Source organism: Bactrocera neohumeralis, chromosome 5, assembly GCF_024586455.1.
Source record: "Bactrocera neohumeralis isolate Rockhampton chromosome 5, APGP_CSIRO_Bneo_wtdbg2-racon-allhic-juicebox.fasta_v2, whole genome shotgun sequence".
In the NCBI taxonomy this organism is placed as follows: Eukaryota; Metazoa; Arthropoda; class Insecta; order Diptera; family Tephritidae; genus Bactrocera; species Bactrocera neohumeralis.
The window spans coordinates 18722701-18929625 of record NC_065922.1 but is presented as its reverse complement, the minus strand read 5'-3'; the positions used below and the strand labels follow the sequence as shown (position 1 = coordinate 18929625).

At 35.8% G+C, this 206925-nt stretch overlaps 8 protein-coding genes across 21 annotated transcripts; 4 read left to right on the top strand and 4 right to left on the bottom strand.

Annotated features, from left to right (window-relative positions):
• The first annotated feature begins 8749 nt into the window (after positions 1 to 8749).
• LOC126758389 (uncharacterized) lies at positions 8750 to 11906 on the top strand. The gene is made up of 4 exons (XM_050472647.1): positions 8750 to 9333; positions 10795 to 10961; positions 11023 to 11207; positions 11467 to 11906. Exons 1-4 carry the CDS (start codon positions 8888 to 8890, stop codon positions 11782 to 11784), a joined length of 1116 nt encoding a protein of 371 aa, XP_050328604.1. The 5' UTR covers positions 8750 to 8887; the 3' UTR covers positions 11785 to 11906.
• A 1378-nt stretch (positions 11907 to 13284) lies between these two features.
• LOC126758682 (uncharacterized) lies at positions 13285 to 14874 on the top strand. Its single transcript, XM_050473032.1, has 4 exons — positions 13285 to 13865; positions 13933 to 14087; positions 14150 to 14334; positions 14399 to 14874. Exons 1-4 carry the CDS (start codon positions 13375 to 13377, stop codon positions 14768 to 14770), a joined length of 1203 nt encoding a protein of 400 aa, XP_050328989.1. The 5' UTR covers positions 13285 to 13374; the 3' UTR covers positions 14771 to 14874.
• A 3574-nt stretch (positions 14875 to 18448) lies between these two features.
• On the top strand, positions 18449 to 64062 carry LOC126760452 (uncharacterized). 5 transcript variants are annotated; one of them, XM_050476093.1, is made up of 8 exons: positions 18449 to 18753; positions 48068 to 48159; positions 48226 to 49363; positions 49427 to 49662; positions 58593 to 58719; positions 60432 to 60598; positions 62624 to 62994; positions 63060 to 64062. In XM_050476093.1, exons 3-8 carry the CDS (start codon positions 48337 to 48339, stop codon positions 63229 to 63231), a joined length of 2100 nt encoding a protein of 699 aa, XP_050332050.1. In that variant the 5' UTR covers positions 18449 to 18753; positions 48068 to 48159; positions 48226 to 48336; the 3' UTR covers positions 63232 to 64062. The 5 variants fall into 5 exon arrangements, with proteins under 5 accessions (XP_050332050.1, XP_050332048.1, XP_050332051.1 ...); XM_050476091.1 differs by adding an exon at positions 29201 to 29401 and having other exon boundaries at positions 48068 to 49363; XM_050476094.1 differs by having other exon boundaries at positions 48068 to 49363; positions 58593 to 58632.
• Positions 64063 to 64163: 101 nt separating this feature from the next.
• On the bottom strand, positions 64164 to 98457 carry LOC126760451 (uncharacterized). Of its 2 annotated transcripts, none has more exons than XM_050476088.1 (9): positions 97439 to 98457; positions 76581 to 77663; positions 67721 to 70087; positions 67414 to 67637; positions 66716 to 67356; positions 66537 to 66638; positions 66346 to 66480; positions 64498 to 65021; positions 64164 to 64330 (listed from the first exon to the last, which is right to left on the bottom strand). In XM_050476088.1, exons 2-9 carry the CDS (start codon positions 77654 to 77656, stop codon positions 64195 to 64197), a joined length of 5205 nt encoding a protein of 1734 aa, XP_050332045.1. In that variant the 5' UTR covers positions 77657 to 77663; positions 97439 to 98457; the 3' UTR covers positions 64164 to 64194. The 2 variants fall into 2 exon arrangements, with proteins under 2 accessions (XP_050332045.1, XP_050332046.1); XM_050476089.1 differs by having other exon boundaries at positions 76875 to 77663.
• A 2021-nt stretch (positions 98458 to 100478) lies between these two features.
• On the bottom strand, positions 100479 to 102106 carry LOC126757937 (GATOR complex protein NPRL2). The gene is made up of 5 exons (XM_050471862.1): positions 101885 to 102106; positions 101560 to 101811; positions 101347 to 101467; positions 101149 to 101285; positions 100479 to 101091 (listed from the first exon to the last, which is right to left on the bottom strand). Exons 1-5 carry the CDS (start codon positions 101993 to 101995, stop codon positions 100534 to 100536), a joined length of 1179 nt encoding a protein of 392 aa, XP_050327819.1. The 5' UTR covers positions 101996 to 102106; the 3' UTR covers positions 100479 to 100533.
• Positions 102107 to 103397: 1291 nt separating this feature from the next.
• On the top strand, positions 103398 to 177138 carry LOC126758166 (uncharacterized). Of its 9 annotated transcripts, none has more exons than XM_050472268.1 (8): positions 103398 to 103622; positions 104485 to 104891; positions 149848 to 149928; positions 174343 to 174425; positions 174488 to 175067; positions 175131 to 175683; positions 175742 to 175915; positions 175974 to 177138. In XM_050472268.1, exons 4-8 carry the CDS (start codon positions 174377 to 174379, stop codon positions 176106 to 176108), a joined length of 1491 nt encoding a protein of 496 aa, XP_050328225.1. In that variant the 5' UTR covers positions 103398 to 103622; positions 104485 to 104891; positions 149848 to 149928; positions 174343 to 174376; the 3' UTR covers positions 176109 to 177138. The 9 variants fall into 9 exon arrangements, with proteins under 9 accessions (XP_050328225.1, XP_050328222.1, XP_050328223.1 ...); XM_050472265.1 differs by having other exon boundaries at positions 103398 to 103646; XM_050472266.1 differs by having other exon boundaries at positions 103398 to 103646; positions 104463 to 104891.
• Positions 177139 to 179026: 1888 nt separating this feature from the next.
• LOC126758869 (uncharacterized) lies at positions 179027 to 183338 on the bottom strand. The gene is made up of 7 exons (XM_050473284.1): positions 182916 to 183338; positions 182516 to 182850; positions 182248 to 182457; positions 180407 to 180583; positions 180025 to 180329; positions 179669 to 179814; positions 179027 to 179591 (listed from the first exon to the last, which is right to left on the bottom strand). The coding sequence occupies exons 1-7, from the start codon at positions 183157 to 183159 to the stop codon at positions 179266 to 179268; spliced, it is 1743 nt and encodes a 580-aa protein (XP_050329241.1). The 5' UTR covers positions 183160 to 183338; the 3' UTR covers positions 179027 to 179265.
• Positions 183339 to 186095: 2757 nt separating this feature from the next.
• On the bottom strand, positions 186096 to 190278 carry LOC126758320 (uncharacterized). The gene is made up of 8 exons (XM_050472553.1): positions 189790 to 190278; positions 189194 to 189345; positions 188942 to 189124; positions 188675 to 188884; positions 188427 to 188603; positions 186767 to 187065; positions 186560 to 186705; positions 186096 to 186500 (listed from the first exon to the last, which is right to left on the bottom strand). Exons 1-8 carry the CDS (start codon positions 190031 to 190033, stop codon positions 186163 to 186165), a joined length of 1749 nt encoding a protein of 582 aa, XP_050328510.1. The 5' UTR covers positions 190034 to 190278; the 3' UTR covers positions 186096 to 186162.
• Between the last annotated feature and the right edge of the window lie 16647 nt (positions 190279 to 206925).

The following is a 206925-nucleotide window of genomic DNA, read 5'->3' as shown; positions in this document are numbered from 1 at the left end:
TCAGTGAAACAATACAATCCGACTACTGGAATATGATAAAACATGTTATTACAGGCGATGAGTCTTGAATATATGCTTACGACCCGGAAAGAGAGGATCAATCGGCCGAATATCGTGACAAAGGTGAGCCGAAGATGAAAAAACTACTTCAAAGCAGGTCAAACTCAAGGTTATGTTGCCAGTTTTATTTCGATTATCGAGGTGTGGTGCACTCCAATTTTCTTCCGACTGGCCAAACTGTCAACAGGGAATACTATTTAAGTGCTATGCAACGTTTGCGTGCAGCTATTCGTAAGAAGAGGTCGGAATTATGAGCTGACAACTCTTGTGTTTTGCAGAACGTTAATGCATCGTCGCATACTGCATTTATTCTTCGTGAGTATTTCGCCACATTTTCAACCAATAACGTGCCACAACCATCTTATTTGCCTGATTTAGATCCGTGTGACTTCAGGCTATACAGCAAACCCAAACAACCTCTGCGGGAAAACCGTTTTGCGTAAATTGAAGACATTGAACGTGAATCGCTAAGCGCATTGAATTCTAATCCGAAAATTGACTTTAACAACTGTTTCCAGGAGTGGAAAAAAGTGAAAAAGTAAGTGGATGTCTTTCTTATTTGGATTTGCCGACTAAAGGATTTAGATTGCAGGGGTACTTGGAAGGTGACTAGCGCATGTCAGGAGAGATATTCAGCAACCATCTTCAGAGCTAGTATTAGTTGGATGGTTAGCTTTTAGGCATAGTTCAAAAGGAACGAGTGTTGCCTCCAAGCAGATCAAAATATATATTTGCAAAGAGGAATTTCTCAATGGCCGATGTTTTTGTTGAAAACCATAAAAATTATTAGACGTTCCACGAAGATGAAAACTGAAAGCAGTGGAAGTTAAAATCTTTCTTTAAAAGTTGTGGAATTTCTTACTTCGTACCTCAAAAAATTTAAAGACTGAAACTCCAAGATCCTGTGGCTTGGTATGACAGCTTAAAAAGTGTTTTTAAGAGTAAAAAAAAAAAACATGTTACAAGAATACACTTTGAAAAGAAATATAATGATTTTTGAGTTATACGAGATGTCCGACGCGCGATGAAAGGTCCTCCACTGCTACAGTGATTTCGAGCTTCTCCGTAGATAAAAATAAAAAACCTCGTTAAACTGGAAGATATTTTCCATACAAAGCGCATTTAAGCCCAAAATTGAATTTTACCCAGAATTTGGTAATTTTTGTCCTGTTCTTTAAGAGATACAGTGCGCGAGCCAACTGGATTCGGCTGGTCAGTTGTCTCCGAGCACCTGGAAAGTTGGGACAAACATTTTCGTGCGGCGTGTTTCTGTGAGTGTGGCAAGCCGAAAATGCAGCGATCGTTAGATCAGAGGTTCGCGATTAAATTCTATGTGTACCTCGGTAAATTTGCGATAGAGACGTTTGAATAACATAATCATAGGTGACGAGTCATGGACCTTTGAGTTTGAGCAAATCTAAAATGAAAACGATGTTCATTATCTTTTTTGACATCAAAGACATCGTTCACCACGATTTTGTTCCTCCTGGACAAACCGTCAATGCCAAGTTTTACGTGGAAGTGCTCAAGAGACTCAAACGAAGGGTCACTCGGGTCCGACAAGACATCGCAGCCGATTGGAAGTTTCACGCCGACAACGCCCCGGCTCACACCGTCTTTCTTGTGAACAGCTACCTAATCAAGACTGGCATAGCAACGCTTTCGCAGCCGCTCTACAGCCCAGCTGCGGCCCCCCGGACATTTTTTTGTTTCCTTGCCTGAAAAAGCCGATGTAAAGCAAGCATTTTGAGACGACAGACAGATTCCGGGCAATCTCTGAACACTTAATCTGAAACTTAAAAAAATATTTACATTCATATGTTTTCATATATCGACAGTTCAAACGATATTTTATTATTTAAAAATAATATACTAAATTTAAAATAAATTTTAAATTGATTTTTCAAATAGTTTATCTTTCAACGCACTTTCCCGAAACATTTTTTTTTTGGATTTGCTTGCTTGATAACTCGGAGACAAATGATCTGATCATTTACAAACATGAGTATTTGTTTTGCAGAAAGATATCAGTCAAGGTAATGAAGTCGTCTAAAACTGCACTATCGAGTCCAACCCTCTGAGGGCTCTGAAGGCCATCCCAGGCGAGGCTTATAACAAGTGTATGAGAAGTTGGAATAAGTATTAACATGATATTATTGGCTCAGGCTACTATTAACTGGATAATATATTTGTGCGAAAATAAGTGAAAATATAGTTTTTTTGCCAGTCTGCGTCAAATTTGATCAGGTGGTTTAATAATAACCGTCTCAAAAGTAAAAAAAATTGACCTCAAGAAAATGGTCGCATGGAAGAAATTTAGTGAAAAAGTAATGCAAGTAAATGCCAGGAAAGACAAGTCTAAAAATATGGCATTGAAATGTTGAAACATCGCTGTAATATATGGAATAGCTTTTGATGGAATATATAGGGTCCGGCACTCGAAGTGTAACCAATTAAAAAAGCCATAAATTCGGTTTGGAAAATTATTTTTATTTATTTTAAAGTACAAAATGTGTGAAAATAATCATAAATTCAGGCCCAATTCACTTTTGCTCGATATGACCACCTTTCGCTTTAACTATGGCCTTGAGACGGTCAAAACCGAATCGCAAGCTGCCCGAATGTGACATGCCGGTATTTTGGCCCACTCACGGACAATGGCTTTCTTCAGCACCTCGAGACAGGTGTATTATTTACTTCGGACCTTGCTCTTCAAAATGGCACAAAGAGAATAATCCATTGGATTCGCATCTGGTGAATTCGAGAGCCATTGTGTGGTCGTAATGAAGTTTGGAACGTTGTTTTTTAGCCATTCTTGGATCACTCGCGTCTTTGAGACGATGCTGAGTCTTGTTGAAACGTCCATGGTTTGCTACCGAAATGTTTGTTTGCCCACGGTTTCAAAGCAGCTTCCAGAAGACTTTTCCGATAATATGTCGCATTTAATTTGACGCCAGGCTCGATGAAAACAATTGGAGAGCGCCCATCTGCGGTGACAGCGGCCCAAACCATTATTTGTGGCGGATGCTGCCTCCTGGTAGCCAACCGATGACTTAGATTCTCGTATGAACGGTCGGTCAAGTAAACCCTATCGTTTTGAGAGTTTACGAATTGCTCAATTGGAGCAACTGCTTCGCTCTCCCAAGTCTTACTTGTTGCTGCTTTGGTGTGAGATCATGGGCCTTTTGGAACTTGTAAGGCTTGACCTTGAGCTCATTTTTTACATATGCGTCGGATGCTGCGGTCGGGTATTTTCAGTTCTTCAGCCATTTGATTGACACTTCGTCGTGGATTTCGCTCAAGTCGCTTCTTCACTTTCCGAACCATCTCACGTGACGTTGCAGTCTGAAGTCGGTTACACTTCGAGTGCTGTTCCCTGTAGTAGAATCGATTTATAGTTGCATTGAAGTTCAGTCTGGGAATGATATAATAATAAATAGTATCTTATTACCATTATCTTTCAACTACGCCTGAATGAATATATTGATAAAAATTGGAAATTTTTATTATTTTTAAATGTATACTGAGCGGCTGATCACATGCAAATTCAAAATACTTGGATATTTTCGGCATATGGCAACGCTTGCATCTCAATCTTGAGATCAGTATCACACATTTGCGCATTTCGAGCTTCTGCACCTGAAAATAACTGTAAATAGTAGTTTTCAAAGAATCTTCACATACATACAAATACCAGACACATATTTACAGAAGAACACAAACCTGCAAGAGATCTTCTGCGCCAGTGCAATTTTCCCTCAACAACCGTTACGGCGCATAAATATTTATTATCTACGCAATTACAAAGAACTTAATTGCAACAATAGCGGTTTTGTAGCATTGCATTATTATAATAACGCGCACACACACACACGCACGCCATAAAGTTAAGATTGTATGCAAACTACACAATGCAAGCCAAATGCACACACACACACTTACAACTGACAACTCAACTGTACGCTTTGCATGTGGGAACCAAACGAAACCGCCGAAAGGGTCACCAGTTCGAGACACCGCTACGAAGGCTTGCAGAAAATTGCCACTTGCAGAACCTGTTTGGCAAGCAGCGTAACCGTTTTAATGCGCCAACCACAACAACAACAACAAAAACGACTCAGAACTGTTACAACGTCGACAAAAGTATACAACTAGGGCTAGATTGGTAATAGGATGGCAGTTTTAGCAAATGCAACAACAACAACAATTATGTGTAACACAACAACAACAACAAAAATAAAAATTTTATAGTACAGCAGCAAAACTAAAATGTAACAGAAGAACAACAACAAAAGCAATGATACAAAAAAATACAACAACAACAAAAACTCTTTGTAACGCAACAACAACAACAAATATGACAAAATAAAACGGAAAAGCAACAACAAATTTACAACAAAAATAATAACAACAATAAAAAAATACAACAACAACAACAATTTAAAAATGCAAATCATAACAACAAAGCAGCAGTAAAAACAAAATATAACAAAAAAGTAACAACAAATTTACAAAAAAAAGTAATAGTAATAGAAAAATACAACAACAAAAACATTTTAAAGACTCAGGCAACAACAAAAACAGTAAGCAAATACACTACAACAAATATACAACCAAAACAACTACAACATTACAACAAAAATAAAAATACAAAAAAGACAAAAACAACAACAAATAAGCAAACCTCTAACAAGCTAAACAAAAGCAAAAACAAAGTGGAGTGACTACTTCAACTTTCATGTATGTATATATGTATGTGTGTGTGTGTCTGTGGCTAAGTGAGTAGCACAATTAGCTTTCTGGTTCCCTTCTTTCTATGTCAATTACATGCGGTCTATTGCAAAACGCTCACATAAATAACCAAATGAATTGGCAAAAGAGCAACAAATGGCGCAAGCGTCACTGCCAAGTTGATGTCGTTGTTGCCACATATGCGCGCGCTAAAATGCGGCCACAATGTCAGCCGTTGTGGAAATGAAGATGAGCGCGTCGTCTTCGCCGTCGCCGTAAATATCGGCAATGGAGCAACAGGAAAATCAGAAATTGGGTCACACGCGTGCCATGGCGCGAATTCAAAGAACTAACTACTCACATACAGACCTACATACATCATGCAAACAGCCAAGCAGTTGCACACACAAATCATTCGTGAGGCATTGCTGCCACAAATGACGCTAAATGAGTTATTGCTCTGCTAAAGGCAACGCCGCCGAGGCATCTAACTAACCTAACTCAAGGCTGAAAGCCGTGTGTCATGCTTGTTTGGCTTAGTTCTTTCTTCTGCATCTTAGCCATCTGCAACAGCTGTATCTCAATCTATATATGTATGAAACTGCGACTTCCTCCGCTGCGCATTTGCCACATAACCGGCGGCTAAGCAGCTAATTAAAACTTTGAAAGCATTATAAAAGCTGCGGAGAGACACATATGTGTGTGTAATAGAGCTTTTACAGCGCAACTACAGAATGTGTGGTTTGATCGTTAACATTCTCTGGTTTGCTGCTGTAGAACTGCTGTTAATGTGCTTTCAAAGCTTTTTCGTTTTGTACGAAAGCTGAAACAGTAATTTGAAGTGTGTTTTATTTGAGTTGGCAATATCTGCAGTGAAAAACAATAAAATGTTATGCTTAAAATTACAGCAACACCATTAAAGCAAATTAATTTCTACATACAAAATAGTTATAAACGAGCTCCACTTGCACCGAATCTATAATCCGTCACGAACTGCCTTAGAAGAAGTCGATGCCGATTGCTTGTTTGTATCACAGCTATGTGCTATATTAATCTGATCAGAAAAATTTCGCCGGAAATAACATTATTTCTTTAGACGAAATCCATGCCAAATTCAGTGAAGATATCTCGTCAAATGAAGAAGTTTTCCATACAAGTATTTGAATTTGAACGCTCAGTTTATTTGTAATATGATATTAACGACTTCAGAATGAGTGGATGAAAGGACGTCAGCAAAATTTCAGATCGATGTCTCATAAACTGGGAACCACAGACAGACGGACATATCTAAATCGATTCAGCTTATCTTGTCTTGTCATTTATATTTGTGGGTTTCCGACGTCTGCTTCTGCGTCAGCTTTCTTATGCCCAATATTTCATATATGATATAATGCATTCGGTTTTTTGAGATGCCTCTTAAATCTGAACTATCTTGCGCACCTAAAATCGGCGGTCTGCTCATAAAAGATAGTGGTCTTTTATCAAGTTGTCATCCATGGTAGCCATTTTCGAGGCATATGGAAACAGTTTATTTAAAACCGACCGTGTTAGGTTAGATGGCTCATCAAAGATGGTGCAGTGCTATATGTAGTGTTTTGTGATGCTAGAATTCGGTTTAGCGACTCCATGATCCAAGTGATCTGGTATGAAGTCAAAGTATGTGAAGATTTCCGAGTGTTTGGTGTCGTAGAGCCAGAGAAACACTTTCAGTGAGAGACTCCATCTTTTGCCAAGGGCTTCTCTGCAGCAGTACTTTATTGCTCTCTCTTCGATATTCAGCTTCCAGGATGATACCTAGATATTTCACTGTATCCACCAGTTGCAGACGGACGTCTCCGGTTTGCGACTGCGGTGTTACCGTGATCTTGTATTTTCTGGTAAATAAAACTAGCTCGATTTTATTTGAGATGATGGCAAGACCACTTCCGACTGCCCAATTTGTTACGAAACTGAGATACCCCTGCGCTAACTCGTACACGGTACTCAGCAACCTTATTTGGCTATAAGCGCTCCATCGCCTGCATAGCCAATCATCCGGCAGCCGCGATCTTCAAGTTTTTTAACCAAATCGGTAACGACCAGGATTCATAGAACCATGTCATTTGAACATTTTGTCGGTCGTCATCGAAGGAGGAGAGTTACCATATCCAGCATCTGATTACTTGTTGATTCTGTAATTTCGTTAGAAAAACAGTCAGACCGACATTTGTCTTTCCCTACAAGTATTATCATAAAATTCACGCACACCCTTTTTCCTTTCAATGTCAAAAAACCAAAAGTCCGATTAGAATGAAATTTTGACAGTAGTCAGTAAACACGATTGTAAATTTTTCATAATGATCTTCCTAGATAGCCGTGCAGCACTTCAGGTTCAACGATGTGTGGCATGACGAAATGCCTGGATGGGAAATCTCTTCCGTCTTCTTCAAGTGATGCTTTCTTTACTTTATAATACTCATGGATTATTTATTTTATGTTTTCTGTATTGTTACATATCATGATTATATTTATCAGGAGTATAAAATCCTGGAGGTTCCTTACCCATTATTCGGAGGCTTATACCTTCATCCTCTTGATAAGATTAAATACCTATGCCTTAAGCTTAATAGAAAGCTTTCAAGAAGGTCAAATATCAGTAAGCGGGTAAAGAAGGCATCTGTTCATTATACTGCTGTAGAGAAGCTAAATGGAGGCTTTTCAAAACTGCAGTCAAGCCAATAATGTTCTACAGTGTATTCATCTTGTGAAGAGTACTCGAAAAGGTCACAATCGCTAAGAAGATTGAACGTGTTCAAAGAACTGCTCTCATCAGCATATACGGTGCACTGCTGACAACACCAACACATTTCATCCGTGAATATTGCTGGCTGGTGCATTACTGCGAATCTCGCTCTAAATCTCAGAGAAGCTTGGTATATGAATTAATCCAAAAATAATCTCTGTAAAACTCTCTTGCTCAATAACACCTTTGAAAACTTGACCACTGCGTCGCAGAGGCTGTTCTTCCGTTCACATACTGACGAAGGATATGCCGCTGGATAAGACAGTAGAGCGGCAATATTTGGGTTGAGCTCGCAATTAGTGCGTCAAAGTTTGTAAGGAATGTCTATCCTCAAGAGTTGTAGCATCAAGCTTCTTCATTATCTGACTCTTTTGGGCGCCTGATCATATCGGAATCGCTTCAAACTCCTAATCCGATAAGGAAACAAGGAAAGCACCGTTACTCAGCTCACATCAGACTAAGAACGAGTAGGACCTTCGTTATCATCTTGCATTGTAGCACTAGCCCTATTGATGTATTTATAGCCGCGGAAAACATTTTTGAAGTCGATTCGATAAATGGTGCCGAGTCGATGGTCTTTGGTCGGATAAAAATTTGGGTCCGTTCCGGTTACTTTGACCCGACCGTCAAGGGAATGAACTACTACTACATACAGATTTCGTGTAAGCTTGGCAAGCATTGGTCGTCGCTTGGCGGGTCGGGCGGTCTTGGCGCGTCTACGACATCCTTCTAGTCAAAATAAGAGCGTAGAAGATCGACTGAACGACTTGCTCTTGGCAAAGTTCGTTTTTCTGCTATCATAAGAGTTCTTACTAGACGTTGTCCAATAGGCATTCATGCTGTAAGACTAAACATGTTGTATGGAAGTAGATGAAGTGGAAACATTGAGGCCTTTCTGTGCCATTGTCCAGTTTTTCGAACCTAGCTCCGACCAAACTTTTGGTAACCGTAACCAAAAAGGTAAAATTTTTCAGAAAATATGCAGTTTTGGAACCTTTTGTGAAGTGTTTCGACCTAACTTCAATTAATATATTTCTCATAAGCATTTCTGGCGACGTACTAATTTGTGTATCAATTTAGCCAGTCTCAAGTCATAATTATATTACTTAAACACTTTAATTACTCAATCAACGCAACCCTTGATTTTTCCATAAATGAGCTCTACGCAAAATTTTGAAAGCTATGCCAGTAAATTTTTCATATTTGCCCATTTAACAACACATTTTGGAAGTCGGATTTTTATTATTTTTATTTGTTATTTTATAACTAACTTTGGAGTTTCCTTTCGGACACATTCCTCCGCGCGGCCAAATTATGAATAATAAAAATCCAGATCCAAAAAATTTTCTAATATGTTCAAAACCAATTCCGGAAAAGCGAATTGAATTTAAGAAAGAAATCAAAAACGAAATTGCTCACGATGTTAATAACGATAAGATCAAAGTATTTGCGATTTATGAGGTAATCATGCGACTGATACAAAGTATTGAATTGTCACTGTTCGCGGCGGATGAGAAGTCGCCGATGCACATTGCGGCCCAAATGCCACACAATGCCTTCGTGTGGACCAAGGAGGCCTGGCAGGAGCGTGTGCACTATGGGCTTTTTTGGATGAAAGTCATTGCAAAGGCTGCAAATAGAGGTTGGGTGGAGGAGCGGAAGTTGCAAGTGGACTTGAGGCAACTAAATGATTTTGCGCTTTCAATATTATTGTCGTACATCGAAAAGGAGCAGCAACAAGAGGCTTGCAAAAAGCTGCGGTATGTAAAATAATATATATGTGGTATCCGTATATGTACATACATACATATATGGTATATGGAATTGAAATTTTTGTGTAAAAAAGATATAGAGATCCGCTGAAGGTTAAGAGTCGTGATCTTATAGACACAATTGAAGTACTTTCATATTATTAGAGAAGCTTTTAATAATAGAAATCCAGATTGTGAACTTCGTTCCTTTCAATTAATTAAAGATGTTACACTCACACCATAAATTTTGAGCGGCCGCTTTAGTTTGAACTCTGCCTGGAAGTCTGTAAAAAGTTAAAACTGACTCTTTCTTTATTATTTATATTTTAGTCTTAATCCATAAATACATTGCCGAAGTTCACTCCGAACCAGTTCCCTCCCATCAAAAGTCTGCTTGGAATAAGAAGCAGTTAAAGTGCTCTGAGTTTGGCAGCTTCATGACATCCTTTAACCATCTGGAACATGGATTAAAATCGAGAATTTTTCCCTGGTATATACTCACATTTTGAATTCCGGATCTCGAGATACCATTTACCTAATTATTTCATAGATCAGTTTCTAAGTTGTTTAGACCTTCATAAAAATTACAAGCTCCAACTTATTATTATCTGCAGATATTGTACTTGACTTCTCCAAGATCTGTAGCATTTTCTTTGTCATAATCCACAAGTTTGGTTAGATTGGACATGAAAAGTTTTGGCTGGTAGGTAAGTAGTAGTTCCTCCACCAGGGGCTCAATTGCAACTGAATGCATTATTTGTTACACTATGGTGGGACTCTTTCAAATGTTGGCCGCGGTTGCGTCTCAGATGGTCTATCCTTTGAATCCAATTTTCGGTGACTCGTTCGAGCATTTCGACTGGTAACTGGCGAATAACACTGGTGATGTTTTGCGCCAGGGCCTGATTCGAAGCGGGATTGCCGCATAGACTTTAGACTTTACATATCCCCACAGAAAAAAGTCCAACGGTGTGATATCACACGATCTTGGTGGTCAATCAAACTTACTTCCTACTAACTTGCAACTGCGGCAAATATTGTTGTGCGGACGTAGTTTCAGCGCATGCAGGCCGAAAACTTAGTAACCCGTTGTAGTAGCTGTAAGTCTGTATATACTATTTCTGAAACTAAATAGTAGGTTTATGGAGTTCTATCTGCCATATTTGGACAATAGCAAGCTGCAAGATAACAGGTCTGCTCTGTTATCTTGCAGCTTGCTATTGAGCACCCTCTGATCTAAACTATTGGTTCAAAATGTCTATAAAGCTCTCATTTCACCGTTCCACCACCAAGGATTTGTCTAAAAAAGCTTCTATCTTTGCTAAATTTATGATAAAATCCATACAAATTCCCTGTAGAACAAATTTTTTCTTCAAAGCTCTGCCTTCTTGTTAAATTCTTTAAGGGAATATCTTACAGTAAATACTTTTAACTTATACATATAGTATGTGTGTACATTTGAATTTTCAGATCGGTTGAAGAGTACAACGAATTGCACGAATCATTAAGCAATGAGTTGATTGCCAATACTAAGCAATGGAATAAACTTAAAGAAGATAAGAGATCTTTCGACAAATGCACTGCCACTATAAAGACACTTGAACAACAATTCTTGAGTCTAAATATGCAGGCTGTTTGTGAGTATAGTTTAAAGAAAAAACCTGGAAAAAAATAATTTTAAAAATTTCTATTAAACAGTAAGGCAAAAGGTCAAAGAAAGGTACATAAGACGCCACAATAAAGTGTCGGAGGAGCAAGCTGAACTTGAGGCTGATATTCGTATAAAAGAGCTCATGAAAAAAATTGACTATTACAAGGAGCGTATTGAGAATGATGCATTCATAACGGTCTACAAAAGCGATGTTTATCACAATACTATAGAGGTGAGTTGTTTTAGAGACTTTTGTTTCGGTTTTATTTGAGTGCTAGTGTCTTCTAAAAAGATCGTTTACAATAACAGAGAGCATGTGGGCAACCTATTAAAGTGTGTTAACCTCTTGCTACACTTTTTCAACTTCACTATGCTCGCTCTTTGAGTTAAGCCACCTGCTTGTTCGATTCGCCACTTCTCCCATTCTGGCGTATCACAATTAAAGACTACAAATACATCAAAATACAAATATTATTCTCTTATTTCTGCAGTTTTTGCGCGTCAAAATTGAGAATATTGAAAAGAAGTTTGTGACCAAAGAAATAGAAACAGAAGACACGCGGCAAATTCTACAGACCGACATTGCGAAATTGAAGACAAAGCTTGCATATCGCAAAGCAAAATTGCGTCTCTTCCGCACAGCAGTACAACAATTCAGGGAAGGTGATATCACCGATTTCACGGAGTTGAGAAACAGTGTCAAATCACTTGCGCTGTCGGATAAGTCGTTTCTAGTCATGGATACATCACCGAGCATGAATCTGCCTCATAAAATTGAAAGATCTACTATGGCAATAAAAGCCAATTGAAAGTGAAATTTAAAAAAAATTTCAAAATAAATTTTAAAAATTAAAAAAAAAAAAATCAAAATAAATACTAAAAATTAAAAAAAAAAATAAAAAAGAAAGGAAAATGTATTTAAAAAATTAAAAAATGTACAAAGTAAAATATATTAAAAAAAAATTTAAAAATAAATTTAAAACATTGTTCAAAAACAGCAAAGCACATATACATACATATATTCATATTTATAAGATACATTTAATAATTATACTCCTAATATAATTCGCAATAAATTTCGAAATATATTTTTTAAACAACTTTTTTTATTCTAAAATTTTCACTAATATATTTTACAGGTCTTTCTTTTGTATGAGGACTAAAAATTTGCCATAATTGTCCGAAGAAATGTAATCGGTTAAGAATTATGGCATCAAAGGCCAATAACAAATACCACACTAAACCTTTGGACTTATTCTGCATGCCTCTTATGACAGTCAGCATTTGACTTTGAATGAAGAATCTTGTCTGAACCTTCTCTGAGTCCTATTCCGTAACTTGATTCGAAGTAAAATTTACTCGAATTCGGATTTTATGTATTCAACATGTCGTTTTTCGTATTCCCAATCCTGTTTTCGAATAAAAAATTATAAAAAATTCATTAGTATTATAAGTTAGAAATAATTTGGAACAGAAGTTATCGAAGTCAATAACGCTTTCTGAGTTTAATGGCTTTTTTCAACATATTCTTAGCGCGGTCAACCACCCTTCTTTACATGGATGCTCTTTGGTGAGTTGAGGGGTCCTTTTGTTTACCTTCTGCTGGGTCAACAAGCCCATCTGCAGAATGTTGTCATTCGATCAAATTTAGTCAAACAAAAACCGTTCCTGAGGTCATTGGCCCTATTGTTTACCTTTAGCAAAGTCAACTACTTTCCCGAGGTCACTGACTCTTTATTTATATTTAACAAAGTCACTACCTTGAATACAGATCAATGATCTTTGGTTTGATCGTTGTCTCTTTTGTGAATCAAAAATTCTCCTTGAGGTCAAGGGCTCCTTTGATAAGCAAAATCGACAACATTTCCTAGATTCATTAGCCCTTTGCGAGGTTATCAACTTTATAGGGATCAATAACGTTTAGCAAAGTTAACAACTCTTTTCGTCTCATTGGTTTTGTTTACTTTAGTGAAGACAACTACTTTGATCGATGTCAATGAGTCTTAAAACTTCCTGTCCTACGACAGTTGGTTCCACGTTAATGAGCCTTTAGGCTTCCGTTCCTATGACAGTCGGGTCTACGTAATCGCTACAACAACAAAAGCCTTAAGGATTATAACTTAGTGGTGAAACGGTAATCAAAATTTAGCCAATGAATACAAAAACAAAATTTTAATTTTTTTTCTCCAGTGTGGCACCACTGCAAGAAAATGATAACCAATATTTGAAATTCAGCATCAAATATGGAAATGAAATCTTGACATTAAAATTTAGAAAATTAAAAATTTTCCGATTTGAAAAGCCTTGACGAAGTAACGAATTTTTCCGCTTCTAACTTTTTTTTTACTTTTTCGTCTGCTTTTGGAGCACGATTTAATTTTTGAACTTTCGGCTAAATTATGCGCAGAACTTATTCTTTAGAATTAATTGCGAAAAATCCGATCACAAAACGTCTTTCGTTCCGATCGCTGCATGATGTGCGCAGATTCAGAGCATCGGCCAGTACATTCAGCACAAGGAGTCTAAAGGTCGAACAACCCGTTCAATGTTTCAACTACAAAGTGAAGCTCAAAATACTGGCCGTGCACATGGCGATCAAGAAGCTAATGAACAGGATAATGTTCATAGAGGATTTGGAGCGTAACAAATTGGGCAAATTCATACATGTGCAATGTCCGGAACAGATCTTAAGTTGGAAGTACGAAGACTGGTTGGATACGGAGTCACACAGATTGCTGTGGTTCAAAGTCATCGACCGCCAGATGTCACCTAGGCAATTTACAATATGGATGAAGCTAAAGAACTATGTGGCTATACGGAATTGCCTCTACGATTTGGGTGATTGTTATGTGAACAAAAACCAGTTTATAATGCCAATGGATGTTATGGCGTAAAAAATCAATAATAATTTTAAAGTTTTTTAGATTTCATTAAGTTTTTTTGTTACTTAAATGTAGGTCTATTGCGAAATTTCATAACTTTGAGGCAGAAATTTCAAAACAAGTGCAACTGAATGAGGCAAAGTCTGACGGAGTGCGCCTCCAACTCATCGCGGTGGCTTTTATTAAAAGAACCATGGGCTCATTAACCAAAAAGCCGGAGGATCTCTTTTGTAAGCAATCTTCTGAATATTTTAGAAAGCGCTGACTTACTTCAAAAAATATTCGTGTGCAGTAATTTCCAATATAGAGAACAATTATGTGCTGCGTTTCCACAAAGTGAGGGAGGAGCAGGCCGAAATGCGCATACAAATGACCGAGAAGCGGCTAAAGAAGGAAATCCAGAAAGCCAAGAAACGTTTTTATGAAGAACAGTTTGCAACAACCTGCACCACGGACACTTACTTCAATCAGATAGAGGTGAAATGCAGGCTTTTATGCGTTTATATATACATATGTAAACATATTAGCATGTCTTCTACAGAATTTACGCCAACGCATAGCGAAGTTAACGCTACATTATGACAGCGAATACTCGCGGTTAGATGGAAACATAAATTATTTGAAAACAGCTATTGAGAAACTCCAAACAAATCGCTCGTACTTGGTGGAACAGATCGCATGGTTTAAAGAGAGCTTGCGCCTTTCCGATGAAGGCATAACTCCACCCAAACGAGCAAGTACGTCCAAACCCTTAAAAAACCTGCATTTCCACAAAGAACGGAAACTGACACTGCTGCGACCCCAGCGGAGTCACATGTCCATAAATTCACAAACACACAGATGGTCTCTGCGTCCTAGAACTAGGCCAAGAAAGGAGCCCTCATTTCTAATAGGTACAGAAAATCTAGAGTGAAATTAAAAGTATAAAAAAATCACAAAATTCATAAATTAAAAAAAAATTAACATAAAATTTAAACAGCACATAGCAAAAATGTGTGAAAAAAAATTTATTAAGCAAAATAAATGAAAATTATATGCGAGGCATTGTACCAATAATATGTGTATGTATTGCGAAATAAGTGACTCCAATGTGGAACTACTTTCAGTCTCTTATTTAAAATATTTTGTTTAGTTTTTTTTTATAAAATGTAGCAAAAACTCTAGGATAAAACAAAAGTAGTCCGTAAGTTATGCTATTTGAATTCGCAATACTGTACAATTGCTGAGTAAGCCCATATTTAAGTATTATAAACTGCATTCAGTGGCAACATTGTTATCATTGCCTCAAAAAGTTCTCACAACTATAAAAGCTTCATAAGAAAAAGCTTTAAGCTTTTATTTCCAGTCAAATAAAAAAATTCGAGTTGTAATAACGAATCTGGGATCACCGACGTATACATATTTGTTAAGTGTATGTGAAATGAAATAAAGAACCTATGAAGATTTAAAAAGAATGGTATCTAATAACAACTGAACTGAACTGAGAGAGAGAGGGAGAGAGAAAAAGCAAATAGAAATAAGGGTGTACTCTTCGAGAAGAGCAATGCGCGAGAAGGAATCTTGAAATATATCTTTTGTGTTTGATAAGAAGCTTAAGGAGCTTAAAAACAGCGATTGCTGTAAATTCCAAATGACAAATTTCCACCTCTGCTTCTTCTAACGAGTACAGGATACTTAAGAGGGTACTCTAAGCTTCTGGAAACGTAATATGAAAAATATGGTATACAATGAAAGTCATCAGCTTGATATTTTCTTCTTTTTTTCTGGCGTAGACACCGCTTACGTCGTTATAGCCGAGTTAACAACAGCGCGCGGACCGACTTTTTCTTACTTTCTCATTTGGCGTCAATTCGATATATCACGTATAATAAGGTCTTTCTTCACCTGATCTCTCCAACGGAGTGGAGATCTTCCTCTTCCTCTACTTCCAATGGTGGGTACCAAATCGAAAACCTTCTAAGCTGGCCAAGCCAATGGCTCTGCTATTGTCTATTGATTCGCAGCTCGAATTATTTTTTCCGGGAGTAGATTGAAGAAATCGCACGATAGGGGGTTGCCTTGTCCGAAACCTCGTTTGGTATCGAACGGCTCGGAGAGGTCCTTCCCGATCCTGACGGAACTTTTCGTGTTGTTCAACGTCAGCTTACACAGACGTATTAGCTTTACGGGAATACCAAGTTCAGATATAGCTGCAAAGAGATAGTTTCTTGTAGTGCTGTCGAAGCCGGCTTTAAAGTCGGCGAAGAAGTCGTGTGTGTCGATCTTCCTTTCAGGGGTATTTTCCAAGATGTGGCACATGGTGAAAATCTTGTCGGTAGTAGATTTTTTAGGTCTAAAGCCACACTACTAAGGTCTACTCAGTTTGATGGCGGTGGGCGGTGAAGGTTTATCCTAATGTATTTTTCGCAGATTTTCCCTTTTTGTTGATTGGAGAGATCACACTTAGGTTTCAATCATCGGGCATGCTTTCAACCGCCGTATTTTAATAACTCGGCCGGTAATCCATCGGCTCCTGCCGCTTTGTTGTTCTTCAGGCTGGTAATGGCTATTCGAGCAACTTCATAGCCGGGCAATGGAATATCGATTGTGGAATCGGATTCGCCATTTCCAAATGTTACACTTCCACTCTGTGTTCTTCAGTATGTTCTGACTATCAGCCACTAGATCTCGACTTTGGTTCCTACAAGAGTATGCTCCGGTCTTGAAACCTTCCGTTAGTCGCCGTATCTTTACTTGGAATTTCCCATCATTACCACTGTCGACCAGCTTCTCGAGCTCTCCATACTCACGGATTAGGACCCTTTCTTCTTTTGTCTGCATATGTGTCTTGCTTCTAACTTCAACTTTCAGTATTTATCCAACCCAGCTCGTGTTGTGGTCGATCGCAACATTGCGAGGTAGGCTGTCCGTTTCTCTCAGTGCTATAATACAGTCCACATCGTACCAGCTGTTGTTTTGACCTTTCACAAAACCATTGGTTTCGCTTGCAGCTGAGAGAAAGAAGTTTGAAAGGCCGCTCCACTGTTCCTTATACTGAGTTGCTGATGAGTGCTCTCAGGGAGCAGCAACTAAGCGAAACTAAATTCTCTATGAGAGATTTGCGGATCAGAGCTATATTTGGGACAGTATTTATGGCTTGTACTCATCAATTATAACCATTTCGAGAAAATTGTCATTCAACCGATCTTGAACTTTTCTACCCACTATAGATGCTGATAACATGAGAAATAACAGAATGAGGAGTTTATTACATACTATAACTACTCTCTATATTTTCTCAATTTTCAGTAGTGAATTTGCTGAGACGTCTAAAACGAGTTGTAAGCACATTCTTTGACTTATTGGAATAGCTGGTATCACTAAAATAAACTTTACGGTCCCAATGTCCCCATATTGTGACCTTTAATATGCTGATAGTGGGACCTTAAAGATATCTGATAGCCAGAAAGCGTATTTTTTTGAAAAAAAAAACAACTATATCAACTGTCAAATATACGGTAACTTTCGTTTTTTGATTAATGTTGTCGCCTTCAAAATAGTTCCGTTTCGATATTATGCACTTATGCCAGCTCTTCTTATAATCGTTGAAACACTTTGGATAGTCTTTAGAGTTTTCAGGATGCGCTTTTAATGCTTTTAATTAAGGTTCTCTCTATTTTTGAAAATAAGAAAAACTCACACTGAGCCTATGCTTGGCGAATATATGTAGTTTTTGGCCAAATACTCGAGAAATCTGAATAAAAAATTAGCGACTGATGAGCTAAGAGGTCTTTGGCGTATTTGAGGTATCTTGATTACGATTTTTTAGTTATAAAATGTTCCATCATTTACAGCTATTTTTGTAAATGGTGGTGATTTCATCCCATCCCCTTGAAGACAACACTAAAACTCCTACTCCTTTTTCTATAATTTTTTCTATAACATTATAGTCGCAAAATTTTTGGTCAATCGACGAATTGTGTGCTGAAACACATTTTTGATTATATTTTCAACAAAGTTGCAACTCTAATAAATGTAAACATTATAGTCGCAAAATAGCTGTGTACAGTGTAATTAAATATATATTAATTAAAAAATATGTGATAAACATTCGAGCATTGTCAATTTTTGAACGAAATATCGAAACTATGCGTACTTTTGTGTATACATTTTTTAAACAAACGAAAATCGCCGCCAAAAATATAAAAATATAAAGTAAATCTTCTAGCCCATTATTTTCGCCAATCACTTCCAACTCACTTTCCCTTTAGGCCACACCTAATAAACTTATAAAAATTTCTAAACATCAAAAATTATTTTTTATTCAATCAACGCAAAAAAATTAATTTCATTTCCTTCTTAAATCATTTTATTTATTTTCTGTTGCTTAGCAACCGTAACTACCAGTCACCCGCTCAGTAGCGCCACACTCTCACCCAAACGCCCATTGGAAAACGAAAACAAACTTTCCAGTGAGCGCCACAACGCTAACGAGCGCACGCACACTCGTCGCTCTTACCACTTTCCCAGCGTGTTACCACATTTTTAGTGCCGCCGCCGAGTGGCTGCTTCCCATGGCGATCAGAAGTTCAGTTGATTTTAGCTTTTCGTTGTGTTCGCAAGTGTTTTCGGTGTACGTCGCGTTCCCAACGACACCGTGAGTCTGCGTGCGCGTCACAAACATATTCACATACATACTACATATAAACAAAATAATTTTAATTAATTGATTTTTTATTGTTGCTGTGTGTTTTTCTTTTTTTTTCAATCTTAACGCTCTTTAACATTTTCGAAGTTTTATGCGTTCGTGTGATTAGCGCTCGAGCCGCGATCGCCACGAATCAGAACGTGAGAGCGTTGCGTTGGCTGATTAGCATATTGCTTGGCTTCAGCAGGCGGAGACAATCGAACAGCGATGTACGTGAAAACATAAAATTTGTGAATTTCTTGTTGTTCTTGTTGGTAACCGTGTTGCAACTGTATATAAGTGTGTGTGTCTGTGTGTAATAGTTGTTAATTGTGTGCGCTTAAAAGTGTGTTTGCTCACGCAAAGTCTGTAACGAAACAAAAAATATTTGAGTAAAAATAAATAATTGCACATTAAAGACGGAAAGAAAACAGCGAAATTAAGCATTAAGCAGCATTAACTGTGCACACGCGGAATACAATAACACGAAATATACATATATCTATAATTAAGCGCAAAGCAAATAGCATTACTTACCTTTGGTATTTGCTATTTTTTGTTGTTTTTTCTGTTTATCGCGGATTTGTTGGGATTTTATTTTGCTTGTTGTGTCTGCGCTGAGGTTTGTTGCCTTGTTGTTGTTATTGTTATTGTTTTGATCGATGCTATTTTTGCAAGTACATTGACACTTGGCGCGTTGGCTTTTATCACTTCCAAGCGCGTGACACATACAAACGCACATAGAAACACCATATATGTAAGTATATATAGATACATATGTGTATGTATACTTACATACATATATATATTATATATACATATGTATGTATGTATATGTACGATATGTATTTACATATGTATATCCTTACAACCTTTCGCCACGAAATTCTTTTGTTTACCGCTTGTTTGTGCTTTGTGGCGCTTGTCGCACCTCCAACGCAATGTAAAAAATTACAACAACAAAAATTATTAACCTCGCCTGGACCGAAGCTATAATACCCTTCACAGCTGCATTTTTTATAGCATTAAAAATATAAAAAAATTTATCTTGACTTTTCTTGGTAATTTTGTATAGCAGGTATATGCTATAGTAAACCGATCCGAACAATTTATATGGAGATTTACAACATTGCTTTGGAAAATACTTTTTATCAAATTTTGTGAAAATATCTTGACAAATAAAAGAGTTGTCCATACAAAGACTTGATTTTGAGCGATCAGTTTGTATGGCAGCTATATGCTATAGTGATACGATCTGCATAATTCTAACGGAGCTTATAGCCTAGTATTGGGAAATAATCTTTGGTAAATTTTGGGAAGATACCTCGTCAAATAAAAAAGTTTTCCATACAAGAACTTGTTTCCGTTCACTCAGTTTGTATGGCATCTATATGCTATAGAGCATCGATCCAAAAAATTTAAACATAGATTTACAGAGTTGCTTTGGAAAATACGTTGTGGCAATTTTATGAAAATAACCTGAAAAATAAAAAAGTTTTTCATAGAAGGACTTGATTTTCATCTGTCAGTTTGTATGGCAAATATGTATATGTTGTAGTAGTACGATCTGAGCAATATGTTCGGAGATTGTAGCCTTGCTACGGGTAATAGTCTATGCCTAATATCGTGTATATATCCTGTAAAATAAAAAAAAAATTCATACAAGGACTTGATTTTCATCTGTCAGTTTGTATGGCAAATATATGTTATAGTGAACCGATATCGACAGTTCATCAGCTGAGCAGCTTCTTGTGATGAAAACGACGTGTGCAAAGCTTCAGGCAGATAACCTCAAAACTAGTTCTACGTTTTCTCAGCTTCAAACTTAATATTGCCTGTTTAGGGTATAAAAATAAAAAATTTAATTAAATAAAAATAACAACAACAAATACTTTGAAATAAAACATATGAACTTACAAGGCGGCAAGTGTATCGTAAAGCAAAAAGTCATTAAAATTCCACAGCGCTGCCAGCGTCAAAATTTATGGCCGCTCTTGGCTGCTTACGCCGCTGGAATTTAAGCTTCCTTGTGGGACAAAAAAGAAAAAAAAGTTTCAGTAAATATTTGTATACACAAAGCGATTATAAAGCAAAATTTCATAAAAATGAGTTAGTATGTCTCTTATAGCCTGCCTTCACAACCAATTAGCTGTGCGCATGCGCACGCGTTGTTGCTAACTTTAAGGCCGCCAACCGCCAACAATATTTGCGCTGTCAGCATCCTCATTTATTCGCATATAAATATGTGTCTGTCATTTGTGCTTGTTCGCCGTGGCGTGCTTGTCGCATAAAAAATCTGCCACATAATTAAAAAAATAATAAAAAAAATATAAAAAAATTTAATTATCGCCAACGAAAGCGAAAAACTGTAACAAGGTAAACAAAGTGGCCATAAAAAGCAATTGCTACAACAAAAAGCAAACTCAATGATAAGCATAAACCTACTAAGCGTGGTAGTTAGAGCAAAATGTGGCTTGTCAGTAATTTGAGACATAACCAAGTACATTACAAGAAGAGCAACAACAGTGTCAACAATACTGTGCGCAAATACAATGCAAATTAAAAGACAACAAAAAGCAAAAAACACCAAAAAACATGTGTGTAAAAGTACATCTTATATACCTATGTATATGAGTGTATTCGATTTATGTATGTGTAAATGTATGTATATATCGTCACCTAAAATGCAAAATAACGTATCATCAAAAAATCGAAAATCGCTGTCAGATATAATAATCAATATATAACCGTTTTATAACAAATATATAACCAAAACTCAAATTTTGTTTCAATATGAGTTCAATATGAGTGTATGACAACCCATTATAACCGTTTTATAACCAAAACTCAAAATCTTTTTCCATTATGATTGTATGATAACTAATATAAAATCATTTTATAACCCAACTCAAATTTTATTTCAATATGAGTGATTTCTATGATATCGTTTTTTCGTCGCCTGTAAACTTATGAAAACTTATGTTATTTTGCATCTTAGGTGATGATATACTACATACATATATACTTATATATATACAAGTATATAAAAGTATTGGTTATACGCTGCGACCACAAAAAAGCGCGCCTCAAACCACCGACAAACAAATGAAACAGCTCCTCAGCGGCGTTTAAACTTTAAAAGTTTCATTCAATTTTCACATACATACCAAATTATAATTTGCAAGAAAGGTGCAAAGAAAAAATAAAGGAAATCAACCACCCCTTTGTAGATCGCTCTCTAATAAACCAGCTGCTTGAGTTTTAAGAGCGACAAGAGTTCTCATCAGACAACAGTTGTTAAATAACAATGAAACTTGCGCCAGTGATCTTAGTTCGCTTCCTCTTCCATTTCCAAATTTTTGGAATCATGTTTCGTTTGCTTATTTATAAAAATATAGACACACATACATATGTACATAGAATATGCATTTCGCTCTCATTTCCTGCTCTACATCGACTTTCTTATTTATTTTAACTGTCAGCAATTGACAGTGATGGACCATCTACAGAAACCCAATGAGAAATTGTAAGCCTTTAAATAGAATATCTGTTGCGAAAACAAAACAAATATGATTAGAGAATACGGTGAACCTGAACTCGCTGCTCTTTTCGTTGAACTGGCTCCTGCTAAAGTAATTACGGCAGCCATTATTCTGACTATGCTTCAAGCTCACGAACTGATCCATAGATAGATAGATAGATAGTAAAATTGAGGCTTTGCACTGCGACTTATGGTCTATTGTGCTCTCCCCTATATCACAAATGGTCACAAAGGTTCAGCATCCTGAAAAATTCCAGGAGCCCTCTGGGTGCGACTGAGGTACTGTGATCCCTGTCCAGGTAGATGGAACCTAGGGCCTTGAGCCTGCTTCTACAAATTGCTGGGCAATCCTGAATCATGTGTTCAGGAGTTTCCTGTTCCATGACGCAGAACCGGCAGTTTGCGCAAGAGACTATGCTCATGTTTTGCACAAGTGAAATAGAAGCAGATACTATGAAGAATGAAGTAATTATTCAACTTTGTATTATCATTTTTGTGATATGATTTGTTTTCTGTTTGAAAATTGTTGTTGTTGTTGTTGTTCTAAAGTTTACCCAGTCCCCGCCATGGTGGTAAGGTTCAGATAAGTTGTCATTGAGGTCATCCAACGGTAGACCCAGGAAACGGGCTGTTTCGACGGGGTCGGACCATAAGGGGAGGGATGTCAGATCTGTATAGTCAGCTGGGCATGCAAAGAGGTGGTTAGAGTCATGCGGGGATTCGTTACATGTTAGACATATATTTGATATAACGGGGTAGATTCTGGATAAATAGGAGGGTCACTCTCAATTCTCACGGCAACTCGAGCTCGTCGTCTACAATAGGTGGGTGGTTTGACTCCAAATACGCCATTTACTGAGAGGTAGTCGGTGAAGGTGTTTATGACTCCACTGTGAATGGCGGTCAGTGCATGTCTGAAGTTAGTTGCGTCCGAAGTCTGGTCGGCGTATTGTCTTATGTCGTCGCCTAGTCGAGGAAGGACCTCTTGATGATCGCAGGAGGCGGTTCCGTTTCAAGCAGGTGACTACAGGAATGATTTCTACGAAAACACCACAGCAGAAACTGCTTGGAGAGGAGTTCATTATGCTCCTTAACCCATGTGCTGTCGGCTAGCGGCCTGTGGATTTTGATGGCTCTGTTCTTTTGCAATAATAGCGGCCCGGTGAGGAGTGAAGGGGCACATTCTCTCGAGTGTCACACCTGAAATCTTAGGGTTATTGACAGTTGGAATTTTAACGTTAGCGACTGCAATATTAATGTCAAGGCAGTACTCTTTCGTACAGTAGTTTCAATAGAGTTCTTAGTTTCGCCTCGGACTTCTTCCAAGCGACCATATTGATGAAAACAAAAAGAAGGAAGGAAGGAAAGTATATAATAGGTAATGTTGAAGTAATATGATATAATATTATGGTGGCGTGGTGCACTATGAATTCCTTACGCCGGACCAAACTGTCAACAAATAATCTTATATAAGCGGTAGGCCTTAGGTCAAGGTATTTGACTGAAACGGCCGGAATTATGGGCGCAAATTCTTGGTTCCTTCATCACGATAATATCCCATGTCATATTGTATTGGATGTTCACGGCTTTTTTTGGCAAAAAGTCTACTCGTGTTGTTCCGCAAGCACTGTATTCAACTGCTTTGGCTTTGTGCGACTACTGGCTATTCAGCCAACTCAAAAGACCAATGCAGCGGCGACGTTTTGACACGATTGAGGAGATAGAAAATACGAATCGAAGAAGATCTTGAAGGCTATTTTTCGAGGACTTAAAAAGTGTTGCCAAATGTGTGTTTTATTTGACAGGACTTATTTTGAAGGCGATTTGAAAGAATAAATAATTTAAAGTTCATTAACAAACCTTACCTTTTTGATCACAGTAGTAAGTGTAACCATAAATAACATAGAGAAAATCCTTGCATAATATATTCAGCAAGTGACCAAAAATATCAAAAAGCATGTTCAATTTGGTTCAGAAATACTTCGGTGTGTACACACACGCCCTTTGACGTCTGGAGAAAATAAATAAAAGCGAACTTATGCAAACAACGAACTCGCAACGACCTTGTTGCGTGCTACCGCCTTCAAGCGCTTCACTGCTCTGGCGCTCCGTTGTGCTAATTGTAAATATTTACATATGTACATATCGCTGTCAAAATTACTTAAAGGCGACTTGTGACTTGCTTTATGTACATAAAAAGAACAACAACAGCAAGTGGATATGCATTTCCATTGTGAATGACCTAAAAAGCAAGGTGAAGTCTGCCTACTACTGCTTGCCGCATTTGATTGCAGTCGAATAACAGCTAAAGTGAATAATTATCAAATTGGCTTGAGCAGATAATTAGACAGACAATTAAAGTGTGAAAACTCGTTTTAGCGAAATGCTAAATGCATTTTACTGTACTTAGTGATAAATTTAATAGTGAGAAGTAGAATATTTCATCGAGGTTTCTGTCTTTTCTCTCGAAAAAGTACTGTCTTACTCGGTGAATCTGTAAACATATACCATATATCGATATATATACATATGTATTGCACATATAGATTTGTATACATATAGCAAAAATATCTTCCGTCTTCATTATTTTGCCAAAATTAAGCAGATAAAGATCAATTCAGGCGCAGTGTGGGCCTCGAAATACCCCACAGCGTGTACACATGTATATTTATTATTATGGCAAGCCATAAACAATTCTCGTATTGGCATATTTCTCACAGCCGAATTCGTATTATGGGAAATCGGCATGGAATTGTAATCAATTTTAGTTGCGAATACATAAATGTGTTTTCATTAGTCGATTTGATAAAATTTATGACTCAACTAGTTCTCATGTATTATTCGGCATGTTTTTCCATATAAAGCTTGTATCCCACAGCGTTATTCAAATTTTTAATTTTTTAAATATTTATTTCAATTATTAATATGCTCATGCGGTCACTTAGTCATTAGATTTATAGAAATTTGAGCAATGAAAGTTTAGCTGATTAGCTGTTTGGCTATAATTAAAAATGGAAGTATGTTGAAAAAATTTTTAGAAACATTCTGATTTCCTTTAAACATGCTGTAGAGGCCGTATATATCGCTCAGAGGCGATTTAAAATAGGTTCTAAAATTCAGATATTCTAGATGATTTTTTCTTCTTCTTCTTTACTGGCGTAGACATCACTTACCTCGTTATAGCCGAGTTAATAACAGCGTGCCAGTCGTTTTTTCTTTTTGCTATTTGGCACCAGTTCGAGATACCAAGTACAGCCAGATCTTTCTCCACCTGATTTCTCCAATGGAGTGGACTGAATCGAAAACCGTCAAAGCTGGAGTGTTCTTTTAGGTCAATATCGCCGTACCTATATCTCGTACAGCTCAAAGTTCCATCGACTGCGGTTTTCGCTGATACCAAAGCTCAAAGCACCATAAATCTTCCGCAAAACTCTCTTCTTATAGAGTTAAAGAGTTTGGTGTTTGTTCATCGAGAAATTTCCTCGTTCACAACCAAGCCCTTTGCTGTACAGAACCGGGTGCGTATCTATCTATAACAAGATGTTGGTTCGAGTCGATGTTAGGTGCTCGAGGCATACCCAGATTAAGGACACTGGAGACTTATCGGCCATCTATCACAACATAATCGATCGATCTTCTCGAACTTTCGCACTTTTCGAAGCGGTGACCGCCAGCTTGATGAATTTTCTTGTTCTGGAATCTACTACTGCAGACAACGCAACCATGTTTCTGGCCCCTGCGAAGTCATTCAGCCTCAACATACCATTTGTAGAGATTTCACCATGGAGGCTTAATTTTCCGACTGTTGTACCAAAAGTGACATCTACATATGCGAAAACGAAAAGTTTTCAATCTTTCGAAAGGTATCACATTAAAAGCTGTCATTGAGCCTACTATAATTTTAATTAGGTATCATTCAATGCTTCAACTATAATCTTTTTATAATGTATAAACTTCTATGTTCCTAGTCTACCCTCCTTAGTGACTTGACAACTCAAATCTTCTGCAATAAAATGAATTTTCTGTAGATTTTTTCTAATTTTTTGTTATTTTTTCATACAAACTGCATAGTTGTATATATTCTAAGGCAAACACAATCGTTTAGATCACAAAGGCTCTTGTCGGCTTTGTATGCCTAATTACTGATATTAGACATACTATATAAGAAAGGTTTTGCGTTTGACAATTTATTTCGAATAATTCTATATTGGTTTTGGCCTTACATGAGAGAATAATTTGCCATGAGACAGTTCACATGCATTAAATCAAGCAAAATCAAATAATTGTTCAGGCCACGACCACTTAAGACACATTCAAATTTTTGTCGCTCATCATTAGCAACTTCTCTTTGTATGTTGATAAAGGTGTTCAGTCAGTGCAACCTTCTTGTGTGTATTCATTTGACAATGAACATGACCTCGGAAATCCTACTGAAAAAGTTCCGAAATGAAAAGTAATGCCAATGTTACAACAGCAAACCGAGAAGAGCAAGAATTGAAAAAGTGTCATCCAATCAGCAGCCTTTTTCTCGCACTTATTCTCTCTACTCTCTCTCTTTTATAAATTTGGAGTTGCTCTAGCAAAAAATTGCCGTGTTTGAACGTAGTCTAACTTTTACAAAAGCACTTCCATTTTACGAACATTGTATGTAAACCGAATAATTTTCGATTATAATGAAGTCTCTACTCATTAGCTCCGGAATGCTTTTTTTTTTTATTTCCTGATAAGGCTGTATTTGAAGTTTGAAGACGAAGTTTGTAGTACCCAGAAATATACGTTGGAGAGCCTATAAAAAATATATATAAACGAACAGCATGAAGAGCTGAGTTGATATAGCCATGTCCGTCTCTCTGTCCATATATGCGAACTAGTCACTCAGTTTTTAAGATATCGATCTCAAATTTTGCACACGTCCTTTTTTCGACAAGAAGCTGCTTTATTTATCGGAACCGTTGATAACGGACTACTATAGAATATAGCTGTCACAAACTGAATGATCGGAATCAAGTGCTTGTATGGAAAAATTTTTTAACTGAAAAGATACATATCTTCACAAAATTCGGCATGGGTGATTTTCAAAGGCATTGATACAATATTCGAACATATTGTTCAGATCGAACTACGATTGGATATAGTTGCCATATAAACTGACCGATCAAAGGAAAATCTTTGTATGGAAAACTTTTTCATTTCGCGAGATATCTTCATGAAATTTGGCAAGAGATATTGTCTAAGGCAATAATCTAATCTCACAAGAAATTGTTTAGAACGGATCACTTTAGCATACAGCTGCCTTGTAAGGAACTTTTTGTATTGTATTAGCTAAAGGTATATATTATAGCTTCGCCACACCCGAAATTAACGTTCTTTCTTGTTTTTTAATTCAATTGAAATTTGTATTTGACTTAGAAATATCCAATTTCAGTCAAATATCTATGTACCGTTTTGTTTGATAACCTTACTTTCCTTTCTTTAAGTTTCAGAGATAACGACCAAAAATTGTTCAATTACAAAAATTGTTATTTTTGCTTGACAATTCATTAACTATTTCGTATTTTATTACTTAATAAATAAATTTTTTCTTCATTTTAGAAAATATGTTAGGAAATAATTTTCGAAAATTTTGTATGACATTTTTTTGAATTGAATTATATATTCAGATAACTTTTTTTTACGATTCTGAGATAACAACTAAAAATTGTTCAATCACAAATAATGTTAATATTTTTCTTTTTTTTATTATAATAAATTTGAATTTTTTTATTTTAGAAAATATATACATACATATAAAATATATATCAAAAAATAATTTTCGAAAATTTTGTATGACATTTTTTGGGATTGAATTATTTATTCAGAAACCTTTCAAATTATTTTTCAATGCAAGCCATAAATATTAGTAAGAAAATAACCGTTATATACACTTTATATGCATAACTGCATAAACCAGCCTACAAAGTTTTGCACTCAAAGCCCTATGCGGCTCTAAAAGTCAATGAACAGCTGCGCTAAGGTTTAAAAAAAAACAACAAAAACTAAAATCGTTTATTGGCGAATGGTTAACGAACAAAATTTGCATTTCTGCGCGAAAATTTTATATATACATATGTACATATGTTTATGTACTTAATTTTTATTTATTTCTCTTTGTTTTTTTCCTCATTTTTGCTATCAGTAATAACTATAGCTGGGCGCTGACCAACAAAAAAACTCTATATTTTCTTTCACTACCTTTTCTACTGCACATACTTACATGAATACACACATACATATATGTATATATACATACATATATACATATACATATATATTGTTTTCTTGCTTGACTGTTGTTTGATGCATTTCCAACTCTCTCGCCGCTTTGATTATGTGCTTGGCATAAACTTGGCATGTCATGCGTTTCAAATATGCCATTAAGCCAGCCAGCAATTCAAACAACAATGGAAAAGCGAAAAAGAGGTCAATTGCCGGGAATTAAATTCTCTTTTTATGTATACAAAACAATATTTTATGTGGTTTTCTTATGGTGATTTTACTGCCAGCTCTTTGTTGTTGCTATTTTGCGCTCAGTTGTATTTTTGATTTATGTGTATATTCTTTTTGTGAACATATGTTTCACACATACACACACACAAACATATATATATATACCATATATACATATACATACATACACAACCACATACATAGCATAACTACAAGCTTTAATGATCTGTTGCGTCGCTGCACAAACGTCAGCCACATGGACGCGCCGCAAGTCAGGCGGCCGGACGGACGGACGTGCGCCAGTTAATGCATTCGATGCGTGAAGTTGAAAAGTTTTCACCAAATGCAATTTCGAACAATAAAATAAGCATCTAAACCGACATTTTTATGCTCACGAGTGTGTGTTTGTGTGTGTCTGTGGTTGTATGTGTTTGTGGGTAGAATTTGTAGAAAATCGCTTTTAGCTCTTAGCATGCCAGCCGAAATATTTCCACGTCATGGTGTGATGCATGCTTAGTTAGCTACTATAATCATGTAACGGTATTCCTCTTTCTAAAATGCTGCTGTCGGCTATGCAACCGCACATACATACATACAAGTGTAAACGACTAAGTGAAATTCCGAATTGTGTAAAAACTGTTAAAATGTAGGAAATTAGTAATTATCTGCCAACTACCGGGAATCGCTTTAGACTTTCCATTAATCAGCGTTGAGATTTTATGCCGAATCGGTTAAATAAACGCTTCTGGTGGTGTAAATTGACTTTCAAGCTCTACAAATCGTAAAGGTCAGGTGAAATGTACATATTTGTTGAGCGAGTGAGGGAAAGCAGTTGCAGTAATTCTTGAAAGGTAAACATGTCCAGTTAGTTTTGATTTGCAACTATTTCAAGTGTTTTATGTAGCAAGCCTATATTTGAATATTTTTTATAAAAATTTAGTTCAAATAATTTAAATCAAAAATTAATCGATACATTTCAAAATTATATAAAAAAAAATTTTCCATGTAATTTAGAACAAAAATGAATCGATTTATTAAAAAAAAATTACCTAATTTAGAAAAAAAATTATCAATATATTTCAAAACATTTTTAAAAAATTTGGTCTTTACAATTAGAATATAAATTAACCCATAACTAAAAATTATGTAAAAAATTTGATTAATATAACTTAGGAAAAAAAATTAATCGATAAACCATATATATACATATGTATATATACATATATATGGTTTATATAATATATGTATATATTCAAAGTTATCTTAAAATAGTTGTACATATAATTTGCGATTAAAATTAATCGATAAATTTAAAAAATTATATTCGATAAAATTAATCGATAAATTTAAAAATTATATTCGATGAAATTTATCGATAAAGTTAAAAATTATATTCGATAAAATTTATAGATAAATTTAAAAATTGTTAAAAAACTTTGATCCACACAATTTAAAGCAAAAATTTATCGAAATATTTGAACAATTTATAAAAAAATGCATCAGTTTAGTTTAAAAATATTTAAAAAAAAAGTTGGTCAATACAATTACAAATGTAAAAAATTAAATGGCAAGCTAATCGATATATTTCAAGATCAAAAATGTATCGATATGTCTCATAATAAAAAAGTTGGTTTATATGATTTATAATTAAAATTTATCGGTTTATTATGAAATCATTTAAGGATTTCAGCTATATAATTTTGATATATCGATATATTTAAAAATTTAAAGAAAATTGAGATCCATATAACGTAGAATACAACTAAATTACATATTTCACAATTATTTAAAAAAATTTATTCATATAACACCAATTAATCGAAATATTTAGATATATTCCAAATTATTCAAAAACTCAGATCCTCATATATAACATCGAAGACGAATTTAGCGTTACAATTAATAACTTAAAAATATTGGTTACAGGGGTATAAGTCCAAAATTTCCTTTAAAAAATCTCTTTCTTAAAAATAGGAAACGAAAGGAAATATTTTCCTGAATAGATAAGTTTCTACTCCATCATTGAAATAAATAAGTGTGAAAGAAATGAGGAAAGCATATGAATTCGAAAATAGCTTAATTCTTCATAGAACGGGTATTTCTTCGAGCCGGCATCCAAATCCTTATTTTTCTAGCTAATAGATTCAAAATTATGGATTTTCACCAACTGGATTATGAATTTTTCACGTTCTGGACCGATACTGACAATGATACTAGTCATCTTCAGTCACCATGCTTTAGCGAGCAATGAACCGAACAAACTTTACAAAACATTTTCTGTCGTAAGAACCGCTTTGACCACTAAAATAAAGAAGTGAACGAGTAATCTTGGTCCGGTTTTTATAGATCATATTTTGATATGTATTAAGAAAAAGTCAAATTCTTTCGAATAATATCATTGAGAGCACGAAGATGTCCATTTCATTAAATACTTGGTTGGTGAACTGAACTGCTACTACTACTAATATACCCCTACAAAATGCAATGCTATTGATTCATGACTTCATTGGCAAGCCCAGGCATGATTTTGATCAATGATTTAAAACGTCATGGGTTTATGATCAATATTTTCTCATATATAAAAACATCTGAATAATTCATCATTATAAAAATAATGAAATTATTTATATTTTTTCTCTTTTCTAATACAGTTTGATATCCCGTTGCTATTTTTATTTAACCGATAGTGAGTTAAAAACTCAAAAACAGTTATGGGGGTCTGACGCCACAGGTAGTCGCCAACACAAGGTCGCTAAACAGCCGGAATGCCTTGTATGCGCTAAACTTCAGCTAATACTTGACTTAGACATGAGTCACTAGTGTGACTGAATAGTGTCAGTCATCATTTAGCACGTTTTACAAAAACGTCAAAAATGCATTTAAAATCAACAACAACAATGTTGCAAAACGAAGCAGTATCGTTTTACACAGTTAATTGCGAAAAGTTCTCTTGCTGTTTTTGGGTCATACCCGTTTATTTACACATATATCTACATACATATATATGGATTTTACATACATATCCAATTGACAGGAGTACTGACATTTCTAAGCCTTTATTTGCCAATATCTACAAGCGCGCAGCTTAAAATAGTCGAAAAGCACTTTGGCATAACAACACGAAGCCATCAAGTCAAGCCAAGAATTTATGTAAAATACCGGCGACAAACATATGTATATATGTCAATGTGTAGCCTACACACACCTTTGCTTAGACAGGTAAGACGCTTCGAATGCCGACAATAACAAAGTTCGAAGCGCCGCTCAATTCTCGAAATGTATTCATCAGCAAAAGCGAAGAAAACGGCGTTGAGTGAACGACATTGTTGTAGCAAACGTTACGAATAGTGGTAGTTGGCGCTCTCTTCCGATTGAGCGCTTAAGATAAAGGCTGAGCATGGCTTGCTGGCATCAAAACACATTTGAAAAGCTAGAAACATTGACAGCTGCGCATGGGAAATATTTGGAATTTAGCGCGCTCTGGCGCTTTCCAATAACGTAAGCTGTATGCGTGTTTTAATAAGTGAGCGCTGTTGATCTGACAAGATCAGCGATCAATAGTTTCAAGAGCGCGAACGTTGTTGCCATATTAATTTTTTCGTACAAATTATTGTAGAAAAACAATTTGAATAGTATGAAATGGCAGCTTATTTATAATGATTCAAAATTGTGAACTGTCAGATGGTAGGATGATTAATTTTATAATTTAGGAAAAGCTAGTCGGAATTAAGAGAAATAAAATTATGTGAATTTTCATCTTTCATCACCGTGGAGGAAACGTCAGAGGCTCTATAATGTATATAGTATGTATAATTGATCAACACGACGAGCTGAGTCGACTTCGTTATATTTGTCTGTGTATCCTTCATATTTTGAGATATCGATCTGTAATTTTGCACATGTTTTTTATTTCTCAAGAAACTGCTACCTTTTCGGAACTGCCGATATCGTACCACTATAGCCTATAGCTGTCAAACAAGCTGAACGATAAAAATCTAAGTCTTGTGTGGAAAACTTTTGTTAAACTCGTAAAGGTATCTCGTCAAGAGATTTGGCGCAAACTATTATTTAAGGCAACTGTGCAATATCCGAAGAAATTTTTCAGATCGGATCACCCTAGCATATAGGTGCCAAACAAATGAACCGCCAATCGAAATCAAATGCTTTTATTGAATTTTTCTCTTTCCTCCTCCGCCTTATATAGATAATCTTCAGTGACACAAGTTGTATTCCTGCCTCAGCGGTTAGTTTTGTCCACTTTCTGTGCTGAGAATGTGAAGCAGAGGGTCGAGGCCCATTTTCTTAAGGTCTGAAGTTTCTTTCAGCTAAGTGCTCTATATGAATAACCAGAATTCTTACATAATTCCATCTTTTAACTGTTGAAAAATTGTCTCCGTTTGATTTATACATTATCTAGATACATAAAAATTCTCTGAGTAGGCTATATTACAATGCAGAAGGTTTATTCTATATTTCAACAAGAATTCAAAGTCTCAAATGCAATATATTATGAGTCCTTTTACAAGTGCCATGTTTAAAACGGAAATGCTTCCGAAAGGTCGAGTTATATATTTTGCTCCCGCTTCCTTCCTGATATGCCATCTGACGATAGTACCCGTAGCTGAAAGTGTACACAAAGACCGTGGAGAGTCGATTCGGCGCCGTTCGCAGCAACTCGGACCGCCTTATGAAAGGACTGGGCGCTTTTTACGTCGAGATCTTAAATTGAAAGCATACAAAATACAGCTTGTGCAAGAACTGAAGCCGCTTGACCTTCCCAAGCGACATTGCTTCGCTCTATGGGCTCTTGAAAAGTTCCTAGAAGATCCGACGTTTTGGAGCCAAATTTTGTTCTGCATAAGACCCATTTCTGGCTCAACGGGTATGTAAAAGAGCAGAAATACCGCGTTTGAGACAAAGAGCAACCTGAAACGATTCAAGAGCTGCCATTTAATCCAGAAAAAGCTACGCTCGGTCACAACAAATGTAAAACTTGAAATCTGCCACCAAACCTTCCCATTCCAGTGCCAAAAAATTGAGAACCTTCATTAATAAGTACACTCTAATCTAACATAAAAAGAATTATAAATTTAGTACCAAAATTTATAACTGCATGTACATATGTATGGATATCTATTGTGTATCACATGTGCTCTTGTAAATATATTTTTCCATACATATCAACAAAAAATTTACTTCAGCCAAGCTTGAGAAATCCGTAGTCATTCGCTTTGGCGCCTTGAATAACACAAAAGCCGGTTATTTAGTCGCACCACGGACTTTGGGTGGGTGGCACATACTTTTATGAATTTAAGCCATAGGTGAGTGTGTTGATGATGACTCTTTGTAAACCCATTAATGCCAAGATTGCCAGCGCCGCGACTACAACTCCAACGATTTTACTATTATGGTATTAATGTATAAACAAACTTCTCTTTCAAGTCTTGTTTGTACATAAATCTGATAGGTGAATTAATAAACAAAACAAAAGTATCGCATTCCCAGCGGCAGTACAGTGGGGCGTTTATGGAAGGTGTTTAGTAAAAACTTCAAAAATCAAAAAAAAATTGAGAGACAAGGAGAGACACTTGAAAAGTTGAACAGTTGATTACGAAGAAATGATAAGGAAAAGGTATTTGGGAATCTCTAACATTAAGAGCTTTATATTTCTTGTGTGGGCCCTTCTAAATTGGCTATTAGTCTGCTAAGATAGGAGGTGATTTTCACCATTTACATAAGTCAAACCGTGTTTGCATCCGAAACATGACCTGATTCAGCTTTCTTCGGGCTTCCTCTGTGTCTCGGCTTGTGATTACTGTTGCCTTGTCATCCGGGTAGCCGATTAAATATGATTCGTCTGTCATTTCAAGTTTTTATACTCCATCAAATCTAATGTTCCACAGGTCTGGGCTTAAAATGGACCCAAGTGCAACACCTGACGCAACTTCAATTTGTCGTGATCCCTCTCTCGTCTGATACAGAAGTATTCGGTTACCAAGATAGCTCCGGGTTCAGCATATGTTTATATTTAGATGTATTTTTAATTCAAAATCCACCACTCTCCTGCCACTGTGCACCCCATCGGCCTGTCGCTTTGTTGTGGGAAGTGGCGTTGAAAATCCAAACAAAGCAGCCAACTGCTGTCACAATCACTAACATTTTTTATTTCACAAACGTATTTTACTACTTCATTTTTTGCGTGCAACTACTAAATTTGTTTGTTGTCCGTTTTGGCCAAAGCCAATTCGAGGTTGAATGCACACGGGCTGTCCGCTTGTGGTCGCGGTCTCGCCGGTCCATCATAAATGCTTGAATTGAACATAAAATTGAATTTTCGTGTAGGCGTTTATGTAGCATACAAGCACATTACGCATTGGACCAATATGGCAATGCAACAAAAAAATTAAAGAAATAGCAACAACAACTAAAAATAAAACTTTAAACAAGCAACACTGAAATCGGTTGGTGTTTTTTAAGTATTTAGCGGCGGTGTTGGAAACTTTTGTTCCTGTTTTCGAAATTGTTGTTCGAAATATTTAAAACTGACGTTCTTTTTAATAAAAAATTGGTAAATAATTGTAGTTTTTGTGATTTCGCTTCTGGATCTCATTGTTGAGCTTCAAAGAGAAGTTGACAATATAGTTTCAACTATATTTTTTTAATTATTATAGACGACTATAACTAAAATTTAAAAAATTAAAATACTTTTAGTCGTTAAAATTAAACAGTGTTGCCACATAACTAGATATTTACAATTAAAATTATTTCTATTAAGATTAAATTTTAGTATTAAATTTTCCTACATTTCGGGAGCCGATTACAATATATGTGAAGATATTTTGATACTTAATAAATTAAACAGGGTTGCCATATAAGCTCACATTAGTAGACATATTTTAAAATGGATGAAAATATTAAGACTTTTTTACTTCTAGCGGAATCTAGAATATATGAAGATATTTTCGCAATTAAAAATCAAATAGGGTTGCCATATTTCATATCTATTATTATTTCTATTAAAATTAAGTGCTAGTATTAAAATTTACTATTTTTGGGTGCCGAACACAATATTTCTGAAGGTATTTTGATATTTCAAAAATTAAGCAGGGTTGCCATATGTGCTTACATTATTAAAAATATTTTTAAATTTATAAGAATATTAAAACTTTTTTTCTAGCGGAATCTAGAGTCTATTAAGTATTTTCGAATTTCTAAAATTAAACCGGGTTGCCATATTTTTCATATTTCTGATAAAATATATTTTTTTCTCTGTTGAGTTTCAAAACTTCGGTTACAATAGATGAACAATTGTATTATAAAGTAAAAAATAAAAGCTGAGCAGTGTTGCCACACAACAATATGTTAACAATTAAAATTTTTCTATTAGTGTTAGAATAAAAACTACCTACATTTTGGCAGTCGATTACAAGATTTGTGAAGATATTTTGTTACTTATAAAATTAAACAGAGTTGCCATACTTATAATATATGTTTAAATTATTAAAAGTATTAAAAAATAGATAAGAATAATAATTATTTTTATTTCTTCTAGCGGAATCTAAATTCAATTTTATTAATTAAACAAGGTTGCCATTTATTTTTAAATTTGTAACTAAAATATTTTTTAATAAATTTTGTGAAAATATGAAAGTCCGTAAAATAATTTTTTTTTTAAATATCATTTATCTGGATTTTAATTACAATTTCTTGGCGCTTTTTTTGTCATAATGAATGTTAAGTTATTTTCGATTTTAAAAAAGTAAACGGGGTTGCCACATGTATATGTTTGCATTATTACAAAACAGATAAAAATAAAAATATTTTTCTTTTCCAGCGACATCTAAAACTTACTTTTCACTTTCAAAAATTATGATTACCATATTTTTTTAAATTTGTAATTAAAAATATTTTAAAACACAAAATAAAATAATTTTAAATAATTTTTTGTGAAAATATGAAAATCCGTGCAGTTTTTGAAGCCAATTATGTAATATGTGACATTATTTGTTATTTTGGAATTTTAAAAAGTAAACAGGGTTGCTAATCATTTTAACACTTGTAATATACATATAAACTCTTTTAGTACAATCATATCAGAATACTAAAATTTTTCAGTTTTAGGGCAGAAAATGTAAACTTATATGTATTTTCGGTAGGGTTGCAACAGAATTCACAAAAAAATATTTCTAATTAGAAAATGAATGTAAATACTACACGTTTGAGTGATTTTATACAAAAAACACAAAATTTTTTTAAAAAAGAAAAATAAAAACAAATTATTTAAGAGTACGAGTCTGTATTATAAAATGTTTTCTATGAAAGTCTGACTCTCCAAGATACATATAATGAAATAGTTTCAAACAGGTGCTGCTTTGAAAAATATATATACTATACAATATATCAGAATGTAACAGATTCTTGCTGGTGAACTATAGCTGAAACTACTTAACAAATCTGAAGGAAAAATTCAAAACTTTTCCGACACATACAGCTTTTTTCACTAATTCAGTAAATGATGGTGGTTTGACCCCACACCCCTTGACTACAACACAAGAAATCCCATGTGTAAGGAAATTTTTGCTATTATTTTCGGTTTTAGCAATCCAAATTTAGCAAGAAACAGCCTTTAACATCACAGTCGCAAAATAACTGTAAACTAGCACATATTCAGGAAAAATTACTGAATTAAGCCATAGATTTTTATATCCTACCCTTCAATAAAAAATCTGAGTTTTTGTGCTAAATGAGAGTTGTAAAATCTCTCTTGACGTAGACTATCTCTTGTAGATACCCTTGGTAATGTTGACACAGTTCTTGCTGTTACTACAGTATTTCCAGCACTGGCTGACTAAATCGGCCAAGCTGACCACTCGCAAACCGTTCCCACAACTGAAGGGTCTAAGTAATCGGAACGGACCCGGATTTTTATCCGTCCAAGAACTGTCAACTCAGCACTATTTCTCGAAACTACTTTAGTATTATTTTCTAAACCTATAACAACAGCCAGTCTCAATTTACAATCTAATGAAGATGTAGTGATTACACTTCTACTGACTTGTGACAGCTTAGGACTTAAGGCGTTGCCTTTTGTAGATGAAATGACAGCTGTTGAATCTCTTCAGGTTGCTCTTCGGCACAAATGCGGCAATTTTGCTTGTTTACATAGCAATTGAGCCAAAAATGGGCCTCATCGTTGAACAAAATTTGGCCCGAAAACGTCGGATCTTCTTGGAACTTTTCAAGACCCCCCAGGAAGGTTGAGCGGCTTCAGTTCTTGCACGAGCTGTATTTTGTACGCTTTCAATTTAAGATCTCGACGTAAAAGGCTATTGAAAAAAGTACCTTTACTTGGGTCACCCGTTAAAATCAGAATTTAATTTAAATTTAAAGAAATTTTGACAATCTATAGCTATAGCACTTAGCGCTCTCACCATCTTTTGCTCTCTCTCTCTCTCTCTCTCTCTCTCTTTCCTCCATCAGTAAACTTCCTTTGCACACTTAAATTACACATTTTAGCTCAGGAAACAGTTACGAAGTCAAAAATTTTCAAGTAGGTGGAAAGAAAAAATCACTGCCTGTGAAACCACGCTCAACTGTTGCTTTCTACTTGCGAAAATTAAAACGGTAAATCAAAGCTTATAAAAGCGCATTGTGAAATGAATGCATTAACCATAAATTATGACTGCCTTTGTATATAATACTATCGGGTGTGTGCAGCTCATGCCAAAAGCTGAAAATTTATTTCATGATTAACTTCCGCCGTGCACAAGCTAAGCTAAGCCTATAGTCTTAGCGCGATAGGCCGCACAAATCCGGCATTTGAACGCACAGCTGAGAATGCATATATACAAACATACATACAAGAGTATATACATACATATTTTTAGCTTTTATATAGCTACTTACAAGCGTTTATGTCTAAAGTCTCATGAAATTATAGGAAGTGTGCCCACACGCAGCCAAGTGCACATAAAGATGTACATACGCATATGTATATGTGCACGAGTCCGTCATAAGCGCCAAACGCGCGTTTGATGAAGTGGGAAGCGCTTGGCCCGTTAGCACTTGCAAGTGGTCAGTGTTTGTTGTGATTTTCCCATTGACTTTTGTGATCTTTCTTATTCACTTTTTATTATTTTTTCTTTGGCTTGAAGTGTTTTGTCATTCGGAGCCGTGTTTGGGCGTACACTTTTGCTGTTGCTTTTGCGTGGCCAAATAAAGCTCCATAATTGCATGCAAGTATTTATGTATGTGTTGGTGTGTGCGCACCGGTTGCCGAGGTCATTCAATTGCGTTGAAGATTTAAATTGCGGACATTAATTTGACCGCCCACAATTATTTTCAAATTTATGATAGACTTTTTAAAAAATTGCTCTTGAATATTTTGTGAGCGCCGCAGCCGCGAATGAATGGTCGAACTTTTTTGGTAGTTACAAGTTGCCGTCTTAAATGAATGTCAACATTTCCTGAAAAAGTCAAGAGCTAAACTAATACTTAGTAAAAATACACACTTGTGATTAGAGTTTGGTGAAATGGCGCAATGAAAACCGCAAAGAATAAAGCAAAATAGTTTTGGACAATTTTTTTAAGAAAAAGTGTGAAATTTAATTTTTTTAAGAAAATTTTATTACAAATAGTTTGAAATTAATTTTTTTAAGTTCATGCACTTATTGACAACGAAAAATGATAACAAAAAATGCATTAAAAAAAATTATTTTTATTGCCTAAACATTGATTACAGATAATATTTGACTCGTATGAACCTGATTTCTAGCTGACCGACACAAATTCATTCTCACAATCTAGGTCAGGTGAAGCAATTTTTTTTTCAAAAATAGTGTGCTCCACTTTTTGAAAGCATGATGATTTCAAAACAATACCACTGAATTTAAAATTTTCTGTTTTTTGGAAAGGTTTTCTCGTGTCTTAGATCTATAATACTGGAATTTGTTTTTGAATTGATTAGAACACACAATTTCATAATTTCTACTTCAAAATATTGACATTCCTCTTGATTAATCTCCTTTATTATTCGAGAATTTGTTTTTGCTGTACAAGAGAACGCCAAATGGAATCAACAAGGAAATCTAAGTCTTTTATAGCTCGACTCTGCCCGACCTCCTTGAGGAGGATTGTTATCTCGTCGCGTTGTGGTGGCTCAGTAAGTACAATGATCATGAGAACAAGCCTTGTGGTAGTTTAGCAAGTACAAAGCCTCCCAAGTCGATAAGGTGGAAGGTGAGTACCGAAGCTAAAATAATCCACATAACACAATACTTTTGCGAGGGAGGTCGTAGCGTTTGTTCACATGACAGAGGCAGCTACAGCAGGTGTCTGGCTTGCCGTTCCCGAGTCAGTTGGGCCTTAGCAACCGGAACGGACCGGATTTTAAGCCGTCCAAAGACCGTCAACCCGGCACTATATCTCCAAATTACATCAGGATTTTTTTCTGCTTTAAAACAGCGACAACAGGGTCTGATTCGCGTTAAAAAAAATGTATATTTTCATGGCAGGTTCGAAGGCTAAGTTAGCAGCCTTACTAACGAACTAGGAAACCTGAGCTAGTCCCAAATTACTGAAACCAATATTGATCTTACACTCCAACCGGAGTTAAATGAATACATTTCCTGCTTTGCTCTGGCTATTCCAATGACAGTTCTTGCCAACGCCGCCACTATTTTTAATTCACTGTGCTATGTTAAATCCGTTCCCACTGCCCCTTTTAGTCATTCTTTAGGTTGCCTGCGCTTGACGTGAATTTTAACAGACTCTGTGGCACCACTATTGATAAGTCCTCCAGTGTGTCATACCGTGAGGACCCCAGATGCTCACGGCGTAGTCTTGCCTATGCGGGCCAAGTGCACAAGAGATGCTCCATCGTTTCCCTGGTGCCGTGGTCTAGACGTTTCCTGCAGTCTTCTCGATCTATCAGCCTCATTCTGCGGGTGTGTGTTGCCACCAGGCAGTAACCAGTTAGTATTCCGATCATGTTCCTACAGTCATTTCTATCGGGTGCCAATAGGAATTTTGTGTACTTAAAATTTTCCGTTTTTCACATGACTTTTACAGTTTTGCACCCTGGTAGCTCGTTGCAGCGTGGTTCCGTAGACATTGTCGTACAGACATTGCATGAGTTTCCCAATGTTGATCACATTTTCGGATGTTGGTCGTATACCATTCTTGGAAATCTCGTCCACTATTTCATTCCCCTCGATGCTTTTGTGGCCTGCGAAGTTTTCAGCAAAGAGCTCTATAGGTGGCAAGTTTAGTACGAGTTCAAGAGCCGCAGTTAAAGTTGTTCTTAAAGCTCCCGTTATGTACAGCGCAGCGAACCTCTGAACTCTTTCCATTGGCTTTCGTTGGTGTATTTCAATACGATTGTCCGCCATACTACTGCATCGTAGAGTATCCTAATAATAGCTATGTAGCACCAGTGCATGAGAGAGAGAGAGCCCCCTGGTGTTGCCGAGTATCTACTTACACGCATGTAAAGCATTGCCAGCTTTTCTCAATCTGTCTTCAACGTTGTGCTTCCACAACAAGACTACCCCAGGGTACTTGGAGCGGTCCTTGAGAGAGAATTGTGGCCCATTTATAGAAGGTAGCAGCCATAGAGAAACACAAGCTATACAAGCAGATCCGTTTTCTTCGATTTCAACCCCAGACCCGATTGCAGTACCCAATTCTGGACTGTATTGAGGGTGGTGATCATAATACTGCTAATTGTATGAAGACACCTACCCATTACTAAGATGGTAATGTTGTCCGCATATGCCTCTATTTTAGGGACTTTGCCGTCCAAGTTCTCTAGCATTTTATATACCACTACTGTCTATAGAAGAGCACTATACCTTGCGGAGTACCTCTATAGACTTCCTTGGTAATATTAACTACTCAAGTTAATTTTAAAAATTCTTTTTAGAAAAACGACGCTTAAAATAACTTGATGGAACTGATTGGAGCGATCGGGTTTACTTTTGAAGGCTGTAACTCAAAAACTATTTGAGATATCGTTTCAAAATTTTCGTATGTTACTTTTGAATGTATAACCAATTGTTCTCTAATTTTATAAAAGCTTTACCCCATAATATACATATAATAAAGAACAATATTATGTGTAAGCATCTGTCTCTGCCGCTCTCTGTTTTGATCTATAAATCAGCTTTGACTGTCCTCAAGGTTCATACATACCTCGCAATATGCTCAAACGTAACGTGATCGCAACTACCTATATCTAACTGAAATACTATATCTCTTCTAACAGGAGAATGCTCTTCTTTCTTTCTAATATTTTGTAGAATGAGACTTTTTTAAACTCATAAGCACATTTTTCAGAAAGTCGAAATAAATTTATTGAATTAGAGCGTGCAGCACATAATGCTTGGGATATTATTATTATTTTTGTATACATTTAAAAAAACACTAATCTCTGGCCATCTGTTCAAACAAACAAATGGTATTTGTAATTAAAATATTTTTGTAAAACGTTGAAAAGAATAGCTTGCAGACAGCATAACTTTCACCAAGCACATTGGCGGCCGCCAGACAGACGTAAATTCAAGGCCCAAGTTCAAAAACAGAGGCATTCATGGCGAGCATAAACAAAATAAATTTCCTGAATGTTCTTCAATATATATATGAGCCTACATTAGGGTGTTCTTGGTAGAAAATTTTTTTAATTTTGTGGATATATATTTTATATATAGGAAGTATTTATATAATTTTTCAGTGTAATGAAAAAATGTATTGGAACTTTCTAGTCTTGCAACGAAACTAAATATTTTTGGCTGAAAAACTGCAGGAGACAAATGGGTAACCTTAATGTTAAATTATTTTCGTTAATCCCGAATAAAGTTCTAAAAAAATATTTTCAATGTCATTACTAAAAGGAAATAATTTATTGATAGGCTTGTTTGTCTATTTCGTGACTAACTAATATGTAAAGAATGTATCTAATATACTAAGTATATTTGAGCAGCATGAAAGGAATTTCAACCCACGGACTCCAATATCTGAGCCCACTTGCCTACGCTTTGGCTACAAGCACGTGTCTATTTGAAATTCAGTGAAAAAAATCAATCACAATCGATCATTAAGCATTCTCGCTTATTATCTGCTTGCATAACAACAAAAAAAAGTTCGCAAAAAAAAATGTTAAAATTGAATAAATAAAAGTAATTAAAGTCGTGTGACCAATTATCGCACTTTAAGGTGATTTTCTATATCGGCGTACGCTTAAAATAATTCTCAAGTGTGATTCACGCACTCAAATCAAATATTGAAATAAGTATATAAAAAGGCTTTAAGGTCAGCAAGTTCATTCGAAAGCATTCACACTGGTGAGCAGCCTCTAGCTAGCCGCTTGAATGCGCATTTCTACTCAAACAGCGCTAAAGATAAATTTCTATTTACATTTTCCTCTAATTTTCAGCATTTAGCATTATCGTTCTTTTTTCTGAGCTTACAAATGGCAACAGTTTTGTGCCACTTAATTTTAGCACAATAAACAACAACATTTGTTTGCCACTTTTCGGTGCGTTCGCCAAGTGGCCTGTAGGAACAGCGAGGCGTAAAAAATTTTACAGTTATTTTGACAAGCAATATTACAAGCGATCTTAAGCGAGTTTTTGTAACAAAGGCAGGGTCTTTGAGTTAAAAAAAATATCTACCACTTTGTTCATTTTTTTACGGTTAAACGTCGTACTTCCCTTTTACTAGAGCGTTTTTGTTTTCTGGATTTATAAACAATGAAGATGATTCATAATATACCCCTCTTGAGCTATTGTGTTGATTACAGCAACCCTTCAACTTTTCGATACCATTTTTGTAGTATGATTGCTCTTCTGTTTCGAAATAGGTGTCAGTTTCGATGATTCCCTTTTCAATCGACGAAAATTTCTTTCCAGCGAGCATTCTTTTGAGATCTGAGAACAGGAAATAGTCGCTGGGAGCCAGATCTGGAGAATACGTTGGATGCGGAGACAACGCGGAACCCAATTCATGGACTTACCATGGCTTTAACTGCTTTTAACACGGTGAATTGTCTTGATAAAACATCACTTTCTTTTTCTTCAAATGTTCCTTCCTTTTTCAACGATTTCCTTCTGGAAACGGTCTAATAACGCTATACTCTCCTTTCATCTTCAAGATAGATAATAAAAATCATTCTATGCGTATCCCAAAATACAGACGCCATAACCTATTCAACCGACTGTTGCGTTTTTCCACGCTTTCGAGAGGGTTCGTCGTGTACAGTCCACTCGTCTGACTATCGATTGAACTTCGGAGTGAAATGATGGAGTCACGTTTTATCCATTGTCACACATCGATGCGAAGCCTCGGATTGATTATTCTTTAACATCTCCAAACATTGGTCCGAATCATCAACTTTTTCTTGTTTTTAGTCAAAAGTGAGCTCACGCGACACCCATTTTATACGGAGGAGCTTCCTCATAACCAAATATTGGTGAATGAACATATATATCTTATGTTCAGTTGATATCTTTGTAGTGCCTGCTGTCTCGAACAACTTCACTTTACGGTCATCCAAAATTATATTGTGGACTTTTCTGATGTTTTCATCGGTAACAACCTCTTTTAGGCATCCACTGAATTACCATCTTTGGTGCTCATTTCATCACATCTAAACTTAGCATACCAATCTTTGAAGATTGATTTTCATGGGGAAATGCCAGGAGATTCGTCATCAAGTTGAGTTTTTACTTCACTGTCTTTTTTCCATTCAAAAAGCAATGCTTTATCAACTCGCGAAATTCTCTTTCATTCATTTATTCACAAGAACGAAAGTTGCTTCACTCAAAATGATATAATTCACAAAGTAATGATCCGACAGCTGTCAAATTTATACACGCGCCTTTTGAAGGTTAGGTCTAACTAAAAATCGTACTTATTTTTTCTATCAGACTGGCCCGATTGACCTGTTATTTCTCTTTCACTGAACCTCTTTTTCAACGAACCTTCTTTTTACAGAAAATTTACTTTGGGAAAAGTATCGGAAAAAATGTAAAACAATATGTCCATTTTCCAGCAACAACTACTTCCTTTACACCTCTCAATCTCTACAGGGTCATTTCATAACCACAAGTGAATGGGCATTCACTTACATCGCCATACAATATGTCTATATATACTTATACACCTTATAGGTATATATGTACGTATGTATTTACACATTGAGTGCCTTCGTTTGGCGCTATCATAGATTCTGTGATTCTGTGGTAAACAATTAGATAATGTTTACAAATTCGTTGGCAGCGAAAGAAACGCGCGCCAATCTGTCGGCCTGATGCAGTCTTTGTTGGGTGTAATGGTATTGACAAAGGCGCAAGCCACAAATATATAATTTGTTTATGTAAAAAATATACTTTTTTTTGCTGCTACAGCTTTCCGCCGGAATTAATTAAAAATCATATAAATTATTGGCTTTGTTGGTGTAAGCTGATTTTTTAATAAAAATCAAGTTCGTTTTTCGACAAACTGGATCTGGAACATTTCTGGCACGTATTACATGGGGGCGATATACATACATAGTCGTATAATATTCTACATAGTACATGTGTTTGTGTGCACGTTCACTTGTAATTTTTGTGTGCAACATGCTGGAAACATTTTGTGTGTTCCAAATAATTAATTGAAATTTTTGAAATTCGAAATCATAAATACTTTCTCGCATACAAATTTAGACTGTTTCAATTATTTGTTGATGTTGGAATGTGTGTCAGGAAAATTTACATATAATTTTATTAACATTCCACCAAATGAACCAAAAATATGTATATGAGTAAATTAAAGTTTGTGCCAATTCTGAAATTTTAATGGAGAATTTTTTTTTAAAGTTCAGTATAGTCTTCAAAAACTTTGAAAACGCTCTCTGCAACTTAAAGCATTGAATTTTGGATTCTTATTTCATATCGTGTATATACATATTTGAATTAAAAATATGTTTCTTTATTGACCTTTGATTACTCATACGACATGTTGACTCTTTGAACCAGAAGTTTTGACAAATAAATCCAAATGGAATCAACCAAATATTAAAGATTTTGATGTTAATTTTATCAGCCATTCAGAGTTCTAAACCGGAACCCGGAAATTGACTTTAACAACTGTTTCGAGGATTGGAAAAAACGTTGGCACAAGTGTATAAGAGCCAAGGGAGATTACTTTTAGGAGGACGACATAGATTTTGAAGAATAAATGAAGAATTTTAAAATTATGAACAAAGTCTTCGCATTTTTGGTTCATGGTAGTATGTCACTGCATTTTTCGGACATCATCAGGGGCAGGGGTTGAATTAACCACATAGTAGTAAAAGGGGTTTATAGAAAGAAAATACTTCTTAATAGTTGGTAAAAAACTCAGTTAAAATGAAGTGAATGACTGAAATTTCAAACCATTTAATAAATCTTAAATACATACAATTTCACTCGTTTTCCGTATTTTGTTTGAAATCTAAGCTCTATGCTTCTAAAATGTAGTAGGATGAGCATCTGATCAAATTTGACCCGGACTGACAAAAAAGTAACACGTAATCTCGTAGAAGAGTTTGAAATCTAAGCTCTATGCTTCTAAAATGTAGTAGGATAAGCATCTGATCAAATTTGACCCGGAAAAAAGTAATACGTAATCTCGTAGAAGAGCGAAGACACTTGTTTCGTGTTTGTCTAAAAATTTAGTCACAAGCATGCTAAAAAAGAACAGCGCAATATCGTTGTAAAAAATGCAACGCTGCCATATGTAAATCCGGTGATTTTTGACGAATTGCTTCACGTAGACACCTCAAAACGAGCAATTAAAGCAATATTCCTCATTGACCGTGTGATCGTGTGGAAAAACCAATAGCATTACGGTGATGCTTGATCAACTTTGTCGTGTTTTTTTCGGTTGGTCTCGGTTTCGGAGCACTATTCGTTAAATAGGATAGGATAGGATTCGATGTCATATTCACAAACTCTCATCTCATCACCAGTAATTATACATTTATTTGTAGGGTTCTCAAGTACGTTGTCACGCAGCTATATTTTGATATCTACTCAACGTCGTTTTTGCTCAAGATATAGGTATTTTGGTCCAGGTCTAGTTTTGGTATACCCAAAACTTTAACTAAACTGGGTTGAGTCGATTCATCAGAGATGAAACGAAACACAAAGATTTTCAAACACTGATTCTTTAACTTTTTCGATAGTTCAATTTCGTCAGTGTAAAAGAGCAGTCCGACTCATAGTTGATCAGATGACATATCATGCCTAATCTATACATTCTAAAACAATTACATATTGGAATTCATAGTCGCGAACTATCCATCAGCTGCAGTTATAGGATATGTCTGCCATAGAGGTAGCTGTACATCTACTGCTCCGTAGCGCTGTATGTAATGACTATCCATTTCGATAGTATGGAAGAAATATTAGCCTGGAGTTCGCAGACAGTGCGCTCAAAACTAGTGAAGAAAAGTTCAGACTCCTTATCAATAGCATCGATTCATTATATGATTACACTGGTTTGGTTGCCTCGTATTTCAGTAAGGCTATTGAACTTACTAAGTCAGGTACTTGTGTCACAATAACTGCGGAATGGCAACGGATAAGAGCTCCGTTGGCTTCTTGTGGTTCACTAGTGAACTGTTGGGTCTAAGCTCAGCAAGTGTTGATCAACTATCAGCAGCTATGCAGTCGCAGGACCCTTCTGACCCAGGTTAAATAGTAAAGTAGGTGTAGTGTGCTTTTGGCCTTCAGCAAAATTCACCTTTCAGGGGTTATAGGAGTTCTAACTGGTCATCGTCCGATTGAGATTTTAAATCTTGCCCGATGCCAGCTGTATCAGCGGTTTTAGAGACGATGGGATAGATTCATCTCCACAGTTCCTTCTCGAATATCCCGCTTTCGCTAGATCAAGGTAAATAATTTCGGATGTCATACTTTTAGACATACATATGTAAAAGTGAAATAGAAATAATGCACCTGAGCAGATTTACGATAGATTCAGGAAATTTAGCCGATAGCTGATATTCAACCACAGATTTTTTTTTCGTCTGGATTCACAAAACAATCTAAGTGTGATCCCATGCCATGCTGAGGGATCAACCAACTAACCTCACCCAATCTAAACAATTATAGAAAATTAGAAGTTCAGCAAATCTAACTGTTCCATGAACATTTTAATGGATTATAACTTTTTCTGAGAACCACCCTAATGTATGTTTTCTATAAGAAGGAACACCCTAATGTTGACATTTTGTCACAGTTATATGGTTTAATAAATTATAATTACACAATCGAGGCGTAAATAATTTGGGCTCATGCCATTAAGTCAAATAATTTGTCGATAAAAAAATATATATATTTACTACTTTATATACCGCTTAGTATGAATGTGGAAGCGTGCTGGAGACCTCATGTTACGGTGCTTTTCACAAACCAATTTTAATATTTGCTATAATTCATATTGCGCTAAAAAATATAATCAGTTTAATAGCTTTGAGTTATTTCCCATTTCAGTGTTAACACACACACACCAACACAAACACATACAACTGGAGTGAAAAACATATGTACGGACAATTGCTTTGGGCTTCATAGCTCAGTGCGCGGTAATGAGCTGAGTTAATTAGTAGCTTACATATAAAATTCATACCTGAACACCAACACTCACACAGGCACACACATATGAATTAATAGCTGAGAGAAGAAGAAGAGACAAATAATATACGGAGTTTAATGAGAAACTGACAAAACGGGCCGATACGAGTCGATACAGTCGCGACATTATGGAAGTGTATGACGACAGGCCGGTGAGTGTCTACGACAATTTGAAAACGACGCCGAACAGCATACACACAAGCACACCGAAAGCCGTGAAGAGAGGCAACAACACAGTGCCGTCACCAGCCGCATCGCCATTGCCAACACGCAGAGCAACAGCAGCAGCAGCAGCAACAACAACGGGCGGAACCACCGCAGCGAATAGAGCAACTAGCTCACCCATTTACGCCGATATTGCATTCAAGTTTAATGACAACAACCAACAACTAACAAATCAGCAGTCACAACAACCACACCAACGGCAGCAGCAACAACAACAACAAACGCTTCCGCGCTTGACTCAGCAATACGTGCAGCAGTCGGCCGCACTACCGGTGGCGTCAAACTTCACTGACCAAGCACCAACAACAACAGCAACAACACAAAATTTTGCAACGAACACAACGCTGCCAACACAGAATAGCAACAACAGCACTAACAACTACACTAACAGCAGTAATCAGCGGTTAATACAAGCGAACGCGTCGATTACATTGCCAGCCCCGACTCCGGCGCCCGCTTCTGCACTAGCTGCCGCTCCAGCGCCAATCAAAGCTATTGCCACAGCAACGCCAGCAGCCATGTCAACAACGACAGCGGCGTCTACGGTGGCAGCGCCTAGGAATGCAAGTCCGGCACAGCGGCCGCTTAGTCAACACTCGCAATCGGAACTATACGAAGCCAGTCAGAGTATAGCTGCGGTGAAAGCCGCATTAAATGATGCTAAATCGAAATTTTTCGGCTTAAACGGTTACGCTCAAGATCATCCACACAACAACACGTACAGTGCTAATGAATCTCGGCCGCTGCAGCAAAGAGCCGCCGCCGCGCCACGCCTACTCATCGACAATCAATATCCAAAAGTACAAATCGTGACAACAGCCCCCACACCGCCGCCAAAGAGTCAACCCAAGTATCAGAATATACCGGAGAATAGCGCCATATTCCGCAATAACGTCGAGACGCCACCCGAGTTGCCGCCGAAGCCACCAGGTGAGTTAATGCGTGCCATAAAATTTTATGTTCAACTATTTAACGCCGTTTAATTATTACTAGTGGACGCTGTGGCGGTGCCGTCCAGAATGGCTGCCACAACTCTGCCCACACAAACCGATGGCGCCGTGTCTACAACACCCAACTCAGCTGCGTTCTCAACTAGCTCAAGGCAATCGAACACGCCGTCGCCATCGCCATCAGCACCATCAGATGCGGCCAAGGTATCGTTGTCATCGTCACATGCAGCCTACAAGCAAATACCGCTAAATGATATTGACACTACGCAGCCATCACAAGTGAGTAAAAGAAACCATGTAGGTCTGCATTGATATATGATGTGTCTAATTATGGTTAGGAGCTCAGTTTAGGGTGTAAGCTTAAAGCGACAGTAATGATAAGCGGGAGACTTTTTGAAATCTACACGTTCTAATCTTAAATATAACCTTGTCTCTGTCAACTGTCATATTCTGTAAAATGTTTTGCTGGTTAAGTTGTGTGGATTTTATAGTTGACAGCCAAATTCGATACAAATTTAAAGCAGTTAAGGCTATGTGACTACGTTACATTATTTATTTCAATACAGCCTTGTATCGCATTATCTTGTTAAACACTGTAAAGATCTACTTATTTATTTTTGATCAAGTATTTGACGCCCTCAGGCTGTCCAAAACGACTTACGAAAAGTCACAAATTATCTGAAAAATCCCTAATAATTAGATGATGACAAAACCTATTCGAAAATATTTAGGTCTCATCCAGAGTGATGACTATCAACTCAGATAGTAGGAGGCGACATTGGCTTTGAGATCGCTGGCCGTACGCTAAAGACTAGTGAAGGGACCTTTATCTGTGGCATCGAATTATTTCATAATTAGAATGGTTTTCGTACTTAACAAGTCAGGCGCCAGCTGCAGACTGGGAACGGGTGGAGACTCTGATGGCTTCTTGCGGTTCACTGCTGGGTGGTTGGGCCTGAGGTGAGCTCAGTTGGCAAATGCTCATTTGAACGTTGCTTCGGGCTCAGCTAAAATCGCTAGCAGTCTAGTGAGTTATTCTCGCTCTCAGCAAAGTTCATATTCCAATGCTTGGAGGAGTTTTAACAAGCAAGCAGGTTGATCAGATTATATCAATAGTCCATTCTCTAATGTTCCGCCTTTGTCAGTTCAAAGCTTAAACATATATGTAGCTCAGATTTCATTCCTTTAGACATCCAGCTGTAATGGAAAGAAAGCACCAAATAGATATATGATGGGTTCAAAACGCTTTGTCGTGAGTTAATATCCAACTGCAGGAACTTTTGTCTGGCTTCATAATGGACTTTACAGAACAGTGTATGTTATTTTGGGGTCTAATCCAAATTGTCTGCTCAGTAATCCAAACCTAAGCTAACTTCGTAGGTTCGAATTCGAATTCGAATCAAATCACACATCAGTTCTATTTATTCGCCACAAATCCGCTCGTTATTTTTGAGTTTAACTCATTTGTTAAATGTTTACTTGTGAACAAAGTTATGTAGTAAATTTAATATTAGAGACTATGCTGAAATATAATTTAAGAAGTTTGCTATCTCTCTATGTTATACATTGTGACAAGAAATTATAAATAAAACTCAAAATATTTAACTATTCATCAATATTTATTTTGCCGCTTTCAAAGTAATCCCCATCAGATGTAATCCACTTATGACAACGATTTTTCCAGTGCTCGAAACATTTTTCATAAGCACTTTTTGGGATGGCCTTCAGCTCCTTCAAAAAGATTTTGTTTTATCTCTTCGATCGCCTGAAAAAGGGTTCCACGGAGCGGCAATTTCAGTTTGGGGAACAAGAAAAAGAGAAAAAACACACCGATCCAAATTCGAAGAATACGGTGGTTGATAGATGACATTCATTGCGTTTGGTCACAATCGCGGCTCGATGCGATGTTGCATTATCATCGTTTTAAATCCATGAAATGTTCTTCAACAATTCCGACCTTTTTCGAGGGATATTCTCATGCAAACGCCTTAATATGCCTAAATAGAACTCCTTACTGACCGTCTGTCTCTCCGGAACAATTCACGATGTACCAAACCACGAATATCGAAAAAAATTAGAGCATCACCTTGATTTTTGAGCGACTTTGGCGTGGTTTTTTGGTTTCGGATCGTTTTTCAATCTCCATTCCCATAATTGTTAACTTAATTGCATGTCAAACTCACAAACCCATGTCTCACCGGTAGTTATTATGCTCTCCATGAATATGAGATCGGAATCCGCACAATCAAGCAGGTTCAAAGTGACATGATTACGGTACTCTTTTTGATAAAAAATCAGCTTTGTCGGGCCGAGTCAAGCAAGAGCGCGTTTCATACCAAAAATATACACAAAAATCTTTCAAAAGTACTCTCGAGAGATCTCGAACTCTCTTACCATCTCTCTAACATTTGCCTGACGATTTTTCAGCACCATATCCTCCTCTTTTGAAATATTTTCATCAGGAGGTCGAAGGTGATACAGAACGAGGCATGTTTTAAACGATCTGTCGACCGTCTTTGAAGACTTTGTACCACTCGAAGACCTGTGTTTTTGATAAAACTGAATCACCATATGCCTTTTCCAACATTTTTTATTACAAATTGTTTTTTTCGAAATTTTTTTCCATTGTAAAAATCGCAACAACCTTTTGAAGTGTAGCGACTTAAATAGCTGCTGTAAACAAACTGGTTGATAGATATACTGATATACATTTTTATACCCTGAACAGGGTATATTAAGTTTGTCACGAAGTTTGTAACACCCAGAATGAAGCATCGGAGACCCTATAAAGTATATATATATAAATGATTAGTATGTTGAGCTGAGTCGATTTAGCCATGTCCGTCTGTATATATACGAACTAGTTAGTCCCTCAGTTTTTAAGATATCGTTTTGAAATTTTGCAAACGTCATTTTCTCTGCAAGAGGCTGCTCATTTGTCGGAACTGCCGATATCGGACCACTATAACATATAGCTGCCATACAAACCGAACGATCGGAATCATGGGCTTGTATGGAAAACTTTTGCATTTCACAAGATATATTCACGAAATTTGGTAAAGATTATTTTCTAAGGCAACAATGTAATCTCCAAAGAAATTGTTCAGATCGGTTAACTATAGCATATAGTTGCCATACAAACTGAATGATCGGAATCAAATGTTTGTATGGAAAACTTTGGTATTTGACGTGGTATCTTCACGAAATTTGACATGGATTACTGCTTAAGATAATAATATAATCTCCGAAAAAATTGTTCAGATCGGATTACTATAGCATATAGCTTCCATACAAACTGAACACATAGTTACTAAAAGAAATGCACCTGTGAAGGGTATATTAGCTTCGGTGCAGCCGAAGTTAACGTTTTTTCTTGTTTTGAAATATCATTTACCTGGGGAACTTAATTTCAATTTCCATGTGCTTTTTTGGCACAATGTATACATAAATCAAACTAAATAATTGTACTCTACACTATACATATCTATAAATTGTTATTATTAAGTATTAATAATTGTGGAAAATATATTAACTCAATCACGAAATTATTCTATTTCAACGAGTTTTTTAACAGACGCTAAGTAAATTCACACATTATTCACACTTTAATTGAATAAAAACATTAATTTGTATATACTATACATATACTGGGTATAATGTATGCTAACAAGTACAATTTAAATAATTATTATTAAAAATAAAAATATTCACATTATTTTATAAGATATATTTAGATACATGTATGAATATGAAAATACTGAGATTGGTTATTTATTTTGGTGATCTAAGTATAGAAAAGAGAATATTGAACAATTATATTAAGTCCGATTCTTATAAGGAAATTATGAAAAATAATTCACCTCTGATTCTTGTATCTAAAATTTTTTACCATACAACATTTTCCTTATAATGAGTTTTTCAAATTCTTTATTCCATTCGATGCCATTATATTTGGAACTCGATTTCTCTGGCATGGCCACCACGGTTCGACGGTTTTCAAGCATAAATCGGCCGATATTGCTGCAATTTCACCTTAAAATATTCGTAGGAAGTTTGTCAATCGTCGCTGGCATAGACCATAGACTTGACATAGCCCCACCGGACCATTTCGTGAGATAACACGTTCACTAAACTTGGTTTTTAATAAATCAATTGTGACATTCGCTGTGTTGCTTATGTCGCCGTCCTATTGAAACCACATATTTTAAAAGTCCATATCATTCAATTCGGTTCAAAAATATTCGATTATCATTAAGCGTAGAGATTCCCATTCATATGGTGATTCGTGGAGAACGTGTGGATTGCTGCCTCACCAATAACGCACTTTTTGCTTATTGACGAAGCCATTCAACCAGAAATGAGCCTCATTGCTGAATATGATTTTTCGATGAAATTCCGGATCATTTCCAAGTTGTTACTCAGCCCAATTCACGAACATACGGCGATTGTGGTGGTCAAGCGGCTTCAGTTCTTGTATCAATTTGATTTTGTAAGGATGTAGGCCAAGATCTTTTCGCAACGATTGAGGCCGACGTGTGAGAGACTGATTTGGGTCTTCCTCAATTGATGCGCTAGCGGCAGCAATATTCTCGACACTACGGGCACTTGTTTGTCTCACTGGCACAGGAACATATTGTGCTCAGCCTGTGTATTAAAAATTTTCCACTAGACGCTCAATTGTTGATCTGACAGGACGATTAAGATAACTATAAATTTGAATAATTTCGACTCGTTGTTGGATCGTATATCTTTCCATGATGAAATGGCAAACCTTACTGAAGAGAGATGTGAAAAGAGCGGGGAAAAATATGACGTCGTTTGCTGCCCCCATCTGTCTACTTTTGTAGCGTCTTTATTGGAAACCCCGTAATGATGGGTCAATAAATCTGATTTATGTGTAATAAAATTGCATACTTTTATTGATCGTTATTTTCAACGAACAGTATGTCTTTGTCAATGATTTTCCCCATAGCAACATCTAATTTGGGTGGTAGTTCCACGACAATTACACTCCTCGAAAAATATCGTCTCATCGTTCGTTCTAAAATTGCTTTAATTAACCGAAGGCATTCTTGGAATTTAACCACAAAAATTTGATAAAAAATTTTAAATATTCCAAAAATATTTGTGGTTTAACTAAATTATTGTGAGGAAATACATTCGTAAGCAGCAACAACAGTAAGCAATATTAACTTATAGCACACTTTAAGGCGCCCTGTTAACAGTAGAAATAAAAACGATGAGAAAGAGAAGTAGCCGTAGTACTTCAATAGTCTCCAATTTTTAAGTTGTTTGTACAATTTATTGCATATTGAAAAATATTTTTCATTGTCATTATTTGAAATAATAAATAATAATAATATGTTAATGTCTCAAATTCTGTAGCTTGAGATCAGGCGTTTTCTTTTCATCAGCAAACCAAAGGTTGTTTGTGACTTAACAGAGTTATTTTTAATAACAAACAAATATACTGATATATAGTATTATAATATCACTAAGCTAAGTATCTTCATTGAAAATTGTTACAACAACAAATGCAATACATGTTTTGACATGATTTTCTTGTAACAAACAACAATTGTTCTTTTTTGTGCGTGCTTTGTGTCAGCGCTGTTATCACTTCGCGTATCTTACACTCGCATTCAAGGTCAACTAACTCATTAACAGCTGTGAAGATCAGCTGTAGGCCACCAACAACACTAACACAAATACCTGTGACCGCTGCAACAACAATGAAATGGCAAATCGATAACAATTACTGCTTGACAAATGTAAACAAAACTACACTATCTTTTTGTACAAATAATACACACAAACTTATATATACATATATACTATATATGAATGTAGTATATACATACAAGTATATATAAATAAGTATATTTGTATACAGTCACTATTCGTAAACAACTTAAATCTTAAAACTTACTATAAAAGGTCCTTGCTTTTCTCAGAATAATATTAGTAGCATTTGAACCGCGATTTCAACATCAACAAATCTGAATTCGAAACCAAGGAAAATGGAAAAAATAAGCGCTTTCTTTAATTGTTTACTACAAATTTCGCTGGCATCGTTTATTGTAAATTTTTACATGCAAATATCAATCGTGCTGCAGAGATTTCGTTTACTTCGTATAAAGATTTACTTGGCTGAGCTCCCACAACGTGATCAAATACTGGAATTAAGCACGAGTGAGTTTAAACGTTTCGATAGTTTACCGTTACGTACAGCCCCGATAATAACAACGTCTTACTTTGAAACGCCTAAAAGCAGATATCCACTAATGAGACTGCAACATGAAGTATGTAAATTTCGTGGACGCGATTGCCAACATTACAGAGGAGTTCGCAGACGACTTGAATTGTAGACATGTGAATTATATAGTAAAAATAATACCGAACTGGAATTTTATGTTTGCAATTCAAATGTTTTTACAAAAAATATATTTAAGTTAATATTTGTAAATTATTTTAGTTGTAAAAAATATATTTTTATAGTTAAGCAAATATATTTAAGACTTCAGATAAAGCAGTTATGAGTGATTTTGGTAATGGTTTCTAAATGAAACAAAAGTCCAAAATATTTATTATGAAAATGTATCTATAGAACTTTATCAAAAACAAACTATAACACAAACAAAAAATTTAAATATATACATAGATATAAGTTCCTGAAAAATCTCGAAACAGTTCCAATTCTTGAAAATAAACGTAAGACTGCTAACGACTAAATTCATAGAATTTGGCTTGTCAAAACAAAAAACTAATCCTCCATTTCGAGGTTCCCTTAGTTTTTTAACGAAAAAGCACAGAAACTTTAAATTTAATCGGGAATGTTTATTATCATTCGAAAGAACCTTATTTGACATTTAATTTTTGAAGATTATCTCTTTGAAATGTTGGCCGCGGTTATGTCTCAGATGGTTCATCCGTTGAGTTGAGTCCAATTTTCGATGACTCGTTCGAGCAATTGAATCCACGCGTGATGTTTTGCTCTAAGGCAGGAATTGAAGCGGGATTGTCGGCATAGACTTTAGACTTTACATATCTCCACATTGTCAAATCACATGATCTTGGTGACTAATGGATCCGCCCAAAATCGCTCTCAATAAATCCATTGATTGATGTGATTTATAGGAAGTGACGTCGTCTTGATGAAACCAAATTTGGCCGAGTTCACGAGCTTCAATTTTAGGCATAAAATAGTCAGTTATCATTTCGCGATAACGTTCAACATTGAGGGTTACGTTCTCACCGGCATCATTTTTGAAGAAATATATACCGATGATTCCACCGGCCCACAAACCATACCAAACCGTTATTTTCCTGTATGAAAAGGCAGCTCTTGAATCTCTTCATGTTGCCCTTCGTCGCAAATGCGCCAATTTTGCTTGTTGGCATACTCATTGAGCCAGAAATAGTCCTCATCGCTGAACAAAATTTGGGTTGAAAACATCTGGTTTTCTTAGAACTTTTCAAGATCTCATAAACAGAAGCGATATTGCTTGGGAAAGTCGAGCGGTTTTAGTTTTTGCACAAGCTGTATTTTGTAAGCTTTCAATTTTGGATATCGACGTAAAATGCGCCGAGTCGTTCCGTACGTCAGTCCGAGTTGGAGCCGAATCGACTCTTCACGGTCTTCGTGTACACTCCCAGCTACGGCTGCTATATTTTCTTCACTGCGTGCTGGAAGTGGTCTATTCGGTCGAATATTAGTCAGTAATGAATACTGGGTCTCAAGAATTGTAATGGTGTTGCGAATAGTATGCTCAATAGGCCGATTATGTCGACCATACGTTGAGCGAAGTAAGTCTTTCCATGATGAAATGCCAAACAATACTGAACAAAAATAAGAATACAGCTTGACACAGCTCACGCGTGATCTTTCCAAAAAAGCTATTGAAAAGAGTTCCTCTACTTGGAACACCAATTCCTTTCTTTGTGAGCTGAGGTATTTCTGCCTTACTCTTCTTTTTCTGCGATCATTATGGTTGTTTCCATCACAATAAGCCGCGTAACTTGAATCGAGTCGATTTAATTTTCTACGAAAAACTTCAACTGAGCTACCACACAATATTAATTTTCAATTCACTGAGCTCTTTCAGAATTGATTTTTCAGACTTTCAGAATTCGGAAATTTTACTTTTGCTCAATCTGTCAATTGAAAGATGCACAAACTGGTCAAACACGCTTTCCTTATTCGACCTTTAAATCACCGAACCCGTCTTTGGCACCTGAAGAATCAATCCCTTGGAGTGATCGCTTAAAGTCGAGCTGAGCGTAAAGAGGTTGAATATGAGAAAAATATTTCACAGCTTGATATTTCATAGAACCGTATATAAAATTCCAACAACACCGTTGGACGAAAACAAAGATGACAATAATGAATGAATAAACTCTCGAAACCCCTCTATACTACTGAATGTTGATCAATGGAATGAATTAACACTCGAAACCACGCTGCCCTACTAAATCCTGAGCATTGGCTTTGAGTTCACTACTTTGTTCGACTTTCAGAGTTCATTCTAATAGTAGTTGGAGGAAGACAAACTGCTTTTCACGCAGTCTAAATTTTTGATCGTTGATTTTAAATTTAGGATTCTTAGGCGAGGCATTTTTCTCACATTACTAATCCCTATTTAGTTAATATAATTTAATATGTTTTTTGTTTATACTTTTTCCAACCTAGTTGTTCAATAACTTGCGGTATTCCTATAATAATAGTGTTTCAAGAGCTGGAATATACTCTAGCATCCATTGCGTGACTGACCGTTCATCATTAGAAACTTTTCAATGATTTTTTTCATAATAAAAAAGGACTCATCTGTCCCATTTTTTGTCATAATATTCTATATCATTTTATTCCAAGGTTGAGTAAGATCAAATAAGTGAAATATTATTCTGATTCTCTCTAATGATATTTTCTTCGACGTGACTCACCTGTCTCGCTCTTTTCAATGATTTTTCTCACCAGGGACTCATCTGTGTCGCTACATTCTAGGGTGATCCAAATAAGTGAATAGGTAATGGGTATCATTTCGAGTACTTTTTCAGTTATAAAATGCAAATCTATTATGTAATTTTTTAGGACCGATCTTTATTATTTCTTATTCCATTGTCTAAGGCAATTCTTACATAAAATATAAATTTTTCTAGAATTTCTTTATTATAATTATTCAATAAAAAATCCTGCACTTTCTTAATTTCAGGCCGTCTACATGTCCACCACTGTACCGCAGAATATAAAAGGTAGTAAAATCGCCGGCCGACATACTCCAACAAGAAATAGTTTAAGGCACAGTCGCATGCTAGTTGTAAATAATAAAACATATCCAGGTAAGTGGCAAGGTGCTTGTTCTGTCTATAAGTAACACTTAGTAACAAATTAGAAAAAAAATTTAAATGCTAACACTTAGAAAAATAGCTTTTGACATGTGTCTTTTAATTTGCGGCGCACTGTACTTAGTTTAATTTGACTTATTCTCTATTTTGTAGTACGATTTAGCGTGCGCATTAACCGGTATGTACATATGTATGTTTACTTATTTAAAACTAATTAAGTATATACGCATGACTTTAGAAACAACATGTTAACTTTAATTGCTGTTAGAAAATAAATCCTAATAGTCGGTTGCTTATTAATCCTTTTATTACTAATGGACCATTTAATGCTAAGATGTAATTATTGCACTTCATACTTACATACATACATACATACATTTACATTAGCGATTACAATAGTTTTTTAATGTCTAGAGATGGCAAGGTATCGATAATTATCGCTTATTTCGGGTTTTTATACCGATTATATTGAAATTGTAAAACAATAAACATGGTCATGAAATATTGAGCTAAATTATGTTGTACCGTTTTTGTACCGTATTTGTACCGAATATGGGAATAAAAGGCTAAAAGTCGAAATCGATAATGATTTATGCATAACCAGCTAAAAATATGTGTACCGATTTTGTATCGTATTTGTTCCCAAAATGAAAATGCATAGCCCAAACGCGTAACCTTTTGATAATGCGAAATTAAATGTTAAGCTTAGTTTGGATGTACCGGTTTTGTGCCGTGTTTGTATCAGCCATAAAAACGGACGACTCAAAACGGTGAATCAATAAAAAATATCCAGCTAATAATTATACCGTTTTTTGTGCCCTTATTATACCCAACATGAAAATGTATAGCTCAAAACGTGAATGTGAAATTTATATGAAATTTGTAGCATAATTTAGTAGTACCGTTTTTATTCCGCATTTGTACCGTAATTGCACCCGGACAACTCAAAGCTGGAAATTAAATTAAAATCTCGCTAAAAATCTATGTACCGTTTTTGTACCTTACTTATATCCAATTTGGTAATGCATAGCTCAAGACCTGAGCTTAGATTATATAGTAATTGTTACATAATTTTTTCAATTATGAAATGCCGATTCTACAATAATTATACCGTAAGAGTATTTTAATGCTTCCTAATACGAGTATGAGACCCAAGCACCAGCCTTTAAATCCGTTCCCACCTATGTAAATGCTTTCACACAAATATACTATACATACATATGAAAACAAGAAGCTTATTAGACTCGCCAACAATTAAGTGTAATCTAATCTATAATAGAGTTCAAACTAACATAAAACACATATCTATAAGCCCATTTACTTTTGTTGTAATTGCCCTTCCACTTTACTATGATATACTAATTTGATTTCCGTAACGGTCTTAATAACTAGCAACTATCATTTGATAATCTTCTTACGTCAAGTTCAATATATTTCTGACATATACTGTAGCACGTAATCCCCGCAATAATTAACCCTAACCAATCTAGTGGTAATGTTAATAACCAGATTTTGTTGTAGTCAGTCGGTCTATTAGGTCCCCAAGCAAGTGAGCGCGGTTAGTAGACGACAAACTTTTACAGCATACACAACAGATCACTTACTATATACTGGATTTATTTGCATCAGATATACACTTACATAAATATATTTGTTTATATATTATCAGCATATATTTTCTATAATGGAGCCTTCTTTGTACACAGCCACTCAGTATCCGAATCCAATGAGTTTTAAATATCCGAATCTTGCCCGCTGGTTGCTCATACTGGAGATAATAGTTGGTCTACTAATATCATTCCTAGCAATTTGGATATTCTGTTTGGCACCCAATACGGCCATACAATATAATCCATATTGGAGCGGTTTAGTGGTGAGTAGCTTCGTATTAAGCTTTCTTTATACATATAAAAATCTAGATTTAAGAGTTGAAAAGTGGAAAAATTGTTTGTTGTTTTGGATTAAGCGCATAGAGTTTTAGTTAAATCAGTTGAGTCAAAATACTTTCGGATCTGAAAGAGTAAACGGTCAATTGAAAAGTTCCCGGCCGCAATGGAAATGGCTTCATTAATACCCTCCGAAGTTCAATCGACAGTCATCCGAGAGGGCTACACACGTTGAACCCGCCCCAAAGCAAGGTTATGTCGTCTGTATTTTGGGATGCGCATGGAATAATTTTTATTAGCCACTTTGAAAAAGGCAGAACCATCAAGAACAATTATTACATAACGTTATGGACCTTTTGAAGGACGAAATCGTCGAAAACGGTTGCATTTGAAGAGAAAGGAAGTACTTTTTCACTAAGGCAATGTACCGTGTCACAAGTTAGCGAAAACGATGACAACAATCCATGAATCGGCCTTCGAATTGCTTCCGCATCCATTCCGTATTCACAGATCTGCCCCCAGTGACTATTTTCTGTTCTCAGATATCAAAAAAATGCTTACTGGGAAGAAAGTTTCGTCGTACGTCTTACTACATAAATGGTATCGAAAAGTGATCGGAATAATCAGTGTATCATCTTTGAAGAGAACTACGTTGAATAAAAATATTTTTTTTTCTAAAAGACATGAGACTTTTCAATTGACCTATTATATTTATACAACATTTATATAATGGGGACAAAGTATATTTATTAAACGTTTATCAAAGAACTTCTGAAGCTCCTCCTTATATATAATTGGAATATCTCTGGATTAGATACTTGGCTGAACGTATACTCTTGATTCAGTCATAATGGTTAATGTTAGCTCACGAATGAAAGGATCCGCAGCCTCTTTAAGCTTATTCCGAACGGCTAAATCTTAATTGGAAGTATTCATTGTCTGCTGAGATTATATGTTAATTTATTACCGAGTTCAAAATCCGATTCAAAGTATCACCTTCAACTAATAGAGCCCGCTCTCTTCCACAGTAAGAGTTATATGATTCCGTTTTTGTTGCACAGATATCTGCATTTGAAATTTTTATTCTGTGTCTTCTCTTTTAAGCCACCGTTCCTTAACTCGAGAGGACTTCTTAAGTGGACACTAACATAATATCCATCTTTGAGCCAAAGTCGAAATTCCTACATTCCTGGCACTTTTACTTTTCTATGGCTTTACATGATGTAGATTTTTACTATCTTATTTTAGACGGAAGTTGAGTATTTTGCCATCGAAGCCATCACACAAAGCGCGCAAAAAGTTTGACCGTCTTCAAATTTATGAAAAAGCCTTGTCCTGTGGACCCATTTCCTCCATTGACTAAAACCACGTATGCAATGAATGTGGCACCTACCCAAACTACAATCATTCTTCAATTAAGTCCAACGCATTTTACAAAATTCATCTTCTTCAAATACCTGGCCTAATAATCCATCGAGCAATTTCGTTAGGTGTCCGGAACGCAGTATCTAATGTATTCATTAGTTGGAGCTTCTAAATCTAGAAAATATGACTTGAAATAGGCTGAATAGCTTTTTCTTGGTAATTAGCTAACGGTTGTGAAGCTTTATTGTCGACTTATGCCTCTCAAGATACAAAAACTTAGGGACCGGAGATTCTGAAGGCATCTTTTAATCCCTTGATGAGATCGTTTCTGTCTCAGGAAACTTCTAGAACTTTAGGTTCAAAATAATTCTAAAGATGTGCCTTACCAATCCGCGAAATCAAATATCGATAGATTAACTCCATCTCAAGAGACTTAAATAACATCGACTTCAAAAAAATTCTCGAAAGGTGCCTTACCAATCCGCGAAATCTAGTATCGATCCAGTCTTCAGAGCACCATGAAATATTATCCATTTCAGCGTTCGGAGTTAGCTTCAAGTTTCATGTACCAGCTCATTATACTTTATATAACAAATCTCAAAAAAATTATATCGTCTCTCAACAACTTCTCTCTAACTGCTTTGCAGCTCCTGCTCGCTGGCATTCTTGGACTTGTGCTTGTACGCTATCAGCGTATTAAACGTCACAAAGTACGCGAGAATTGTTTCAAATTTTTACGCGCCGACTCATACTTGCTGGCACTCCTCGCCGTCCTGCTGTGCTGTGTGGCGGTCTTCTGCGCCGCCCTGCACTATGCGCGCCTCTGCGCCGACGACACACACTGTGCGCCGACAAATATTTTGCTGGAGCATGGTTCCTGCACGTGCATCTTCAACGCGAACGAAGACGAGTTGACGGCGCCGACGAATAGCAGTGCGGCACAAGTGGCGAACGGACTGTTGGACGAAGAAGTGGTGCCGGAGCATTACAATGATCAAAGCTACAAAGTGGAGTATCGGTAAGGGAAAGGGTGGGCAGGTTGGAAATTTCAGTTTGTTTACTGTATATATTTTTCTTTTGCAGGGACTTGAGCTGCAAGGAGCTGCGCGGCGAGTGGATAACCATACTGATTCTATCGATGGCGCTTAACACTATTGGCTTTCTGCTCGCCTTTGCCTACACAGTGTTGTTGTTTTGCTGTCGTCATAGCGCCAAGCGTCCGTTCTACACCTCCGTCCATACAAGTACCTTTTAGACAAGGATTTGCTGTAGGCTAAAAACACACACACACACACGCACACACATACACAAATATACCTGTAGTATTTTTAAATTTAGCGCCACATACATACATATTTATTAATATGTAATTTTATTATAAAATTTTAAAAAGTTTGTTTTTAGTGATGAGCTCATTCTATACAAGCACACATACTTTTGTGTGGAGTATGTTACACACACACACACACATGCATAAGTCGTTGGCGCTTTGTACTTAATTCGATTTTAAAACTAAGTTTTAACACTCTAACTTTCAATTTTGTAAAATTTTAATAAGAAAACACGATTTGCATAATTTATAAAAAATACTTATTTATTTAAATACGATATATATTTATTATTACTGCATTAATGCACTCACATAATTTTAAAATAATTGATTTCGAAAAATTTTTTTTTAATATTAAAAATTTGTAGTATTTAAAAAAAATAGATTTTTAAATTTAAAAATTGAAAAAAAAATTATTTTTAAATTTTAAAATTTTTTTTTATAACCATTATGACTACCTTGACTTTGATAATTAATAATATACAAATACAGACATACATACACAGATGTAAATGCAAATGTTGTGAAAATTGATTACAAATTCTCGAAAAAAAATTCTAAATTTTTTTAAATATTTTTACATTGCAACATGTGGCAAGTACAAGCTGTTGCCAACCATTTTGATATTAGAAACTTAAATGAAAATTATTTTACAATGCACACAGACAAATACAAATGCATGAAATAACTGTTTTGTTAAAGAAAAAATGCAAATGGAAATGCTCAATAAATCGCAAATGAAGTGCAGTTACTAAATGATGGCGTTTCATTACAGTTAAGCGTACTTCACTAAGCATAAATGCATAAACTAACTATGTAAATAACCTATACTGCTAACCTATTTACGCAATAGAAAAAATTTTATTATTAAATATTATTGCACTGCAGCTACTTGAGAATAATTTCCGCCGGTGGCAGTATATTGTCGCCATACAAGCTATACCAAATGCTGGAGTACCAGATCGTGCGGTCGACCCACTCGCTGCCTGCTAACACATGACCAATGAAGGGTGAATCGCGTGATCTACAAGAAAATTAAAAAAAAAAAAAAAAAAATATATAAAAAACTACATGAAAAAATACAAAAAATTAAAGATATAAAAAAAATAAAAATAAAATAATAAAAATAACTTTCAATTTAAACTACCCAAAACTTTACCCTATATAACCAAAAACTAACCACAAACTAACCTCAAAATCTGCGTTTGCGTGCGCTCGACGAAAGTGATGGCCCAGCTCCACGGAAAGTCGCGTTTCTTCTCAAAGCCCAAATACGCTGTGGTGCTGTGCAAGAAGATCTCACGCACAATGGTGGTTTTGTCATTTTTGTCTTTTTTCGATATCACAATTTTTCCGTCGCGTAACTCGCAGAGCAAGGATTTGAAGGACTTCGTGCGATTATCGGCGAATTTCAGTTCTTTGCCGGGTGTTACGGTTGCCAGATTTTTAACGGCACGTTGTACTTCGCGCAGCGTATCGATCGGCTTGACAACGAGATAATTGTTTTTGCGATCATCCTCGGGCCAGTAGGACCAATTGAGCACGACGTCGAATACTTTTGTGTCATGGTGTAGCGGACGCTCTAAACAATCGTTCAAAATGACTTCGTGCAGGGATACTTGGTGGGTGGACATATGCATTTTGGGCGCTAGCTCGCGGCAGATGTCGTAGGCGGTGCGGGTGGGTGTGATTGTGACATTGACCTGATCCTTTTCCTGTACAAAAAATTCAAAATTCGTTATTAATCTATGAAATGGAGAAACAGTAAAGTACTATTCTTTGGAGTTACGTCAACTATGGATGTGGTATCGCGTTCCCGCTTAGTTACCCGATTAACAGCTCTAGCCAAACCTCAACCATAACTTTTGGGCAATAAAAATGACAAAGCACAAAAATAAACACAAATTGACCATAAAAAAGACTTACACGCCTCCAATGCATACTACTCAAACCGAGTTATATGGTCAATAATATGAATACCTAGGCTTTAAGTGAGATTCTCGAGCCCGATAAAGCTTAGGCATTAAATAAAGGTTGAAAATACTGTTGTCTAGATGTCGAGATCTTTTTTTTGAAGAAGAACACGAGCCAAAATCATCTCAATACGTCCATCTTGACAATTATATCTTTGCGATATCAGAATCTGAAATATCTTCAACCAAGTTAACTCAAAATAGGTTTATAGAGCTCAAGGTACTTTGAGGATACACGAGATCTAAGTTGCAACAACCTTTCGGGACGAGCAACATCTACTCAGATGGATCATAAATGAAGTAATGGAGTGGATGCCGAAATTTATTAAGGGATCTATTGCTCGGAGTTGGAGCTCAGACAATTCTTTCTGCGGCAGGAACAACATAAAGAAGATCAATATACATGTACATTGAGAGTCAAGTAACAAATAAGGCAATAATCTCCCATCACATTGCGTCAGAGAATGTCCTTAAAAGCAGGGAGGCAGTACAAGGGCATTCCGGGAATCGAAATAGCTGTTGAGATTCCCAATAGTGTCATTCGTCTGGCTATCGAACCGTACTTCAAATACGTAAGTCCCTAAAAACCATACATAATGATATTTCTAAAAGCGCTGACAGACGGAGCACAGTGAGATGGAACAAGGGCCCCATAGGCACCGGCATGCGAGCTGAATGGGTATTAATAACGATCAGACATTCTGTAAATGAATAGAAGTAGTTAAAAGACAGACGCTGCTTCTGTCCAAACTTATCTAAAACTCGTCTTATATATCTAGGAGCTTCGCAGTTCAAGGGACTAGGTGAAGTATCAAAATTAGATGTCAAGTCTGTGTGAAAGTTTGTAAAAGGTGTTAAAATCCTGTGTGACGAATACTACAGCTCGAATTAAAATGAACATCTGAAGACCACCTCTGTATGTCCTAGCAGTCGTTCAGTATAACCAAACCTAACCTAAACCTACTTATTAATAAAAAATTGAGGACTAATTCTCCAACTGACAACTCATAATATCTTCTTTTTCACACCAACAACTTTCCAACTCTAGATATAATCTAACACTTACCTCATTTGTAAGCTCTGGTTTGGCATTTAGAACCACCCACATCTTCAAATCGCCTGACTTTTTCACAGAGTCTGCCATCGTTTCTGCGGCCGCATAGTATTTCTGCAAGCACATCAGCATTTCTTGCTCCTTTTTCTATAATAATAGTATTTTTAATAAAATGTGGAACTAAAGTCAAAAAGAAAACTTACCATTTCCTCCGGCGTCAAAGGAAATAAATTTTTGTAAAGTGTTATTAGATCAGTCAAGACATCAGCCTCCTTCTGTGAGTAAACCATTTCCTCTTGCTGATGCTGATCGGTAAAAAAATGAAAATAGTTTGACTTATAACCAAGTTTATCCACAAAGCCCAAGGAATTTAAGTGCTTACGTGATTTTGTAACAGCGTAGGACCCCAAATCATTGTCAGATTTTTCGTACTCATCTTGTTTTTCGTTTTCTGTGAACTTATAAATGCCAAATGTCCGACAATTTTCTTCAGAGTCTCACGTTCGATCACACTCAGACGTGCCAAGAGTTCTTTGTACGCTTGTATCTTCTCGGACGCTTTCGTGAGTTCAGTCACACACATAAAGCTCTCGGAGAGTTTACCCATCAAACGTTCAGGCAGATCGCGCATGAAACGCTTCAAAACGTTAGCCACATCGTGTTCGTTATATTCGTTTCGTGTGATCTCGACATTGAAGGCGTCGGCACGGAAGGCAGATAATAGCTTTAATATGGAATTTTCGGAGCCGGATTTGCGATAAATACCCTCCGACATGGAACCGTGTATATAAACGAAATTGATGCATTTATCCACAATAACGGGAACATTGAATTTAGTTAATTGTTGATCGATCAGCGAAAAGCCATTATTGTGTGCCACTTCGCGGATGATGTGACGCCAAATTTTAGTTTCGCGGGGTGAGGACATAATCATATATACCGTAAATGGTGGACAGTCTATCATAAGCGTCGGACCAGACTCGACGTGTAAGTTGCGTATCGTTTCATCGCTGTCTTTGAGCACTGAAATCAAGGAGTTTATAAGAAAGAAAAGGTTCAACTCTGTCTTCATCTACTTACCTATGCAGCGCGCTTTGCGTAGATCCATTTTCTCCAGATTTCCGGCAGCTTCACTTACGAATATCAAACGTCTCTGATTCTTCTTCAACACGAGCCAAGTGCCGCTCCACTCGGAGGTTATCGAATTCTTCAGATAACACCAACCGGCACGATAGTAATGGCAGAGATATTTCGGTGGTATGGTATTGGTTAGGCTTTCTAACAACTTTTGCATCCAAATGCCGCTGAGGGGTAAAAACAAAAATTTTAAAAACAGTTCAGTTGACATTCTTCCACTCTCTCTTTCTTTATCTTCTTTTCTACTCACCGCTCTGATTCCTTGCTCACACCATACAGATGTGCCACACGCTGATGCTTGCAGTTGCCCGACGAGGTACTCGTCATAACCAGATTCGGATTCGACATTGCCTGCACATTACCCGAACTCGATTGATTCTTCGGAATTGCTGTGGTAATTTCAAAGCAATAGAAATGTGTCGAATTATCAGTTACACGACTATTGCTTACACACTGCAAAGTCGTAATGCAATCGAGTGGTATGGTTTCTTTGGGTGTCTTCATCTCCTGATCGAGGAATGTTTGAAATTGGCGATCGCGCAGTATGGCCTTACGATTTTGCATCTCTTTCAGTATATCTTCTACAACACCGGATGGAAAACGTATCAACGGTCCCTCGTAACGCACGAGCATTGGCGAGAGTGTGGGACGTGGCACCATCTGTAGCGTAACCTTCACATCCGATTTGGGTGCCATTTTGAAACTGCTCTTACGCGTGATCGCACCGACGCGTTGTTTAACATTGGTGGAGAATACATTAACGGTGTTCATGAAACGTGACGCACGTGATTTTTGTTCGTTAGGCGTGAATGGTGGACGGCCATCAGCGCCAATAGCTTCCAAATAGGATGGTGGACCATCGCCGACGATATTCAGCTTGTTGAAGGGATTACGTCTTTGCTGCTCATTGTTTTCTTTATTGTTGTCCTGCACGAACCATTGTGTGCGATTATCGCCACTGCGGGATAAGTCTACGTTACTGCCGCTTGCGGGTTGTTCCTCAACTCGGCTTAAGTAGGGTCGCACGCGTTCCTCCTCATCGTCCAGCATGTTTTCCATGCTCTCCGAGAGCAGCTGTGCGTTTTGATGCACAATCTGTATTTGAGAATCTCTGACGCTGTTTGTGGTGGTGGGCTTGTTGCTCGGTGTAGGCAGCACCACTGTGGCTGGCTGCTGCGACACTATAGCCGTTGTGGTGCCGGTAACCGCAGTCTGATTGTCTTCCTCTGATGTACACATGCTAACATCGTCATCGGATTTCACTTGATCTCCCGAAACTGTGCCGTATATATCCTCCTCGAGCAGATGCTCCAAAAGCAAGAGCTGATTGCTTTTATCTGAGTTGCAGATTGTGGCGGCTTTGCGACTGGAAAGCGGATCGAATTCTTGTATAATTTCGACAGGTGCTGCCATACAACCGCCAACTGCGCCTTCCACCTCGGCAGTTTTCGTATGGCCAAAATTATTTGCCTGCATACGCGATGTCGAAGGTCTGCTAATCGTGGTATTTTCGTAGTTTCTATTTGCTTGTGTCGCTGCTGATTTGCTGCTTGTGGCCATTTCGAATACCCTACCATAGGTGGCATCCTCGTTGGCATATACCGGCTCTGGTGTTGAGCACACGCTCTCCTCCACACTATCAGCGATATACTCCCAAGAGTCACTGCGGTCGGGATTCGGCATACGCCGCTCGGCGGCAAGTATCTGTTTGTGCAACAACATAGATTCTTCGCGTTCCGCAGCTGCAGCTTCCATATTCAATTGTTGCAGCTCAGCCGAATCAACATTTGGACGTAAGGAGGCGCCACCGACCGGTGATGGGGTGTCCAGCGCACGTCGCAGTTGTATTTCTTCATAATTCTTACGTCGCTTCAGCCGTTGTGGTGGCTGTATGGGCTTGAGTTTGCCATACAGTCCATCCGAAATCTCGGCCACCACTTCTTTCGGCAACGTCGGCGCTGGAAAGTTGGGCATTGGCGGCGATGGTAAATCCATTGAGTCGCGCGAAGTGCCAACTGAACTGTTGTCCGTTGCATGTGTCTCCTCTGTGACATTTTGCAGACTCGTATTGCTGCGTTGCTTCTTCAGCGCCACACTGGCCGCCTCAGCGGCTATATGTTTGGGCACCATCACCGACTTACTAATGGGTGCGTTACGTGCGAATGATGTTTGTGGCGCAGTTTTGAGGGCGTCTTCATAAGATGGTGGCGCGGGTAGATCCAAATCGCTGCGCGCCGCTCTTAAATTACGCGGCAAATCATATGAGCAATCAGCGGCGCTGGCGGACAGATCTTCAACGCCGTCGGTTTTGTGATTCAATGGGCTTGTGAAGGAGATGGAGCCGAAGACTTGATCGTTGGGTGGCAGTGTTTGTGGACGTTCCGTGTGGAATTGCGCTGTGGCCTTCTCCTTCTCTTTGTCCTTCTCCTTTTTGGTCAGCGTGAAGTTTGTATTGAAGTTTTTACCGACGCTACGCAAACGTTGTGCCGTCTCACTGCTGATCGTGCTGAAATTCTTATCGAACTTGTTCTTTATGCCCTTAGTTTTGAGCGCCACACGCTCGCCGATGGATTCGGTGAGTAGTTTCGATGTGGAACCAATGGATTTCAAGAGTTCACTACAATGAAATGTGTTGAGAAGAGAATAAATGATTATTGGGTTTTTCTTGTGAAGTTCTACAGTCTTCTTTTTATAAGCTTTGCGTGACCGTTACCCTCACTTATCACCCATATGTGTATATGTACGTGTGTCCGCCGCAACAACTACCAGTTTTTTATTTGTTAATGTGCAAATTAAATACAAATATTAATAAGTTTTTGAGTGTAATTGCTAAATTGATCAGCTAGCGGTGCTCTGATGTGCTCACGAGCGCCAAACAAACGAATCTGAAGTTTCCGAGCATGCAACGCAGCCTTATTTATAAAGAAATGGGTGATGTGGCAAGTATATACTGAAAATGTGGCATGCATATAAGTGAGTCAATGCAGCGATAAGCATATATGTATATATATATTTTGTTTCTCAAGAATTTATGTACACTCGTGTATCTCTCCAGTAGTTTGCCGAGCAGCAGGGAGAGGCATGTATGTGGTGTAATTATTAAGTCCATTCTTCACGCATAGCACGCATAACACCGAGGCATATCTATGCAGTTAATTAAGCGCTAATAATGCGCTGGTGTATGTGTAATTTGTGCATTTCCAGAAACACACATATACGTATAAACATACAAATGTACAGGGCCTCGCTCCCAAAATGTGCATCTAATTAAAGCGATACACGCGCCGCCTTCCTTCCTTCAGGAAATGCCACTAAATTTAGAAGTCTTTGACGGCGCACAAGAAAACATTTATTTACATATGCATATATACATACATACATATAAATATATGCAAGTGTGTATATATATATCAAAAACAATGTCGTGTGACAAACATTGAACATCTGTGGCGTTGATCTTGGGAAGCAATCGTCTATATTGTACGCGTACTTTATACCAACCCACACATACTCTCTAAGTTTAATTATAGAAACGTCAGCCAGGCATTTGAAAAATGATGGCTCACGAGTGAACTTCAAATATATATGTATGTATAGTATATAGAGGGAAGTGTATCTAAAAATAAAGCAAACGGCGATGCTGAAGTCCAAATATTTTTGAAGCGTCATGTTTGAAGGGCTTTGCTCAATGATGAGACAATTGAAATAAGGTTTACATCATGCGTATGTCTTAAGATTAAGTTAACATAGATTCTTTCTTGGTTCTATGACCACTAATTCGCACTTATAAGCCTGACAGGAAGGCTATTGAACCAAGAAACATGTAAAAACAGAATGAAGTATAGCCAACGTTAAGGGTGTTCCGTTTAAAGTCACAAGATCTCTTCACTCCTGTTGCTGATGAGGGTCTTAAAGTCATCTATATGATTGCCACAGAACCCAGAGTGAGAATATTTTGACGGATGCAGAAGTCGAAGGTTCCTGGAGTTAAACTTCACTTCTAAGGAATCATCACTTTTGCCAAGACATATAAGCTTTGTCGGAAATAACGAAATGGTTTAAATGGTTTAAAGCCAAAGTAAAGAGTGTGTGTATCCAATCTTGTCTGATGGATTATTTTCCAAGAATTAGAGAGTATAAATTACATTTTCTAACTCTAACTCTGTTAACCTATGTATCATAAATGTAAATTTTCCACTCTATATGTTTCTCAGAACTTTTTTAAAGACCTGAAGAAGTCGTATTCTACACTAGTTAGTTGGAATTTTAAGTGACAATTGCATTAAACTGTATTATAATCAAATTATACTTGATACGAGAGTTAAAAAGAGAAGCGAGACGTATTTGCAGACAAAAAAAAGAGAGTGGCCGAAATCCGTAAGTACGAAGAGCTTGACAAGCTGTCCAACAGGGATCATGCTCGAAAATTCTACGAAAAGATGCGGCAACTAACAGAAGGCTTCATGACCGGAGTATACTCTTGTAGAACCCCTAAAGGTGATCTATGATTATGAAAGGAAAACTTCCACAGCCTCTTGAATAGCAGTGAAAGCATAAGACCTGGAGATGGTGAACCGGATTCCCCAATCGATGACGATGAAGCAAACGTTGTATTGCCCGAGCACGAAGAAGTTCGAATAGCAATTATCCGTCTGAAGAACGACAAAGCGGCGGGGGTCGATAGATTGCCGGCTGAGCTATTCAAGTACAATTCTTAGTAGAATATGGTTGGACGAAAGTATGCCCGACGATTGGAATTTAAGTGTATCAAAGTAGATCGGGAAGGACCTCTCCGAGCCGATCGATACGTAACGAGGTTTCAGACAAGGCGACTACCTTTCGTGCTACTTCTTCAATCTGCTTTTGGAAATATAATTCGAGCTGCAGAAGTTAATCTCGAGCAGGTACAATCTTCTATAAGAGTGTACAACTGCTGACGTATGCCGATCATATTGATATCATTGGCCTCAACACCTGCGCCGTTGGTTCTGCTTTCTCCAAACTGGACAAGGAAGCAAAGAAAATGGGTCTGGCAGTGAACGGGGGCAAGACGAAATATCTCCTGTCATCAAACAAACAGTCGTCGCACTCGCGACTTGGCTCTCACGTCACTGTTAACTCCGAAAACACCATGTTATATCACAATGAAAGACTTCATAACTTATGAAAATATTAAAGGAATTCGATTAGATTTTAATTATTACTACAGACCTATTTATTAAAATTATGTTTCAGACAATGTTTAAAATATTTTACTAACGCACTTCTTTTTTTTGAGGGCTTGTATTTATGAAAAAAGAATCAAAAATCAACTCAAGGCGAGAACATTTCAACTCTAGATTGGAAACACATTTCACTTACGCCTTTATACGACTTAGCCTTACGACTTCTACCGATTAGATGACAGAAATAATAATTCTTTTATTACAAAATTAATATTTCATTTATAAATAAAGTTCACTGCACTTTTTTGGGATAGTTTCAATACACTGATCTTGACTATTTCACTTCCACTTTGTTTCTGGAACCCGACTAAATTAAACACAAGCAACGAATGTTCTCTCGATTTATACAGTAAAGTAAGTAGGCCTAAAGCATATCAATATTAATTTAATTAGTCCAAGGAAAATTACCAGTAGTAAAGATAAAATGTTCAGCGCCGAAAAAGTTACATGGGCGAGAACGTCAGGAGATAATATCAATGTTACTACGCGTAACGAATTATGATTATGGTCATAATACGGCCGCAACTCCATAAGGGCGACAGGAAATTTTTAATCACAAAAAGCTTGAACTAATTTGGGATTATTTTAACTCCAAGCTTAAGCATAAGCTGAGTAAAAAATATGCAAAATGACATGAAGATATCCTCGCTGTCGTATCTAAACTACAAATCTTCGCTTAAAGCAGATTTCCTTACTTCTGACTTTATAGCAACAGTTCAGAATCAAGAATTGTTTGATTGACCACATAATGAAAATAATATATAGTATACTTCAACTATGGCCCACTAGATTTTCCAATGGGGTACTTTTATAGCATGTTTTTTTATTATAAGATGCCATAAAAACATATTGATTTTCATTCATAAATTTAATTATCATATCACGTGGCATTGATTTGTGCCAGCTGGGTGTCACTATACAACAGTTATGCAGATTTTATTGCCAAATACTATCGATATAGTAATTGTTGACGTATTTACTATAACTGCCGCACGTCAGAACACATTATTTACCATAAAATTATTACGTTATAACGAAGTTGTCCACACATTTTATTGCGTACCAAGTCCTACCTGAATTTATATACCACATACCTTTATAAATTATTGGATTTGTTTCCTGTACTTGAAAAGACAGAACTAAACCAAAATTTGGGGCCGTCACTATTTTTTGAGTCATTAGCTATCATAATTAGAGAACATTTATCGAGCGATTATGCACTGTGATACAGTCATAAGTCTCTAAAGTTGAGATATTCAGAAATGAAGGAGATACAGGGTAGATACAGGGTCCGTAGGGGCTGATTTTCTTCCGCCGCGACTATACTTCGGATCGTGCGCGCACTGACTGGATTCGAGGGGGCGTTTCTAGCTAACGAACGAGGGCGCGCTCCGAGTTTCCAGTGTTCAGCAACTTTTGTGTTCTTATTCGTAGCAGTTCGCTGCGACGTTTTTAGAGCATTCGTGTTAAATTCTTTCTTTCGTAAAGTACATAGTTGCATTTGCGTATATTTTTTTGAAATTAATATTTTGAATATATTTAAAAAATTTAATTTCATCTTTTGGTAAGTAATTTGCAAATATGTATACAAATATAAATAATGTAATATAAATATTTTAGAAAATGGAGTATGATGAAAAAATCGAATTAATTAAAGATATTGTGAAATGTATGGAGGAAGCCATACAAATTGATTCAGACGATAGTAAAAAGGGTGATATATCTTTGTTTTAATAAATTGTATTTCTTAATTGACAGAGCTGGTTAATATATGTGATAGAGTGGGCCAAATACCTATAAGGGAAAAGAAACGACAATGGGTTAAGGTAAAGAGTAGACAATGGGTTAAAGTAAAGTGAAAGAGAATGAGAAAAAAAAACTCGAGCAGAAAAAATGCTCGTGTGAAGGTAATGGGCGACAGCAAAGAGAATCGCCCGAAATTATCCGTTGCTTCATGTAATCGCAAATTAACAAATAAGATGAAAGCAGAAATGAAGTTACAAGTTCGTCCGGAAAGTAATAGGGCTGATTTTCTTCCGCCGCGACTATAATTCGGATTGTGCGCGCACTGACTGGATTCGGTAGAGGGCGTTTCTAGCTAACGAACGAGTGGTCAGTTATCTCCGAGCACGTGGAGAGTCAGGACAAACATTTTCACGCGATTTTTTTCTGTAAGTGGTGCAAGCCGAAAATGCAGCGTTCGTTACAGAGAAGGTACGTGATTAAATTCTATGTAAAGCTCAGTAAATCTGTGAAAGAAACGTTTAATATGATCAAGCAGGTTTACCCAGATGTTGCTTTAGCAAAAAGTGGTGTGTTTCGGTGGCACCAGGCCTTTTTGCGTCTCCTCGCCCAAAAAAAGGAAAGAATGAGCAAATCCAAAGTAAAAACGATGCTCATTGTCTTTTTTTTGACATCAAACGCATCGTCCACCATGAATTTGTTCCTCCTTGTTCCTAACCAAGGTCGGCATCCCAATGCTTCCGTAGCCGCCCTACAGCCCAGATATAGCCACCCCGTACTTTTTTTGTTTTCTTGCTTGAAAAAAGCGATGAAAGGCAAGCATTTTGAGACGATAGAGGGGATCCAAGCAACATGCATCTCGGTTTTTAAGGCTATTCCGAAGAATGCCTTCCGTAACACCTTCAATGCGTGGAAATATCCGTAGCAGCGCTGCATCGAAGCAGAAGGTGCCTATTTTGAAAGTTTTAAAAGAATTGTAACGATTGGTTCAATAAATTTTTTAAATCGACTCAGGCCTATTAAAGTAGTTATACTTGTACAATTATTAACTCCGAAAAGGCACAACTGTGGTCTTACGTCTCTTCGTAAAGGCGGAAAGGGGCTTAGAAACCGTATTCGCAGCTTTTGTCAGAAAGGAATTATAAGAATACCTCTGTCATTAATCTACTTTTAACCCCTCAAAACCTTAAAGTTATTGAAAGGAAAATGAAGAAGGGCAACATAAAACTTAGTTAGATATTTTTTGTGAAACATTTTAATTTTGATAAAACCAAATGAGACCCAGTCCATTAGAGAGCTGACAGATCATTAGTATGTGAATTATATCTATTTGAGTGAAACAACTTTTGTTATTGTGAAAAAAAGGGATAAAAAGGAATTTTGCGAGTTGATAAAATGTTGCTTTTTGGTGGGAGAAATTGAAGCAAAAACTTGGTTTAATGAAGAGTCGAGAGAAGAAACGAAAACATCAGAAAAATCCACAATATTTGGATCTGAGGAAGCTCTGTGCACCCTGTAAAAATTCAGTGAAAACGATGACAAAATTATATGAATCGGGTTTCAAAGTGCTTTCGCATTCACCGTATTCTCCCAAACCGGCCCTCAGTGACCATTTTGGTCGAATGAAGAGGTGATCACCGAAACTGAGGCCCATTTTCAAGCAATGGACAAATCGTACTACAAAAATGGTATCGAAGGGTTAAAGGGTCACTGTAATCTGTGCATCACCTTTGAAGGAAACTGTGTTGAATAAAAAATAATAAAATTTAAATCCTGTTTTGTATATTTCGTGCCTGAACTTAGTTCCTTGTCTGCTACTCCTTCGAACACGCTAAACAAATATCAAATTCTTAAAAAATTTGGTGGAAATATGTTTGTTAAAAATGTTACTGTGCATTAAACCAATAATAAACTTATTAGAAGTACAGTTATGTGCGTTAAATTATACCCAACTATATGTTTATATGTAAGTATATCAGCAGGCAGTGCAAAAATTATATACAAACACCAGTTAATTGCCAAAATACCGTTTCGAGGAATGTTAGCGCCAATAAGCATGCAAAATAAACTAAAAACCATTTAAATGAACACTACAAATATTTCGAAAATGCGTGTAACGGTTCATAAAGTGATAAGCATTACTTGTTGACTTTAGTTTGATTGCACGCAATTGCGTTGGTGTCAGGGGCATTGGTGAGTGCAGTGAATGCGCTTTTGTCGTTTGTCGTTTGGTTGCCAGCGGCAATGCCAGTGAATTGATTGTTCAATTGGTTGCTGTTGGTGTTGTTGTTGCGGCCACTATCGTCGCTATCAAATGCAATATCAACCTCAACGTCATCGTCAACATCGTAATCATCATCGTGTGCGCTAATATCACTAGCATTGTGCGACACATAACGGTTCAGATTGCATTTGCCACCTACGTCGCTTACATACCCGGGTGAAGGTGATTTGAATTTCGCATTATCGCCGCTCTCATTCGAACCGTCCAAGGATGAATTCAGCGTTGCATTGGAGGCCGATTTCTGTTTGTAGCTGCCGCTGAATGAGCGCTCACCAAAAGCGCTGCCGCCACCATCCATGGTCACATTGTAACTGCTCGTGGTGGACACTTCGCTGCCGATGGAATAGCGCTGTGCGCGATTGGCGCGCTCCCGTTCTACGCTGAGGTAAGTCTTCGGCGGCAAATCGGGCGCTTTACGCATCGCCGAGCGATTGTTCGATGGCGATGATGCTGTCGATGTATTGGGTGAAGTTTCCTTGCTGATGGCGCCGGTGGCGCGCGGCAGTTGTGGATAGAGTGACGGCGTTTTTGGCGAGGGGCTGCGTAAAGCTGTATTCTCGTAGATGCTGTTGGCGTTCTCGAAGTCCGTGTTTTGGGGTTTACGTGGCCGCGGCGCCGGTGTAGGTGTGGCATAGATGGGTGCGGCCGTGACCTCCTCATTTGCATTGGGTCCATACAAGTCATTTGTTTCTGTTAGTATGGACTTGCGTGTGCCGACGCTGCCGGCATCTTCTTGATCCGAGTGCGTGCCGAAGAAGATTTTATTATTTGGCACTTTTTCGGTGCAATTTGTGACTGTGTGTATGTTTTCCGAATTGATGTTGAGATTTTTATTAATCAACTCGACGGTGACGTTTTCATAGTCGGTTTTGCGCAGCTCGGGGTAGAGGCGACGCGGCGCGGGTACGGGTCGGCAAGAGTCCTCCTGTTCCATATTGAAACTGAAAAGAGTGAAAAACGAAAAACGCTAAAAATAAAGTGTGTGTTCGAGTGTTTGTAAAGAGTTATGTACATTTTTTGGAAAAATGAGGTTATGGTGAATACATTTTTAGATTATAACAGAATAAGTTTATAGGTAGGTGTTAAGTTACATTCGGTTGCTGTAGTGATGCTTAAGTTAAAGAATTTTAGTTACGGTAAATCTTTTTCGAAAAATAAATTCTAAGGTCTAGCTCCTTCTGTGTGTTACAAACTCCGTGGCAAATTTAATATAAGCTCTTCAGGGTTGAAAAAAAGTTGCGATCAACCACTAGATTATCTATTAAAGAAACCTTTGATTCTTCAAGGATTAGTGATGATCACCGCAAGGAGGTTTGGTGCTATCTCTGCTTCTGTGGATATTAGTGGTGAATAAACTGCTAAAGAACTTGGAAGGCAAAGCCCTTAAGATAGTGACATATGAGGACGACATTGTCATCTTAATAACGGGTAGGTTTCTACAGACCATTAGCAGTATTATGACCACCACCGTCAGTACAGAACTGCGCATCGCAAGCGGGTCAGGTGTTGAACCCGGAGAAAACGGATCTGCTTGTGTTCACAAGAAAGCACGAAATTCCTATATGGACGCTCCCTTCGATAAATGGAACACAACTTTCTCTCAAAGACCGCACCAAGTACCTTGGGGTAGTCTTGGACAGTAAACTGCTGTGGAAGCACAACATGGAAGCAAGATTGAGAAAAGCTAGCAATGCTTTATATGCGTGTAGGCATATGATCGGCACAACCTGGGGCTCTCTCCCTCTCTCATGCACTAGTGTTACACAGCTATTCTTAGACCAATTCTGCTCTACGATGCAGTTGTATGGTGTATAGGCTTACGGAAATACATCTACCGGAAGCGAATGGAAAGGTTTCAGAGGCTCGCTGCGCTGTGCATAACGGGAACTTTAAGAACATCTTCAACGACGGTTCTTGAACTGGTACTAAGCCTGCCACCTATAGACAGTCTTTTAAGCTGAAGTCTTTGCTATTGCGAAAGCCGCGGAGCTTGCCTCTAATGCACCTGTAGGCAATTCCAGAGGTAGGATCTGCAATAGGCAGCCAAGCAGCAATCAAAAAATCAATGTAGAAAAATGATGGGAATACTAACTGCTCACTATCTGGTGACGACACACGCTGACAAATCGATAAGACTGCAAGAAATGTCTAAAGCAGGGCACCAGGGAAACAATGGAGCATCTCTTGTGCACTTCTCCTGCATTGGCAAGACTATGCTGTAAGCATCTGGGGTGTCCACGGTATGATACACTGGAGGAGGTTTCGATAGTGAGGCCGCAGAGTGTGTTAAAATTAGCGTCAAACGCAGGCATCCTAAAGGATGACTACTCCTCTTGGATCTAGTAACTAAACTCCATCTGGTATAACAAAAGACCAAAACTGATCTAAGCGCTGCTTATTGGCCTACTAGACTAACTTAATCTAACCTAACTTAGTGGTGAAAAACTTAAAACAAAAAACTATATATTTTCAAAAAATGTGTTAAATAAATTATTTTATTTAAATGAGAGAACAATTTATAATTTTTATTTTTGAAATTTTGATCAACTCCGCACCACTGTGCAGAAGCCTTAAATATTTAATATCTACAGATTAGGTTTAAAAATCATCAAAATACTAATTTGAAGAACAAAAAAGCTAGTTTTTTTTAAATTGTAATAACTAACAACAACAAAAAAATATTATTACTTTTTAAACCACATTAATTCATAAGTTTTTTTTAAAAGGCACTTGAAAAAGTAAGTTAAGCTGCACTTAAACCGCAAGCCACGCCGATTTCCACACTGATACTTGTATATATGTATGTATATACAAATATGAAATATGTACAGACATATGTATGTCCGCCAGTCACTGCTATCGTAACCAGCAGCTGGCTAAGAGCTTTCTTAAGTAACGAAGTAATTCCAATATTTCTTCATTGATATTTAAAATCTTTTATCACACCAGATCACACATAAAAAATGGCTTTCGATTCAAATAAAAAAATGCATTTAAATTGCAGCGAAGCTCGGCTTGTGTAACAATCAATGAGAAATTTGTAAAGCTTTCATTGCTCAAAATCCCTGCGCGCCCTCAGCCGAATTCAAAGAGATGCAACGACTAAGCGGTGAAAGGCAGCGAGTGCAATCGTTTTTTTCGGTTTTATTGATCATTTTCATTGTCATTGTATTGCAAATATGCAAAGTATTGAAATTTTACATAACCTCTGCCTTTGTTCAATTCGACAACGGTGATGGGAAGTTGCGCTACCCGCCGCTGGATTTCCAGCAGCGCTGAGGTGTGTTTTGCGTTTCGATTTGGAACCGTATCGTGTGTTTATTTGGCAAGATCATTTATTTTGCTCCGCTTTCGTTGGCCTTCGGGTGTAGAGAGCGGCGAGTGTGGCTAGCGGATATCAATAAAAGCAACAAGTAATCGTGAGCGTTGCAATCATGTTCGTCAATGATTTGTGTATTGCAGGTAAATAGCTGGTTTCGTTGTTCAAAATTAGTTTTTCGTATAATACGATAAAACAAAGCAACAAAAAAAATGTAAATAAATTTATCTAAAAATACTTCTTGAATATACAAGTATAGACCCAAGAGCTTTGATCGTGCGTCCATATGCTGCTATGAATCTAGAATCGGGTGCTTAGGAGTTGACATACAGTTAGGAAAAGAGGCTATATAGGTGCTTCTTGAACCTGCAATGCCCAGGGTTTATACCTTGTTAGATTGTAACCTCTTACGAACTTTGCATGGCGTATACCTGTCTCTCCCACGGTAACACCTGATTAAGTATTACTTCGTGGGAGTGATAAGACATTGAAGTCTCCTCTATGGCATGGACTGACATACGCCTATACTACTCTATACATATGTCTCAGGTTTGTCATGATTAAGGCTGCCGCTCCGCTGACAGCTTTTCAGTTCTCAGTGGACTAACTCACGAGTGTCGTCAAATTTTCCACCTTAAAACTACCACCGAGTGTTGCTTTAAGTTTTTCCCTTGTACTTAAAAAGCGAGTGCAATAAACGAATACCTGATCAGAGCCTTCAAAGCACTCTGAACATGTCGGACAGTTCGGACTAATGTCATGCTGGAGTCTGTACAGGTACCTTCTAAAGTAACCATGTCCACTTAGTAGTTGGGTTAGGTAGAAATCCAGGTCTCCATGGATATTAGTCTGTCCTTTGAGTGAGATTTGGCACCGCTGCTGCCATATTGTTAAACTTTTGACTTTCTCTTTTTATTGCTATAGTTGACATAGAGATAGATAGGTCCAAAACTAGCATAGACCGTGGCTTATTGGCCTACCAGATTAACCTAACCCAAGTCCCTTTGGACGATATCGCAGGGAGTATTCACGAACTTGCATATTACCATTATAATATTGTCGTCGGCGTAGTCTTGCCACAGAATCCCAGAAGGGCTAAGATCGTGTCACCGAACATTTTATACTCTCGCATGATAAAGTGATAATCGAGATTTCATTATACGTCATTTACATATTTTTCAAATACCGTATTTTTGTAAAGTTTTATTCCGCTATCATATTGGTTCCTAATGTACATATGTACTCGTATTATACAGAAAAGGCATCAGATGGAATTCAAAATATTGTTATATTGGAAGAAGGCGAAACCGATTTCATATTTCGTACATGTCACCATTTAAGAAAATAATATACCGAATGTCGGTCTAGTAGTTCGTAGTCTTGGTCATAAGTGGGCGAATCCCCATTTTCAATGTTTTGTGAGGAGCTCAAAAGCTCATCTAGTACGCTGTTAGAACCTATCCATATTTCGATACTTGAATAAAAAACTTTAGTAAGCGGCTTGAAAACCGCTTGAAAGCCACTCCAATCAGTCATTTTATTTTCAACATTTAACTCCCTGTGACATTTTACCGTTTTTGAGACTCAAGTAGCTTTCTTGGTTAAACTTTTTGGGGCCATATACTTTACATTTGGTATATATAACTAGCTTTTTAGTTTTAGGACTTACAAACAACCGTTATGTGAAGTCTATAATACTCTCCTTAGTGGAATAAAAAACTTTAGTATTGAAAACCTTTCCACTCCATATTTTTAACCCTCAACATTTTTCCGATTTCGACACTCAAGTTTTGGGGCCATAGTCAAGCTTACCAGTCATTTCATTTCCAATCCAAATCCAAGTCAAGAATGTGAACTCGCCATGCAGCTGCAGATTTGATTGCCGTCGTGTTTCTTACAAACAATTATTCGTATGCAACTTTGTTACATAAAATACTACAACAAAAATGTTCATGTATATTTTTCCACCAATCTACACCTTTACGGCTTAAAGGCAAAAACAAAACCAAACAACTTCGCTGAGCAAATATTTAAGACATGTTTGTGTGCAAAGCGGTGACAAAGCGAAACAAAACAAAGAATTTCAGAATTTACTTTGCCAAGCACAATTCGTTAGAAATGCATGCATTCACGGTTAAAAAATTATTTATTACAAGTATTGCAACTATTGGACATGTGCAATAAAGCACACACAAGCATTCTTGTCCACTTGTCTCATATTACACATTGCAGTGGTGCTCAAACTGTTATTGAAAGTTGTTCGTGAGACAACTTTAAAGTTCATTGTAAATTATTATTGTTATTGTAGTTGCTGTATAGAAACTCTTGCTGTTCTCTGCAATTAAAACTCATTAGAGATACACACACAGACATACATATGTTTTTACAGCGAGTAGATAACCCCAGCCACACACACATACAACCACTTAATACTCAACTATGCAGTGGCATGCAGAGTCCGGCACTTGAGCTTCGCACAAAAGCGCACAAGTGAAGAAATATTTTGCATTTGCATGTCAACAAGTTGGCGACATAATTTTAATATGCGAATTGGCACAACAGCAAACCAAGAGAATAGCTTAGCTCGCTACAAAAACTACAGCAAACAAATGCAAATATGAAAACAACGCGTGTGTAAAGACAAGTGTGTTGAAGAAATTGAAAAAAAACTCATTATAGTGAGTATTAGGGTTGTTCTTTATTTGAAGTAAAAGTTAAAATAATTAAAAAAACAGAAAAATTATGAATTTCTGTTGGACAAAATGCTGTAATTCTTTTTTGATTTTTTTACTTTAGAAAATCTGATTTTTTTTGTTATAAAGTGGGGTAAAGTCATGCTTCTGGCTAACCAGTTACAGTCGCTCGGCTATATCCAATTCCTACTCTTGCGGTAGTTAGCCTAGGGTTACGGTCAAAAGAGAGTAAGCTTCAGCGGAACCACTTCGACATATTTGGGTTCGCTGAAGTCTAATTGCAATGTCTGTTCACTAGTAGGGGGGCTGCGAACGGGCGTCCATTTTGAAACAAGCGGCTCGCTTTATATAAATGTGTAAAACTCTATACTACTTGCCTAGCGAGATTGCACCATTCCCAATGCAAAACGAACAAAAACCTCGGATGAAAAACCCCACTTTTGATGACGACCATAGCAAGCAGACGTTGAGCAACAACAAAAACTCCGTCAGGATCGGGAAGGTCCTCTCCGAGCCGTTCGATACCCAGCCAGGACAGACAAGGAGACTCCCTATTGTGCGACTTCTTCAATCTATTGCTGCAGAACTAAATAGAGAAGGTACGAAAGAAATCGAATCGTATGGGTTTGGTTGGGAACGAGGACAATACGAAATATCTTACATCATCAAATAAATAGTCATCGCATTGGCGACACGGCGCGCACGTCACTGTCGACAGTCTTAAATTTGAAGTCGTAGATAATTTCGTCTATCTTGGAACCAGCATCAACAATACCAGCTTCGAAATCCAACGCAGAATCACTCCTGCCAACAGGTGCTACTTCGGACTGAGTAGGCCATTGAACAGTAAAGTCCTCTATCGACGAATAAAGACCAAACTGTACAAGTTCTTCATCATTCCCGTCCTGCTACATGGTGCGGAGGGCATAGACAATGCCATCATCTGATGAGTCGGCCTTAAGAGTGTTCGAGAGAAATGTTTTGCAGCAGATTTATGGCAATGGCGTGTACCGCAGTCGATGGGACGATGAGTTATACGAGATATACGACGACATTGACCTAGTACAGCAAATTAAGAAACAGCGGCTAAACCAAGTTGATCGGACGAAAGAGAACACTCCAGCTTTGAAGGTTTTCGATTCAGTAACCGCCGGTGGAAGTCGAAGAAAAGGAAGACCGCTACTTCGTTGGAGAGCTCAGATGGATAAGGATCTGACTACACTTGGTACCTTGAATTTCACGGAGAAGAAATGACTGGTGCGCTGTTGTTAATTCGGCTATAACTGCGTAGTCGGTGTCTTTTCCAATAAAGAAGAATAAGATCATGAAATGTACCTCAATCAAAAATTATTATTCTTAAACTCATACATCCTTTCATCTTACTGCAGGCAAAAATGTATTTATTTCACTCGCAAACATTCTCGCCCACCCTAATTTAAAATTCGTATTGTTAAAGAGGAATAACAGCCAATCTGACTCTAGCGCTGGCGATTCGAGTTCATTCGTCTTGTAAGATCAGCAACTTTTGTTTATCAACAAAACTCACGCAAAAGGCAAGTAAACAAACAAATTAATATAAATACGCACACATACATAACGACAATTATTAACTACACACACACATACAAACATACATAGAGCAGTGTAAGAACAAAAGAGCAAAAATCAACGACAACAAGCACACTAGACTCGGTCAAATAAATTAAAAAGGGCTCGATGTACAAACTTAAATGCGAATTTTTGCTTTCATACATATCTACACACATGTGTGTGTGTGTGTCGGTGTGTGCGTATGAGTATGCGAGTATTTCCTGCTTCATTGCAATTTTGCGCCGCGCCACTTAATTTGATGACTCGTTGAGTCGCGGCAACTCATATTTCTGCCAATTAGACCGAACGAAATCGAAATCTGCGTTTGCAAATGGCCTTTTTAATGCATAATGACGGGGGAGGGGGAGCGCGAAATATTGGCCACACAGTTATTTTCCATTTCATGTGTTGGAATATCAAAGGAATTCTGACAATTTACTTGTTAAAATTCGATATCAAAAATAATAAAATAATATTATTGGAGTCACAGAGCCATAAGCTAAGAAGGCGCGTGAAGAATTGCTGACGATTACCTTATGAAATACGCGAATAATCTGGATATTACAGATTTTGTTTGAATGAAGTATAGAAAATGAAAAAAATATATGTATTTACTGTACATAAAAAAATATTTATCTTCAAAATATACCGGAAATTGCGCCCAAGAATTTTTTTCACCAGAATTAAAATATTCTATATATGTAATGTAAGTACAATGTAGGCTTTCCTTGAGCTACAATTCAAATATCTTTAAACTTGTTTTGAGTGAATTCGATACATTTCACTTTGACATTTTCATCTACATAAGTTTTTTCCATCAAAATAGTGTCAGGGTTATGCCATCAAAGTTTCGAATTCTTGAAACCCAAAAGGTTCCGAATTCAAATATCAGACTTAACTGGAATGCCAAAGCAGTGTAAACGTGACTACTTGAATCATGTAAAATTAAAACAAATAAAATTGTTATTTTCATAAACTTTTACAAAAAAACTGCGTTAAAAGCTTTTATAAAAATTTTGTTATTTTGGAGAGCGATAAAGTGTTTAATCAACTTTTACAGATTCAAACTGCGTTAAGTATTGTTTTATCATGGAAAGACTTTACGCCAAACAACGTTTACAAATCCTTCAACTCTCTTACGAAAATTCACGTTGTGTAAAGAATATGTTTCGTGCGCTTCGCTCAACTTATGGTCAACATAATCGGCCTACTGAGCGTACTAATCGCAATACTATCATTCATATTGAGACCCAGCATTCATTATTGGATAATATTCGACCGAATGGACCACGTTCAACACGCAGTGAAGATAATATAGCAGTCGTAGCTGAAAGTGTACGCAAAGACCGTGGAGAGTCGATTCGGCCCTGTGCGCAGAAACTCGGACTGACGTATGGAATGACTTGGCGCAGTTTACGTTGAGATCTTTAATTGAAAGTGTACAAAATACAGCTTATGCAAGAACTGAAGCCACTCGACCTACCCAAACAACATCGGTTCGCTCTATGAGCTCTTGAAAAGTTGCGACTCAAATTTTGTTCAGCGATGAGGCGTATTTCTGGCTCAATGGCTATGTAAACAAACAAAATTGCCGCATTTGAGACGAAGAGCGACCTGAAGAGATTCAAGTGTTGTCATTTCATCAAAAAAACAACGGTTTGGTGTGGTTGTGGGCCGGTGGAGTCATTGGTAAATATTTCTTCAAACATGATGCCGGTGAGAACGTAACCGTCAATGGCGACCGTTATTATGCCATGATAACCGACTAAGTATTTTTTTTTTTTTTTTGTTTTTTTGATGCTTGAAACTGAAGCTCGTAATCTCGGCGACATTTGATTTCAACAAGACGGTACCACTTCTCACACAACACATCAACAAATGGATTTATTGAGAGAATACTTCGGTGTACAAATAATTTCACGTTTTGGGCCAGTCGATTGCAGGCCAAGATCATGTGATATCACACCATTAGACTTTTGCCTTGGAGGGTTTGTAAACTCACTCATTTTTTATATATTTTAAGGTTGCAAGTTTTCTTCTGGGTGTTACAAACAAGTTCTTGACAATGATGTGGCAAACTTCATAAACCTTTTTCCAGCAAGTGATACTCTCCCTCAATCTAGCCAACTAATATAACTAGTTGACGTTTAAACTCTCATAATTTGCATAAGAAATCATTTTAAAAAAATTCCGGCATTTTGAAAAAAATTTAAATTATCTCTTTTTATGATAATATTTTACACTCTCTTTGTTTTCAGTCTCTATTCTTTTTGTTTGAATGTCAAAGCCCTCAATAAATTAGTTAGAGACATTCTAATTACCTCGATATTAGCGGCATGGTCTGAATAATAATTTTGATATACATATTTGTTTTTATGTACATACATATATATACTATATATAAGTATGTATATGCCATATCTACGATGCTATCGAAAAATAGCTAGCTATAATAAAAGCAAAACACGATCGCATTGTAAATATGTAAGAGCTCGTGCTATTAGTCATATAATTATTAAATAATAAATTTTCGTGTGTACTCAAGCACAACGTAAATGTAAATCTAAATTTATACTGTGTATGTGTAGATATACTTAATTCCGCAATATAGCGGCATGATTCATGCAATAAATCGGATGGACTCCAGACTAACGTCGGTTCAGCACGTTTTGGTATTTATATACTGGATTCAATTGATACGCACTTTGGCTATTATTTATATGGCCACTTGATTTAGGCTTTTTAGAGAGATTGGAACCAATTTTGGAAAAATTGAGCAACCGAAATTTCAGTGTTACATAATTATTTAAAAATACTTAATTTTTGTTTTGTGCTGAAGACATAATAAGGGTTTTATCTATTAGAAAATTTTTATCAATTTAAAGAAGCCTATTGTAAATATAACTTTTCGACATACTATATAATCTATTAATCTGTTGAGTTGATCTACTTTAAAAACACTCAGGCACTGCAAACAAGGTAAGAACTAACGCCTTACTGCTCTTACTACTTGGAAATTCTTATATTCTTACACTCATTAACTCCCAGTAGTAATATGTAGATATGTATATACATACATATATGAATGCCTAATCTATAGATATTTATTCGATGATTCAGTTTTATCGTGATATCAATGCGGGTTTCTATAGAAAAGACTTTAGTTGACAAATGCAGTGCGTTGTTCACAAAATTTCACCGTCACTTAAAGCAGATATGGAAAGTGAATTTCAAGATTGAGTTGTAACTGAACACTGTTTATTTTTGGAAGAATTGTTTTAAGAAACTCTTCGATAGTACTGCTAACCTCGGAAATAATATACCAATCAAAGGCAAAAATCGAAAAATAGAACATCCATAACAATAGATGTGACTTACATATAAGCAAACAATTACGACAAGAAAAGTTTGTCTACCGATTTTTACCATGGAAATCCCTGCAGAGGCTTAAAACAAGTGTAAGGAAACTTTGATTAAGCTTAGACATGTTTTTATTGACTCAAACCCTATTTAAAGCCGATAATAAAGATTTGTATTATAATACGTGAAATGTGTTGTTGAAATGTGGTCAATCCGGGTCAAATTTGATCAGGTGGTATAGATTTATTATGTATTGATTCGAAACACTACTTAAAGTCTATGTATTATAAAGATTTGTATTAAAATACGTGAACATGTGTTGTTAAAATGTGGTCAGTCCGGGTCAAATTTGATCAGTTGATATTTATTTATTATTGTTCAATTTAGTTCTGATCATTCTTCTTCTTTATTGGTAAAGACACCACTTAAGCGGTTAAGACCGAGTTTACGACAGCGCGCCAGTCGTGCTTCCTTTTCGGTGTTTGGCACCAGTTGGAGATTCCAAGTGTAGATGGGCCTTCTCCCCCTGGTCTTTCCAACGAAGTGGAAACTCGTGTTCCTCTGCTTCCCCGGGCGGGAATTGCGTCGAATACTTTCAAAGCTGAAATGTTTTCATCCATACGGACGACGTGACCTAGCCAGCGCAGCCGCTGTCTCTTGATTCGAACTATGTCAATATCGCCGTATATCTCGTACAGCTCATCGTTCCATCGACTGCGGTACACGCAGTTGCCAATACGCAAAGGTCCATAAATCTTCCGCAGAACCTTTCTATCGAACACTCCTAATGCTGACTCATCAGATGTTGTCATCGTCCATGTCTCTGCATCATATAGCAGAACGGAGATGACGAGTGACTTGTGAATTGGTCTTTGTTCGACGAGAGAGAACTTTCTTCTCAATTACCTACTCAGTCCGAAGTAGCACCTGTTGGCAAGAGGTTTTCAGCGTTGGATTTCGATTCTGACATTGATCTTGATGTCAATATTGGTTCAAGATAAACGAAATTATCTACGATTTCGATGTTATGACTGTCAACAGTAACTTGGAAGGCAAGTGGTGACTGCGACGACTATTTGTTTGATGACAGGGGATATTTTGTCTTACTCTCGTTCACAAAAGACCTTAAAATTCGCCAGGTTGTGGCTTGGGACAGTCTCATCTCTTGGAAACTTCTTGGAATCGACAAACTGCGGTCTTCAGCAACACTTGTCGAGTGGTCCTTTGTCTTATTGGCACTTGATCACGTTGTTCTTGCGTTTTGCGTTCATGACTACAAGTCAAGCTTACATTATCTTAAATTGACAATAAAAAACAGATATTATTGATTTAATTTTTATGTCGCAAAAGCCAGCATAAAATAAGGCAAAATAGAAGTTATTTTACGACTTTGTAATTGTATGTAATCCAGATGGCTCTGATGAAATATTTTCACAACTCCAGAAGACTTAAGAGCACTGGCTTTAAACAGAGTGCGAAATTACGCATTTGATTTCCATAAACTCATATACATATGTATTTTTAAGAGCTTGATAACTTTTTTTAAAAAAAAACGCATTAAATGTTGACCGCGGCTGCGTCTTAGGTGGTCCATTCGGAAAGTCCAATTTTGGGCAACTTTTTCGAGCATTTCGGCCGGAATAGCCCGAAGTTCTTCGGAAATGTTGTCTTCCAAAGCTGGAATAGTTGCTGGCTTATTTCTGTAGACTTTAGACTTGACGTAGCCCCACAAAAAATAGTCAAAAGGCGTTAAACGAATCTGTCAAACGGGTCCATTTCTTGAGATGAATTGTTCTTTCCCTCAAAATGGCCATAAATCGCGATGTGTGGCATGTACATCTTGTTGAAACCACATGAGAACAATCTTCTCAAAACTTTTCAAATAAAGATGAGATTTTGCAAATTTTATGCGTTTTTTTAAAAAAAGTTATCAAGCTCTTAAAAAATCACCCGATACATACATATATGTAAGAATACATATGGAAGCCATTTACCGAAAGCTCAAAAAATTTTAGAAATAGATTGCGACACAGAACGTCAAAAACGAAACGAACTGTCAAACTTTCGCTCGTACCATTGATGACATTACGGAAAATCTCTAAAACTTTAAGATGTAATTGTATATATGTATTATGTTATGCTCGACGGGAAAGGCAACAATGCTTGAAGAGCCCGAGCATATACAAAAACGCTTTGAAGATTGGCACAAACGTTGGCATTCTCTTTTGCAAAAAAGGATTCGGTGAGATAAACTTCCAAGTTTGTTATGTTAAATTAGTTAGAAAAACGTCAAAAGCTACTTTATATACTTACTGGTATATACTACATACATATGTACATATGTACTAACTAGTATATACAAATGTAAAAGCTAGTAATTGCTCTTTCAATTAAAATTTACAGCTTGTGCAGCTTATTTCCAGACTCTGCTCATCTTATTACTTAATTTCCTTCATATTATGTCCGCGTTTCTCTGGTGTCATAATAAGCATAGAGACTCGAAAAGAAACTTTCTCTATGAACTTAAAATAGAAAACATAAAATATTAGTTTAAAATGGCGTTATTAAGTGACGAATCAGCGTATCGAAAAAGTGACAGCCACAAATGAAAATGCTAACAGTGTTTCATTTCACAAAAATACAAGAAAATGAGCCGTGATCAAACTGGGTTGGAGCATGGTGATCCATTGAATATTCTACAGAAAGAAAGAAATAGTAGCATTTTAAAAGAATCGAAGAAGTAACTCAAATGTTCTATGATTTACGATTCGTTGCTCAATGTTTATGTATGAGAATATTTGTACTCTCACTTTTATACTCTCAGTGTAATCCAGTCAGTTGTCAAACACTGCTGGTTTATACTCACAGTAAGATTTGATAAATGTATATATACAAGTATGTATGTATGTATGTATACAAAATATCTAAAAAATTCATGTTACAATATCCACACCTCTAAAGGTGTGTATCGCTGATCATAAAAATTAGCTCTAGGCTAGAATGCAGCCATAGCGTACAGTACATTTAGCAGCAGCTCTGAGTGAAGCTCGTGTGATTTGCGCGCATGTATGTATATGTATGGGTGGCTTGAAATCGAAAACGTGTTAGGTAGCTAACCTGTATTTGCATATGTTTGTATATTCACATATGTCATGATATATAATATGTATGTAAGTATTTCCAATCTGTGTTACAGCTGCGGATATAAAACGAAAGAGCTATGTTACATAATTGTAATAATTTTGCGTAATATAATATCTATCTATATTTAATTGCAATTTTATTTTAAATATGGACTTGAATTTTCCTGAAATTGACAATCAAATTGAAACACAATTTCCACTTTTTTTCTATAATCTTAAGAAATTCTCCTTATTTAATAGAAAACGGTAAGTTTTCTTTTGATTTAATATGCTCTTAACCAAAAAAATATAAACATACTGCAATATACAATACATATCATTAGAAACTTTAATTTTTTGTAGATACTTTTCATAATAATTTCGTATTTTTAATGATATACTGCTATGGGCAAAAAATTGTAAGACTTTTTATTTTAAATATCGCACAAAAACCCATTCATCGAAATACTTTTTTTCTAGATTTGTATGTTTGTCAGTGACACATACATATGTCAAATGTCACATCAAAATAATCATTAGTGTTTAAAATCTTCGGTGATAATTGTTTGCCGCGAGCAAGTGTTTTTTATTGGAACAAATTATTCAAAAAGGCTCGAGAACGCGTTGACGACGAACCTCATCTAGGACGGCCATCAAAATCAACTGATCATCAAAACGTCAATAAAATATAGGAATTGGTGCTTGAGAATCGACGTTTAACTATCAGAGATCTTACTGGTATCGTTGAAATATCAGACGGATCAGTGAAAACCATTTTGAAAGACCATTTAGGCTTAAGAAAAGTGAAAGCACAATTGGTTCAATTTTTTCGAAAAACAGCATTGCGTTAACGTCTGTGAAACAATGCTTTCCGACTACCAGGATGTCATGAAATGTATTATAAATGGCGATTAGTCTTGGATCTATGCTTACAACCCTGAAACAGACAATCAATCGGCCAAATATAGTGGCAAAGGTAAGCAGAAGCCGAAAAACCACGTCAAAATTAAAGCTGAAAAATTTTTTCGATTATAAGTGTATTACATCTGGTGGGGATTACTTTGACCGGCCAAGCTGTCAACAATTAATACTATTTGAGTTTTACATTTTCCGTGCGTGAGAATGATAATAAAAAGAAAATGTTTTTGGACTCAACAACTTTGGTTTTTATCCCACGATAATAGTCCATAAAGTTAAGAGTTATAATGAAACGAAAAAATGGCGTTGAGAATTGTAATTGCCTGATTTACTCCGTTTTTGTATTCATGTAAATGACAAGTTGACTGCTCCAATGGTATAAAACAAAAAACAAACATGTTTTATCAAAAACAAAAAAAAATTTTGAGGTGAATTGTTACGGTGCAATATAAAAGTATTCTTTTCACTCAAATGAGTTTTAAAATTTAGTTTTAGTAAAAAAAATGTGACTTTGCCATTAACTTTTCTAAGTTCCGATCTTAGATCATCTATAAACTATTTTTCTTTCAAATAGGTTTCATGAATACATGAATCACCATTTAAAAAGTAAAGAAAATAGTGATTTTCTATTATAAATTCTCCCCTTTGGCTATGAAGAAATTTTCTTCAAGCTTAGCTTTCTTCATACTTAGGCGCAAACGTGTCAAAAATTATCGCAATTATGGCAAATTAAAGCCAATTATTGATTACATGCATAGCTGGCAAACAAACTTTTCAATGTGATTTACCAATAACTAATAGACAAACAATTAATTGACAGATTTTTCTAAACACATCGAAATAGCAGCAAAAATTAGCGACAAGCTACATACTAAAATAATCAATCACTTTCTATATTTAAAATAGATTAAAAAACGCAAAAATAGAAAAAATATGAGAAAAGAAAAATATTTCAAAAATGTCTTTGAAATTGTGTGTTGTTTTTGTAAGTCAACAAAATTATGAAAGTTGTTGTAATGCGAATTCGCACAGGTGTCTGACTGACGAGTGAACTGATGCATTTTTAGGCACAGCAAAACAAATATATTATATGTATGTATATAAAAGTAGTAACAATGTGTCACACATGTGGACTGCCAAGTGGTGCCCCAGTGAATTAATGAATGGCTGGCCACCACGAAATTTTGTATAAAAAAAAATAAAAAAAAATTCAAAAAATTGAAGCTATTAATACGAGGCAACCGCATTTATGACCACAGTTATGAGTATTTGGTTTTCACACTATTCCCCCCGAACCTCGCTGCCTCCAAATAAGTACTCATTTTGAATGAAAGCAATAACAGGCGCGCGATAAAAAATATTTTTACACTTTGATAAGTGATTATATACATTTTTACATATGTTCATATATATGTACATACTTACATATATAGTATGTATAATTATTAGTAATGTGCCGTAAGCAAGTGTATTCACTCAAATATATGTTTAATTATTTTATGACAGGCTATACAGTACAGGCCTACATATTTATGTATGTATGTGTATTGAATTACTGATAATAAATTCACTCTTCATTTTTTCTGCTTTTTGCCTGACACATTTTTCACTGCATTTTATCTGTAATCGCACACTGTCTTGTTGTCGCTGCTGTCATGGGCTCTTGTCCGCTTGCTCTTGCTTTTCATGTTTTTATGTATGTGTGTTTGTGTGCGTGGAAGTCTGTATCACTCGGAGTGTTTATTAATTGTTGTACATATGTACATATGTGTATATGTTTGCATGCATTTATGTACTTGAATGGCAGTGAGCGGAATAGGCGTGTGCGCACAAAAGCGCCTCACTGCCTTACTGCTCTGCTGGCCTTTGTTGCTTCGTTGGAGTTGCAGCGACTGCATTTGTGTTTGTGCATGGAGACAATGCAATTGAGCCGCTGAAAAATGTTAGTAAGGTGAATAAGAAAGTTTACAAAAAAAAAAGTTGCTAACAGTTTGGTCATCCCAAGTAACCCCTTGTTTAAAGGGTTTCAAACGATCGAATTTGCTTTTTTTGACTTACTAAATTCTACAACACCTCTAGAATATTGGTCTTTTGTAAAAATGTCGGGCAAAAATTTGTTTTCCTTAGTTCAAGTTTTAAGTTAAGGTTTTAACTAAAACACGTATTTTTTCACTTTAGATGATCCTGTAAAGAGTTATACTGCCAACGCGGGCGCAGCTTTTTTCCGAGGGGTTCCGGAAATGGCCGAGTTTAAAATATTTTTTTTTTTTTTTTTAATTTCAGAATTTCTTGTTTAGTAACAATAAAAAATTCTAATAAAATATTTAATTTTTCATATGAAAAAAAAATTGTTGAAAAAATGTTTTTTTCTACCCGAGGAAATCCATGTAACCTCTTAGAAAAGGAAATATTTTTACTTTTTAAGGCATTATATGCATCTATGTATGCCATTTAGGAATAAATATTAAATTTCTTTTCTTCCTTTATTGTTTTTTATAACTAAACTTTGTTTCATAACCGATCGTGCAAAATATTTCACCTTTCCGCTCACCACTAATAGACGAAATTAACTGCTTAATACGAAAAAAAAAGAATTATTTTTTTTTTTTTTAATATCTACATACTTATATTTATCTTCATATATACATACATATGTATTTTTCGTAGTACAAGTACCATAGTTTCTTTATATAAGAAACTCTTTCTTCAAATTTCCTGATAAGACAATACTTGAGTAAAATAATCGATTCATAAAGTGCTTTCATACAACTTGATGAGTTTTCATGAGTTATGCAACTAAGTATGTGTATATGTTACATACAACTTTACTATCTTAGTTGCTATTAAAAGATAACAGCTTTCTCCAACGCAGTTCCTAAAAGTGATATTTTTTTTTAATATTATGCGATAAAACAGGCTTCATTAGTCCCAGTGGTTACTTGACGAAAATGACTAAAACAAAGAATTTAAACGATTTTAGCATATCATTTTGAAAAAGTACAAATTTCTTGGTACACATTTTAAAAACTTTTCAAAATAATTAAAAATTTTTTTCGTTTAAAATAAATCAGTCTCCGGTATTATCTAGAGTAATAATAATCTAGAATAGTAAATAGATTTTTCGCTTAAAGTATAATTAGGGGCTCTAAAACATTATAAAATTATGGATAGTCGAAATATTATTCAATTGATAGAATAGTGAAAAAGAAATTCCCCCTGTCACATCTGCTGTGACTTCTAAGCCTTCCGATCCGTAAGTTTCATTTGTTATTCAAATCAATCAATCATTATACTCGAAGACTATCGCTCGTCTCAACTTGAAATTTTGTTTCAATATTGCCACGCTGTTAGCAAACAATTTACTGCTAATTTTTCGGCCAAAGTTGTACTTTTTCTGTACTTAATGGTTCTCAAAACTTTAAGCGCCTTTTTCTTGCCGCGCTGTTTTCGGTGTATGTGAGGAATATTCCTTTAAAACCGCTGAACCGGTCAATTTGAAAATTATACACGACCATCTTAGATACGTACATTAATCAGGAAATGATCGAAGAAATGAGATTTTTAAAACAACTACGATATTTTAGGCTAAACTGAAGTGAAAACTCGGGAAAAAATTACTTTTTTTAACGTCGTCATTTTGTAAAGAATGAACATTTTGTCTAGATCTTGGATCGCTACCTGCAATCATCTATTGTAATACATTTTTTTTTAGCTAATTTTAAGTAGATTTCTCAAGCCAAATATCTTTTTTCGAAGATCCTCCAGGAGATCGACTACAATATCAAGAAAATCCAAATGAATCACCGATTATTAAATCATTTATGCTTCAAAGCATAGTTTCATACTACTAACAAGTCTTATTTAGATTAAGAACCAGTGTTTCAGTTTGTTCAAAATAGAAAGAGACCCTAAAATCAACGTCGCTCATTGTGAAGCTATTGAAAAATATTGTTTTATACTCAAATAAATAACGTCTGTTTTGTTTTATGTGAGTACCTGTCATTGATGGCCTAACCTCACGGTGCTGAAAAGCATATAGATCAAAACAATGCTCCGCGCTCCAAATAATACAGCACTTTTGCAAGCAGTATTTGGTTCCAATTGATAAGCTGTAAGGGACACCATTTTCACCTTGGTCGTATTCTAGACCGAATTTTATCGCATGCCAGTTGTTGTTGTAACGGCAGAATTCTGCCGAGTTGACCGTCCTTGACCGGATAAAAAATCCGGGTCCGTTCCGGTTACGTAGACTCGACTATCATGGGAACGGTAACCTCTGCCGGTCTGTGGGCCCCTGGACCGCAATGTGACTCCACACTAAACTGAATTTTTCGATTTTACCTGCATTTAGGTGTCAACCGCAGCCACCACGAGACTCCCCAAAGGCCAAACTCAATAAGCAGATTGGAGCGAACTCAAAGGGCTTACTGCTACCCGTGGTATCAGTTTTATTTTTTTTTTTTTTGCTTTAACAGTTTACTGGTGAGATTTGTCGACTGAGCTTCAAATGTCTTTTCATTCAAAGTCCATAAGTTTCTCAGAATAAAATGTTTAAGCTATACTTTTTTCTACAACATTTCTAGAATATTGTCGTAAATTTTCAAGTTGAACCGAGTATTAGTTTCGGAGTTTTTCTCGAAACTGTGTGTTTTGAAGTGTTGTGTTGGCTAGATTTCTCAAGAACTACTCAACCAATCTTCAAGAAATTTTACATCTTTGAGATACAATTCTTAAAGACTTGAACGAAGGATTTTTGTCGCGAAATTTTCATTTTTTTTTTTTTGGAAAAATGTCTGCCAAAACTACATTTTTCATTTTTTTTCTTCCTTCAAGTTCTAAGTTAAGGTTTTAACTAAAAGAGGTATTTTTTCACTTAGATGATCCTTTAAGGAGTTATCCCGCTAACGTGGGCGTATCTTTTTTCCGAGTGGTCACCGGAAATAACGTCGTAATGGCCGGGTTTAAAATATTTGTTTACAAAAATTTCAGAATTTCTTTGTAAATAGTTGCAACAATGAAAAATTTTAATAAAATATTTAATTTTTTATATGAAAATAAATCTTGGAAAAAGCCTGTTTTTTAGCCGAGAAAACCCATGTAATCCCTTAAAGTTATACTTTTTTGATGGCTCTAACCCTTTAGGAGATTTTTCAGCTCATCATTTGCCTAAACATCCACACTAATATTTCTTTCGGAGCGTAGATGCTGGCGCAAGCATATAACCGAGTGTATATAGGCAAGTATGCTTGCATGTTTATATCTATGTGTGCTTGCGTTTTGTGTTTACTTTTTAACAAGTCGCCAGACGACTCAAAACGATTACAAAAACTCGAGTTGCACAGGTACAAACACACGCACACGTAAGTGGGGAAGCATGCTTAGCATATACATATGTATATATGTATATACTTATATATAGAGATAGGCTTTAGACCGAGCAGCGCATAGAAAAGCATGCAGCCAGCCATCTAATGCTGCAACAATTATTTAAGCTGCACCCACACACCCAGTAACCGGCTGGCTGCCTGCAAGCGACGCATTCTTGTCACGAGTGCTAACTAGCTTTTAATGTTTTTATGATTCTTGGGATATATGTACATATGTATGTGCATACTTACATTCATATGTTCATATATATACAGAGTACATACATACATATGTATGCATATGTGCGTATAACTAACTGTGCTTTGTGGCATAAATAAATGCTTTACCTTTTCAAATCTCCATACACTTTTTTCAACTATTTTTGCAGCTTCTTCCACAGCGAAATGCGTGTTAATTGCTCAACTTTCAAGCAAAAACAATTTTATAGTTTTTGTTGTTATTGTTTAACACACATGCAGCTATTCGCATACTTTCGTTAATTGCAAAAAGACACCGTGTCCGTCCGCGCTTTGCCGTGGCTATTTTTTCGCTTGTTTTGCCAAGAGAAATTTCACCCTTCGTTTATTGCTTAAAATGGCTGCAACACATATCACAAACTACTGTTAGGCACACACGTGTGTATATTTTCGCAGTTTAAATTATTTAACAACAACAAAAACTATGGTCAAGTCGCTGCTTCACCTGTAAAATTATTATAGTTGCTGTGTTGTTGTCGCCTGCAAACTGTGTCGTTGGTGTTTGTTTTTGTTTTTAGCATTTATTTTTATCTTCTTTTTAATATTATTTATATTTTATTTATAAACACTTCTTGTTGTTATTTTATTATCACTTTTCTCTGCTTCGCTTCGCAGCGTTTGTGCGACTCACAGATGATTCATGCGGCAGCGACACACAGATACACACACACACTTGCACACAGCTGCGAAATCCGCTCCAAAGGCCCGCACACAACTACACGCGCATATTTTGTATCGGCTGGCTTTGCGATTTATCAACAAAACAGTAACAACAACATACATATATACATATGTATGTATGTGTATGTATCTGCTTTAGCTATGCTGTTGCCTTGTGTGCGTGCGCCGACGATCGTTTTGTATCTGAGAGCTACAAAAGCAAAGCGTATCCATCAAATACAATTCACATAATGCATTTCTAATTCACTGCTTTCCGAAGTTCACTTCACTTCTTGTTGGTTTCTGATTTCCGAAACAATTTATATGCACATGCATTTGTTGTTTTTGCGCACACATATGTATGTATGTATGTACATAGATACAAAATTTAGTAGTCCTCTTAAGCCGGCACAAAATTTTTCCGCGCCCGAGTCACACGTACCGCACGATCTGCCACCACAAATATGTTTACTAGCAGACAATTCCAATCGCAAGCGTTTTCTATGTGAATCGCCATACAATTCACTCAAGTCGCAGTGTTGCTTCTTTGCGTTTCAGAGTGGAGATTTTCACTCAAAAGGGGGATAAATGAATGAGTGCTTTTGCATGAAAACTAAGAAAGCGAGTGGAATATATGCAATATTAGGCTTGTTAGCAACCATATGGAGAATCGAGAGAAGATATAGACCGATTTAATAAATATTCGTTCCATATGTACACCAAAAAATGGGAAGTTAGATCAGATAAGAGAGGAAAGTAAACATTTTCAGCATAAGAGGTTTACGAAAATTCTTGGAGCGATATAACCCACATATTTATTAAGACAGCTTGTAACAATTCCAGGCAATTCACCAAGTTTGAAGAAACTGTCTTCATGTTTCCATTTCATCTTCCTCCCTGCTACTTTTACAAATTGCGTTTTCGAAACTCTTAAGCCTCGTGAGTGCCAGTGTCTAGTTAGGACACCTATCATTGCGGCGATGTACTCTGTGTTTATAGCTAATAGTTCAATGTTCTTTTAAATTCCACTCTGGATCAGAAAGCTTTCGCAATTTAAAAAGGGCTGGTTGCTGACCAACGCTCGCATGAGGCCCATAGATCCATCACTAGAACGCACGAAGACAGAATAAGACCAAGCGGAACAGTCTCCTAGGAGCAGCAAGTGGTCCTTCCTTTACTACTTCGACGACATAAGACAATACGCCGACCAGACTTCGGACGCAGCTAACTTCAGACATGCACCGCCATTGACAGTGGAGCCATAAACACCTTCAACGACTCCCTCTCAGTAAATGGGTTATTTGGAGTCAAATCATCACCCATTGTATAGGACGAGCTCGAGTTGCAGCGAGAATTGAGAGTGAACCTTGCGCTACAAAATATATATCCAGCATGCAACGAGTCCCCGCTCTGACTCTAACCACCTCTTTGTATGTCCATCTGACCCTACACATCTGACACCGCTCTCCCTATGGTCGACCCCATCGATGACCTCGACAACTTATCTGAACTTAACTACCCTAACGGGGACTAGATAACCGTTACAATAACAACAACGGGATAGAATCAGTTCCCATCCAAATGGGATTTAGGTAATGGTGCCCTTTCTTGCAAGCTCATCGGATTTAGAGTTTCCAGCGATTCCGCAGGTGACTGGGCCTAAATTACCGGAACTGAACTGGATTGTTATCTGGCCACCAACTGTCAACTTGTCACCATTCTTTGAAGGTACTTCTTGAGTGTTTTCTGCCGTTACTGCTGATTTGATCATGTATTTCTTGATTACCTTAACGCTAGAACTCGGGATTGTTATCCCCTGGAGGAACCAAAAGTACTTCCAAAACTGGCACTTCTGCAAATCTGAAGTAAGAGTTGATTTAGAGCTCGTCACCATTCTTCGAAGGTACATCTTGAGTGTTGTTTCTTCAGCGTCTTCTCTCCAATGTGCATCTGAAGTGAGAGAGGATTTGAGGAATGCCCTCTTTGGTCTCCTTAATGTGTCTGATTTCCCAGAATCTGGTGTTGTTGTTGTTGTTTTAACGGAGATTCGTTACTGCTGATGTGGTCATGCATTTCTTGATCATGCTAGCGAACTCAAGGGATGTATAGCCACCCATATATCCCTCGGGGGTATGTGCATTAGTCCAAGCAGTCGAAGTGAGAGGATTTGAGGAATGCCCTCTTTGGTCTCCTTAATGTGTCCGGTTTCCGGGAATCTGGTTGGATATTCTGTTCGAGGGTTTCAAATACTGAAGTGGAGAAATACGGCCGGCTTTATTATCCAGATCCAGATAAAACAAGTCTCGCGAGAAACTTGGGCATAACTCTTGGTTGAGGTAATTTGATCGATTCGTTCTTTTTAAATCTCTATTAGAAATGGAAAACTCATATGAGTGGTAACAATTTTAGAAGCAAAGAAAATGGAAGAAAGGTGACAGCTGTTGTGAGTAACCCAAAAACAAAGAAATAATCAGTTTTAGTACATTACATATTTATTATTAACAAAATCCAAAAATTTCAGCCATTTATTTCCATATCACCGTTACATTTGTATCCTTATCGATGTCTCTTTCAATATCTAACGGCGATAGACCGGTTTTACAGCAAATCTCATCAAAACTAGAAAGCCCAGTATACATTTTTTGCCTGCCGGAGGGCACGGAACCAGTAAAGACGGGATATTTGTGAATGCAGCGTATGAATTTATGCTGTAAACCGAATATAACCAATTTTCGCTCATCGATATTGTAATTTTGTGGACATAAACGCTGACAAATGGCGCGCAGCGTCACACCGTGCGTCATGGACGCATAAAATTGGAAGACTTTCTGTATAGATGGATGAGTCTTATCGGAATTTAGCGCGACATATTTGCGACATGCTTGACTCAGTGAGGGCATCTTGATTAAACTCTTCAAGTGTTGTGTGCACATGTACACGTTGCTATATTTAAGTATGGGCAGTAGATGTACGACACCGTAGTAAGCTAAATTCTGTATGCACGACTTTACGAGATTGGTTTCGACGTCAGCCTCGGCAGCAATGCGCGCAATATGATTGATGCCATTAATGTATGGAAAAATCTGGAATTATATGAGTATGATAAATATACTTTAAATATTAAATTTTTAGCTGATTGCCTGTTGAGTGGTCAAATCCCACTTGTCTAAAGGCGTATTTTTGAAGTCGACCAATAGTAAAGGCACCATGTGATCTTTAACAACAGGTGGATCAGGTTTATGTATAACAATTTTTAAGTAAATAGTGGTGTCGCCCTCTGTAAGTATTAAATAAAAAGTTAAAGTGTTAAAATATACATAGACAGCAAATTAACTAACCCACAATAGTAGTAACTTTTTTCTCATTCAAATCCTTGATTACAGTTTCAAAGATTTTTTGTAATTTCAACTTGTGGTCGCCCTCTTTCGATAGAAAGCATGACTCTTCTTCCATCATTATCTGCAACAGTAATTAAAACAATATTTTATTATGTTTATAGTTAAGATTTAATATAGTTAGGATTTAATATAATTAAGATTTGTTTAATTTACCAAATATTCCGACAATTTCTTGACCACCGGCTCATACTGCACCGAACGTGCCCATGAATCGCAAACAAAGCACAAATTAAATAGGAATGCATTACGTGCATACTTCTGTTGATTCTCAATGCCCACTGGATAGCCGACGACTTTTATATCCAACGCATTCACTGTGAGTATGCAACGTTGCAGATGCGGCTTCGGGATAATATAAACATTTATGGCATCAAACACTTCCTTGCTGACATAATCAGCTGGTACCTGTAGTTTAACATATTAAAATATGGCATATGTAAATAATTTGTAATAAATGGAACTTCTATTGGAAACTCACTTGGCAGCTAATTTTGCACCCTGCCGTCGCATGGAACTCGCTGAGAAAAATGCAACGTATTTGCCCCTCTCGGCCACTGTCCTCGTAGTAGTCATTAGTGCTAACTTGCATTTTTGAGGTATTTTCAAGTCTGTTGCATTATTTTTGTAAATAATTGATAAGAAAATGCTCCAACTCAATTGCTCTTATTTGTTTATTTACAAATTGGATTTGACGTTTGATAACCAAACGAGCAGTGCTGCCAAGTCAAAGGTTTGTAGTGTTGCCTTATCCATAATTATGACTTGTTCCCACAATTGGTAAAACTCGAGTTGTGAAAAACAGTATTATTCTACTTTTACGGTTTGTATAATTTCAACGAAAGATGCCTCAAACATTTTGTTTTTTCTTAGAACTCTCTCTTACTTTGTTGTTAAGTGTACAAGTCTTGTACTTAGTAATTCACATGCTAGAATAAGCATTCCAAGCGATTGTCATGATAAGCCGACGTTAAGACAAGATTAGAACTTATATAACTGAAATTTATATGAACAAGTTTCAATTTTGTATAGATTTTTCATTCCAAGCCTCACTATGGATACCTCCTCCTGTCTGGCCAATGCGGAACAAGTGCAAAATAGATGCTTATAGTTTCCTTGGTGCCTTGCTCTAGACATTTTCTGCAGTCTTCTCGACACAAGACTGTGACCAGTTAGTATTCCAATCATGTCCCTAACAAGTGCCAATAAGAATTTTGTTTACTTCGGATTTACCGGTTTGCACATGAATTTTGCAGGTATATTGTTCCTTCGGGTTTTGATTTTCTTTACCACATCACCGAGATCGTCGTATAGACAATGCATGGGTTTCCAATGTTGATCACGTTTTCGGGTGTTAGCCATACATCATTCTTGGCAATCTCGTCCACTATATCATTAACCACGATGCCTTTACGTCCCGGCACCTAATAGAAGTGAAGTTGCTTACTTTTGACAGCACTTTCCACTGCTGGCCTACTTCCCAAAACAATTCTCAAAAAATATTTTTTTTGAGATTTCACAGTGGTTTATCTCCTTAGAATATTAAGGGTCGTTCTGGTTAACTTTTCCGAAAGAAAGTCTTGATTGAGTTACACAGAGAGTTGACAGATGGTTGCTGTCCAGACATAAAGAAACGGAGCTTAGAAATCTTAAGTCAACCATAATATAACATAGCTAATGCTATCTGTGAGACCTTTAAATCTAGCATGTCTAAAAATTAAAAATAATTCCTTATTATTCATTTTTTAACATAAATATACTTTGAGATTACTTTCTCTCGAAACTTCCGCCCATTAATTGAAATAAAATCCAACCAAAATCAATACTTGAATACCGCTTTTATTTGCTTCGTTTCCGGCTAATCTTTACTTAAGGTGTTGGCAACCCTGTCCCATGCGGCATTGCCAGTTGGCATTACCGAAACTCCCAACTGACAAAAATCAATGAAAAGAGCGAGCGAATGCGCACTGAAAACATTCTCAAACAAACACGAAGAGCTGGCAAGCGCCAGCCAGCATTCATTGAACAGCGCGTATTGAAGTCGGTTGGTCGTTCGAACGCGGATATGCATGTGTGTCCGATTGGCTACGAGTGAACGGAAGTGGAAAAGCGCGCGCATACAAACATAAACATTCGGCTAAATGCACGAAGTAACAACAATAACAAAAACACCTGTGCCCTGTAAAAATTCAGTGTGTGTACATAAGGAAGCGAGCGCAGTTTGTGGAAAAATAAAATTTTGTGTAATAATTTCAATTATAACTAAAGTTTTCAAAATATAAAAAGAAGCAGAAAATGCTGAAATTTATTGAATGAAATGCGTAATAGCAGTTAAGTGCCCATTAGGGGTTGCAAATAAAGCAGGCAAGACGACACAAAGGCAGTAATATGCCAACGGCAGCAGCTATCAGCTGCAGTCATAGCAATCAATGCGACAATAACAACAAACACAAAGTCAGTGACGTTGGCAAGTGACACAGAGCCTTCAGTTGCCATAATTGACGACCTTAAGTACCTGTGCATGGCTGGCCCTGAGTCGTTGCAAATCTTATGTAGAAATGTGTGTATATGTGTTTGTGTGTGTGTAAAAGCGCTTGATATCTGCAATTGACATTCGACGTCAAAGGCAAATTGCACTTGTGCTTCTTATTATTATTATCAAACAGCTTGTTGTTCTTCTTGTTGTTGCGGCTGTTTGTCATTCACAAGCGTCAACTGCTGTTGTTGTTTTTAATAGAAACACAGGTGCAATAGCGGCGGCTTTGTGTTTTGTGGTCAAGTCGCTGCTTTTCGGTATCCAAGGATACTCTTATACTTGATAAAACACACCCACATACATACAAATACATATGTACATACATACATACATACATGTGTAGAAGTGAAGCAGGGTGGTTTTATATTTGTGATTTCTGCCGCATGAGCGCTGCAAGTCAAGCAGTACAAATCAATTTGTGCAGCAAAAACAAAAACATTTGCATTGCGCCTGCAAAAATCAATAAAACCGAGCCAAAAATATAAAAAAAAAAATAAAAGTAAAGCGTTGGAATTGATTACAGTGTTTTCTCTGTGTGTTTGCAGTGTACTTCTAAGTGCAGCTAAGTTACGAAAAGGCGGTGTCCGTCGGCCACAAAGAAAGTGAAAAGCTCACGTGCCAAACAGCAAGCGATATACAAGTGTTTATATACATATTTACAAGTGTGTGTTTGTATGTGAAGTGTTTGAAGGATAACGCATATATACATGCATACAGTCTGCTCAAACAAACAGGCATACAAGTGTGTGGCAAGTGTACTTTGCTGGTCCCAAAAAAAGTGAAACTTCTATGCCCGAATTTGTAAGCGCTTAGCAACGAATACTAACTACTTTACAGCTGCTTTATTGGAAAGCTTACGGCGGCGCCTAAGCAAACGGATCGTATTCCAGTAGGGAGGATGTTTGCCATGTACAGCAAGTTTTGAGACCAAGCCCAAAAATAAAATAGCACAGTAAGTATCTACATGCCAAATAACCGTTAGTGTTGTTGCGAAAATTAGTTACATATGTACATACTTGTAAGCAGGTACATTACTAACATACTTTTGTGTGCCGCTGGGAATTACTTCATTTTACAGCTGCTCTGTGTATTAACCCGGCGGCGCCCCAAATAGCTGAGGCTAATTTGCAAATTTTCAACACTTTTGCCTTTTTTCATTTGAATGCTCTAATATAGGGCTTGCGTATTAAGGTTACGCTTTTTAGCGGATTTTATAATTAATTGATAATTAATAAACTAATAATGATAAATACGGTTTCTTTCCTTTGTTATACCCTAAACCAGATATATTAAGTTTGCCGAGAAGCTTTTGAGATATCGTTCTGATATTTTGCACAAGTACTTCTCTCTTCAAGAAGCTGCTTATTTGTCATAATCGTTGATTTCAGACCGCTATAGCATATAGCTGTCATACAAATTGACCAATAAAAATCAAATCCATGTATAGAAAACTTTTTTATTTGACAAGCTATCCGCACGAAATTTGGCAAGGATTATTTTCCAAGCCATAGATATAATTTCCAAAGAAATTTTTCAGATCGGTGGAATATAACATATAGCTGCCATACAAACTGACCGATCAAAATCAAGCTCTTGTGGGAAAAACTTTTTTATTTGACAAGATATCTTTATGAAATTTGACACGTATTTTTGTCCAAAGAAATGGCACAATATCCAAATAAATTATTCGGATCGGACCACTATAGCATATAGCTGCCATACAAACTGATTGCTCAAAATTCAGTCCTCGTAAGAAAAACTTTTTCATTTGACGAGATATCTTTCCGAAATTTACCACAGCTTATTTTCAAAGACAACATTACAATCCCTGAAGAAATGGTTCGAATCGGTCTCCTATAGCATATACATATCTGCCCTACAAACTGATTGCTCAAAATTCAGTCCTCGTAAGAAAAACTTTTTCATTTGATGAGATATCTTTCCGAAATTTACCACAGCTTATTTTCAAAGACAACAGTACAATCCCTGAAGAAATGGCTCAAATCGGACTACATAAGCATATAGCTGGCATACAAATTGAACGCTCAAATTCAAGTTCTCTTAGGGGAACTTTTTTATTTGTGTAGGGTATAATAGCTGCGGCACAGTCAAAGTTAACGCTTTTTCTTGCTTTTTACTTTTTTTTCTACAAATTATAATGTGATTAACGATTTTTACATTTTGCTCGCATATTCGCCTCTTCAGTAGCTGTGATAATGCCAAGCTGCATGCAGAAATATGCGCACATGTGTGTGTATCTTCGTTATGTGAGTCTTTGGCATTATAAACAATGTTGTTGAATACATAATTATGCCCGTAGAAACATGCATTAATGATGTGAATTAATATATATGCGGTGCTGTGTGTATATAGACTACGTTTTTCTTATTAACAACATTACCTGAGAGCCAAAACAAACGCGCGAAAAATATGAAAATATTGCAAAGTGGCAGTTCCGTGCGGGGCACCGATATTGAAAAACTATTTATTACAGTTTTTAAATTTTTTTATTGCTACTTTTCTTGCGTGATCTATATTTAAGCATATTTGTTGCGAGCAATTTGACCGGCAAAAGTATTTAGACGCTGCTATTCCGCTTCCTATTTCCGCTTAAAGCGGCATATTTGAGTGTATATTTATTAACTGTTGATAAATTTTTGACGTTGTGTTGAAAATTCGTGAATTTATGAGTTTAAATTTGTACGGTGGATAAATTGTGACTTAATTATACATAAAATGTTGCTAAAACTCGACGAAAGATTCCAAAAAAATGAAAAAATTATAATAAATGAAGCTTTGAAAAAATATCTTTCGGAACAAAATTCGAAAAAAAAAATTATAATAAAGCTTCGAAATAATATATTTTTGTCGTTCGAGTATACTCTCATTTTTGTACTGAATATTAGTAACTTCGAAAAATTTAATTTCACTTCAATACAAATTTTCTAAATTAAATTTCTATTTTAGATTTTATCCCACATACAGAATCAGCGATTTTATTCGGTAAACACAGCTGACTCAAAGTTTTAATAAGCAACATTTATATTCTTGAGAAGTCTTAAATGACGAAATTCTATAAATGAACTCAACAGATGAGTAATTGTAAACGGGTTTGTTGCTGTGTTATAGGCAATTTTTCCGTTCAATCACTATGACTGGTACTAAAAAAGCAAAGCTTTCAATCGAAATTAAAAAAAAAAAAAAAAAAAAAAAAAAAAAAAAAAAATATAAAAAAAATTAAAAAAATAAAAAAAAAATTAAAAATAATTTCTTTTGTTGTAATTCATAGTATTTAAAACTCAATCGCTTGAGTTCAATTTAATTTAGTATATCTATCCCACAGTCATTCTAAACAGCCTCATTTGTTCCACTTTCGAAAACCAATTTAATTGCTTTAATTAGCTTTTAATTTCGGGTTGAGCAAGATATGCAGACATACTATACATACAAACAAATCTACTGCTGTTTCACTTTTATGTAAGCCCGTGGAGAATAATCGAAAATTACCCAGCGAAAATTGTATTGCACGTTGTGTGAAATGTGTTGCAAAGCAAAGTTCACTTTTACTTAAACGCATGATTAGCAAAAGGTTTGGTTAATTAAACTTTTTACGCAAACATGTTTATATAATTTTTTTTTTAATTTGGTAAATATTGCTTTATAATGGCTTAGAAACAAAAACCGTGGTGAAATTAACCGATTAAAATATATATTTTCGATGAGAAAAGGGCCGCTCGTTAAATAGCCGACAATTAAGATAATATTGGGAAAAAGTATTTTCGTATTTCTAATCAAACTTGAACTTATTTCTTTTTATATTTATAATGAACTTTAATGAACCAAATATATACCATTTTGGTCGACTACTTTTTGGCATTTTTCTATCAGTGTAAAACTTTTCTGGTTTCTCGGCGAAAAACTGCGAAAGGTAATTTTCACAGGCTTCTCTTGAAGCCAACTTTACTCCATTAAGTGGGTTCTGCATTGACCGAAACAAGTGGTAGTCCGATGGTCCAAGTTAGGGCTCTATGATGGTTACATCAAAACTTTCCAGCCAATCTCTCCCAGTTTTTGTCGAGTCATCAAAGATCTGTGTGGTCTAGCGTTGTCCTGATGGAAGACGAAGCCCTTTCTGTTGATCAGTTCTGGCCTTTTTTCGATTGCTTGCTTCAATCACAACAGTTATTGAAAACAAAATATAGACTCAACCGTTCGACCAGGCTGGAGCAGCTCTTAGCGGATGATTCCTTTCCAATCTCACTAAACACTCAGCATAAGCATTCGAGGCGTCAATCCTGCCTTTGCGACCATTTGTTGAGCTTCACCACACTTGAACCATGATCTTTTTCGCACATTATTGTCGTATTTGATCCACTTTTCGTCCCCTGTTGTCATTCGCTTCAGAAATGGTTCGATTTCATTTTGTTTCAGCAAAGAATCGCAGATGTTAATTCGTGGTACCCAAACATGAAGCTTCTTTTTGTAGCCAGCCTTTTTTAAATGGTTCAATCCCGTTTGATGACGAATGTTAAGCTCTTTAGTGATATCATGGCTGCTTATGTGACGATTCTGTTCAATCTGTTCCATATTTTCATCGACTTTTTCAACGATAAGTCGATATTTCCAGAACGGAAGCTAGCGAACGATTATTGTGCTACACGAACTGCTACAGCATCGTCTCCGTAAATATCACAAATCATCGATGAAAATCCGGTTCATTTTCAAGTTGTTGCTCAGCCCAATTCACGAACATACGACGATTCTGGTAATCAAGCGGCTTCAGTTATTGCGTCAATTTGACCTTGTAAGGATATAGTTCAAGATCGGCAGCAATATTCTCGGTACTACGGGCACTTCTTTGTCTCACTGGCATGGAAACAATTTCTACTGTACCTGTGGATTAAAATTTTTCAACTAAACGCTCAATTGTTGATCTGGCAGGACGCTTATGACGACCATAAAGTGGATGTAACGCTCTTAAAGTTGAGGCCACTGACTCCAAATTTCTGTGGTAAATTTTAATAATTTCGACTCGCTGTTGGATCATATATCTTTCCATGATGAAATAGCAAACCTTACTGAAGAGAAATATCAGAAGAGCGGGTAAAATATGGAGTCGTTTACTGTGCCTATCGGTCTACTTTTGTTGCGTCCCTACTAACCCTTTATGTATGTATAAGTTATAGATATTTCCTTCATTTTTCATGAAAATGTTGTCACGTTTATTTAGAATGTCTTAATATAAGAAAAAACATGATTAAGTTTGGTTATTTCAGAACCTTAGCTCAGACACTTACTCACCTAGAATAAGTAATAGTAACAATTTTACAAATATCTACATATACATATGTACATATGTGATCACAAGTATATTACTTAAGCGTTAGTAATCTTCTTCAAGCTTAGACTTTAAGTCATCGAAGTAAACATACATACCTACTTACAACCATATATATTTATATATACAAGTACATATGTGCTGTACTCTATGGTACTTGTGCATGAGTTTCTGCTTAAGCTTGTTTATATGTATTTTTAAGCAAGCATTTACGGATACATTACTCAAAATTAATTATAGTCTGGTATTATACAACAAACGGTAACTACCGGTCGGTAGGCAAGCTGGGCTTACAGTAAAAGGCATTGCGATTGCTGCTTAATTTTCATTACTGTTACTTGCATTTCCTTTTAATTAGTCGGCATTTCCTACACACATATACTCGTAATGTACAAATTTGTAATGTGTATGTAATTATCTACATATAAGCACAAGTAATCGCGGGTTCTGCTGCGCGCTTCGCCGTCGGCTGCAATCATTTACACCTTGTCAGATAGACATGCACTAGTTCAGATGCTCATTAAAAATCAGTTAAATGTTGAACGCCGCTTAAACGCCTAAATACACACACATGCATATACATACACATACACAAACAATAAAGACTTAGAAACGTACATCTGTATATTGAAAATTATACAGTGCTGGCTTTGAAAGCTTCTGCTGCTTAAGCATGAACATTGAAATGAACTCCAACTCAGCGCGAATATTACCTGGAGTTGTTAGCCGCGTATGCAGTCGTGCAAAAAAAATATAAAAGTATTATAAATTATATAGTTGCATACCATGACATTACGGTTTGTTTACAATTGCTGGCAAAACTGTTATTAGATCAATTATTCGGTTGCGGTTTTCAAGCGCATTTATTGCATTAGAATTGCAGCGCGTAGCAAATCACTTACTTTTCTGTGTGTGTGTTTGTGAAGTGCAATATCGCTTGTAGTTTTTGTTAAGTATAACAACTTGGTGGTTAATGTTAAAAGAAAGGCAGCGCCTTAAATCAGTTTATGTTGTGTGAAGTAAAAGGAATTTCATTTCATTTAGGTCACTTCCGCTTAACTGCATTACGTGTAAACACCTTGGCGACAGAGGATACATTCACTAACGGCTTATGCGGTTGTGGTTATGCCTTTCACCAATTACACCAACAGGCCAAGACTGTCTTGACTCCCCACATGCAAGGAGTCAAGTATCAATGTGCTGTAGGTACAACATGCCTTAACCCTTATATGAACATGTTTATAAAAGGTGATCCACCTCGAGGTTCTCTACTTCTTTTGAGGGAAAACACAGAAACTTCAAATTTACTGAGGAACGTTTATTATCATTCGAAAGAACATCCTTGGACATTCATTCTTTAAATATTATCTCTTAAAAATGTTGGCCGCGGCTACGTCTCAGATGGTCCATTCGTTGAATACAATTTTCGATGACTCGTTCGAGTATTTCGATAGGTAATTAAGGAATGACACGGGTGATGTTTTGCTTTAAGGCAAAACTTGAAATTATCTGCTCACCGGAGCGTTCTCTCAATAAATCCATTGATTGATACGATGCTGAGAAGTGGCGCCGTCTTGTTGAAACCAAATGTCGCCGAGATCACGAGGTTCAGTTTCGGGCAACAAATAACCCGTTATCATGGCGCGATAATGGTCGTCATTGATGGTTACGTTCTCATCGGTATAATTTTTGAAAAAATATGGACCGATGATTCTACCGGCTCACAAACCACACCAAGCCATTTTTTTTCTAGATGAAATGGCAGCTCTTGAATCTCTTTAGGTTATTCATCGTCCCAAATGTGGCTGAACAAAATTTGGCTCGGAAACGTCGGATCTTCTTTTCTTGGAGCTTTTGTACAATTTAAGATCTCGAGGTAAAATGCACCAAGCCGTTTCATATGTCAGTCCGGGCCGATCCCGTTTGCTAGCGTCAAAGGGTGCTCACTTGGACAGCTTAGAACGCCGGTACGTTGAGATACCTAAAACTCCTGACTTGATCGTAAAGACCATGATAAATAGACGAAGAGTATTAAGCCTAACACTAATTTTTTTAGGAGACTAATATCAGTTTCGGCTATATCTCTTGGCTAGCCGAAAGTAAGATGTTTGAACCTCGGTCTTGCAAAAGTTAGACAATGGATGTTCTTATTTCTAGGCTTTAACTCACATAATAATCAGTGGATGAAAAATTAGTAGATAATACAAGATAATACAAGTTAGATAGCTGATCAAAGATCGCTCGCAGCCCACTAAATGTAGTCCTTTAACTTCTTCCACCCACAGCTCCCTCGTCGGTATACGGGCGGAGAGAGAGACACCAGAGTTCGGTTTGGCGATTTCATGGTCCAAGTGATCCGGTATGAATTCAAAGTAATTGACGATTTACAAGGTTTCAGACACGTGTTCTTCTAGAAACCCAGAATCTTTGAGTCCGATGGCAACTCTCGCAGCCATACACATTCAACATGTGCAAGATGGCGTTAAGTATGATGGTTGGAGTGGACCTTAGTGCACCACACATGGTGATCTGCGCCGCTCGTTGAACGCTCTAGAGTGTCTTTGCAAGTGTAGTCTTTTCTAGAGCCCTCCATCTAAAAAGACTCCATAGAACATAATAGGTTTGACTATGGCGTCGTAAAGCCAGAGAACCATTTCGGTGAGAGACCCCACCTTTTCCAATGGCTCCTCTACAAGCAGTACAAAACAATCGATACATTTTTTGCTCTCTCTTTGATGTTCGGCTTCCATGAAAGTTTCCTATCCAGGCTGAGCCCAAGATATTTCACTGTATCCGCTGGTTGCAGACGGATGTTCCCATTTGCAGCAGCGATACCGCCGGGATCTTGTATCTTCGAGTGAATAAAATAATCTTGGTTTTATTTGGGTTGATGGCGAGATCGTTTGCGACTGCGTCAATTCGTTACGACGTTGATATACCCCTGCGTCAATTCATAAACGGTACTCAGGAACTTTCCTTTGACCATAAGCGCCACATCGTCTGCAAAGGCAATCAGTTTTAAGTTTTTTAAACAGGTCGTTAACGACCAGGATCCATAGAAGGGGAGAGAGAACTCCACCTTGTGGGGTTTCCCTACTCACATTTCGTAGAGAGTTTCTTCATTCCGTTTCAAGTACGCTTTCGCACAGAAGACTGAAAATGAGGTGTTTGAGGTTTAATTCAACCCCAAGACCATCCAGAGCAGTTACAACTTCTTCTGACAGGACGTTATTGAAAGCTCCTTCTATATCAAGAAAGGTTTCAACAGCGAATTCCTAACTCTAATGGCTTCCTCAAGCCATGACACGATAGTATGCAGAGCATATTAAGCAAGTTGCGCTCTTGATAAATAATCCCTCGGAATCCCCAGTCTATCAGTTTCTCCAGGGTTTTGCTAAGAATACAAAGCTTCCCAAAAAATTGTTCTCAAACACCTTCAAGTCTATCTTCTCTTTATAAATTCTGTGAGAACCTTTTATTTTTGAGAGCACGCAATTGAAATTTACCCCAAATGGGTTAAGCAGTCGCCTGTTTACGAAGCGGTATGTTTTCTTCCAGTTCATCGAAGTCATTGCAACAATAGCAAACATTCTTGGCATACACTCGCACACACGCAATCCCAGATCCATAAATGTGCGGCGGTACGTGCTCGCATGCAAACTACTTAAAGACAAAGGAAAGTCACTTAGTGAAATGCAGACGAATGCAGGCAGCTGCCACAAAGAGCACTCAGCCTGCAAAACAAGGAAGTGTCTTAGCCAAGTTGGGACTGGCTTAAGCGCAGGCTTTGTTGTTTTGCTTCGGCGAGCATATAGGAGCGGCCGGGGCGCGCGCAGCATCAAAGACGGTCGAAACAAAGGAAGACACCAGCCTGAAAAGCAACAAAAGAACAAAGCGCTAAGAAAACCAACAGTTGAAGACGCACGAGTACACAGGCACTGGCAGTATATACACTATATACATACAAACATATATACAAACTTTAAGTAAATGTAAGTACTTGGGCTTGTATCCATAGTCGCACCAAAAAAGTGAGTGTATCGTACCGAAACTGGTTTAACCGCTTTTTGTGTTCTGCTCTGCTACGCGCTCACAAGGAAAATGTAACTTGTTTCCCCCCGCACAGCGCAACCCGCCCTACGCCCAACTCAACTCATTTAGGTGTGTTTGTTTGTGTTGTTGCTTTGTGCCTGCATTCTATCGATGCTCCAGTCACTAGCTCAAAGCATATTGTTGACTCTTGTTGTTGTTGTTGTGGTATAGGTGTGTGTTTGTTATTGTTTTGCCGATGCTGTTGCCCTCACTTGCCATGTTGCTGCGGCTGCTGCTGCATTTAATGGCCGCTCGTCTTCAACGTTGACTTCTGCCGCTTCTGCTGCTCGCTTTGTTGTTGTTGTAATGTCTTTTCTTACGCTGGTGTCTTACTCATCATTAGCATTAACCGCATAACCGCAACACAAGCAATGAGAGGTAACAAAAAATTTTAACAATCTCAGCGCTGATACTCAAAGCCACTGGCTGGCGTGTGGACACAACAACAACGTTTGTCAGCAATCTTTATGATTCACGGCTTAAATGGCTGCTGTTGCCATTGTTGTTGTTTATATACAAACATACATTCATGTAATTCTAGTTGCTGCTCGTCAATCTTATAAATGTGCGTCAGTGCTTTTATGTGTGTATGTGTGTTGCTCGTCGCGTTTAAGCGTTTGTCTGTGACTTTATGCTGAGGGCTTTGACTTGTGTTCACCTTCCATCGATATTTGCACTTTTTTCTTGAAGTTGTTTGTTCTTTGTTGTTTCGCTTGACTGGCGCTTGTTGCAGCATTTCCTTCCGATTGGAAAAAATTAATAACCCCATACCAGCATACAAATCACAAACAATGTTGTTGACAATTGCAACAAATTTGTCGAAGTTTTATGATAAATGGTTGGTCGTTTTTGTTGGATAGACAAAGTTCATCAAATAGTTTTTTCTTGTTCAGTCAGAGTGTCTAAGGTCAATAGAAGACATTTGCTGAGAATTATTTTTCTTGAGACATTTAAAAAATTTAAGTGGTTACATGGGTTTACGGGTATAAAAAATCAAGTTTTTTTATTATCTTATTAAATTCTAGAACAGCTCTAGAATATTGTCCTAAATTTTCAAGTTGATCCGCGTAATAGTTTCGGAGATATAGTCTTGAGAACTTATATGCTCGAGGTTAGATAGGCTAAGTGCGTCGTCTTTAAAAGCGTTTTTCACGAAACAGTGTTTTTGAAGTCGGTTGGCAAGATTTCTCGAGCACTACTCAAGCGATCTTCATAAAATTTTACACAGGTCTTTGAGATACAATTTTCGAAGACTTGAGTGAAGGATTTTTTTCCATTACAACTATTTGAAAAAAAAAAATGTCGCGAAGTTTTCAATGCAATTTTAATTTTTTTGTAAAAATGTCTGCCAAAAATCTAATTTTCAGTTTTTTTCCTTCGTTCAAGTTCTTCTTTTAACTAAAACACGTATTTTTTCCCTTTAGCTGATCTTGAAGGAAGTTATCCTGGCAACGCGGGCGTATCTTTTCTCCGAGGTGTTACCGGAAATGCCGTCGCAATGGCCGAGTTTAAATTATTTTTTCCAAAAATTTCAAAATTTCTTTAATAATATTGCTCGTTTGTAGCAATAAAAAATTTTATTAAAATATTTAATTTTTTATATGAAAAAAAATTGTTGAAAAACGTCTGTTTTTTACCCGAAAATGTCTGTTAAGTTGTAATTCTGAAAAGGCTCTTGAAATATTTTTCCTTTAATCCAGTTTTTCTAAAATTTCGACGAAGTACCTTTTTCTTGTTAGTTTTCTTTATGTGCATAAAATATAATATTTTTTAAAAGCTTCTATCAGATTTTTAAGTATATAAGCAGGAAGACATACTTCAGTTTTTTATTTTATTAAACAAAAAAAAATCGTGATATTTTTTTCAAATATATTATCAGCCCATAATTTTTACCTGAGATTAGTTAACAGTTTTTAATCTTTCAATAATCATGATGTGATTTATATATATGATTGTTGGCCTTGAATACAGATAAGATTGTGGCACGGTACTTCATAAAAAAAGGGAACTACCAAACTTTGTAAACGAAGTTCCCCTTTCATTTCTTAGATGACCTCACGAAACTGCCTAACTATCATTTTGAACATTCTAAAAAAGGAGTATTAGGAAAAACTGTCGTAATATACCGAACTGTCGGGATCTCTATCTATCTGCTATTAATCTTGTTCTCATGCAATAAACGAAAAAGTGGAGGGAAAAGATCGGAGACAATTTCGCCAGTGCACAGACTTCCCAGACGGACCAATTGCTTTGCAAGAATTTTCCAAATTTTTTTGGAACAATTCGCTACAATTATCCCCGAACCTCGGTTATCCCTCTAGGAACCTGGTCCCAAGCGAATTGTGACAGATCCCTGTTTGATTTGTATTGATGGGAAATATCAGAGAGGTCTTTCATGTCATCATATTCATGTGTAAGTAGTATATGTACAATCAATGCAAATGATTACGAATTCAGGCACATTATACATTCTTCCTTTAAATTTTCTAATACCTTTTGGGAAGTTGTCATTGAAAACTTGGACGCTGTCTTTAATCATAATGGTGGCGACACACGCCCGCAGGATGGGGTTGACAGATAGTGAAGACTGCAAGAAATGTCTAGAGCAGGGCACCAGGGAAACCATAGAGCATCTCTTGTGCCCTTGTCCGTCATTGGCAAGACTACGCTGTAAGCATCTGCAGTCCCTATCTTCTGATACACTGGAGGAGGTTTCGATAGTGAGGCTACAGAGTCTGTTAAAATTCGCCTCAAGCGCAGGCTTCCTAAACGATGACTAATCCTCATCGACCTAGTAACTGAACTCCATCTGGTATCACAAAGGACCAAAACTTGTATATGCGTGGCTCATTGGCCTACCTGAATAACCTAACCTATTCATAATTAATTTTAGTAAAGTCCTGATTTATAAATTTATTTTGTACTAAAAATTCTTCGTCTGCTAATTTTTCTAATCAAAAAAGTTTTTGGTGGATGGTATCAAGTTGGTATTCGCTGGTAGCCCCACAAATATGATAAACTACACTTGATTTTCCAAAATTTCTGAAGACTAAAAAGCTAACTAAAAGTTTGTTAATTTATTTTATTTAGTCATAGATTGGGGTTGAGAACCTATTAGGAAGAGAGCAGTCAGTAAACTGTTGGTATTTTAGTTAATAACCCATTTGAAAAGTTTTCGCAAGTGTAGAATAAATAACAGTTATTCAATAAAATATTCCAAATAATTACTTGTATGAAAATTCCAATGCAGACCCATCAAACCAACGCAGAATATGACTCATGTCGATAAAAAATGTAATAAATGCAGAGATGGCCAATGGCAAAATTGGCAAAACTCATTTCAGTATATTGACAAACAAAACTTTCAATGCGATAAGATAATATTTTTACATACACACACGTGAAATGCCTGCAAATAATTGCTATCGCTGGCAATAAAAGTTATTTTCGCACCTCTTTATTAAAGCGACAAAGCTGAAAACAGTGAAATGCTTAATGAATTTGCATATTAATGAATAATACCGAAATACCTATGTATACATACATATGTATATATTATTCTAAAGTTTATTTATTTTATGGAGCAAGAATTGACATATGAACAATGTTGGCAATCTGCTGAAATTTGTATATCAGTAAATGATTTTATTATATTTTTTAAGATTGTGGCACTATACTATGTATAATAATACATTTTTCATGTTTGTGGAAAGGCTCCTGAGTCTAAATCAACTGTTGTTTAAAAAAAAAAAAATAATAATAATAATTAATTCTTCAGTGGTTTTTAATTTGCCACTTCTTGGGTTGCAGTATCTGAGTAGTGCTCGCGTATTCACACAATTTATGAATTAGATAGCAATAATTAAATTAACGAATTGAATTCATTAAAAATAAATATTAACCTACTGAAGAGCTTTGATTTCATGGTATTCTATACCTATTTAATTATGATAGCTTAACTGGTTTATATCATTATCTTCGTTTTGGAAAACCGAATTTATTTACTTTACTTCAATTCCATTATGTGTTGGCCAATTCTACTTTTACACCCGAAGAGTGTTATTTTGATATTTTCAGAAAACTTTAAACACATAAATACATACTTGTATATACATTAGGGTGCTTGAAAAAAATTTTTTGAATTTTTTTTTCAACTCGCAGAAATTTTTAAAGTATGAATAGTTAACTTTTTGAATATGTAATGGTTATTTTCTGGAAATGAAAATTAATTGGTAAAATTTTAGTTTGAATGAAATAATGAAAATTCCTATGTTAAATGTATGGGAACCTAAAAAAAAAATAGCGACCCCTCAGAGTTGAGCTACAGCGCCTGGCTTGAGGGAGGATTTTTTGTTTGTCAATCACTAACATTTGAGGAGGTAAGGGTTGAAAAAAAAAAATTCAAAAAAAATTTTTTTTGAAGCACCCTAATATACATATGTACATACGTATATCTATGAAACTTTTATTTATTATTTTTCGTGTTAAGAATATTGCGACTTATCTAAAGCTTTGGCATATAAAAAATAATTAAGTAAAGGTATGACAAATTCTTGTGTTTATTTGTTAAGGCATTAAATATAAAAGTAAATCCAAATATTTTTGACGCGGGAAGATACTCAAATTACAGTACAAATAAATATTATAAATGTGCGCAAATCTCAAACAACAACAATTGTCAAATCAAAAGCGTAAATATATGTATTTATGTACGTAAATAACTTCAAATACAGGTAAACAAAGGGCTGTCCATATTGTATGTACTAAACTCTTTTGAAAGTTACACGATTTCATTCATTTGGCTACCTGGACTTATTTTCGAGTAGCTAATTTGATCAATCCAATCGTAGCATTGACCTCTTCAGTTTTGGGAAAAAAATCACAAAGGGCCAGGTCAGGATATAGTGACTGCGGCACCATGTGTTTTCGGCCAAACATTCTTGTACAAGTAATAATGCGTGAGCATGGTCATTATCATGGTGCAAAAGCCAATTTCTGTTCATCCACAAACCCGGGCGTTTCTGGCGGATTATGCTGCGCAAATTGCGCATTATTTGCAGTTAGTAGGACTCTCTGGCAAGAACCATTGATGCACGACCCCTGCAATCGAAGACAGCTGTCAGCATAACCTTTACATTCTACCCAACTTAGATTGGGCGTTTTTTGGTCTGATTGAGCTTTGGCTTCCCCCTGATAACCATAAACCCATGATTCCTCACCAGCAGAAGAAATTGATCAGATCTGACAACCATACCATACCTGCGGAAAAAACCATAAATCTTCCGCAAAACTTTTCTCTCGAATACTCGTAAGGCTGACTCATCAGATGATGTCATTGTCCATGTCTCCGGACCATACAGCAGGACGGAAATGATAAGAGACTTGTAGAGTTTGGTCTTTGTTCGTCGAAAGAATACTTTACTTCTCAATTACCTACTCAGTACAAAGTAGCATTTGTTGGCACGACGGTTTCTGCTTTGGATTTCAGGGCTGAAACCATACCAACTGACGGACTAAAATCAAATTCTTATGGGGAAATTAACGTTTTTCATTGTTTATTCTATTATTACTTCTTCCACAGAGATATGAAAGTATATCTAAATAGATTTTTCAACGGTAGAGAACTAAATAACTAACTTTATATGAACCATCCTATACAAATGGTTTGATTATATTGTAGATAGGGCATGAGTTAAGCCCACATATATTTGTTAGCATGCTTATATTTGCATATATTGCTTTTTAATATTTCCTGCACACAATTTCATCATATTTTTTTGTTTTGATTCTCGCTTCAGTAATATAGACTTGTTCGCGTTATTTATAAACGCCTTTAAAAACCCAACTTTACAGTGGACTTATGAACTTACTTTCATATTCTTAATCTTGCATGTTTTTGTAATGCCGCTTTATTATTATTATTGCAGTTGTTGTTGTTTCAACTGCTTTAGCGGCAAGTGCAATTGTAACAAAAGACTTTAACCTGCGTCGTGCCATTTTAAATGCATGGAAAGGCATTACAACAATAAAACCAAATGCAACGGCACCTGTTTGCCACTTCGTAACAGTTAATTGTGTCTGCGCATGTAGTTGTGCCAGTAATCGTTACAGCTTGTCTGCGCATTAGCATTTGCATAAACATACGATTCCGAACACACCCTGCAATTTCTTACTGGAAGCGCATACAATTAAGTGAAGTTAGCTTAGCTGCCTTCTCTAAGCGCGAGTACGCGCTGTACTTGTGCCACGTGTGTGTTCACAACGATTATTGTTAATTTTGCGCACGTCACCTTGATTTAAGGTCATAACCAAATACTTGCTAGCTTTGCTAGACCCACATGTAGGCCAGTGGATATGTGTGCTAAACAAATATGTGCTCAAAATTATACAAAGTACATAAGTATGTCTATTTATTTATACCGCTATTAGTGTAGACAAACACACACACAAGGCAGGCACTTATCAATTATTGACACACTAACTTTTAAGTTTTTTTTACTTGCTTTTGAATTGCTCGTTGAATTGTGGAATGCCGTCGGCTACTTATTTATCTAGTTAAACGCTTGAAGGTAGAATATTCATACATAGTTAAGTACGCACCAACCGCTTTAGGCCGCTGTATTGGCAGTTGGAGGCTTTCGATGATTTAGTGGGCAAAAAAACACAATACCACAGTTGGTTGTTGTTGTATGTCTTCCTTAACTTTAAGGTTAAGTTAAAAGTCGGAAATAAAGTACAACAAACAAACTTGAACTTGGCTATTACACACTTTGTTTATTGATTTACTAACGCAAAACGTGCGGAAATAAGTGGTTTTTTTGTCTTGTATATGAAATGATAATAATATGGTAGAAGTAGATAAAAATATAACTTCATATTTATATATGTTAGTATATCAAATAATACGTTGTGAGTAAAAAGTACCCAGAAACTATTCATTAATATATTTTTGACGCCTTCAAAGTTATCCACACCAGATGTAATATACTACTGTGATCAAATTGAAAGGTGAATTTTGCCCATTTCATTTGCTTCAAAGTAATTCCCTCCCGCTGCAATACACTTATGTCAACGATTTTTCCAGTCTACATAGCACTTGGAAAAATCCTCCGTCGTGATGGCCATCAGAGCATTCTTCGATTCAGCTTTTATATACTAAATTTAGTCAAAACGGTTTCCTCGGAGTGGTCATGCGTATTTGCTGAATAGCCGTAAGTTACACGAAGGTAAAGTGTGCGAATGCGGTGGTACGATATTTGTTGAAAATGTGGCGAAATGATCACGAATAACCAATGCAGTATGAGATGGTGCATTATCGCACTTCTTTGTTCAATAAATTCAGACATAGTAAAAATCGAAGAATTCACTTTTAGAGCCTCACAAAACGACGCGTATCTCAAATACTAATAAATATTTTGACGAGAAATTTAGCATAGATGTCACTAATATGTAGTACTACCAACTTACGGAAAAAAAATTTACCGATTCGAAAAATAAGCGAAGTATTAATTAAAAACAAAAATTCACCTTTCAATTTGATAACAGAAGTACTTAAGTCAACGATTTTTCCAGTTCGCGAAACATTTTTCATAAGCACTTTTTAGGATGGCCATGAGCTCTTTCAGCGAATTTTGTTTTATCTCTTCGATCGATCGAAAACGGGTTCCATTCCGATGATTGTTGACTTCTTTGCATGTCATAATACTCTCCATGAATGTGGGATCGGATTTCGTACGTTCAAGTATGGCCAAAGAGACCTGTTTTTGACAAAAAAAAAACAGCTTTATTGGGACGAGTTGAGCAAGAACGTGTTTCATACCCAAATATCATTCGAACAGACTCGCGAGAGATGTCGAGCTCTCTTGCAGAACAATTTTCAAGCACCATATTCTTCTTCTTTTTAATATTCTCATCAGTTGAAGACGTCAAAGGTCGTCCATAACGAGGCATGTCTTCAACGATCTCTCGACCGACTTTGAAGGATTTGTACCAATCGTTGGCTTTTGTTTTTTATAAAACTGGATCACTGTAAGCCTTTTCCAACATTTGCAATGATTCCGCATACGCGCAGAATAACTCCTGCCAACAGGTGGTACTTTGGGATTCGTTGAAAATTGAGTAGCAGATTCCTCTCTCAACGAACAAAAATTACGCTCTATACGTCTCCCATTATTCCCGTCCAATTTTACGACGCAGAAAGATGGACGATGATGATCCGAGATTAGAAAGCACTTGGAGCATTCGAGAGAACTGTTCTTCCCAAGATTTTTGAAGCCGTCTACGTAGGCTATACATATCGAAGAAGATGGAACCTCTAACTGTATGAGTTCTACGGCGACATGGATATGGTAGTTATTGTAGTTAAGCGTATAAAAATCCAATGAATGCCAAGTGTACCCAATTGACCTGTTTACACTTGGAATGTACTACTGGTATGGTTAGAGCCAAATGGCGAAGTTTTGTGTTCTCAGCCCAGACCGACCATCGCTAGTAGTGCCTAAGAAGAAGTAGAAGACTGGAGCGACGTTGTGATGAATATTATGGAGTTGACTCTTGCTAAGACCGTGATAACTCTTTGGTATTTCTTCTTAAGTAATTCTACTTTACCTCTGATAACGTAATGACCTCCTAATATTAGGTGGAAGCAAGATCTCAAAAAATTTTCCTCTTCGATTATGTTAATGCTTTCAACGATTTCGAGGATCCGAGTTTTCAAGGGCTGTGACACATTTACGTTGTAAAAGAGCCGCTAAGAACTGCTTCCTTCAAAGAAGAAGACTTGGTCGATGGCGACACAGCAAGTAAACTCGTTAAGTCCGCTGGTTGTAACAGCCACTTTTCCCAACGACGTTGAGGCTGATGTCCTAGTCCGCTTTTATTCATTCTTGACCATCATATTGAGTTGTATCTTCAGTGAACTTCTCACCTCAGCAATAGCAGAGGTAGATATACTTCTCTGTCCCCAAGTGTCGTAAAAAAGCCAGTTACCAGAAAGAGATACCTCTGCCTTCGCTTTGCCGCTTGCTCACACCGCCAAGACCTGCTCTAGAAACGAGACACAATTATTGAACTTGATGCCAGAGATTGTATAATTTGAAAACTTTTGACAAAAGTAAATTATTTTCAAGCCTTTTCCTATAACCAAATATGACGACTGATAATAAACTTAACGATTTTGAAACATAATTTTTTGATTCAATTGTATTTTGTGGGTGAAGAAGACTTTTGGCGAAATTCGAGTTAGGGTGACGTCAGAAAGTTTGAGTTGTTTAGTAAGAAGTGATGTTAGTCTTCCAGGAACTCCAAACGCATGACAATGCCTTCCACAAATACTTAGTTCTGTGAAATATTTATATATTTGAAAACAGAGTATTTGACCGAATAGAAAAGCATGTCTGTTCAGGTGACGTAGAGTCCACTAGACTAATATGATAGTGTTGTACTTTCTCAACGGAGCCCATTCCGTTGGGGAGCGTGAATGAGGCTCACTGGAAGAATATACCGTATGTTCGCATCTTTTCTTTACAAAAATGAGGTGGTAAATTTTATAAAATTTGCTCAATATGAACTTAACTTTATAATGGTCTGGAGACTTTACTTCGAATCATAAATATCGGTTCCAATGACCGATGTTTTTAGGTGGAAAGTTGTTTATAAATCTTCGATAAATTTGTGGTCTATGATAAATGCAATCAGAGTATTTAGAAGTTGTCATCTAACAAAACTCTCTGCAACCTAATGTAAACTATATAAAACTTCCACGAATATAATTCCTTAAAAAAATCGTTCATAACTGTATGCAAATACAAATTTTCTAACCTTGAAAATATAGTCAGTAAGAATCGATTACGTTACTTGCAACATGCGATAATCGAACGAAATGGCTAAAATTACACTTGCATCATTTGCGCCACAAAAACAACATAGCGGCTTATATACAAAGCGCGGCGTTGCACTGCCAATATAGGCAAGAAAAGAAAATGCATGAAGAAATGGAAAATTATGATGCAAGACTATTGGCAGCGCAACAACAGCGACAAGCTACGACACACTGAACATTTATGGCGATCTCTTGATGTCGCTTGACAACCATAAAGTCTAAAGAGCATAATAAAAGTTGTATGTTGTCATTAACATAAATTTAGACATTTATTTCAATATGAATGGACTCGAATGGCCAAGTAAATAACCGAATATATAAAGCTAATTAAGGAAATAAAAATGTAAAATAAAGCAAATTTATTAATTTTTAATAAAAGCGTGGCATTTCTTCCGAAAATTAAAAATAGTATTTTTTTTTATTTTTTTAAATATATATTTTTTTGACTTATAAAAATTTTTTTATTGATTTTTTTGAGTAATTTAATTTTTTTGGATTTTTTTATATATTTTTATTTTTTTTTTTTAAGTATAGAGAATTAACAATATTTTTTTTGGATATTTTTCGATTTTTTTAATATTATTTTTTGAGTAATTAATTTTTTTTTAATTTCTTTTTGTTATTTTTCTTTATTTATTTTTTTATATTACTTATATTAAAGTAAGGGAATCTATTGTCTCATAAAATGTTTTTGTCATTTTGCGCCCAATTGTTTTGAATTGCTGATTGCTTTTTGATACATTGTTGCTAACACTGCTGCTGCTGTTGCTGTTGTTGCGGTGTTGAACTATTTGTAAGACGTGAAATAGGTCTGCGGACAATGCAACAATGTGCAAAGAAATGGCTTTTCAATGAGTTGCTTTTGAAATACCCCATACATATATGTATGTATGTTTATATCTGAGTATTTGTATATATGTGTATTTATTTTCAAAAGCGCCACCGCCAGCTGTTGTGTGCAATTATTCATATTTTTTTTGTTATGCTGTCCGAGTCGCTACTTTTTATGCTGCCTCACCACAACAAAGAGCTTCATATATGCATGTGTGTACATGCACATGTTTGTATATATTATACACATATATACTCCATTCAAAAACATAATGCGGCATCACTTGTTGGACCATCTGCATCGCTGCATATTTAGACATACTTTACGCACGCGCATCAGCATATCTGTAACGGTTTGCAACATTGTATGGCATATTAATGCATTCGCTTGCCGATATTTCAATGATTGAGGCATTGGCATACTTTTGATGAATTTATTATGGGCTTTCGTTACGTTACGAATCGTCAACATGTGTCGAATAGGCGGACAAATAAACAAGTCGTTTGTTTTTCAAATTTATTGTATGGTTTTATTGCAACAGGGCGGTTCTTTTGGGACTTAACTGAAGGAAAATTTTTTAAATTTTTAACTTAATATATTTTATGATGCCAAGAGGAGTATTTCTTTATATAGAAGAGTAGAGATAGAGTCACTGAAGTGTTAACAGAGCTCGAACCACTCTATTACTCGGTATTTGGTCTACGCGCACAACACAACAATTCTGTCGACACTCGATTCATATCTAGAAACAGTTTTGTTATGAAAAAGTAACTTTGGAGACAAAAAATGTTTTTAATTTTGTTAAAAATTCAACCAGGGTGTGGCTTTTTCAGTTCTTATACTAGGCTATTTATGAGATTTTAAGACCTATTCACTTCTCACAAAGATTTAACTTGACGATCTGGCAATATCAGTTTGTGCACAGCATCAATAGTTTCTGAAACACCAACAGATTTTGGACAATCTTCACGAAATTCGTCTTGCAGCGATATGAATTCACCATGCCATCGGTAAACACTGGCCCTTGATGGAGCTTCATTGCCAAAAACTGAATTAGATTCATCGATGCATTGTTGCTGAGTTAATCCACGTCAAAAGTTGCAAAAAAGTGATGATTTTGATGATTTTATTTCATTTTTTGATCGAATTGAATATTCTAAGTTACTGTAAACCACAGAAATAGTGCTCATTTGTCAAAACGTACTGAGCTTATACATATGTATATTATCAAAAATCTCAAACTTACGATAAAGTTGTGAGTTACCAGATTGCAACACTAGGATTGCCAATTCCCGAAATATAAAAGGCAACTTATGTACGTACTTTAAATATTTTGCAGATTTTCGACAGCGGAGCATAATACAAGTTAGTAGTGGATTATAATCCATGATGAGTTAAAAATCAAATGGGTGATTTGGTCTACACAGTCTACTTCAAGTTCCTCACAACTTTGAACCAGATACCACATCAATCTTAGGCTTGTTAGAGAGAAAGTTTAGTCTGGTACGGATGCCTATTTGTACCCGTACAAGAATTGCCATTGCTGTGATATTATGAATTACTATTTTTTGTGGGTTTCTATGAATCCGAAATAGTTCCATGGATCTTTTATCATGTAATTTAAGAGAAAATATATTGGATGTTGTCATTTATGCTCATATTCATGACTCATATAAGTACAGGCATGAAGAGAGCCGTATTAATTTTCTTTCTTAGGGCACTCACGTCTCAATATCATGCTCAATCCATGCTATACTGCGAACGAGCCGGAACTTGCGGTTTGCCTCTAGATGACTGGGCTTTGCGTGAGCTTGAAAAGCGCTGGTTGCTGCGATATACTTCTGACTCAGAGCTAAGTACACAGATCCATAGAGCCAATTGCTTTTGGTAAAGAATTAGCTTGACAATTTTTGTTGGATTGACCAGCTTTTGCTGAGTTTAGCTTGAAATACCTTAGATGTCATATAATCGGCGAATCAGGGAAACTGGCTTGAATCAATACCAGCTTCGTTTCGTCGAAACATGACAATCTCTTGATCTATGACTACTAGGGGTTCTATAAAGGTTCTATTTTGAACTGTCCGGGTGGGTTCCACGTGCTCTCTTGAAGCTAACCTAACTTTTTCTTGTCGAAAGAGTATTTTGCTTTCCAATTGCATAGCTCGTCTTGTTGCCAAGCGTGTTTTTAAGTTGGTTTTTCAAGATAACAGTATTTAACGTACAATTTAAGAAATGTCTTAATAAGCTTTACGTTCGAGGCAATGAGAATAATCTTAGATTAATTTCGAGTAATACCTCACGAACTACTAGTTTATTCAACAGCTCAGTTGCGATCAAAAAACTTTAAAAAATTATTACTATTTCTACTGCAGTTATAAAAAATAAGGTATTAAGGGGGATTCTGATAACATCGCACTTTTTTTACATTTTTAATAAATATTTTCTCATCCGAGGCTGTTTAGGGTGTGTGTTTTTATGTGGCAAGTCACAAACCCAGCAATAACCCTGAGAATGGGATGATTCACCTTCTCATTTTAGCTCGGCTTCAAACGAATGTTTTTTGGCTATCCAAAGGATATTTTGTCTAACACCGGAAGTCGTGAGCTGCTTGAGCCTTATGTAAAATAATCATTTCTGGCCACTCCCAAGTGGATGGCGCTCATAGAACTTTCCTAACTTGCGTGAACTTCTACACATGGCTCCATCCTCTAGAAGAATAAATATTTTCTTGGTATATTTTATATTAGATTTAACTTCAGTTCAAGAGCGCGATTGAGGTAGGAGAAATTCAAGGGTCATTAGTACATACTTATGTCTCCAGGATTTAGAAAATGTCAGCTTGTGTTTTTGATAAATGAAAGACAGTTTTTCGAAGAAACGGTTTAAACTTTGGAGGTTCAGAAAATAATCCGCTAACTTCAAATATCCTCTTTAAATTTTTTAAAAATATTTTTCTTAGTATAATTGGTTTGATTTTAGTTCAAAAAGTTCAAAGTACTGAAAATATGTGCTTCATGATATTTGAGCATTTCTGGACCCAACTCGTTTCCTAAATTTTAACGATTGACTTCATTTCGCAAGTAAAATATTTATAGCACTCGAAACGTGACTGAAATCAATATTCTTGGTTTGCTGCTCTGACGTAGATATGTATGTATGTTTCTACAATATTCTCACGATCCAGTGGGTGAAAGTTCTTTAACCTGCCAATATATACATACATATGTATGTTCGTACAATAACCCAAAGCATTGTGTGGAGCGTGGATGAAATGAATATGGATGTAAATTTTTTGTATGTATGTAATTGCATTTGTATACACATATATATATACAGAGATATAATTTCATTATTTACTTTTCATTTCACGCTTCTCAAACAAAAATTACAAACACACAGACAAATGTAACAGCAAATATTTATGCACAAATTCTCATTTAACCACGCAGTGCTGCCAATTAAAGTCAATCTTTGGAACGCTAATTGAATTTTATGCAAAAAACTGAGGAAATTGTTTTCATTTCAGCTTTTCGAAGTCGAAAATGTTTACAAAATAATTAGAAAATTATTCTTATGTAAACTTTGGGCGCACGAAACTCACTCGAGCAGCGGCGGCGGCTGTTGGAGTATGCGTGTGTGTGTGTGCGTGAGTTTGTGTCATTAACCGGCGCAACGAGCTGACTTGGGGGCACGTCAGTCATTTGCCTTTCATGGAAATAATCATCAAATGCCTCTAATGATGTCGCTCAGAGCGCGTTGGCTTCTGTTTTTTCGATAGTAAAATGTTTGCTGAATTTTTTTGCAAATAAAATAGTTTGTTTGCAAATAAAATAGTTTTTTTTTAATAAAATATATTTTTTTTTGGTTTTTCCGCATGCCGTTATAAATTTATTGTAAGTGAATATTGTTGTTTCGTTTTTTGCCACAAAATGCGCTGCGGAAGTAAATTGTCGGCGCGACTCTAACGACAAAGCGTATTGTCTGACGCCATTTGTAAGCGCTAGCCTAGCTAAAAAGCTAGCTTTTAGCAAACATATACATACATATTATGTATGTGTGTGCGCGACATGAATTTAATGAGCGCAAATTTTGTACAGCAGCGACAATAATTCATCGAACTGTGTGTGCAACATCTATTCACAGGCAAACAAATGCTTGCAACACTTTTGTGTTTTCGCAATTCCGTTAGTTTTGTTGTGTGTTTCTTGCATTGTGCTTTGTATTTTATAGCATAGCATGCATGCAAATTCCATCGCCCAGATTTTTTTCAAATCCGTATGTGGAGCTATTAAATACTTGCATGCCACAAATTGACGTAGACAGCGCTATTATTGCTGCTGTTGGCTTATAAAGGGTGGCACAATTGAACTGTGGCATTTTATGTTTGGTTTGTACTTAACAGTTTTTAATATTTTTGGTAAACTAACAGTTTTATGGGCTGTGACTGCTACCGCATCTTTTGATTGGTCAGTTTGTATGGTGACTATATGCTATAGTAGTCCGATCTGAAAAATTTGTTAGAATATTACGTCACTACATGGGATAATGATGTATGCCAAATGTTGTGAAAATATCTCGTCAAATAAAAAAGTTTTTCATACAAAATCTTTATTTTGATCGTTCAGTTTATATGGCAGCTATGATAGTAATCCGATTTGAAATTTCGTCAGAATTATAGTGTTTGTAAAATCGTCAAATAAAATATATTGTCATATGTAAAAGTTTTTCATACAAGAACTGAATTTTGAGCGATCAGTTTGTATGGCAGCTATATGCTATAGTAATCCGATTTGAATAATTTATTCGGATATTGTGGCATTTTTTTGGAGAAAATTATATGTCGAATTTCGTGAAGATATCTTGCTAAATAAAAAATTTTTCCATAAAAAGATATGATTTTGATCGTTCAGTTTATATGGCAGCTATATGCTATAGTGGTCTGATGTCTATGATTCCGACACATAATCAAGCCCTTGAGGAGAAAAGGAGGTGTAGAGAATTTCAAATCGATAACTCAAAAATTGACGAACTAGTTCACGTTCACATTACCGACCCTGTCACCCTGTATTTGCATTTGTTTTAGAATCTAGTGCTGATGCTATGGCAAATTGTTCATAAATTTTTTGCACTTTCTAGTTCGCTTGCTCTGGCAAGTGTCGTAATGTGCTTGCCATTGTTTTATTAGAGCAAATTGAATGCAAAATTTAGTGCGGAAGTGCCGTATTTGCAGCACAAAAAAAAAAAATTGCATGCGATTGCCACACGGTAGTCGTCAATGGCATACATATGTACATACTTACATACTGCTGCTTACATTTGGGCGTGTTGTACGCGATTTCGACTTTCGAGCAATATTTGCTAAGCACTTTGACTTGCTTATCTTCTAAAATAAATGGGAGGGACTTTCACTGTATTGTAAGTGGGCGAAAATAATGGGTGTGATTAACAAAATTAAGTGAAAACAATAAATAATTTGCTTGAGCTTAATTTGACGTGTTATGTCGAAAGAAATTTTTAATTTTTATTTTTGCCTTCTTTTTCTTTTATGTGAAATTACATATCTCGTGACCCGCAAACCGATTCCAAATTTGGTCCCTGAGTTGAATGGGGTCAATACTTCCTTAGCCTCCATATACCTATTATAAAGATTTTTGAACTTCGGACTGACTTTGTACCGCATATATCGACCAATATTTCAGTTATCTTAATAAAAGTTAGAGAGCGTGTTTCTCTTTTAACGGTGGCCATAAACCCCATATAACTAACGTGAATATCGCATATTGTACTTGAAGCTACTTCCCTGGCTTTAATTCTTGAAAGTTATCTTTATCTTTATCTTTATTTTTATCTTTATTTTCATCTTTATCGTCATCTTCATATTTATCTTCATCTTTATCTTTATCTTTATCTTTATCTTTATCTTTATCTTTATCTTTATCTTTATCTTTATCTTTATCTTTATCTTTATCTTTATCTTTATCTTTATCTTTATCTTTATCTTTATCTTTATCTTTATCTTTATCCTTATCTTTATCTTTATCTTTATCTTTATCTTTATCTTTATCTTTATCTTTATCTTTATCTTTATCTTTATCTTTATCTTTATCTCTATCTCTATCTTTATCTTTATCTTTATCTTTATCTTTATCTTTATCTTTATCTTTATCTTTATCTTTATCTTTATCTTTATCTTTATCTTTATCTTTATCTTTATCTTTATCTTTATCTTTATCTTTATCTTTATCTTTATCTTTATCTTTATCTTTATCTTTATCTTTATCTTTATCTTTATCTTTATCTTTATCTCTATCTTTATCTCTATCTTTATCTCTATCTTTATCTTTATCTTTATCTTTATCTTTATTTCGAAAAAATTAAAAAAAAAATTGAAAAATAAGCTTTATCTAAATTTCCAAAAATCACAGCAAATCACAACCATTTTTGTTTTTTTTAAGTCTCATAACTACCATAATTTCGCAAACCATAAAAATTTTTCGCAAATGCTAATTACCCGCCAACAGTAAACAGCTCAACACTTTCAATTTCGAAATCATATTTCTAAAAGCACACACAATTATTTTACTCAAATATAATTTTTTTTAAGTTTCTTTATCTTCCTTTAAAATGACCACATGCACACCCCAGCACATTAGTTATCAGTCCAAAAATAATTAGTCAGCTAAAGTTGACTCGGCTGAAAGCCAAGGCTGGCGCTCAAATGACCAATGTGGCTTGAAAGATCGTGTTACTTCTTGTTTTTTTCTTTCGCATTCATAACTTTTAACGATCGTGTTTGTAAGTAGTTATGGTTGGCATAAAAAATATTTGCTTTTATTTCATTGCGCATTTTTGTTGTACACGTATTTTTGGCCGCCAGTGTGTGATATAAGAGTTTTTCATTCACAGCAGGTCGTGTTTCATATTGGCTGTTATATGAGCTGACCTTGAAGAGCTTTTTTGTAGTTTACGTTTAGTGTTGCGTAATACGTAAAAAAGTTCTTAGATTCCCTTTGTGTTATATTTGCTATTGTAATGAAGAATCAATTTTAATTCAGACATTCTAGTTTATGCTAAAGGTACCTTTTGTTGAGCTCTTCCGAAAGTTGTATTTTGAATGATTTAATAACTACGTAGCACAGAGCAAAAATTTGTAATTTTTTCGAATTTATTAGTTCTATAAATTACAACAACAACCTCTGAAATGAATCCGTTCAATATCTTCATTTGAAGTTATTTCCCCAAACCTTTTTCCATAGTTTTTGTGGTAAGTAATAAAACCATATCCAAAAATTTTGAAAATTAATACTAAGACTCTTTGTGACCAAACTCTGGATCTCTATCGGTTAAGTCGCTCTCGACTGTTGTGGAAACGCTAAATTTTAGATAGTACAATCTTTCTGTTCAACATATCAAAATCTTCTATAAGACGGGGGATGCTAGATCTTAGATGTAAGCAATTTGTATATGATCAATGAGTTGGCTTGACATTAAACCTTTTTTCAATCTCTTTGCAACCAAGCGAACAACTGTGAAGCTCCATTAAGCTAAAGCTGTCGACATTGTCGATTCCTTCATTCGCCGCTTTGAGATTTTTTGATACTGTTTAAATTAAATTGAAAATATTTAATGTTCTATGTTATCTAGAAATTTAGAGCTAGTGAAAGATCTGACTCCACTTACTTTTCACTGAACCGAACTCGGGCGGCTTCTTCTCTACCCACATACCATGAAGTTAACAGTAGAGAAGTGACCATCCATTCAGATAGCAGAGCGCCGATACTAGCCTTGAACTCAATTACAGTGCTTTCAGGGCTGGTGGTAGACTGCCTAACCTCGCTATCAATAGCATCGAATGCATTTGTGATAAGATTGGTATGGGTGCCAGGCCACAGCGGAATCGCAGGAAATGTAAAGCTTATGAGCTAGCAAGAAAAGGCACCCTAGAGCCGTTATCGATAGAATGCGAGCGGTGCTCCCTTATCCTCTCTACTATTAAATAGCTGGGTTTCGCGAAAACTTGGTCAGCGCTGGGACACAATCGGTACATGCGCTGTCGCAAAAGCCTTTTGGCCCAAGATCGATGGCATAAGATCAGATGATCTCTTTGCCCTCAGTAAGGCTAGCCTCTCCCTAGTAGTGGGGCTTTTAACGGGCCATTGCCCTATTGGCGTCCACGCAATAAGGCTGGGAATCCTACCGGATGCTGCATACCGAAGTTGTATGAAAGAAGATGAGGTGGAAACAACTCAACACTTCATTCTTGACTGTCCCGCGTTTGAGCGGTCAAGACTTAAGCACTTAGATGCGCATACCTTCGTACATCCCACCGAGCTGGCGGGAGTGGAAATTAAACGCCTGTGCAAATTTGCATTGGCCACAAAGTGTTTTGCAAATTTGTAGTTCGAACACAGGAGTTCCTCCTTTCAACTTGTATGATCAGCCATCTAGCCTAACCTATTTTTGACTTAACTCAAGTGTACTATACAACTCACACATTGATCGATATATGCGATATACAATCGAAAATATGGGGTTCTGAGAAACAATTACTTCTCTTAATTGCATGACTTTTTTAGAGATTGACCACTATTTTTGGTAAAAGGTCAGCTATAGACACTCAGGACTTCATATTTGGTATCTGGGGGCTACATAAATAATCCAATTAAATTTTGAAACATTAGATGTCATATTTTAAGAATTTTAAGAATCTTATTCGTTAGATCATTACCTGCTAAACCGTTAAAATTTTCAAGCTAGCCGTTTCGGATAAACTTTGCTCACCGACTTTGAAAATATCGTTTCGAGTAAAAGGCGTTTACAGTTTTGCGAGCCGATTACACTAACTTAAATCTTCTTCTTTATTGGCATAGATATCGCTTAAGCGAATATAGTTCTTCTCCATCTGATCTCTCCAATAGAGTGGTGGTCCTCCTTTTGTTCTGCTTCTATCGGTGGGTATTGAATCGAAAACCTTCATAGCTAAAGTGCTCTCTTCCATCGTAAATATCCAAAGTATCATAAATCTGCCGCAGAACCTTTCTCTCGAAAACTCGTAACGCGCCGACTCATCCCTAAAGAAGCAAAAATATTTACTTAGAACATTTGAGGGTTTCAAAAAATATGAATTTTTTCATGTACATATCTGTAATTTCAGTGATTAACGAATCTATTTATGACATCTGTCCAATTCCCAACAAGTAAATATTCAAATAGTTCATGGAAACTATTAAAAATATCAAATCTATTAAATACACTAAAATGACAATCGATTTGGAGAAAATTGTTTATTATAGCAATTATTTGACTACAATTGTACGAAGCCGCATACACTGCCTTATTAGGGTCAAAAAAATGATGAACACAAAATCCAAAACAATTACCGTGGACTTGGTTTTGTCGTGGGTAGTAATCTAAGGCGTTACAAAGTGGCAGACAAGAGCAAAGTAAATAAACAACTACAAAGCCAAATAACAAATAATTACTTCATAACTGAGTGCACAAACATTTCGCTACCGTATGGAGTAAAAAATGTAATTATGATGGCGCTACGGTAATTAGCTGTATTGGATTACACGCCCCCATAAGTGATGTATTGAAAATGTTAGAAATATTCGAGCAAATGTGTGAGTGTAAGGACAGCGCTGAGATGATAACATAAAAGTGATGTAATGACTGCGTGGTGCAAGCAGAGGAAAATAATGATGGCTGCAATGGAAAATACTGAAAGAGCTATGAAAGCGTTGCTATAACAAAGCGAAACCACTAAACTATGGTCACAGTGTATTATTATATATATATACATGTATGAAATAATATACTGTAGGGAAAAGCAGCAGCAATTTTCTACCGCAATCTAAGCAGTAGTTAGTGTATTGTAAAGCAAGTTGAGGACAATTGATATTAGAGTTCATTGAAATTGCAATATATAAAGGTAATTCATTGCCTTAGATTTGAAGCATGAATGTATATATGCATATACATATATGTATATCTTATACATATCTACACAATATTACAAAATCATTTTCCACGAAATGCAGACAAACTTTTTCGAAAAAACAACAACACTTTTGCTCTTGTCATTGTTGTCTCGCTGGAAGCTCACTGCTTACGGAAGATTATTGGTTACGCTTTATGCACTTTTACTTTCTTTCACTACAACAAATATTATTTTTGTAAGTCAAAGCAAGCAACAGAAAACGATAAGGCAAACAATATTAAAAAATAATAACAATAATAACAAATAAAAGTAATTTTCTTTGCTCTGTTTGTTGCTTGTAACAGCAGCAAAGTTGCTGGAAGGGCAGCAGACCCATTTTTTGATTTTGTGCAAAGTTGGCGCACTCGAATTTCGGCTGAAAAAATTGTGATAATATTATTTCTTTATTATAAGAGCACCTATATATACACACGTATACACCTGCGCCCATATAGCAATATGTCGGTACTTACACAAGCCACCGGCATGGCTCAGCGTTAAGTCCACACTTCGTGTATTGATTACTCAACAGTTATGCATGCTCGTGGCACACAATTTGAGGAAATTAAGTGAAAAGTTGGTTTTGTGTGTGTTTTTCATTGGTAATGATTTTAATAATATAATCAGTTTTGCATTCGCTCATGACGTTGCAGGCGACATGCAACTTGATAAAGCTTCAAAATTGAATCTCCTACAAAACGTAACCTAAACATAAGTATTTGTATTTTTTTTTTGCTAATTTCGTGGTTGTATTAATCATTTCCTTAAGCAAAATATAAAAATAGCCAGCAAATCTGCATAAGTTCGTTTTGATTGCGACTGTTAGCTTTATGAATGACCATACTTAAGTATGCAAATTTTTTCCTCGGGCAATAAGTGTGAATGAAATATTTCGTTATAATTACTCTATTGTATTTTTCTACTTTTTACTGCTTAAAAAGCCGTAAACAATACTCATTAAACTAATATTAATGTCTGAAGATGATTTCCATTGAGACTTTTTTTAATGACGTATAAATATATATTAAAGGACTACATCCACTTCTGACTTAAAAAAATGTTTTACATAACATAGGTATGTATATTTATTTTGAATATATGTACATATTGTCGCCATAAGTTTACAGTCGTATTTCTAGTCAAACTTCAACTTATTTTTTATATTTATAAAAGCTTTAATGAACCAAATATGTATGTATCATTTTTGTCGACCACTTTTTGATATTTTTCTGCTAGAGACAGTATTCCATCAGCGTAAAACTTTTCTGGTTTCTCGGCGAAAAACTGCGAAAAGTAATTTTCACTGGCTTCTCTTGAAGCCAACTTTACTCCATTAAGGGAGTTCTGCATTGACCAAAACAAATGGTAGTCCGATGATGCAAGGTCAGGGCTGTATGGTGGATGCATCAAAACTTCCCAGCCAAGCTCTCCCAGTTTTTGCCGAGTCATCAAAGATGTGTGTGGTCTAGCGTTGTGCTGATGGAAGACGAAGCTCTTTCTCTTGATCAGTTCTGGCTGTTTTTCGATTGCTTGCTTCAATCACATCAGTTGTTGACAGTAAAATGTAAAAATAATCGTTCGACTAGGCTGGAGCAGCTTATAGTCCCCATAGTTTCCATCCCAAATGCATAATCTTTCGAGGCATAAATTCTGGCTTTGTGATCATTTGTTGAACTTCACCACGCTTGGACCATGATCTTTTCGCACATTATTGTCGTATTTGATCCACTTTTCGTCTCCTGTTACCATTCGCTTCTGAAATAATTCGATTTCATTTCATTTCAGCAAAGAATCGCATATGTTAATTCGGTCCATGAAATTTCTCACAGAGAATTCATGTGGTACCCAAAAATTGGGCTTCCTTTTGTAGTCAGCCTTTTTTAAATGGTTCGAAACCGTTTGATGATGAATGTTAAGTTCCTTAGCGATGTCATGGTTGCTTGACGTGACGGTCCTGGTCAATCTTTTCCATAATTTCATCAACTTTTTCAACGATAGGTCGACCAGAGCGAGGTGCATCTTTACATCGAACTGATACAGTATTGTCTCGGTAAACTTCACAAATTTCATTGGTGGCTTGTGGGGCATTCTTCCATTTTTTATACAAAAAATAATTTTAAAATATAGCGAATTTCTACAATATTTTCACCCATTTTTGAACAGCAGTATCTATTTTTCAACTTCCCCGAATTTAATATAATTTGTTAAATCTCACCTTTCCAACACTATATAGTATGTTACAATGTGATTGGTAGCACTGCCGATATACGACAGCAACGACATCTATTAATAAAATACGAAAAGACTTTTTCGACTAGCCAATTCCTGTGGTGTATTCTAAAGCTTTTGTGTGAACAAACGAAAGCTCACGCATGCTTTCATGTCATTACACAGGCGTGGTTCTCAATGAACTCATATATGTAGATACACACAAATATTACTGCATAAAAACGCTTCCAATACATTGACCTTTATCGACTCATATTTCATAATACAATACCATTCGCCGATAATGGCCTGCGTCACATTTTAGCAAGTTCAATACTAAGTGTGCACAGCAAGTTCGACGAGTTAATTACTTATAGCCTTGCCAAGCGTTTTGACATGATTTTTGTTAACGCATTTTTTGCTCTTTTACGCTTCTACAGCTGTTTGCTGTTTTCCGCGTGATACTCCAAGCCGCGCACCTGAATGGGCAAATGCTTGAATGCTCGCCTTTGTTTTTCGTTATGTCCATAAACTTCTGTTTCGGTGCTACAACAAGACTGTTTTTAGTGGCTTACTTAACAGCATGAAGACAAAGATAAAAACAAATGGCAACTCCAAAAAAGTTGAAGAAAATGTGTAAAAACATTCAATAAATTAGCAAAAAAATATAAAAAAATAAAAAACAAGAAATGCATAAAACAAAAACAAAAAAAATAAATCAAATATATAACAAATCAAATTACTTGGCGTTTCTAGCCACCGAGTGCTCGCATTTGTATATTTTTGGCTTTGGCCACTGTTTGCTGCCTCTATGGCGCAGTCAATGCTTAGCTCACGACTCTTTATGGCTTTTCGTTGCACACTTTGCGTGATAAATTTAATGCACCGCATTGTAAAATCGAAAAGTGTGTGTTTTTTTCGCTCATTGCACTAGACGGACGTGCCGCAGTCAAATAGAAATTCCTCGCACTTATTGCAGCACACAATAAATTTACAATTTATCACACGCTTTGGGAATCCATATGGGATTTTAGTGAAATTATTCGTTGTTTTTGAAATTCCATTTTTGTCGCTAAACCAGTTGTCTAGGGAAAGACAAATGTGAAAATAGTTTTTGTGCAAATATTATATAAAATATATTATAATATATATAAAAGATCATTGTCTGTGAAAAACTTATTGGACCGAATTAACATTTATTATTCCTTGCTGAAATGAAATGAAATCGAACCATTTCAAATGCGAATGGTAACACGGGACGAAAAGTGAATGAAATACGATAATAATGTGCGAAAAATATTACGGTCCAAGCGTGTTGAAGCTCAACAAATGGTCGCAAAGCCAGGATTGACATCCCGAAAGGTTATGCTGAGTGTTTGGTGGGATTTGAAAGGAATTATCCACTATAAGCTGCTCCAGCCTGGTCGAACGGTTGAGTTTATATTTTGTTTTCAATAACTTATGTGATTGAAGCAAGCAATCGAAAAAAATGGCCAGAACTGATCAACAGAAAGGGCTTCGTCTTCCATCAGGACAACGCTAGACCACACACATCTTTGATGACTCGGCAAAAACTGGAGAGTTTGGCTGGGAAGTTTTAATGCAACCACCATATAGCCCTAACTTGCAACATCGGATTACCATTTGTTTCGGTCAATGCAAACTCCCTTAATGGAGTAAACTTGGCTTCAAGAGAAGCCTGTGAAAGTTACTTGCCATAGTTTTTCGAAGAGAAACCAGACTAATTTTACACTGATGGAATAATGTCTCTAGCGGAAAAATGGCAAAAAGTTGTCGACCAAAATGGTACAAAAATGGTTCATTAAAGTTCTTTATAAATATTTGTATGAAAAAAATACTTGAATTTTGATTAGAAATACGACTACCCAATATATATACAGCCAGGCGGCTTTGAGATCACTAAGGTCTGTTTGGGTATCGTCAAAGTTGGTGAAAGAAAGTCTTGATCTTTTAGTGGATCTAACATATTTTACGATAAACATGCAATGGGTTGCAGGACATGGTGATATCCCTGGAAACTGCCTGTGAAAAAGAGGGTATTCATATGCCTCTGGTTATTTGCAGATGTTTAATTGATAAATATTTTATAAACACAGCCGAGTCTTGCTGGAATCAACCTCTGATTCCCTCGACAAGCAGACAAGCGTGACTCAGTGAAATATGAGCCGCACACGCCAAATATTAAAATTTAAAAGGAATGATATAGGAACTCTAGTAGGAATACTAACTGGTCACTGTCTAATTTGCCAGTAGGCTACTCCGTATAACGATAATTGTAGAAACTGTCAGAAGGTAAGAGAGGAGGAGACAATTAAGCATCTTTTATATAGGAAAATAATAGCAACCATCGGTGGAGGGTTTCCTCACGACGTCTCTTAAGTTCCGCAGATAAAACTTTTCCTACTTTTAAACTTTATCGGAAGCACGTGGTGATTCAGAGAGGAGCCAACAGAGTGAGGGGACGTTAGCCCCAGTGGTCAAACAATTGATCCCCTAAAGGCCTAAGTGCGTCGATAGACACCCACTCTATCTACCTGCCTCAGTAAATTTCTAGAAGATTAGGTTGAGTACAATAGTGAGTAATTAGACTCTAAACTGACTTTCAAAAATTCAAAAATTGCGTAAATATTTTTTTTAATCCAAGAAACACATTCGCAGATTTGTTACAGGTTGTGAAAGAGAACTACTGTCTCTAAGCGAAAAAAATGTTTTGAAAAGCACTGCAATATGCTTTGAATTTGGTATGACATTATTTCAAAATCTCCAAACAGTCGCTTGCTTATTCATTACTATATTTCGATTCAATAAAGTTACGAAATGCCTTCACAATCAGCGCAGAAAAGAAATAAAGTGTTAGACAATTTCAAAAAAAAAAAAGATAAAACATATTATGTGTTCAAATAAAGAGCGAGCTTAATTAATTTTAATTACGCCAGCTGCCTGTTTACATAACACACATACTGTAGGTAAGTGAATACGAGCTTTTATATACTGAAATGCAATATCATTTTTATTTGGTGAACATTTAACACCAACAAAAGGGATTTGGGGCTTTGTCATGCTGCATTAAGTAGGTTACTGGGTTACTTGTGCTTATGCTTTCCACTTTGGTTTGACCCGCTGTGGCTGCAGAGCCACTTTTCCCAGTTGAGCACAAGAGCAAAGATTCTTTTAATTAACTTGAATTTTGTTATTCCATTTTTGTTATTCCATTTTTTGGTGGTGTTATGCGCACGAAAGGTTCCCTTTTTGGAAGCAGCTGGAGGCATGGCCAGGGGATGAGAGTTCTTTAAATATGTACTTGAATACACCTGATATTTAAAGCTGTGCTAGATGCTTGGCAAAGCTTTTCCTGGACTGTGTCCTTTGTTGTTAACCGACAAAAAGGAAGACCTACATGATTCCGATCTCGCAACAGCAGTCGACTAGGACAGTCAGTTTGTGAAACTTTTTTTATTTTTCAATTCCCACGACAGCCGGTTCTACGTTATCGGAATTGACCCGGACTCAATCCGGCCAAGGGTTGTTTTTCGGAGATCTAATACACGAAGTGTTGACTTTCTCTGGTGCGAACGGGAATTCAGTTCACTCCAGATGGACAAAACCGTTCAGTTTCTTCAAGGATTGCTTGATGTAATAGATTTCAAGTCCTTCACCATTACCAAATCTAAATTTTTTTTCGAATGTCCAGCCTTTAGTCAGCTGAGACGGACCACATTCCATTGCTCTAAATATTCCAAATTAAAAGAAAATGAGTACCTAGGGAGTTTAGTTTAGGTCGTAGGGATGATTCAAAGGCTATGGATTTGACTTGGATAGATGTTCGTCCTTTGTGTTATAGATCGACGAAGCGTTGAGCTTTGCTAATATTTATTAAGGCGCATAGTGTCAATCCCATCTACTTTTTTAGGTTCACCTAACCTGTGCCTACCGAGTTATTTCAATCTCCGTCTAGCAAAAGCCAAGCAATGGGGGAGAAGTGACTAGATAATTCCACTTGCCTGGCCCACAGGAAATAGCCAATTATCTGGGCAATTTCGTGAGATAACACGTTTACCAAACTTGGTTTTCAATAAATCGATTGTGACATTCGCTACGTAGCTTTGTAGCGCCGTCCTGAAGGAACCACATATTGTTCAAGTTCATATCATCCAATTCGGGCCAAAAATATTCGGATGTCATTGAGCGATAGCGATTCCCATTCACAGTAACGTGCCGGTCTTTATCATCATGGAAGAAGTGCAGCCCAATGACGCCGCCGGCTCATAAACCGCACCGAACCGTGATACTTTCGGGATGCAATGGTGACTCATGGAGTTCGTGGAGCCATTTAGCCATAAATGAGCCTCACCATAAATTGAGCATAGCAATCTTAAAGTTGAGGCCACTGACTCCGAATTTCGGTAGTAAATTTTACTAATTTCGATTCGTTGTGGGATCGTATATCTTTCCATGATGAAATGCCAAACTTTACTGAAGAGAAATGTCAAAAGAGTGGGAAAAAATATGGCGTCGTTCGCTGTCCCTATCGGTCTACTGAAAACCCCGTTATTTGTGTAGTTTTTTGAGAAGCTCAGTTGACACGAAATTCGACCTTCAACTTGAAAACCTTTCTACAACACCTATCCCCATGTATGTTCGTATGTGTGCTAATATTCAGGCGATAAATTATTATTTTCTTAAAGGACATTTTCGCTACTTTGCCTGGACGTATGCCAATAGTTTAGTTACTCGTTATACTATGGCGACTAACGGACTGCAAGCAAGTTTTGGTATTTTTTGGCGAGAACATAAATTTTGGCACACAAAGCACAAATAAGTGGCATTGGGAATGGCAACGACAAATGACACATTTTATGATATTTTCGAATAAATTTTTAAGCAGTTAAATGTCAAGGTCAGAAAAGCAATTATTTAGTGGAGCGAGTAGCAGATTTGTTTCGAGTTTTGTCTTTCGGCGGTTTATACTTATATAACACCATAGAGTTATTAAAGCGGTATGATGGCAAAGGAAGTATTGGAGACTCCAGTTGGTATTTTGTAAATACATAATTCGAAAATAAAAAATTTCTTCAAAAAAAAGGTTTATTTTTTAATGTTTTGGGTACCTTTTTTGAAGTCTGTTGATAAGTTGAGCCTTTGTAGGTATTTGCAAAGTAGCTAACATTATTCTTATAAAGAAATTCAAGAAAAAGTTCCGATGTTCAATGAAGTGAGTTCAAAATTTATTGAAAGGAAGTCCTTATCTGCTTAAAAGTTAATAACTAAAAAAACTTTTCTGGCTCTTTACTTTCGACACCAAAAATTCTCAACCAGTTAATCACTTACATGGAAGAATTTTTGTTATCCGCGTTCATTTTCTTCCAGTTAAGATAAGTTAAGCTAAGGCAAGTTAAGTTAAGTTAAGTTATGTTAATTTAAGTTAAGTTAAGTTAAGTTAAATTAAGTTAAGTTAAGTTAAGTTATGTTAAGTTAAGTTAAGTTAAGTTAAGTTAAGATAAGTTAAGTTAAGTTAAGTTAAGTTAAGTTAAGTTAAATTAAATTAAGTTAAAGTTAAGTTAAGTTAAGTTAAGTTAAGTTAAGTTAAATTAAGTTAAGTTATGTTAAGTTAAATTAAGTTAAGTTAAGTTGTGTTAAGTTATGTTAAGTTTAGTTAAGTTAAGTTAAGTTAAGTTAACTTAATTTAAGTTATGTTACTTTAAGTATTTGTGTTGTCCGCGTTTATTTTCTTCCAGCCCATTCATGTGAGATTATAAATTAATATATCATAAATTACCAAACCCGTTTTTTTTAATGGACACCCGAAAATTGAAGTTGATGTAACCTAATTTAGTTCAACCAAAAATGAGTTTAGGTCATTTGTTATCTGATATGTTGACAATCTCCAAGCGAAGAAAAGATATATACAACCGTACAGATACATACAAACAGCGGACACGGGCCATAAAATTGCTCTGCATACGAAATGTAGCTCAAACATACAAATTATACGCTACGACACGGCGAAATAGGTTAATGCGCTCGCTCAAGTTGGTGGACTAAGCCGCCTCCTTGCATGCTGAAAAGGTATTTTCCGTAAACACTGTCACACGGCAAACAATTTACATACACGTGATCGAACTTATGCACATAAATGTATATGTGTGTATGCATGTATCTAAGTAAGTTTATACATATATACCAAAATGTGGGTGTATGTATGTATGCGCATTTTAGGTTCTACTCGCCGTTTTTCTTCACGCCGCCGCGCATATCAAAAGCAAATTAAGGTCGCCCGCGTCGGACTTGTGTAATGAGTAGGTGGACTCCAAGGTATAGCGAAGAATAGATAAATGTGTGTCTTCATTACCTAAAAATACTATATACAAGACGGCGTATTTACACACATATGCACATGGGTCTGAAATGAATAAAAGTTCTTCTTCGTTTGTTTTCACTTTCGGTCCCAGTGTGTGGCTACGCGTGGAGACTTCACCTGAACTAAACACATAAGCATGCTCTTCGTATAATTTTCAATTCAACTTATATATTTTGTTGTGGTCTTGTTCATAGCAAGCGCAGAACACACCTTACTTAGCCAGTAAGGCGCACTGTTTCGGCCATGGCAGCCGCAGCGACACGCTAGATAAGCATACTTTTGTATGTATGTACAAGTATATATGCATGTACATACATACATATGTCTGTTTATGGTCATATTTATTGCACTAACGTAACACAATATCGTTCGTGTTGTGCTTGGTGTTAAAAGCAAATGCTCGTTGGCTGGCAGTTGGCTTAAGATTGCATGCGTCTCGAGCGCTACTCGAACGCTTAGCCGGTGAAAGATTAAGCTGTGCGTGATTCTTATTACAAATTATTTTATTACGTTTTTATGACTTCCCAAAACTGGGAGGTTAGTGGATTTTGAAATTTTATAAATTTGGAGTTCGATAAATTTCAAATGATATGTCAAGTTAAGTTGTGTTAAGTTAACAGGTTAATCTTAGTATATATCTTAAGTTAAATTAAGTTAAGTTTAGTTAAGTTAAGTTAAGTTAAGTAAAGTTAAGTTGAGTTAAGTTGAGTTAAGTTAAGTTAAGTTAAGTCAATCTAAGTCAATCTAAGTTTGAGTTATATCAAGTTAAGTTAAATTGAGTTTCATCATTATTCATTTCATTCTTTCGATCAAAAAATTTAGAAAAAATTTCAAAACAGCACTAGCATTATTAAAAGCAGAAAAAATTCATAATTTTATTTGTTTAACGGCAAAAATTAATTTTGGGAAGGAAAACCCGTTGAACCTAAATTACTGATCAAAGCGCCTTATTTTTAAACCATAGTAGCTATACAAGCGCCTAATTGTAGACTATTTATATTTTCCTTACCACAGCAGCTATCAAAACCGGCAGCACCAGTTACCCAAATAACTTTTTAGTTTCATATTTCAGTACTTTTGTCTTCAAAAGCGGGTATTTATTTCATTTGGCACATTCAAGTGGTTTATATTTTCTCAAAATTCTACGCACCAGAAATTTTCTTCGCACACACGCCATAACTGCGCTCGTATTTCGTTAATGGCTTTGTGGGCTTTGCGTGAAGCTACTCTTATTTGTTGCACTTAAACGTGTCTAAAATGAGCGATTGCCTGTCTGGACTTGTGAGTGAGTGCGTATCGTGTGGCAAGTTCGCTAAAAAATTGTCTGCTAATTTTATGCCGTTATTTTGGATTTTTATATTTCGGATTACTTTGCGGTTTGCTGCGCTGTTGCAAATGGAATTGGTGCATTACAATTTGTAAGTTGTGGCACGTAGGCGCACGAATATACAATTATATACATACATATATACATGTATGAACAATTTTGCATACGAGTACACGGCAATAGCATATTAGTCTAGTATATTATATGGAGAAACGACAAATTGAAGAGAAAATTTAAAAACAAAATGTGTTTTTAATTTGTTTGGACAGTTTTGGATAACAAACTTTATTAAAATTATCATATTTAGGTGTTTGGAGGGCTTAAAAGTCTTGCTGTTCTATTGGAGCTTAGAAATATATCCACTTTAGAAAAATAAAAATAAAAATATTAATTTTAGTTGCTGAATTCTAAAAATAACCATTTTTTTTATTTCCAAAGCTAAACTGAGTCATACTTAATCAAAAATCTGCTTTGTTTTTATTTCCGCACACAGTTTTGGCCACGCTTTGCCGAGCTCGCTCAAAAGATTTTGCAAATTTTTTTTCAAAAATGTTTGAATATGGCCATTGACATGTTTGCGAAGCAAAAATTTAATTATCGTTTCGTTATTTAATTAACGGTACTAGCCGGAAATGATCTAGATATCATTTTGGACAAGTATGGCCAAATATATACGGTCAAATATTCAAGCATAAAAAATTTGATATATTTTTTTGCTTTCAACATTTTTTTTGTTAAAATGGTGCTAATTAGATTCGATGTAGATATATCTATGTTTTTGTATTGTATATAAAACAACAAATTTACTTATAGTTTGGAATATCTTTTTTAACTTTTGTCTGATATAAAAAATGATATAAAAAAGCATAAGGCTTTAGCTTTTTGTCAGAGCTGTAATGACCGTGAATGCTGTTATCAAACGCACATAAGCCTGAAGGATTTCCAAGTGATCCTAGTACGCTTTGACTTCATATTAGATCGTGGAGTCGGAAACCAAACTCTAGCGATATTTTCTATGCCCAAATACCTGTACCTGCAAGGGATATGTCGGTGGGTAGAAGGCTCTGGAGGAATGGTACAAATGAATCAAAGATTGGGGGAGGTTAATATCAACTAAAACTGTAGACTTCCTAACTGCTGAGGTTGTACAGATGAGATTGCTGCCACTAAGGTAGCGCTAAACAGCGTAAGTGTGCAAGCTCCTTCATAGAAGCGACTATCAATTCTGTTAGCAAGGCGGCGATATCAGACATGAGCTCACTAACAGTGCGTTCAAGGCTAGTACCTATCAATGGTAAAAAGTCACTTTATGATAAGTGTTGTATTAATGATAGTCCCCAGGGGACTGACTCACAGATCACTGCAAAGCTGACGAACTGGCAAGAAAAGGCATCCTGTCCCCGCTATCAGTAGAATGGTGTTTTGCTCTCTTCGTGCGTACTACAAGTGGTTAGTTGGGCTTTGAGGAGGTTTGGCCAGCTCAGCGCTGGGCTACCATTATTTCTTACATTGTCACAAGATTCGTATGGCACAAGATGCAAGATCGCAAGGAGACCAGAGAGCTCTTCGCCCCGTAAAGCTAGCCTTTTCCTAGTTGTAGGTGTGCTACCTGGTCTGCGTTTTATGTTTGCCCATACTATAAGGTCAGTTGTAGAAGCTGTTTGAAAGAAAACGAAGTATAAACATCTCAACACTTCTTTCTGGGCTGTCCGGCCTTTGTGAAATCCTCTTGTCAGCTCACACTTTCAGACATCCCGCTGAGCTGCTGGGAATATAAAGAAAAGGTCTAAGCAGAATTGTATTGGTCTCAGGCGTATCGTCGACTTAATATAGTAGTACAAGCGTGAACCCTTAGATCATGTTATTGAGGTTAACCTGATCTATCCTAATGGTTTGTCTGTCTGTATGAATGTTAGGTAGTAACTAATTTTAGAGATATTGGAATGAAAATTGGCGTGATAAGATAAACTGAGATCTGTTTCAATATAATTTTTTTATTTTTTACTATTTAGATAGCAGACTTCATTCATGCAAATGTATACTTTGAATAAGCAAACATAAAAAACGCATACGCATACGCATATACGAAATCATGCATGTTTTAATACAAAGTTGAACATTTAATTAGATCAGATGCCATCATCGATTCGCCCTTTTTTCTGCTTGTCTTCTCGTTAGAGTCGTACGATCGTTTTTTTCGTGTTATATGTTCGATTCGCAACTTTCTGCCTCTTGGCATTGAATTTATAGCTAATAAATATTTTAAATTCGGTTTTCGCGAATATTGAAACATTTTAATCAAAGCCGAAAATGCTTACAACAACTCTAAACGATCTCTCCAACACTTCGGCTAGCGGAGAGGAAGATTTAATTAATTTTTGCATTTATAAACATGAGAATTAGCTTTTAAAGCAACTCTGACTCAGAAGCTAACAAAACAAAAACAAAACAAATATCATCACAACTAAAACAAAAAGTTAACAATTTCAAGCAAACAGAAACATTCCAAGTTACTAGAAATGCTCCGACATTTGCATTGTATGTAAAAACATATGTCTATGCCCAAGTCGACTTTTAGTTCAACTGTTATTCACTGAGCACAAAAACAATTAACGTTCAACTCGTTGCTCGGCGAGCGCCAATTTGCGTAAAGTCAAGTTCATCTTCATATAAGGGAACTTGACTTGAATTGACTTTGTCACGGTGTCGCCGATTTGAATTAGTTATGATGTTACCCCGACAAATAGTACAAAGGCGTACGTATTCTGCCAGCGGCATTTTAATTAAATTGAAACCGACGTAGATAAATGCACAAGTGTGTCACAGCTGCAGCGTTTGAAAAGTTCGCCGAGGGGCGTGATTTTACGATACTACTAAGTCGCAGTTACAAAGTACGAGATGCTGAATAGTATGTATAACAAAAGACAAGGAATGAGCGGTGCATAAGTGAGTGACTCAAAGCTGTTTTTATTTTGAAAGGCCTATGAGTAACGGTTATAAAATTGCGATGACGTACAGTTTATTTCACAAATAATGGTTAATTAAATAAGAAATTGTCATCGAGAGGTAGTTTGAAATTTATAAAATTACGAGGAGTGTTCGAAGAGTGCTCAGCATCCTTAGAAATGCACTAACATTAGAGGCCTTCGGCTGACATGGTTTAAGCAGAGTTGAAGCTCGTCCAAGTAGCTCGGAATATTTGAGGAAGTAACGAAAATATTATATTATTATATTATATGTGTGACCTGGACTACGAAAAGGGGGCTTAGGTGTCAAAAAAAAGGAGAACAATTAATGAGATAACGAGAAACTGACGATTATTTTTAACAGCTTTTCCCAGAAAACTAGTTTTCGCACGTTAGCTCTCTTTTCGTAGACCAGGTCACATATATTGAGAAAATGAGGATGTTCAGTTAGAATGAAATTATTTTGATGGCAACGTGATAAGACAGGCTTTGTGCTAATCGAAGTGTTTAAGAAATTAATTTAATTTTATTTTTCAATATAATTTTTGAATATTGTAATCCACCTGTTATATTTTGATATAAAATCTCCAATTCCTTCTAATTTTTTGTCAAGGAACCAGAGTATATAACCGATTTATAATTAAATGATTCAAAAACCAAAATTTGGGAAAATTGTTATTGAAATAAATGCTTCATGAATTTAAGCATTATCATGAAGATATTTTTATACTCATGACATGACAAGCTGAGTCAATTTAACCAGGATCGTCTGTCTGTCAAAATATATACTAACTAATGCATCAGTTTTTGAGATATCGATCTGAAATTTTGCAAACGCCGTTTTCTCTTCAAGAAGCTATGTATTTGTCGAAACCACCAAAATCAGAGCACTATAGCATATAGCTGTCATACAAATTGAATAAACGGAATCAAGTGCTTGTATGGGAAACTTTTTTATTTGACGAGAAATCTTCACGAAATTTCGCATGGATTATCACCTGAAGGCAATAATACATTCTCCAAAAAAATTGTTCCGATCGGATCACTCCAGCATATAGCTACCATACAAGCTGAACGATTGGCTTCAAGTTCTTGGAGGGAACGTATAGAATTTGTAAAGGGTTCTATTGCTTTGGTGCAACCGAAGTTAAGGTTTGTTTTCTTTTTTTTAGTTGCTTTTCTAAAATATTGTAAGGTGGCAGCTTAATATGCTGTGCGTTCCTTTTTTCGAGTTCCCAAAATGCTTCTGGTATGATCTTTCCGATGTATAAATTATTTTTATTATTTTTACCTAAACTTCATTATTTTACTTTTGAGACCTTTACATACTTTTAGAATCACAGTTTATAACAAAAAATTATTTACTTAGAGTTGCCATCTTACAAGGAATTAATAATATTTTGGAAATGCATAAAAAAATCAATAAACTGTAACTGAGTGTGAGTATAGTACTTTAAACGCTGTCTAAAATTATATTTTAATAAAAACGAGGTTGCCAGCATTTTTAAATAATTAACTAAGTAACTTCTTTTTTAAATTTCTTTTTCATATTTGATTTTTTTTTTTAATAATTAAGTAACTAAATTTTATGTAAATATATTTTTTAAGTTTTGAAAAAATTTTAATTTTTGACAAAAAAAATATTTTTTAAAAAATTTTAATTTTTTTTTCAATAATTTAAATTTTTTTTTAATATTTTTTTTTTAAGTTTTGAAAATATTATTTAGTTAATTTTTGACAAAAAAGTATTTCAAAAAAAATTTAATTAATGAAAAAATTAGTTAGTTGATTATTTAAAAATGCTGGCAATATTTTTTTTTTCAAAAATTTAAAAAAAAAAAATTTAGCTTAAATAAAATTAAAAATTGAAATGTTCTTAAAAATAGTTAAATCTATATATGTATTTATGTACATATGAATAAGCATCGAACATTCTTAATTCTAAAATAATAATAAATTTGAACGAAAATGGAACGATGTTGCCAGCATTTTGAAATAATTAACTAAATAAATACTATTATTAATATTTTTGAAATATTTTTTTTTAATTTTTTTGGAAAAAAATCTTTTAATTTTCGAAAGTGAATTAAAAAAAAAGTATTTAAAAGAAATTTTAGTTAGTTAGTTAATTAAAAAATATTGTCAGAGTTTTGTAATTAAAAAAAATTAATTTTTTGGCTTAAATAAAGTTAAAAACTTAAATTAAAATTAAAATAAATTCTTAAAACGTAGTTAAATATATAAGTACATACATATGTACGTCGATTATTCTCAAATCGAAAAATAATAATAATAATATTTTTTCTGGCCACCCAAAATTTTTTTGTGGTCACCCTAAAGCTCAAAACTTTGCATGCTGCATATGAAAAAAACAATATTCACTTTAAACGCTAACTTCGATGAGTACGTCTTATAGAATACTCTGTGGGAACTACCTTGCACCTAAAAGCTACCTCAAAGCAATCACGACCGCCTGCCTGCCCTATATGGAATTTGGCCTTACCCAAAGTGATTTATATTCAATTGAAAATGTGAAAAATTATTCAGCTGAAAATATGCACAGCACAAGCTTTGCATTTAAATAGCGCGATAATTGCAGCGACAAAAGCGGAATGTCGGAGGTTTGTGAGAAAATTCACTTTCGAAGTTATTAAAGTCGGATATATACTTATATATATATATAAATGTAATTACTAGTGCATTGTTTTGTGAACATATACTTACTTAAGTTTTCTAGGAACTTGAGTTTAATTATTTTGTTAATTAAAATTTACAGCTAACATGCGAGGGAATGTCAAAATGACATAAAAGCTTATAGATTATTAACTTCAACTAATTTGTGTTATATACTATGTGTATGTTTGTATGTATATACTAATTATTTTTTTATTTTTATTTTTCTTACAGTCCAATGTCACCCTCACGCGATCAACTGAGCTGTTGTCACAAGTGAATCACTGTTGTTTTTTACATTTACACCTCATCAAAGTAAGTACACTTTTATATGTATAAACATATGTATGTAGGCAATAAGACAATTAGCATGAAAGCCAAACAGAAACAGTTAATAGCAGCACACTATCCCATGCACAATACAAGTAATTAGCGTAAAAACTGAGGAAATTACGAATTTTACACCTACGTGAAATAAACAAGCGCTACTATTTACCTACTTCGATGACTTCCTGTCCTTTCTTTGGCTTAATGGCGCATCACACTTACATACCGACATTATATATGTGTATGTATGTGTGAAATAAACTTACTATAGCTTTGCAAATCACTAATTACCAGCTGTGTTGCTTAATATCGCTTGAAAAAAGCCACAATACCGAACAATTCGTAGGTTTTTTGCGGCCGCTGCTGCGTATGAGTAACCGGCATGTGTTAGTGTAGCCGTCTGCTGGCAATATTTTTGCGCATTGCACAATCGTGACCATTTGCATAAAGTGTGCAATACTGCGAATGCAAAAGGCGGTGCGTGTACAGTCGTGCAATAACTGTGCATGCAAACGGCTATGCCGAAAAAGGTAGAGAGACAATGCAAGGTGGTTGCGTGTATGCAAAATTTATTTACCTACCATAAAATGATTGTTACGCCGACTGGCAGTCCGAGATTTTGCGAATGTCTGTTTGTACGATTACAGACATATATACATACATGCATATTAATATATATATAAACGTATATATTTACACACATACAAATATACACTTCACGCTCGTAGGCGGTTCATCATTACGCTCATCTTTAGTCTCATTCTTTTTGCAGCGCTTTTTGGTTTTTGCTAATTCTTTCAGTTTCTGCTACATCTTCCATTGCTTTATTCATTTATCTTTTTGCTCATTGCTATAAAATATTGTAAGGTCGTAAGAGTTAAATGCGCCGGCGTAATTGCTGTTGGCACTTTAGCGTGTAATTATTCTTACAAAGCAGACAATAGAATTTTTGTGGCATGGAAGCAGACAGCGCTATGTACATATATTTTTACATACATTTATGTATATACTAAATTGTGCATACATAAGTGTTCGTTTGTTGAATTATGTGAAAAAAATAAAATACTAATAACAGCGCAAATATTTCCAGACATTAGTGGGATTATACTGCCATAAATAAGTTATTAGCACTGAGACTCCAAGATTATATTTCATATAAAGAGAGAATTGAAACGGTTAAACCGTTGACATCAGTATTATGAGGCCTATAACGGCGGAGTTTACTGTTACAACCAAACAAAGTTTATTGACGAAGATTGTAGTTATTTTTCGAGCAATCAGTATTATATATATTGGGTAGTCGAAAAAGTCTTTCGTATCTCTAATCAAATTTCAACAAATTTTTTCTTACTTATAATAATAAATAAATAAACAAATATGTACCATTTTGGTTGATCACTTTTTGCCATTTTTCCGCTAGAGACATTATTCCATCAGTGTGAAACTTTTATCAGTGTAAATGGAAAATTCGAAATTTCCAGAATGGAAACGAGTGAACCATTGTTGTGCTGCACGACCTGATACAGCATCGTCTCCGTAAACTTCACAAATTTCATTGGTTACTTGGCTTGCGTGGTATTCTTCGCTTTTTTATACAAAACTTTCAAAATATGCGAATTTCTTTATTATTTTCACTCATTTTTGAACAGCTGTAACTTTTCTTCCCAAAATTTATTTTTTTTTTGGGGTTAAATGAAGCTTAAAATCTCACCTTTCTAAGACTAAATGATATGATACAATGTGATCAGTTGCCCTGGAGATATACGACAGCAACGACATCTATTGACAAAATACGAAAATACTTTTTCGACTACCCAATATATGTATATATATATTATTATGAACTTACAAAAATAACTTTTTCTCATTTTTTAATATAATTCTTTATTATCGCCTTCCAGTTAGACTTCTAAACCAACAATAGCATGCCAACAATTAACCTAATTTTCCAGACACTTTTTATATTTCTTGGCTGGGTTGGCTGGATTCAGTGCCTTCAACGAAGTTTGGTTTTTTCAGTTTCATTTTTAGAGCGCCTTTCGCTAAATTGTTGAGTAGTTTCGATTTCATATTCATCAACCGACGTCTTGTCACCAGTTATGACGCGTTTCGAGAATTTAGGGTACTTAGTTACGTTGTCAGGTACCTCTTCTGTGAGCCTTGCTTTGATACATTTCAAAATTTTACCCAAAATAAAAAATAAAAAAAATAAAATATGAACCAAAAACAAACCCAAAACATTAACCAAAACTAATCCAAAATATTAACCAAAACCAACACAATGTCTTCCAATCACTGCGTCATAAACCTTTTGAGTTTATCATCATTTACAGAGATGGACGAACACTCGGATGAGTCAAGTTTTCATTGACTTTCCTTCACTGGTACTTGGTGCCGCTCTAGTACTTCTATTCTTGATAAAGTAGATTCCCTAAAACAAGTCTGGAACATTTTCAACGATTCTGTACCCTTGATTCTATTGGTTATACAGAATTTCAAGCAAACTCGTTGTTCAATGTTTAAAAAAAAAATTAATTTTAAAATTACGCGTCGTAAAACACAGCTGCCAAATAGTTGAGGTTTAAGTCATATAAATTTGTATCAATTAGGTAAAATTAAATAAATTTCTAAATTTATTTTGTCGATTCGGTTTTCGGGCAGATTAAAGTACCAGTCCGGGTCAATTTTGATCTTGAGTGTGTTCTAAGTTCATGTTTTCTCGATGAATCTGAATTTCAGTTTAAGCGCCAGACTCGAAGATCGTTAGTAATAATTTCGTGGATATCTCAAAAATTCTGCAATCGTCTCCGAACTAGTATAGAAACAAGTCCAATTAAATAAGAAAAACTAAGTTCGGGTGTCAACGTATATTTTCGTAATATCTAAGTTTAATAAATCCAGTGCTTGGATAAGGTGAAGAGCATTGTCATTTTATGTTCACGCTTCATATTTACTTCAACTCGCTCTCAAACCGATAATTAAGGTTTGAAGGTAATCAAAAGGTTGGAAATCCGAATATTGGCAGTATATATATTAACTATTTTTGACAACAAATCATTAAGCTGGTTTGCATATTCTCAGTATATATTGTAGAATACAGACAAACGGATAGATGAAATCACCAAATCCGTCATTAGGGAGATAAAAAATGTGTTTCTTAATACCATGACGAGAAAACTGATTTTACTTAAAGAATACTGACGAAAAATTCGAAGATATTGGCACAAACATTTCGTTAGTTTGTGTAAGTTTACAGAAATAAAACTCCAATTTGTGTCAGAAATTTTCAAAACATAACACGCTATGAAAATATCATGAAAAGCTTAGCACCCTGTACTCGTATTGCGCCCTGTAACTGTCATTCTAACCATAATGAAATAATTAAGGTGTCTCAAAATCAGCTGTCACACATTAATATCCGATGTAATATTCCATTAAATGCACACCCTGGCAATTATATCATTTAATTACTCTCCAGAAATCCATTTAAAAATATTATTTTACATCTCGATATACCCATAGCTATACAACAGTCATACAAATATTACAGACAGAGACAGTAAGTAATAATTCGTTACTTAATTAGTCTAATTGACTTAATTAGTTAGTTGTAGTTAGTTAGTTGAAGTTAGCATTCACACGTTTTTAGAAAAATCAATCCGTATAAACAACAGTTTACAATTTTACACTGGCACAGAGAATTGCAAATCAACTTAAGAGGCAAAAAATTGCAACTCTCAGTCATTAATATTAATGTTGTTAAATATTAATAGTTGTCAACGGAAATTGTCGCCACTCCTTTTAACTGGAACTTATCAACCTGTCTAGCATACTCCACTTAAATCATACAAGTATTATTAGGCAATTAGGAAAAAGCAATTACTGTCTGTCTGTCGCGGTGTTATGAAACTGTTTTCAGCACATTTATAAAATCTTAGATCTATTTGGAACTGGTATGTGACTGGTATATTTTAGGTATAGGTATATTTATGACAGGGACTTTTTCATTTTTCATTTTGAACTCTATGGAAAGCATCTGATTGATTACATTTGTGGAAATAGAAGTAAAATAATAAAAAAATGGTCGATTTGATCTTTTTTAATTAGATTATTATTCTGTCAAAGCTGTTTTGCTGAAATGCTAAAACCATATTCACTTTCCATATACTTGTATATAAAAATAATATGACAATACTTGTAATTTTGAATAATTTGACATAGTTGTACAACTAAATCCCTTTGAAGATATAAATATAAATGTAGGTCTCCCACATTCGTCTTGGAGTAATCTGCGATCTCGATTGAATTCAAAATTCTTTGGCTGATATGAGTATTTTAAGTTACTGTAAGCAACACAAATAGCGTTCATTTCTCAAAACGTTTCGAGCTCACACTTTTAACCTCAAAAATGTCAAACTTTACCATAAACGTGTAAGCTGCCATATTGCAACACTAGGATTGCCAAATCACGAAATAGAATAGGCAACCTACGTAAAGTGATCGAAAACTTGTATAACCCTGTAGTGAGATCGGAATTAGACTCATTATTAATGCAGAAAACAATTAACAAGAGCTTTGAATATGTTCATATTTGCATTTTAATAAAATTACTCTGAAATATTATTAATTATGTATGATTGTTATAGAAAGTATTAATAATACTAGTAAATGAAATTGAAGAAAATACAGTTCTCTAAGGGTAATAAAGAATTTTAGCTGTTATAAATGTCTGGGGTATTTTTTTTGTTACTTACGAGAATGCCGGTTATGATTGTTTGATAAATTCTTTGTACTATTCAAGTTCTCATTTATACATTGTGACAAAAAAGCGCCCGTAAATAAATTGTAAATAAATTACCCAGGTAAATAATTAAAAAAAAAAATTAAAGTTGCTAACTTGGTAGGAGAGAGATCGTGGAAGACATGCCTCGTTTTAGACGATCTTCGACCTCTTCAACTGATGAAAATATTAAAAAAGAGAAGCATATGGTGCTTGAAAATCCAGGTCAGGCAAGTGTTAGAGAGATGGCAAGAGAGCTCGACATCTCTCGCGAGTCCGTTTGAATTACTTTGGAGGATATTTTGAGTATGAAACGCGTTCTTGCACGACTCGTCGATAAAACTGATTTTTGGTTTAAAAAGTATCGTTAACTTGTCTCCTTGGACATGCTTGATCGTGCGAATTCCGATCTCACATTAATGGAGAGCATTATGACTAGCGATATGGGTTGATGAGTTTGACATGTAAACATGTTAAAAATCATACAATTTATGTCTCTATGTGGGTAATTTGAAGATATAGGCTTCATATATCCAAAAAAAATTGTTTCAACAATTTAGTTTTTAAAGTGAAATATTCTAAAAAATATTACATTTCGGGTTCACAATTTTTCTTATTTTTCTTATTCGGGCTATATTGCAAGAATATAAGTAAATATAGACTTTCAAAATTTTTTTCAGCAAATAAGTTCATTTAGTCACATAAGGTTTTATATTTGCCAAACGCAATCATAATTTTATTTTATATCAGTTGGTGTAAATATAATATATAATAAATTATGTTGAAAATTGAGTACAATTCGTTATAATATGCAATAATTATCACACAATACCCTTTTTTACTCACCGATAGAGAATTCCATTTGCAAAATATTTGTTGAAAAGGGAAAGTGAAAATACATCACATTGCAAATAAATAAAAGTCAACTTCTTTTCATTCAATTTTTCATCACAAAAATTTAGGCGCCTTATAACGATTTCACAGTCAGTCAATGCCATGCTTAATTGCAAATTTCATAATATTGTACGTAATTTTCGTTTTTCAAAGCACCAATTTGTTATTACTAACATCTTCATCAATGAAAGACTTTCTACACATCGGAGCCACTCTCAAACCTTTATATTGATTCACTGACAATATGTCATTCGCCAACAAATGGCTTATTTATGATGGCTACTATAATGAGCTTATATTGTCATTACTGTCATCTCGGCGCGCAGTTTCTTCAACTCCAGCCACATTTAGGCGAAAATTGTAACAGAGACCGCTGAATCTTTCATGTGTTGGTATGTAGCTACATATGTACTTAGCAATCTACTTAAGGCCCTCAGTTCGCTGCTTTTAAAATAAGTGCTTTTGTCTCGTTTTTTATACCTTTTGTTGTTGTTGCTGCTTTTCCAAATGTAATTTATTTCACTGAAGCCACGTGCAATTGCCAAGTTCAGCGTTCAGTGCTGAGGGAAAATGCAAATGTCTCTTGGCTCGTTTATAAGATTCGCGACGAGTTGGCAGCATTGTGTGCTCTTGAACTTACTTAATCAATCATTCGCTTAAGTTTGTATGCACGTGTTTGCTTCTTGGTGAAAATATTCGCTCTTTTCGTTCAATCACAATAATTTCACTTTTATTCAAGTGAAGGCGAGTTTTTTTAGTTATGAATTGGTGGTATTAATAAAATAAATATTGAGATATTTTTAGTACATTAAAGTATTCCAGGTAGTTGCGCCCACTTTTCATAAACATTTTCTTCAAATCTGCTAAAAGTACACCAGGTTAAGAAACCATGAACTAGAAACTCGTAGATTGACTGAGAGAATGATAGCATACTTAATATCAAAAAATATACTTTTGTGAGGAAATTCATATCTTCCTGAAAATAGAATTGCGGTGATATACTTGTATTTAAACGAAGATTAATCAATGTTCACTTATGATTCGAGGTTGGACGATGAAGTCGGAGAAGGATTTTCCTGCCAAGAGTTTTTCTTCTAATCAATATTATCATAATATACTCAGGCAATATCTAACCACAACAGTATGTTAGATGCAGAATTTGCTAGTTAGCGATCCAGAAACAGGAAAACTTTATCCGGCCAAGAGCTGTTATGTCGATGATTTAATTTTTTTGAATCGGTAAGGAGCAAGCTGAAATTGCTATGTTTATGAAATCGGAAATATCATCGAATAGAAGCTTATAGAAATAGATTCATATTTTTCGCAGTTAGATCCAAGTCCAGTGTAAGTTTCAAAGTTGTCGTTCAGTAGTTCGCGAAACTGCAGAGAGTTGAAATAATCATATCAGCTTCTCAGTCTAACGATTGCTCATCTTTTCTGAGCTATTTGCTTAAATGTATATACGAGTAGATCTACTCTTGACTGTTCCCAGTTGGCATGATATTAACTCTTCCTCGAACTCGTCTAAAGAGGCTCCTGACTTGGCCAATTCGTGTGCTTTTTAATTGTTGAAAATATTCTTGTGAACAGGAACCAGCTTATGGATAGTTGGAGTTGATCTGAAAGTGAGCTTAAAGCTTTCCTGCACTTGTTGAGTACGCTGAAATTAATCTTTGATAAGCTAAAAACCAGACAGGGTTTTTGTGTATATGATAGCTTTCTGAATCTTCAATTTGTTATTCTATACAACACTACAGACCTTCGTAGTACTTCTGCTTGGAAGATGCTGAAGTTAGTTGAGTTTGAAGACGGATATTTTTTGTAGTTTCCGTAACCTATATGTATACGACACGGAAGCATTTTATTTGATTTACCATTTTGTGGATATTCTTACTACCTTATTTAATCGATTTGCAGTACTTAACTCTAATTACCGAGGAACACTGGCGCTAGGTTTAACAAGACATCTTAATTTTCCAGAGATGTACCTCCAATAACATATTTAGTTGAATTTGGTTTGTGACGCCGCTAAATTATTGCTATTTTACTATGCGCTCAAATGTAGGCAACAATGGGACTAATTTAATATGAACTATTTATTTGTAATAATTCATTGACTTATATTAATTGGTATTTCTTGATATTTATACCCTGAACAGGGTATATTAAGTTTGCCACGAAGCTTGTAAGACAAGGAAGGAAGATCGTCCGAGATCCTTTAAAAGACATATATACTATTATAAATTATCAGCATGACGTCTGAATAAACGCGAAACAGAGAGACTTGTTTTTGAGATATCGATCCAAAATTTTGCACACTTTCGTTTCTTCTTAAGAAGTTATTCATTTGTCGGAACCGTCGTTATCGGAGCACTATAGCGTATAGCTGCCATACAACTGAACGATTGAAATCAATGGTTGTATGGAAAACTTTTTTATTTGATGAGATATCATCACGAAATTTGGCACAGATTACTTTCTAAGACAAGGGTACAATCGTAGTAAAAAAATTTTCAGATCGAAACACTATAGCATATAGGTGCCATATAAACTGACCGATGATAATCAATTTCGTGTATGGAAAATTTGTTCATATATTGAGATATGTTTACCAAATTTGGCATAGATTATTTTTCAGAACAATTGCACAATGTCTGTGAAAATTTTTCAAATCGAAGCACTATAGCATATACCTGTCATACAAACTGACCGATGAAAACCAAGTTTTTGTGTGAAATCCTTTGTATTTGTGAAGGGTTTTATAGTTAAGGTGTGACCCAAGTTACTGGTATTTATTGCATTTAATTATTCATTATCATTTTATATATGTAACACCATATCACTCTCGATTAATTACTCTGTTCAACATGTTACTAGAGTATATTGTAAAATGTTTATAAACATCTCGACCAAAATTGTCAATTTTTTCATTTTATCAAAATTATCAACGCTTCAAAATTTCATTCTTATCTTATATAAAATTTGAAAATATGACAACATGAATTTTTCAATTGCATACTCAACAGTTTGAATTATAATTTACAGTTGCAATTGAACAATTCAATTGTGCACTGATCATGACAGTTACATTGCCTCCCAGCGTAGCCATAAGCAATGCGACTACAAATACGAAACATTTCACAAATATTTCACAAATAATTAGCCACTGAGCAGCAATAACACTAAGCTGCTGCCAATAGCCGAACAAGTGCAACCACAATGCTAAATTTGCAATTGCAACAACTATGCGGCAATAAAGCAATTTGCAGGCGTCACACTCACACACAAACAGACAAACTCACACTCATACATATGTCGGCATGAACTTTTATGGTTTGTACATGAATTTTTGGTGTACAACAAACAACATGTACAACAACAATATTGTGAAATAAAACAGTGGCACACATTGTTGTTGCTATTCATGTATCTACTTAAGCGGTTTTGTTGCAGACAAGTCCAACTCAGACGCAGCCCAAAAGCGTGTGGCGCGAATGAATGCAATTTGAGGCCAAAAATGCGAACTGGAAAAAATAAATATTCGCGCTCATGCACTTAAGTACGATTTGGTACGCAAAACAATGCGCATGCGCAGTGCACACAACGCTCACACATGCACGCAAACATACAAACACCGGTGCGCACTAAGTCAGTGTAACGCTGGAGGGCGGCTGGTGGCTGGCTGGGTGTATACGGGCACAAAAACAAGTGTACAACAAAGTGGCGCAGCGGCTAATTAAGTTGCTGGCTTGGCGTCAAAGCGCGCAGCCCTGACACAGCTTTCCAGTTACTTTTATGTTAACACTTTCAATGCAAAAAGCCAAAGAAAGCATGCACAATAGAATTAAAAAGGCAAAACAACAAACACATAGGCTATATACATTGTAAAATGTGCGAATCATAACAACAACAAGAAGTAATCGCGATTGCATGCCACGAAAAGGGTTCACGTCAACGCCCACTAAGCAGCATTTTGCTCCCCTTTGTAAATCCCACTGCCTCCCTTTGTAATTCACGACATACATGTTGCTTGCCACAGCTTGTGGCACAACGCGCCAATGACTGACGTCGCGTGCTGTCCCTTCGCCATAGAAAGTGAGTTGTGGGAATCCGCTGCTTTTTACATCCATTCAACCCACTTTAAGTAAATCATGTGTAAAAAGTAAAAATTCAGAGGCCTCGTAACTTTTCATTTCAAAGCGACGGCGTCTAATATGTAACTGTGGGTGTGTAGAGTAAAAAAAATTAAAAATGATTGTTATAAAAAATGAAAAAAATAGCAAATCTATTCAAAGTTGCGCATTCTCATGCATATATGCTATATATATATATATTGTTATGTACATATCTAGGTGTCCAGGTATATACTGACGCGTACTGGCACTTACCAAGTGCACATAAAATTAATTGCTGCTCATTGTAGAAACGTGTGCTGTACTTTGTATTCGTCTACTTATGACACACACTTCTCTCAAGAAATGCTCTTGCTTTAATTTTTCTTTTATTTCATAGTCTTATTTGCACTACTATCTGTATTATGTATATATTTCTATTACTAATATGGCTAGCAATATATAAATATACATATTTCCTTTGAATCTAAATACCTGTAAAGGATGATTTTCATAGTCGGATATTTCCAAGTCAACAAAAAGTACACTTTTACACCAGCCATACTAAAATATTTGCTTTTATTTGAATAAAATACATTCCGACAAAAAAGTATCCGAAAAATTATAAATAAAACCCAAAATGTTCACTTATCCATCAATTTTTATTTTGTCGCCTTCAAAGTAATACACTTATGCCAACGATTTTTCCTCGAAACACTTTTCATAAGCACTTTGTGCGATGGTCTTCAGCTCCTTTAACAATTTTGTTTTATCTCTACGATCGACTGAAAACGTGTTTCACGGAGCCGCAATTTCAGTTTGGTGAACAAGAACAAATGACACGGGGCCAAATCTGGTGAATAATGTGGTTGATCGCTGGTATTAATTGCGTTTTTGGCTTTAAATTCAGTCACAATCGTGGCCCGATGCGATGGTGCATCATCATCGTGTAAAATCCATGAATTGTTCTTTCACAAAGCGGGCCATTTTCGACCGAAGTTCTCACGCAAACGCTTCAATACAGACATACATATAACTCTTTATTGGTCGTCTGTCACTCCGGAGCAAACTCATGATGTACCAAACCACGAATATCGAAAAAAGACAATCAGCATCACTTTGAGCATTGACCGGCTTTGGCGTGATTTTTTTTTTTGGGGTTTCGGCTAATTTTTTTCCTTCTATTCCGATGATTGTTTACTTGTTTGGATGTCAATCTCAAAAATCCATGTCTCATCGGCAGTTATAATGCTCTCCATTAATATATAATCGGAAGTCAATCGAACAAGCATGCCTAAAAAGACTGTTTTACGGTACTCTTTTTGAAAAAAATTCAGCTTTATCGGGACGAATCGAGCAAGAACCAAAATTATTCGAACGGACTCGCGTGAGATGTCGAGCTCTTTTTGCATCTCTCTAGCACTTTCCTGGCGATTTTCAGGCGCTATATTCTTCAGTTTTTGAATAATTTCTTCAGCTGAATTGATCGAAGGTCGTCCAGAACGAAGCAAACCATCCACGAACTCTCGAGCGTCTTTGAAGACTTTGTACCACGCGTAGGCTTGTGTTTTAGATAAAGCTGAACCACCGTACGCCTTTTCCAACATTCGTTATGATTCCGCACGTGAAATTTGGTTAGAAATATAAAATTTGCGAAAAATTCGATATTATATTGAGTACAGAATGCTCAATTAGAAGTGAAAACCGTCATTCGAAGAGTATTACGCCGCAAGAAAATGTCTGTGTGTCAACTGCATGGACTAGATTCTCTTTATACCAATATTAGTTCCGAAAGTCGGGGCATAAAGTTGGCCCACGAATAAGCCCCCTCTTTGGCAGCTTTCAGGATAATGGGGACCCACACTATTAGGGAGTTGCTCCGCACAGAGGAGAGGACGTCACTGGCAGCAGGCCGCAGGAATGTGTCACGCTAAGTTACGACTGGGAGGTTATAACCTTGCAAGGTTTAGATATATGATCAACCTCTCCCGAGACAAATTCCGTTTCCTTGTTGCACTCAATACAGGGCAGTGCAGGCTCAGAAAGCACTTGCCTAACATGGGCATAGTCTCTTGCGCAAACTGCCGCTTTTGCGACATGGAACAGTAAACTCCGGAACACCTAATTCTAGATTGCCCAGCAATTTGTAGAAGCAGGCTTAGCAAACTACTGGAATTATTCAGAGTGCCCATATGTCATATAGGAGAGGGCACAATAGACTTCAATAATTTTCTATCTATCTAGTTCCGAATCAAATGATTACGACAGTTTAAACCGTTAGCTTGTTTGGATTACCTATGACAAAAAATTGGTGACGTAATAAACGTATTATTATGTTGATTGCCAAATGGAGGGAGTAGGAGTCCGAAGAACATGACGATATGGCCATCACCTCAGCACTAAGAAAGTTCAAAAACTTTGAAAAATAGCATAATAAATGGTAAAGAAACAAGCTGTTGACGTTGTTATCATTGGTTTTATGATCTGCTTGCTTGGTACTCTAACGTGTTGGGCGTCATGGGCATGATATCGAGGTATTATAATAATAAATTAATCTCTCGAAAATACAACAAATCAGATGACTTCATAACAGGTCCTTTCATATTTTTTAGTTTAAAAAATTCTCAAAAATCTCCTCGTTTAAATAATTATACCACTTCACAACCTTTGAATATGTTCTTTTCAACCAGGTATTTTTCCCTTCATTAACTAATAGTGTCTATGTTAAATGTAGCACACTAATACCTCTCTGAAGCGCTGAAAACTATATTCTGCATAAATATAGAAAAATAATAATAATTTTAAGTGTTTGCTACGTTTCAATGCCGCACCTTTTGTTGTGATTCCATGCAACTGAGCAAGTCACGACCGCATGTCTCCTAATATTTAGAGCGACACACACACATTTCAGAGTTACATTTGCATGAGTCCGCTCATTTGTCGTTTGGTTGCAACAACCTTGAACGTAATTTTAATGAGCTTACAACTATTTGTCACACACAAGTATTATTATATGTTAGTGTTTGTGCTTGTTCCAAGTGCAATAATCTGTATGTTAAGTGAAAAGGTCGCTCAAGATTTATGCTTTTTTAAGTGTATTCATTTTTGTGGCTTTTTTGTTAGTAGACAGCCCTTCAGCTATTTGAGGGTAGAAGAATAAATTGGTGATTTTTTTCTTTTTAATAATTTGATTCATAAAGGCATAAATCTATGACTTGTGACTACCATCTTCTATTGACTTAGGCTCTTACTGTTTTATCAGAAACGCAAATTTTCTTTAAGTGGTAAGAGACTTTATATTACTTCTTCTGAGGCTTCTGACAAAAGTAATTTTTCTTACTACTTTTAAATGTTAAACCAAAAATGTAGTCTTTTCATTTTATAAAATTTCTTTAAGCAAGAAATAGTCTTTAAGAAAGAAATTCACGTCTAATGTCTTAAATTTTTTAAAACAATCTCCCCGGAGCGGTCGTTTGAGTTTGCTGAAGAGGCTGAAGGCACACGAAGCTAAGCTATCGTGATGCAAAAACCAAGAGTTTTCGGCTTATAATACCGGCCTCTTTTTACGAAAGTTTCGCGGAAACGACGAATTACACTCAACTAGTATACCGTGTTAGCAGTTTGGCCGTCGGATGGAATTCGGATAGCATCACACCACGATAATCGAAGAAAACTTTCAACATAAGCTTGATTTTTCATCTGCTTAGACGTGTTTTTTCGACTTCGGCTCGATTTTGCTACGATATTCGGCCGATTGATCGTCTGTTTTGGGGTCGTAAGCAAAGGTCTAAGACTTCTCGCCAGTAATAATACGTTTCATGACATCTTGGTAGTCGGAAAGCATTGTTCCGCAGATGTTACCGCGACACTGCTTTTCAAAAAAATTGAGTGATTTTGGAGCCAACCGTGCTTTTACTTTTCTTCTAATGATTATTTTGATGTGATAAAAAAAAGTTTTCTGTTTTTTGCCCATAGCAAATATGTCTTTAATATTACAAGAGTCTGAAGCTTTAATGTCTAATGTCTCAGGGGAGGCTGCATTTCCTTTGATTGATTGCGACTAGGATTTTATTCCACAAAATGTTCAGCTGTTTTATTTTAGTTATAAAATACTAAATTACATATAACAACCTTGACCTCCAAATACATGAAAATAAACTATAATTAACGAAGCATCAAAGATCTGCAGCTTACACACCATAGCTTACTCAACTATTCAAGATACCTATCAACCCATGAAGTAAACATTATTTTAATGCTTTATTTTGCCAAAAGCTTTATTTCAACTTTAATTACCTTCCGCTCGAGTCACGCCCGCACTTTACTGCGCTAGAAATCTAATTTTCGCAAGTTGTTGTTGCGACTTGCTCTGCTTTTTATTTCCATTAATTTTAGAGTGGCTTGGCGAACACTTAATTGCTGAGCAAATTCATTTATTTCGAACGTAATCAAGTTAATGGATTGCTGGTAGAACATAAAGAATCACATAGGTATGAATGTATGTATGTATATATAAGATATTCATTTATGTATATACAAGTATACAAGTAAGTGTGTATGAAAATTGCCTTTTATTGCTACTTAATATGTAAGACAAGCAAATAAGGCAATGGGACCATGAGTGATAACAATAAAGATGCCTAGAAGACTCCTACAACAAGCTCATTGTATGAGAAGGACAGTAGTAGAAAGTGTAGAAGTTGGAGAAGGCGAGTAATCGTGGAGGAGAGTAATGAAAAAGGAGACTAATGCAGGAGGGGTGTAATGTAGTATAAAGGTTGCCAAAAAAGTTGTGACATAAATATTTCACAATAATAAATATATAACAGCTGGCAAGTTGTGAGTATAAAGCACTGTGTTTATATGGTTTATATGTATGTCTATATACAATATACAATGTAGAACATACAACTAAAGTCCGTTTCAGTTTAAGCACATTTAAGATACCGTTTCCAGTTTTTCACAGCTCGACCTATTTTGCATTTCTTTATTTAATTTTTGCTTTTTTGGAGAATAATTAGCCACCTCCCACACAAATGATTTCATTGTCTACATTTTGTGTTGTTTTTCAACTGAGAAACAGGTAACAAACCGGCAACTTAATGGTCAACCGAAAAGAAGCGACTTCACAAACTGTATTAATTATAACAGCAGTCAAAACTTGCTAAGTATGAATCATGCACGTAGGGACAAGTTTGTTGTTTTTGGCAAAGCGAGTTACTTGCATAAAGGTATACCTAATTGGAGCTATTTATGTATGGCATATTTGTAAACAGGTAGGTCGTGCCTTTTTTGTCGATTTTTTGTGATGATACCATGATGAAGTCATCACACAGCTCCTCGAAGCATGTATTGTATTTATATGAGTGTATATAAAAATGTTTAAAAAATAACAGAGGAAAGTAAACAATTAAAAAAAAAAACAAAAATGTAAAAAAATCAAAAAAAAAAATATTTTATTAAAAATGTTTAAAGAATTATTAAATTTTAAATGAGTATAATAAATGTATTTTATTAGAAAAGAATTATAAAATTTGTAATGGGTTTAAATTATTAAAAAAACTATTTTATTTGAAAAAAAAATTTATAAAATTATTAAATATTTAAACGATTCAATATTAAAAAATGTTTTTTATTAACAAAAATATTAAAAAAATATTATATTTTATTAGAGAAAAACTCAATAAATTATTAATAGCTTGAATTATTAAAAAAATTATTTTATTAAAAAAAAATTATTAAACTTTTAATGGTTTCAAATTAAAAAATAAATGTTTTATTAAAAAGTTATTAAATTCTTATTGGTTTTAAATTATTAAAAAATTTATTTTATTGTAAAGAAATTTAAAAAAATATTAAATTTTTATTGGCTTAAATTATTAAAAAAAATTATTTTACTAGGAAAAAAATTAAAAAAACTATTAAATTTTTAACGGTTTTAAATGATTGAAAAATTTATTTTATTAGAAAAAATTATGAAATTTTTAATGGGCTTAAATATTAAACGATTTATTTAATTAGAAAAAAATAAAAATAATTGATTTTTAATAGTTTTACATTATTAAAAAAATTATTAAATTTTTAATGAGCTTAAGTTTAAAAAAAAGTAAATTTAATTAGAAAAAAAATTATAGTTTTTTTAATGGTTTTAAATTATTAAAAAAATGTATTTTATTAGAAAAATAATTAAAAGATTATTCAATTTTTATTGGTTTTAAATTTTAAAAAAATTTATTTGATTACAAAAAAAATTTAAAATTATTAAATTTTTTAAAGCCTTAAATTATTATATGTACACAAGGATCGTTATTTTTTAAACCCAAAAAATGCCTAATATGATAAAATTCATTGTCAAAATAAAAAATAAAAAAAATTATACTAAAAACTTGGATATATAAATTTTTAACCATAAATTTTAAGGTTACGTTAAATTGGCATTAACACCAAAGTTGTAGCTTTTTTTATTATCTGTTATAATCTATCTAACTTATTTTTCATAACACTATAAGTTTTGTGGAAAATCTTCGTAAATCATTTTTAATCTTTAAAAATTCAACTACACTTCCCGTTCCTCTCCCTGACTTCGCATCTCCTTTTCTAGTGGGTTTCATCCGCCTTTGATTTTTTTCACTTTTTGCCTTTGTCGAAGACTTCAGCATTGGCCTTATATAGTAATTATAGTTTCAGCAGTATACTGCATATCTAATTTAGGTGTGTGTCTCCACTATGATACTGATAATTTACTTTCCGCCCAATTGTAGGCAACAAATTAAGAAAGTAAATATCATATTTCCTTGAATTTGTCATTATTTTATCAAAAAAGTAGGAAAGAAATTGTTTAATGAAATTCTTATATATATAACTATAATATATAACAGTTAAGCTTACAGACAGTAATTTAAATAGGTATGTGTCTCCACTAAGTTTTTGCTAAATCACATTACTTCTAAATGTAGGCAACAACTTAAGAGACCAAAATTAAAATAAATCACCTAACTGCAAAAATTTCAATCATTTATTGACTAACTTCATATCTAAACCCGTTACATTTATAGTCTAAGAGCCAGTGAATGGCAGAGTACCTGTCTTACCTGGGTGACGTCATAGCTACCTTCGCTGGGCTTAGCTGTTCCCCATTTCATGTAAGGTTCTGTATAGAAGGGTCACCGAACAAAATATCATCTTTCGTAAAATACATGAACTCTGCCATTCACTGGCTCTTAGACTATTACATCTTAAGGTATTTCTCTTAAACTTTAAGTCAGTTGTACCTATGATTTCGGCTTCACCCAATTTGGTTAAACTAGGTTGTTTATAAAAGAAATTTGCATGCAGCTGCTTGCCTCTGTGCTAATAAGATGTCTATAATTGTTTACGGCATAAAGAAATGACACAATTTTCTATTTGGCTTCTTTTTTTTTGAGAAAACAGTGCCTCATCTTTGTACCTCGGAACTACTTAGTTTTTTTTTCGAATTTTATTTATTTATTCATATTTGACTTAGTTGGTATTTGTCGCAAAGTATATATATTTACATTTATATTTGCACCTGCAGATAAGTGTTTATATGCCAAAAGTCTCATCTTTAGCTACCATCATGGAGTTGAAGCTTTCTTATTTGGTTACAAAGTTCATAAAATGTCAATTTTCTCTTGCCTTTTGCGGTCTTGCATACATAAGAGCGAACTATAACGGATTCTATGTGTATATGTTGAAGCGGAGTGTAAACAAAGTATTTGACAGCTTACTTTTAATTTTTAAAATTTCATGATACTTATAATTTGAGGAGTTGCGAGTTTTTTGGCATCAGGAATAAACTCAAAGAGAGTCTTTTCACCAGCAACTCTAACTAATATACTTATTTATCCTTTTAGGTATACTTTATTTATTAATATTTTATTTTATTTTCTACTTTCTACCCTTATTCTTTCGTATATGTATTTAAAAATAAAGTTTTTTGCTGTCAAATCGAAAGTTGATGAGCCAAACTTAACAGACAATAATAATGCCTTCTTCTGTAAATGGAAATTACTTATATTATATTGTAACTATACTATACATATGTATGTGTATTATATTACAAAAACATAAAAACTTTTTTTTTGCATTTTTAAACACTCAATGTAAATTAAAAGCATCTTTATATGACTTAGACGTAAAAACATTTATATTTGTGCAGATTTTATAGTTGCGGAAACGGAACAAGAATATCTAAACTTCCGGTTCGTTCTTGTTTCTACGGAAGGTCATAAAAGTAACTGTTGTTTTGCCTCATTTGTGCTAACAATGTCAATTTGTTACACTAAGTGAAATCACGATAGCGTGCTAATTTGCCACAAAGTTTTAATACAGGGTGCGTCAAGTCTTAATGCAGTGAGCTGTATTTTCGAAATATTTTTATACAATTTAGCTCTTTATATGGTACTGTGAAGCTATTTCGTCTCTGTTTTCTTTTGTATTTTATCACCAAAAATTAACCATGTTTTCTGCGTATTCCAATAATTTTTCCTGCGGTAAAGTGATTATTCAGGCTCAAATGCTTGTCTTGAGTTCGCCACGGGTCCCAAGAGTGCTGTTGTATACTTTTTTGTATCACTCCTCAGTTATTTAGTAGAACTCCACAGGTCTTTCCCATGCCTAGTGCTTCTGTTTTGAAGATGCTAGCTATGTTTGGTAGAAGAGAATAGAGAAATATTAATATCCTCGGAGTATACTCCCATCCTTACACTTGCAGTTCATTTTGGTACCATCCGTGTAGATTGAGATATTATCTTCCCTCCCTACTAAACCTCTTCTCTATTCATGTTTTCACCTGAAAGTAGCTATTGAAATCCAACATAGAACATAGTCTGATTTACTTAGATTTGTATCGAGATAGTTCAGAATTTCGCTATCTTCAGAACTCTTCCTGTTCCAACCATTAAGAATGACATAATACCATGCCTGCTAGGAATATTCAAGAGGGAGCTCTATAAACAACTTGCACAAATAGTTCAGAATAGATGGAAATTCTTAACCAAAACAGATATGGCCACAATATCAGAAGATAAATACTGAAGACTTATTATATAGGTCCAGGAAAAGTATATACAGACTTATAGCACCATAACGGGTTATTGACCCTTTGGAAAACATGCGCTAAAAGTGATGGTTATGTCTTATAACAATACTTGACAACCTGAAAATATACTTATACACTTTCTCATGAGTGCCCTGTCTACCACAAATCAGACATCTAACTCCTGGGATCCATAAGGTATCAAACTCTGAATGCCTATCTACAAAAAGCCTAATGGCGATACCTAGTGGGCAACACATGGTTTGAACACAACGAAGAAACGTGATAAAAAAGATGTGAAGTTCTTACGATAGTTGTAGGAGGTTGCATTCTTACCTACCTACCTATCTTCTTCATACGTTTGCTTAAAATAAGTTATAACACAAATGGAAACAATATACCATCCAAGCATTCAGCAGATTTCGAAGATTCCCTTTATTCCAATATTATCAGTCTTTCTAACAGTAATATTCTAGAATCTCTAATCACTTCTAAGAAACTGTTCCAAAAGAAAACTAGCATTATTATTTCTTTCTAACAGTAGTTTTCTAGAATCTTACTACTTCTAAGAAACTATTTTTGAAGATAGCATTAAGCATTAAGTGTTCATTCAATCCAGAATCTTTCTCTACGAGATTTTTCACGCCATGTTAATTATATTTAATACCTCCTGCTTTTTACATCTGCCATTCTTCATTCTCTCCGGTGTTAAATGATTTTGCTGCTTATTGTCATTACTTCACTTTTCTTGGCCTCATTCATTCTGAGCAAGGCAGTATGCGGGCTTAATGCTGCAAAACGGTAGTCAATTCCCACAACATTAATTCCATTAACATTAATTGCATTCAATTGACACTGCCAGCAAAATCATTAGCATAAGCTTAACAGCTGTACACAGTACATACTAACAGAGTGTTAAGAATTGTGGCTAAGCGAAAGCAAGAAGTAACAAACGTTCTACAAACAAATAAAAATTTACGAGTATACTATACTTTGTATGTCAAATGGTTTTTATGATATGAAGGTGTAAATAATTATACGATATACATACATATATATAGACAAATATATGCCGATATAAGTTCACAGATAATATATAGTAATTCTATTTTCTTCGACACCTTGTTTACAGCAGTTCTTGTAATTTATCATCTAGGAAATAAACTTAAATTTACAATCTAGAGTTACTTCCTTCCATGCCTGATAGCGCGTAGCAAATTGTATTGCCACACTTCTAGTGCATTGTTAAGTGCACTTTGAACGCTTTCACAAGCAGCCAACTTCTTGACACACTTCGATAGCGCAACAGCTTGATGAATTGCATTTGATTGCCGCTATCAGCTGGATTAGTAAATAACTGGAGCAAGCGGTGATTAGAATGTCTTTCACAATTGCATTCTATTTGTACTTTTCCTGTAAATATTGCGCTAGTAATAGATATTAATATCAATCTAATTGTTGATAAAAATAGGTAAACAATATATACAGGGTGCGCCGTCTTTTACCTTGTTGTGGAAAATTTAATAATTTTAACGTTTTCTAACCAATTGTTATAGCTATACATGTTTTAAAAACTTCCATCCAATTCAATTTCTCACATGAATCGCTTTACACTGAAACAACCAACCGAAATAGTAACCTTTCGCCTTGAAAATAGTCACTGAAAATAGTACCTGAAAAAAAAACATAATTTGGTAAGCGATGAAGCTTATTTTACACTTGCTGGCGCAGCTAAAAAAGCAAACTTTAGTCAGCCTGGGGGAAAATAAGATCTATCTCAGATCCATGAAGAGCCATCGCATGACTATAAGGTGACTGTTTGAACCGGCACTTGTGGCAAAATCATCATTGAGCCAGTTACCGGTTTCAACATAGAAACCATAGCCCATAACCAATCAAACTATTCTCTAGCATTACTCAATTGTCAAAAAAAAAAATATGTATATTGAATAAATTATCTCTCAGGTCCTAGTTTTAACTCCCTCTCACTTATATTTGTGTAGTTATTTGGAAAGCTAATTGTAAGTCCAGCAATTCTGGTACCCTTGAAAACCTCAAGGCAAATATTTTTGCCAAAATATTGATTATAAAGTTTGAGATGCTCGAAAAGTGCTCTAACCTAGAAAAAGAACTACCAAATTGATGCAGTGTTCATAGTATTATTAGATTTTGATAGGGCCAAATTAAATATTGAAATTAATAAGGGTCAAGAAAGGATTTTGCGTTGGATTTCTGGGCTGATGTTGTTGTTGGTGTTAATGCTGGTTCCAAGATGGACGAAATTATCCACGACTTCGAAGTTACGACTGTCAACTGTGACGTGGGAGCCAAGTCGCGGATGCGATGGCTGTTTGTTTACTACTAGACCCATTTGCTTCACATTTTTGTCCGACCCGAAGAAAGCTAAACTAGCAGTTGCACATTCTTGTAAAAGATTATACCTTGTATATTCAACTCCGCAGCTCGAATCATTTTTTCGATCAGTAGATTAAAGAAGTCCCACGATAGGGACTCGCCTTGTCTGAAACGGGTCTTTTCCAAGATTTGGCGAATGGAGAATATCTGGTCAGTTGTTGATTTTCCAGACCTAACGCCACACTGATAAGGTCCAATCAGTTTGTTGACAGTGGGCTTTAATCTTTGACATAATACGCTCGTTAGAACCTTATACGCGATGTTGAAGAGGCTTATCCCACGGTAGTTGACGCAGATTGTGGGATCTTTCTTTTAGTGGATTGGTCAGAGCACACTTAAATTCCAATCGTCAAAAATGCTTTCATACGATCATATTCTGCAAAGAAGCTGATGCATGCTCTTTATCAGTTCTTGGGCGCCGTATTTGAACAGCTCGGCCGGCAATTCATCGGCCTCCGCTCCTTTGTTGTTTGTTATTTAAACTTCTTCATGGTCGGGCAATGGAATGTCCGCTCCTTCGTCATCGGATTCATCATCTCCTGGTTTTAAGCTTTCACTGCCATTCAGCAGGCTGGAGAAGTGTTCCTCTAATGCTCTGGGCATCAGTCACTACATCTCCTCTGGGGGTTCTATATGTAATTTATAGTTTATAAGCGTGGATATTGTATATTATTACTCAATCGATAATATATATCTTCCCAGCTTGATTATCATTAGTAAGTTAGAAAGATAACATTTTCAAGATATACGTCAACTAAAAGTGTCACAAATTGAGTTTTGAGAATGAAAATTAAATGAAAGTACTCTGATATCCCCATCGCGGGAGCTTGACCAACGCTGGCCTATCATCGATTGTTCGTTTTTTGGCCCAAGAGCGATTGTAAGAGATCTCGTGAGCTCTTTGGCCTCAATAAGGCTAGCGTCTACCTAGTTGTGGCAGGTCGAACAAGCCACTGCCTATCGTCGTAAATGCTGGAACGTTGAGAATCTTATCAGATAACAGCTGCAGTATCTCAACACATACATCTTTAGCTTAAACACTTGTCAGCTCTCGCTTTCAGATATTCAGCTATAGTGATTAAACGCCTCACATTTGTATTGACATTTTTTAGAATATTCCAGCAAGCGATCTCTGGATCAGCCATCGAACCTAACCTAACCTAACCCTCATAGTTATTGTGTTTAAATTTTCTTTTCGGTATTTCACTTCTCAAATCATTCACCGACATTGAACTTGAAATTTTTTTACTCATATTACAACTAACCTAGTGTGACGCGCATTAAATTCGGTACACTGATATAGCGTACAGTGTAGTTGAGGTTAGGGTGGTTTAAAAAATAGATTAAACAACACAATCTGTAAAAGCTTACATTATATGTCGATATATAAAAAACCGCAGCTTGCTTTGGAGGTCACCTTTTGCTAACTACGCATGCGTAAAAAACTCCCACGAAGCGGAAAGCGGAACCTTTAACAATACATAAAAAATAGTATTTTTGGAATATTTAATATTCAGTACAACAATTGACATAAAATAAAACAATATAGTGGTAGAAATTACAAATTCATGACAACTAATATGCTGAAAAGTACTTGAAAGCATAGTTGTACCTTTTGAGTTGCGAATCAAGCTGTGAGTTCAATGATTCACTTTGTTTAGGTACGAGTTATATAATTAGAGTATAATGCTCTATTACATCTGCCACAAGCTCTGCCCCCAGCTTTGAATACAAATACATTAAATTTACATATTTTGTTAAGGGAGGTAGGGAGTAACGCTCCTATATGGGCTCAATTAGTTCTGGATGAGCCAATTTTCTATACTATCGTAAGGCCTTATACACTTGGCAACCCTCAAACTATTTCATGATCTCAATGAAACTATTTTTTTCTTTTTGTGAACAGCGATTCAAGATTCTTTTCCTGCTGAGTTCTAAGTATTCTGTGCCTGATTTGTAATAGAGCTGGGCATTCACAGAGAAAGTGAAAAACAATTTCCACATTCCCTACCAGCTTGCAGTAGCGGTAAATATTGGTAAAAAGGCGGCCCCATTTTAGCTTCCACAGAATCTTCCTCTCAAAAACTCGTAACGTCGACTAATCAGATGTTGTCATCGCCCATGACTCTGCACCATATAGCAGGACGGGAATAACGAGTGACTTATAGAGTTTTGTTTTTGTTCGTCGAGAGAGGACTTTGATTCTAGTCTTGTCATCCTTGGGCTATATCTGCCTTGTTATCTTGCAGCTAGCTATTGATTTCCATCTCTTCAGAGCTATATTTTGACCGTTCTCATCGGGCAAGGTATTATCTTCATCTTTGATTCGTCCAAAGAAGCTCGTCGCTTCACCAATTCGTTTGTCATATCGTTGCCTAAAATGTAGCTGAGACCTGGAACCCAAATTATGAACAGGTGGAGTTGAGCTACCAGTGAGCTGTTATTGACTAAGCTTGAATTAATCTGTGGCGTCGACAGGACCAGCTCTCTGTGTATATGACGCCTTTTTGTTTCCTCTCGTAGTTTTTTGATAGAATTCTAAAAGCCTTCTCTATACCTAACACATCCGCTTGGAAGATGCTGGCGTCGACAAGGCCAATCCTCTGTTTATATGGCGCCTTTTTTCTCCCGTACTTTTTCGATAGATCCCCACAGGCTTTCGGTGTACCTAGCACATCCGCTTGGAAGATGCTGTCTAAATGTGGTAGACGGGTAGAGAAGAGAAAGACGGATTCTGAAGTTTACAAAATGCTGTTACGAATGTCTTTTAATTTGGTTTTTATCTTAATTTTACCCACAGGACTCAACTATTTTATTTTCTTATGAAATATGATCTATTAAATCATGATGCGTTCTCGGTATAGAAATCTAAATTATGGGAATACAAATCTGAAGTAAAAGTTATATGTATAACTTTCCGGATTATTTCAATTATACCAGTTGTTTGTTCGATTCACCACTCTCCAAGGTTTGGTGATTTGAAGGCAAATGACGTCTGACATTATGAAAGAGCTTCGGGCGACTTTGCAAACGTTTCCCATTGGTTTATGTTCAACCAAAGAAATATTTCCCATAGACAATAATGTTATTGACACCTGAAGTTCTTAAGATATAAATTTAAATTAATTTTTCTTTATTTTTAGCATTCCACGTCAAAATCAGACAACGCGTAGCATCATGACCTTCTACTGGTGGTCACATTGGTTCTGGATAACAACATTGAGTAGTGAGTAATCTCTGAATATATAAAAAAAACATCAAAATTAAATATTCCCCTAAAATCTCTAGCTATCCTTCTGAGCATAACCCTCGTACACACATATCCAAGCCAAGAGATTTCCTTAGAGTACAATCAAGACAGTAAATCCGTGAAAGCGGTGACAAAACTACACCAGACGACGACGAGTTTAGAGTGGTCCACAACAACACCAGCTGTACTAGTGACTACGTCCAATAAAAATACAGAATCAGACGCAGTTGTGGCACCAATAATACAACAACAACTTAACGACAATGCCGGCAGTACAGATGAAGAGCTGGTCTCTGAAGATGTAGACACGAAGCAAGTTGAGGCAGCCTTTAGTGAGATAGAGGACACTTCCGAGCACGAAAAAGAGAACATTGTAGAAAACGATGACCGGCCAACAGCAGAAGAGGGTGAGTATAAACGATCTGCAGAGAGTTACAATAAAACCATAGAAGAGCCAAAGGGGCTTGCGGATGAAGAAAGTTTGGAGGAACCACAAGTCGCTGCGGTCGTAGCGGAGCAGCGATCTGTCGCTATTGAGGAAAGCAGACAGAAATTGAACCGCGCTGATGAAGAGCTGAGCAACTATACTAACAGCAGTAGAAAACGCGATGGGATCAGGTGCGTATTTTGAGAAATCGCTTTTCATTTTATAATACATAAAATATTTGTGTAAATTTGCAGAGGCAATGCAACCTGTGTGAATTGTAAGGCGGCAGCGCACGAGCCCAGCAGCACCGCGGAAGCCACGCGCACGCTCGAAGCGCCAAAAGCCTTGACTAACAACTCGACTACGACTGCAGTCAACGCGAACTCGCGCATAGACTCTATGCACTCCGACACACTGGAGTGGCTGAACGCTATGGCAGTAGCGGCGGCGCTTCCAGTGCCCAAACTGCTGACCAATGCGCCACAAGCGACCGAAATCGATCGTGAAGTCGTCACGGTGCCAACAGAGTCTGCAACAGTCGACGCTGCGGCGGCGGCGGCAACGACACAGCAACGCATACCCTTTACGTTGGAGAATGCCAATAAAGAGGACGAACTGCGACGTGCCGAAAACGAACATCGTTCACGCAAATCGAAAGTACTCTCAGCCGAGTACAAGCACATCAATCGCTACATCAACTACTCGTCGGACAGCAAAAGTCTGCTGACGCGTAGTGCAGCCACGACGCCCAATGATTTCGGTGGCGTTGAAGAGGGCAACATCTCCTCGGAGGCGCTCTCGATACAGGTGGGTGTTAAAATTTTAGCTACTTCAGAGCGTTCTAATCAAATGCCGTTAATTGCAGCGCACCTACTTTCTGGACGCCGGCGCGATCTCAGCCATCTGCTTCACCATATTCGGTGTTTGTTGCACGGTCGGCACCATTGGCATAGTGTTGTATCGGCGTAGATACGTCAATAAGCCGCAGGCGCTGAGCGAGCCCGACTCGAGTGTCTACATCGATGATAGCACGATGCGTGTAAGTGTAAGGAATCGTTTACAGAGGCAATGAGCTTTTAATGGCTGCGTTAATAAAGTTAATTTCTTTTGACGACTTGCAGGATAACTCCGATGAGATGTACAGCTTGGACAATGACTCCTTTCTCAATTCACTGGAGGCGATGACAATACAAAACTACTGGACGGACACCGTTAAACATACAAAGCTTTAATTTCCTTTACAAAAACAAATACATACATACTATACATATATGTATGTGTACAACTTATACGTAACGGCATGCACACGTACATATATAAATAACTGTCACGTGTGTGCGCGCGTTTATAAATATATAAAATAGTGAATTAGTTTAAAATAATAGCATGCATATTTGAAGAATTATGATATAATTAAATTAATGAGCGTCTACTAAACTCAAATTAACATAATCATTAAGTTTATACATTTAGCTGTTAATAATTGAGATTGAGATTGGAATTTTATATATATTTATATGTTACTTAATTTCATAATTTATCGTTGCGCACTGCGTGTGATTAGCAAGCAAGTCTCAGCAGTGTGTTGAAACATTGAATGTAGTGTTAATATTATTTACTAATTCAATTGTTTATTGTTTGTAGCGACATTTGTTAAATAATATTTTTAGTTCAATTTAATATTTTTTTAATTTTTTTAAATTAAATCACTTTTTTTATTAATAAAGAAATACTTAACAGCTATAAATAAAGTATGTTTAATCATTTTTGGAGAAAAAAATTGCAAAAACATTTTTTTTACTTAATAATTTTTGTAGGTTTTCCTAATTTAAAACTAATTTTTGTTTTCTTATCAAATAAGAAACTAATTTAATTTTTTTCTTAATTTTTATTTAAATTTAATTAATGAAATTATCAAAAAAATAATTACGATTAAAAAAATTTGAAATCAAAAAAATTTTAAAATTAATATATTATTAATTCAGAAAAACAATTCAATTTAAATTATAACTATTAAAACCTTGTTTTTTGATTTCTAATTTTTTAATTTAAATAATTAATTACAATTTTGCTTTCATTTTTGATTTATAATAATTTTAATTCAAAAAATTAAATATCAAAAAAATTTTGGAAATTGTAATTTGGAAAAAAATATTTAAAAAAATTTAATTTTTTTATTTAAAATTTAAATTTAATTTTTTTTGGTCGTTAATTTTTATTAATTTAAATTTTTAATTAATAATTTAAATACGAAAAAATTAATTAATAGTTTAAATTAGAAAAAATTAAAAATCAAAAAAAATATAATTTTAAAATTAATGTATTATTTATAAAGAAAACCAATTTAATTTAAATTATAATTATTAAAACCTTTTTTTTTGATTTTTAGTTTTTTAATTTAAATAATTAATTACAATTTTGTTGTAATTTTTGATTTATACTCTAATAATTTAAATTAAAAAAATCAAAAAAAACTTGAAAATTTTTAATTTTTTTATTTAAAATTTTAATTTAATTAATTTTTTTGATCGTTAATTTTTATTAATTTAAATTTTTAATTAATAATTTAAATACGAAAAAATTAACTAATAATTTAAATTGAAAAAATTAAAAATCAAAAAAAAAATTTTAAATATTAATATTATAATTTAAATTAAATTGGTTTCTTAATAAATAATACATTAACTAAAAAAATGTTTTAATTACTAATGTTTTTGATAATTTAATGAATTAATTTTTTTAATTTAAATTATTAAAAATTAAAAATCAAAACAAAAAATTTTAATATGTTATTTATTAAGAAAACCAATCTAAATTAAATTAAAAAAATTATCTATAAAAATTTATTTTAAAACAATTTTATAAATATGGAAAAATCCAAGATTAATTTTAAGTTAGAAAAACTACAAAAATGAATACATATTAAAAAATATTATATTTTTAATTCAATATTAATTTTTTATATATAATAAAATAACTAAGAAAAATGTTGGACTTTTTTATCGTAAATTATACTTTTAAGTTTTTCAAATTTTTTGTTTATTAGAAGTAATAAAATAACTTAAAAATAATAACTTTTATTATACTTTTCGATTTTTTAGTTTTTTTCAATATTTTTAATTTTTTTAAATTTAAAATTTTTTTTATTTGTGTTTTGTTTTAATTAATTTATATTTTATTGTAATTTTAATATTTTCGTACACAAATTTAAATTTCAATTCATCTAAACGTCTATATTTACGAACTTAAGTGATAAAAATTTTAAAACAAAGCGTATTTTGGTAATTTCTTTGAAAACTAGAACATAATTTCAGTCCAGAATTTTGTGATCCAATATAAATCAGCAGTTGGATGCTTATGCTGCGTATAAATAAAAATAAAATATTTTCTGATTTTAAAATTTTTAATATACTATTTTTATATTTTGACTAACCAACCAACTATTTTACTTTTTATTCTGTACCGTTATTTTAAGTATCCGTTAAAATTGTACAAACCAGAGAATGTACATTAGTTGGTGAAATCCTCTAATCATAACGAGTACCCCTTAAAAAATGTAATATTCCTACGTCATTGACCCCACGAACCTTCTTTGTAGTGTACGTTCTCTGGTACAAACTATTGCAAAACGAACATTAGTATCCAATATTATCTAATTTTATAGAAACTTTAACCTCAAATAATTAAACTATTTTTGTTATTTGTTTTTTGTTCTCATTTTTTTAATATTGTGTTTTTTAGTTTGTATGTACAATTGTACGTATTTTTGTTCCTTATTATTATAGTAGACTACACAAAAGCACATTAAGATACCGTTCGTTAATTCTTCATCAGAATCATTCCTTCCAAATTATATTAAAAATAAAACAAAAAAAAAACAAAAAAAACAAATAAATATATGAAAAAGCAAAAGAAAACATAAATTTAAGTATTGTTAACATTTTAAGTATATGACAGCATTGATTTAAGCAAACATCTAGTATAATGAGACAAGCACTTACCTATTAATACAAAAATTTAAATAATATATATGGATTTCTTTAACAAATAAATAATATCGAAATACAATTTGATTTCATTTCATTTATTTATTTTTTGGGAAGTGAATATTGCCATAAGGGCCGCTCCCAAAGCTTAAATGTTCCGAAGCGCCTTACTATGAATATTCAAACTAAAACCATCCGTTTCTTCAAAGTAATTTTTAATGAAGTACTGTTATATTTATTATTGTAAGCAATATTCGAGACGCAAGAAATGTACAATATATAATAAGATGTGATTTTTTTGTTCAAATGGGTACAACTGTATGCATAATACCACAATTACTTTCTTGTACAGTGTAAATATTGATTTTGTTTTTAGAATTTTTGTTTTACCGATTTTTGTTTTTTAAATAGGTTCATTCGAGCTTTCATTCGTTTCATTGCTCTGTTGTGATAGTTGTGAGTTGTGGCTTTCAATTGATATTTTACTCTTACGCCTGCGCACCGATTCCATGGATTGTGTGCGTTTCTTCAGCGACAATTCCGCTTCGTTCATGAGACGACAATTCTCGACAAATGTAACCAAATCGGGACTATTTAAGCTGTTCGCCACAATCAAGGCTTCCTCGAGTATCTCCTTTGCACGTTCCACTTTATGGAGCACCGCATGCGATTTGCAAATCAATATGGTGCTCAAGAAGCGCCAGATGTTGCTATTGCAGTTTTTAGACTCTACCAAAATAAAAATAACAAATTAGTAAGATTGTTTAATTGAAGTTGCTACGGAAAGGGATAGCGGTAATGCAGACCTTCAATTGCTTTGCGCGCCACCGAGCAGCACTCATCGAATCGGCTCTGCCCCAAATGACTTCGTGCGATTTCGTGCAGCAGATAACACTTCTCAATCGAGTATTTCGCGAAGTGTATACGTTTCTCTAAACGCGCTAAATATTTCCTAGATGGGAGGGAGAAAACTTTTATTTTGGGTATTACGTAATCGAATGTAAAAGACTACATATACAAATTAATCCCTTGAGAAACGAAATATCGAAAAATATTTCTAATAAAACATTCAAATCTTAAAGGTAATCGAAAGTATTATCGGTTAGAATTTATGGTATAACTATCCCTAAAATGTGTTTCGTAAACCCTAAATCCAACTCACTTATAAGCAATCATTGTATAATCGGTGGCATCGGGTTCCGTATACGTGGACTTATCGCCGAATACAAAAGAGACAGCACGATCTTTATTCTTGTCGGTGGGTATACGTAGTAGATGCATTAAATTGGTATTTTTCTTGCCTTCATTTGCAGAACTGCGATCACTTGGCTTAATATAGCGATCAGTGTAGGCTAGCGCTAAAGTATTATAAACTTCGTTGAGAAATTCAAATTTCCATGGCATGACACGATGGGTCTTCAACACGACATAGTCGCCCATAACTTCCTCGACGTATTTACTAAGTTTCTATAAATTAAAAAAAAAAATGAAATAAAAAAAATATGAAAATATTAAATAAATATTTAATCGACGAGTTCACTCACAGCAATTTTTCCCATAGCACGCAGCTGTCGTATCGTACGCAATATCGTCAACATATTACGACGAGTTTGATATTGTATGTGGTTCAAGTGCGCCTGGCGATGCTTCTCCCATACTTCCTTATCTGGACACTTACGCATTTGCTCATTGTAGAGTGGACTGCGAGCTTGCAACATTTTCTAAACATATATAGAGGAATGGGTTTGAGCACCATGAAAAAATCTTGACTTCACATAGACGTTTTTATATTCCTAGAGAGACTGCTAACAAATTGAGTAGCGATCCCAAGGAGAACCAAAGCACAATCAAGTGGAGTAAAATATTAAGTTAGGTTAAAAGGTCGATCCTAACAGAGATATCACATGGACAACTTATAGCTGGTTCGTTGCGGTACCTAGAACTCCTATAAAATTGATTATTAAGACCCTTATAAATCGGCCAAGCGATTTGAGCCGATTACAAAATTGTTGAGCCGACTAATGTCAGTTTCGGATATGTCTGCTGGTTCAACGAAAGCTTATTTGCAGAGATGTTTGAACCTCATGTCTTGGATAAGCTGGATAGTTGAAGAGAAAGTGGATTTTTTTTTGGATTTTTCCACCTCACCTTAAAATTTTGAGTTTGCGTCCGACTGGTTTTTTAGAGTTACAGCATGAGTACCTATTGGATAATGTCCAGTAGGAACTCGTACTATTTCCACAAGATGAATTTGGTTAAACGCAATATTTCAGTCGATCTCTTACGTTCTAATCTAGGCCAGAAAGACATCGCAGTCACATAGAAGCTGGTCACAAGCGAACGCCTGATCAGCACACGTGACGTCCATAAGTCCAGTGCTGGAACTCAAGATAACCACGGGGATCCAACTTGTTATCATTCCGTTGTGAGCGGTGTAAGGGCGCCTCCTCTAATTATTTTATCGGCCATGATGTTTTCAGCGATTTCGCGATGACCAGGCATCTAAACGAGTCTGATCAAGAAGTAACTTTATACTAAATCTTGTCAGGTTAGGCACTTCTTGACTAACTTTGGGCTCAGAGCTTACCTTCCTGCACTTCGGAGCAGTAAGTCTAATAATACTTTAATAGCAGATATTTCTGCCTGAAAGACACTACAATAATCCGGTATCTAAGCTTGACGAAAGACTCCTCACAGAAACCTGTCTTTCCAAACTTCCCTCCTAGCCGTGACCCATCCAAATCAAATAAAAAGACTCACTGAGCCTCTTCTTCTTTAACTTTTCTCCATCCACATATCCTTCATCGGTATGTGAGCAGAGAAATAGCCACGGTGAATAGCTTCTGCGATGCAGTGGTCTAAATTTTCAGTGATGCAATTGAACATCCCCGTCCTTCTATATGGTGCAGAGGCATGGGCTATGACAATATCTCATGAGTCGGCTTTGCGAGTTTTCGAGATAAAGGTTCTTTCGAAGATTTATTTTCGAATACCGCAGTAGATGAAACGATGAGCTACACAAGATATGGGATGACATTGACATAGTTTACCGAATTACATATAATACAACGGCTACGTTGGCTAGGTCATACCGTCCGTATGGACGAAAAATATTCAAGTCATATCAGAATGGCTTTGGCTTTTAAGTTTTTTATTTTCTACCAGATCGTAGCTTTCCCACACGATGTCCACGAGGATCGCGTAATCCCCTTAAATATTTTCGAGAAGCTTCATGTCAGGTGGGTCGAAACCTCTATGCTTCGCTTAATAAATGAAACACGCTCGGATTCAAGCTAGTAATGGAGTCATGAATATATGTTAAATAATTCCTCAAAATCTCCAAGTTACGTTGGAAGGCTCCAAATATAACATTAATTAACCTTACCAAAAACTTCTTGAGCACATCGTACTTGGTGTTGGTCAGATGACGTAGAAAGGGCGTGGAAACTTTACATTGCGGCAATAATAAATTTCCGTTATCTCGCAGATCCTTCAGAAACAGCACATCAATCCAACTTTTGTTGTAATATATTTGATTGAAGACTTTGAAGGCGCGTTCACGTCTGGCGATCTCGCGTGGCGACAACAGCAATTCCTATAATTTGTGCGAGGAAATAGTATAAGTTATTTCTTGAAACAATTTCATTTCCTACCTCCTTCTCGAGTATGCTGAGCACATCACATTTACCCTGCTCACGCAATATTTTCCACAAAGGACGCGGATCCACGTACTTCTCCTTCTCCAATTGTTCCAGAACTTTGGCGAAAATCTTCTCATTTCTTAATATGAAGGGGCCCAGTGTCTCGCCAATAGAGTCTTTGAAGTTTTCGTCTACCACAATTAAACGGTTCTGAAATGCGGACACCTTCTTGCCATAGAACTTGTGTGTGTTGTCGTGTAGCTCGACTTTGCAGTTCTCGAATTGGTTCAGCTCGTACAAGGCATCGCAGATCTCCAGATTGATTGGTGCATTATTCGGCTCAATGGCTGCGAGGGAAGCACAAAAGTTGTTTATTAATTGTTAGGTGATTATACCTGCATTTCGAAAGTACCTCCAGCTGCCAGGCCGTCCTCCAGCGCGCCCTGTGTCTGCGCGATGTTGCGCTTACACTGACTGCGGAAGTAGAGCGCACGCGAATCATCGTTCTTCAGCTCCAGCGATTTGTCATAGTACTTCGCCGCTATGTCCAATTGTTGTTTGTGCGTGTAAAAGAGACCCCAATCGCGGTAGATCAGCTGTACGTGCTCGTCGCTCCATGCGATCTTCTCCCATGGCAATACCGGTACTTCTTGCATTAGACTGATTTAATTGTTGTATGTGTCGGTATGTATTAGTTCGAATTGTTCCCGATAGTTGAAAAATGCGATTCGGATGGATTTCGATGTTTTAAATTTGCAGAATTGACCAATTTATTTATTAAAAAATTTTATTTCAATTTTTGTTGCAATAAATGTTAAAAAATATTATTTTTTGCTGTCGGATGATCGTAATTTTAATTCCGAATATTTTTGCCTGTATATTTGAGTTGGGAACAATTGTACTTGAAAAATTGAGAGCAAAATTTACAATGAAAAAAATATATACCATTTTTGGTAGTAATGTGCCATGAGTGTCTTTAGGGAAATCTCATGTGCTCATATGAAAGGAATTTTGAAAACAACGAGTTGTAAATTTCAAAACTTGTAAATTTTCGTTTTGGGTACAATGAGTTGTAATGCTGGTTGTATTTCAGCTAATACCGGTAGAACATGAAATTCGAATTTCATTAAAGGGTAGAATATTTTGGGGAAATGCTGGACCCTGAGATGTCATCTCCTAAACTCAGATGAGGGCGTAATCAAGGTCTGTGCTAAGTATGAAATATTTGAACCAAGAATCGAGATTAGTTATGTCATCGCTTACGTTATAGGCATCGCTTACGCGATTATAGTCGTAGGAGCATGGAGCATTGTGTTCACGAAAGTTCTCTGAGCGACATTCACTTAGAAGTGGCCAGCAACGATTCTTTTACATATGACTCAATCAGCTCACGACTTTCGGTCTTAGACCAAGTATCTTTAGAATATCCCGAAGATCCGTTTGAAGGTGAGCTAAAGTGAAAAGGCTATTCAAACCCAATAACGTTCGATTGACCTAGGATCAGCATTGATCTAAATTGAGAAATTCCATATTAAAAGGTATTTTTATGAATAAAAGAATGGTAAATTGAGATTTCTTAAGCTAAAAAATATCCACAAAGGCTTAAAGGCTAAAAAAGATGGTTGGAAGTATATCAGAACGATGAGCTCGATACAAATCTAAATAAATCAGACTATATTCAGGTGAGAATACCTGCTAGACGTAAATGGAGAAGAGACTTAGTAGGGGAGGAGGGTATTATTTCAATTTATACGGACAGGTCCAAAATAGACTGGAGTGTAGGGACGGGAATATACTCCAAGACTTTGATATCTCCCTTTCCGTCTACCAAAATCAGCTAACATCTTCAATGCGGAAGTCTAGGCATAAAGAAAGCCTGTGAAAACGTTCATTTGCACAGACAGCCGGGCGGCATTACTACGCTAACCGTTGCGAAATATCAATTCCAACGTAGTAAACAATTATAGGAAGGCTTGAAACTTACAGGCAGCTCAACTCCACTTGTTAATAATTTGTGTTCTCGGTCGCAGCGACTGCTTTGGCAACGATAAAGTAGACAAGTTGGCCAAATCTGAAGTTTGTCTAGTCGACCACGAGGCAGAGATAATCCGCTCTTCGGTCTAATAGTATGGTGGACAGGTGTACGGAAATCCACTTACCGAACGCCCATGGAAAGGGTTCTGAAGGTAGGTATGTTAGCTACGCGCAGCACTCTAAACATTCATACGGATGGCTCGATATTGGGCGATGGAGTTGGTGCGGGAATATACTGTCCAGAGTTAGGCATATAGCAGCCTTTTTGTTGCCGAACTACTGCAGTATATTTCAAGCTGAATAAAATAATAATCTTTGGCGAAAGTCACGGAGTTGGCTTCTAATGCACCTGCAGACAATTCCATAGTCGACATATGTAATAATATCTCATCGCATGTCGGCCAGCAATGCCTTGGGAAGCAGAGCGGTAGATCGGAAGTACACAAAATGCCTATTGGCACTCGATAGAAGAGAATGCAGGAACATAATCGGAATACTAACTGGTCACTGCCTGGTGTCGATACACGTCCGCAGAAAGGGACGGACAGATCGAGAAGACTGCAGTAAATGTTTAGATCAAGACACCAGGGAAACAATGTAACATATCTTTTGGACTTGTCCCACATTGTCAAGACTACGCTGTAAGTATCTGGGATCCCCATGGTATGATACACTGGAGAAGGTATCGATAGTGAGGCTACAGAGTCTGTTGAAATTCGCGTCAATCGCAGGCATCATAAAGCTTAATTACTACTCTTGAACCTCGTAACTGAACTCCATCTGGTATCGGAACGGACAAAGACTAGTCTATGCGTAGCTCATTGGTTTACCAGATTAACCTAACATAATACATAGGTCCAGGAAAGGTGTATGCAGTCTTACAGCTATACTTGCCGCAGGTGCAACTCGAACGGTTCTACATTTCCTCTGCGAGTGCCCAGTTCAAATACCAAACCTTGAATGGCTTTCTACGAAAAGTATAATGGATCTACATATATCCATGGGCACCTAATGGTTTGAACGCAACGATGAAACGTGATATAAAGGTATTTCGGTAGTGTATAAAAATGATGCATTTTGCGCTAATTGAATACAAAGGCGCTATACTCCATCCTTTCTAAATAATCAGACTTCTTATTTTCAAAAGACCGATATTGTTTGTTGACAGTTACATTTAATGGGTTGACAAATCGGTCGAGCTTTTCATAGACCAAGTAAATCAACTTATCATGTCATATATGTGTTTTGGAAAACATATGATGGTCGCTTTCTCTAACGGTTTTGGAATACTTAACAATACTTTCGGGGCTTAAACAAGGACATCTTCTAAATTTCTGCTAATTGGTTCAGGGATTTCGGAGTCTTTATGATGCAAACTTAATAAGAATTTTTCAAAGTTCCATTAGATCGAGATTAGTCGATGGTCAAATTTACAATATTTAAGCTACCAATTGTTCTTTTCCAATAAAAGAAACACTTTTAAGAACATCATAAAGGTGTTAAAGCTGTTAAAGCTTTCGGCTGAATCCCTACGTTTATTAACAACTTATAAGATCGCCATTGCATTACATACATTATATGAAAATAATTTTGTTTACACAGAAACTCAACAAAACGAAAGTTTATTAAAATTCATCATCGTCCTTCTTCTCCTCCTGGTTGGTATTTCCCGAACCACTGGAATTTTGCGACAAGTGACTGCTGATGATCGACGAACGACTCTTGCGTCTGCGCACCGAGTCGACGGACTGAGCACGCTTCTTCAGCGATATTTCCGTTTCGATCGATACGCGACACACATCTATGAAATGTAAGAGCTCTTCGCTCCTTAGCAAAGTAGCGCAGTCGTAAGCCTCATTGAGTGCATCTCGGCCCCTTTCGACTTTGTGCAACACGGCGTGAGATTTGCAAATGAGCAACGTGCTCAAAAAGCGCCACAAGTAGCTGTTGCAATTCTTCGATTCTACATGGAGAAAAAGTTAGTACTCAGAGATTTAGATCGAAATTCGTTCAAACACCAACCTTCGATGGCCTTCCGCGCCACAGAGCAACACTCTTCAAAGCGGCTCTGCGACAAATGGCTCTGTGCGATTTCGTAAAGCAAATAGCACTTTTCAATCGAATACTTGGCGAAATGCATACGCTTCTCCAAGCGTGCCAAATACTTTCTGAAATTATTTTAAAAAATTATTTCTCGAAATTGTTTGCTTTACTTTTTGCTCCACTCACTTGTAAGCCAGCAGTGGGTAATCGATAGCATCAGGCTCTTGATATGTGGACTTGTCTCCGAACACGAATTTCATGCTGCGGTCCTTATTCTTATCGATGGGTACTTTTAAGAGACGAATGAGACGATTCCTTGTATCATAATGAAAATTCATATCCGGTGGTGCGGTGTAAATGTCGGCATATGCTAGTGCCAAAGTATTGTAGACTTCATTGATGAATTCGAATTTCCACGGCATTACGCGGTGTGTCTTCAATACCACATAATCGCCCATTACTTCCTCGACATATTTGCTGAGTTGCTGTAAATATATGCGGATTATTAATTAATTTGGCAAGATTTGTGAATATTAGTATAAAAACATAGAAGACTACCGTATAAAGTAAGGATACTGGGAACTCAGGTCTTCAAAAACTAGCATAATGAGGAACGTAAATCCACCACTTTTACCGACGATACCTGAGTGAGTATTCCTAAAAGTTCTCAACATCTTTTAAGGGTAGACTCGAGAAATTTCGACGATGGGAGTCACTGCCAAAGTAGATTAAAGACCTGAGTACAATGCCATCGAATATTCTATAATAATAAACCGAAGCCGTTTAATCCGGTCGGTTAGAGTAGAAGTTCCCAAAAACTTTTAGAAACCAATTAAAAATCTTTTAGATCATGATGTTTCGGGAATAAATTGCATCAGCACAGACCGCAAGTCCTAAAACATCCGGATTACAACTTAATTAAACTGAAACTGAAAAAACTGGGTAAAATCTACAGGAATAGCAAATATTATATTGAAAGATACTATAATAGACTGAGCGCGTAAATATTTATTTATAAAGAGAGCCAAAATACTTTTTGACAGATGCTGTTGTTGTTGTTGTATCGATAGAATTCTGCTGAGTTTGTGTCGGGTCCGTTCTGGTTACGTAGATACCGACTGTTGTGGGAACGGCTTGATAGATTTTCCTCTTTCGGTTGCATTCCTTACCATCCAGATGACTGCACCCCAGAACCTTCTCTTGGAGGTTCCTTCTCGGCTCTCACACTTGTGATGGATTTGTGTGCGAAGCGAAACCAATGAAATAGCTGGAAACTTGTTAAAGAGATCATCCCATGCCATTTTTTTGTTTTTCGATTCCTCTTGCGTTCTGACGTTGGAGCTATGGATCTTCAGTGCGCTAGGCAAGCTCTAATCAAAAGCCATAACTTGTGCGACTGTGAGATCCTTCTGGTCCAGAGTGGTCTTTCGAAGTCGGACGCTCTTAGTCAAAGCTGTAAGGAGGAAGGCGAATCGGACTCATTTTGTTACTTTCTACTCTCTTTCCTGATATTGGTAGATACGATTGTAATATCTTGGTAGGCATACATTTGGTGAACGTAGCGAAGTGGCTGGGGTTGATATTAACAGCCTTAAAACATTTGTGGTAAGCTCAAAATGTTTCGTCACTCTATGAGGATCTGATGATCCACTTTGGAGTTTATGGGTAAGACAAAGGACGAATATCTGTCCACGAGAGAGCCATTGATTTTTGATCAACCCACCGACCTAATCGGCTATAACCGCGTAAGCGGTATCTACGCCAATAAAGAAGAAGAAGAACTACCTAATCTTACTTTACCTGACAGGTTGGACTTAAAGATTAGAAATACCCGTTGTTTACTTACTTTAATTTTGCCCAAAGCGCGTAATTGCCGTATTGTACGTAAGATCGTTAGCATATTACGACGAGTTTGGTACTGAATATGATTCAAATGTTTCTGACGCTGAGCTTCCCAAATCTTTCTATTGGGACACTTACGCAACTGCTCAGTATAGACCGGACTACGTGCTTGTAACATTTTCTAGTATGCCAAAAATAGGTCAAATTATAAATCAAAATTTTTAGTATCCTCAATGTCGGTGTACTCATTACCAGGAACTTTTTAACCACATCATATTTGGTATTCACAAGATTCCGCAAAAATGGCGTGGACACTTTGTTCTGTGGCAATAGTAAATTGGGATTCTCACGCAGACTCTTCAAAAATAATACATCAATCCAACTTTTGTTGTAATATATTTGATTGAAGACCCTGAACGCGCGTTCCCTTCTGGCGACCTCCCGTGGCGACAGTAGTACCTCCTATAAATTGGAACGTTTTTACATCGTTGATAATATTTAGGGTCGTAGCTTGTTTACCTCCTTTTCGAGTATGCTGAGCACATCGCATTTACCCTGCTCGTTGAGTACTTTCCATAGTGGTCGCGGATCAACGTATTTCTCACGCTCTAAAAATGCCAAAACGTCGGCGAAAATCTTTTCATTTCTTAGTATGAAGGGGCTCAACGTATCGCCGACGGTATCGTTGAAGTTTTCGTCGATCTTAAATGAGAGAAAGAGAGATATGGCAGATGAGTTCCCAAAATTCATTTGCTTTTTTATCCAACTTACCACAATAAGCTTATTTATAAACCTTGTAGCCTTTCTTCCGATATATTTTCGGGAATTATTATGAAGTTCTACCTTGCAGTTTTCAAACTGATTCAGCTCGTGTAGCGCTTGACATATTTCTTGATTAATAACGGCGTTTTGAGGTTCGATCTCTGGAGAAAATTAGTTTTCATAGAAAATAAAATGAAAATGTGTATGTCAAAAAAATTTTTGATAATAAGTGGGACAATAATTCAATGAAGTATATCTGAAACGCGAAATCTATTCGTGAATACGAGTGAAATCTATTCCCAGTGGCATAGAGAGAAAACCGGGGCTCAGTGATGACTGCATTGAATTGCCGAAGAAAAAAATCTACAAAATATTGTGGTAGAGCATCGATCCTCTCTGAGAACTCAGGGTCCGGAGGAATTGTCCCCGAACCCTTCTTCACTGTCTATCCCAAATTGAGCAGTACCGGTTACTTTAAAATTGATATGAGGATCCTTTAAGAGGAGTGATAATATAAAACAGGAAAACGTCTTATTTCTTGAATATCTCGTTTTTCGTTTTGGTTTTCAAATGAATGTAATTTTCCAAATATCCATTTTACTCACCCAACGCAGCCAAAGCGTCCTCCAAGGCGCCCTCTGTTTGGGCAATGTCCCGTTTACACAGGCTACGGTAAACCAGCGCCCGAGCATCGTCTGCCTTCAATTCCAATGATTTATCATAATAATTCGCCGCAATATCCAATTGTTGCTTGTGGGTGTTGAATACACCCCAATCTAGATAGATTTTCTGCACACGTTCATCGCTCCAGTCGATCTTCTCCCAAGGCAAAACCGGTACTTCTATCATTTTGGCGAATTGAGGGGAAAAAGTTGTTACAAATACACGTTAGAACTGGTCAATAACTCCAATGGCACTCGTTATGTTTTCCAAAAAAATGGTACGTTGAACGTTCTAATAAAATCGTCTAAATTTTGACTGAATGCCAGAGGCTAATTGCATATGAAAAATTATATAAAAAATCTTTTCTTTTTTTTTGGTCTTTTTTTCTATTCGAGAGCGAATATTTTTTCTATGTCAATTGTTGCGCATACTTGATTTTATCGGTATCCAAATTTGTTTGGTTAAGTATTTTTTGAAACGGTTCAGTTGAAATATTGCTAAGGAATTCTTAACAAGGTCTTCTTAACCTTAAGTGCTTTAATGATTTGGGTTTGAACATTCCAATTAGCTAGGAAATATAGATTGCTAGGTGCTAGTGATGCGAAGTGATCCCTATTTGGACACATGGATTCAAGAGCCTTTATCCGGCGTTTGCAGACTGATATGCAGTTAAGCGGCAGGTGTTCTGGAGTTTCAGGCTCCCTGTTGCAGTATCGGCAATTTGCACGAGAAACTAGGCCCATGTTATATAAGTTCTTCTTGAGCTTACAGTGGCCAGTGTAGAAAGCGACAAGTAGCCTGAGTGTGTTGCTAGAGAGGTTGATTACATATTTAAATCTGCTGAGGTTGTAACCACCCATTAGCAACTTGGCATGGCGCATGCCTCTCTTTAGCTACTATATTTTCCTTGCGGAGCAGCTCCTTTACAGAGTGGGGACCCACCGCGACAAAGGTTTCAGGTACTATCATGTTAATGGATGCTACGGAGCGGGCGAGCCTATCAGCCAGTTCATTCTCGGCTATACCTTTGTGACTGGGCACCCAGAAGAGGTGCACTTGATTACGTTCAGCCGTTCTCTACACTCCTTGATCTCTTAGACGGATATTTCTTTAAGTGATGCTTATCTGTCGCTAAGTATGGTTTTACTATACGTTCGTTGCGTTGGAGGTTTATCTCTCTGCGTGGTCCTGCGACTCCTGCACCAATTCCTTAAGACGTTTTAACTGTTTGTGTACCATTTTATTGTATAATCCCTATGTAGTAGCTCGAGAGTGGAATCACTCCATTCAGCTTTGCTGCTGAGGGTAACCTTGAACTTATTGGTGAAGTTTACCCTTTTGCTAATGCTGCCCCTTGGGAGAAAAGCCAATGGTATTACACAACTTAACTCTTTGATGATGATTTTACCTTACCTCTGTCACGCGCTTCTGCTGTCATTTGGAGCAAAGTGTGTTTAGCTACCTGACCGATTACTAGGTGAAGCGGTGTAAGCTCAAGTTTGAATTCAAGTGCTGCCGTCGGACAAGTGCGCATTGCACCCGACATACAGATGCATGTAAGTCGTTACAGCTTCGATGATTTGAGCCTTACCTGCTGCGAAGCTATTGAGACCACCGCCCCATACGTGATTATCGGTCGCACGATCATGGTGTACAACCACCCAACAATCCTAGGCTTGGAACCCCGGGATTTACCAGATAGTCCATTACACACCATTAGTGCTTTAGTCGCTTTAACTACGGTCAGGTCAACATGCTGCTTCCAACGCAGAGTGGAATCCAACGTGAGACTAAGATATTTGACAATGTTTGCCATCTCTACCTATCTGTGTCCAAGGGTAGGGTTCCTGATGCCGGGCAGGAACCTACGTCCCGTTAACGTGGTCGCTTTGGTAGGGTTGATCTTCAGCTAAACACCACTACTAGCGCGGGCTTTGTATGTATTGATAACTTACGGGGGAAGATGGGGCTGTAAGTGTTTGGGGAAAATCATTTAAGAAGCACAGAACGAAGTGAACGGGTTCCGAATGACTTTTCACATGCGAGATGTAGCGGAACCGAATTAAGACATGTCTAATATAACATAGTCTGGATCAGTTGCAGAAAGAAACCCTTAGACAATTTAAAATAAATCTCTGGTAGCGCTCTTGGGTAATTAACCGGTGACTTAACCGATAAATGCCTTGCAGGGTAGTTATTTTAATAAATCGTGGTGAATAGTTCAACTGTGGTGTAATTCGAATGCGGATGACAGTGAACACAGCCCACCGGCTGTGAACAGCTGTTCGAGTTATGACAGCTGCTTAATTTTTTGCAGAATGAAATAAACATTTAAATTACCAACAAAATACAGTAAACAAATACGTAAAGTAATTATTTAAATAATAATAATATTATTTAAACTGCAACTACTGAAAAGAAAATAAAACGAGTGCTAGGTTTTCAGGTGACTGTTTATGAAAACAACCAGGGCATTGTATAATTTGTGTTGTTATTTTCAGATTTTTCAGAAAATATAATCAACAAACTCCCATTTTTGAAATACAATTGGAGCATAATGCCTTGGGATGCATACGACATTCCCTAAATATTTTTGGAGAATCCTGCTAATTTGAACCTTCACAATCAGAAGACATACTGGGTCCGTTTCGGCTACGTGAAAGCGATTATCGTTGTAATTGTGCTCGTCTCGGTTATATATATATGGAATATTTCTACGGTATACTGCTGCAGTGACGTTCCTTGATGGATTATAAACCCGAATTCCTTCTACGCAACCGAAGTAATGAGTTATAATTTGTTATATTAGTAAAAAACTACAAATAATTTAAGATCACCTGCCTTTCTGCTGCACTTATTGACTGAAGTAAGAAAATTGGAAACTAATTTAATGCTATAGTGCCTGAATATTAATGAAAGTTCCAGCTTCTCTGCCTTCTCATTTACACAATCGAATATACTTCAGTAATTGAGCAGACTTCATGCGAGACGTCTATTCATCAGTCACCAAGCATTACAATACAGTAAGCGCTAAGATGTTTAACGATGACTGGGAAACTGATTTTTTATTTACCCAAAATGGTATTGGGGAGCCGATATGTTTGATATGCCAACGCAATGTTAAGCGCAACCATAAATATAATATTGAAAGGCATTATAGGACGTGTCAAAGAATATATCAATATGGAAGCTGACACAAGGGCTAATTTAATTACTGAATTAAAAAAGATAATTATAATTGAAGAAAAACAAGAAAATGACAATTTCGATCAATTAAATATTAAGAAAGCTTCTTTTGTAATTTCGCTTGCGCTAGCTAAGCGTTGTCGCCCCTGGTGTGATGGTGTATTTTTTAAGGAACTCGCAACCGAAGTGGTGTATTGTTTTGGACGTGAGGGTAAAGATATGGCCAAAGTTTTTTCTACCGTTAAGTAGAAATACAATAACCCGAGGAACCGAGCAAATCAGTTCACATATTTTTTCTCTCACAAAAAAAGCCATTGCTAATTGTAAATATTTCTCGCTTTGCTTGCAACTAAGCACTGATAATAATAATATAAGCCGTTTGATAATATGCATCAAATCTGTGGACGATAAATTAATAACGTCAGAAGAAATGATGAATGTAGTTACCCTGCATGGCAATGTTAATGGGGAGCAAATAATGGAGGCCTTAGAAGTGAATGTGTTCAATCATGTCGATATTAACAAATTAAGTGCAGTGTGTACAGATGGCGCGACAGTTATGCTTGGAAGTAAAAGAGAGCTTGAAGTGTGCTTATTAAAGAGAAATATATATGTGCCAATATTCCATTGTATTTTACACCAACAAGCACTACTTGCGCAAGACTTGTGCTTACATAATGCAATGGACTTTGCCGTGGAAATGATCCAAAAAATAAATGGTGCACGCAATGCGCTTAATCAAAAGAAATTCAAATCTTTACTCGACGAACTTGATGCTGACCATGAAGATTTACTTGTACATAGCGATATGCGTTGGCTCAGTAAAGGCAAATGTCTGCAAATGTTATTTAATTTAAGAAAAGATGTTTTAATTTTTTTCGAAGAAAATGTAAGTCCAGACGTCGATAAATTTATTGCTGCGCTTAAAGACCGACGTTTATTGCTGATTTAGCGTTTTTGTGTGATATTACACAATTTATTAACGAATTCAATTTACAGCTGCAGGGTAAAAATAAGAACATTTTCGATTTAGTTCGAAAACTAAACCTTTTCAGAAAGAAAATTGAAATCTTATTAAACGAAATTAAAATTTATAATATATCTAACTTGCCAAACCTAGCTCAGATAATTCATGACAACACGCAATTTTACAAAATAGATATGTATTCTAAAACTATAGAGACACTGTTACAGATTTAAGTCATCGGTTTCAAGATTTCGACGTTATTATGCAAAATATAGATTTGCACGATAATCCGCTTACTTGCAACATACAAGCGCAAAAAGTTGAGTTCCAGACGGTATTGGCACGTATGCGTGAAGATTTTCAAATTTCAACAGAAACTGGTGTAAATTTCTGGAAGCAAGCAAATGATGCAGTGTATCCTCTGTTGAAAAATGAAATATATAAATTGTATTCAATGTTCGGGTCTACGTATAATTGTGAGTCAGTATTTGCTACCATGAAAATACTGTTAAGTAAATGCGGACATAGAATGACTGATAAACATACTGCTGACATTATTCGTATTAAAGCTTACGAAAATGATATTGATATACATGAACTAGCGCTTTCCTCATATAAATTGGGGACCACATACATATACAACGACTTGAAATTTTGACACAATCCTTTTGACATATTATGCATTCATTTAAGCCAAACAAACAATTTTAAACCCCTATTCCTCTCATAAATCTGTTTGAATTTGATATTATTCGTTTTTTGCAATTTTTAAATATAATTTATTATAATTTTTAAATGCATATACAATTTATATAATAATATACATATGTAATTAAACTATTGAAATAAGTTTATTAATCATATAACAACTCTGTTATTCAAATAGTATAACAGCTGTTTCTAAAGTGTAAACAAACAGTTATTATAAAATAAGTTGTAAGCAAAATAGTAAAGTAGTAAGAAGTGCGGGATTGTTATCGTTAAAAATAAGTGATATTAAGTAAAATTTTTAAAATGTGCATAGTGTTACTGGGAAACGAGTATTTTATACTATATATATATAATATTAAATATTTACATATATTTTCGTAAAATGTGTGTTTTTTTAATAAATATTCTACAAAGGAATACAATTTTGATTAAAGTTGAGGTAAGCAAAGTTTATTGAATTAAATGGTCATAATATTAGTCAAAAACAAGTAAGGGAGCGCTAAGTTCGGGTGTAACCGAATATTTTATCCTCTTGCAATCACATCCAGGGATAAAGGGAAGTGTGAGAGTGACTCAAAATTAACGTTTTTTGTAACATTTTCCATTGTAGCCAGACCGTACAAAATAATTTTTTGGGATTTAAATTAAAACACCCAACATTTATTACGTTTAAATTATTATATAGTGGTCGTTTAATACATATGTGGATAAACTATTTTAAGCTTTTTTAATATACATATATAGAAACAAATGAATTTTGAATTTTTAATACTTAAAAAGGTATTTAAGCCTGACAGCTCTCAACTAATAATCGAAAATTGTGTCCTGCTTTGCATAGGAGTGGTTATAGTTTGATTTTCTCCATTTTAGCTCTGTAACGTAGGAATATTAGAACAATCTTATGTACCGAATTTGGCTGAAATCGGTCGAGCAGGTCCCGAGATATGTGATTTTATCTAAAAGTGGGCGGTACCACGCCCATTGGCAAAAGCCAGCAGGTGCCCATTGATAATGCAATATTCTATGCCAAATTACTGTCCTAATGTGCTTAGTCATGACACTTTATAGTTTTCCGTTTAATGGAGTTTTTTGGGCGTGGCAGTGGTTCGATTACCCCCATCTACGAACTCGTCACTTTTTTTTTCCAAGAAACACGTGTACCAAGTATTACGATATCTCAAGTTTTACTCCAGTTACAGCTGCACAGATGGATAGACAGGCGGGGGGACGGACAGACGGATGGACAGGCAGTCACTCGGAATACAACTCACCTCCTGATTTCACAAATACAAAAGATCGTCCGATCTGGAAAATTTCTTACGATTTTGTAGTGCTACCTTGACAAGTTCTTAGCCGGATAATAATCTGGGTCCGTTCCGATTACGTAAAATTGATTGTTCTGCGAACTGAAACAGAAGTCCTGTTGTTATTGTAGCGGCAAAAGTTCGTTGCAGTTACGTAGACCCGACTGTCGTGGGAACGGACTAATTGGCAAAAAACTTGACAAGAGATTTTCTCAAGCTTCTCTTGAGGCGAATTTTTCTCCAGCAAACTCATTCAGCATAAACAGCAATAAGTCGGAAGTAATCACTTGGTTCAAGTTCCAGGCTTTAAGTTAGATGCAGAAAAATCTCCCAACCAAGCTTTCGGACCTTCTGGCGAGTCACTATCGAAATTTGAGGCCTGGCGTTATTCTGATGGCAAAAGCAGGATGCTTCTGGACGATTGCTTGCTTAAGGCGGTCAAATCGTTCGACAATACAGGTGCGAAGCAAATCCCAGCAAATACCCACAAAACTGAATGAGAAGTTTGTTTAGTGCTAAGTCTTGTTTTTCGACCGTGATATGGCGGAAATTGTTCATACTTATGCAAGGCGAGATGCAGATTGCTAAAGCCGTCCATTGGAAAAATGATGAATACCAGACCTTACACATCCACAGAATTTTTTTTTATAAATTTTGAACTGCAAACTACTAGTGCCACCTGTTGTTGTAACGTCCCCTATTTTTTGTAGAACACAGTAAATATGTTTGATAGGCTTGACAGGATAACCCTGCCGGTTACCTAGCTCTGAGAATGTAGAACCTCGTACTTTATTGCCATTAGCGTATGTGTGAACTTTTAGTTAATTCAATTACTTCATTTCTTTTCATAATTTTGCTGCAATATATTTTCTATATTCCATGTCTCACACATGTTTGGCTTATCAAATGCAATTAGCGCATATGACAGCCTCATGTCACCAAATTGCATAGAATCATCCATATGTGCAAGTATTTCTGTCTGTCTTTCTTTACGTCAACTTGACAAATTATGTAATAAATTAAATTAACAAAAACAAAGAGAGTCATAATTTATATATTTGTCCAAGTGTATAGGAAAAACATACATACATAATAATAAGTATAATAATCAAAGGTTAAAAGCTAACTAGAAACAGAAGGACTAAAGAGAAAATAAAGAAGAAAACCATTTGGACAAATTAAATTTGCGACACCATTTAATTAATGTTAATTCCATCAATTCCGTTCTGTCTAGAGAATTTTGTTATAATTTTTGCTATGAAAATTATAACAGTAATGAATGCTGAATTCCAAGAATTTAACAAATACCATATTGGCAATGAGAGTATGATGAATATTATGTTATATACTACAAATAGGGATCTATATTTCTAAGTTTTGGAAGAAATATTGTTTTTTAGTTAACAGTTTTGTCTTTTACTGTAATATTGGATGGTCCTTCATTCGGTTAATTGGCTTCGTAAATTGCCAGTGTGCAAAAGTTTCTGTGATTCGTTATATTTGAAAGAATTTTTGTTGTTTTAACTCATTTGTCATAGGAGGCCGTTGGTTAAAATCACTTCTACTCTCCTCCTTTTTTCGACGTTTTCGGCACACCTCTCATATGTAAATAAAACTATGTTACTACGTTTGCATATGGAGAGTAACAGGATTCACTATGCCTTATGATTTTTAACCTCCGTTGGAAGATTCTTGGTATGCAATTTCAAAAAACAAAAAAAAAAAACCTTCCGAAGTTGAAAATGGAGATAATCATAAGACTTACGGCAATCGCTTTAAAAAAATAACACAGCCTTTTTTCAAAAATATTTTTCTCATATAAAAAATGAAATACTTTATTAGAATTTTTACTGTTACAAACATACACTATTAATAAAGTAATTCTGAAAAACCGAAAATTGGATTTTTGGCTGAAATTTTTACAAAAAACATTTTTTTTCAAGTAGCTGTAATGGAAGAAAAACCCTTCGTTCAAGTCTTTAAGGATTGTATCTCAAAGACCTTTCGAGAAATCTTGTCAACCGACTTCAAAAACACAGTTTCGAAAATAAAACGGGTTTATAGATTTGAGTGAAAATGAAAGTGGGACACAAGTGCACAAAAAACAATGTTTCGAAAAAAATGTTTAAAGATTGCGCACTTAGACTACCCTCCAGCGCACAAGTTCTCAAGGATGTATTTCCGAAACTATTACTCGGATTAATCTCGGAAAGTTTAGCACAATATTCTAGAGGTGTAGAATTTAATAAGACAATAAAAAATCGATTTTTTGAAACCCGTAAACCCATATAACCCCTTAACAAAAAAAGTTTTTGTTTGAGAATGGCTTTTACTTAATAAATTGTGGTTATGTAAGCAAAATGTGTTGACTGGTGTTATTACCAATTTAGAACGCTTTAGTTATGAGAAAAATGTGAAGTCTCGAAAAAATTCCGATTCCGAGGAAAATTTTGATGGTAGTTCATGTAAATCCCAGAAGATTTAACACCAACTTATGTATAGTATATATAGAAAGGGAATGTATAGTATATATTTAAAGGCTAAAAAGATCCTTCGAATTTAATGAGGAATGCTTATTATCATCCGTTTATTATAACATCCTTTGGCATTTATTTTTTGAAGATTATCCCTTCTAACTGTTGGCCGCAGCTATGTCTCAGATCAGATCTGCCAATAAATCCATTGATTGATGGGATGTGTAGGAGGTGGCACCGTCTTGTTAAAGCCAAGATCACGAGATTCAATTAGTCGGTTATCATGGCGCAATAACGGCCGCCATTGACGGTTACGTTCGTACCGCCATCATTTTCGAAGAATTTTTAATTATTCCACCGGCCGATAAGCCACACCAAGCCGTTGTTTTTGCTGGATGAAATGGCAGCCTCTTCTTGGAATTTTTCAAGTCGAACGGCTTCTGCTTTTGCACAAGCTGTATTTTGTACGTTTTCAATTTATGATCTCGATGTAAAATGCGTCAAGTCGTTCCATACGTCAGTCTTCACTGCGTGATGGACGTGGTCTATTCGGTAGAATATTATCCAATAATGAATACTGGGTCTCAAAATGGTCGATTGTGTTGGGAATTGTACGCTCAGTTAGGCCGATTTTGTTGACCATAAGTTGGGCACAGCTCGCGAAACATATTTTTTACAGAACGTGTATTTTCGCACTAAATTTGAACGATTTGCAAACGTTGTTCAGGAGTAAGTCTATTTACTTGTATTATGAAATGCCAAATAATACTGAACTGATTGAGATGTGTCAAAAAAGGCTATTGAAAAAAGACCTCTTCTTGGACCATCCGTTAGTAGTAGTATTACTTAAGTTGATGTGAAGATAGTATAAATTTATATAAATAACTAAGAATATTATATATTTATGGAGGCGTAGTTGTACTAAATGAAATCGCGTTCATTGTTAAAATGATCTTTTTATACCCTGAACAGGGTATATTAAGTTTGTCACGAAGTTTGTAACACCCAGAAGGAATCGTCGGAGACCCTATAAAGTATATATATAAATGATCAGTATGTCGAGCTGAGTCGATTTAGCCATGTCCGTCTGTGTGTCTGTATATATACGAACTAGTCCCTCAGTTTTTAAGATATCGTTTTGAAATTTTCATTTTCTCTTCAAAAGCTGTTCATTTGTCTAAAATATATAGCACCATACAAACTGAAAGATCTGTTCATTCTTGTATGGACAACTTTCACATTGACAAGATATATTCACGAAATTTGGCATATATTATTTCCTAAGGCATCAATGTAATCTCCGAAGAAATTGATCAGATCTGTTAACTATAGCATATAGCTGCCATACAAACTAAATGATCGGAATCAAGTTCTTGTATGGAAAACTTTCATATATGACAAGATATATTCACGAAATTTGGCATAAATTATTTTTTAAGGCAACAATTTAATCTCTAAAAAACTTGTTCAGAACGGATTACTATAGCATGTAGCTTACATACAAACTGAACACATAGTTACTAACAGAAATGCACCTGTGAAGGGTATTTAGCTTCGGTGCAACCGAAGTTAACGTTTTTTCTTGTTTTATTTTGATTTTTCTTTTAATTTTGGAAACTAGTTCAACAAGCTTTTATTACACACCTTTGAATTATTTGAGTCTATAAAAACAGTTATTTAACCCCGTTTTAAGTTATGCAAGTTAATGAACTAAAATCATTGTCTAAATAATTTTATATAAAATATTTGTAGCACTATATAAACATATGTACATATGTGAATCAAACATACCTGACAGGAAATCGGATTAGTATAAAATTGGAGAAAAACTTAAGTTTTTGACACATAAAAAAATTGTTTACACTTTTTGTGGTGAATTCGAAACCATTGTAAAGGTTAGGTAAATTTTTGAAACTTCAATAAATATGTTTGCATGAAGAAATAAATTTTAAGGGAACCATGAATGTGCTTCAATATAACTCACTGGTGAAGATAAACAAAATTCAGGAAATATAAATAACCCAGAGATTTAAATATGTAGTTTCCTGGCTAGCATAGCTGATAGATAAAACGACTCCTAGTACAAAAATAATAATAAATTATAGCATGAATGTTTCTGAGTTCCACTAATATTGTCGTGATCACAAGAGACAGTTTTTTTCTAACACTTATGAATATATATATTTTTATTTTAAATAACATAGAAGAATATGAATGCCAATATATTCATATGAGCGATTTGTTTTGACTTCCACCTGTCAAAATTTTTACACCATAGTAAATTTTCTCACATCACTTTCAAATAAAGCTAAAAGTTTTTGTTGAATTGCCAAGTGAAATAATAGCAATAGAACAAAATTAGGTTGAAGTAATAAAAAATTCGCTGGTCGTTGAAAATGGGAACTGTAAGTACCCGACAGATAATTGCCTTGACATCATTTTTATGTTATCATAGTTAAAATAAAGGCGTTTATGAAATAAAACTTAATTTCAATTAATTTTTTCTTATACCAACCTTTTCATACCCGGAAAAGGGTTCCTAGTTGAAGATATCGTTCTGAAATTTTGCATCCGTCCTTTTCTCCTTAAGAAGCTGCTAATTTGTTAGAACAGCTGATATCGGACGACTATAACATAGAGCTGTCATACAAACTGACAGATAAAAATCATGTCCTTGTATAGAACACTATTTGATTTAACAAGGTATATACACCATATTAGGCACAGACGATTATCTATTGCAATGCTACAAACTCCGAATATATTATTCGGAATGGACCATTATAGCAGCTATAGCCATACAAACTGACAGATGAAAATGAAGTCTACTATCTATTAGAAGGCTACAATTTGCGTATATATTTTTCAGATCGAACTACTATTGCATATAGCTGTCACACAAACTGACCGATCAAAATCAAATTTTCTATGGAAAACTTTTTTATTTTACGGGGTATATATGCCATATTTGGCACAGACATATACCTACAGCAAGGCTGTAATCTCCGAATATTTTGTTCAGATCGGACCACTATAGCATATAGCTGCCATACAAACTGACAGTTGAAAATCTAGTCTTTGTATGAAAAACTTTTTTACTTGACAAGATATCTTCACGAAATATGGCATGGATTATTCTTCGAGACATTGGTTTAATCTGCGAAGAAATTGTTTAGATTGGACTACTATAGCATATAGCTACCATATAAATTGTCCAAACAAAATCAAGCAAATGTTTTTTAATACTCTTTTATGCAATGAAAAGTGCATTTTTGTGGTTATTATACACACTCTACTATGAGTTTGACGAAATCAAGTTAGTTTCTGAAATTTCGCTTCGCCTAACCAACTCGCGTTTCCTACTTGGCATGCACCAGTATGTACACATAAGTACAAATATACATATGTTTTATTAACATTCCGCTCGGAGTGATGTTTTTGAAAAACACAATGCTTTGCACTAATTTCAAATATTTATTTTCATAACACAATAGAAAATTAAAGAGGTTGGAAATATTTGCATTTAAAATGCCAAAAATTGCATGAAACCAAAGTGAAAACATATTAAATATATAAATATAACCACTTTATGATTAATTGCTCACATTATGGTTTCAACGCGTTAGAAATGTTGTGAAATGCGCTTTTCTTTGCCAAAGCTACACTCAGATGACAACTCATGTGGATTTTGTGGGAAAATTGGAGCGTAAAACCGCATAAATTGTAACATGGCTGAGGGCAACAAAAAAGAGCAATTGCATGTGTGTTAGTGTTTGTGTGTGCAATTATGATTGTTTAAACACGAACTATAGAAGTGACACTTACACACACATATATGCCGAATGAGTTAATTTATAATCCTATTTTTGCTAACCGCTAGCAGCTGGCCATTGTTGACACACACACAAACACACGCACACATGCAAATTTGATTGTTAGCAAGTGCTTTATTTGCTTACTGCTCTATTTACATAATCTACTCTTCTTTAAAGTGTTGTTTTTTGCCAGCAAATTAATTATAGGTAAGCTGAAATATGGTAATATCTCACAAATCCACACATACATACATACATACAAATATACAGGTATTTATCTGCTTGACATTTTCGCACAGAATTTCGAAATTTCAATTTCAGCTTATCTTGATATGAAATCTGTGTTCTAAAGTATTTGCTAATGCGTCGCAACCAAAGTAATAAAATGCGATAACAACAACAATTGCATTATAATAATAACCATGCGTGACAAACATAGCTTTTTCTTTATGCATGTGTGTGTGTGTGTGTTTTTAGACGTATACAAGCGATATCGTGTTCATTTCACCGCAATCGGTGGCGCCGTGTGTGTGTATTGCCACCGCAGCTTACAACAATGCAATTTGTTGTTTTTGTGCTCGCAACTGTATAAACTGTCAAACTTAAAATTAAACGGACATACACACATACACTCATACATAAATACATGTGTATGTCCATGTAAATGCCCATATGCATGCATTAAAGGTCGCTTAGCTCAAATAGTGTTGTACAGGGCGTATAATTTACCAGTCGGTTTGACAGTTTTTATTTGATTGCAACAACAACAAGTGTATTTGTTGTGCATGCACAAACCGTAAATGCGGTGTTGACATTACAACATCAATCATTTGGTGGAGAAAAACTTGTGCGCTTGTAAAGCCTAAATAGCAGCGCCCACAAATATGCAACAGTCCAGCAAACCAGCGGTCAATAGGGGTGGTGTTCTGCATGCATACATATGCATAGGGAAATTTTAAGCATTTGAATTACGCAAAAACATATGAAGAATTAAAGTTTGTAATATTTTCAAATCAAAATTATTTTGAAATTTTATCTTTGTGCTTTTAAAATATCGTTATTTAATAATATGGACGAGGCCATTCCGATAATTAGTAAGTCTACAGCAGAAAGACGAAAAATTTGAAAACAATTTTCAGTATAGCCTCCTTTGTGTTCGATACACTTGAACTATATTGTCATCATCAGTGTCTCCTCTAAGGAACCGTCGCCCACCTTGAAACCACATTTGCATTACTACAGGATGGCGTTCCATTTCTCTCATTGTGAGATGCAGATAGGTCCCGCTTTTTTGCTTCGTAGCAAGATTGCTTTAAAGTTCTTGATAATCTCCCAGTTTGCTTCACTCTCCAGCATGACGCTGAATAAATTGTTCGCGTTTATTGGGCCAACCAGGTCTTCTACGGTGGTGCGTTCTCGTTGACAGTGCACACATTCAAAGAATGTGTATTCTGCGTCATCTTCAGTCGCGTCGTTGTATAGGCATGACGGCTTTTCGACTTTTTCCATCGTGTGGAAGTACTTTTTGAGGTATCCGTGACCGGAGAAGAACTGGTTGAGTAAAAGTCGACTTCTCGGAATTTACGGTTTGTCCATGAGTTTAGATTTTTTATTAGTCTGACCGTCCATCTGCTCCGACTCTCCTTCTACCATCTTCTGAGGGCTACGGTGCGGTGCACTCTGGCCACTTCCTTACGCTGGGGCCATTAGTCTGCTGATTTGGTAGGTTGTTTTCGCTGCCTTTGGACTGGGATCCAGTCTTATCCCTAGGTAGTTTACTGCTTTTTGCGTCCTAAGAATATCCATAGTCTTTCGTATACTTATTTCGATGGGTATGTGCTTATTTGTTAGCAGTAATAGCTTTGTTTTTTTTCTGGAGCGAGTTGGAGGTTGTATGAGTCCAGACATGCTTGCGTCCGTATCATGATCTGATTATGCTTTTTCGCGCTTCTTCTGTGTCTCTTGCTGTAATTACTCTGCAATGTCGTCTATGTAGCCAATTAATTACGATTCGTCCGGCATTTCGAGTTTTAGTATAGCGTCGTAGCTGATGTTCCACTATCTGTCGTGATCCCTCTTTTGCTTGGTACAGCAGTTTTCTGTTACTAAGGTAGCTCCTCACCACAGCTCTGAGGTAGTTGGGAATTTTATCACTTTTTAAATCCATCCATCTAGCTCTTCTGAAGACGTTTCGGACACCTAAAGTCGCCAGCAATACTATACTTTTGTATTTATGGCACCTACGCTGTGCGGCTTCTACACTTACAATGACGCATTTTATAGCTCCTAGAGGGTCTAAAGCCATGTTGTCTAACGGAAAGTCATCCAGCTTCGTTGATATCCGCATCGAATCTGGGTTTAAGTAGCCTTTCATAGAGTTTTAGTGGCTTAGGAGATATTTACATTAAACCTATTAGAAGATGGGTTCACGCCCACTCTCACAAGATTTTTAGCGCACAAGTGTGCCTTGCTACTGCGATCCTCTGTGCCAAATTAGAATTTTATATCGTGGTCTAGTGCTTAGTTATGGCATTTTTTAGGTTTCCGATTCATGGGGTTTGTGGGCGTAGCAGTGGTCCGAACTCGTCCATACATTTTTGCCAAACAACAGATATCCGCGATATGTTTTATTCAGATATCTAAATTTTGACTCAAGTTAAAACTTGAACGGATTTCAACTCGTCTCGTCATCCTGATCATTTATATATAGATAACCTCGGTTAGGTTTAGGTGATACCTTCAACATTTAGTTGAAAAATACAATTACATTCTTTGACACGTCAAATCTAAAGTATACAATGGAAGAGACAAAAATCGTAGTCTAATTTTCTTAATTTGACTGTAGCATTCTCAGAGGAAAGAATACTTTTTTCTTCGCCAAACCGACCGTGCTTCCGGAAATTCGGTCAAATAATTTGGCATAATAGAACGGAAGGAGCGGTTTGCCCTTCTCTTCATGGTCGATGAAGATCACATCTTGCGAATCCCAGAAAATTGTAGCCATCCCTTTCTAACCGATAAGACAGTTTTCGTCTTCTTTAAATTAGGTTCGCCGAATGTAGTCCAGCGTTTTAGCTGTACTATAGTTGCTGGTGTATGTATACCAGTGTTTCATCGCTTCAACGTGAGATATTAAGTGCTTCAGAAACTAAGTTGAATTGAGCTTACACAGCGTTAAAATTACGATTTCATCCCGTTCTCAGAATTCTCCCTATATATCCTTCGGTATAGATTCCACGCCGTATTTTAGGATGCCGTAGGTGGTCAATCAGTTTGTGTTCCCGGAACTTTGTGTTGTTATTTTTTGTGGTAGCAGTTTTCGTGGCACTTAGGCGTCGCTCATCGAAGTGTGACCAAGTTGAAACTCGTGAAACAAATTTTTTCTGTACGCCGCCAACAAAGAATAGAGTAGAAAAGGGTTACTGTAAAAGCATTCAAGTCCTGTTTGATTTCCTTGTCCAATTTCCTTTCCAAAAAAAGGAGTCGAACAGCGACCGACAATGCTCTTTTTCTATTTTTCTAAAATCAATGGATATGGTTGCTTTCATACGAGGTGAAAATAAAATCTCGAGTCAGGTTTGTCTGAAATTTTGACATAATCCATAACGAGAATATATTACACATTAGTTCATCTCACTTGTGATAGTGTCGCCTGAGGACTGCTGCTACTAAGTGTAAACAAATATATATGGCTGAAATATATTTGTAAACCTCTGTATTTATACATACACACGCATATACGGCAAACAAAATAATGTTTAAAACATTATGTCATCACAAAGGGTCACTTCGCAAATCCTGCTAACCCCTGAAAGAAAGCTTCGGTCAAACACATCTCAAAATACAAGCACAAAAACATATACAAACATCATATATTACATAATGTGTATATTATGTATGCATATTTATGTGGTTGCAAAGTACATGTGTTTATGGGAATGCTTGAAGCATATCATTCACGGAGGAAACTAATGTTTTTAAGTATGTCGGAATAGGGTGACAATTTAATTTATGTAACTGTGGCGCTAACGGTCTTATTTGAAATTGCAAATGTGATGTGAAATTCTGTAGTTCTGTTCTTTAAGTTAACGGCGGAGAAAGTGTGGAGAATAAAGAGAAAAATTAAAATAATGTGTGAATGTATATGTAAAGTAGTTAAAGTCGTATGTGGTTGAGAAAGAAATTAATCAAAGAAATCGTGAAAGTATGTGCGCCATTTAAACAGAATCTAAAAAGGACTTAAATAGAAAATTATGGTAGCATTCCTTCAAAGAATTTTATCTAGTTAACCGAAACATACCCGAATTTATATCCGCAATGGCTTGTAAACTATAGATAGTCTTACATTCGATTTAGGTTGATTCGGGTCAGATAGCAAAAACCTCCTTTTTATACAAAATTATGTGTTATATGTAATTTATATATCATCTGATCAAATTTGACCCGGATTGGTTTCTATACTTATACCAATTAATGTTCGTTTAGTAACTCTTTGTTCACGATGAACGACAAACCGAGATGATTTTATTTACTAGAAGATACAAGACCCCGGTGGCACCGCTACAACAAATGGGAGATATCAGTCTGCTACTAGCGGCTTCAGTAAAATATCTATATCTCA

Bases quoted from the DNA above. Each gene is read 5' to 3' on its own strand.
- LOC126758682 (XM_050473032.1), top strand. From the start codon at position 13,375: ATGCGCAGAACTTATTCTTTAGAATTAATTGCGAAAAATCCGATCACA. The intron at 13,866-13,932 runs GTAAAAAATCAA...ACTTAAATGTAG, and splicing joins ATGCCAATGGATGTTATGGC to GTCTATTGCGAAATTTCATA. The intron at 14,335-14,398 runs GTGAAATGCAGG...TGTCTTCTACAG, and splicing joins CTTACTTCAATCAGATAGAG to AATTTACGCCAACGCATAGC.
- LOC126758869 (XM_050473284.1), bottom strand. From the start codon at position 183,159: ATGCAAGAAGTACCGGTATTGCCATGGGAGAAGATCGCATGGAGCGAC. The intron at 182,851-182,915 runs GTACTTTCGAAA...CTTCCCTCGCAG, and splicing joins GGACGGCCTGGCAGCTGGAG to CCATTGAGCCGAATAATGCA. The intron at 182,458-182,515 runs GTAGGAAATGAA...CACAAATTATAG, and splicing joins TCAGCATACTCGAGAAGGAG to GAATTGCTGTTGTCGCCACG.
- LOC126760451 (XM_050476088.1), bottom strand. From the start codon at position 77,656: ATGGAACAGGAGGACTCTTGCCGACCCGTACCCGCGCCGCGTCGCCTC. The intron at 67,357-67,413 runs GTAAGTAGATGA...CCTTGATTTCAG, and splicing joins ACGCAAAGCGCGCTGCATAG to TGCTCAAAGACAGCGATGAA. The intron at 66,639-66,715 runs GTAAGCACTTAA...TTTACCGATCAG, and splicing joins CTACGCTGTTACAAAATCAC to CATCAGCAAGAGGAAATGGT.
- LOC126758389 (XM_050472647.1), top strand. From the start codon at position 8,888: ATGAATAATAAAAATCCAGATCCAAAAAATTTTCTAATATGTTCAAAA. The intron at 10,962-11,022 runs GTGAGTATAGTT...TCTATTAAACAG, and splicing joins TCTAAATATGCAGGCTGTTT to TAAGGCAAAAGGTCAAAGAA. The intron at 11,208-11,466 runs GTGAGTTGTTTT...TTATTTCTGCAG, and splicing joins TTTATCACAATACTATAGAG to TTTTTGCGCGTCAAAATTGA.
- LOC126758166 (XM_050472268.1), top strand. From the start codon at position 174,377: ATGACCTTCTACTGGTGGTCACATTGGTTCTGGATAACAACATTGAGT. The intron at 175,068-175,130 runs GTGCGTATTTTG...GTAAATTTGCAG, and splicing joins AGAAAACGCGATGGGATCAG to AGGCAATGCAACCTGTGTGA. The intron at 175,684-175,741 runs GTGGGTGTTAAA...CGTTAATTGCAG, and splicing joins CGGAGGCGCTCTCGATACAG to CGCACCTACTTTCTGGACGC.
- LOC126757937 (XM_050471862.1), bottom strand. From the start codon at position 101,995: ATGCAAGTTAGCACTAATGACTACTACGAGGACAGTGGCCGAGAGGGG. The intron at 101,812-101,884 runs GTGAGTTTCCAA...GTTAAACTACAG, and splicing joins GGTGCAAAATTAGCTGCCAA to GTACCAGCTGATTATGTCAG. The intron at 101,092-101,148 runs GCAATCAGCTAA...ATATAATTCCAG, and splicing joins GGGATTTGACCACTCAACAG to ATTTTTCCATACATTAATGG.
- LOC126760452 (XM_050476093.1), top strand. From the start codon at position 48,337: ATGGAAGTGTATGACGACAGGCCGGTGAGTGTCTACGACAATTTGAAA. The intron at 58,720-60,431 runs GTAAGTGGCAAG...CTTTGTACACAG, and splicing joins AAATAATAAAACATATCCAG to CCACTCAGTATCCGAATCCA. The intron at 60,599-62,623 runs GTGAGTAGCTTC...ACTGCTTTGCAG, and splicing joins CATATTGGAGCGGTTTAGTG to CTCCTGCTCGCTGGCATTCT.
- LOC126758320 (XM_050472553.1), bottom strand. From the start codon at position 190,033: ATGATAGAAGTACCGGTTTTGCCTTGGGAGAAGATCGACTGGAGCGAT. The intron at 189,346-189,789 runs GTGAGTAAAATG...AATTTTCTCCAG, and splicing joins GGACGCTTTGGCTGCGTTGG to AGATCGAACCTCAAAACGCC. The intron at 188,885-188,941 runs GTAAACAAGCTA...TCCAATTTATAG, and splicing joins TCAGCATACTCGAAAAGGAG to GAGGTACTACTGTCGCCACG.